Source organism: Fistularia commersonii, chromosome 13, assembly GCF_037954325.1.
Source record: "Fistularia commersonii isolate RoL2024-O1a breed Wild chromosome 13, RoL_Fcom_v1.0, whole genome shotgun sequence".
NCBI lineage: Eukaryota > Metazoa > Chordata > Actinopteri > Syngnathiformes > Fistulariidae > Fistularia > Fistularia commersonii.
This window is the reverse complement of record NC_141296.1, coordinates 9,587,800-9,876,157: the sequence shown is the minus strand read 5'-3', so window position 1 is coordinate 9,876,157 and position 288,358 is coordinate 9,587,800. Positions and strand designations below refer to the sequence as shown.

Here is a 288,358-nt window from a genome sequence, read left to right as displayed (position 1 = left end):
ATAAATATAAGAGTTGATTGTGTCATTTCTTGGAACAAAAGAGCAACTTTTGTGTGATCTCCTAGATTGGAATGTGAAAAGATAAAGCTAAACAAAGGAGTGAAACCTGTTGAATCACATGACCTGAGGCTCATGTGGAAGTTACCGTGCGCTGGTTCTGGTGGTGAATCCTTCCTGGTTGTTTGAAGGCTGCAGGTGGGCCTGGTCCATGTGTGCAAATCTTGGTATTGATCCCAGCATGGAGTTATATGTTTGTGATAGGTTGTGTCTGAGGTGCTCTCCTCTGTTCAGAAATGTTCTTTCTGTTTTGACAGAGAAGGGTTTTGGGGAGCACCCTTAGGAGTTTCTCTGATGTCTTCTTCCTGTTCTATGATCCTGCGTCCGGTGGTTTCTGATTTGGCGAAGGCCCAAATAGGGTAGCCGCAGGATCTCAGGTCTTCCCCTAATGTGTTTTACTTCGGTCTTGCTGGCTTAGGCGGTCGATGGGATGTTCTCGGCCCGGTGGCGTACAGTTCTGATTACCCCCAGTTTGCACTCAAGGGGGTGGTGTGAGTCAAAAAGGAAATATTGGTCGGTGTGTTATGGTTTCCGGTAAATCTTGATGGCCAGGCTGCTTTCCTGTTGGATGTGGATGTGGAGTTGGTCAACCATGACGTCAATTCTTGTGAATTGGATGTGGGTGTCGATCATGTTGAGATGAGTGGTGAACGCTTCTTCCTCATTCTTCTTAATCTTGACCCACGTGTCAAGACCCACGTATCGACATGCCTGCCATCGAGACACGCCCAAAACCTTGGCAGTTATATTGGGAAACTCCCCACTGGTCACTGGAACTGAAGAACCCTTCCGGATTAGGGGTGGAACGTCTTCAAACTTAATGCAAAGGAAATACACATTCTCTCAAATGCTTTTGAGAAGAATGTGTATTTTTTATCTGAAGAAATTCAAGTTCAGTTGCTACAACAAGAAGATTTCGACAAGAATTCACCATGACCTGGATGACTGAAAACCCCCACAGAAATGAGATTCAAATGCATAAATTGAAGAAGCTGATACCAACGAGAAAATAAATTGTAGAGAAATTGGAGCTACTTGCTGTGTACTGCTCATTGGCTGTCACAAACAACTTATCAGCCAAAATTTACAACTGCTTTTCACACAAATTTTTATTGAATGTTATTGGTGTTTTTAGTTTTGCAGTCAGAAGTGACAGCCGTAGACATGGTGGCACCCAAACACCAGTGTTACTGGTGTTTCAGTTCGCTAAAGGACATGAAAGCTGACCTTCAGAATGATAACACAGTCCCAAAACACATCCATGAATAATTCAAGCAACTTGGGAAGACCCTCTGAGTTCTCTACTTGTTGCCATGGTCATATATTGCTTCTTCAAAAACCACTATGCCATATTCTTTGGACAATGCTCATCAAAACCAACACAGACTATCTAGCATGGCAGGTAAAATTATATGCTGCAAATACAGTATCCGATCATCCAGAAATTTTATATACTAATGACCTGCTGTTAAAAGGTCTAAGTTCCCATAGAAAAGATTGCGGCAATATTGCTTTTGTAATTTGATTTTCTATTTCTTTGCCTTCATGAGTGTTAGAGTGATCCTAATTCGTGCTGGTCTAAGTTGAAGCCTGTAAAGAGGAGACCGAGGTTATCACAAGAAATAACACAGACAAGTGACTATTCTTTTGAGCTCTGCAGAGGGGGAGACTCAGCGCGCTCTTTGGAGGCAAGATCCAGAGAATCCCACCGAGTTCCTCCTTGCTCAGCCTTTTATTGTGTGAATGTGTATTGGTGTTGTTAACAAGATCATATACAGGGAGGGGGTAATTCCTGTTTACAATCAGGGGGGTAAGTTCCTTATCAGGGGGTAGGTTGCCATTTGCTTTGCAGTCATTTGGCAGACGCTTTCATCCGATGCGACATACAGTGAGGTGCCGGGGATTGAACCCAGGACCTCATGCATGCGCTCTACCACTGAGCTGCAACACCTTTATGCTTACTTGAATATACAATCATGGGGGTAGGTTCCTGTTTGAGGACAAAGGCTATTTGTGCTCACACGTCTGGCTGTCTTCATGTGAGTAGTCGAAATAACATAGCTATGAATATAGAGAGAAAACTCTAACAATCAGAAAACATAATTGTGTCAAAGTGACCCTGTTATGTTATTCAACCACAATGGTGTTAAAAAAGCAAGTATATATATATATAAATAAGATAAACACAGCCATATCATGACCCCGTCAAAACCCTTTAAAGAAAATCAATCCTGCAAAGAAATTGTCTCTTTTCAGTCAAAAATGTGGGAGTAGATGAAAAATTGTCATCCGAGCTACTTTCCACATGGACTAGTTTGTTTCTGTCTTCAGTACTACCTGCTCCTCATTGCAAACACCCAGTTCTTCCCTCTAACTGAAAATCGAGGAATGCAGTTTCTGATAAGAGTAATCTCCACTGTGATTAATCTCACAGATAGAGGGGATCAGATATGTGATGCCTGAGATAAAAAGGCTGCTTATAGATGAATCCCATGTTTTTCTTCCCTGAAACACTTGCACATACACAGTCATTGGTTATCTCACTTAAAATGTAGTAGGGCATACCTGGTCAGATCGCCAACATCTGTTCTTGTTAAATTGCAAAGAAGTTTTTATTGATTTTGGGCCAAATTCTTTCACAATTTACTGCTTTGGAAAACCAGAGGGTGCGCGCTTTTAAAGAGGATGAGTTCAGGTAGTTAATGCCATGTCTCTCTCTCTCTCTTTTTTTACCCCTTGAATTTACCAGGAAGAGCATGTGAAGGGAATTCAAATGAAAATAGCCTTCTCTGCCTCTCTATAGTGCAGTCAGCAAAGTCCCCCGGCTTTGTATGATTCAGGGAGGATTGTGCGAGGACCAAAAGTGGCTGCAGATGGGTAGGGGGTCTGCAGCTTTATAACTCCAAAGCTTACATGTATGCATTGTCTGAAGAAAGAGTACCATGAATTACACTTGGGAACTTATTTCGTACTCTGACCTGGCAACCTCTCGACCCCGCTCTAATTGGATAGTTGGTCGAGCTTGTGGTTTGAGTTAAAACTGTCAGTCGGATGATTTAATTCCTGAAACAGCAGTAAAATAGAATTAGTGCTTAGTACTAGACTCGGTCTGATGTGGATCGGTTTTCTTATTGTGTATTCATGTCATCATTAATGATACAAGAGAGGAAAAATGTGCCTTGAGCATCATTTCGCCCTCTAATTCTACTTTGATGTATATATTTGCATAATTTTGAATACTTGATTTATTGTGTTCTTTCATACAGAAATTATTCAAACTGGAAAAATATAAACTACTCCATTCAAACACGGTGGGTGCAGACATTCAAGGGCTGGGGAGACAAATACAAAAAGCTTAATGGAGCCCATCCAGTGCATGCTGTTAAGATAGATGTCAAATGTTGCCCATTTTTTTCAACAGTTCATATTCAGCAAGGGGTTCTCAGCAGTTCAACCAGTAAAACCGTATCTATGGTGAGGCGGTCCATGACCATACAGATGGCACTCTGTGCTCTTTTTCAAGATTTTGTTCACCATTGTTCAAAAGGGTTTATTGCACCAGTAATGCATAATGCATTGTTTGACGAACAAATCAATTGATTACCCCATTGGAAGGGCATATGTCCTCCTCTTTAGCTTGAACCAGGATATCTTTGAAGGTTGCTTGAAACTATAATGCAATTTCACTGTGCAAAGCAGTTAGTGCATAAGTAACAATAGAACTATGACACTGAGACACAACATCAAGACGGAAAGATTTCACAGCAGCAATTCAGAGTGTCTGAATGTCTCTGAAATGGCTACATGGAGTTTGTTTTACTCGTGAAAGCCTCATGCTGATGCTCTGTCTCCTCTCAGTTTGTACCGAGATCAAACTAGCTGGTACATAAAATGTTTACTCCATGAAAAATTAAATATCAATGAAAATGTTATTAATGATTCAACCCAAGAAGAAATTAATGAACCCAGAATACGACACATCACAATGCGCAATGTACCACAAAGTCTTAATTTAATTATGCTTGCTTGTTTTTTTCATCAAAAACAATGAATTCAAGTAAACACTGTGTTGCACCACATGGGATAATTTGGGAATGCTCACATTGCGCTTTACATAAAAGTACATCTGAGGAAGGACAAATTTGTAATAGACAGTCGACAACAAATTAAAACTAAATTTAGATGCTCGTTTGTCAATTGGAAAATGGTAAGAAATGTAGATATTTTCCCCTCATGTTATCATTCTTCACACTTTCTTTTACATCATTTTTAGATCAACTTTCCATTTAAAAATGTATGTTTATCTTGTTGCTACTGATAAATATTTAATAAGAAACTTGATTTTGCAATACTTTAGCAATCAATCCTCTTGCAATTTTCAGTAGACTGTGTAGCGAGGAAACTTGAATTGTGGCGCTCACTGATACTACACTGATGTACAATGACAATGGAGAACTCCAATAGTTTGAGTATGAAAACTTGTTTTCGAGCCATCTATATGGGATTTGAAGCAAAAGGGATTGTTACTATACATATCCTAGTTAGAGTAGTATATAGTCATGATACCAGCAATACCATGAACACAACAGGCTCTTCATGTTTAGACTCTCTGATTTACAAGCCGCAATTTTATTATTTCTTTTTATTTCTTATTATTTCTTATTATTGCATTCATATTATAGTGCATTTAGTTTGACTGAGTCTGACTGCCTGTCAATCTGAGTTTACAGTCCAATGAGAGTAAAAATGCCACGAGTTTATTTTTCTTTTTGTTGAAAAATCTGGTCAGGATGGTCCAATATTTATATAGTATTGTGTAAGAGTGCTATCTAAGATGTCTCAGACACTTTTCAGTCCATTCATTTAGTTGACGCAGACTAAACTAAGATCTACAAGACCTCATATCACTTGATATAATCGTTTAATTAAAAAAATATGCCCAAGATGCAATAATAGAGCATTGGGCAAGTCAAACCAATTTGTAAATCTCTTGGTTTTAATCAGAGCCAAGATAAAGAGGAACATATGTCTTCCTGCCAAACAATAAAGGTTATCAAAATTTTTAGGCGGCAGCCAATGTTTCTCGGATGAAGTGAGAGCTGGCAAGAAATAATCTGACACTGCCACTCTGGGGTCGGCCCATTCCAGGAAACAGTTGTTTCCTTGAATTCTCTTCAATCTTTGGAGTGAAAACAAACGTCAGTCCCCTGCCAATAGCGACACTAAAAACCGCACTACAGGAATACGTTTAACTTTAAAATAATATTTGCTGTAAAGGGACGAGAACGTTTACTGTGAAGGGCTATCATGCAAATGAGAGAACAAAGCAATAAATCTGTAAGCTCAGAGAAAACTGTTCACAGGCTTTTGCAAAGGTTCATTTTTATTTTTGAAAGGTTAATTCAAACCTGTTTTCCAAGCACTTGACAATATGTGGTACCTCTGATAAAAAGCATTTACAAAAGCCATCAATAAACATGTAACATGTTCTGCAAATGTGATTGGAAGATTTAAAAAAAAGGGAGAGAATGTGGACCTTAGATACATTTGGATTAAGAGACATGTACAAAATGATCCAAAATATTGTCTTCATCACATGCTAGTTCACTGAGGACTTCTATTATTTTTTGAAATAAATTTCTATTTGTCTATTTTGTTTCATACCTATTTTGACTGCAATAAGTTGAACTGCAATAATAATAACAAAGACTATCTTTTAATCACCTTGAATCATATCACATTTTCCCCTGAAGATTCAGTGATGTGGGCTCTCAAGTATATAATTACTTCATGATGTTGGAATGAATAAACATATCCTTAACTTCTCTATTTCAACATCCAGTTAATGAAGAGAAACTAAAGCTAAGAAATTATGGCAAGATAAAGACCAGGACTTATGTTATTGTTTCACTAGTGCACATAAGCGCATTGATCAAAGTTGCCCTTTACATGTGCCTCTATAAATGGTGTTATCTACCACAAAAGGGGGACTGCTCATAAAATGTTCCAGTACAATAAAACATAAATTTATCTAAATTTTACAGCATAACCTTAAGTGAACTTGACTGTTTGATTTGAAATTTTTATGATGGGAAAATCCGCCGATTAATTGTGATCGTTGTAGCAAAAGAACAACCCACAGTGTTTGAAGTACAGGAAAACAGGTATTTTTTTTAATAGCTAATGGGAAAATTATGTTAGAAATAGGAGTTTACTGCCAATTTTTTTTGGCTGGGAATAGGTGGGCAAACTCATTGGGAGCTGTTGATGTTTGAAAGATGCACATAGAAAGGAAGAATACAATGTGCCTTACTTGAGAAGGCTTGACTGTCAGATGATTGATACACACACTGCAATGTAGTCGTGAAAAGTACGACGGAACTCTACCAATTTTTTGAAATCCCAATAACTGGAAAAATCATTTGAACACTGCTACAGTGATGACACACTTTTATGTGATCAGATAGTCACATGCACATTTAAAAAGAGAGAGAGAGAGAAATGAAGGCTGCACAGAGTGGCTGCATCTCAACACAACACACCACCCAACTAAATGACATGCTAGCAAGTTGCAATCAATGTTGAGAAAGTAATCAGTGCTTGATGAGATGTAATGCTCCTCATATTGATTTCTGTCTGCAAAGTGCTCTGAATGAGAAGTGTTCAATAACCTGGAGAGGTTAAACATAGACTGTTACCACGGAGGGAATTGCTTTGGACGGTGAAGATGACAGACAGGACTGAGATAACTGCATGTGATCTGTTGCTGAATTAACGTTTATGCGCTTTTGTTAACATGTCTCTGATTTATCAACCGCAAATACCGTTCTTTGTTATCATGTGCTTTGCAGACAACTCTGGTACTGAAATATCTATGTATGGTTATTATCTGCTAACATTTCACAAAACTGCAGAATGGATTTGGACCAAGTAAAATAATGACAAAATTTTGCTATTCTATTGTGAGGCCCCAACACACAAAGGTATATTTCTACAAACAAAAGTGTGTTCTGTGACAGTACTCTAGTCTTTGGATTTGTTGTACTGACAAGGGCTCCAAGTTGTACTGATTTCCCTGGAGCAGGTGGTATATATCAAGAAGACTAAACAGAAAATAAATAAAAATTAAGACAAAAACAAATATACACATACATGCATTGACATCTAAATACAGGTGCCCCCCTGTGAACTGTAGTCATAAAAGCAAATCAATGACAGGAAACACAATATCAAGGCACAAGAACTATTTAAAAACAATTTAAACTTTTGGCGAGACCAGATATTCTGTAGGTTCCTACAAAATAAAATTATTTTTTCAGATACTTCATGGTGCAAGTTATGTCAGAAAGAAAAGAAAGCTGTTGGGAGGGCAGTCCCTGAAACTTACCGAGATTGAAGTTTTCAAGTATTCGTGGTTATCGCATAACACAAGAAATACTGTCTTTTTTGTGGGTATTTGAGGTAAAGATGGCATAGGAACTTTATGTTCAGGATGTACAAACTGAATGTATACCTTTAGGCAGTCGCACACTTAAGTTAACAGCTCAGTCACCACAGTAAAAAAAAGGAAAAAGTTGTTGATTACAATGGTAACTGCTTAAACTGTGGCATTAGTTATTCTTAATGTCATGTATAATTTCATTAACAATCAATCTTAATAACTCCAATTAAGTCGCATTTGTGACATTCAAAGTGGATGTTTTTTTGACCGATAATCCAGACAAGTTGCAATTTCCACCTCCATTCAGTTTCTCCTTTTTCTCTCATGTCACAAGTGAGATGAGAAATGGAATTATGTTAAGAGGTCGAGCCACATCTTCTTCCGTTTCATCTGTGAGGTCAGTTCTCTGACCCTTTAACTGTCTGACAAACACAATGTTCCTTATGTGGGTCACAATTGTTGCTTTCCTATCATTGATTTCTAAAACACATTTCACATTCAACCTCATCCTCATTTAACTTGCTCTCAAAATGCTCTGCTCCTCAATTGAATGCATATCAAAGGCGTTTGAATACAAAGAATGAGAAGAGTAGAATTCACATAAACTAGTAAATACAAACCTTTTCACTGCAAATCTTTCTTTTGTAAATAAATCCAGGATTTATTCATAGTAATTGTTGAACCCAAACCTTGACCTTACGTGTGTTCGCCCTTGCTTTCTCTGAACTTAGAACAGGTGAAGAGATGCTGGAGCATACAGACCTTCTGCACATAGCCATTCTTTTAGGACACACTTGTAACACCGAAATATTTGAAGTAAGTAAGTGAGTGGATAAAGAATGATCACAAATGTTCCCTCTCACTCGGGTTTATTATGTACTTTTAAGTATAGCATGTCAGGGATAATGTTAGATATTAAATGTATCAGGTAATCCTCAATACAACTCTACTCTTATAAGCCGATTTGAGTGAAAACTCCCAGTCTTGCAATTTCAAGTCCTTATTCCAATTTCCTCATACTCACGGATCTGTCAACAAAATACCCATGTGTCCACTGTCTGTAGGAAATATATATATATATATAGGGTTTAGGATCCTGCAGTTTGTAAGAGAAAGTGATTCTTTTTCCTTTTAATAGGTGGGTCTGCCAGCAGGTCAGTGCATCCAGTAGTGTGCCATTTTGGTTTGTTTTGTGTCTTTGTCCTGCAAAGGTTTTGGTTTGTGGTTCGGATCTTTGCTTTCCCCTCTGAAGAGTCTTTTACTGGCCAGTTTTGATAAAGCAAAAACAAAACAAAGCAAAATTGTTCAATCTCAACGATTATGAAGCCATCGACGTTGCATTGAGGAATTTGGACCGAAGGTTGGATTTTCATAGGGGAGATGATTAATGTAGCATAGGATCAAAAAGGAGTATATTGGCCAAGTGGTGATTTTCACAGTCTGCGGCTGACTGGCTGAGTTTCTCAGCAGGTGTCTCCAGTCGGTGTTGATCATCTTTTTTTATCTCCTCTTCAAACTATTTCTGATCTCCACTTCAGTCCACTTTTTTCATCTCTGTTATTGTCCCTCTTTTATACCCCTGTTTTTATATTGAAACAGCAGGGTGGCATATTCAGTTTGGATCTCTTGGCTAAGGAACTGTCTACGGCTGTCAAATCAGCTTTACTCGATTTGGCAGATGACCCGCTTAACTGTCAGCAGTTGCTTTTCTTCTAAAACCAACACATCCAGAAATCACTCATCATCCTCATCACTTCCTATCATTGTCACTATTATGATGTCTCATTTTATTTGTATCCAAATGCTTACTAAGCCATAAAACAGTAATTTACTGTAAGAAGCTGAGGCTTGCTCTCTCCTTAATTGCAGAAAAATGGTAGAAATATAAGCAACTCTTCTGACAAAAATAGCAAAACAGCGGCCTATTTACATATTCTAATTTGAAAGAACAAAAGCTGCCCTATATTTACCATACAGCAAAATTGGTAGGAACTCTGCATTCTGCAAATTTAGTCATTTATGTAGCCTTGGGTTATTTCAGTACTTGAAGAAAAAGAAATTTGGAATTGGAAATAAAGTAATAGACATAAAAATAACTTTATAATAACACTTAAAAGTTTCATCTTTTAAGTGTCACTCTTGATCGTTGTTGTAGTTATGATAATCAAGATGACAGTTACGTTTATCCTCTCGGTCCATATGTCTTAGAGGTGACTAGGTGTGTGCATTTTCTAGCTGATAAACATTTGAGCTCGCCCTTCGCTAGTTTTTCCATCAGGAAATGTCCCTGATGTTGGGTGAGGGCATTAAATCATGCAGTTTATGAAGACCACGGTGCTGTGGAGAGATATGTGTTTATTGAGGGTGTTGATATAAAGCAGCTCATTTTATGTACGGGCGGGAATGCTGTGTTTTTATGAGCTATGACTCTTGTCTTTCTGATTAAAGATGTGTTAGACTATAAACTTTTACAGCCCAGGAATAATTACTTGCTGTTAAATTTAGGATTATGACTTCTCTCTCTCTTTCTCTCAGACTTGAAGACAAATCCAACTCTATCTGGAAGCATCGTGGCTAAAAGCCGTGATTAACAGTACAATGTAGGCATGAATCAAACAGGACGTCTATATACAGTAAAGTCTAGATTTTTATGGTATAGGACTAGGCTAATTTGCTCTGCTAACTTTGTATGTTACATGAAGGAGATTTTTATTGAAGTTTGATGAAAGTCAGCTACATCAGCAACAGATGGCAATTGCTACTGATAGAACATTCTGAAATATTTCATTATGGAAAACTATGTTTGATGATAAAATGGCTTTAGTTAACAGATTTCAGTATAATGGCCCCCCGATTAATAGAAATTGAAGCACGATATACTCAGATACTCATCTGCAGTCCACACTGTACCGTAACTGAAACTTATTGATTTCCAAAGCAAACCCTTGACATTTTTTAACCCCTCTTCTTCAATGTATTTGTTTGAATCTATATGATCATGTGATCCTTTGGGTTGACTTTTTTGTTCATCAACCTCAGATTTCTTTTCCCAGCCTCATTCTCATGTACTTTGATCCACCGGTGTGAATTCTTGAGGATCACGACACAGATGTGGGTCTAATTTATAACAAAATGAGATCAAAACTTTCCAGATATGTGTCATATTTGCATTTTTATTGGGACAGCAAACAAGTTTCTTGCCTTTTAGGTGGCCTCTAGTTTACAATTTACAACTGTACGTCAAATAACAGGACTTGGAAATAGATACGTGTCATTATTATACATCATTATAACATTACTCTTGAAAAGTATATATTTTTCTTTCTGTTAACTGTGTGTTAACAGGAAGTCACAAGATGCACAGACAACAGAAGAAAAAAGCAGAAGCATGTATTTGGAATATAATGAGCCAATGAATTTATTTAGCCTAAATGATGCAGTGTTTTGTATTTTAATGGAATCGCAAACTTACTTTACATGGTGCGTCATGAATAATGCACACATCACTTTCATATCCCCATGGACAAATATAAACAGGTTGCAGACAACCTGGGTTGCATTTGCAAGTATTCACCTGAGGTATATTTGTAAAGATCTCTGTTTGAAGATGAAATACTGCTCCAGCTATCCATAATAAAAAAATAAAAAAAAATCAACAAGTGAAAGGAGGAAAGAAACACAAAAACCCAAGAAACAGAAACTTCTTCTGTCATTGAAAGTGCATTAAATTGAACGACCGTGAGCCTCACTGGCAATACTGCAGACGTGACTCACTGGGGTGGGTTTTCTCTAAAATTACATTTTGTAACCCCGAAGCTGCTTCAAGAGTTTGGATGTTATTCTTCTTGGATGATTAAAAACCAAGTTAACGATGGAGACCCATCATAAACAAAAAATGTTAAACCATAATAACTGCCACAAATTAAGACCACAAGTAGCTGGATCGAAGTTGTGTGACTTCATCGCAGAACAAGGCAACGAATGGGTCGAGACAAAGTGAGGTAAAGTACAAAGTGAGGCAAAGTATGACCCGTGCCTCTACTTAAAACAACATTTTCTGACAAGTAAAAACTAATCTCCTCCCTTAGACATAACTCTGAGACCTTGCAAGTCCTTAACCCATAAACCAGATAGTGACTGTCTCACGGATTGGAAGCAGAATGACTTGAGAGAAATGTTATGGGACATTAGAGACAGAAATTACTGGGGAATATCTTGTGCCAGTCAGACTGATCACTTATCATTTAACGACGAATCAGATGTTAAATAAATGATGACAATATGTCGACGGAAGAGACAGAACAATATGATTAGGGTTCAAGGCTCAGTCAACTTAAAACCTCTGTATAAAGCCAGTGTATGTAAGGGCTGTATGTAATATGATTGTATTATTTTACAATTGAAAATCTTGCTAGATCATAATTTTCTATTTGCTCAATAATCACAGATTGAGATCATGTTAACATGAGCCAGATGTATAAGTGGATCTTTCTCAGTCAATGCATATGAAGCTTATATTTTGTACGTTAGCCAGAACATTAGTAAAATACTTACAATGATGCGTTAATGCTTTGCACATTTTCTTTGGACATTCTCTTAGCATAGTGAATGGAGCACTGCAATGTCCATTAATTTGCCATCCTGGAGATTGAATAAATTGTTGGTTATATGTCATTCATAGGCCCACTTGCTTCTTCATGTCAGAAAAACCTGTAGCTCTTCCCAAAATACTTGCCAGACAGTCCCCACAGAAGCAGGTTAGAACATTTGAAAATTACAAGCCCACTATTTCACTCTTGTACCGTATTTATCAGGCATTTCGGCCTCTATTGTACATATGTAATAAACAAAATATGACATCAATAACAATGATAGATAAATGGAGGAGAAAAAAGTGACACAAAATATTTGGAACCATTTTAGGTATTTACTTAAAGACAGTGTGCTAACTGACAGACATTGACCTCATCTCACTTGTGATATCAGTGCACAAAATTCTATGTGTCATTGGTATAATGACATAGACCTAAGCACCAGCTATCAATAATCCTCTATTATGTGTATGGTAATATTGATAGATCATATAATTTGCGTAAAGGGAATACCACAAGGCCAGGCTCACAGAGAATTACCTTCTATCTTGAATCTATTATAGACCTCTTTTTATCCCTTCACATCTCATCTTAGTGAGGGCTTACAACTAAAGCCTTTGCAAAAAGACCCCCCCCCCCCCAAAAAAAAAACAACACAAAAGAGAAAAAAACAAACAAGTTGATGTTTAACCTTTTGCACTTGGCTGTAGCAATTCTTAACTGGCTTAACTCACATGAATTATAAATATAACTCATGTTAGCAGCAGAAGTGATTTATAGATGATCTGAATACAAATGAGTCACAGGTGTTTGCCCCCGGAAAGACAAAGAAAAACTTGTTAAAATGTATTTTATTGTTTAAAAAAAGCGTAGACTGAGAGTTTAGACCAAAAATCAAGACTGTGGCTCAGTCAACGAAACATCCAGTTCGATCAGAAAAAGAAAACATGTGATTGGAAAATCAAGAAAAACAAGCAAATGCTGAGGATCCACTCATCTCTGCACAAAATGAGACACTTCCTGTGAATATTGAACAAAAATCAAGAAGTAGGTTTTTGCCAAGAAATGTGTTGACATGCTGCCATTCCTTTTGCAATGTTCTAATTCCAATGCCCTTGTAATTAGCAAGCATAATGCTGACATTTCATTGTTGTTTTTTGCAACATTCATTGCATGATTTTTTTTTTTTTTTGTTTATTTGTTTATCCTTGAGATAGCTTGCAAATTTTCAAGAGTGCAAGAGTATAACGGAGCATTCTCCACTATAAGTCAAGAGAGGTTGTCTGTCTAAAGTTTTTACTTTTGAAACTTTGAGGAGACAGAAGTTCTGTCATTATTTCATAAGTATGGTAATTACAGTTAATGAGAATGAATACTTTATTTTATGAAAGCCTTTGCATTAATGTTTTAATGCCTTTTGCACTTAATTAGATATTTATGCTAACATTTTAAAAGGTAGCTTGATCTTAATTATTTCTGGCATGTTAGAAAGGTCCCAAGGGGCAATAGCAATAACAAAACTTATTGTTGATAGAGATCCGTTTGGTTTTAAAGCCTAGGTCCTGGTAAAATAAATAAATACTGAAATTGAAAGGAAAATATTTAAGTTAAATGGAGATAAACACATTATAATGTTAAACCACTCATTAGACAATTTTTGATCCCGGCAAGCAGGTGTTCTATTTTCAGAAAAGAGTACAACTGAGCACATACCAAGTCTGTGCAATGAAAATAGTGCTGCATTTTACTGTTTTCAGCTGGATATTTCCCTCAGGAGTCTGGGGTGAGCAAAACAAAACCACAAGAATTGATAAATATTAAGTTCCTGTTTGACAGCAGAACAGAAACACTGCTGCACATGTTGGATTTCTCAAAAGACAACAAGTTTCACATATCATGATATGGAGTTTACGATCAGTTAGAATATTCGTATTAGGAGTTCACGTTTCCACTGATTATTACTGATCTCACAATTACCTGCAAGAAGCATTTTGGATAATTCTGATTAGATTAAATAAAATTACATTTAATTTAGATAACAGTCCAACATACCTGTGACTATTTAACATAAATCCAATTACATTTCCTTAAGAGCTCAAATGTATGCAGAAACATAGAAGAAGAAGCGCTTCGAACTAAATTTACTTTTAAAGAACACGAGAATTTTTGTGGCACGATCACTGATTTGATTGTGAAAGGTTCAACCCATTAATTATAAGGCACAGTCATTTATTGAAAGCAGCAGAAGACACTGGAGATGGAAAAAAAATAAAACAAAACATTTTTACCGATACTGCTTGGTTAGAGGGACCCTTTTTTTATTTCTATTAGAAACCTGGAGTAATCCAGGGATTGCCCTTGGTTGAAGGAGGCATTTTAGGTTGGTAAATCATAATTCAAAGGTCTATAGCAGGATTTGGCAACCCACGGCTCCAGAGCCGCACGTGTCTCTTTGATCGCTCTGATGCAGCTTCCTGTGGGTTTTGAAAATAGTACTTTCAAAAGAGTATCTAATTAAAATGTATTTTATTTTAGTTTGTTCAATTTTAAAACGTAATTTCAAATTTGTTGATCTTATAACATCCTAATAAAATGTGTTAAAATATTTTTGTCGCTCTTAATAAATGACCATACGCACCAGTAAAAGGATGGCAATACACAGAGAGAGGACAGCATTTTTGGATCGCTGTCGATGGATAATTTAAGTTCGGCTTCATTTTTTTTCTTTTGTCATAAATACGAGAAGGACTCAAACAGACATTGAGTATTTTACTTAAGAGTGACCTTCAGTTCAGCGTCTTTTTTTGGAGTTCAAAAGGTTTTGTTGCATACAGATATGTATGTAATTTCACGTTTAATTTCATTTTCTCTGCTGCTGTTCATTGATTAAAAAAAAAAGACAGCACATTTTGTTTATACATACAAGAATAGGCAAAAAAAAATGCTGTGTTAATTAATTTTACATTTCAAAGGGGTTGTGTGGTTCCCAGTGTTTTCTTTACAGGGGGAAACAGGTCCAAATGTCTCTTTGAGCGGTAAAGGTTGCCGATCCCTGGTCTATGGAAATAGAGATGTCACAAAATACCTAGTTTTCGAATCAGTCAGCATTAAGTGCCCAGAATAAAACAAGATTATCAAAGTAATGCTTGATTGATTTCCCTATGCTCTATTTTTGATGATAGGGATGCAAATTTTCTTTTTAACTGTATCTCCATTAAAAGACGTTACACGTACATGACCTCTGAAGCAACTGGCTATAACTGGCTATTCATTATAATTGAATATGTTGCTATTTATTCTGATCCAGCACTTTTCCTGCTTTCTATTTGCACCATATGCAAAACAGGGTTTAACCTTAGGCCAGCTTCCCGCCTTGGATCATGTCATTTCCTTTATGTGCTTTTTGTCGATCTGATTTCTTTGGCTGAGCCTTAAGGAATATATAAAGCATTTTTCCACATTCTTAATTTTTTTTTTGCAACAACATATTTGTCATGTCTGTTGCCAGCACTTTCATTGTTTCTCAATGGAGCTCTTTTGCCCTCTGGCTGGAAGTCACCAGAGGATGTTATAAAAGTGAAGACCTATCCTGTGAATAGTTTGGCTTCCTCTCATGCTCACAGCCCATTTTCTGACACTCCTTTCCTTTTCACATTAGCCAAAAGCCAGCTACAACGTGTTAAAACGTTCAGCGTGATGGAGTATTTTTTGTGACTGCCTTTCTCACCCCTTCATTGATATAGTAATTTTATCTCAAACATAGTTGATGCCTCTCTGTTTGAAACTGTGAAGCTTCTATGAATGAAAATATTAATTACTGCACCAAGGCTGGGCTTATAATGAGTAATGGGTTTGTCATGAATTTAACATCTATTTGAAAGACTGTATGATCTCTTCCATAGTGTCCTCTTATCCAGTCAAGGTGAAGTACAGGCAAGCTTGCCTTTCCTCACAAAGTTGGTCTCAGTCTATCAGACTTTTTAACACAGTTTCATGTTGACTAATGGAAAAACCTTTGACAAATTTTTGTATCTCATATAACCATGGTGGCAGACTGTAAACAATTGAGAAATTTGGCTGGTTATTTATACTCTAAACGCTAAGAGAAAACACTGGTGGAGTGTTTTCAAGGTAACCTTAACAACATCAGTCTTATTTTGTTTTTCAGTAATTGAAAGTAAGGCTGTGTATCTGGCTTTTTGCCTGTAAATTCAACTCACTTTTCTTTAACTTGGTGCATTGGATAGACAAAAGGGAGTGAAAGTAATTCCCCATAGGAAAAGAGGAATGACCAAGCTTTCGATCGGGCACTATCGGGGTGTCAATATTTACCCTCTCTGTGTAATGGTTTCAGCGGTGCCTGTCTTGTCTTATCCACTTCATTGGCTATTGACCAGACACGAGGTCAAATAGTCGTTTTACTAATACTCACCGGTCACTTAAACATTTCTCAGTGGTCAATAATAATACAGGAATGACAGTTGGGGATATACTTGTTACATCAGAAGACCTTTCCATAATCACCTAAGAATAGCCCAAATTTTCTATACCATCAAGGGGGTGAAATTTTTTTTGTTTTTTTTTGGGATCATCAATGCATACATTCTCCACATCATCCAATAAATCAAAATGTATAAATTAACTGAGTATTAATCATAGACCAAATATAAGACTGATTGAGGAACTGGGAGGATGCTTCGTTTAACCTCTGTTTATTTTGAACAACATGTCAACATGTTTGCACACTATCTCCATCTTGTAGGAGTAACAAACAGCTATCAGATGTGTTTCCTGTCTGTGATGATGATTTATTTTGTGTGTGAAAGAAACAGAAGTACTAAGAGCTGGCATCCTGCTCTAGCACCTAATCCTTCCTGGAAGGGAAGTGAGTCATTTCAAGAAATATCAAGAGCTTCCCCAACAGAGAGGAACATTTTGATACCCTAACATTTCATTTCATAATTTAAGTTGTTCTTTTTTAACTGCCTCGGTCCTCTACTGGATTTCCAAGCTGCATGTTTTCAGCAGCGCCTTCCAGTGACGAAGCAGGGCTGGAGGACTCTGGAACGGGCTCACCTATTTCCGGGGCTGAAGCTTCTGAAGCAGCCAAAAAAAAAGTTCTTCCGTAGCGTTGCCCCAGGAATGGATGAGGTCCGGCCTGGGTTCCCCAATGCTGTAGGGCTGTCCTAGCTGACAAGCCTCTGCTACAATCCGTGGATGTTGGGGGCAGTGCCGCTGGACTGGCAGACCGAGCTGGTGATCCCGCTTTTTAAAAGGGGGATCACAGGGTGTGCTCCAACTACAGGGGGATCACACTCCTCAGCCTCCCTGGTAAGGTCTATTCAGCGGGGCTGGAGAGGATGGTTCGCCAGGTGGATGAACCTCCAATCGAGGAGGAGCAGTGTGGCTTTTGTCCTGGTTATGGAACAGTGTGCTAGCTCAGCAGGGTCCTGGAGGGGGTATGGATGTTTGCCCAACTAGTCTACATGTGTTTTGTGAATCTGGAGAAGGCATTTGACAGTGTCCCTCGGCATTCCTGCTGGGGTTGCTCCAGGAGCATGGGGTACCGAACGGGCTGTTCAGCCCCTGTATGATCGTGTCGGATCTCGGTCAGCATTGGCGGTTGTAAGTCTGACCCGTTTCGGGTGAGAATTAGACTCCCCCAGGGCTACCCTTTGTCACCAATTCTGTTCATAGCTTTCATGGATGGAATTTCGAGGTGCAGCCAGGGTGTTGAGGGGATACGGTTTGGTGTCCACAGGATCGAGTCTCAGCTTTTTGCAGATGATGTGGTTCTGTTGGCTTCATCAGGCCATGATCTCAGCTTCAGCATTGCAGCACAAATGGCCCTGGCTCGATTCCGGCACTTGGTTTCTGACCTTCCTGTGTTCTGTGTGTTCTCCCCATATCTGCGTAGATTTCTCTGGTTTCATCGGAAAAAAATAGGAAAATAGGCCAGAATGGGTGAGTGAATGGTTGTCTGTATATGTGGCCCTACAATTGACTGGCGACCAGTCCAGGGTGGACCTCGCCTCTTGCTCCAGGACAGCTGGGATAGGCTCCAGCATCCACCCGTGACCCTGAGTATAAGACAAGCGGTAGTTTTGGATAGTCAACATCATGCATTGACCCCTTCAATTAGTAATGCTATCCTTTAAATCTAGAGTAGGAGACACGATTTACTTGAAAAAAAGGTAATCTGAAACAGATGTTTCACTTGCATATGCATGGAAGTTGTACAGTGCAAATAGCAGTGTTTACAAGGGCTATTATTGACAGAAAATGCCTTATATGTCAAAAAAGGATGAAAACCCAATCTTAAATAGATGTAACCCAAGCAGAATAAAATGTAGTTGTGATGAGCTTCAAATTAATGAATGAAATGTAAATCAACATTGCCTTTCTCTTCACATGCATCGATGTTGCTTAAATCTTCTGTTTCTCCTATTTCTTTGTCCCCTGGGAGGCCGGATGTGGGACAAGATTCTTTTTTGTTGCCTGCTGTTCTCTTGAGCCAGAAATGGTCCATCTTGCGACCGTGATGACCGGTCGTAGGTGCAACATTCAAAATGCCCTTGGATTTTCCCACCTAGCTTGAAAATTTTAAGTTTTAATATCAAAAGACCAAGGACACAAAAGAGAGGATGTGCAGTCTTTTATTTTCCTGTTAACATTTCTTTGTTTTTATCTGTTCCTTTAACATTGATTACGCTTTGCAAACATTTTTTTCCAGTGTAATTCTGGGAGTTTAACAGAGGCCAGATGGATTTGTGACATGACTGTTGCCTGTTGCAGCTTTAGTTAGGAGCCATGCTTGGAGGAGCAAATTCATTTTATTTTTTTACACAGAACAATAAACAACTTTGCATTGTTTTAGGAATGCTTTCTTGAACAACAAGGAAGTTCACCTGACAAGTTTCTAAAAGATTCTTAATTCTGGTGAAATGGGCTCCCAAAGCTGGATATTGAAACTTGTAGAAACTACATTTAATGGATTTTCTGAAGATACTTAGCCATTCATCCAAGGGGCTCTTTCAGTTCTAGCTGACTCTGGAGAGTCTTTGACTATTTAACCATTAAGTGAGGCCATTGGCCCTGATTTACCTCGTGCTGACTATGAAGGGGGTTGTTTGGTTCATCAGACAACAGACTCCAAAATAAAATGTAAACAGGAAGGGTTTTTTAGTTTGTTTATGTGTTGACAAATTCATTTACATATAAGACACATAGTGATCATTTGTCTCAGTACATCAATCTCCGGTTTGTAATCCATGCGGTAATGCTGTTAATTCTTTCAGCCCTTCAAAACATGCCTGTCTGCTGATAAGCGATAGCAATACCAAATACTCAGCATGCACCATACACTGATCCCAACCTCTGACTGCTTCTCACTTGATTTCTATCTGTAAAGACTGTGATCCATGTATCCTTGGCTTATCAAATCACATGCAGACAAACTCTGAACGGGACATGCAAGGAGGATTTAAAAGCATTTTCAGTCAGATAGTTTTTGAATTTTCCCTAATCATGTAAAATGGAAAGTAATTAATTCATCAACTAAAGGGTTAACTGATAGCCAAGTGAGAGGCTTTTGTTATACAATTATGGTTTAAGATATCTGGTTCCCATAACAATAATATGCATTTCATGATGATTTTTATTACATTTTTAAATTTACTGTATTTTGCATGTCATTGAAATTGAAGATATGCTCCAGTGACTCACTTACACATATTTGCTTGTGTCTGAGACACCCGAGAGAGCATTTGGAGGAATAAAAAGGGGAAATTTCATTTTGTATTTTTCATTTTATTTGTCTTTGCACCTGAGGGGAAAGTTTACAGGAAAGAAGTTAACAGATAAAACTGCAAAAAACAAACTGTGAATTATGAGCTACCTGAAATATATAGAGGAGACAAGACATCAGAACATGCATCAAGATGACATGATAATTGCGATCCAAAACATTCTTTAATTCTAGCACACTTTGCTCCATTTCTCAAGTTATGCAAACAAGTTTTAGACAAATCCTGACAACCCCAGCTTTCTTGTATTGAGTCATTTCTGCAACTCAGTAATTTTAATCACAGTAACAAAAGTTTAGCATAAAACAAAAGTACGTCATATCGTTGATGAGATCTTTCTGAACTTTCATTTATTTTTAGGACTAGAAACGGTCTAAGGTTCATCAAAAATGAAAAATATTTCAAAGAGATAGGTGTAAATAGATTTTTGGGGCCTTTTCTACACATATACCATACCACTTATCATACTTGAGGATAAAAGAAGGAAAGACAAAAAAAAAAAAATTATTTCTACCCCAGGTACTAACACTTACTGGCATTTTAACAGTGAAAACAATATTCTTCTGGCTTGAACAGTTAATGTTTGGCCTCAGTGAATCTGAGAAGGACTCAGCTGGACTGGAACAGATGTACATATGGGATGCTGGGACTTTGGAAACGAGTGCTGTGTGTTATTTTCATCCATCCATCCATCCATCCATCCATCTATCCGTATTTCTTTTGAAAATGCTTCACTGTTGATACCTCTATGTATTCTCCCTGACCTCGGGAGAAACTCAAAAGAAAACAAAAAAGAAGACAATATCTCCATCTTGGCAATTTACCTGCGAACACAAAGCTCTAATTTCTTAAAAAAAAAAAAAAATTGTTAGGTTGGTTTGCAGGTATCTGCTGAATTCCCTTCACTGTGTGATGGCCACAACTTCATTGTTCATTTAAATTACCTTTTTTTGATCAAATGTACAACAATGTTAATGAAAAGTCACAAAACACCGGTTAATTTACTATGTCTTTTTTTTAGAACTTCTCCATTTAATGAAAATTCCATTGGTCGAATATGTTATCTGGAAATGTAAAACTTTTTTCGGAGGGATTACAGGCATGAGAAATTGTTTTCACTGGGCAGAGAATTAGTGATGACCTCAAGGTCAAACAGGGATTTAGGAGATGTAAACCGTGCCGTTAGTTTCGAATAATGTCTGAAACACACATCGGATGTTTGATAATGCCTGTTGTGCAATTGATACAATTGCAACAAATCCACTATAGGATCTATCAGCCGACGTCTTTTATAGGTTGATGGAACAAACAGGAGTAGAGAACAGGCACGGTCTAAACAGGAGAGGAATGAGTTACCAAGTGTGCCGAACGTCTAAGCAATCAAAATGACAAAGGGGTGGCAGATGAAGCAGATGAATCTAAAACATATGGAATCGGAACCAGGAGCTCAGGCAACAGAAAAGCTGGAATGTTTCATATCATAAAAAGCATGGAATTAACAGATATGCTGCTAAAAGAGATGACTGACGATCTGGCATTCATGTTTACTTAGATCAGTGTTAAAGTACGTTAAAGTATTTCTCAAGTATGTTCCCACAACATGTCACTTAATTTACAGACACCTCTGTTTGCATTTTGTCACATGAGAGAAACTAGTATGACGTCTTGACAAGCAATCAAGGACAGCATTTATGGAACAGGAAAATAATCAAATCACATTTTACAAAGATTTCACACGTTATTTGAATCTCTTTGTCGAGTGTTTAGTGGAACAGAGGTCATTTCGGTAGCACAAGAGTTCAATGAAAATAAAAGTACTTTGGAAAATGATTTATGTCTTCATCCTCTTTGGCTTCATGTGGAGAAAAAAAAGAGTAATCATACGCCTCATCAAGCAACCATTAGCAGACAGACCTTGTTTTATCTCCAAGACTGGCACCAGATTCTAAAATGTGTCTGGTTCGAAGTGCAAGTTTCACACAATCCGCCCACAAATAGTTTAGTCAATGGATCCAGAAGCAACATTGGCACAGGAAGAGAGCCTCAAAAATGCTGCCAACACACTGGAATTGTTAACAATTGATTCAGCATTCTGCTCAGCTCCGTCTGAGCAGTTTCATCACTCCAAAGGCAAGTGAATTAAATCCAGCATTTTATAAACTATTCCAATTTCTTTGCATTTGTCAGAAAAGTATTCCTTTTGCTTGCTGAAAGGCGGTATTCCTTTCAACTGTACCAGCACAACCAAAAAGAAACAATGTGATAATGAAGGATGAATGAAGATTAGATAAACAGAATTCACTCTTTTCAATACATCTCAAGATAGCATGTTTTCACTGCACCACAATCTTGTGCAGTATGTGTGAAATGTTTACAACCCGCTACAACCAAAATTGCTGGCATAACATCCTTTATTATCAAATTTCAACAAAATAGAACCTAAACCAATAGAAATTAAATTGTTTAAAGGGGGTTGAGGACATTGCATTGAGGACAAAACCTTTGGCTCAGCATCATTGATAGTGTCACAATCTGCTGATTCTGTAACAGGACTGAACTTTTCCTCCGCTCTGTCTCTGTTTTGTGTTAATGTAGGTCGGTTAATAAATAAATCTATTCATGTGAGTCTAGGGTTTACAAGGTGTGGGGTCACAAAACTCAGCAACCTAATCAAATTTTACGATCACAATTAGCCATATTTATCATTGTCTTAAACAAGTTGAAGAAATTGTTAAATTTCAATGGAAATAGATGGGGCACTGAGGAGCATTTTTATTGCACAGCATACTTCAAATTGTCCAGGCTTTACCCACCTGGGATTTATGTGTGAAAGCAAACAGAACATAAGTCATTTGGGGATTAAAGATTCTAACCAACCAGCTTTCTGGTGCAAAGTTCATGTTACAGTGGCTTGCAAAAGTATTTATACCCTTCTACATTTTGTAGCCTTACGACCACAAACATAAATATATTTTATGTGCATGATCGACACAAAGTCCTACACAATTGTGAAGTACAAAAAAAAGATACATGATTTCATTTTTGTTTGTTTTTTAAATAAAAAAACTAAAAAGTGCAGTGTCCAAAAGGAGTCACCCCCCTATTCTGTGAGTGCAACAAATTGCCATCAGAAGTTGTCTGATTGCTGAATAATCGATGATTGTGCTAATTACTTAATCAAGTCCATCTATGTGTAATGCAATCTCAGCACATATTCAGAGGTTAGTTCAGGCAATATTGGGAAGCAGACAGTATCATGAAGTTCAAGGAACATACCAGAAAAGTCATTGATAAAATTGTGGAGAAGTTAAAAGCAGGGTTAGGCTATAAAAAGATTTCCCAAGCTTTGACCATCTCACTGAGCTTTGTTCAATCCATCATCCCGAAATGGAAGGTGCATGGCACATCTGCAAACCTACCGAGACACAGCTGTCCACCTAAACTTACAGGCTGAAACAAGGACAGCACTGATCGGAGATTCAGCCAAGAGGGTCATGGTGACTCTGGACGAACTGCAGAGATCCACAGCTCAGGTGTAGGAATCTGTCCATAGGACCATTATTGGTCATGCACTACAAAAATCTGGCCTCTATGGAAGAATAACAAGAAGAAAGACATTGTTGAAAGAAAACCATTAGAAGTCCTGCTTACAATTTGCTGGAAGCCATGTGGGAGGCATAGCAAATATGTGGAAGAAGGTGTTCTGGGCAGATGAGATCAAAATTGAGCATTTTTGGCCGTAATGCAAAATGCTATGTGTGGTGGAAAACTAACAATGCACACAATGGTGAACACACCATCCCCACTGTCAAATATGGTGGTGGCAGTGTCATTCTCTGGGGGTCCTTCTCTTCAGCAGGGACAGGGGAGATGGATGGAGCTAAATACAATGCAATCTTGGACAATACCAGTAGGAGACTGCAAAAGACTGCAAAAGAGAGTCTGCAAAATACTTGAGACTGGTAGGAGTTCACCTTCCAGCTGGACAAAAACCCTTAACATAAAGCCAGGCCTACAATGAAGTGGTTTAAAACAAAACATTCCAGATCTAAATTGAATCCAAAATCTTTGACAAGGTCTGAAAACTGTCACTCACAAACACTCTAATCCACCTGAGCTTGGGCCCTTTTGCAAAGAAAATTGGGCAAAAATTTTAGTTCCTAGATGTGGAAAGCTGGCAGAGATACTGTATACCCCAAAGATTTGCAGCTCTGTATGCAGCAAAAGGAAGTTCCACAAAGTATTGACTAAGGCGGGCTGAATACTTTTGCACACCATGCTTTTCAATTCTTTATTGACAATATAATTTTTATTTTTGTACATCACAATTATGTGCCACATACAAAATGTGGAGCTACAGTAGCGCTTCACCTTGATGTGTGTTTGTTTATCAGGTGACTGGAACAAAATTAAAAAGATCTGGTGATAAATGGAAAACATCCATCAAAATGTCAAAGTGGAGGAACTGACAGTCTAGAATTTGTGGTTTGCCTGTTGTAAATAAAACTGGAATCTAACAGCATGTGTCTCACCTCCTGCCTCTTGCTATTCCACCCAGAACTCCTTGTGTGTACTAAATCTCTTGACACAGACTATATTGTGAAAGGATACCATTAGTATATTTTTGGGCTTGTCTTAAGTACCATAATTTGAAGCCTTGATTTTGTGCAGTCTCATCAAATGACTCAGTTCTGTTGTACAAAATTACATAGTGACAGTAACTTGGCAGAGTTACAATGACTGGGCCAATTATTAGGGAACTGTTTGTTGATCCGTAGTTGATTTTTGCTTAGGAGGCTCGTTTGCTTGTTTGGGAGGCAAAAATATACAAAAAAAGTTCAGCATCTGTGGTTTCCAGTGTGTTGTGAAGGACCCACAAGAGTTCACATGATCACCATTTTCCTGCTGCCAAAGCAATTAGAATTCTGAAATCAAAACTTCTCCTACGGTAATTATTATAGTCTTGCTAGTGACTGATAAGATTTCTAAAATTTTATAGAATTCAAGCATTCTCTTTTGGCAAGTCAAGCAGTTCCACCCAGTCCCTATTGACCGTCAGCACACAAAGTGCTTTTAATTATCAACGAAATATGCAGCCGTTCCATGAAAAGCATGATTCACACCCCAAGTGTGGACATGACAGATGAAAGAATACCCTACTAATGTTGCAACTTGATTATTTAAAGGCATATTTTCATTTTTATAAACACAAATTTGCTAAATTCTGTTTGTCTCGGGGGCTCTGAAGAAGAAGAGTGTGGTCCATGTGTGTCCCTGCTCTTAATCTTTCAAGAAATATTCAGCTTACTGGTGTGTTGAAAATAAAATGCTATCATTTTATGTTATTTGAGGTAAATGATTTACTACATGGTACAAATTTGAACATACATTACAAATAAGGGCCTGATTACGGAGATTGCCATACCAGAAGGACTCAGTTGACATTTATAGTTTTATAGTTAGTGAGGAGCACAAATTAATTGCTACATGAAGGCAAATACTGTTGAATGATTACTTGTTTTCTGATGGGAATATTCATGGAGATTATAGGGACATGAGCGATGCTAAAAATCACAACTAAGGTGAAAAAAGTGAACCATCCTTCTGCCAGATAACATAAGTGCGTTATGTTAGTCTGTTGTGGAGCAGAGTCTCTACTGCAGCAACTGATGCGGATGATACAGATGTGATAAAGTCACACCTGCGTTTCATGCTGTTTGGGTGCATCTGAAATTGATGGAACAGCAAAGCAGAATGTGTGAGGCATGACCTCAGCTAGTAAGACTCCAAGATAAGCGGAAAGAGGATGGATTCATCAAAAGGGAAATACATGGTCATGGTAATTTAGTGTATAATTTATCTGAGGTGTTTGCTACTTTTGAGCCCTAACACAAAAATGCTCTTTTTCTTTAATAATGTTTCTTGAACTCTAATCAATTGGCAAATTGTGCCAGAAGTGACATTTATGCAAAAATTAATTTAGTGACAGAATTAGGGGTGTTAACCAGAAGCTTTATTACATAACAATATTGAGACAATCATACCATAGAAGCCAATATCACAGGATCTGCAGATTTCTCCATCCATCCGTCCAGCCATCCATCTTCCCCTGCTTATCTGGGGTCAGGTCGCGGGGCCAGAGCCAGAGCAGTGAGGACCAGACCTCCCTCTACTCTCCCCCTGCAGCTCCTTTCGGCGGACCCCAAGGCATTCCCAGGCCAGCCTGGAGACATAGACTCTCCAGCGTGTTCTGGATTTTCCCCATGGTCCTCCCTGATGGACATGCCTGGAATATCTCCCCCCGGAGGCGTCCAAGAGGCATCCTGGCCAGATGCCTGACCGACCTCATCTGACTCCTCTCTATGCAGAAGAGCTGCAGCTCTACTCTGAGCTCCTCTTGGATTAATGAGTCCGGTGACCCTGCGGAGAAAACTCATTTCAGCCGCTTGTATCCGCAGTTTCGCTCTTTTGGTCACTACCCACAGCTCGTGACCATTGGTGAGGGTGGGAAAGTAGACTGGCTGGTAAATTGAGAGCTTCACCTTCTGGCTCAGCTCCCTCTTCACCACAACTGAGCGGGACAGAGTCTGCATCACTGTAGACGCCGCACTGATCCGCCTGTCGATCTCCTGCTACATCCTTTCTTCACTCGTGAACAAGACCCCAAGATACTTTAACTCCTCCACTGGAGGCAGGACCTATTCCCCGCATTCCACCCATCTCTGGTTGAGCACCATGGTCTCAGATTTGGAGGTGCTGATCCTCATCCTGGCTGCTTTGCACTCGGCTGCGAATAGCCCCAGTGAGAGCTGCAAATCATTGCCTGATGAAGCCAACAGAACCACATCATCTGCAGAGAGCAGAGACTCATCCTGCAGCCACCAAACCGGAACCGGATCCTTGCAATGCCCAGACTGCATCTAGAAATTCTGTCATAAAAGCTATGAACAGAATTGATGACAAAGGGCAGCCCTGGCTGAGTCCAACTTTCACCGGAAATGGGTCCAACTTACAACCGGCAATGTGGACCAAGCTCCGACATTCTGTTTGTCTGTTTGTACCATAACAATGGCTTACCATATGAAGTTAGGTATCAAATATCAGATTTTTCACATTTGCACTTGTGACACTATGTTGTTGATCATGTAAGCAGTTTATTGATTCAGACCAATGCATCATTACACCTCCTTGGAAACATTGATTTCAGTCTGAGCTGTTTCCACAGGTGATTGCAACATTTGGTGAGATATTTTATAGTACTGAAACAGTAATCTTCTGAGTTACCTAAACACTTGCAATTTGTCTTGTTCCCAGTGATTAGCAGAAACGTATTGCCTTACAAAAAGATTCTCTCTTAAATATGATGTTAAAGTGATTTTGCAAACACTTTCTTGAAACTGTCAAAGCAACAACAGTGAAGCAATGAACACAATCATTGATCATTGTTGTATAATTATCCAGAGAGAGGCATTCTTCTTAGTTTCTCAGCTCTTCCTTGAACTGTTGGCTATCCTGTCCTCGCTCTTTTTTGTGGTTCTGCACAGGTTTCACTGTATTCATCGGCTTTCAGAAAACCTTCAGTTGCACATATATATACACATATATCCATCTATGTGAGAGGCTCCTTTTATCCTGAATCCGGGCAACAGTTTTTCAAACTATCCAAATGATACACCTGTGTTTAGTTAACCATAGAGAGAGAAATGGGTTAATGAAATTCCAGGAAATGTTTAAGATTGTAGAAATGAAGTGATGTCCTTTTATCAAGTAGGGAGATGTAAGGTATGGAATACAAGGAACCTCTTGTCGCTTTTTCTCATGTCACTGCTAATTGGACGTCACATTACCTGAACTAGTATAGTTTAGTACCGAGTCCTCCTGTTCTACAACTCAACAGAACTCATGACTCTTTCTGATCTACAAATACCCTCACTCTGTTGTCCCCCCAACTCAGAGAAGAACATTAGACCTTAAAAGCTTGCAGATTACAGTACTCTCATATGTGTCTGAGCACTAAAATGTACTACTTTTGTATGATCTAATCCTGGTTAGTGAAACAAATTTCATTTCCTCATCATTTGGGTTTTCTGAGGCATTCAAGTATCTTGTGCATTCAGTCACTTTTAATGTGGATTTGACCAGCACTGCTCAAGTATCTGAAAAGATTCTCATTTATCAAAATATCAAGATATGAAATCATTTTCAGTGATAACATGTGATCCAGGAATTGCTTTTTTTCCTCGAATTAATAAAGTCGATAACAATTGTTTTTTGTGGGATTGGGACTCATGCTTCCCTCCAGGTGAGGAAATAACTTCTGTAGAGAATTTAGTCAAAGAACAGTCTTGCATTAAAGTGTTCCCTCAGTGGTATTATAATGAAATGAGTTAATAATATATGATAGAATAAAATGCTCCTAAGTAAACCAGAGACTTCAGAAGAAGCAGAAGTTAAAGGCAATGTACAGCTCTCTCAACCACAAGTAAAATCTGAGTATATGTTACAGCATCATATTACATTGGTTTTATGCACCAGTATCAAATAAAGACAAATTTTTGACGAATAAGATGGGTTGGAAATTTAGCAGATTTAAATTTCCATCTAAAAATATCAATCATTGTGCTGATGATTTAAGACCTTATATTCTGAGTATATAAAATGAGCACTCTTCATGTACTCTTCATGCTTCATGCTAATAACAAGAAATATTAGTCGAAAAATCAAAGGAAAACAACTATGATGTGACGTCCAAATTTTATGACAAAAATGTAGCCCGTGGAACTACTCAACTAAATAAACTGTATTTTTTTTGTCAGAAAAAGGTGATTCTTGCCTCAATATAAAAAGCCAATGCAAAAAGACTGCATTGAATGTGATGTTTTACATCAGTTCTGAATAAGTTGCATGACAGTGAAAAGAGCCACTGCAGACATTGTTGTGCGTATAAACATATGAAACCATTCATTCATGCCCCACCTATTATATTGACCAACATGTGAAAATGCTACTTGCAGGTTTAAATTGTCTGAAGCACTTTACATCCAGTGTAAATCCCTTATGTACACAAATGTAATGTAATTCAGAAGAGCACTCTGACTCCTGAAAGCACAGGTATTGTATTTACCCAATGTTTATGTGTTATGCTCAGAAAAGAACCAAGATGAAAAGAATGGAAGCTTAAGAGAGTTTAGCTGCAGTCTTTGCTCAAGTGAACAGAGGGTTACTGAGCAATTAAAGGTTAAATGTCAAATAAGATACCTCAGCTGAGTAAGATTTTTACATAATGCTTTAAAAGTGGGACATTTTTGCAGTTCTTTTGAATTTTACTTCATACTGTATTTCCCATAAAGAAAAGAAACACTACATGATGGCTCTATTGAAATGAAATATACTGAAATCTGAGACTTTATGTGGGGGATTAAAGATCTCCTTTAATAAAAATGTACTTAACCAGTTTTAACAATCTATAAAAAGCACAAGTGTTTGAAAACTTCAGAGGAGTCTGTGGATACAGAGTAGTATAGGTCAGTACAAAAATCACAAAAAGTTCACCAGACCCTGTACCAAGTCAAGGACACAAAGCTGCCTTTTATTTTCAAATGTTAATCAAGTGAGAAAACACATCACAACCTTTCAAAGACAATGGTATACCAAATAGATCAAAATTAGCCAACAGCATTAAAATTAGCCCCAGTTGAACATCCAATCATTTGGACTATTTCAATTTAAATTTGAGTTGAGTTCAACTCAGTGCAAGGATTCCTCTTTGTTTCCTTTCTCTTAAGTCCCATTGAGCAATAAACCTTTGGCCTGGCACAAAACACAAGTTTATCAGTTAAACTTAATTCCATTCTTTAATAGATATAACCATTTACCAAACAGACAGTTAACTGGAATACAATAACCTATTAAAAGAACCCTAACGTATCAAATGCCTTTTTAGTCACTTTCTCTAAATGCAGGCCCTGGTGTCAGGGCTCTAGTGTCTTTTACAGTGAGGCACACAACCATTATTAAGTAATTGTGATGGGCTCTGGTGATTTTTTTTTTTCTCTTTGGGCTCTGAAAACACAAGTTTGCACTCACAAGCCTACACAAATATATACAGGTAGACACTGACTTGATTCACACAAAAGGGACAATTGTCCAGTCTCCAGACTGAGGCTCACAATGCTCAGGCCAGAGACCAAGTCCTTCTGTAGATCAACACCACAGACTGCATTTGTAGCACTCGCTTATTAATAAAATGATGTCTGATTGTGCTCCGAACCCAATATTTCAAAGCATCAAACATCCATTATCAACATCCATTCTAAAATCACCACAAATGGGATGGCAAATAAATTATAGAATAGAATGAACCGAGCTGCGGTTGCCTTCCTGAAGTCGGAAGCGCTTGTCCACCAGCTGATTGCTAGCAGGGCGGTCATCTGTGATACCTCCATGGAGGCGTCCCGCCTGTCTGCACCCTCAACACCCTCAACATCTCCAGTGAGCCGCTGTTCCAGACGGTCTCTTGGACCTCCACGGGTATCTATCAGGACTGACTGCCTTTTCACTCTTTATCCTCTTTAATGCCTTCCTCACTTCACTTTTACTAATATCTGCTACTTTGTGGTCCACAAGAGTCACCTCTTCTACTCTTGCCTCTTTTTCCTATTCCTCATTCCACCACTCCTCTAGCATCTGTTAATACATTTCTTTCTCTATCCTCACCCGGACCTGCTGTACATCCTTTCCATCTCCATCTCTCTGTTTTGCCAACCTGTATAAATCATTCTCTCCCTGCTTACTGTCCAACCGATCATACAAGTCATCGTACGCCCTTTGTTTTGCCTTTGCTACCTCTATCTTTACCTTACACTGTATCTCCCGGTACTCCTGTCTGTTATCTTCAGTCCACTCAGTGTGCCAATTCTTCTTTGCTAACTGCTTTCTCTGTACTCCAGCACTTCCTCATTCCACCACCAAGTCTCCTTATCTACTTTCCCTCCAGGTGATACACCCAAGTACTCCCCTACCTGTCTCCCTGATCACATTAGTTATAGTTGTCCAGTCATCTGGAAGCTTTCCCTGACCACCCAGAGTCTTTCTCAACCCCTCCCTGAAAATCATACAACACTCCACCCTTTTCAGCTTCCACCACTTTGACCTCAGCTCTGCCTTTGTCTTCTTGATCTTCCTGGTCACCAATCATCCTTCAAACCACCATCCTATGCTGTCTGGCTTCACTCTCATCTTTTACTTTGCAGTCACTGATCTTCAGATTACCTCGTCTACAATACACAAGACAGTGTACACAAGACAATACACAAAGTTTACCTGCGTACTCCTACCTCCGCTCTAATAAGTTACCCTATGTTCCTGTCTTCTGGAAAAAAGTGTTCACTGAAGCCATTTTCATCTTTTTTGCAAATTCTGGATACCCATCCTGTATACCAAATCTGGCCATCACTCCTTTATCCCCTCCACTGCCTGCAACAACATGTCCATTGAAGTCTGTACCAATTACCATTCTCTCATCTCTGGGGATATTCTGCATCACTTCATCTAACTCATTCCAGAACTTCTCCTTCTCCTGTTACTCACATCCCACCTGTGGGGCACAGCCACTAACAACACTGAGCATTTCAATTTCCAGTTTCGGACTCATAAGTCTATCAGACAATCTTTTTACCTCCAGAACATTCCTAACAAACTCCTCCTTCAAGATGACTCCTACTCCATTTCTCTTCCTGTCAGTACCATGATAGCGCAGCTTAAAACCTGCTCCTAAGCTTCTAGCCTTACTACCTTTCCATCTGGTGTCCTGGATACATAGTAACTACCTTCCTTATATGCATCATGCCAATCAACTCTACCTTTTCCTGTCAACATCCCGATATTCAAAGTCCCTTCTGTCAATCCCAGACTCTTGCCTTTCCTCTTTTCTCTCTGCTTCCTAACATGCCTTCCTCCTCTCCTTGTTCAACCCACAGTAGCCCAATTTCCACTGGTACCCTGTAGGTCATCAGTACCAATGGCGGTCGTTGTTAACCTGAACCTCGACTGATCCAGTATGGGATTGCTAGGTTTGATTTGCATGTTTGGTTTTGGTAAAAGTTTTAAGCCGGATGCCCTTCTTGATGCCTACTGCATTTATCCGGGCTTGGGACTGGCTCAGGGAGACACTGGCCTTTGCCGCCCCAAGGCTGCATTGCTAACAAAAAGTGATCCCTTGGCCAAAATCAGAATTTGAAAAAAAAAAAAAAAACAAATACCTTATATTACAAATTGCTACAGAAAAAAGAAGTACACATGACTAAACTGCAGACCACAGATGTTTGCTTGGATTTCTGCATTCTGTATTGTAAAATCTCAAGGAATCTTCTTACTGTAGATTTGGGTCTATGACTCAGTCTTGATCATTACCTGTCAACAGCAGGGTTCCAACTAAAGGAATTTTGTGAATCAGCAGTCATGACAAATTTAATGTGTGGTAGAGCCAACTAAAATTTAATGTAAAAAAATTATATTTGAAATTGAAAAAAAAATCTAGCAACTTGGTTCCCAGTCTGATCAAACTATTTATGAGTCTAAGGAAAAGGCTGAGGGGGAAGTGGTGGTGGTTCTGGTCCGTGATGATGAACACTTGTCACGTTAATGTAGTCAGGTGGTGCTCACAGTGGGGTTTTGCTGTCTGTGCTTGCTCCAGGACTTTGCTGAATTCCCACTTTCAGGAGTAGGGGGGTTACAATTGAGGGATTACTAAACTGCATGTACAAGCAATGTGAAGACCCTCTTGGCCATATCAGCACTTATAAATGAGATGAAAAGCAAAAGGCAGATGTCTTTTTTTTTTTTTTTAAATCATTCATTCACTCTGTAAGATTTATTTGCTTATGTGTGAATGTCCTTACTGCCGCTTGGTCTTGCCGGACGCTTACGTTTCCATACTGTTCATGATGGGATCCCTTTTTAAGTACTAAGGACAGCCTTGACCTTTTATGACAGCCTTGACCCCCCATGAATGTAGAAATTTGCATGTGTATAACAGGCCTAAATTGTCATCCATGCTCCATATTCTTGCCGTGCTGCCTTCAATAACAGTTAGAACCAGGATGGGAAATCACATATTGCTTTGCTCTATTACACAATTACAGATGAATACGATTTTAACGGAAAAAGAAAACGAAGAGACCTTTTTGCATGCTGTCAAATGTGCACACGTGTGCTGTGACAAGTTTTTCATTGCCGGATGTAGGATAGCAGATTTACCTTGGTTCTCATCTGTGAGATAAAAAAGCGATGCTTATTGAACAAGGTTTTCAACATTGGATGTCTCACTTACATGGAGGGGGGGTTGAATCATATTACTGTCAGTGTGTCCTCCCTTGAGGAAAGATACAGTTTATTCAGAAAAGAATGTCAGTCACAGTCGGTGACTCAAAGTCCATAAACCCTGAATCTCTCTGTCTCTCATGTTACATAAACATGCCTTTCTACTGCACAGTGAACTTTATCTGTGCGTGTGTGGACATGATCCCCGCACACCTGGGCCGACCGCTGGAGCCTCTCTCTCTCATACCGGCAGTGTTTATCGTACCAACGTATTACATCAACGTGAGTCAGAGGGAGGGGAGGTCCCGCAGGCTTATTGCCACAACAGCTGACGGTCAAAAATCCGGAGGAGAGGAGAATCTCGAACACAAGAGAGAAAGAGGGGGCGCTCCGGTGGAGTGAACGTCCCGGGCAGAGGCGAGTTTTCGCGTCCTCGCAACGAAGCGCATGGATCGTCCGCGGTTGCGGTGTTTGGACAAATCTGCGCCGTGGAAAAACCGCCGCTGCACAAAATGAAATCTTTGTCCGGCGGGAAGCTGTAGGGTAAGACATCTGCCTTCCTTCCTTCCTTGCTCCTTCGAGTGTTTTTTTTTTTTTTTTCCCGTTTGCCTTTTAGGAAATGTGCGGGTCTCGATCCCGCGATAGAAGGCGCAGAACTCGAGTGCGTCCGTTTGTCTCCCGCCGCTTCACTTTGATCATTTTTTTTTTTTCAAATAATTAAATTATAATGTAACAGTTTTATGTCATGCATTTATTTATCAATTGTTGTTAATGTTGAAATCACATTAATCCACACCATAATTTTCCAAGTGAATAATCAAATATATTATTGATTTAGTATGTGTCATTGCAACCAATAATTTTAACTCCCTTTACTGCACATAGGCTTGCATAGAGGTGGAGTCAAACCCAGTTGATATTTCAGCTGCACATTGTTTAGGTAGAACTGTAGACTCCCCTGCACTGATAATCAATGTGATCTATTTTGGATATTAACGGGTTCTTGGAGTGCAAAGTTTATCCAGTCACATAATGTGTGACTTAAATGTCCAAATAATGATTTAGGGAAAAATAATGCAATGGTTTACTGTACTTTGACATTATGGAGCCACCATGTCATTATCAGTTTTGCCTTTGCTGGATTCTCATCTGCTCATATCCCTCTCTTTTTTTGCAGTTGCTGTTCTTGGTAAAGGAAAAGCCATTGTCTTCAAGGAGCTGCTCTTTCAATGATACAGTTTTGGTGTTTTTGCCAGGCTGAAATCATCCAAAGTCAGGACCTCCCTCATGGCAGCATTGGCTGTCGGGCTACTGCTTTTTGCGTTACAATCTACCCCCATTCCCTCCAGCCCGACAGCTGATGAGGGACCGTCTTTACCTCCCACCTTGTTATCCACCGACAACAGGACTAACGGGGATCCCAGACTCCAACGGTTTCCGCAGATTATAATTATTGGTGTAAGGAAAGGTGGGACACGGGCACTTCTGGAGATGCTCAGTCTGCACAGTGGGGTGGCGGCAGCTCAGAAAGAAGTGCACTTCTTTGATGTTGAGAGTCACTATCAAAGTGGCTTGACTTGGTATCGAAGCCAGATGCCTTACTCTCTACCTGGTCAACTGACTGTGGAGAAGACGCCGGCCTATTTTAACTCTTTAAAGGTCCCCAGACGCATCTATCACATGAACCCTGAAATCAAGCTGTTACTTATCCTCAGAGATCCCATTGAGAGGCTGCTCTCAGACTACACCCAGATTTTTTGCAACCGTCTCCAAAAGCATAAGAGCAATCCGTCAATAGAGTCACTGCTGATGAAGGATGGTGAGCTCAATCTGGAATACAAAGCTCTCAATCGCAGCCTGTATCATATACACATGCAGAACTGGCTTCACTATTTCCCTCTGGAGAGCATCCACCTTGTGGATGGGGATACTTTGATCAGGGATCCCCTTCCTGAGCTTAAAAAAGTGGAGAAATTCCTGAAGCTGAAACCTGAAATAAATGCTTCAAATTTTTATTTCAATAAAACAAAGGGATTCTACTGTTTAAGAGAAGATGGGGGAGAACGGTGCTTACACAATTCTAAAGGCAGGACTCATCCCACTGTGGCCCCTGCTGTACTGCAGAAACTCATCCGTTTCTTTCACAAACCGAACGAGAAATTCTTTGAGATGGTTGGTCAAACATTCAATTGGAGGGTTTGAGCCGGGCCAAGAGGATTTTTAAAGCATCAGCAGTGATGTTTTCTACGCTAACAAATGTAAATCCAACCTAAATCTATTTTTATACGACGACATTTATATGATTAAGCCAAATATCAGGGTAGACAGCAGATAGGGCCGTGCTCCGTTAGTGTTTGCCATTCACCTCTTTGTTTTCATCATCACACATTTGCATTTTACCGTCTCTCTGTGTGGCTGGAAACACTGCTGTTTAGCTTGTTGCCTGATCAAAGCAAAATTCTTCATTTTGACTTTGGTAAGGACATTTTTCCTGTGCCTGCTGATATGTTATGATAAGTACTAAGGACTTTAACATTGTCACGCCTCCCTGTTTGACTTGGCTAACACAACACAATAATGTTTCGTGTATATATTTGGAGCTCTGAAGAACATTTTGCTGCTGCTATGGTTTACTGTGTCACTTTCAGGCAAAAGCTCATATATATTGGAAGAATTTGTTTGTAAAATCAGACGAGCCATGGTTGAGATGCATTAACTATGAAAAATGAAATGAAGTACAATAATCTAAATCTTAATTTTACAGTCAGTATTTCTTTTTAATTAAGAAATCGTTTGATCTGTTTTTGCAAATGAACTCTTGTCTTGTCTTACAAATTATAAAAATGCTCATAGACATCTTCATTTGTTTATGATAGTGTCTTTTAAGAGAAGAATTAATACCATAATAAAGATATATTTTATTTTTAGCACGACTATTTATTCTATTCACCCATGATCCTTCTTCGATGAAGTCATAGATATTAAAGAAAAGCAAAAACAAACAAGACAGCTCTTTGAGAGTTAACTCACATGAGTACAAGCATATTTTGAACTTCCCTGTCATCCAAGTACTGCTCTCTTGAATACGTCTACATTTATGGAACCACATTCCTACCTTTTTTTTCTCTGCGGTATACTTTTAAAACAGTAGGACTGGGTTATCAATGACCTGAATCTTTTTTGTTAACAAAAGCAAGTGCATTTGATTATATAAATCTTAAATGAATGTCATTTTCTTGTACAGCAATTATTTAGATTTAAATGTGTGTGATTTGGAAATACGTTATTTGGTAGAGGGCGTTGGAGACATCCCAGCACAATTTGAACCGTCAGAAATCAAAAGAGAAGTTGTTTATGCTCAGGGTTTTTTTTTTTGTTGTTTTTGTTTTGCACAGACAAGAGATTATTCAATTGGGTCTTCGCAACTCTGAAAAATTGAGCTCAAGAAAAACCCAGTTTCTTTTTTCATATTTACTGTTGTAAATATGAATGCAGTCTGATGTAGTTTTGGGGAAGAGCTTACGAACACTTTCTAGACATGACATTACCCCTGTTTCCCCATAAAAACAGAATAATGCATCACATTATTTGCTATGTCTGGCTTGTATCCCCGGAAAGCAGGCATAGTATAATATAGTGAATCTTGTGAAGTGTTGAGAAAGATTACTATCGGCAATCGGCATAGCAGCTTTGGCTGCAGGCTTGTGGGAAAGAAGAAGACAGAGTAAACAAAGAGAACATGGTGATGCTCTGTAAGGTGCAGCCTGAACCCAGTTGTAAGATTATTAGACAGCTCCCAGCGTCATCTGGTCTGTTCTGTAATAACAGAGGCAGAACTTCCTACTTTCTGTATTGCTCTTGAGCTTCATGTCTCCAGATCGCCATAGCACATCTTGAAGACAGGACAGAAATGCATTTCTTGAAATCGGGATGAAACTGCAAAATGTCAGTCAATCTTCTCTTGGTTGAAGACCTGTTTCATTTTAAAGATAAACAGTACTGCCGTGACGCTTTAAACCGAAGAAGTTATAGAAGTTATCTGAATTGGTGAAGAGTACTTACATATTCAATGTTTCTATTATAACAATTTTTGTACCGAAAATAGAAATTAAAAGACAAACTGATAAAATATGCTTGGATTTTTGAAGAGCTGCTCAAGTTGAGCCAAATGTTTTTATTTTTTGTCCTTTGTACATGTGTTTTTTTTCCTCATTTATTATGATTGATTATGATTCAAATAGGTGATTTTATTTATATAACAATTTGAGACCAAAAGATGCAACTAATATTTCAAAAAAATTGTGGTCTTTGTCTTTCAAAGTGTCATAAGGCTGTGAATCAGCAGTCCATCAGTTTAACGTTTCTTGAGTCTCTGCCTTGTTGATAATTTTCACATTGATGATCAAATATGTCTCACACTGACTGGCTCTACTGCCAGATTATGCAATTACAATCCTCCACGCTTAGATTAAGATCAGCCATGACATTTTTTTTATCCAGTTTTGAATTCAGTGGCAACTACTTGGTCTGTCTTTTTTGTATGTCTTATTTTGTTTTGTTTTGTTTTTTTTTGTTTCACTTGAACTTAATTTTTCAGAAGAAGGTCCCTAGTTTATTTCTGACAGGGAGGTGTTCTGTGTGGAATTTGTATGTTGTCCCTGTATCTGTGTGGGTTTCCTTCCACAGCCCAAAAACATGCCGTTGGTAAATGGGAGATCCAATTTAGAAATTTCCCAGACATGTAAATGAGAGAGTGAATTGATGTTTGTCTCAATAGTGCAGGAGACGTGGAATTGATTAATGTAAACAAACTTCATACAGCTATGATGGTATTCATCATCCTGGTCCATGAGCCTATGTGTGTCTACTCAGCTCTAGGATCTGAACATACACACACATACACACACATACAAACTCCAACAGCAGTAATAAGGATTACTACGATGAGACTGGTGTGTCAATCTTGAAAATCAACTTGTAAGTGTTGCAGAGTAGTTGAGGGTTATTACACTATGAAACGAGGCATCTGTTAAGTTATTTAGACAAAATAAATCATTTTCATTCTCTCACACCAAAATTAGTAAGATCAGTTAATTGGGAATACAAGCAGTATCCAAGGCCCAGCCCCTTAACCTGGGCTCCATCCTTTTGTTTCTCCCGTGGCCAAAATTTTCAGAGAAACTTTCAAGACTTACTTGGAACGCAACCAATCAGCCAGACACCAGCTCATAGTAGTTGTTCCTGAAGGGGCCTGTTTCCGCTGCTTCACAATTACCTATTCTGGAGTTGTTCAAAGGATGATGTGATCCAATGGAGCACAGCCTCTTCTACAGTCACAAGCACAGCAGCTCGCTTTAATTGGAATAGATTGTTTGTCCACTTGGTGTGTGAACCCCTGCAGAAATAGCACAAGCATTTCTTCACTTGCTGTCACGCATTCACACAAATTGCAGGACCGCATTCACAAACTCATGCACACAAATTGTCAACTTGTTAGTCGAGGTTCCTCTCATTGCTACCATTCATCCATGTCAAAGCCAAGCATAGGGTTTTCCTTGAAACTATATACCCGGAGGTTGTTTTTTTAAGACTTGTAAACAAGATTACACTAAACCAGTCTTTTAATGGAAAGAGGCAGGCAGTTACAAGCCAGAACTGCCTCCATTCCCAGAGCACATTTTCCACTTTCATTAACATTGTTATTCATTCACTTCCCCGGATATATCACATGACTTCTCCCTTTTCCGAGTTCAAATCCTTTGAACTATTGGCCTTGGCAGGGCTCTGCACTCTTCAAGAGCACATTCTCTGTCAAGGAAAAAGCCCTTCTGAACAAAGATAAATTATTTACTGGAAAATTCAAAACTTTCCATCAAAGAAATGTATAATGGAATTCCGTTAAATCAGACAAGGCTTGGGATACACAGTGTCTCTATTTGTTTGGATGCATCCTTGTAAGTGCGTTTTCATTACAGAAAACGTGCAAAGATATTCTTAAGCTTCTATCTTTACTACCTTTCCACCTGGTGTCCTGGATACATAGTGTCTCTACCTTCCTTCTCTGCATCATATCAGCCAACTCTCTACCTTTTCCTGTCATAGTCCCGATATTCAAAGTCCTTTCAGGCAGTCCCAGATTCTTGCCTTTCCTCTTTTCTCTCTGCTTCCGAGCACACCTTCCTCCTCTCCTTCTTCGACCCACAGTAGCCTAATTTCCACTGGTACCCTGTAGGTCATCGGTACCAACGGCGGTCGTTGTTAACCCGGGCTTCGACTGATCCAGTATGAGATTATTAGGTTTGAATCCCATGTTTCCCATGCATTTATCTGGGTTTGTGACCGGCTCAGGGAGACACTGTCCAGTGCCCCCCGGAGGCTACATTGGTCTTTGCAGTATAGCAATGACCAATAAATGTAAGCTACTTGCAGAGGCTGCTTTTTGGCTGGGAAGCAAGTGTTTATTAATACAGCACATATTCAATTATTATCTCAGAAATGTGTTTTATTTCTGGCCTCTAAAATAATTTTTCTGAAGCGATTTCAGAAATATGACCAAAGTTAAGATTATGTTTCAGATTTTTGGATAAATTCTTACATTTGAGTGGATTTTGACCAAAAGCCAAATGATTGCATCCAATTTGCTGATAAGAATAGTCCTTCCCAATAACTGGTCCATGCTGCCCTGAGGCTGCCTTGCAGCCAAGTCTAGCATCATTGTAAAAATGAAAAAATTGCGCATATGGTTCTTAAGAATATGACTGGTAAATTGTTTTTAGTATATATAGTATTGCACAACATCCTTGGAACACTCTGCATGTGTGCTTTTTGTGTTTGAAAATATAATTGTGTTTGACTGAATTCATTAATTATGGGATACATTACTAATTATCAAACTGATTTTGATTAAGTTCAGATTTGATCTGCTATATTCATATTCTAATAAATGTATTAAAACTTTCCATGTTGTCTGGGGAATCATTCCATCACAGGAATGATTCCATCACTATCACTTCACCGTAGAATCCCGATATTGTGGGGATTTGTGATATTTGTGTGTCATAAATTCAAAGTAAAAGAATTAGTTTTTGTAGCTTCCGTTTCCTCTTTTCTATTTTTACATTATTCATAGTTTTTGCAGCATTGTATTGTAGATTTGTGTTACGTTCAATTGTTGTAAGATTTTAATGTAACCTGTGGCAACCTAATATGTATAAGGTTGAAATAGCATCCAGCCATTCATGATATATTCTTGTGATTCATTGTCAAATACAATATTGATAGGCTGCATAATTAAATGTTTTTTACCTGCAGTTTGACTTAATATATTTTATCTTTCTTTTACTAGTTTTGATATACGGCGTGTATATATATATATATATATATATATATAAAATATCTTTGTGTTAAAGGGCATATATTTTTGTGTTAAAGTACATATATTTTTGTTTATTTATTTTTGACAAAAAGTTGAAACAGAAAATATTGGCACACACCATTGCTCTTTCTTAAAAAGGATTTTTTTATCTATTGCTGAAATGCCAAGTCTCCTCCAGAAGTAACCTTGAAACCAGGACAGAGACTAGCATAAAAATGTATTTATACTTATAAATCTGTTGTGTTATCAGCAGCCTTGATGAGTACCTTTGATTACACAATGACAAGGGAAAACAGCAAGTCAAAGATTATATCACTGACTCAGAGTAATGGCTTGCAAGGCTTTGTCGATTTTAATCAGCGCTGAACAGCTCTTTTGAATTTAAGTGTTTGGTCTCACCGCTTTGTATTAATGGGAGCATCTACGCTGTTTTACTCTGGATTATAATCAACCGTGTTGATAAAAGGCTGTGTTTTTGTCTGTTTTTAGCAGACAAAAATTATCAGTGTTTTCATAAATATCATGTGGAATATCAAAAAGTGCTTTGTAGCAACTAGGATTTGCATGACTTAAAAAAACATAAAAGATTTGATTTTTATTGTTTTATTCCCGGCACAGTGGTTAGCACTTCGACCCTGGTTTGATTCCGACAAGCGGACCTTTCTGTGTGGAGTTTGCATATTCTCCCCCCATGTCTGCGTGGGTTTCCTCCGGGTTCTCCGGTTTCCTCCCACAGTCCAAAAACATGCGGCAGGTTAAATGGGAAGATATTGGGAAAATTGCCTTGAATGAGTGTGTGGGTGAATGGTTGTCTATATACAGTATGTTGCCCTGCGATTGACTAGCGATGATAAGCAGCAGCACATGGATGGATGAATGTTTTATTTTCCCGGTCTGCTTGCTGGGATACCCTTTTTTGAAGAAAGGTATCTATTTTAACATAATTTAAGAGTGAAAATCAGATTAACCAATGTCAATGTGACCCATCTATCTAGTGATCCTGGTAAGTGGCTGGATTTCAGCACTAAAGATCAGCTTCCTGCAATGTAACTCATTGATATTGGTATGGAGAAAAGTGTCAGGGGTATTATGTGATAAGAAACTATGAGCCAGAATGAAAGTAAAGGTGTACAAGACAGTTGCAAGACCAGAAATACTGTGTGGTTTAGAAACAGTGGCACTGATAAAATGACAGGAGGCAGAGCTCGAAGTTGCAGAGATGAAGATGTAATGGTTCTCTTTGGGAGTTACCAGGATGGATAGGATCAGGAATGACTCCATGAGAGGAACAGCACATATTCAATGTTTTGGAGAGACAGTCAGAGAAGCCAGACTGAGATGTCTCAGTCATATACAGAGGAGGGATAGTGAGTATATTGGTAGACGGATGCTGGAATTGGAGCTGCCAGACAGGAGGTCTAAAGGTAGACCAATGAGAAGATTTATGGACGTAGTGAGAGAGGATATGAAGGTAGTTGGCGTTAGAGGAAGATACAGATAATAGGGTTAGATGGAGAAGGTTGATTCTCTGTGGCGACCCCTGAAGGGAAAAGCTGAAATAAGAAGATATTTACCATGCAATTGTTGACACATGCCTAAAATTTTCTGAATTATTGGTCATTATGTACAGATTAAAGATCAAATGTGTGTTGCATTACTGCTCGGTAAAAATCTTTGTGAATTATTTGTTATTTAAGTTTTCTGGTACTCAAGACTTTCTTCCCAAACATGCCTCTATCAGTGTGTCTGGCTTTTTGCTGCTTTGAAATGTTTGCAAGATATCCCAGTAACATCCGGTTGCTCTCCAGAAATCTGGGAATTAATCCTTTTGCCGGCCTTTGAGAAATCCCTTCCTTGTCATCAATATCCTCCAGCTTTTGAGAAATGCGACGGATTTCAAGACCCTTCCCATTATTGTTTTAAAAACAGAAAGCACTTTGTGTGGTGGCTGGCGATATTGCAATGAATTGAATCCCCTCAATTAGACACCCGCTGCATAATTCCAAGTTCTAATTCCTTCTCTGGAGATAACACATATTATCACTTTTGATGAACACTGATTACATTAAGAACATGATTTGGAATCCGGATATGACCAAAAAATATCCTTGATATACATCAGAAAATTGTGGTTTCATCTTTGAGCGAATTCATTTTTAAATCTAGTTTTCAGAGCAGCACAGCTCGCCAGGTGTGGATCCACATGATTACTGACATGGAGGTGAAGCAAGACCTGCATGCTGAGCATATTCCTATCATCACAGTCAGGACCAACATGTTGGCTGCTGTCGTAAAAGCTGGTCATTGCTGTGCTTTGTTATCACTTAGTTCCTGGCATAGGCTCCCTTGGCAGAGGGATAAGTCTCCATGGCCAATGATAACTCCCACTGCTAACAAATGCCACTGCATGGGTGAAGCATGACAGGGTCTACAGATAGCTCCAAATAACTGTGTGTGTGTGTGTGTGTGTGTGTGTGTGTGTGTGTGTGTGTGTGTGTGTGTGTGTGTGTGTGTGTGTGTGTGTGCTATGTGTTGTCCCATCCTCAGGAAGCAGTAAACCATATGAGTGTCAATGCTGATTTTGTCAATGAAGAGTATGAAAACTATGGCAGTTTTTAATGAAAATAGATTTTGTGTAAGTCTAAATTTTTAATCCTACCACTGACTTTATTTGAAAAGCTTTGCTGTTGAAAACATATTCTCATGTTGTTTTCCTGGACAAAATAGTGCTTGAAGTCTTTCCCTCAAATCACATGGGTGTGTTCATAACTCATGCTGATAGAAATCCTTCCTTTTTTGCTCTTCTGTACTGTTGGGGTCCTTTCCCAGATTCAGAGCATGGGACTGAAAGTAGTAAAACAATCAATCTAAACACATTCAGGTTAGACTTAACACTACTTATCAGTGCAATCTTTGGCATATGCTGTATAGATATAAAAAAAAACTAGCATCATATCATAAAGAGAGTGCAATTTTGGACAGTCTTTGTTATATCCCTTTAATTGTGTTTGGTCAAGGTACTCCACTCTTTCATTATTTTTGTTGCTGCTCATCATGCGCTGCATGGCTTGACACTGAATAACTTTGTATCTGACATCAGTTTGAGTTGTATCTCCTTTTATTACACATGAGAATTCTACATGTAGACCCAGAATCACGAGTTAAGTAACTGTAACGCATCATCACAGATCTAACACTTTAAACTGGTTGTTTTTAGGGGGGAGAGTTGATGAAGTTAAGACTACTTAACTTACATTGACAATACGTTATGGTATTGTCAGTTGGATGGGTTGGTGACTGACTAATGCACCAATGTGTTGTACTGCACACTTTGAAGAGAATAAATAAGGGATGATGCAGATATTTTGCACCAATACAAAGCCGATGAAAGGACTAAGCAAATCCCAATGCCAGTCATTAAACTGCCATAGAAGAATACATATTCTAACTGCTGCCTTTGCTTTATGACTCTGAAGCATACAAAACATGAAGACCGAATATGTTATGACCCCTAAGATTCAACATAACATATTGTGGATGATTATCTATTATTTAATTGCTGAAAATTTTGTCATTCCAGTTATTTATAAGTTAGATGTTGATGCAAGTCGTGCTTCCACAGAAGGCCAAATCCAACACAGAGTGTATATCCTGCTACTCATCTGTATGGTGGGACCAAGATTATGTGTTTACTCGTGCACATGAATGCATATTAGTGTACATATATATAGAGTGAGACCTCCATTCTGACACATACACAAACACAGACATTTTAGATGTGTGCAGTAAATGACAGGTATAACAATGTTGTAAAATTGACAGAAGGTTAGGATGCTACATTGAGCTATCCTCCATGATAGGGCCACAAGCCTTGTGAGAAAATGATCAAATCAGCAAGATGTGCAGACCAATCACTCGCCCCCTGAATTGCTCCCGCTTAGTTTGACACCACGCTTTGGAATAAGACTGTAGCACAACTGAATGCAAAGTGAATGGATAAAGTGAAATCCAGTGCTGCATTCTAACTGCGAATCCAAGAATGGGTGTAGGCAAGCCAAAAGGGTTGTCAGTAATTCTTCCTGATATGCATACATAATGCACAAGGGATGGATGCAATGGAGACAGCTCTTTCACCAAATATTTGGGACAAGCATCATCATTTGTCTAGTCACAAAACAAATATTCTCAGTCTACATATGTTAGGTGAAAATACATTACAAGATCAATCATGCATTACCACAAACATATATATATATATATATATATATATATATATACACTATTTTCTGGAACAAAAGGCGGAGGTCTGAAAAAACAAGTTTGCTTATCTCCAGATAGTAACACACAGCTGCACACATTCCTCTTACTAAGATTACACATTAATTATCTTCAAATTTCAAGCGAGACGTTGATGGATTTTAGGTTGACACATTCACTTGAGTGCTTTGTTGAAAGGCTGCTTCACAGAGTGATAAGATTTCTTTTATAGCTATGTACTTTAGTATAATCGAAACAGTTAGAAAAATCCTAAAAAAAAACAAACTGAAAAAAAAAATCCTCAAACTGAACTTTTGCTAGTTGTTGTGTTTTCAAACCATTCAAGAAGCTCTCTTCCCCCACAGACGTCAATTCAATAGACTAGGAAACAGGTGGTAACTGTGCTTGCCGCACAAAGACAAAATAACATTCAATAAGCTTGGCCAGGGAGGGAAATGTCTTCCTAGCTTGAGCCAAGCTCCCTAAATAAACAGGAGAATCAATTGTCTGTTTCATGATTGAACAAATCCTTTTACCTGCAAGTTTAATAATCCAGTAACCTCCATGGCTGATATTTTGCTTTGAACTCAGAGAGTGGTAATGCAATCTTTTTCCTAATTAACAGGTTACAATTTAAAGTCTCCCCTCCTCCAGCACAGTATATGTGATTATTTTCATTCCTTTTTGTTTCTCATCATTGTAAAATATTTTTCATATTCATATAGCCAGTAGTTAAACATGATTTAAGGCTTAATGAGGTTTTGTTTTACTTGGCAGAGGTATTGAGTATGAGGAGCCGGGGCCAGAAAAGCTCTTCAAGTTTGTAACCAGTTCCAAATTATGGAATAAAACAGATAAACAAATGAGGTAACAATGCACAGAAGCAGGGTGATTTACTTGGTAATTTGTATATTGCTATTTATCATCACCTATACATTCTTTCTCATGAATAACAAACAGTAAATATATACAAAGTTTGGGAAAATGCCATCTTACCGCCTAACAATGATGACTCTTTCAGCTCCATAACTATCCCAGTGACAGGTGCAATGTATGCTTGGAGAAGTATTTGGATATTTGGAGAATGTATGAAATACCCTGAACCATATGGGATTAGAGAGAACATATGCATGTATGTATTTCTAAATATGCCTTATAGATGTGTTGGCTTAACTCTTCTGCCGTTCATGGCTATTATACCCTTAATCACATCCCAAAATCGCAGCGGCACCCAACCCCCAGGCAAGACCCCCACCACTCTGTGGATCATTTGTATTTTTGGTACTGGGCCGTACCGAATTCAGCAAATGAAAATGTGCCTGTGCCACACTCTGGTACCAAAAGAATAAATACCTAATTTCTTGTTCCATCTTTTGATGACTTGATGATCAAAGTGTAAAAGATGTCCCTTATTTCATTTTGTTATATCTTTCTAATTACCAGAATTTCCCCCAATAACATCCATGTGTTTATTTTGACACAGGTTAAGACATGGGTCTTGGTCAGGTGACCCAGCTCCAAACATTAAACCCACCAACTGGCTCAGATGACTTTTTAAAAAAACAGCTTTGGACAGATTCTTGGCAATGAGCACAGTAATGTGTCAGGAGAAGATTATTTGAAAGAAAGACGTTTTTAAAAAGACTGTGTCATTTAATTGCTTCAGGTGACTGCCATGCATGGTGGGTTTTATATTTAGTACTCCATAGTTGTTTTTAATGCCAGGAGTATAATTTCTCTTTTCGCAGTATATATTGCTCATGGTTTTAAGACCAATCCACAGTGGCACGTAAAAGACCGGGAACCATTGCTATACAGCATACACTTTTTCCCCCTCCAAGGAAGATTATTTATATTGATCTTTAAAGTTAATATATCATGCACGTCCTTTAGCATATTCCTATTCCATCCAACCAGTATTTGCACCGCGGCCAAGTACTTGGTTAACCAAACTAGCCCTGGATATCTGGGAGGAGAACCAAGACATTTCTGATCGGTGATCAATGAAATTGTCAAGATTCCTCTTGACATTTAAGCGTTTGCAGTCAGTAACACCTCATGTGTCTTTTATAGTTCTCAGTAAAAGTAACGATGTGGAACAGCAATCTCCCTGGTTTCTCATAGTGCTCTTTAGTAGCAAGCATACAAATTTGAACAATTCCTATAATGTTGTTTTTTTGTTTTGGTTCCATATGCCACCAGGATTTTCACTGGTGCCTTTGCGCAATTTAGAATTGCAAATCCACTTGAGGGATTTTATCAGATATTTTTGAGTTGAAACCTCTTGTCGCAGAACATATTGGAAACACATCAGCAGCATGAAAACAAAATGACTCTGAGAGAGATTGATGCAGTAAATGCAGTTTTTTTCACATCACAGAATCTCTAGATCTCACATCCCCCTATGAAGTCAGAAGATGAATGTCCAATGGCAGCTGAGGCCTGGGCTGATTGTTCCTCAGTTTTGTACATCAAATACACTAAACAATCTTGAGGAGCTGCTGAGAAGACTTTCTCACAGATCTGTCAATATTTTCAGGTGCAGCTGCCTCTTATTTGGCCAAAAAGAACAACTTTGAGTATTAAACACTCCAGAGAGGTGAAGGGAGGAGAGAGCCTCATTGATCTGGTTCTGTAGCATTGTGCAGTTTGCCAAAGGTCAATAAAATTCAATCAACTTTTCACCATTTTGGTCAATATCCATCTAAAGAGTCTACAGACAATGGCTTCCCTGATATATCAGGCACTTGATTTCATTTTCTGTTAGTTGCTCAAGGAAAAATGAGGACACAATAAGATTGCAAAGTGAAACTTTGAAAGTAAAATGGGCATTTTGAAGAATATGTATGCTTTTTAAAATTGTATAGCATTTAAAAAATGTTTTATGTGGTCTTTCCCTTTAGTTGGTCTTTTAAGTAAAAGCTGTCATAACATCACAACCAGCTTGAACGTATATCTACATTTTATCTACTGTATGTATAGACTGGAAATGGCAACAAAGAAGAATTTTGATGATGCCTCTGTGATTCTACCTTTCTACCTTTCTTTTGTTTATTCTTATTGATGCTCCCTCTTGTGGTTCAATTGGTCCTGATTTATAGTGTAAAAATCAATGACAGCATCTTTTTTTGGCCTTCATCTGTCTGTTTTTTTTCTATTCATCATAAAAAAAATATTTCACAAGGTATGTCAATCACTTGTGACTATTACTACATTCAGTCATGAGAATATAAAACAAGACTATTTATCATGACACCTATAAAGACCCAGTTTCGTTAGGTAATCCAAAAGGAGGTCAGTATAGTTGCTACGGTTACAGTCGTTTTCATATACTAATTGGTTGTAAAATAAATCCACATTGCTGTGACCAAAGGCTGTTTAAGGCTGTAGAGTACCTTTAGGTTTTTTTTGCTGGTTTTATCATTTTTTTTTATTCAAATACTTAAAAACCACAATAAAGCAGTAAATTGCTTACAATAAATTGATACATTTTCTCTACTGTGTAAACTCAGCCAAATAAGTACTTTTTTTACTACTTCTGCTTTCAAATGATACTCAAGATTGAATTATAGATAGGGATGTATGGATTACACTTCAGGGTCTTAACAGGTTCCAGAATTAATATTGTGCCGACAATTCCTATGTCAACAAGTGGCACACATGTATGCCACCTCATAGTTTCATCTTTTTGTTGTTTGTCTGTCACTTTCTTAAAGCCAAACCACATAATTACCAGATCCAAAATGAAAAGTTGAGTTCTAGAATATACTGATTTGGTGACAATAGGATAAATATGGCATTAGGGCTTGATGAAGACCAAAATGATCTCTGTTGCTTACTGCTCCACCAGTAGGTTTCACCATCTTTGTGAAATTGTGGTACTTGTATGTTAATTAGTCATTAAATAATTTGGATTTTAATTAATTTTGAAAACACGTGGTAAAATCAAGTATTTTTTAGTTGTGTTAATTTTTTCTTATATTAAGCTTGCAAGCATATTTCAATGCAAATGACAAAGTTCTCTAACTTGGAAAGTTGTATTGTAATTCTGCCATGGTGTCTGTAATGTTGCTGGAACAGGGAACACGAAAAAATGTTTTTTACTGCTCTACAGATGTTCAAGACTGCAAAAAAAATTGCTACCGGCCCAGGGACCCAGGGGCTGGGGGATAGTAACACACACAATAGTTTGTGTGCATTTCTCCTCTAGGCAGAAAAAAAAAAATCAAAATAAGACCAGAGTAGAAAAATCATTATATAACTTTACTTAAACATTTAGCTTGCCAGGTGGTAGGTTCATATTTCCTACAAAGTATCATCCTGGCAATGACAAAAAAAAGTGTCTGTGTGTGTGACACACATCCATCCATCCATCCATCCATCCATCCAATCATCCATCCATCCTCTACCACTCAGGGTCGCGGGGGTGCTGGAGCCTATCCCAGCTGTCATTGGGTGAGAGGTGGGGTGCACCCAGGGCTGGGCGCCAGTCAATCACAAGGCAAAATATACAGACAAACGATTCACGGTCCACCATTCACCTTTTCAGAGTCGTGTGACTGTTATCCAATTAAAAATACTATGCATTGATTTTATTTTTTGCCTGTGAAGAAGGGGCTCCAATGTATTTTAGTCTTCACCTTTGAAATAAATATCCCACGGATGTGTAACGTCATTTTGTTTGATTTCAGAACATTATCAACTGTAGCAAACCATCAACAAGGTTATGATGAAAAAGTGTGTGTGTGTGTGTGTGTGTGTGTGTGTGTATTTACATACAGAGCTGTCTCAGAAAATGTTAATATTGTGATAAAGTTCTTTATCTTCTGTAATGCAATTACAAGAACAAAAATATCATACATTCTGGATTCATTACAAACCAACTGAAATATTGCAAGCCTTTTATTATTTTAACATTGTTGATTATGGCTTACATCTTAAGAAAAATCAAAAATCCTATCTCAAAATATTAGAATATCATGAAAAAGTCATTTTTGTTTTTTTAATTGCATTACAGAACTTTATCACAATATTGTAATTTTCTGAGACAGTCCTGGACACACTCACACATGAAAGTGCACATAAAGGTCAGTAAAACCAGATTGCACACCCTTTCTGAACATGTTATTTTTAGTCCCGAAATGCACCTGATTTGATTTTGGTTAAGTAGCCATCTCTTTCATTTAACCCCAGTGTTTGAATTCATGCCGCTATCTTTTATTTGAAAACTTCCTATGATTATTTGCAGTCACAACTGATTTAACTCCTATTATGTTTCTATCAAGCAGATATATAACCTATAAGCTGTATCATTAATTCTGCATTGTGAGTTGATGACACTGTGATTCAGTAGCTCTCTTGTTACAAAGGTTAAGTAGAAGCTGTTATTAGTTCCAGTGGAACGCTGTGTTTCTTAATTTTTTTTCCTAATATCTCTACACATGCCATTGTAGGGTTTTCCTTTTTCTATTTTATGTAGCTTTTGCCATTTTGTGTTTCCTCTGCCATATCTGCTGATTATTTTGACTGATAGTTCTTTATTTGACTGCTAAAGGTAGAGCTGATAGAGTATCAGCTACGGTTTGTCTGATATGATGAAAAATAAGAACCATGGATACAGTTTGTGCTGTTCTTTTTCTGGGTCATGAGCCTGGGTTTGTACTCACAGTGACATAAAGAGAAATGTTACCATTCATTTTAACTCAAGAAAAGAACCAACCATGCAATAGTTGCAGTTTAGTTTATTAATTTGTAACTACAGGACAAATTTATCATGAGACAATGTGCAGCAGAACTGATTTAATTTCAAGTCAGAAACGGAGTCTGGGTAGTATAAAAAAAAAGTCCTGCTGACTGTGGTTCTCATAGTTCAACTCAGAGTCAATGAGACTATTTTGCATATTACCTTGGTAACTGCCTTTTTATCATTAGGCTGGTGTTCAGAAATTCTTTAATAGTAGTTTCATTTTAACCCAGCCATTTCGTATGGAAATTGGACTCCTCCCTGCTTTGACAAAATGAGGTTCTCAGCAGAACACATTTTGTGTCTGACTCGAAAAACAAGACCCAAATTAACATATCAAGGAGGTGGCAAAAAAGTTAGACTTATTCTAAACTTCCTCCCATGTGGCAATATGTGAAATGTTATCTCAGCCGAATTTAATTTCAATTACTATAAGTTGTATTGCTTTGCTACTTTTCTACTTTCTCTTTTCTTCTGTTTCTTTTGCTGAACTCTTTTTTTAATCTATAGAATCTTGCCTTGCAAGCTTCAACATGGCTTGTCTTGACATGCCTATTTTTAGAATTCAGATCACACCTGAGTTACATGTGCTGCATCATCATCTATCCGGTTAGACATTTTATTGCCACTTTTCCAACAGAAATGCCATCTAAAAGAACCATTGCAATTCTCACCCAAGGTCAGACAGACATTTGATTGGGAATAAGCCACAGATCTGAAGGTCATCAATTCAAATTTTGGGGGCTAAGGGGCGGTTTAAGACAAGCTAAGTGAAATTATAATGATCTACCACAGTTTTCAAGTTTTAAAATAGTTTAAAGATAATAGACATAAAAAAAGTTCTGTTTTTGTTAACAAATGTTGCTCAGCAAACATCTGAAACTGAATAATGGCAACATTTTTCAAATGGTTAAGTGGCATTGATGAAACAGTCATAATGTCTTCTTGACAAATTGCATTTCTAATTAATTCATTGTCTCTCCTCCAAGATGAGTTACCTCTTAAGTTGACCTCTGATGTTCTGCATCTGTTAGTTTGGCAGCCTTGAACACTTAATTAAAAACAAATGTTGTTTTCAAAACCATCCTTTTCTATGAAAATATAAAAATAAACATAACAACAGTTAGACTAGTCACCTGTCTGATGATTTAAGCTGCTCTTAAGTCATGGATATCATGTTAAAATCTAGATAAGTTTTTTGCCAGTTTTAGTAAAGTGTGTCTTGAGTCTGCTCCATAATAGCTGGTTGTGTCTATTTAATATGCTCTTGCTTAGACTATTGCCCTTAAGTTCATTGTTGCTATGACTACTATTGGGCTAGAATTAAGAATTTTGGACAAATCTGCTTTCTAATTTCTCAATATCCACTCTGCCAAACATGGCCACTATAGCTCCCTTTGCCTTGTAGCCTTCTTAAGGAGCAGATGACAAGAAGTAGAGCTGTAGCTCTGCTGGTGTGTGATAGTGTGTGAGGGCTCTGGGGGGAGCATTAGTCGCTGTCTGATGTCTGAAAGAGTGAGGAGAAATGAGAGAGAGGCTTAATGTCTGTCTACTTCTATTTCCCTCTTAATTTCACACACTGTTGAGTCAGCCTATTGACTGGCTGCTTATGGCAATGCTGGCAAACCACCAACAAAGCAGAGGAGGCAGTGCAAAATCACTCTCCCTCACTGCTATACTTCAATGTAGGACCCTTGCTTCTCTCGTAAGCTGATAGCCGAGTGTATTCTCATTGGTCTTTGCATATGCGTATCCCGTCTCCAATATAGAAATGTATATTTGTGTGTGTGGGCGGGTGCGGGACAGGAGGTGACAGACTACATGTCATATGGTGTGGGACAAAGTGAAAAGCAATGTAAATAAAAAAGTGATACATTTGTAATCTGAATTTTTTTTTTTTTTTCACTTATTACGAAGCTTTGTTTTTACCCCAAATTATCCAAAGAGTAATGTCAATATAGCCACTGCGCAATTGCTGATAACAAGAAAGAAATCTTTTCAGTGAGGGTTACCGATGCTCTGCTTTTTGGAAAAGACTAGTAAATGAAATAGACAGGATAAAAGACAGCTAGTTTGGGCATGAAACTCCAGAAGTTACTAATTGCTTTCAAGGTGCATTTACAGCACCACAAACGACTGGTCTTAAGAAATGTCTGGTATAACTGGTGGAGTATCAAATCATTGTGTGATTAGATAACTTTTTTACACCTCTGTTCTAATTTGTTACTTCTGTCTACAACAGGTGCATATGTTGAATCGTCAATCCATAATACATGTTTTGAACAAAGTGTTTCAAAAAAAGGTTCCTGGGAATTCCATGATTTCACAATAACCGCTGCCGCCAGTGTTAGCAGTAAAACGTGTAACACATGGATCACTGTGTAAGCTCAATTTTATGTCTACAGTTTTTTTGAATGCAATCAACCTTTACACAAACTTGATATATTATCAAGCAGTTTAATCTGCAAACGTGCATCACACTCTTGAAAATGTTAAAGTATTTGTAGCTTTTCTGATTTCAAAAAACAGCACATTTTCCTTAACTTAGACAGGAGCAATTAATTAAGATAGTAAAGAATAGAAAAATAAAGCAGTTGCCTCAGACATAATGGAAATGCAGAAAGTTACACATTTTAAATTCACACAGTATTTGAGTGAATATATTTAGTTATAAATCATTTCTGGGACTCATCCCACTCAATCTGCAAGCTAATTTTTTTTTCTCAGATCAAAGTAAAATGGTGCATAAACTTTTCCTTTCTCATTAGCAGCACGAGCAGTAAATCAGGCTGGTCTGCAGTAGAAAAGTAACATATACTGAAATTGCTCTCTCTGTTTTCTGGGTCACATGAAGGAATAGGGTAAATCACCACCTTTTAATCTGGCTGCTGTCACCTTGTCCTACACTAAAAGCCCTTATCAGCATCAATGACTCTTTGGCCATTATATTTGTAGAGTATAAATAATGGTACATTGGCCACAAAGGCAGATAAGGGTGCTGATATTCCCTAGACTTGATATGATTTTTTTCTGCCTTTTTAAGAAACTGAGATATCAGCTCAAAATGAGGCTGCACATTTTTCAGCGATAATGCTTATACACACAGCTGATGCGTTTCATGAATTGGCTAACAACAGAGTAGTGAGACATCATATTTTTTTTATCAATATGACATTGTAATGTGTAATTGACCGAGCAGAAAAGCGGGGAATGAAAGTAAAGAGAAATCGAGTCCTGACTCCATGATACACATCTAATGGCGCAGCTCCTGTGAGGGAAGCCTGCAGCAATCAGCTTCTCCAATGGGAGAGAAAGCCGCATCTGACCCTATGATTTGTTATTCAGTGAACCACATCTCCAGAGAAATGGATTTACCGGTATGACCTCTACAGAGAAATGAAGGTCCACCTTATCTTGGATACGCCATTAGCGATGCAATGCAATTGTTAATAGGCTGCTTTCAGAAAGAAAATAAATAAATAAAAAATCTATAGCCGTTTAGAATTGAAGCGATGGAGAGAGATTAAAATACAACTGAGGTTGTTTTGCATGGAACTGACACCAGACTCCACATGTGCTGCTGCAATCAATATATACAATTTACACTTTACTCTCAGGTTGCATACCATTGTTCAAAATGATGTATCTAAAATAAATTATACCCCGTGTCAAATGGTGGTAGTGGTGGTGGGGAGGGGGTGGGCAGTTGTCTACCTCTTTCTAAGAACCATTGAAGAACTTACCTTGGTCATGGCATCTCAGGTTTTCTGTAGTCCAAACAATTTTTTACTGCATGTACAGTCAGGAACAACAAACTTCATGCATGCTATTGTGGCTTTTCAAGTCAACCAAACTCTTGTATACCCAAAAGCAAAATTTATCTCCTGAAAGAATCAGATATGTTGAATTTCGTTTGAATCTTAACATTTTTGCCAGGCAATAAATCAAATCTAAAATGTATTTCCACTTAAGATCAATAAAACCCCAAAAGTTATTCAAATGTTGGTCACTGGGTGGCTCTGCTGTGTTATTTCGCCAAGTCCACCAAGGTTCTACTTCTGTTTATTTGAGGTAACATTTGGAGACTTGTGCAAAATAGTCAGTTAATACTAGTATGTCTTAGAAAACATCACTCAACAAAAATGAAAAATTACTATCTGTTGCTATTTTGAAACGGTGGGTTCGATTGAGACACAGGGTTGGTGTTCTGTGGGATATTTGGAGCAAGCCATCTTACCATTGTATCATCATCAGGGCTATGCTCTATTTGAACATTACTAACTATTGTAAGCTGTGCAAAGTCCAGGGAAATGCCATCCAGTTTTGGTGTGAATGCAAGTGCTTTAGATTGTACACAATCTTATGTATGTGTGGGTTATTGGAAATACATTTATTTGGCTTTACTTATGTGTATTCTGTAGGCCACACTTTTCCCCCATATTTTAGTACTTTTCATTATGGTGGCAGTATTTGCAAAATGTATCTAATGTTGTTGTCTGTTTTGTCTAATTTTCAATTAATTGTTTTGTTTTTTTGGTAAAAGGTATTGAACCCACAAGCATATTGCTAATCAAGTTTCAGCAATTTGTGCCAAATGAGAAACCATGGCTGTTTCTTGTATGTGGTTCAAAATACATTTGAAAAGAGACAAAAACCTTGGACGTTACTGTGCAATTTCAGTTGTCTAATTCGACAGCCCCTTTTCCAGTGAGGTGAAGATGAAGTTACAGCCAGGTGATGTTAAATTCAGTTTCAAATCACTAATGTTGAAGTCAACCTTTATTGTTGTAAAACTCTGACAAACACAAAACGGCATCAATAACTTTCAAGGAGCTATCTCCACATTTTTTTGGGATCCTCTTTCTCTTTCAGCTGCTCCTTTCATGGGTTGCCACAGTGAATCAACTTCCGCCATCCATCCTTATTATCTGTATCCCCTCACACCAACTAACAACATGTCCCCTTTACTGCATCCATAAATCTTCTCTTTTTCTCTTCTCCTTCTAACCTTAGCATTCTTCAGATACAGTTGCTAATCTTTTCAGTTTGGCTAAGATTGAGCTAAAATGGATTTGCACTGGCTGTTTGTGAATATGTAATGTTACAATGCAGTTTCATTCTTCTCATTTGCATATCTGAAATGAATTATATTTCCTAATGTCGGGAATTTTCATCACTCATACACAACTAGAATTTAAAGTGCACAGCTGACCCTGTTTGATATAATACTTTCATCCCCTCCTTCACTCAGAGTTGATTTTGAATATATAGGACAGGATTACACAGAAAAGTTTTGTGTTATCAGAAAAAAATACATCACCTTCTGCTTGTTGGCTGAAGTAAAAATTATTGTTTCACGCTCTACCTTTTTATATAACGTGGGCAGTGTTGTGTAGAATGATCGTCCTTGGAACCAAACATTTCTGGTTTGATTTCCGGCTCCTCCTACTGTGTTGAAGTGTTGTTGAGAGGACACTGAACCCTTAACTGCTCCCATGGCACCGGTAGATGACTGTCAAATGCTCATGGTTCATCCATGATGGGTTAAATGCAGAGGAATTTCCCGCAGGGGATTAATAAAGTATAAAAAAAAAAATAATAATGGTACATTGACGCTGCCTTTTCGTCAGGATCACAAGGGACACTGTTTTGGAATTTATGAAGTACTTATCCAGGAAATGTATGAGATGCAAGAGCCCACGTTTTAGCAAAATGAATGAAAACCTGCTATTATGAAAAATTTCAGTGGCAACAAGTTCAGCTAGCAGCTCAAACACAGAAATGCACAGATTAATTATTTTTGGTCTACTTGTCAGATGGGATGTCATTGAACACATCAGCTGTCTCTTAAGTGACATCCAATTTTTTCATGCTTTAGTCTGATGGGATCTATTGTACACTTGTCAAAGAGATAATCCTACTTTGCTGAGAAAAACATTCATTACAGGAATAAAATAGATTATAGAAATGTAGAACATTAAATATGCAGAGCAGTTTTTTTAACTTTGCTTTTAGCATTCACTTCTCTCCGTTATCTACATCTTGATAAAACAACATATATAAAATGAAGCTAAAGTGATGTTTATGACATCTTATGCACAATATATATATAATTTATGATATACATAATTTTTTACTTGACATTTTATTTACTATGAGTTAATTGGGCTCAAGATCAAACAAATCCAAGGCACATGTGAAAGCTGTCTATCTTATCCATCCATTTGTCTCAATTTTCTTTTGATGTTTTGTATTGTAGCGCTGAAAGAACCTACTCAAGTAAATTTTAATGGTGTGTCATCATTCTATAACAGTGTCTACACTAATTAAATAGGGTTTACTGAACAGGCTGAATCCAGTTAGACATGAAAAAATGCTTTTCACAGAGATTGTTTGAATTAAGGGCTGTAGTCAGTGACCTGATAATAAAACCTGACAGGTCAGTCCCAGGCTTTTTTGATGCAACCTTGTTTCATCAGGGGCTTTGGTGAACAAAATAACATTTTCAGCATTTTCAATTTAAAAGCAACAGACCTGAAACTGTACTATACCTGCTTCAAATTGACAAATTCAGTCTATCTTTCAACCAGGCATCTTTTTGGTCTACATGTCTGTGGTGTGTGTGTGTGTGTGTGTGTGTGTGTGTGTGTGTGTGTGTGTGTGTGTGTGTGTGTGTGTGTGTTCGCATGCATGTATGCATGCATGTGTGTTCCTCAGGGGAGAGGCAAGCCTCATCTGGACACTGCGCACTGGTTCAAAGATGGTTTCAGCCATACAGGAAGTCTTGCAGCTGCTCAGGTTCAAACACAATTTACATAGTTTGCAGGCAAAATGGCTTCAATAGAATGTTTTATTGTCAGGTACTAATTAAAGGCACCATTGCATGCTAAAAATGATTCTCTTCAAGTTGCAACTGAAATGAAAAAATATTACATATAATTACTGTTATAAATATTTTCATTTGATTTTATGACTATATATACATGATATATCACACTTGTATGATATTAGATATTATACCACTGCAAAGGTAGGCAACTCTCTCTTAGTACACAAATTCATCTTTACTGAAAAATGTTCACTCTGTTTACTGATATTACCACTTTTGCAAAACAGAGAAAAACTCATTTACCAAGAGAAGCTAAAACACCTTCTTCTTCCTTTTGAGCAGTATCACAAGATTACAAATTGTGAGGGAACTTTATTGGCCTTTAGCACCATTTGTAAATAAGTAAGGGAGCTGCTCATTAAAAATATGCAATGACTGCTACCTTGAAAAATAAAAAATAAAAATAAACTGTGAATTCATTACATGATTCCATGATATTTTACTTATTAATGATATACAACATTTTCTGTCTATCATGACCGGAAATGTAGATTGATTTTAAAGAGATCTGTATTTTTTCAAGGCCGCATACCTGTAAACATATTTCACAACAGTCAAAGCTCAGGCATGCTGCAAGTGTATATATAGCAATTGTAAAATCACACCAAAATCATAACTGCATTCACATTATCTTAGCAATAAATGTCATGGGCCAGCCAAAGCTGTGGACTTAACAACATCACTCATGAATGTTTTCACACTGGTCAGGATCAAGTCATTACACTCATTGCACAGTCTATTAATTTTCTATCTCAGGCCCCTTGTGCCCCCTCAACTACTTGAACCTCATGAGCAGGGCATGAAACATTTGAGATCCATGGATTACATGAATGGAGATCATCTGTGACTCCCACTGTAGGCGATGAGGATGAAATAGGCTCCCTGCTTGAAGTTAATGGGGATGGATTGTGTCTGAGGTGATGTAGAGGCACATTTACAGGGGGCTGGAACCAGGGCAAGGATCTGAACTGTGAGCTCACTGAACTGCAGCAGTACAGGGAGACTGATGTCTGCACTCCCAACAGGCTATTACACATGTGACCAGACTGGAGGTGGCAACGGAATTGACGACCAGTATTTGGTGGTCGAGAAGGTGCAGTAATTAGACGTGACCATGCTGCTGCTCATCCATTATTCCTGGCCTCACAGTTGCTCATTTGGTTCAATCCTTTATTGCCACTTAGCAGTCTGTGTGTTTGTGCATGTGAGTCTTTGATATTTTTTGGTTCCGAGTTTGTGATTCCTTTTCGGATCCTTCCATAATTCTGAGAAATCAAGGTGAAGATAAATTTGTTGTGTGATGAGTGTGATGATGTGATGAGTTCTTCAGTCTTCAGCTTGTTTTTAGCCCTCATACTTGGAACTATCCTAACCCATAATTCCCAGAGTCTTTGTTCAAAGAAAACAGAAAAGTACATTAAAGTTCTTATGTTGTTGAACTTTGTTTTGATATTTTTTATTTTCTCTACTACCACATATATATGTGTTTGTATATATATGGGTATATATTCATGTATGTATATGTGTATATATATATATATATATACACACACACACACACACATACATATATATATATATATATATATATATATATATACATATGTAGTAGTAAAAAAATTCAGAATTGTGTCCCTTTACTGTGAATTACACCATCTAAAATTGTTTATGGGACCAAGATAACGGAATTGCCTATGCACTACAAATGAAAACATTCAACTCGAACTCTTACTTGCATAATCAAGGTATTGATTGTTCTTTTAATTTCAGAAACAAGCAATCACCAATCTTCGGTCCAACAATTATTTGCCTGCTTTGATGTGTTGTAGACTAGCCTCAATGATTTTTGACTAAACAGAATATAAAGTGCATTGAGTACTCATTACTCAAGTCCTGAAGATGAATAAATCTGTTCTGAAGCAAAAAAATCCCCAACAGCCAATATAATCATTGCATTTAATTTGCTGTTTTTGTCTTGTTTTATTTTGGAGGGAGTCAGGGGGTTGGGGATGGAGGGATGTTGGTTTGTACTGGTGTGTGTGTGTGTGTGTGTGTGTGTGTGTGTGTGTGTGTGTGTGTGTGTGTGTGTGTGTGTGTGTGTGTGTGTGTGTGTGTGTGTGTGTTTGCTGTATGGCAGGGTTCACTGATTTTGTTTTTAAATATTATGTTCTGCTTGTGGATAATTCAACTCCGTAATTAATGGTCAAAGGCAGATGTACAGATTTAATCTTTGTACATTCAACCAAATGACGCTTTACTATTCCAAAATAAATGTCAAACAAAGATTCAATGCTTTTATTTTTAAAAGCTTTAGCTGTGTCTTTTCATCAGTTGTGTCACTTTTACCGCAACCAAAAGCAATTTTCACAATTTTTATTGACCTCCAGTTGGGAGCACTTTGCTCTGTTTCAGTAAATATGAATTTAGCTTCTCCTAGTTTGCATTAATACCCTGCTTTTCCTGAATAAGATCCTGGGCTGTTGCTATCTTGACTTTGCCTCTTGAGAAGGGTGAAGCACAGCTCCATGTCTGCTTACACTAAGCAGACCATCTCTCAGCTCATTAGCCTTGGCTCCTCTCTCTCTCAGACACACCCCTTCCAGATACTCTATTTCTCAGCAGGGGGGAATGACCAGGATCAATGAGGAATAATCATGGAATCATTCGTGGGGATTCTTGACCTGAATATGGGTGTTCTTACTGTTATGGAGGCACTGCCCATGTGCGGCTACCAATGTGAGGAGTCAAGCAATATGTGCAATATGACTGAGGGAAGGAAAGGAGGAGCACACCAATGATGGTGGGTTCATGTAGACATTTATATCAGTACAAAATGCTTAATGTGGTTTCAACACACCATTGATATTTGGATCATTTACCAGGCAAGAAACACTTGTGTGTTGATCTCTTGAAAAATATTCAGCATGCAGCGGGCTAAAAATACAGGAATACATCTGTGATTATGGCCCATGATATTGCATTTTGCTTTCCTCCAAACATTTGTCATTTTGGGAAAAATAATTTGATGTAATCCACGTACTGTGCATACAAATACGTACACAATAAATTGGAATCTGCGCTTGTGAATGTGAAAGGAGAAGCCGTGATGTGTTTGAACACTTTTCCAGAATTCCTCTTTAATAGATATAGAAAACACAGTGAGTCTGTCCTTAACAAACAGCGGGTAGATTATTTTGAGGAGGATATTTGGAACAAAAATGGCAGGAAGACCTGTCCTATTTTCAAAATAAAACACGTCATAGATTCGGCTGGGAGTTTTCTGTCTCCTTTTTCAAATCTTCCTGACCTGCAGCACAGTGCCCCAGGCTTGGAAGCCTGGGCGCCCCCAAAAAGGGTTCCCCAGAGGTCCTTAATGACCTCAGGCCTGTGGCTCTCACCTCTCTGCTGATGAAGGCCTTGGAGAGGATCATAAAAACACCCATCACCAGAGTAACTGAACCCCTGGTTGATAGTGTCTAATTTGCATACCGGGCATGCAGAGGACGTGACAGGGGATGATGCTAAAATCTTTATTACCGACTCAATCCATAGACACCTGGAAACTCCCGCAACACAGTCAGGCACTCACTGAAACACTGGTTGAGAAGCTGATCGCCCATTTTCACCCCAACCACCAACTCATCCAGCAGATCATCAGCTTCCTCCCCAACAGATCACAGAGGGTGCTGGTAAACATCTTCTCTGACACCCGCTTCACCTCCACCAGCTCACCACAAGGCTGCATCCTGTCTCCCCTGCGCTTCATTTACTACTCAAACAACTGTAGGTCCACACAACAAGGCCACCACCTGGTGAAGTTCGCCAACGACTCTGGCCCTTCTTTACTGTCTGGCCCCTCACTCCACCATGGTTCAGCTCTCCACTTTGGTGCCTCCTGCCTCAAGCTGAATGTGAGTAAGGCCAAGGACATGGTGTTGACATTCTCCAGCAGACAGAGGCAGCTGGCACAGGCAGTCGCCACTGCCATCCAGGGGGAACCGGTAGAAACAGTAAAGGAATGCAGATGCCTGGGCACAGTCTTTGATAAACTCCTGAGGTCCTCCTGGAACACTAAGGAGATCCTCAGGAAATGTCACCGGCAGTTCTGGAAGCTGAGGTCTTTTGACGTGAGCAGTATCATCTTATTACTCCTTTATTGAAAATATAATGACCTGAAAATATAACGGTCTTTCTCCCACTTCCACAACCAACAACCCTTAAGGACAGACAAAAGAATCCTCCAGGATCCATCACACACCCTGGCCTTTGTGTGGCTCCCCTCAGGTGGCAGACTCTGCTGTCCAGGCTCCAAAGCCCAGAGGAGGAGCGTAACCTTTATCCCCAAAAACTGTCCTCAACTCCCAGCAGCTTTGGCTTCCCCCTCACCACCCTTCCCTCCCTATTTTCCTCCTATTTTCACTTTATTTTTATCTTATTTTATAATTTTATTTTATATATATATATATTATGACCCTGGTCCTGACAACATGAAGCCAAAAAATTAGAGTTCAGAGGTTCACAATTGGTTATCAGACTAAAAAGAATTATGATTAGAGTCTAATTCATTTTTGGGATACAGAAAGTCAGAACTTGTTTCATTAACAATAACTTTAAACACTGTTAAAAAAAAGGAACTCTTCAAAACTTGTACTTTTGGTAATAGAAAAAAAAAGAGACTTACACTGCTTTAAATCCATTCCGTGGATTTGTCCAGGGCATAGCTAAACCTGACCAACTGTATATTCGTCCTATACTATTAAACTATACATTATTGTCATCATTGTCAAAATTTTGGTTTCAGTCTGGCATACAATAGGTCCTCAGAAAGGTAGCAAATCTAAGATAGATTGCTAGAGGCATCATATCATGTATCTTTCATCATGAATCTATTTTCTTCATGTAAGAGACATTCATAGGCATGTTCAGCTCTGAGCCTCTGCTAGTCTGTGTCCATCCATCATCTCCTGACCTTCAGCATGGTGCCCTGACGGCTGCCCGGGGCAGAGGGAGAGTGACTGATGTCGTCTCAGCCGCAACCTCCCTGCACCAAAAGCCCCAGATACCAATCCAGTATTATCCAACCCTGGCGTCTACAGATTTCTATCACTGCTCCCAGCTTTAATTATTCACACTGCTGTATCACACTCTCATCATAGATAGCCAGACTGCCTGCCCTTTCCCTCTCGCAGATCTTATCTATCTGGCTGTATGGCACTATCTCATCTGTCTATTATACACTGGATTAGAACAGACGACTTCTGAGTTTCAGCGTGGCCAAGAATGCAATGAATAAAGCACCAGGACCGTGGACTATTATTTAGCCAGTATAACTTGTCTCACCTGCTTAAATTCTCTGGATTGTGTGTCAGAATCTCTTCTTACTGTCTGTTAGGTAGAAAATTAAAAGAAAAATAATATGGGTCTGAATTTATTTTCTGCTCTGACGAAACGTACTTTACATCTATGACCGAGGACTAAAGATAAATGTAAAGCCAAGACCATTGCAGCACAGAGAATTTATCTTGAAACTTGAATGTCAGGAACTTGTTTACAAAAGCTGTAATTTGAGGATTTAAACTGTATTTCATCTCATAGAATTTTATCCAAGATATTCCATCCAGCAGGGGATGCTGGAGCCTATCTATGCTGTCATAGGGCGAGAGGCGGGTTACATCCAGGACTGGTCGTCGGTCAATCTCAGGGCCACATAGAGAGACAAACAACCACTCACGCTCTCATTCACACTCAAGGGCAATTTTTACCATTTTTTTCCACTTAACCTTCTGCATGTTATTGGATTGTGGGAGGAAACCCATGCAGTCAGAGGGAGAACATGCAAACACCTCACAGAAAGGTCCCCTGTTGGAATCAAACCAAGGTTCTTCATGCCGTGAGGCGGAAGCTCAAAGCAGTACACTGAGCAGTCATGAGTTTGAGCAGTGTTTATATGGCTGGCTCTTCTGCCTTTTTTTTGATAAAAAAATGTTTTTTAAATTTTATTAACATTTATTTGACCAGGTAAAAAAAAACATTGAGATCAAGATATGCTTCGCAATGAAAAGTCAAAGGTCTTGTAGATGCCACCAAACAGGATATGTTCCCCAAAAAATCTTCTCATCAGTGATCTGTCTAGTTTGCTTCACTAAATGAAAACGGATGAAAAGTGAATTATGTGGAGCACATTTAATTTTTAAAAGATGTCCTTGTTTAAGTGAGAGTTCTTGTTGTTGTCATTATTATGCATGTATTGTGTTAGCATTTAGGATATTTTAAGGAACACAGTAATGTCACAGTCTAGCTAAGACTCTTCAGCCATTGTAAAATGCTTCAATCAACAACATCAGCAGTAAATCATCATGTTCACAGGGACTGACAATATCGTAGTATTCATTTTGCTTTTCCATAAACCTTATTTACTATCTAAAAATAAGGTGTTTGCATGGTAATATTTCCACATATGGCCAAATTACTGCTGGTCATTAAGTTCAGATGTGCTTAAATGAAAATGTAGATACGGTAGCGTGTTTGTATGTTGTATGTATGTCAGGACAAAAACAATTCATTGTGCTTGAGGCATGAATGTTGCAATCAATTCTAGAAATTGAATTAATATTTGTTTATATACTTCAGGTAGCTGGCAATAGTGCTGGTTGTTGTGCTTCAAAAGCTCCTCCAAACGTTTTGCATATGGAAATGTCAGTTGTGGTTTTTCCTGTCATGATGTGACCTATTATTGTCTCTCTTTATATAGCTATTTCCTGTGGAGGTGAGATCTCAAAGTCGGTAAGTGTTTGACATTACATTTGATGAGACTAAAAATGCACAATGGACTGATAGGCCTTTATTGTTTTTCATCACTGATACAGGCTGTCATGCACACAGGTCACACACATTTACCCTCTCTGTACCCCACCCTCCTGTCTGGTGCAGCAGATTTTATTTCAAAGTGACAGGTTCAGGACAGAGGAGGGTAGGATAGCTTACTTTTGTTTGCAGGGTGCATAATAGGGGTTGGGGTTGGACAGGATGAGCTGCTAGATTGACAGGCTGATGGTGCTATGTCACCTGGGGAGAAAGTGTAGAGATGTTTGGACAGTTTCAGTTTGTGGCTCAGATGATAATCATCAGTGTGAATATGAGAGGCTAGATGGTTATCTGTCATAGGAAGTAAGGCTATACTGTTGCAGAAAACCCACAAGAGAGAGGCTGACCTTGTATGCCTGATTTTTGGCAGACCATCTTTTGGCCAACTGTAATGGTTTGGGAGCAGGACACAGGTTTATTCTATTCCTGAGGCTCAACTAATTATCATGTGGGGCCTTTTGTAACAGTACAGGAACAGATGTCTTTGCTATGCTGTTTATAACATTTTTGGCCCAAAGGACATTTTAAGTTAGAGAATACAAAGAAATGTTAGTAATTAACCACAAATAGAAGTTCAGACTGACAAAGTCAGACAGATTTGAGGATGAATATAAAATGGGCCAATAAAACTGAAAATATTTTCAAAACAATTTAGTTGCTTTGCCTAGATCATTGTTACTTTACAATGTGATTGCTCTTAACAGCTTTGGTTTAATGCCTTTCACTGTCTGAGTCTCAGTTTATATTTTAGTAAGATCATGGTATTTCCACAAATATGGGTTCGGGAGTTACCTGGTTATGTTTTATGGTAAAAATCATAAATGTGATAATTTGACAGAAGGAACAAAGGAGGACTTCTAAACTCAACAAATGTTTGAAATGTCTGCATTATATGCATTAGAAATTGAGAGAAATAGTGCAGATTTTGCCACAGGTTCTAGAGAAAACCTTCAAAACCTTTCATTTCCAAATTTCAACTACTTATTATGGAAGCAACATCAAGGCAAGTATTGCAATCAATTACTTTTCATGTATCATCAGATAGTAATGTAAATAATCTCAGAAAACAATTATAAATAAATACCACATTCACCAAATATTGGGTTACCAGGAATAGATTTAAAAACTGGGACATGACATCCAGAGATTTGAAACATGTTTTATTGTCCTAAAATAATAAGAGTTAGAGGTCTTTGGACCAGTTATTTACCAGACAGGAAGTCAGTAGGGGTTACAGCACATTGAGCGCTTTGCTCTGACAGTCTTAGCAGCCCAGCAGTTCATGTCAATGAAACGGAAATAATACAGCAGACTACCTCTTAGACATCAATTTAACGGAAATTGCTGGACACCCACTGACTCCAAATAGTTACACTTAGAGTATTTTCAAAAGGTATGAAATTATAAAATGTTCTGTTCAGTACATTTGGTTTTATTACTGTGATTGTGTTTAAACTGTTTATTGGAGGGGGAAAGGATTTCAAATGGAGGATGCAATATGCGGTGGGGATAATACCAGGTTTTTAAAATAATTTTTTTGAAAGTTAGATTTTCCTATTCATTTGGATCTAAGAATAAACACACTGCAAAGAGATTTTAGTTTTTTTGTTGTATCGTAAGCTCATATATTTTATATTGAAATTGTATTTGTGAGATTTTTTGGAATTTGGCTAATTGTAAATTATCATGTAAATGTTTTTCCACCAAAAAACAGCAAAATCTATGATAAAAGCAAAATGTGCTTGATATTAACATAAAGAATCACTACTGTCATACACAATGATGAGCCAAACTACACTTGAAAAAATGAAAAGGAATTGTTCTCAGGTTAATTTTTTGTACATAATTTTTCTCTGTTATTGTTTATTTTATTCGTTTTTCTTTCTTAAACTAAACAAAACCGACTTTCTCATGACTGAGCTCTCTTTCGTGCTCACCAAGGGCCATACCTCTTTGATGCTTTGAGCAAAGCTGGGTCACAAACACTTAAGCAGTCCAGTGGTTTGAGTTGCCACAAATCCTGTGCACCCAATTTCCACAGGGCAGAAGTTTCTTTTCCAGACCAACTGCTCAACCTCAGTTGAGACTTTAATTTACCTTATCTCCTCTTTCATGCGTCTCATCCAAAATCATAATCCATGCCTCAATAAGCTCTTGCAAGGTGGTCAGGCAGCTCCAGTGTGCACCACGGTGCCTTTCTGAGTTAAACTCACACTTATAGGACTTTGATTCACTTGTATTTAATGTATTTTGTGTTTTAAGTTGTAATCTTTTTCAAAATGTCCAAATTTTCCTTGAGATTTTTTATTCCTGGCTAAATATAGGATGAAAGCCTTGAATGAAAGAATGAGTGAATGTGAATTTGAGGTTAACATGACTGACACTTCTAGGGATCATATTGCACCAGCCGTAGATATTACTATATTTGAACTTGCAAATTGACAGATCTACAGTCGGATGCAAAAATTGTATCCAAATACCAGAGGCAGTTGATGAGCACAGTGAATGGTGGTGGATGAGAGACTCAATCGGGTCTTGCTGCTTTGCTTAGATCCTATGTCTTAAAGATTTGCAGGCGTCCCTCTGCACTGACAGCCCCTGTGTGCTCACAAGGACTTTTGGTGGCAAACTCAGAAACATCCCAGCCAAGTGGATTCTGAAAGAAGGGAGTAAATAATATAGGGAAGATATGTTTTTACAGTTTATGGAAAAGGACCCCATGACAGAGAACAATTCTATAGGGTCAGTCACATTGTGAAAGCAGCCATTTCTGCTACAACACCAGCCTTCACCTTTTACCCTGCCAGAAATATGTGTGCAACAATCTTCTCTGAAGAACAGAGGACAGAGTCTTCTATCAGTTCACCTCTGTGAAACACACAGACCACAAGATGAAAAACCGTCCCTGTTTATCATCACAGCTAGCTGAGGTTCATTCAGTTTGTTGCAAACTTGTAATCAAGCAAATATTTAGAATATACATGAGCCAACTTGGGCCAACTGGTGGATCTGTTTTATGTTACATATAATGTTTTTTTTTTTCATTTTATTTTTACCTCCAGTCACTGTAGACTGTTGAAATAGTCATAATTTTCAGCTGGTAAAGGTACATGTGGTGTTACCTCTCACCTGGATTCTTCTACATGTCTATTCTGAGTAAAACTCAGTTTGGATTTTGTTCACACTATTAAAGTAGCAGGGATTCTCTTTTTTTTATTCCACACCAGGTCAATCAACCATCAAACAAGTTATTTCATCCTCCATCTCTAAAATCGTCTTAAGCTGATTCAATTTTTCAAAATGTATAATTAATGCATTTTTATATCAGGAACATTATGACTCAAGTTTGAGGAAGCTCTTGCTTTCTACAGGTCTGGGGCATAATGGGCCTACTTCTACATATAACTTGTTCAGTAATACAACAGCATGCTTTCAGAATTTAGAGGCGTTAGAAATTTTAGATTTATAGCACCAAAAGCTGTAAAATCACAAAGCCACTTAATGAGATGAGACTTCATATTAAAAAAAACATCAGGTGTTAATCTGAATTTCATAATTACCATGTCTGTCTCTCTAGGGAATGTAAAATATGAGATAAACTTGGAATAGAGAAATGGCACAAACTTGCCACGACTCCAGCCAGTTTCGCACTCCGGCTGACACCAAACCAGAAAGTAATTTTTGGCTTCGCCACTCTGAAAGCTCTAATGAACATCATTAGACTGAGACCGTACAAAGTCGAGGCAGACATAACAGCTCCGCTGCAAACTCTAAGAATGAAAGCATTCTGAATGCGAGTGAAACCTCGTGCTGAGTGAGTGTGATCTTCCAGTAAGTCTCCGGAGCCATCTGTTTGCTTGGTCAGATTGCGGGACATTACAATTATACAGGAGCTGAAGGGGTAAAGAAGGGGGTGTGCAGTTTGAATTGACTCCCTTTATTTCTTTCACCCGCTTGCATGGATGTGGCTCACAGCCAGCCTCACAGCTGCATGTTGACAACTTTATTCTGAGTGTGACTTTTGAATGTTTTCACACTTGGAGTGCTCGCCCTCTGTAATCAATACAATCTGCCACCACATTGTGCTGCTGGGACCGGCAGCAACCAAGTTTCAAGACATATAACTACTCTCTGAGCTGACAACGAACTGAAACCACGAACACAACTATTGCATTACCGCCATAAAAAACTTGCTTTTAATTCAAGATGGGCCATCCAAGGTCAGGATCTGCTCCCAGCCTATCATTCATCACTACTGTAAGAACTACTATGTTGCTCTTTTAAGCTTTGTATTCTAGGTAAAGGTCTGCTTGTATCTGTGTGTCTGTTGCTGTGTCTGATCTCCTCTGTAATGTAGCTCAAAATATTACAGTTTCTTTTAAGTCCAAATCTGAAATTTTGTAATCATCGTGAAACAGGAATCAGCACTCTATTTTCAATTTCTTCACTAATTTCAAAATAGAAATGTCTTAATTTCCATGTGACTAGTTCCGTGGTGTAGCCTTTTTGACTTTAAGGGAATTATTTATATCTGCTGTTCCGCGTCATTTGGAAATCAATCATATGACATCACTCAAAAAAAAAAAGTCAAAAAATTGTCAGAAAATGCAGAATTTTTGTGAAAAAGTTAATTTTTCGGCAAAGACTGATGCAGGTTATTTTTCAATTATTTCAGTTTGAAATCCTTCACTTAGTTTTGTATTAGTTAAGTTTTCATGTTAAGCAAGTCTGTGAGTGACAATTTTCTGCTCTAATGAGTGCGTCAATCTCTTTTATCTCATTGTGTCCTTTTCATAGCTCTATAAACTTTGTGTCATTGTCGTAATCCTTCCTTGGCAGCCGTTCACAGAAAAATAGCTATTATAAATCTGTTGCCCACGGCTGCTCATTCACGAGACAGCTGGATTAGCCACTACTAGTCGATTGTACGGTGCACCATTTGTCAAGTTTTTGGAAGACTGGCTTTCCGGCTTAATAATACTCTGTGGGCTTTACAGTGGTGCCTGCCTCACCCTTTCAGACACATACACTCTCCTTCTGTTAGCGGAGGCTGTCAAGGTGTCAAACTGGTCATCATGAGAAATTATGGGTTGTCAGGCCAGGTTTTGAACCGTTAATTACTGGGCGACCCTTCTACCACCGGGGCCATTTAGCCCTGAGCAATGTATTCTTAGCTTTAAAACCGGCATATAAATGTATAAAAAGATTATAAGGAAAATAGATCACACACAAATGCCAAATTCTTTGTCTCGTAGGGAGAGCATAATGCACATTTGGTGAGCTGGTATTTACTACTATTTTTATCACAGCTTAAAGGATATAATAGTCGTGAAAATGTAAATTGAAAAAAATAATGTCAAATGATATTCGCTGGCTTTCAAAGGTTAATAATTCAGACGGAAGAGGACTGTGGAGGTATTCAGTCATCCAGGTCATGGTGAATTCTTGTAGAAATCTCTCTGTCATGGAAACTTGATTTGAATTTATTCAATTGAAGACGTTTCACCCCTCATCCGAGAGGCGTCTTCAGTTCTAATGACCCGTGGGGAGTTTCCAAATATAATTGCTAGGGTTTTGGGCATGTCTAGTTTATGGTGGCTTGTGATGTAAATTATGTTATGTAAATTCAGAAGGAAGTTATTAAAGTAAAAGAAAAAATAACTAAAAAAAAGCATTGAAACACCGGAAATTTGTTTTCCATTCTGAATTGTATATACCTTGAGTAAACTGTGACCTCACTACTTTTTTCACCTCATTTTCAGAGCATCTACCGCATGTGTAATACCATGCACTGGTTTACTGTTTCTATTATTTCTGTGCTTTTGATCTCATAAACTACCATATCATTAATTCAGTGCTAATTTTCTGTCTTCTTGTTTTTGAAAAACAGGTCCTGCTGTTAACAAGGATTTTAAGCCAGGCGGACAAAAGTCTAGAAAAAAAGGATGAACTGCAAAACATTTGCATGGGTAACAGCTGGATGCCAAATGTTAACATTCTACTGTTACAGATGAGCAGTTCCAACCTGTGTGGACAGCAGACAATGTGAGCATTGGGCCGATTCAGCAGACTGCAGTTTCCATGCCTGTAAGTTTAAGTTGGTTGATTTAAAAAAAAAAATCAATCCGTTGACTTATCAAAGAAATATTACAGGGCTCAGTAGGGGTAATTCTCGAGATTTATTCTAAAAAAATCTACATGTGGTGAAAATTGATTCAAAAGGACTTTTCTTATTTCTTAAGACATTTTACATCTAGTGTCTCTGGGCTGACCCTAAATTATATTCACAGAAGAACAAAAAACGTTTTCTTTGATATTTCTCTTCTTTTTATTTGATCGTTGTTCAGTCCTGACATGTCAGAACAATGTGGCTTTATCACCATCTGCTGGTGGGAAATATCACAAAGACTCAATATTCTGGTGAAAAGATGTGGTTGGTTATTGCTAATGAAATTGCCATAATATTTTTGCCTGAATTTATGTGAAAAAGAATGCTATGTTGAGGCCTGCAATCATGATGATGCTGAAACTGCCTTGCATCTATTATTTCACATGTGAGATTATTTGATTTCTTCAAAGTGAAAATTAGTTGAAGTCTTCATTTTCTAAATTATCCATATTACATACAATCGGACGGTGCACTTTTGGTACGCGACTGCTCCATTGACACAGTGAACCCTTGGTACAGACTGTGTGTTATTAAGGTTTACAATGTAAAATGTGGTTCATGGAGAATTTCAGTATGTGCTGTCTACCTTTAGAACAGGACAAGTCCAACAATGTGAGTGCCCATGTTTAAAAATCTGATTCTGCAATCCTTAAATCCTTCCTTTTCTTCACTGCTGTCAATTAATGTCTTCTCTCTCCTCTTATGTTTGACTTTATTGCTGACATCATTTTTTTACTCTATATACCCATTTACATCCATCAGTGGGGAAAAAAATGGCAAGCAGCAAGTACCCAGAAAACTGTGTGCTGACAAGTCCATTAATAAAAAGGGATGTAAGGCAGTTCCTGCAATAAATGACTGGCAGTATCATCAGCAAGGTAGAATCATCTGCCAAGACTGGCACATGGCCCCTTTTACCCAAAACATCAATTTTGCAGACAGGAGGTGTGTAGTCTTATCAGCCTGATTACAACCTCTAGCTTAACGAGAGAATTTAAAATCAGTCTGATGTAAAGGCATACAAGTAGGTATTGTAAAAAGACAATGTCGTAGATAATATAACAAAATCTTTGCTAGGACGCACTTTTGCTTTAGCTCCTCAATATTGCATCTGTGCTTAACAAAGCTGGTTTGGTTGTTTATGAACGCCAAAGTGTGTCAATAATACAACAGAAAATACAAAGGCAATGTTAGTTAACGCCACTGTATTAAATGTACTGACATCAAAGTAAATACAAGGCTGAGGGTGGATTAGAGCAGTATTCACCAACATTTCCCAACTTAAAATCCTCTTGCAGGCACACACTATGGCGGTTCAAGGAGGTGAGTGAACCCTCTGGTGGCTGATACTTTTTGTCAGACTTTGCTTTACAACTTGGCAATTGACCTCCTGTCAGCTGTGCCCCTTGTTAAATTAAATAACCTATTTCATAACAATTTATGACAGATTCTTTAATTAAAGCAATCTTAGTGAAAGTTGATTAAAAAAAAATGGATGCACGGCCCCAAATCAGACTGAAAGTACAGTGTGAAATAGTCTTCTTTGGGTTGGCAAGTTAGAGAGCCCTCGTTACTTTTACTCTCTAAACTGAGTTTTCAAACCCAACTTGAATATACAGGACTGTCTCAAAAATTAGAATACTGTGATAAAGTTCTTTATCTTCTTTACCTTAATTACAAAAACAAAAATGTCATACATTCTGGATTCATTACAAATCAACTGAAATATTGCAAGCCTTTTATTATTCTAATATTGCTAATTATAGTATACATCTTAAGAAAACTCAAAAATACTATTCCAAATGATTAGAGGATTTTAAATATTAAAGTAATTTTTGTTTTTTTTAATTGCATTACAGAAGATAAAGAACTTTATCACAATATTCTAATTTTCTGAAACAGTCCTGTATGCAATAAAAATATGCTGTATTTACAAGGCCTCAATGCAAAATTCTGTAAGAAAATGTTATCAGCCATGTAAAACATGTTTACCTAGCTTTAATACAAAAAGAAATGATACAGAATTGCTATAAAATAATGAAACACAACAACACTGGACACTGAGCCCATGACACTTTGAAATAGACCATGAGTAACTGTCACACAAATGAAGAGAGGATAAAGACAGACTTCTCAGGAAAGAATGTCAATGCCTTAAAAAGAATGTATACACGTCACAGCAGCTTCAAACACTGCAGTGTTTGGAAGGTTTAGGACAACTTCTTGTAAGAGTCAGCAGGATATTTGTAGTTCCCTGCTGAGTAAGAACACCAGTTATATACGTAAATGCAACTATTTACATAAAAAGATCGATGGGTGACCATAATGTATATACACAAGAAAGTGAGGCTGAAAAACTGTCACTGCATGGAAGTAGCAGTAACAACGATTTTCAATGTTTGCCTTCCCAATTTATACTGTATTTTATGGCCTATAGCCTGATTCTGGGTGATCACAAATTAGCTACTAAATATTAAAGTAACATTGTAAACATATACTTAGCAAAGTAGCAAAAATAATACGATAAAAATATGAGATTTGAAATAAAAAAAAAATGCAAAATGACAAAACTTTGTCACTCTATCCCTTCTCATCTCACGCTGTTTTTTTTCCTACCTCGTGCCTTGTGAAATGCAACACTTGAGGGGCATGCAGGTACTCCTCATCAGCTTGTGTTACAAAACTGCTGGGGTCTCCATGTCATATAAATAGCAAATTAAGGTCCTCCTTGTAAACAATGTACCAAACTTTAAGGTCATAACATTTAGAGCCACAAGCTCAAATTATTTTCACACAACAGCGGCTATAGACCTACTCATCTATTCACCAATTATCTGGAAAAAGGTGTGATTACACCGTATTTCCCAGAAAACAAGTTTTCAAGGATTGACTGAATTCCATACTGGAAAAATGACAGACACAAAATGTACTTTGAAACTGCCCAAAACAAAAATTCCAACTTAGACTAGGGACAAGACTGGGTTCCATTAAAAAACTTAATGCTTGGGGATGAGAAAAATTGTTGAAATTAGTAATGATGTACAGCCAAATTGGTTATAACATTAATGCTAGCTGAATGTGCAACAAGCAAGAAAAAGAGATTGCAGACTATGTGTATTTAGTGAATTTAAATATATGATACATTCATTATTTAATTAAGTATTCTGCGTTGCATAATCTGTGTAGTATTTACCCAGAGTTTACACGCAAAATCACAGCTGTGTACTGCACAGTAACCGTGGGATGTAGGTTTGAGGTGAACAAGCTAAATGCTCACTGAAATCTTGGATTCAATTTTTTTTTTTTTTTTTTTTTTTGGGGGGGGGGGGGTAACAAAATTAAAAATATAAAAACAAAATTAAATTAAAGCATGCAAAGAGCATGCGTTCACCTTTTCAGACCTACTGGCTGAGAACTCAAACTTTACACACATTTGTTTAAATACCGGCTGCAATCCACTAGTGTTCATTGACTGGAAGATGTTGAACAGCTTCGTATTTTAGAAATCCATATCCCATGCGGACAATTTTCAGTCTCTAAAACTGACATGGTTTTAATCCCCTTTTTCCTTAACTATTCACACAACATGTACTTTAAGTCTACATGTCTGACTGTACCACTAGGAATTCCTGACATATATACACTTGTTCCCACAATTGCCCTATGTGATTAGTTCATGGACAGACCCTAACAGTGCATCCCATCATCTCATATTTCTGCCCCATTACTTTACTAAGCCTCATTTTTATTATGTGACACTTGGGGACCATCTCAGGGGTTCCCTTAACGGCAACAGTGCCTGTAATTTTTTGCATGGAGGCCCGTGGCTTTGGATGATTGAGTACAACCACTGGCTGGTTTGGGCCAGGTTGTTTCACTAGTTGGTCCACCTTCAGGGGCATTGGATGAATAATTGCACTGTCACTTGGAGGGCCCAGAGGCGTCTCAGTCTTATATTTGGACATTTTAAGTTCCAGGCCATTTTTGTTTTTTCTCCATACACTCTCATCCACTCTTTCCAACGAGACAGTCAGGAATTTTGAGGAGAGATCAGGCTCCAGTGTTTGCTGTAGAGAAGAAAAACTCCTAGCCTTATCTGCATGGGTGTCGTCTGAAGATTTGAAGACAGAGGTGTCAGTACAATTACTCTTGTGTGTTGAGTTTGTACCCTTTTCTTCTTCTTTCACACTGATTTCATCCAGTGTCAGAGAAGGGGACTCTTGAATGCGTTTATCAATGTCTTCTGTTTTCACACACTCACTTGTCCGCTCAGTCAATAAACAAGGAGGGGCAAAAGATCCTTTGTGTGAGACCTCCTGAGTACCATGCATAGGCTTTGGCATCTCCTTTCCTTGCTCAGTGTCCTTGGTTTCCTTGACATCTTCTTGTATGAAACGTTCAGAGCTGCTGTCTTTGGGCATCACTATGCCACGCAGAGCAAGAACCAGCGGCTGAATGGAGCCTTGGGCATCCTCTGTCTGTTGACTCAATGAAAATACAGAGGAGATGACTGGAAACCCTCCAGGGTGTAGAATCTCTGCACTGGCTGCTCTTTCAGTGGCTTTACCTTCCTGATTCCAAGTTGGAATGCCTGAATTTGCACGATTGGGACAGAAATTTGTTTTGATTGATGTTACCTCAATAAGAGTCTGCTGAGAAGTGGCATTAGCCTTGAAAGCTGCAGTCAAATTAACATTCAAGGATGGAGAACATTTCAGATGTTCCTGCTTTACACTTGAGTTTGCTTTATTTATTGTAGGGGAAGTGTCTTTGAGGCGCATCTCTCCTGGTTCCATCTTAACAGGCAATGACATGTCCAAAGGAGTGCTTTTTACGTCACTTCCTGTCTTCATGGGGAGACTCTTGGGTTGCTCTAGGACAAATGTCTTCCTCTCACACAGAGGTTTCGAAGGGACATGTGCTCTGGTGTTCTCGGGTTGCTTGCTGCTTGTGAGTCTATTTGAAATCCGGGGAGAAATAACAGCTTGAGATGATGCAGTCTTGTCATTTATAGGTTCTCTCTGCGGAGCACTGATCACACAATTGTTTCCTCGTCCTGGATTTAGGATGCTTTTGAAAACTTTGCTCGGATTGCTCGTTTGACATTCCAGATTAATAACTTCTTGTGGCTTTCTTTTCAATCCACATTTTTCTTTGCTGGTTTGATTTGACTGGCTCTTTGAAAAATGGATTGCGCCACTATCAGTACATTCACCTATCACAGCCTTTGTTTCGCACTGCTTTCTGTTAATATTGCACATCCCAAAATTTGCAGATTTTACTGTATTTTGAAGATTGAATTTGGGTGATAATGTCTTTCCAAGGGCTGCATTTTGAGAGTCTGTCATCCTTGTGTCTTTTACCACAGATGCATTTTCTTGTTGTGAGACCAGCCTCAGTTTCAGCTCCTTCGTCCCATTAACAGTTTTCACCTCAACAAGTTCAACCAGGCAGCCGGCAGGGATTGTAACTTCCTCTGGAAGTGACACTGTTAAAGCCCTGTTGTGCTGAAGTCCGTTTGGAGGGGGTAAAAGTTCTCCATTATGATTTGCTACAGTTTGGAGGTTTGTTTTGAGTGTTTTACTGTTCTGATGGTCTTTACTTAGTCTGACAGCAGGTATGCTGGGTGTTGGTACGGTGACACGAACAAATGGCTGCCGTATTGATGGGCCAGAAGTGGGCACATCTTGCAAGGCACAGGAAATTGGAAGATGCTGAGATTTGGTCATTGCTGGCTTTGTGAGTCCTTGACCAATGTTTTTGCCATGCAATCGCTCAATGTGCTTCACGAGGCACAACCTTCTCATATAGCCATGCCCACAGTGAGGGCACTTGAATGGGTATTTAGTGTGTTCCTTCAGGTGAGCACATAGCTCTGCCTCACTAAACGAGACCTTGTAGCAGTAAAAGCAGTGATACCTTGTTCCCAAATGTTCAATGGTATGCTTCTTGAATTCTGCAGTATCTGTCGTAGAGAATCCACACTTGTCGCAATACATTGCATTTGAGGTGCCCAAGACGTGATCCAGGACAAAATTTGAATGTCCACCAGCCACTGAGGATGGCAAGCCTGGATAACTGATGGGCTTCATGTTGAGTGGTCATCTGGCAAGAGTTTCTTCTAATTGAGAGACTGAACATCCAGCCCGGCAGGGGTTAACCCATCGGAGGCGTCCGGGGGCTGTTACGTTAACTGCCCATCAAGATAGTATCCTCCTGTGAAAAGGAAACCAGACGCTCAAAGTGTTGTCACATATTAGACAAGGCCCGTTGAACCCCTCCCCCCTCACCTAGCTCATACAGCAAGCTTTTTTTCCCTTCAAAACAAAAGCAGTTTTCTTTACAATAAGGCTTGGAAAACACGCGCATACTGAAGTTAACTAAATATATTAAAGTAATTTCGAATGGAATAATTAAGGATTTTCGCCGCAGCAACATTCCACATGAAAACAAGGAGAAGGCCTTACAGTTACCTAGCTACAAAACGGGCTTATAAAGGTGACACCCCGCGATCGAACTGTCGATCTACGGTATTTGAAAAAAAAGATCGAAAACGCAAGCCTGAGTGGAGTGATACTAAACAGAACTTACATGAAAAGAAAATCTTTGCAGGCTTTATCCGACTGCTTCTCGACGCCGCTAACGGACAGTATAGAAGGAACTTGATGTTTGTTAGCTCTGGCTAGCTACTTCCGGAAACACTTTGCACGTGCCTTCAAAATAAGAGGCTACACGGTAAATTAAAAGGTTTGGGTTTTTTTTTTTAAATCATCCTGGTATTAAGGTATAGTATGTTACCAGGATGATTTAAAACTAAAGAGGTGGATGTAAATTTAACGCACAAGGTGAAAGGTAATGACAACGGAGTGAAGGGAATTTCCTTCGGCTGCCATGACCGGAAGTTTTTTCTTTAAAGAGCTAGACGTAGCGTGGGCGTTAGTCTTGAAAACTACGATTCCTGAATCTCCGTATGCACTCACTCATTTACGTCTCAGTCTGTATTCGTACATCGATGAGCCGATTTGATTGGTCAGTAACATTTATCCACGCCCTGGAAGATGACAACTTCCACTATCATAGTTTAGCATTAAGTCATTGTCCCGCTATCTGAAAATGGAACATCCCTAGTTGTGACATTTTTAACTGTATTTTTTTTTTCATGGAAGCAGTTTTCATGTCACCAGTTCGATAATGATAGGATTTGTGTCACTGCAGGGTTTCGCTTTGACACAGGAAGTTGTTAAAAGCTTTTGTTGTCAACCTGACAACGATATCGAAGCACAGGCCTCCGCCAGGTGAGAGGAGCCAAACGGGTGGATCAACTGCAGCGCGCCACGGACAGTTATGAATGATGCCCTAGAAATTCATAAAACATGCTGTTTGGGAAAATATGCAGATTGCTTCCAACTGTGTCAGTGTCCCTGGCATTGACGAGGTATGTAAGCGTTCAGTACAAAAAAAACGACAACTTTGCGAAATGTCATAAAGCTTGATCTGTATAACTTGGTTTGCTTTGAGTTGGATTGTTAATCTAATTCAGGATCCGCCGCGTTTTAACTAACGACTGTTTTCGTGAGCCCTGTAGCTCGTCGGGGTCATGATGAGCATTGTGAAAACGTTTTCTGGGATTTACACACTATTGTTGCAATTCATAATGACACAGCAGTGGCTTTCATTTGACCCTCCCACAGCCCATTTGTCTACACGCGCACACGCAAACACACGCGCGCGCAACGAGCTTCCTGGTTATGGCAATATTAATCCGGACGCCCACCCTCGTCCTTAGAAACCCACTCTTCTCGTCTTTTCGCAGACACGGCATTACACGTCGCAGCATGTCCGAAGCAACCCGGTTCGACTTTCTGGTAATCGGCGGCGGTTCCGGAGGGTTGGCGGGGGCCCGCAGGGCGGCGGAACTCGGAGCAGCAACCGCCGTGATCGAGAGCCACAAACTCGGAGGTACCTGCGTGAGTAAAAATAAAACTGTTTTACAATCCAGACAGCAGTCGCTTGCTCACTCGTACGCTGCTTTTGTACAAGCGCTCAGTGTCAGACCTAGTTTTGTGTGTGCTGCAGTATGTCTGTGCGTGTGCGTTCAAAAACATTGTTTGTAAAGGTTACCGCTTCCAAGCAGATAAATTTCGAAAGTCTTGACCCCTTTCAGGTGAGGATAGTAATATAGCAACTCGACCTTGGTGCATGAACACAGGTATGCAGTGCAGGAAAGACCCTTGGCATGAGCCGAAACCAACTGGTGGTTTGAAAACTTAATTTTATCCTCACCGGCACATGGCTACTGCAATGTTAGTTAGGAAGCTTTTTAGTTTCTATCCTGCTGTATGATGGATGGGCTTGTGGGTGAGAATTTTGAGGCTTGCCACAAAGTTTCATACGCCTTGAACATGGCAAATGCTTTGATCTCATTCATACTTACAAGTCTGAAGAACTCTCAAGACGAAAGCCCTTTTTTGTCAAATTCAGTCATACATACAGCAAAACATCAGTGAAATTTGACCACTGCATTTTACACATCATGGATGAACCATGATCGGCAGAAGAGAAGTTGCTCAAGAATGCTTTTGACAGGTTAGAGTGGTGCAGGAATTAAAACGGAAACGTTTGGTTCCAAAACATGTGTTTCACCACGTGAGCCACGCCACCACTTAGAGGGTAATATTTACACTCAGTCATATCTGTTGGTAATAAGTGCTGTATTCGAATATACTGCTCCTATCCATTTGGGGTGTTGCACTTAAGTTAGGTGAAAGAGTATTAGGACCTTAATTCTGGTAATTTGGCAGACATTTTAGCAGTGACTCTTCTCAAGATGAGCCCAAGATGTAAATAGTCACACCACATGGGGGGCCTGTGTCAGATTTAGATGATATTTCAAATAGGCTGTTGCTCTGAAGAAATCCACCTGTTAAATTTCAATTTGGTCATGGTGCCACTGAATGGACAAAGTAAGTGCCCAAGACCAACTTCTCTTCTGGGGAGGATGATTTGACACAGGCTTGTTCTTTGGTGAAGATAGGAGGAGGTTTGCAATCGAGATCATTCAATCCTGCTTGCAGAGCTAGTTTTAATTTTACAATGTAAATGTGTTCATGTATATTCTATTGATTATCTTCATTCCATGGTCTGAAAGTGACTATTGGTCTACAGTCTCAAGGGCTCCTTTTTTTTACCTGTAACCCAGTTGTGTCAGGCATTATGTTTTGGTTATTCGTACCAGTGTTGTTTTGTTTTGTTTTTCAAATCCTAATGCCTGAAAAAATGCAGTAAATATGATTTGATGTAAATTATAACCATTAGCTACCACCAAACTGAAGAATGTTGACATAAAGAAAAGAAAATGCAGACATTTACATAGAATACTGCATAGGTGTCTTGAATTTCTTGAATTTCTAACATATAATCATATGTTGTAATTGCACCTGTTAGAGTTTTTTTGATTTATTTTACAGGTATACACAGACTCATAAATGTATTTCTTCATTTTTTGATTTTTGAATTACTTCTTTATTTTTTTTCTTCTTAATATGGCCTTGTTGCTGTTGTTTTCAAAGCTCCTCCTGAAGTGACTGAAATACTGTGCTTGATCATTTTTCAGGTCAATGTTGGCTGTGTCCCGAAGAAGGTAGCTTTCTCTTGCACTGTTTTCTGTGTCTATATATTAACTATGAATTACACAAAAGTGTTCAGGAAATGTAAACGTTCTTCTTTCCTCATAGGTTATGTGGAATGCAGCAGTCCATGCAGAGTATCTCCATGATCACAGTGACTATGGATTTGATGTTCAAAATAGTCATTTCAGTTGGGAGTAAGCAATCTCTTGGTGTCATTTTTCACTTTGTCTTTGTGCAACCTCCATAAAGTTGTGTCAAACCAGTTACAATTGTTCCTGGAACAAAGAGTTGTCCCTTTCATGGGAAACCATTGAGTCTGTCATGATGCTTCGTTTTGCCTCACTTGTCTGTGCACAACAAAGTCAAGGTGCCTGTGAAATATAGGACTCAGCAATGGGTGACCAAGTCATATTCTTCAACATGCATATCTAGGGTTTGGAAGTCCACTAATGTTGTGCTGGTATGACTTTTTTATTGCTGTCTGTATGGATCTATAACTTTTATTTATTTCAGAACTATTAGGGTTGTTACTTAAAAAATATGAGGGACCGTTTGGAAACATCATCAATTAACAGATATAAAACCTTATTTTTTCATTTTACAATGGATGAGGCAAATATTAAGTTTCCATGCTCCAAGTTAAAAAATGTGTCTCTTTCACTCTTCAGTGATTTTTGAGGTTGCAGTTAGTGTTGATGGATTCTATACGATAAACAGGCGTTTGTGTCACATAACTGTTGTAAATTCTACATTCCTAGTATGAGATAGCATTGGTGAGATTGATATTAGAAGTATTATGGTTCGAAATTTAATGTTAATGCGGGCAACTGCATACAAGTCAAGGTAATGTTGTGGTTTCTTGGATAATCCCACAGCTCAAACTGACATGCAAGTTTAAATTCCTGGACAAAGCAGAAAATCCTGGAAATTGAAGCCCTTGAGCTGCTTGGAGACAAACAACAGAATGCTCTGGCTGTTCTGTGTGTTTGTCAGGTGTAAATGTCTCACAGTCAGCAGGATGTTGCCAAAGAGCAGTTAGGGCTGCAGTTTCCTTTTTAGACTATATTGTAGTGGTCTGTGGATAGTTGAACATTGTATCATTAACATTAGATACAAGATCAGTGACTGATTTGCATCATATTTGATGCACAGGTCTATTTTAAACACAACAAACATTGTTCTACAATTCAAGATTTAAAATCTGTGTCACACCGGTCAAAACCTAATTTTCGCAAATATCTTAAGGCAAATTTTTACAACCCAAAATAGATACCTAACAATAATGAATGTAGCAGAAAAACATTTTGCAAGATTTCCTGAAAATGAATTGTTCTCTGAAAAGACATCTTTTTACAGAATTAATGGACATTTGAGGGAACGTGAAAGGTATCATAACATTCAAATTAGTGGGATAAATGGACTGTCAGTTTTTAGTAAACATGTGTAGTTGTGTCCTGCAAATGTATGTAGAGACATAAAATGTGACAAGAATGTTCATTCATTCTTTTTGCAACGTATCATTAGTTTTAAGGATAAAATTACTGTTATACTTACTATTTCCTCACTATTAATTTTTTTCTTATCCTTATGAACCCAACTGTTATTTGAGAAAATTTTGTTTTGAGATAATGTGTGCATTCCTGTAATGAAGTTTAAAGAAGAAATACCTCCTAACAATCTGTCCTATTTTTTGTGTGTAGACTTCTCAAGTCCAAAAGGGATGCCTATGTCAGTCATTTGAATCGCATTTATCGCAACAATCTTGACAAAGTAAGTGCAATTTTATTACATATGTGCAATTTCATTAATTCCGTCTTGCCAGAAAGAAAGTGTCTTGGGGCACAATAAATTTTTAGTTTAGTAATCAGGAAGCTTTCCCATGCTACAAAATGTTCCCCCTCAGTGTTTGAATATTATTTAGGATAATCTATTAATGTTTGCCTTCAGAAAACTACTATCTTATCATCCTTGGAAGACTAATTTTCTCTGTGATGCATATAGTTTCAAATTGTTGATTTTTTATTTTTCAGGAAACAGGAGAATTTCCTCACTCAATAAAGACAGCCCCACTGATCTCAATCTTAACTCATATATTCACAATCAGTACTTTTCTAGATTTCTTGTTGTCATCAGGCAAGAGGTCTATGATCACATAGTGTCTAAACCGTAACTAGCAGCTACAGCTATCAGGGAAACTACAGTGGAGTGGAAAGTACACCTTACCCTTTTGAAATGCAGTAGGTTAAAGATATAAAAATAAGATAAAATCGAGGAAAAATATACTGAAATACACTTGTGACTGTACAACAATGCTGGTTAGATGTTTCTTACTATAACTTTTCCGTATGCAAATACCTAAATTCGAATGGCATCTGTTTGTTTTTTTTTTACAGGCTAAAATCCAAACTATCATGGGTCACGCAAGGTTCACAGTCGACCCAGAACCAACTGTGGAGGTTAACGGGAAGAAATACACTGCGCCTCACATCCTCATCGCCACTGGAGGGCAGCCTTCAGTATTGAGTGAAACTGAAGTTCCTGGTAGGAGACTTAAAGATGCTGTACTTGGAAAAGATTATCTCTCACTGCCAGTTGTGTATGAGTGGGTTTTTTTACAATGCAGACTGATGCAAAAGCAAACTATAAAAACGGCAATGTTCCTTTAAATTTCAGGGTATAATGTTAAATATCGCGTGAAATGGAAAATAGAAACTTGTTTCTTCGCTTTTTAGCATCTGTGACTTCCAGTGTTTGACAGTGCTTTAGAGACAGAGCTATTTTCTGTGAAAAGCGTTGGTCCACTACTTAAAGTCAAAGCTGCTTGGCCTTATTAAAGTTTACATAATGAGAAGAAACTAATTAAATTGAATACTGAGTTGTGAGTTACTGTTCTTTACTACTTGTGTTTAGTTTAGATTACTTCTTTTAATGAAATGGAAATGCTGTCATCACATTATAGTCTGACCATAAACTACTACTGCTGCTGTTATTTTCATTGTTGATCAATTCAGGGGCAAGTCTAGGCATCACCAGTGATGGTTTTTTTCAACTTGAAAGCCTTCCAAAGTAAGAACCCCTGATTTTGGGCTCTTGCCAGATGTCCTGGTAAATGTTATGCCTATAATCACATTTTGTTTCCCCTACAGGCACAGCGTTGTTGTGGGTGCTGGTTATATTGCAGTGGAGATGGCCGGTATCCTTTCCACCTTGGGCTCTAAAACCTCCCTCGTAATTCGACAGACAGGAGTAAGGAGAAAATATTTTAAGATAAAACACCAAGGAATTCTTTGATTTATAAAATTTTGAATTTTGACCTGAAGATTTCAGGAGCAGTATAGTCATGGAAATACTTTTTTTTTCCCCCAGGTTTTGAGGAACTTTGACAATTTTGTAAGCACAAACTGTACCAAAGAGCTTCAAAATTCTGGTATAGACTTGTGGAAAAACTCCCAGGTAAAGTCTGTGTGTAAAACAGACAAAGGTCTTGAAGTAACAGTTGTTACTAAAGACCCAGAGAAGAAAAATGATGAGGAAAAGATCAGTACGCTCAAGGAGGTGGACTGTTTGCTTTGGGCCATTGGTAGACAACCCAACACCTCTAGATTGAATATTGAGCAGGTGGTAAGTCCTCATGATGTTCTCTTTGAAGTCAGTGCTCACACATGTGATGAGACATTGACAAATAGTCAAAAACACTGAAAATTATTAATCTAGACAGACAAAGTTATTAACTCCTCCCACTGAGAAGAGTTTTTTAAGGTTGAGAAAGCACATGCAACACCCATCAATAACAGGATAAACCAGCAGCAGGTGGAAATCCTGTCTATTTTCAACAATGACTTCAGTAGTTTTGGCTTTCTTTAGGAAGGATTTGTTGCATTCTCCTCAGCTGTCCTCAAAATAGCAACTCCATAATATTGAAGAAAGATTATAAAAATGCAACATAAATATTCACATTTTTTGGTGTAGCAGATAACGGAGAGCACAATTTTTGAGGAAATAGTAATGAAATTGCTTTTCATTGAAACAGAAGATGAAATAAACTTCGCACAACATCTTAAGCCAGAAAGAAGATTATCAGCATGCCAGACAAAACAACTATCAAGTAACTATTTTTGTTACAGTCAATTGCATGTAATCAGAGGTGAGCACTGAGGTGCTTGCAAATTGGATTTGGTGGTTAGCTTAGGGTGACCAACCAAACTAGTAATGGACTGGAGGTAGTTAAGTCTTGGTTTAGTCAAGTCCTCCTTCTTCTATATAAGTTGATTAAAAGTAGTGAGCCAAAGAGATATGCAGGGTATCAGATTGCCCATTTTTAGTGAAATTTGAACTGCTTCACATGATTAGCTGGATTTGTTTAACCAAGTTTAACATAAACATATGCCACTTTATGAGGTTCATCGTCAGTTTACTTAATAGAATAGAAACAAGTTATTAACATTGACAAAGATTTATTTTCAAAATGTACTTTTTCCCTCTGCGTAATTAGTAAATGGTAAGAAAATAACATGATGAGTGATACACAGCATCAATGGAACTGCATACTTTTAATCAGATAATGCAATCCCATTTTCCCATGATTATGTGGTTCTCTGTTGTTCTTATGTAGTTAGTAATCATAGGTTACAGAATGGCACACGAAACATTTTGGTCAATTTTCTCTCTTAGACTGTTTTAGATCAGGTAATAAATGTACAAGACCATAAATTTTCTTCAGTTGCGTTTGTCCCTCAACACAAAATGAATGTTGATGTTTGTGTCAGGGTCTGGAAACGGATGAAAGAGGTCACATTGTAGTGGATGAGTTCCAAAACACCACTCGACCAGGAATCTACGCAGTTGGAGATGTTTGTGGCAAAGCCCTTCTCACACCTGGTAGGAAGTTATTTTATTCGCATTTACAGAGCTTTATGCTACAACACCTGGTTAATGTCAGTTTTTATAAGTTGTATTTATCCAAGGGACTGACATCATCACTTAAGATTGAATCAAGACACCCTATTGCGGTATATGTCTCTTCATCACTCAAATTCCTGCCCTGAGATGAGACATTGAATGGGTATTAGCAGGTAGATTTACAGGCATATCAGCTCAATGAAACATCTGTCATGCTACCCATACGTCTAAAAACGTTGAAAAGGTTTGGAAAAGACTGGTGTAAAACTCCTCTCATACCAGTTCACATGTAAAGACTAGTTTTTAGTGTTTTCCAAATACATATTTTACAAATACTGTGGATCGTACATCTAAAAACTATGAAAAGATTTTGAAAAGACTAGATTCTTTCAGCAGTTTTTTTTCCCACCAAGCAGTGTTTTCACTGGCTATTTGCAGAGCCTTTGCTATTTCAGTCCATCGCTTTTCCTTCTCTACACGATCGTGATACGCTGGAGGGTTTACATCATACAAGTTTGGATGTTCTGCCCACATCTCCACCATCCACTCCTCTTTCTAGGCGGTCCATTTTGATCTGGATGTCCTTCGCCGTTCCCGCTCAGCCATTCAGCCAACAAATACCAACGCTGCTGCCAATATTGCTCAGGCGATTGTCTACCAGCATTACTTTTTCTGGTTTTGTTGGAGCTCATCATCTTGGTTGATGATTGTGTTACGTCTCTGTAGACTGAAAGACTTGCGATAATATCAGACACATTTGATATCATTGTCAGCCCCAAGACTAGGAAAAGACTGATCTAAGATTAATACCTTACACTTTACAACTAAAATGCACGTGCTAAGACTTCAGTAAGACTTTTTTAGGATTTCCTTCCCGCTTTCAGTTTTATGTATGCGACTAAAAATCATAAAGTATTATCCCAGCATTACACTTCATCTCCAATCTCAGTCTTGAACCAGACCCCAAGACTGCAAAGCCACCATTTCTCATAAGCAAACACAGATATTTAGGTGTTAACACTCATTTTACCTCTTTCAGTTTATGTACCAACGATAATAAGACAGCCTCAAAGCCATCATGTAATCAAGCTAAAAGACCCACAATGTCTGCAAAAAGCAAAGAAATTATGCTGATATCATCAGACAGGACATATTGGTAAAAATCAAAACCATAGTGTATAATGCATTCAGACTGCCAGTAGAGTCAAAGCAAAGCACGTATTAGAGACAAAAAATTACAATCTGGCAGATAATGCGATGTAAAATGATCAACTGCTCGTAGCTGAATCCACAAACCAGTTGATCAATATTATTCCAAATCCTCCAGGTCTACATAGGCAAGTAAATCTTAACAGGAGTAAGGCATAACAAGTTTCCTGAAGGTGAACAGTAAATGTTACCAAATAATTTATGATAAATGACAACTTAACTCTCGTGATGGCCATTAGCTGGTCATTATCTCTAGAGAGAGTAAAGATATTGACTTGTAAGTGTTTTTCCATGTTTTTTAATGTGTTGCACTAAAATACTTGTATTCAGAGTTACACTGATATGTTGTTTTTGGTGCAGTTGCCATTGCTGCTGGCAGAAAGCTGGCACACAGACTGTTTGAAGGCAAGAAGGATTCCAAATTGGACTACACCAATATTCCCACTGTGGTTTTTAGCCACCCACCCATTGGTACAGTGGGCCTAACAGAAGGTATGTAAAAATGTCTATTTTACCGGAGATGTCCAACGATGAGCAATGTTCTATTTTAAGGTTTTTCTAGTCCAGCTTCCACTGCAATAACATTAACTTGGCAATTCACATTTCCTATACAGTGAATGCTGTCTGTGTATGTCTTTAACGTAATACTAAGTTAAATTGGAGGGTTTTCAAATTCTGTATTTATGTATGTTAGATTCATTACCATAACTGCTGGCTTTTATGACAGAGGAGGCCATTAAAACCAGAGGAAAGGAAAATGTGAAGATCTACAAGACTTCTTTCACGCCGATGTACCATGCGATCACAAGCAGGAAGACTCAATGCATCATGAAGCTGGTGTGTGTGGGCAAGGAGGAGAAGGTATGTGTCCTCTGTGCTCCACATTTTTGCTCCACTGCTGTCAGAGATAATTACATTTTAATGCAGTACATTATCTATTCTGGTTGGACATGTCATTTTGGAGAGATGTCTTTTTGTTGCTATTTTTTTGTTTTGTTAAGTCCAGAATATTACCTTGAAAGTTAGATTTTTTTGGAGTCAAACAGGTAATATGGTCCCATCTCTTTTTTTTCCATCTGTCATACAGTATATAAGCCATAAGCAGGAAATAATTCTGTCATGTAACCCAAATATTTTTTCAATGGAATGAAACTGCATCAAACAACAAAGTTGTCTCTCCTAATCCTTTCTGAATCAACTAGAAAATTCACAAGTGCTCATGACACTTTGACCAAATGACATACAGACTATTATGCTATTCTGCAAGGCATTCTTCTACAAACTTCCCTTCCCTAAAACTCACCAGAAGCGTTTTGAAAGCCGGCTTTCCACTTTGAAATTATGGAAAATATTTTGTTTTTGCTATATTGATTTTTAAATGCTCTCATGTAGTCCAACTAGCGAAAACAGATTTTTCCAATTAAAATATTGTGCCTGAAACAGATAACAATTATATCTTCAGGGAAAGGTTATATCATGATTGTCATTCAAATTATGAAGTTTGCGAACGAACAATAATATTTGATTAGTATTTTTTTACTCGCATAAATCCACAATCTCATCTCTGCTGGGGTTGATTACAAAAATAACTGACAGTTACAGGCCCATTAGAGACTAACCACTTTTCAGAATTTCAAACTACAAAGATGTAAGACTGCAGCTGAAAATTGTTTTGAAATGTCCTGAAAGACAATATTGAATAAAGCGCAATAACTCTTGACCGTTAAGCACTAAATTAAGTAAGAAAAAAACATTTTCTCAAGTACCCTCTCACTGTGGGTCATAAAGTTTCATTCGAATTATTTAATTGTTTATTTATTCACACATTTTGACATGGCTGTAGTAGTTTATTATTGTGTTGGTGATTGGGAAGGACTATTCTTATTTGCAAATTGGAGGCAATCATTTAGTTTTTGGTCAAAATGCACTCAAATGCAAGCATTTATCCAAAGACCTGAAACGGAATCTTAACTTTGGTCATATCTCTGAAATCTTTTCAGAAACATTTTAAAGGCCAATAATAAAATAAGTTTCTGAGATGATAATTGAATGAATAAACGTTCACTTCCCAGCTTAAAAGCAGCCCCTGCAAGTAGCTTACATTTATTGGTCATTGCTATACTGCAGCCTCAGGAGGGCACAAGCTAGTGCCTCCCTGAGCGGGTACCAAACCCAAATAAATGCAGAGGGTTGCGTCAGGAAGGGCATCCGGCATAAAACTTGTGCCCAAACCAATTATGCAAATTGAACCTAAGAATCTCATTCTGGATCTGTCAAGGCCTGGGTTAACAATGACTGCCATTGGTCCAGATAACTTACAGGGTACCAGTGGAAATTGGGCTACTGTGGATCGAAGAAAGACAGGAGGAAGGCGTGTTTGGAAACTGAGAGAGAAGAGGAAAGACAAAAGTGTGGGACTGAGAGTAGGGACTGAATATTGGGACTATGACAGGAAAAGGTAGAGAGTTGATTGACACAATGCAGAGAAGGAAGGTGGATATACTGTGTGTCCAGGGGACCAGGTAGAAAGGTAGTAAGGCTAGAAGCTTAGGAGCAGGTTTTAAGCTGTACTATCATGGTACTGGCAAGAAGAGAAATGGAGTATGAGTTACGTTGAAGGAGGAATTTGTTAGGAACGTTCTGGAGGTAAAAAGAATGTCTGATAGGAAGACCAAAAAGAAGATCTATGAACATAGTGAGAGAGGATATAAAGTTAGTTGGTATGAGAGAGGAGGATGCAGAGAATAGGGTTAGATGGATATGGTTGATTTACTGTGGCGACTCCTGAACAGAAAACCCAAAAGGAAAAGAAGAATGCTATACTGCAAAGAGTATTAAGAAATATGACAAATCTTGACTATATTGGAATAGTAATATCGTAGTAATATTGAGTAGTAATATTGAATATGCTGATTGATTTCAATGACAAATTATACCAAATTAAGTATAAGTGCAGGACTACTTTAAAAAGGTTGTTTGAATATTTATTCTTCAGACTCTATTCATCATAGTCTCCACTTTAACAACTATAAGTCGGCCTGCTTCTTCCACAGGCAGAAAGCATGATGTGCTCCTTGATTAAAAGTCGTAATAACCTGTCTACTCATCCTTTGTCACTCAACCTTAAGAAAATCTGTATGATGTTCAACATTGTCTCAGTTAGATTAATTTCAAAATGTTGAATTGTTCCTTTACCCATAGGTGGTGGGTCTGCACATGCAGGGCCTGGGCTGTGATGAGATGCTGCAAGGCTTTGCTGTAGCTATCAAGATAGGCGCTACCAAAGCAGACTTTGACAAGACTATTGCCATTCATCCCACATCATCTGAGGAGTTTGTTACCATGCGCTAATGGAAATCCAAACTGCTTTTTGGTTTCCCTGTATGACCAGCAACCCAGACATGCGTACCAGCACAAAGTCACTACTCAAGCATCAGATTTACAAAACTACCAACATGCTTCCATTTCTTCCATATCTGCACCCTTTATTGTGCTCATTGTATAATTTTTCTAATTTTTACTTAAATGTACCAAGACCAGTTTATGGCCTTCTTCAAGTGTACTGTAGGTCTTGATTTACTGAGTATTCTGGATTCCATTTTAATAATTTTGAAATGGAAGTGATGGATCTGCAGGTATTATTTTCATGTTCGGTACTGACGTGCAGGAACTTACTATGACGCAGGCAACCCCCACAATTGCTATGTCATAGACACCCTTGTTCATGTCATGACATTCACATTCCATTGCTTAAGTGCATGGAAAACTAAAAGACCTTTCTCTTGTGTGTATGTTTCATTTTTCAGTCTTTAATCGCAAGATATTACAAATACTGATGCTCCTATAAAGAGCTGTTTGTAAGGTTTTGTGACCGCCAGCAGTCAAGTCATAATTTGCAACTACTTGCAGTCTGACACAGCATCACACAATTTCTTGCACAAGCTAAAAGTTTTTAGCATGTCCATCTTCCAGTGATATCACATCATCCATGAGAATACGGAGTCAAGGTGGGGGTATAGTGTGAATCATCTCAATCAATCTCTGTTATAATCAAACTCTCTCCCCTCTTTGCTTTATTTCTTATCTACATCCTTTGTTTACAAAAACTCTCCAGATATGTATGCTCCTGTGCTTCCGGACAGCTGTCCATCTTTAGCAGTCAACTGGTACCTGGAGTAAACTTCATGACTGTGCTATTCCACAAAGTACTCCACACTCCACTTCTTTGCTTAGGAAGGGAGTAAACTTAATATACAAACAGGTAAAAATACAAAACAAGCAGAAAAAAATTTAGCACATGAAACAAAAAAATGCTGGTTTGTCTACTGTAGGCTACTGTAAAAACAACATCCCAGACCCCAAGGGAGTGGACCTACTCCATATGTAGCCTTAATTAGCCATTTCTTAGCTAATAAAAACACAATTCTTTTTTTCCACTGTTTATATATGAATTTTATCTCTGTCCCTAAATACCCCAAACTTCTCCTCAAGGATAATGATTAATTACCAATGCAAGCTCAAAACATATCTTCTGTACTGTAATCAAGAATCAATAAACCTGCAGGTTTTTTCACAAGTCTTTTTTTTTTTTTCATTTTGTGTGATATTATAAATCATCCCTTCACCCTCAACTTTACTTATGCCTGGCAACTAATTAACTTTAAATGAAGAAACAGTACAACTTGTTAGCATGTGAAAGGAGTCAAATTTAGCCAACATGTTGTAATGAAACTAAAAAGTGAGGCTCTGTCATACATCTCATAACGAAAATAATTTCAATTAACTATTTCTTGCCAATTAATGTGATTTTTACACATACAATGAATATCATATTTGTTAAATGTATAAGATATGTACTTTGTTTGAATTTACGTCATGTTCTTTTCCCAACATTAATAATGTAAGGACTCGATATCTCGCTTGAACATGCACTAAATGTAAATATCCCGATATTGTCAAGTATAAGGCGATAGAATGACGCGCAGGATGATGACCTTGGGTTGACTAATATCGCGATAGGGGGTGTCTATTAAATGAGCCTCATGCTCTCACGAGAAGAGAAACGTCACCAGGTCGTCACTGGTCACGTGTGAATGTTTGTAGCGGTAGCACCCACCGCTTTCCAATAGCGGCGTAACAACTACTTTCTTCATACATTCTCTAATATGGATAGGGATTATGCTGAAGCCACATAGAAAGGTACAACTTTCAGAATTATCCATTGTGAATGTAAGTAACGACCTACTATTTCCATCTATTAAGCTGGTTATAGTTTAAACAGAACTTGTCATTCTTTTAGCTTGTGCGGTTAGCTAAAGAGTTAGATTAGCTTGTTGCCTTCATATCGGTCTCCAGCAGGGTTAGCTGACGGTCAAGGCATTGATGGCCAGCTGCGTGATTGTCAATGATAGAGAGACCGATTTAGTGCAAATGTCAGCCATGTATCAAGGTGTTTTTTCTCCATCCTAATAGTATAGCTCTTTGTAGCTGTCAGTCGTGAGTGGAGTGTCATTGGCGTTAATCTGTCTGAATGACGTTAAGTTGACAGGCGAGCTTACGGGGGTTGTCTGTGATATCGCAAGTTTCCTCACGGCAGTACAGAGCCCTGCTCCGGTGAGGATGTTCCCCAGCCTGGCACACAGACCATGGCATGTCTTCTGCAGGGTCCCCTTGCAGCACAGAGCGTCCCTTTCGCATCGGTCTCCGCGATTTCCCCAGCCGTGCTACGGTGAGTTTATGTCGAATGGTTGCTAGACCGTCGTTAACTTCTTAAGTTCAGAGCAGCTTACTTCGATATGGCCATTGAGGTTATGTTTACCAAATCAGTATTCTCCTTTCCAGGTTGGCAAAGTGGTGGCATACATAACTTGTGGTTTAACATCCAGGATTGCCGTGTCGCTTCACTTGGACTGGGTAAGGTACAGTACTACTCTACTTCAGGAAACAATAAAGATGTTCCACCAAAGTCTACATCCGGCGATGACCTTACGGTGGAAAAGATTGCGCAGGGCGCTGCAAAAGCCACCTCAGCTTTGTCAGGTGACATGCTCCTATAGTTCCTTCAGCTACATAGAACCTTAAGATTTTTCAAATAATAAAAACGCATTCTCTTTGGGGATATTTGCCACAACCCCCTCTCAAAAATGTCAGCCTTTATTTTGTTAGATTTCAAGTTTAATTTTGGCACGTACATCTCTTACCATTAAGTAGCAATTTATTGAAGCGCTATTATCTGATATCAATTGTTTGCCTTGTAGGTTCGACTTTACAGGGGCTAACAAAAGCTGAGTCAATTCAAGTAAAAGGTAAATTGAAAGTTAAAAATGATGTAATTCTTTACAGGGTTACATCAGACTAATCTATAAAAAGAAATTCTATGTTTATGGATAGGATGCTCAAATTAACACTGTTTGTTGTCTGTTTCTTTTTGCTATATGCTCAGTCCGGGCTGTCCTGAAGAAAAGGGAATATGGGCCTAAGTACACTCAGAACAACTTCATTACTGCTGTTAGAGCTATGAATGAGTTCTGTCTTAAACCAAGGTAACTGCAGTTTCAAACTGTCTGTAGATTTAACTGATTTAATATTCACAACCACATACATTTGTGTATGTTGAGCCATTTTGATACTGGCTGAAATGCTGGCACTTAATTCCTTTTTGAGTCAATAGGTAGACATGTGGCTGTGATTAGTTAATACAAGACTGCCCATCAAAGGTTAACAAAAATTCTCGAATTTGCTTGCCTCTTTCTCCCAGTGACCTGGAACAACTTAGAAAAATCAGGAGACGTAGCCCCCATGACGACACAGAGGCTTTCACTGTGTTTTTGCGGTCAGATGTGGAAGCTAAGTTAGTATTACATCTTTTTGTATGACAACCCTGAAGATGTTTAAATTATCCTTGTACGTTTTAGCTTGAAATAGCAAAGAGTTCTTTTTTCATTTCACTCTTTAATTTTCCTCCAACTATTAGAGCATTAGATGTCTGGGGAAGCCATGAAGCTCTCGCTCGGGAGAGGAATCTCAGGAAAGAGGTGGAGAGAGAGTACCAAGAAAGTATGTTTTGTTTTGTTTTTTTTTGTTATGTATTAATAGCGCACATCCTTCAAGTATCATTCCAAATGAATGGTTTGGTTTTATGATTATATAACCCATCACAATTATCCGTGTCAGTGTCGTGCCATCTAAGTGTCCCTTAGCTCCTGTTATCTACGCTGACATATTTTATTTACACATAAATCTTGTTTTCATATTTCCAGATATTTTTCGCAATCAGCAGTTGTTGAAAGAATACAAAGACTTTTGGGGAAATACCAAGGTGAGACCCATGAAGTTATCTATTGTTTTTATGAACTGTTTTTTGAACTTTTACAAATATCCCTAAGTGATACCCTCTGGTATTTGGTCTTTTTGATCTTTGTTCCATTTCATAGGTCCCTTAGTTTATAGAACAATGTAATTGTCAAATGTCATTCATGCAGACATCCCCTTTTAACTACAGTGCTGATGTAGTTTAAATGACTATGCTATACTGTACTGCTCTGCACTTCTCTGGTATGTAATAGCATGTTCTGTACCTCGCTGGTCTGTTTGGCCAGTGTCTCCCCTGTGCATTTTATAAGGTAATTTAATCCAAGGTCCTTGATTAGAAAATGACCAAAACTCTTCTGAGTAAAACGAAGGTGAATTTCAGTAGATTTCCACATACATAGCTAATTGAGAGAAATTTTTGTCTTCTTGTTTAACTGTCGCTTATAATACTTTGCAAACATAAAATAGTCTTTCTTTGTTTCACAAAGCCTCGATCAGGCAAGAGGGCAACATTTCTGCAAGGGCCAGGAAAAGTGGTCATGGTTGCCATTTGCATGTGAGTTTTCAAGTTCTCCTCAGATTCTCTTCCAATTTTTTTGATTTTGCTATGAAATGTATATTTGTAAGCTGGTACCCCAATAGGAGGTATTGGATTAGACAAATACAGCATGTAATTTTTTCAGAATTAAATTTTTTGCTGCCTCATACATATTTTAATCTGAGCTTGTTTAGTTTGTGTGCGTCCGTGTTTGTGTACTTGAAATTTTAATACAGTGGGAAATTAGTGTCACATGAGACCCCATTGCCCATCTCATTTGAATGATTGTGTTAGTGGACATGTGCAGTCACATGAACAGCAAACGTTTCCTTCATTGCCTGAGCACAAAGACTTAGATTTAGCATGGATGGACGTTTCACTTGATCTATGCGAGACATTTTGAGCTAATTTCTACTTTTATGATGTAACCATTCAGTGTTGTATAGAAGAGAACTACAATTGTTCACTAAAAATATAGATTTTCATATCCTATAGTCCGCAATAATCTGCTGTTCTACTCACTACAGTAGCTGCAGGCATTAAGTCAAAACTCACATTTGATTATATTCCTACCCAAATTACAAAATTAAATATGTTTACCTTTCTGTATCTGTGAATGTTCCCCAGATGTACTTGTGAATTGGAGAAGCTTCTCAGATGAAGGTGAAATATGTTCAAGGACAGAAATCACATCCACGAGATTTGAAAATGAATGACCATGACATGGTTGCCACAATAAGATTTACCATTTTAAGGAGCTTTTAATTCCCTTTCCCAAAAATATGTTTCATATTCAAAACTAATAATATTTAAACACATCAGCAATATATATACTGCCAAAACATTTTTGTTTGTTTTTTTTTTGAAAATCCACACCACATCCACAGCAGGCAAAGTGATAATCTATAAAACACCAAGCAGAGAAATTTGTTGCTTTGCTTTGTTCACAGCAATGGACTGAACTTCTTTTTCAAGCTCTTGGCATGGGTCTACACTGGATCAGCTAGCATGTTCTCAGAAGCCATCCACTCTCTGGCTGATACCTGCAATCAGGCCCTGCTTGCTTTGGGAATCAGCCAATCAGTCCGCAACCCTGATGCTGTGCATCCGTAAGCACCAAAAGCTTATTTTCTTCTTGGAAAGAGATGAAGGCCTGTGCTGGCTCTCTGGGATACAGGGCCATTATACTACCTAAATGTTGAAATAAATAGAACTGAGTAAAAGTAAGAACAGGTTTCCCTGGAAATCCCATTTTCTGATTTTTATTTAACGAGAAAAAATTTAAATTGCAACAACATGCAACATATTTATCATATTTGTAATTTTATTGTTGTAACTAATTACATTAAATTAATTCCTTTGTTTGGCTTTTCCAGATATGGCTTTTCCAACATGCGTTACATCGCATCCCTCATCAGTGGAGTGGGAATTTTCATGATGGGAGCAGGCCTCTCTTGGTACCACGGCATTATGGGATTGCTGCATCCAGAGCCCATTGAATCTTTGCTGTGGGTAAGTGCCAGTCATTACTCCTTTTTTGAAAAGTGGTTCAGTATCAGTGATACAAATATCAATCCGTCCCTTTTCAGGCCTACTGTATTTTGGCAGGCTCTTTAGTATCTGAAGGAGGTAGGCTCCCAAAATGTTAAGAACATATTAAAATGTCTGCGTAAACATTTAGCTATGCTCATAATATCATATTTTCCTTTGTTAGCCACTTTACTCGTAGCCATCAATGAGATAAAGAGAAGTGCCCATCAACATGGACTATCTTTTTATGAATACGGTAAGTATAACAGAAATATTTCAATGTCAATCTAAACAAGTTTTATTTTTTTTTTCCCTGACAGTAGACTACATCTCTGATCATAAGAATATTCATACGTATTTAATATCAGCCCACAGAGGAACAGTCTTGTTTTTTTTTTCCTCCATGTTCCTTGATGAGAAATACAGTATTTATATCCTTACACTCTGTTGTAATGGGCTGAAACTCTGTTTCACATTTAGCTTAAACCGGTTGTGTTTGAAGTTAGTGTTCAATTTATAATTGATTAAGATCATTTTTGATTCTGACAAAAGGATAACCAGTAAGGTTTACTTATTGTATAAAAGACAACTGCTGAGGAGATAACTTCCCATTTGTGTTATGAATTCAGCCTGTTTGCTTTGTGTGCAGTCATGCAGAGTCGAGACCCCAGCACTAATGTAGTGCTGCTTGAGGATGCGGCTGCCGTACTTGGAGTCATTTTGGCAGCAGGCTGCATGGGACTAACTTCACTCACAGGTAAGCAGAGAGACAAAACCAAAGCTGTTTACTGCTTTAGTGCTAAATAATTGTAGTTATATGTACTGCACAAGGTTCTTTCCTAGCGGGATTGGTGTGTCAGTATTTTGTGACTGTGAGTACATCCAGGAAACATGAGGAACAGTTAGAGCTTATGGCTTGTAAAAAGGAAAGACAGTTGTGATAGAATAATGCATAGTCTCTCTTGCTCTTTATTGCACTTGGACTGATCTGAGCAATGCAAAGGGAATCAGATTGTGACTTTGAAGGGCCACCAGAAAAAAAAAAATAGAAAATAGGGAAAGAAGTTGTGTGTTATTTTTTTGAAGCTATTTTTCCCTATTTATCCCTATTTATTCAATTTTTGTTTTGTTAAATATATGGGGATTTTTCTTTTCTATCATCGACATTGTGGGTAAAATGGTTTAGCAGAAGGTTTTTTTTTTGTATTTAAAACATTTTTTTTAGATTACTATTTTGGTTTTTGTGTTCTTGTTATGTAAAGCATCAACATTATCCTTCAGGGTTAGGGTTAGGGTGCATTCCTGCTTTTTGTTGTTGCACAAACACGTGTGAACTGTGTAATTAATAACCTTACTATTTGTATTGGTTAACTTATATTTACAGCCGTGCAGCCCCACTGGCAAATGACCGTTAGACTTTCAGTTGAACGCTGGCCATGACTTAAATGTGATACAATCAATGAGATTAATTTCATAACAGTCCTGCCATGCTTTCTCTTTCTGTGACTTCCCAGGCAACCCCTTCTATGACAGTTTGGGCTCCCTGGGAGTGGGAACATTACTGGGCACTGTCTCTGCCTTCCTCATCTACACAAACACAGAAGCCCTGCTAGGACGCTCCATACAGGCTGAACGTGTGCAGAAGCTCACAGAGTTCCTTGAGAATGACCCGGCTGTAAGGTCAGCAGATTTTCAGGCACGCCTGTTAAGTAGCACACATCTCTGAGAATGTTGAGAACAACTAGGCCTAAGTCTTGATGATCAACAACAGGAGTGGAGTTAGAACATTTTTTAATCTCCTTTCCATGCATATTCAGTAGTATGCTTGAGTTATTAATCTTTTTTTTTTTTTTTTATTTCAATGAGCAGGGCCATCCATGATGTTAAGGCCACTGATATGGGGCTGAGTAAAGTGCGTTTCAAGGCTGAAGTTGACTTTGATGGCCGAGTGGTGACACGGTCTTATCTGGAAAAACAAGACATTGACCAAATCCTCAGTGTATGTGCCCTTTTTTCTATTCCTTTGGTTAAATTTGGATCAAAAAGTATCTTTTTTGTGTTCTCCTGCATTTTCACCACTCCGTTACAACATTTATGCATCCTTTATTCCCAAGTGGCAGGAAATAAATCTTACTTTTCTTCCTCTTTCTGTTCTTGATATTTTTCTGAATACTTTCAGTCCTTAAACACAGTGAGTGGCTGATTTCATGGAGAATAGATATTATTTCTCATAATGGTCTATGAAATGACAGCAGTGTAACCGACCTAACCACCCTCTGTAATTGTTTTTTTAAAGTATTACTCCAAATACATCAACATATATTGTGAAAGTTTGAATGAAACTACCTATCAACTGATTATGGCATACTGCCAAATGAATGAATCCTATATTCTCACCATGTTAAGCTGTGCACCTCCTTGTCTTTGCAGGACATTCAGCAGGTAAAAACCCCAGAGGAGCTTGAGAACTTCATGCTGAAACATGGAGAGAACATTATTGATACACTGGGGGCTGAAGTGGACCGCTTGGAGAAAGAACTTAAGGTACTAAAACAGTTTAAATATTTGTGTGCGTATGGACATGCGAGTTACCTTGAATCTTTTATTCTTTAAACTGGGGCTGCAGAAAATTTCTCTCCCCATTGTGGGACAATTCTGCCCAATTCTGTTTTATATTATTCTATCAATGTCACTTCCTATTTACTAGAATGGTATGTACAGGGTTTCTGGGGGTCATTATAAGTCATTGAATAGACTTTGCAAAAATGTATACCTAAAATAGATTTAAAAAATATTTTATTCAGTGTCTTCAGGCATTCAAAAATTAAATACACTTGATGGGAAAAAAATTGTCCTTCGTAATTTATTTTCAAAAGGTTATATAAACATTAAATTTTTTCGATCGGAACTGTGTGATGATTCACAAACGAAACTCTGTAATTGGCTATTTTTTGCAGCCACTGTTCTGACGGTGCACAAAGTTACAGCACTGGAATAGTGTTGTGTTGGGAATATGTGAAAGTGTAATTTTCCTAAAAGTGGTTGGATGAAGGACTGTTCCAAAGCTGGTTAAAGGCTGTCGGTGGAAAAAAAAAATGTCAATATGGGTGGCAAAAGGCAGGCAGCGGTTGACTTTGGTTGATTGTTTTGCTGGGATCAGCAAAGCAACTGCTCTTGTCAACAACACAAAAGCCACTGCTGCTCAACCTACACTGCCACCACAGTGACCACCTCTAGCAGTGCCAGTGGGAGGACCAGCACCTGCCGTAAGGTGCTCTGGTGTCTGAACACTGCAGTGCAGCACAACTCACACCCATCAAACCATTGTTTCTGAGCTGTTTCAGGCAATGTTTCCCAACTCTTGATATTTCTAAATCCTTTACATGTTGAAAGGACAAAACAAGCTATATTTTAAAATTTGGACTTGCCCCACACTAGAAATTTTTACAGTAGTGTTCCACATGGAATTGGAGTCCTGCAACATTAACTTAAACTATTGAGGCTCAGGCTCTACTCAGGTCAGACCTTGTGCAGGTGTTCTCAAAGTGTCCCTCGCAGAAGAACTATTAACTTCTGTAGCCTCAGCCAGGACAAAATGCAGGCTTTACCTCGATGGAGAGGAGAGAAGCGAGTGGGTGCAATGCGTGGACTTAACAGAAAAGCAGGATGCTTTCGGAGGATGAGCTGGAAGCACAGGGAAAGAAAAAGACCATGTTGACTGAGATGTGTACTAGTCTTCAGAAGGATGCTGAGGAATTGCTGAGACAGCTGAAAACAATGCAGGCAGTGCACTCATAGCTCAAATGATCAGCAAGTCAAATACTCTGAGGAGATACAAGGACTAATGCCTTGAACTGAAAAACATTGAGACTGAGTTGGAGTAAAAAGGAAACATAATAAGAAATATGCACTAATAATGATACACAAAGTTAAATCTGTGTGTGTTTTTTTTTAGTTTCACTGTCACTCAGAAGATCATACGTACATATCTCTTTCTGTGTGAAATCTATTCCAGGTGGAAATAATTGACATTATTGTAAATAAACGTATCTGCAGTTGGACATGGGCATTAAAAAGGGTATTAAACGCATTCAATTAGATTAGCTAATACCTGCAGAAACCCTGATATAAATAATTGGAAAAAATATTTTACTATATCTTTTACTGGATATTTTACCATCACCGGATAGTTAATCTATGCTGTTGTTTTTTCTATATTAGCATCATGTTTCACCTCGAAAATGTCCAAGCATGGTTATTCATTTAATGCAAAGAAATAGCATCTGACAAGTTTCACTTTTCATAACTCTTTATTTTTCTTCCACAGCAACGTAATCCAGAGGTTCGACATGTCGACTTGGAGATTCTATAATACCAAAAGCGTCAGCAGAGGGAACATCTTCCTGTAATGATGAGAAGCTATAAGTCGAGGTGAAGGGAGTGCCATGCCTGCCAGATCGACCTCCCATTCTGACTCCAAAACAAACCTCCTTCTTACAAGTCTTACTGTAGAATACACCAGAACAATATACAAAGAGAGTGCTGGGCCAGTAATCCTGCCCTTCTTGAATTGCTTGAAAATCTTCATGTCAACATTACTAGGTGTAAGACCTGTCAGAGAAGCTCATTGGTAAAAAGACTATATTTGTCATTACTCTGTTAACATTTTACTCTCTGTTGATGCTCTTACATGGGAATGATAGTGTAATATCTCGATTCTTGATTTGCATTCACAGTCACACCTAAAACTTGTCTCTGCCAGCTTGAAAACCAAGAGAATATTAAATGCAAGAACAGGACCCCCATCAGTCGGACAAACCTTTAATGTATCGCTGGAGTTTTTTTTTATTCAGTAGTACGAGTAAAAAGCAGAAAGCTACTTATTTTTCAGTTACAAAAGGGCACTTGTACTTTTTTTTTAAAGTAGAACACATTGTCTAAAAAATTGCGCGGTATTATTGCAGGTTTCCTGGTAGAGATTGGGAGTAAGTGATTTTATTTCAAGTATTGAAAATGATGCAGTCCAAAGGTTCTCTGCATATGACAGAATGAATTTATTAAATTCAGTATGAGTTCCTCAGTACCCCTTTATGGAAAAGTGTACTAGAAAAGTTTTCAGCATAGAGATATAAAATACCTTTGATGAATGTCATTTAAGAAAATATATATCAAGCCGGGAAAAAACCCTTAAAATAGATTAAATCACAAAAAGAAGCATCAGAGGCAGCGCCATCTGTTCCTTCCTCTCTTTTTCTGCCAGTTTCGAAGTTTGAGGGGCATCAAAGTTGAGAATGCGTAACTCATGCTTCAGGTCATGCTTCAATGTCCCGTCCCAAAGATCCAGTGTTAAAAAAAGATGAAAAATTTCCCGATAGCAAAACGCATCAAACAAAGCTGACGGAGCATCCCATCGTCTATGCTAGAAGGTTGAGCGGCACAAATATTTGTTTCAGTTGTTGCGCTGTACTTCACTGGGTGAGCTGCACCAAATCCTTCAAAAGATGAAACATCATTCTACTGTGTGCTTCTTTAAATTTTCTTTTAATCTTAAATTGACCACAAAAACACCGGACACACACGTCCGCTGACCTCTGATCCGCTTCAGGAGGCCCCAGTCATTTCATTAGCCTTGGGAGGGTGGATTTAAATTTTCAAGCTGTTAATAATATCATTTGTTTTGTTGTTTGGGGGACACGATGAAGGAGTTGGGTTTTAGAAATTCAGAAATAAATTATTAAATTATTCCGTTTTCCCTTTTCTGTCGCCCATTTCTTCTTGTCAAAATGTTATGCTGTTTGGGGTGGTGGAGGTCGAGGGTTGACGTCAGCACGGATCCCCACCCCCCAAGTCTCAGCATGTTGGGGTTTGTTTTGAAGGTTCTGAACTTCGTTGCTCTGCAAAGGGCAAAGCTGGTCTGGAAAACGGACATGGTTTTACGCGCATCTGGATCACCGGAGGACGTGTCCGAAGGCTGCCGATCGGAGATGGGCTTCCGTTTTTCGTTTAAATCGAAGGCGCTTGACTGGAATGTAAACTCCCAGGTCCATTAGGTGGTGTAGTTGTAGGGACGGGAGAGGGGGGGCACTAGTTTGCAAGCTGACGTCAATAAAAACAGTCCTTCCAACCAGTCTGCGCACTGACCGACCATTCAAAACATTACGCACCGTGCCGCGGCCGGACCGCACTCGGCTGCTCGACCGAAATCCCTCCTTTGAAGAGCCGGGGAAGCGAAGCAAACGCGGACAAACTCCCATCTGCAGGTTTTTGACCGCTGGATGTTGTGTTGTGTCGCGGCTGGTGTTGTGTTTGTCGTTGCCGTTTCCCGGGTCAGTTGTGCGGCAGCGGCTTCCTCCTGCATGCCTCCCCCTCCGCAGGTAAAAGGGCCGATCGTGCAATTTGATTTAAAAAAAATGATAAATGCGAATTAACCTCGTTATAACACAGAGACCGTGCGTCGGCGTGTGTGTCTGTCATATCTGGAGAATGAACCTCATTCTCCCCGCATCCATCTGCCCCCCCACCCCAACCATCACTCGCCTCTCGTTCCCGTTAGGACCTGCCTTGCGTTTAGGAGTCTATAAAAACCAAACGTTTGATTTTTGTTTTTTTCTTCGACGAATCCTTACCCCCCCTACCCCACCCCTTCTTCCAGTATTTTCATTGCTGTCAGCTCACAGAAGGGGGCGCAGTAAATCCACTTTTCCGTGCAGCCTTCCCTTCATCAACAACGGGGATCCAGCGGTTCCGCCCCCCAACCCCTTTCCAAATCCCATTACTCCTCGCTGCGCTTTAGGATGAGTTAATGGAAATAGATGTGCGTTTGTGTGCGCTGCAGTGTGCCCCTCAGTACCCCCACCCTTTGCTAACTATTTGTGCTATTTGTGTTCACCTTTTCCGTGTGTGTGTGTGTGTGTGTGTGTCAGGTGCATGGAGATCCACGGGAGCCCAGGTGGCGCGGCGATGGCGGATGGGCGTCCTCGCCTCCATGCTCTGCGCTCTTAGCCTCTTTACAGTGCTGCCTTGTGTGATCATGTTCAAGCAGCATTGTACAGGGCTATGACGGCGTAGAGCTCCTGCTTCTGTGGTGCCTACCCCCCCCCTCTCTCACACACACACTCACACACTCACACACACACACACACTCCTCCAACCCCTCCCACATCCGCCCCCAGCGATGGCCGCCAAATGACATCATCCCTCTTAAAACACCTAAAGGCGAAAATTTCAGGTGATCCTTCGAGGGCAGTTTTTGTCTCTCCAAATTTTTCACATTGCAGTTATCAAAAAAAAAAAAACCTAAACCTTCAGCTTGACTTGATTTATTCAGTTTAAATCTAATCAGTCACTGACCCTACTGATGGCAGCAAATTGTGCTGCCTAATTATGGTTTTATGTTTTGTTTTCTGTGTGCTGTAAATGTAGAAATATATCATTTTGATTTTGCGAAATCACTTCAATGTACCTCTGAGAGCGAATGTCCAGTTTTCTTGCTTTGCACTCGCAGAAAACAAACCGCTGACTCTTCCTCGCAGCCCTGTTTATCCACGGTCCTTAACTGTCTGATATGGGATTAGGAATGAAAGCCTTTAATGAAGACGCACCTTGCCGATTGAGTAACAATCCTTAGTTTAGGGATAAAACCACTTCAGGTCATCTCACCGTACAGTTTGTTCCGTGTGACATTTTGCAGTTAACGAATACGAGAAAGTCAGGTGTTGTATGATTCGTCATATATTATACCGTGTGAACAACATTTGCTCCGAAATGAATGGAATCAATGAAAGAGGGATATAATAATACCAAATCCAGTGGCTTTATTAAAAATATTTACTGATAATGGCCATGGAAGAAGAGTCTTTTTAATCCCTCCCTTGAAATCTAGTTCAGGGCCCCTGAAAGGAGGGAGGATGTTGGGTCAGGCACTTTACATCCTCACTGACTGCAGTTTGCACAAGGCTGCAGGCCATTTTCGTTGCAGGAAGTGCACTTGAGGGCTTTGAAAGAATCAGTGAAGCAGTTGCGAAACACAGACATCTTGCTGCCATGGCACGTTGGGCAAGGGATGAAGGCAAAGCCCCCACAGGTCTGGCACGTTTGTGGATGCTGAACCCTCTAGACCGGAGAATGACACACCAGGTTAGATAGCCAGCATTCAATATTTTGCATTACCTTTTGCTTTACATGTGACTAACATCAACAGCTTTTTAATCAACCCTATACTATATAAATAACTTAACCATGTGAAATTCATTCAAAGCTATATCTGATTAAATCATTTTAAAAAATGACCAGGGTTAAATCAAAGAAGACGGACAGATATACAGCCATGTACATCTGATGATTTTACTGCAGACAGAAGCAAATCAGAACAACTGATGCATATCAACTAAGCCCTTTTCTGTGGTTAAAGGTTGCCATAGCGATGCAAGTTGCTTAGTTTAATGCCATTTCCCACCGAAAACCAATTTTCATTAGGAAAAATTAGATGTTGTGGTTTGCTTTGAATGCTTAAAACAAGAGAATGTCCAGAGACCCCAATTTCTGATGATTCATGCTTGCAGAAAGATAAATGTGAACCAATTAGTTTTTGTTTACCACCAAGAACATTCCCTCAGGTCACGTTTGACATTAAGTTAACTTACTTTGCAAAATTAAGCCACCGATTGGGCAAAGTTACAGAAAAAGGCAACACATTTGTATTATGTATATATATATATATATAGTGTTATATAGTGTTTACAAAAAAATCTGTCCTTTTAATGTTGTTGTTTTGTGGAATGACACACTCTCTATACAGGGTGACGAGACTTATGACTGCAATAAAACATGCTGAGATTCACACAGGATCTTTTGTGCTCAGCTGTCATATAAGAAATTAGTTGTAATGCATTTCAACATAGCAGGGCTCATAGATGACATTTATGGTGATTCAAGCAAAGATTTAGCTCAGAGAGCCCTCAAGCTCTGTCTTACTAAAGAAAGGATGTAACTGATATCATCTAAGCGAAAATAATGTATAGAGAGAAAGAGTTAAAATTGCAGCTGTGAGGATGAAACATGTAACAGCCCTCTCCTCTGTGTGCATTCCATCAGTTCTATGACCTATTTTACAAAAAAAAAAATGAATAAGATGCTGCTCTGTGAGTTCCGACACACCCCTGTTTGAACCAAATATAATGAGATCTCCTTTGGCCCATCCTCCTTGTTAAACTAATGGTTGAAAGCTCACAGGAGCTGGTATTCAAACAAAAATGATCCACATTTTATGAAGATAAGTGAAACACAAACTGAAATTCAGAGAATCTAACCTGTCAATGATTGACCACATTTGATTACGATACTAAAATCAAAATTATGATGATGGGTCATAGTACTGAAGTGTTTGACCTCAGGTGATACTCGGGTGAACTAATGACTTCTCGGTCTGCAAAAGAAATTGTTGCAATTGGTCTCAATATATACGCGGTAATTATTGCCACGATTGTTAAGTTAGAAATTAACTCAAATCGAAATAACTGTTTTCTAACAAATTATTCATTCTCAATTGTCAAAAAAATAATTCAGGACTGAATGATGAGAGCACAACAAAACTCCAAATTAAGCAAAGATATACGTTCAGTTCCAAACTGGCTGAAAACATTCAGAATCATTTTCAGACAAGCCATGCAAAATGTTCAAGTTTTCCTCGACATAGCACGGGGAACGCATTCAAAACTTTGGAATTTCATACATTTTCTTGTCAGTTAAGGAGCATAAGATGCACTTGCAGAGTAGCCAGATGTTTAATTTCCTCTTAAAATGTTGCTAAGCTTGTTTTCAGCATCTCATTTTGTTATATTTTAGCATTCTCATTCTAATTCTTTTTCGGGGGGCGGGGGTACACTTTTCCGATGGAAACGGTCAAAACATTTCTGGAATCCTTAGTTTATAAATTAGCTTTTGAAGCTTAATTGTCTTAATAATTTTCCTTCAGAGAAAAAACAAAACGTGACTTAAATGTCGTCAAACCTCTGCACAGACAGAAAGCAGGGCTGTTGGATGTCACTGATGCTTTATGAACAATCTTAGTAGCTACTGTATACCTTGGTTGGTACCAGGGAGCAGCGTGAACATCTCGCACTGGTGTGTTTGAGCAAAAAGGCTGAAAACTGGATCAGTAACAGGCTCTCTATTATTGAACTTCACATATGTGTGCATACCTCACGTACACTGCACTTTGCTCATGTTTTATTAAAAACCGCCGAGTGACTGTTGATTTATTATGACGCAATAATCACATATTTGCTTTACCGTTACACTTGCGATTTCCACATTCAAGAAACATAACTCATTTAAAAACATTGTGTTCTTTGGATAGATTGTCTCAACAGGAAAGCATGTGTTAAACTGGAATTTGTATCAATTTCATGCTTCGAGGAAATATTTGAAAACCAACCTCAATTTTTGTCAGAAGATCTTGAAGCTCTCCTGACTCATTCATGTCCAATATTTTCTCAGCACCCTGCAAGACAATACTGCTATTCATGAGCTGTATTTCATTTCAGCAAGTTAACACATTCATGTATCACTAAATTAAGGTATATCAAGCACCCACCCCAAGATAGTGTCCATCTATGAACACCACAGGTAGTGACGGAGGTTCCCCTACACGTTTGCACCGATCTTCCAGCTCCTTTCCATATTCACTGTCCAAAGCAATGTTCTTCTCCACAAACTTCACCCTGTGGTTCTGGAAGATCTTGCGGACAAGTTCACAGCGCTCAAAGGTGTTCCTTACCACACGGAAACTTGTGGTGTAGATAACAATCCGGCCAAATTCCAGCAATAACTCCATCTGCGACAAAGTAAGAAATAAAAGAATCCTCAATACAGCTATAACATTGTTCTCGAGTGAATAGTTACATTATCACTACAACAAGTGTATAGTTGTACAAAAAAAAAAAATTAGTGGAACAGAGTTGTATCTGTTGTCTTAATTCCGTATTAGTATTTCTTTGACAACATTAAAATCTACAGATATACCCGCTTTTAGATCTCTGAGTCGGTAGAATTTTGCTATTGTTGTATTACTGTTTGTGTAGGCTTTGTCAATTAAATCGTGAACAAGAAAAATTTATTAAGACTTATTTATCCTCCATGATGTATTTTCTTTCGCGATCCTGACATAATCATATTTTTTGACCAAAAATGAACCAAATGGTATGACAACATTTATAAAGACCCCTTGTATTTATTTTCAAATATTCCCTACTAATGCTAGATTATAATAGTTATAACAGCTGTGACTCATGACTCAGATTTGCAAGAATCATACAGGATTTTCAGCTTAAAGTAGCAGTAACAATAACAATACCCCACAACTCTACTATGACTCATAATGAAGGTCTAGATATTGTACAATTATCAACTATTTTTCCAACATTTGATTTTCAAAAAAATGCCCATTGGCTTGTGTTGGACTCAATATCCAAATTACCTGACTCACTGGAGACTACCGACTTGCCATGACGTAGAACTCGAATTAAGACTTAAGTGCAAAGACAGGAGACAACATCAGGCTCCTCATCCCTGATGTGCTGAATAAGTGAAGGATAAAAATATTCTTGTGTGATATGTTTTGGCATAATCTTAGAGCAAAGTGGTAGTTGGGAAATAATTGGTCAGTAGATTATGGTCTGGAAACCCAAATGTTACCCCAAATACTAATCTTGAATTACTTTCCAACAACCAGATTTGTACTCTGATAACGATGGTTGATGAATTGAGTTGTGTTAGACTGTTTGTTTTTAAAGTGTAGAAAACCACAGTCCTACATTTTTCTTACACCTGAGGCCAGACTCCTCATCTTAGAAGTATTTAACCTTAGCGGACAGATTTAATCAAGATGAGAGCCCTATCTAGTCTACCTTGACACAGTTCACATGGCGGAGAAATGGTCTCATTGATATGTCATGTTTGCAAGAGTTACCCACAAACAACAACCAGGCCATTGTGTAGAGATACTAGAAAGTGAAGGCCTGGGAATTCATTAACCTGATTAGTTTCTCCTGAAACACTTAACTAAATGTATCATTAATCATTAATTGTGCAATGACCTTGTCCTCCATTGTCCATCTTTACACTGGCTGTTGCTTTACACCACCTATGACTAGACTGGCAGCAGGTACAATGCTACAATTCAAAGGGAATCCTGACAGATTTAATTTCTGATTATATCTCATCATCAGAATGTAAATGTACTTACACTGTTGCAATTGGGAAGATTTTCAAAGAGGGTCTGGCCTGCGCTGACTTTGTTTTTGACCCCTCTCACTGTCCCATTCTTACTGAGTATGTTGATTCTTTTGGTGGATCCCATCCAGTCCTTGGTAGCCCCCGCATAGAGGAGCAGGTCATCGGGCTCACTTTCACTGTCGTCCAGCTCAGAGCCCAGAAATCCATACTGGTGTCCCTGTGTTTCTCCAATTGTAGAGGGTGTGCTGGCCCGCTCAGCATCTGAGCTACTGGTGCAGTCCGAATCTAGGGAGTCCGAAGGGCCCTCATCTTTGAACATCTCCTTCAGTACCCGGCCGCTGTTTCCTGAGGCCACGCGGAACCTCACCCGCTTCTGTGGCTTCTCCTGCTCTGGCGTCAACATCGTCCCCTCCATTGCAAACCCTCTGCCACATTATACAGTCCACAACACAACGGTGCGGCTCCTTACTGCTCATTCGGAGATAAACACACAGCTCAGACACACTATTTTGTTTCCCATGGATTAGAACCACGTTTAATCCTCACAGTTTGAACTGATCTAAAAACGACTGAGAGCCTAAGCTGCCTCACAGTCAGACTCGCATCACCACTAAATAATACATGCATTTCTACCATGGCAACCTGGCAAGCAAAGTAAAATGATAGTTGCCCATGAATTATTCATGACATCACACAATTTTTGCCAGCGCTTTGACAGAAGACTTTTAATGGCCTGTCTCCATATGCATTAATCAAACAAGCATTTTTCCCTGCTGGATGTCAGCAAACAGTGAAGCACTGGCTTTATCAACAGCACTTCAGGTACTGTCGGTTGAATATGCATTTTTACTTTCATTTCCAAAAGAAAGTCATATTGATTAAACATAAATCTGACCACATTGCTAGTCATATTCACTTAACTAAATTCAGAATTGCAATTGAGAAACAGTCCTCTGACTTTTCATCCCCTGAGCCCCCAAATCACATAGGCCAGAGGCCCCTGTTAACCCTGAAATCATACTAATGCAATTTACCATATACACATTTTTAGTTTTTGCTTAAATACAAAGAAGACAACCATCTTGAACCGGAAACCAAAGTGATAGACCCCGCTAAATATTTGATTCTGAATCAATTATAATAATGTATTGTATTTAGAAATGAATGTTAAAGTCCTATTGTAAGTTATTCAGTAAAGCCCATTAAATTTAATTGGTCATTTTGTGGGGGTGGGGGAGGTTCCCCTTGCTTTTTTTATTTTTTTATTTTTTAGGTGTGGCGGAGGAGTTATAGCAATCGTCTTTGGAAACGAACATTCCTGGTTCGATTCCTTGCTGAATTTCCCCACAAGAGAAGAAAAAAAAAAAAAAAGGTAGATCTGATTATTTTTTTCTTTGTTTCTGGAAAATGATCATGCAAAAATACTAGCCAAACTTAATGGAAAAAATATCAATGCAAAAATTATGACCAGACCTGATTGTGTGATGTTGTTGTCTATATTATATTATATTATATTATATTATATTATATTATATTATATTGAAATTGCCACAACCATGCAAGGGGAGGCAGTAGAAATGGTGAAGGAGTACAAATACCTGGGCACTGTCTATGACATCCTCCTGAAGTTCTTCTCTAATACTGAGGAGATCATCATGAAATGTCACCAACGGCAGTACCTGCTCAGGAAGCTTAGGTCATTTGAGGTTAGCAGCTTAATCCTATCCACGTTCTATTATACCTTCATTGAGAACGTAATGACCTTCCCCTTCACCTGCTGGTTCCATTCCATCACCTAACACGACAGGAATCGCCTGGAGTGCATCACCTTGGTCTGCTCCAAAATAATTGGCCACCCCCTCAGACCTCTCTCCCGCTTCCATAACACTCAAATATTAAAAACAGCTAAAAAGATCCTTGCAGATTGGTCCCACATCTTACACCCAGCCTTTGAGTGGCTCCTCTCTGGTCGCAGACTCCTCTGCCCCGCCTGGAAAACCCAGAGGAGAAGGGCAACCTTTGTCCCCAGAGCCGTCCAACTTCTCAATTCCCAGCAACCCTGCAAACCCATCATTGCCTTACCAGACCCCCCTCTGTCAAGTGTAATGCCATTCATGATATATTTATTATGTAAATGCAGAGCGAGCTTACTTACAAATTGCACAATTATGTACAGTAATTTATATATATAGGACTGTCTAAGAAAATTAGAAAATTGTGATAAAGTTCTTTGTCTTCTGTAATGCAATTACAAACACAAAAATGTCATACATTCTGGATTCATTACAAATCAACTGAAATATTGCAAGCCTTTTATTATTTTAATATTGCTGATTATGGCTTACATCTTAATAAAACTCAAAAATCCTATCTCAAAATATTAGAATAGCATGAAAAAGTAATTTTTGTTTTTGTAATTGCATTCCAGAAGATAAAGAACTGTATCACAATGTTCTAAATTTCTGAGACAGTCCTGTATATATATATATATATATATATATATATATATATATATGTATGTATATATTCTGTTTTTTTGTTTAATTCTTTGATGTTCACAGTTTGATGCTGCTACATCATATGCCCCCAAATTGCCTCTCAGGGACAAATAATTTAATAATTTATCCATCTTTGACTACTTTTTCCTCACCTACTGATGTGTCAGTGGAACATACTGTTCATATATTCGTTATGGATCATTCATGCTCTTTGCATATCATTATCATTGTAATTTGGTAGATCCATTTCTCAAACATCCCTCGCCATACTTCAATATCTGTTTTCCATTGAAGTAGGGTTCCTCTGGCACAGCCACATTCAGATAGTGGGCTTAAATGAGAGTGAACAGGCTCACCATGTTGTTATGTGGGCATTGCTTGTCAAGGGCTTATTGATACACACCCACAACATGTTGATTGAAGTAGCTATTTAATCTCACTTTAGCATATTCAGACAAGAGTTGGTGATGGGGTATTCAATCTGAAGAGCTAATTTCCCAGCCCTGATCATCAGTTGTCCTAATTTTGCTCCACCAGCCAGCTCAACTGCTGTAAAAAGGGCAATTTGTGAAGATTGAAACTTAAACACCTTTACTCCCTCACCCTTTTTTACTGCTTCGTTTTGGCTCGGTTTAGACAGTGAAAAAACAACTAGTAGGACGTGGTGAAATTTTTTTTTTTTTTTAGTTGACCTAACATCATTGATGCTTGTAGAACTTAAACGTTTCCTTGACAAATGAGCTGCATTTCATTTTTTCCTGTAATACGAGAAAATTAAAATATATAACCACCTGAGGACAGTGTGTGTTTATATGCATGCAAGTATGCATGTTCTATATTAATCAGCTGCTAGGGCCAAGGGTTAGTAAATGATTCTGCAGTGACTTGCCATTTGCGATTAGTTGGCCATCTCTCCACCTCACAGGCCCTAATTTCAAACAAACATCCACAAGGTGGCAGAGTGCAATTCAATTAGAACTAAATGTCAGGCTGTCCAATCACTCCCCCAAGAGCTGTTGGCAATGACTGCAGAAATCAGCTGTGCAACATACTTTTTTCGCTCTTGCAGACAAAACAATGACACCATTATTATATTTTACTATATATTGTGTTATTATATATATGTAAGTAATTAGATCCTAGGTGTCCATTACCTTTAGCTTTTCTTCTTTAATTAATAAATCATGGGCTTTAGATTAATAATAAAAACAAATGGTCAGTATAAATGATGTTAGAATTAAAACGAGAATCTGTGTTGCCACTAAGTTTTCGTTATCATTATTATTTGGATTTTAGATTATTCGTCTCTATCTGTGGAAAGACAGGAAGGGAAAGCTAGTCCAACTGGAATCCAGCAAGATATCTCTAAAAAAAACTATAGTTCGTGAGTGAGATGTATTTTCATTTTTATTTTTGGAACAGTTGCATACTGATAAAGGATGTATATTCCCACCACGATAGTAGATGATAACATGATAACGACAAAACTAACTGTTAATAAAATCATGTATCCTACTAACAGATTTGACCAAATGAAATTAAGATGGCCTATTAAACTAGTCATTGTAAGACTAATGCGCTATGAAACATAAAAGCCATTTCACTCAGTCACACACACATACATTCATGCACACGGTTGAGGAGGCAGACTTCTTTTCTCTGTTGCTTAGCAACTGTGGGAGTTACAGAGTCAAATCCTTATGCTGGTGAGCTGATGTTGAATTAGGTGGAGTAGGGTAAGGAGAAGGAATCTTGCGAGAAGATGTAACAGACACGGGAGGAGGCGTACTGTAGCTGTTTAGGAATGATTTTTATTTTTATTTTTGGAAGTGGAGAATCTTGCGCCACGATTTCAGTTTTATGGTTGTTTCTCTGCTCTTCTTGTATTTTTCTTTTCTTCTGCTTATTCAAAAATCTGTTTAAGTATTTTAATTACAAATAAACTATCAAAATTAAGAGAGGTTCAGGGAAACATCAATAGCTATTTTCCTTTTGCTAATATGTTTGCTGGCATAATGTGAACTGATGATGTAGATTTTACTCATGAAAGGTATAATTTATACTCAAACTGGTAATTATCTATTTATAGTCAAAGGAATTATCATCAATATTTTCTTAGCAGTTTTCCTGGGTGGCTGAAGGGTCTTTCTTTTTCTATATATATTCAAAGGAATACAGGCCATAGAGTTGCTTTCTTTCAAATTCCTCCTGATGTGGTAGAACATGAAATTAGAAAAGAATTTGATGGAATCCCAATTTTCTCTAATACATGTCTTCAATAGCAGTAAATGTACTGTAAAAATTCCTGCCATTGTAATATATAGTTGCAAGCTGCCTCGAGCACTGCAGTTCACTCAGGCAACGACAGTGGTGCTGGTACTGCATTTATACCATCCTCTGTGTAATTTGTATTAACTGCAGACAGTCCACACTTTCATTCATCTGAGTGTACAACAACAAGATCTTGCTGCTTTTTAGTTTGTGTCGAATGCTTTTCACGTGTCCTCTTCTAGGCACCCAAGTCAAAGGCACCCTGTGAGACTGGAGACATGACAGAAGAATGACACACTTAGAAGGGATACACAGGAAACTGGAAGCTAAAGTAAGTCTTAAGTCCAACTGGATAAGATGCTTTGACAATAATCACATAATAACACAGTGACTGATACTATGGTGTACACACAATAGCTTGGTTCTTATGACTACATTAGGCAATTACTTTCTTTCCTGTTTGCACAGAATACTATTCTATAGCAATCAATATGAACATGAGGTATATATAGTTGATCAATACATATATTTTTTTACACTTGTGAATATATATCTAACAGGGGTGGGGTGCGGAATCTAGGCCTAATCATAAGATAAAATAATTTGACTACAAAGTTGTTGTCAAATGTTTGTTTTTATGTGGGTGTTTACAGGAGAGTATTTGTGGTGAACAGCAAAGATTGATGGAGGACTGCAATGTTTAATTCGGTATTTTGTTATTCCTTTGCAATATTATACTTGTGTATAGAATGTGGAAAATGTTCCATTACATATGAAAAAGTTGTAAGAGACTAAGAATGAATCAACAGTGTTTGTGTTTTACATGGCGGTACATATAGTGTTCCACCGAAGGAGCATCTCATTGTCCTGGATTATTTGCAAAGAAAAAATGTCAGCATAACAACAACAGAGACGATATGTGATCTAAAAATCAGATCATACTTACATACGTCTATGTACATAATGCAGCCTCCTATGTATGTGTGATATACATGCATTCAACTACGTTCTAATCTACGCCCAAGCCGTATATTTGAAGGAGCATCATTTGTATCTGTGGCAAAATTGATATATTTGGAGGATAGAAGGCGCTTCTTTTCATATTGCGTGACTATGTTGGGATGTGGTGTTACTGCAATAACTATAATTATATATTCGTTTCTTTAATTTATGAAAAACAAAGCTCAGTTCCGCCAAGCCGACTCCCACCCACCCAACTATTGTTTTTTTCTTCAATCCATGCACAGCAGGGGTAGATACTCCCCGAACGACTAAGTGAACTATTTTATTTCCAAGCTTGTCTACATCCCGGAGAATATTTAGCGTTTAATTGAAAATCCACTCGGAAGTACGACGTGCAGATGATAAAAATAACTGCGCGTAACTTGTTGTGGTTTTCCCCCAAACTACTGCGCTACAGTAACAATCACAATAACCCCCCCCCTCTTCCCGCTGCGGTTGCAAATGGTACAGTCCATAACGTGACGCGCCGCCGTCCCCCTCACTTCAGTTTACGGCAAGTCTACGTCCACTTCCACCGCTTAGGAAGCGTCGGTTGTCCAGTCCTGCTATTTAAACCAGGATGCCGGGTTATCTGTGAACTCGCGGATATGTTTTTTTAATTGAAACCAGGAGCGTAAATCTGTTTGTATCCTGGAAAGACAGCTCATTTGCAGTCAACACGAAGCGTGCATGAGAGAGATTGCTTTGCGAAATTTTGACGGCTTTTATTGTTTTCAAATGCACTGACGTTTGAGAAGAAGTAGCCACGGGCAGCGAACTAACCGACGGCCGTTTGACAGGTGCCGCTGTCCGGCTTGACGGGGAGAGATGCCGCCTGTTCAGAGGACGATGTCGGATCTTCGCACCAGGGCGGACGGTATGTGGATAAAATCTTTTCAAATGTGGGTTAGGTTGTTTGCAAAGCTTACCCGACTATCCCTTGACTATTTTCTTGTAGCTGGAGGGAGGCCGGTCGGTAGTTTCTTGGAAGTAACTTGCTAGCAAATCTGCAACTAAACGCTTCCAAAACAGTGGGGCGTGAAATTACCCCTCTAAAGTAAACATATTAGTGAAAATGTTTTTTGAAAATTTTCAAAAGCTGGCAGATAAAACGTATATTTCTGTCAAACCAAGGCTTTTGACGAGTATCTCCCTTATCTCTGAAAGTGATGAAACTGGCATGCACCGATATGGTTATTCCTCATTCAGAGTGGGACGCACAAACACCCGTTGTCCTGCAAAGGTATTTAAAAATCGCATAATCTCACTGTTCACTGTTAAAAGCTTTACCAGTGATCAGAAACAATGAAGTGACAGGAGCCACAAGTCTCTCCGACACTAACAAGTGTCTGCCACTGTATTCCGAGTGCAACAATACAGCGATTGTACTTCGTCCAGCGCTCTGTCTCCTTCTTTGCACCAGTATCATTCCATAGCTTCCCTGTCGCGTTTGCCCTGGAAAGAGGATACGGGTTGCTAAAATGGTTCAAAATGTCACAAGGGGATTTGTTTCCGTTAGTGGTTTCTTAGAAGCTACTTAGTTGTGCCTGTTGATATGGTGAGTGTCAAGGAGACTCAAATAGATAGGCATATTGCCATTACTAGCTGACTTTGGCACAACCGGTTGTATTTTTGGCTTACCCTGACCTCTGAACCTTTGTGAATCAGAGCAATTTCCTAATCTGTATCTTTAAATGTTTTTGATTGGCAGACATGAAGCACTTTGATAAGATATTAAGGAATATACTGAGTCATAATGTCTGTGATGCTCTTATGTTTTGTTGGCAAAAGTCAGCATTGGTTGAGATTAGCTGCAAAATATAATCATGGGATTATTTCCGTCTAATGGCAATCTTTGTTACAAAGTATAATGTAATGTTTTATGCCCTGCCTTAAAACCATTGGAGTTTTGACCGCAATATAATGTTTTATCTCATGTTTGGTACATCGGGAACATGCTTGGGCTAAAAGTTGACCATTGTTTTATTCACCAACAAGCATTTTAACCAGTGTTATTTTTTGTGAAATAGGATTTTGTTGAGCGCTTTACTGTACCTCAGCACACAAATTTCACTCTTTGGTAGTTGGACTGCAGTTTATTTAATGGTGTTTCGTTCGTGTGTGTGAAAAGTTTTGCAACAATGATAATTTTCAATCATTTTCATCCTGCAGCTGCATAGATATTTTGGTTAATGGTCAATCACTCTGACTTAGGATTTGTTTGATAAATTTGGAATCATTTAAAAATAATTAGGCATTTTGTCATTATAGTGAAATAACATGAATTATTTTGTGAGTATTAAATTTACATTTTCATTAGACATTGGGCTAAGACTTCAAGAATCTGTAAAAGTAGCCATACCTATGAGAAGCTTGAAGCATGTAATGCAGTCAACCATAGTCACTGAAAGCGCTTCATGTAAAGACTAATTGACGTTATGACAAAAATCTAATAACAACATAAAGCTATGTAAACACATTTAGAATTATTTGTACAATAGATCAATATTATTTCATTGTTTAACTATTGTTTGCCAGAATTGACAGTGCAGTGTACAATACATACATATTATTCCAAACCATTTCTATACATTTAAAAACAGTAATTTGTTACCTATCTAGTTAAGATGACTTCTTTTGTGAGTTTTCATCTGGATCTCATCCTGTTCTCCTTGTGTTTTTAAAGGCAGGAGTTTCAGGTAGATGTCATTCAGTCTTGCTCTCAGAGGTTGTGTTGGGTGAAAGTATTACTGTATTTTAAGAACGCCCTAGAGTTTATTTTCATCATCCTCTGGACCACCTTAGAAATCATACCGTAAGGCTGTTGATGAACAATGCTTTCTTCTGGTAAAACAATAAATAATTTAACTCCAATATAGATTCCATAGAAAACTGTTGAGGGATGTCACTGATGCAGCCACAAGAGTGAAACTGCATGAATAATGCAGCAGCAATGGTGGTGCCCCCCAACTCCCAACCCCCAGCCACCACACACTTGTGGGTTTCAAAGAGCAAATGATTTTGCAGTTTTTACAGAGTCTAATAACATTAAGAGAACATTCTCATTTTTCTGCTTAAGACAAAACAGTATTGTACATATTTTCACAAATGTTTGTTCCTGTTTTATTTGACCATGTCCCAGGCCTTGACAGGTTGATACTGCTGACCCTGCATAAAGCACTCTGACCCTCATGACTCGATATTACCATTTTCTTCAGTCATGACTTTTCCTCTGCACTTCTTATGGCTAGTTTTATTGGAGCCAATAAGCACGCTCATGACGCTTCAGTTTTATTTTTTAATCACCGCAGTGCATCAGGCAGGCTTCCATCTAGAAAGGGCAGCCCTTTGCCAGGCTTACCACCTAATCCATCAGTGTCCTGCCAGTCAGTCCTGCATGCTGCACTCTCCCATACCCTGCCTACCACATACTGCTTCACTCCTTGTCAGTCCCTGTCTGCTGGGCCATGCAAACATCAATCATGGACAACCTGTGTTTGCATTTAATGCCAATATATTCTCATCTAGGCCACGTAGGTTACAAGGTGCAGCAGTTTATGTGCCATCCTCTGGTGACTTCGACTGGTGCAAATTCCCATGAAAGATTGTAAGGGGCTTAATAGCTGCCTCCACCACCTAACTGGGAAAGCTGATTGAGATCCCCACTCGAGACAGATGGCAACACGCATCCTGTTTACCGTCTTAGCTTGCATGCTTATGTGCAGTCAGACTAAATCCCCTCTCACCATTGACTCTAAATGTTGAGATGGGCAGGTAAGCCTGTCCTGTAAGGAAGAATTTCTCAGAGGTACAAAGTCTCATCTTTTTGTGTGTCATGTGATTCAGATTAAGGACTGTTCCTTTCACTCTAGAACTCTGGAGTCACCCCCGTTTTCTTGAACCTTTATATATAAATATTTATTTTAACCTTAATGTCAACCTAATTTTTTTCATGTGTAAGTGAAGCAAGATGTTGCCCCATGTCGCATATCAATATCACCGGTTTAATCCCCAGTCTTTCTGAATTAAGGCAGCAGCATTGGGTCAGAGACTCGAGGAGAATAGACTGCTTACTTCTGAAGGGATTGGAAGCTGCACATGTGCCTAGCGGATCACTGGCTGATAATAATGTGGCACAAAAGCCCATCACACCACTAAATCCCCTGTCTGGGGCTGCTGGTGTGTCACATCAAGTCCCTCAGGCCTCTCTACACTGTTTATGTGCAGGCATTGAATTTTTCCTCCTTTTTACGTCATGTCCTACCTCTGACACTTATATGGATGAGATCGCAAGTCATCTGTTTACATAGACTCTTGGATTGTATTTGCAAAGACCACTTTGTTTTTGGTAATAATTGGATGGATAAGTCAAGAATGTCTATATCTGAAAGTATCTGTGGTATGGCTGAGCATCTCAGCTCTTAACTTTCGGTCATTTTTGTTTCAATTTGAAGTGATTGTTTTTCATGGATGTAATTTTTTTGTTTGTTTTTGAGTTTTGAAAGCCAAGAACCATTTTAAGCCTTTTGTTTGTCCTTCTGTGGTTGTTTTGCAATCACACAATTATCACTATGACTCTTCATCATGATAAAATACATGCATTTTATCCTTCTGACAAGTAGACTGTGATTTTCCCCTTGTACTAATTTTCAAGTCGCTCCAGCAATTATTCTCTTACTAGTCATTTTCCCCAGTTGGGCGATGCTCGTTATTGTGAGAGAATTATTTTCAGGAAGTTTGTATAAAAATGATAGAAGGATAAATGTAGTGCAACGAGTTTGAGAGATACTGTAACAATACATATTTTTGACTTTCTAAACCAGTCAGGGTACTTCCTATATAGCTGAGGCAAATAATCAGGCTCATACCCAAAAAAGGACTACTTCTTTCAAATTGATGCTTATAAATAGTATTGCAGTGACGAGTATTGAAATCTGATTTTTTTATGATCTCCATTGGAGGGTGACCGTTCTTCTGTTGGTAAACTCAAGTTTTGCTCGTTGCCTGGTTCTTTTGGATAGGGTGCGACGCTCATGCATGGACAGTAGAGAAATGAAGAAATGGGTCTGCACATGCAAGCGCATTATCAATGTGGTCATGTCACAGCACGATGATAAGGTTGAATGGAGAGTTGTAAGCAGGCTCTCAAAAGGAAAGCAATACCGTCAGTGTTTGGAAAGATGAAACATTTCTTGTCCTTTTGCTAGAGAACTGTTTTAAGCATTTTAGGACCCCTTGTTTGTCTTCACTTTCTGTCCAATTAGCTACTGTGCTACTTCCATAGTCAGATACAGTGACAAAAACAATCAAAACAAATTTAGGACTTCCTGTCCTGTGAACTTAGATTTGTGGAGCAGTCATAGTGTTTCTGTTCCAGACTGTGTTATGAGGTCTTTATGCATTCATCGGATGATTTAGTCCTTGTTTGCCTTTAATTTATTTTTTTATTTTTTTTCATTTTCAATTTTCTATTTTGCAAGTACAGCTGGACAACTCTTCTCTATATTTTGACTTAGTAGTTCATATTGTAAATTGTTTGGCTGACAAGACAATAATGACTTCATCACTCTTGTCAATGCAGAAGATCCTGTGATAGCATAAATATAATTAACATTGCTATTAATATAAGATCTGAACCTATTACTGACACAGTAGTGTAAGGCCTGGATCAATAATAGACTAATTGGATAGCCTTTTGTGTGCTTCAATAAAGGAAAACCAATGTTTTGGAGAATGGTACTCAAACCCTGGTATCCTCAGACCCAGATCCACATCCTCCTGACCATGTAATCCACTGTAAAATGCGTTCATATTTCTGGTCTTACAGTTTATTTTAAGTAAATGATTGTAAAGAAAAGTTTTAAATATAGAGACAACATATTATAATAATAGTTAAAATTGCATCTTAGATAGGCTTCTGAACACAACACCTAGTCACTATCAAGGAAAGAAGGCCAGGCTACTATGTCTATGAATAGGGAATGAGCTGCCTCTACACTCTATGCAAAAGGCACCATGAAGAGAAACTATTCTCAGTTAATATCAAGGTGTGAGCTCAGAAAGCCAAAAATGTAATGAGCTGATTTGATCTGTCTCTATTCCTCCTCATACCCAAAGACTTGAAACTCCAGTTCTTTGACAACATTCAGGTTTATCCTTTTTTACTTTCATTTTTAATATATCATGCATCTCTCTTTTACCATGAGTGTGAAACAATAATTACCCATTGAGCAGATATAACATTTAGTAGATTTTATGATGGTTAAAATAGTTGCTGGTAGAAAAAGGAAAAAGGACGCATATCCGCTCCCTAGCAAGGGATGGGTGCTGGATGAAAAGAGTCACCTGAATACAAATTTGAAAAAAAATCTGCACATCAAGGGAGATAATTTATTTTATATATAGTACAGAAAACATATTCTGGCATGACGTTTCGAGCAAACATAGGCTCTTCCTCATATGCTCACCATCAGATTTTTAATTCCGATCAAAATAGTTGCACAAGAGCTTTGTCTGAATGAATGGAAATCAAAATTCCTTGTTTCTGACTTTTCCTATTCATAATGTTGTGTGGAACCGTCTGTGTCTGCCCATATCTTGCTCAGCTTAGCTAGGCCAGTCTCCTGATGTGACAGATAGCCTATTCTGTGTGTTGTTGTTGATTGCCCAAGTGTGGCATTTCTGAGTTTATAGAGAACCAGGGAGAGCAAAATGGGGAGGGGGATTATTTTGGTAGCTGCCCTATTGTTGCTATGAGTGATGGTTACAGCATGGTAATCTGATAAGGGACTTGTAGTTGTTGCTTTTCTTTAAACAGGGGCCAGTATTAATATCCCCATCCAGCCTTACCGCTCATTCACAGAGAGGAGAGGACTCCTATGAATAGAATTTGGCTGCTCTGTCTATTCAAATATTTATATGGCATAAATTAATCATATTCTGATCTTTTTTCCTATGACGATGAGTGAATATAAATGACACACAAGACTCAGATGGATATGGAGATTTAGAAATCCTAGATGTAGGACTATTTTTATCTTAGTGATCATGAATTAAGACGGGGCGTGCGATGCAGACCTAGAATGCTGAACTGCTTTTTGGATCTCGCCCTCCAGTGTTACTGCACCTGGATGCCTCGTTGAGATATAATTTGGGTCACTCTTAGTTCCATTCAATATATTCTGTGGGAGCCCATAGTTTCAGGCAAATACACGATACACAATACAAATACACAATACTGACCAGCCTACAACACTCTTCACCTCTATAGGGCTTGTCACTGTTATATGAGATATATTTAACTTATTTGCGGATGTACAAAACATCACAAGTTGGCCTATTAAGTGATGTTTTAAATCCTGGTATAGATGTAAATGTCCTACTCAAAGGAGCTATGATGTGCAATAGACAGACAGCTGTGTCGCCCACAATGAAAGTCATGAATTATGTGATGTGATTTATGAAAAATGTTTTGATTAAGTCTGCAAAGGAGATTATGCAATTTATTCGCTGTTTCTTATCTGATTGTTTGCAGACTCCCTTAAAATCATACAATTCAATTTTCATGATTATTTTACCATTTGTCACTCATGGCAGAAACCTTTACATCTCATTTCAAGCCTGGATTAAAAAAAAAGTTGATTCATTATTTATTTTACTCTGAAGTCAAGCACTTTTTGATATCTTCCTCAATGTATCTGGGAGTGTTAAAAGACTGGATTTAGTTCCAAACATTGGTTGAAGGATGATGTCAGTAGCAGATCCTCTGACAGAATTGTCTATTAGCATTAACGGAGTTGTGTACTGTCAGAATGCTTTGTTTGAGATCAACCATGAAAAGCCTAAAGATAAGTTACTAACTGATGTATTTTTTTCATTCTTCTTGGCATCTTTAAAAGGTTGCCTAGTGTAATGAACTATTCTGTCCACTAGTTCTGTCCACTAGGGAAAAAAAAGAACTTTCTCAGCCATCTCTCCCTTATGGAGTCAATTTTATTGCTGCACTTTAGGATGGGGTGATTGTAAAACTCTCCGAATGACTCATACTGCATTTTCGCATCCTATTTTGATGACCTCCTTGTTAACACCTGCTGTGAATGACTGTTCCTCAAAAAATTTGATTTGGTCACTACAATTTAGGAGTAGCACTGCTCTGTGAGCATCATCAAGCCCAGCTGTGATTGTAGTTAATGGTTTTCAGATTTAAAAAAAAGTTGATTTCCTCAGCATCTTGACTGGCCTTGCAGTGGCAGTGCAGATGTATTTGGTATTACTTCTCTGATTGCTAGCCCCTGTAGATGAGTGTTTACTACGAAGCTTTGCAGGATTTCGCCACACGCCTACTGAAAGTTAACCCTCTTCTCATTCTCTCTGATACATAAACCATCAGTTATACCAGCACTGTAATTTATTAAAATAAACTACAATTCATTTTTTTTTAAAACTTGTGTCCTTTGGACATAATCCCTTGTATTGTATGTTACCAGAGGGCTGAGGCTCTAAGCCCTTCACATACTCTCGTGTTCTCTACTTTTGGACTGAACGATAAGAAACATACCCTTCTTAGAGGCAAAATTTCTTTAGCTTAATTTGTCAAATACTGTAGAATCAAAATGTTTCAGATGAGGCCTAAATTATTTCCCAGAATAACTGAATCAACAGAGAAAATTTGTCATGGCTGACTGAAAATCTTGTTGATGGCGAATGAGGTAAAAATTTGGAATAGTGCTGTTACTACAAAAATGAAGGGACACTAGCCAGTATATACTTTGAATGATCTTTAAACAGTTCATTCTGTGCATTTTTGAAAGTTCAACCCTAAGTGTCATTCGATAAACCAGGTCATATGGTTGAATATCAGGCCATTATGGTTCCTGTCATTACTGCCATTAGACACATTTAGCCACATTTTGTTGATAGTCATGGCTGCAATAATTCTCCACCCTGCTTTAGCATGACCCTAGCTCATAAAACCCAAGAACCCATACATTTGTTAATGTTAAGCATGTCTGAATTAATTCATTTCCAAACCAATTTCCCTCCATCTTTGGTGTGAAAAAACAGACATGGTTGAATACAAACCTAAAGATCCTTGTCCCACACCATTTGAAGTTGGAATTTTCCCAATGATTAAGAGTCTTTACATTCTTAAGAAATGAAAAGACAGACTAGGGAAGACCAGCGTCCCAAGCTGGGCTCTGTTTTTTCCCATAGGGCACTTTCTCCAAAGTACATGCCCGCTTGCGACTATTATTCCACCAGTCTGTCTGTTGGCTGACACAAGCAATAATCCTGACATCTGGCCTGAATCCAAAGTCATTACGACACTTGGTGGCATTGATCCTTCCTCTAGAGGCTTCCCCTCCAGAGCTGTGTCCTCTTGCTCTCTACTCCCACTGAGCTTTATTTGGAACCTTAGTACTTTTCTCTTTCTTCTTTTACTTGGCATCTTTCATTATTTTATGTTGCCGTCTACTATAAGTGATTTAGTGGCTGCATTCTAAGTATGAAAGATGTTGTTATGAAACCAAAAATAATACAGAGTAAGAAATGAGGGTGCCCGTTTTTTTTTTTTTTTTTTGTTCTTGTTGTTTTTATTGATGTCTGAGCAATTGGGCTGTGCTGCTACAACTTCATTTAATTAAATTTGTGCAATGGGCAAAAAAGCCCACTATCCACAAGGGAATAGTAAGAGATCCCACTGAGACTTCTGTGCCTTAGTTCATTATCCTTACAGCATGTTAGGAGCAAGGAAACAAGGTTGTTATTTGAGGAGGGAGATTTTTTACTGTTAATGCCTTTGCAAGGTAGCTGCTGAGTTGTGGCTACTTTGATGACGGGATGCTTTCCATGTGTCAACTCCATTTCAAGACCTGCATTGTCGCGGCCATGTGTTTGAAATGGTGTCTAAATGCTCATCAATTAATTATATCTTTTTGCTAAACCATTTGTCAATTAATTAAACTATGCTGAAAGGAAATCGTAGAGTCTAAAATGATGCATTGTTTGAATACAGGAGCCAGCTGATCCTATTTTGGTTGTAGCTTTACTCACGTAATCCAATTAAGGAGTTAAATAAGCAGCCTTTAATTGGTTCAGCTGTGTTTGAATAGTAGCCATAGAAAAACAGCCCCATGAGATCCAAAAGGTCGTAAAGACTGGAGGATCACAGCTCTAATTTGGCTATAAAAGTCTAGTCTCACGGACGAGCAGTGGACAGCCTTGCTCAGCGGTAAATAAACGTGTATGGAGGTTGACAACTGTCACTTACCTCTAATGTATCGGTATACAAACCTGTGGTGGTGGTACATTTCACTTTATTTTGGGTGAAACAATGTATTAGCTTTTGAACAAAGTAACCTTGAACAAAAATGTTATTCTTGAGAGGTTTCCTACTTGATACGCAGTGACAAACTTAGCTTTCCAGTGTGGAAATTTATAGCACAATTATGAACACTCTGCATTCTGCATCTTCATTGTCAGCTGTAGGCATATTATACAGCTGAGTGAAAGAAAAACGGCATAACTTGTAACCTTATTTTGCAAGCTCAAAATGTAGACTTCCAGACTCACAACACTGCAAAAGGCACACAGGTTGGATGTCCTTTCACTGTGATACCCTGTAAATGTGTGTATGCCATCATATTAAATATACAACACGTTCACATTTTACAGGACCAAAATAATAACACAAAATCTCTCTATATCTGGCCTCGATTGGCGACTGCTCCATGGGGGAATCCCACCTTTCACCCAATGACAGCTGGGATAGGCTCCAGCTTCCCTGTAACCTTAAGTGCAGGATAAGCAGTAGATAATGAATGAATGAATTTCATATAGCTTTAAAATGGACTGTCCCTGCACTGAGATTAATAAATTACTATATATTTTGTTAAGGGCCTGTATTAATGCAGCAAAAATGTTGGTGACCTTTCTGATAATTGACAACATCCCAGACCTCATTATTCATAAAACAAAGTTTTCCCTCGAACAAAGATCTTTTGTTGTGATATTATAGTTGTTAAACAGGTTTAAGGTTTGTTTCGCCACACTGCGGTAACTATAAGATGCTGGTAAAATGAGGGGGAAATATTCAAACATCAGAGAATGGTTACATGATATTATTGTCTGTTTCGTATTTTACTTACCAACGCAGGATAGAAATTATAAAATAATAAAAACTGAAAAACCAGGTAATTTATTACTCGCTGCTACTGGTGCATTGCAGCATCTGGCAAGACACCATAGTGGTCCATGCTCTGATGGCTCATTTAGAACACTGACATACCATTAATCAGACTTGTATACTGTAGTGTTTTTCTCTGACAGGGGTTTCAAACAGGTTAAATCTTGCTGTGTTGGCTCTTTTGACATAAAAAAAAGAGTGCAGAATTTTAATCGAATAATCCTAAAATTGTAGTGTCATCACTTCTATAAATTAGATTTAATTTGTAATATTCTTTTGAACCAACTAATGCTTGAGTAATGAGAATAATCTCAAAATCTTCCAGGTACTTTAATATTAACATTCTTAGAATAAACTATGGAAGCTTGGCAGGAATTAAGTTGTGAAATGGGCTTGTTCAGGTTAACAGAATTCTACCTGCCCTATAAATGCATTTTAAGTTTGGGTGGTCGACTTATAAAAGCATGTTATAATTTGCTAACTTCAAATTTGGAGAGGTTAGTGCATTACTCACCATAATTCATTTCTTGTTTTTGTTTTGTGTGTGACAGTTCTGTTCATGTCACAGATAATTTCAATGGCATTTTCAATCCCACAAGTCAAATTATAAAAGGATAAAAACAAAAAAAAGCTGTATAAATGAAACCAGAGCCCAACTGATCTATCTTGATCTTTAGTTAATCATATTGCACAAGTTGACATATTGCAATCTGCGTACATGTTTGTAGATACATTTTTTTCTTGTGAAAATTGCTAATTACTGGTAATTTGTTGTATTTGTGCCTGTTGTATGTTCCCTCTAGAGCATTCTGAATGAATCGAGGTCAGTATTGAGAAACAACGCAAACCATTTTAGAATAAGGATATAGACAGCTTCTGATTTTGAAATGTTGCTGTTGTTAAGTTCTGGTTTTTCCAAACCAGTGTTTGAACTTCCATATCTCAGTATCCACACAATACGATATTTTAATGATCCTTTGATATTTTGTCAGATGCACCCTGTTTTTAGAATTCAACCTTTTTCTGTTGATGGTAGTACAGCTGTGCGGCACGTTGGCGCAGTGGTTAGCGCTTTGGCCTCACGGCACTGAGGACTCAGGTTTGATTCTGGCAAGGGGATCTTTCTGTGTGGAGTCTGCATGTTGTCCCTGTGTCTGCATAGGTTCCCTCCAGTTTCCTCCCACAGTCCAGAAACATTCAGCAGGTTAATTGGGAAATACTGGGAACCTTGATTGAATGAGTGAGTGGGTGAATGTCTTTGTATGTGGCCCTGCGATTGACTGGCGACCAGTCCAGTGTGTACCCTGCCTCTCACCCAATGACAGCTGGGATAGGCTTCAGCATCCCCCGTGACCCTGAGTGCAGGATAAGCAGCAGAAGATGTATTCCTTCTAAAGCAGAGTGTACATTTTGTTAAAGTGACACTGCAGTGATCCATGCACATCTACCCCAATGTACCACCTACACTGACGTCTGGGTTGGCTATTGCATAACAGTAGTGGGATATCCTGCCCATGTTTTCCCCGCTGACCAAATGACTTAAGGCTGCAAGTTATTTTTAGCCCTAGAGATTTGGGGTTGAGGGTAGGTTGGGGTGGCTAAAGACTATGATGGTTGGTGAAAGGAATGTCCAGCTGTCCGTCTTCAGTTGTGGTTCATTAGAAGCCAAGTCAATCGTTGGAACAGCAAAAGCTTCAAAATATGTGTCGGAGGTGTGAAAGTTTAGTCAGTAAGTGGACAAATGAGGTGACCGATGCTGGGGGTGGAATAGGAAAATGGAAAATTTCACTTTGAAGAGTGTATGTATTATGCTTTGTTTTCTCTGTTGTTTTTATAGCTCTGAAAGTACCAGTCCAGTATTCAAGTTGTGGAGGATATGAAAAGCTTGCCCTTTCCTTAGAACTTACAACATCTCTTTTAATACATGCAGGGGGAATCCTTCCAGTAACACTAGAAAACATTCATGTGGAGAGTCTTTGAGTACTGTTAACATAAGACTTAACAGTTGCGGAACTGCTGAGTTCACTAATATCATCATAAATATTAAAGCAAAAGGACAGGGAAATATGAACCTCATGCTTTTTTTGTCTGAACCCTTGAATTATGGAAAGACTTGCACATTGAGATTTGATATGTCTATACCACCATTGTTATTACATCTTTTTTTGAATCCTTTTCTCTTTTTTAATGCGAGCCAGAATATTATCTTTATTTTTCCATCTTCATTTTGTCATATTTCTTTGTACTGTATTCTTGTCTCTTGAAACCCTGAACTCCCAGTTTCTTACCTTTTGTAAACACATTTTATCTGCTCTGTTCATTTGTTTTGATATTTATTTCAGATTTAAGTTGAAGAAAAATGCATGCACATAATAGCTGATTAAGGTGCTGGTCTATGATGTGGTAGTTCTTTCCCGAAAAGGCTTCTTTCCCAAAGTGGGCAGTAACAATTCTTGCCAAAAAGTAAAAAAAAAAAACACTTTAGTGCTACATGCGTAAAGCAATGTATCTCTGTGACCTACATGTACCCATTATTTGATGCCAACCCAGTTACATCTCACTTTTTTGAACCTAGTGGGAGCAGAGCAGTGCCCTGCTCCCCCACAGGTTGATAAAACAGGAGCCTTCTCAGTCAAGAGCAAGACAGTTTTCCCAGCATGGGGGGTGGGGGCTAAATTTAAATGTTTTAACATTGAGGTATGATGTACACGATACTTGATTAAAGGTGTTGCAGAACCTATTATCATTGTAGTAATTTTACACTAAAATTGCTGCTGGTCCACAAAGACGGATTTATATGCTGTATTTTCCAGACTATAAAGCACACCGGAATATAAGCCACACACACTTAATAAAAAAAAAAAATTTTTTTTTTTTACATATATTAGCTGCAGCGGATTATAAGCCACAGATATCCATGTTGTGAAATGAGATATTTACTCAGAAACATTTTCTATGTTAATTTACATACCTTAATTGATTGATTGTTTCCAAATGGTGCCTGTACACAGCAGTAAAATAGCTGATCAAACAAAACAGAGAAGTCATTGATAGCTTTATTCATCTGCCTCCTGCGCAATGAAACCACTGAAGTCTTCTCCTTTAGAGTTGAAGTGCCTCAGAAAATGTCCGTCACACACCTTTTCAATCTCTCTGTCAGTTTCGCTCGCAATGTCACTTTTATCTTGAGGCAAAGTTGTCTCTGAAGTTGTGCTGTTCTCTTCATGCAGCAGTCCAGCCTTTTGAAACCTGTTGGTGTTCGTGGATTCTTGCACACTGCTCCATGCTGTTCGGACCCACTGGCAGAGAAAAGGATGCTCTTCGCATGTGGCCAGTTTTTGTGAATGATTTTTCGCCGCTGGTCATCCAAGCCTCCCACTCACCTCTGAGTGCTGCTTTAAATGCCCGATTCACACTGATGTTGAGTGGCTGCAGAAATTTCTATCCGACACGCAAAGTACTTTTGCTTGTCGCGCTGCATTTTGTGTTGAGAGCGCGCATCTTCTTCTTTGCATTGAGCTTTTGCGTCTGTCTCGTTTTTGCACTCTCGTTAGCCATCAAAACTCCATAGATTAGCCGCATGGTTATAGAAAACTGCAGGGTTCAAAGCGTGGGGGAAAAAGTAGCGGCTTATAGTCAGGAAAATACTTAATCCTTCTTGCCTTAAATGTGAAAATAAAACATTTTCCAGCAGCAAATGAGGCTTCTGTTTGTCTTGTCTAATATTTGTTGCAACCAACTGATTACAAATGTATTACTATGAGCTTTGCAATAAGCAAGTAGTGAGTGCTTGGGAGCGACCGATACCTCCATTGGCCTGTGGGGCAATTACATAAGAAGACACTAAAATCCATCTTTTGTGGAACAACATGTCTGTGGAGGTTCTCAGTCATCCAGGTTATGGTGAATTCTTGTCGCAATCTTCTTGTCGCGGCAACTGGACTTGAAGTTCTTCATTTGAAGACGTTTCAGCCTTCATGTGAGAGGCTTCCTCAGTTCTGAACCGAAGAAGCCTTTCGGTTCTGAACCGAAGTGAAGAAATTCAAGTCCGGTTGCCACAACGAGAAGATTGCAGCAAGAATTATTGTTGGAAATTAACATTTGATGAGTGACAACTTACTTTGAAACAGAGGGAAATTGTCTGTGACTGTCTTTTATCAAACAAACTGTCATAAGCACCGTTCATGGTATTAAAGATAATGGTTTAAAAATTAGACCGCCCCCTAACCTTACTAAATTCCCCGTTTTAATGAGAACTTAAAATGGCCCTTAAAAATAATGTGCTGAATATTAGGATTGTAACCATCTTCTCATGGACTATTACATTGCAGTAGTAATCATAATACAAGTAATATGCAAGTTAAACACTCTTGGACTAAAATGCAAAGAGACACTCAACATTTAGTGTTCTTTAACCTCAACTGTCCTACTTGAAGGCAACACTTGTGATAGTTGAAAGACAATCCTATACCTCGACTAATCTAATTTTTCTCTTCTTCAGGATATGAAAAGACTGAGGACACGTCAGAAAAGACATCCTTAGCTGACCAAGAAGATGCCCGACTGATATACCTCAACCAACCACAGTTCACTAAGTTTTGCAGCAACCGGGTTAGGTAAGGAGATGTTTCTATCATTGCTCTTTAAATTAAATGATAATTATTATTTAAATGTAAACATGTTATGTAGGGTTTTTTTTTTCTATGATGTGCAACCAACTAGAGGCGTATATCAGTCAAGTTCTGTGAAGTTTCTATCATTGAACTTATACTGTATGATAATCAAAGGACAAAGGCAAATGACAGGTAAATGACATAAAATTACATTTGTAATTATTTACATACACAAAGTACATTTTATGTTTTTAGGATTTATTTATTTCATTTATGTTGGTTGTTGCTATTTTTGACCTGGTAATGGCAGCCCAGAGGCCATTGCTGTGGTTCACAGTTCACTGTAGCCCCACATTAACCTTCAGAGACGCAAGCAACACAGTTGATTTTAAGCCTGCTTGGGCTATGTAGCTCCTATTTAAATAATATCCTGAGGCAAATCTCGAATAGAACACAATCATTACAGTTCAAATTAAACATTAAGACCCCACTGACAATATTTATTTTTAAAACATTATGTGATGAGGAAAAAAAGTCAGAATATTTTGTCATAATGTAGTGGACAGTTTGTGTTGCACATATTTGTTCTAACGTTTTTTGTTGATAATTGAATCATAATATGTTAGATTAAATAAGAACATTAAATGATTTATTGATCCTGGAGGAAATTTGGTGTTTGACAGATGCTACATACAGAAAGAAATACAAATACCGGTTAATAGAATACAATGACATGAACAGAAATAAATAAAGACAATAAAATATTATAATACACTGCTATGCAGCTGAAAGGGTTGTTGTTAAGGTGGCCCTGCCGTTGCAGTGACCACATTTATGCCATATATTTTTTAAGTACCGGCAAGATTTCTGCTCTGCTTTAGTCCTGGATTTCAGACCGACTGTTTTTATCCCGCACTTCATCTTGGAGGATTGCACTGCTTCTAGCATTAAAGGTCAGGATTGTTGGGTCAAGCAGTCCTGTCAAGGAATGTTACTGTTAGCATTTCTGCTGCATGAGCAGTTTTTGCGCTCACAAAGACAGTCAGCTTCAAACTGAACATCAGTGTGAAATGATAAATACAAAGTACAGTATTTTCTTTACGTTCAACACATCTGCAGTATTTGTATTACAAATGAAAAAGCAAATTGGAAATTAAAATTCACAAAAGATTGTGGTCAATCAGAATTTTCCATCTCATCATACAGCTTTTAAATAATTCCCTGTGTAGACTGAAGATTCTTACTAATGCCACTACTGTTACTGGCAAAACACCTGAGCAGTGGGAGACTAGAAGACTTGGAATGCTTTCAGTCATGGTCCAACTGACCAGTTTTTCCACTGCTCTTGAGCAGTCCTGCTAGAAGACCAACATTTCATGTTGAATTGACTATTACTTTTACTACTTCTGAGGAAAAGTGACACCGGTGCGGTAATGCCTGCATTCTTGCTATTGATTAACAGACGAGTCTCAGTATATAGAAGCGTTGGAAAAAAATACAACTTGTGCCACTTGGTTTGTTTTCTTTTCAAAACATTTTTTCCAGAAAGGTTATGGTCTTTAGACGGATGGATAGATGGATGGATAGATTGATAGATTGACTGATGACTGGTCCCCAGGGGGAAATTCAATTGTCATAGTAACCAGGTATGTCAAAATTCAATAAAATATGAAACATTTAAATACAAAAAATACAATAACAAAAATTAGTGTAGAAGCACTCAGAAAGTGCAGTGGACCAGATTTATCAGTTTGCAGGATGTGTGCAATTAATAACTAAGGTGCAACAATGTTATCTGGAAAAAGTAAATATTCAAATATTCAGTAGTATTGTGAAGTGCAACAGATAAATTCTATCAGCTTTTTAGTCCAGTTCAGTGACCACAGACCTGGCAGAGGCAGATGTATTGAAGAGTCTGAAGGCACCAGACAAGAATGATGTCCTGTACTGTTCCTTTAGGCAGCGTGGCTTTATGAGTCTGTTGCTGAAGCTGCTCTAGTTTAGTTGCTATGCTTTTTCCCATTACAACAAAATGTTTGGCCCAGTTACCTCCTAAATTAGTAAGAGTTATAGAAGAGGCTGGTTGTGAAGTGTAGGTCTTGAACAAATCATTACTGCTTGGCTCAACCTTTGCACAGATATACTGCAGGTAGACGACAGGTGGTTGTTGAGTTGACAGTGAACAATGCATTTCCATAGTATGCCCAACCCTCGTCCCTTCTAGAATAAAAAGAAAATGTATCAAGATGTCCTCTAGGGCAGATTTATTTTTACTCTTCCCCTGTGTCAGTATGGGATGTTGGTGTACTGACCTCAAATCAATTTATGGTCTATTGTCTGATTTAATAGTAATGGTGTCTATTCTCCATATAGCTTGTCATATTTGAATTTGTGTATTACATTGCTTTTGGGAGAACATTTGCCTTACACTTTCAGGATCATGCTTCGGTCCTTAATAAGTTGTTCAATGCAGTTGGTTGTTGTTTTAAGGTTCGTGAAGAAAGACTAAAAGCAAAAGGGTTATGGATAATTCAGCTCTTGCTTGTTCACGAAAAGTCATCACAAGTTCCCACATTTGTGTGGTCTCATAATAAGTCACTTATTACACCTGAGCTTATCTGTGTCTGATACATGCCTCCAGTTAGATGAGATAGAAACCCTTGACTTGTTTAACATATGAGTTTATTAGCTGTGGTTGACAAACCCAGCAGCAAAAAGGATCCATCCCTGAGATGATGCCAGGCATGTGGCTCTCTAAAAAAAACATAACACCCCAGATAAACAAACATAGAAGATATATTAAACTGTAAAAAGTGCTATAAAATGATATTATACATTAACGTCATAATGGCATTTAATAAATACCAAGCTAGACATACAACACTATGTATTATGTATTATATATCAAAATATAGTTAACACTGTTACTTGTTTACAATGTTACAAGTAAAGATATAGTTTGATCTGAAGTGGATTTTGTACAGGATGTTTTCTCAGGTACAAAGCTTTCCAGCTTATCCTGTTCAGCGTTGCGTTTATGACTGTATTTATATTGAATTATTTGGACAAGAAGCTCTACTGTACTTCAGTGACAATATCTAAGGGCTTTGGTTGTCGCATCCAGCCTAAAACTAAACATGATTATGAGCAACTCTTTCTACCCTTTTTTTTTTTAGAATTGTGCTTCTGCACAAGTGTTCCCAAGAGGATTTTTTTAATGGAATTTCCTGTGTACGGTTGGAGGGTGGAGGCATTAGTAATGTCCTCTAAATGTGAACGATGATCAATATCTAATTCCCAGAAAGGGTAGAAACATCAGAAATATCTTGGAAAAAGCACTGAACACTGGATAAATTATAATAATGTCACGTATTTGACTGTGTGCACAAAATTGCCATTGTTTCCCAAACTTTGACGTACTTTACCAATGTTTTTAGTAAAAAACAAACACTTTATGACAAAACAAACAAACGGTATGATCGATATCTAATACCCTGAAAGGGTAGAAACATCATCGATATCTTGGAAAAGGCGAAGAACACTGGATAAAATATAATAATGTCATGTATTTGACTGTATTTGAGTTGACTTTACAAATGTATATATTTTTTTGAATTAATAAACCAGGAAAAAATATTAGCACCTTGATGACATGTTTTTTTTTTTTTTTTCTAAAAACACTTTTCTTTTAAATTGAACAACTGAAACTTTAAGGAATAATCATAACAAGAACATTTATAAGGTGCTTTAAATGAAAGTGCTGCACAAACAAAAAGATTTGAGTTGGACACAATGAAATAAAACATTCTTCATTCATTCAATTATTGTCGTTTTCAATTTACTTACTTCATGTTTTTGACTAAGTCTGCCAAACAACATTAATAACAGTAATGGAATCAATAAAATCTTGTCAAGCACCACCCTTGCTTCTGGATCATAAACCACGCCAACTGTAGACAGAAAAAAATTTTGAGAATATGTATGGAAACCAGGCAATCTGTCAGTCTTAAAAAGTGTCAAGGGCCTGATTTGGACAGCGATAGATAAAACCACTTGAGTGGTTGCTACAATCCCCCATCTATGACGGCTGTTGTGGGTTTGTTCCTCAATAAAATTTTTAATTTATTTTCTTCATTAATTTTCTCCATAAGCTAACTGTCTTGATCATTGATTTATTGGACAATTGCAACAGATTCTCTGTAAATTTTCTGTATCCTGTAAATGGGATAGGACAGAACTTTGGACTGCAAAAGACTTGAATTAAACGTTTCTCCAGAATAATCAGCAAATGGCCAGTGTAAAAACTCTGTTTTTGTGACTTATCCTGACATTGTGAATGATCTGCAAGGATTTGAGAATCACCACATCTGGTTCTGGGTTATTGGTCGTGTGCCTTCATTAACTAACATTGTTTTTCTATGCATTATAATTAATTTGAGAGCAACTTTGGTATCCTCATAATACTGAAAAGACAGGTCATTTTTTAATGACAACTTCATTAGTGGGCCTTTACATTTGTGAAAAATGAGCTGAGCTCAGGGTACGTTTACGTTCAGAGATTTTTTTTTTCTGTGGAGTGGTGGCCCCATGACTACTTTTAGTTACTATAAGGGAAGTCATTTCATAGGAATTTCATTTATTGTTGGCTCAGGTTTGGCTATGTTGCAAGAGGCTTAGGTTTCCCTGGCCAACTATAGATACATCTGTTTCAAGTGTGCACTGGATCTTAGACTCCAAACACACTCCACAAGTGTGGAGTGTATTAAATCAAACATGTTTGAACAGAAGCTACATCTGGTAACCCCCCCTTCCCCCATGAATATCCACAGTCTCACCCTGGCCCTTTCTGATTACTTTTCATTTGGGGTAGACTTGCATTTACATTTTAGTCAACACCTCCCATTAATTTATCATAGAAAAGATAGTGACAATTTACAAAATTGGACTCATTCAAATTGGACACATTCAAAACAAGTTCTAACCTTTATGCCATGCTACACCATTTCTTTATCGTATTGTGTATGTATTCATTTAGAAAACCAACTATTGGTAGTTTTTGTGAAGAATGTGCATAATAAGCTCTCTGTAAACCTTTTTTTTTAAGTATATTTTATGTAATACAGTAGTATCTAGAGTACACTACTTGACAGTTCTTCATACCAGGCTTTTGTGAATGAAAATAGTTCCTGTGCCCCCTTTGCATTTTTCTAAAGAGGCTGTGGAACAGCCTCCACTGAGGTGCTGGCACCAGTCTATCAGATGGCCGTAATGACAGTGAACTGAAAACTGTCTCACTGAATGAACTTAAGCCTAATCTTATATATTTCCTAATTTTATATTGTGCTTACAGATGTGCCAGTGAAAATACTAAAAAGTTGCCGGTCAGATATTATTCAATCCCAAAGGAAAGAACTGCATAATCACTGACATTAAACTTCCTATGATTATCTCATTCAGATGAGTTTGAGGCTACATGCTGATATTCTCCTTGGTCACCGTGATTGTGTGTGTGTGTGAGTAAGCAAAGCATTGCCGGTGGCTTGGCATACGTCATGGCATATATCTTCTTTCATCTGGCTGTTCTGACTGGCCTTTTAACAGAGTTATAAATCAGATTGCTTGAGATTTGACTGTGGGGCTGTTGAGTGTTTGACCACCATCGATACCACTGTCCCTCCTTCCTTTCAGTCCCCAAATCCCAATGCTGCACAGTAGCATCAGTCATGTTTGCTAGAAGCTTTTTACACCTCCACTGCAATCTTCCTCCTTCCTCATAATTATTCTTTATGATTATGTAGTGCCATCGTAGCTGCTATTTATCAGTCACACCGAGAAATGGACAAATGTTTTAGCACCACAGTGGCTTTGCTACTTTAGAGTTGCAGAGAGATGGCTGTCATTTTTGACTGTTATTTGTTTTCATTTATTTAATTTTCAATATTGTAGGAATGATTGTGGTCAGGGATGAGAAGTTGAGAGATGAAAAGGATGCCGACGTTCTCCTTGGGAATGACGAAGATGTATAGGATCAGGAATGAGTCTCTCAGAGGGACAGCTCATGTGAGATGTTTGGAGAGAAAGTCAGAGAAGCCAGACTGAGATGGTTCAGTCATGTACAGAGGAGGGATGGTGAATTTACTGGCAGGTGGATTCTGGAAATGGAGCTGCCAGGCAGGAGGTCTATAGGAAGACCAATGAGAAGATTTAAGAATATCGTGAGAAAGGATATGAAGTTAGTTGGTGTGAGAGTGGAGGATATAGAGAATAGGGTTAGATGGAGAAGGTTGATTTGCTGTGGTGAGCCCTGAAGGGAAAAGCCGAAAGGAAAAGAAAGAATGATTGTGTTGCCAAATATGTTGTCCAGGGCTAAAGGTAATTTAAATTACTTTTCTGCTCTGTTCTGTTGCTGAAGGATATCATTTTTAAGGACAAAATGTATAGATTTGACAAGACAATTAAATTAAACAATAAATGATATAATGCATACTTGGCATTTGGGTCGGACTGTCTCTGGCAGACAGTAAAATAACAGCATTTGGTGCCCAAAGTCCTGCTGTCAAATGAGCTTAGAAAAAAACCTCAACAGTCAATGAAATACATATGAAAACTTACTGAATTTTTAGTTGGTTTTTTTTGTGATACTTAAGTCTTTTGGGATACTTCATAACAGATATTTTAAGCTTACGAGAAATGTCATTTTTGTCAATTTAAATCTATAGTACTGTATTTAAAATTAACAAACACTTTAAATGTCTGATCTGGAGTTTTGAGGGTTAACTATGCTGTATTTCTTTCTTTGTCTCTTCTCTTTCTCTCTTGTGTTTGTCCACACCCATCATTTTATTTGTTGCTTGATCCCTTGATCTGGTCTGCAGCACTGCCAAATACAACGTACTCACTTTCCTTCCACGGTTCCTCTACTCCCAGTTCAGGAGGGCAGCAAATGCCTTTTTTCTCTTCATTGCACTCTTGCAGGTAAGATATAGTGTTTTGTCAGCTTCAAATGGATGTCTTCGTTTGAAGTATGATGTAGAAATCAAAACCCAAAGTATACATTTAACTGCAAATATAGCATGTTAACCTTTCAAAGTTAATCTTCCCTTTTTTCCATTGTTAATACTGTATACTGTAACCATTACCCAATGTTCATGTCTGTAATTTTATCACTAACACATTTGGAGAAGACATGTCAATATGTCCATGAATGCATACAGTACTTTATGTAACCTTGTAATGAATAATACATGTATTACCATTGTGCTCTTGGCCGCCCCTTGAAAATATATATGATGTAGTGGACAGTTCTTCACAAACTTATGCCACCATACAGCAGAACAGTCAGCAAATGGTATTTTACTCTGTGTTATTGGGAGATCTGGAGTCAGAAGAATGAGCTTTGCGAAATAGGAAACCTCTGTGCCATAGAGGTTATTTATTTCCATAGAGTCCATGGCATCAACATGAATAATAACTCATCACAATGTCAAATCTGTACCTTTAGACTCTTGTGTCGTCTTTATTTTATTTTATGTTATTTAGTTTTATTTTATTTTATTTCATTTTATTTATTTATTCTCTTTTTCAGCTATAAACATTTTTGGAATGAAATATCAGCAGATCATAAACAAAGACTTAAGAGTTTGCTAGGAGTTTGCAGCTGTTTGGCTGCTATTTGAACATTAATGTCTGTGAGAACATTCACAGCCACTAACCAATCATTACAAAGTTCAAAGCATCACAAATCCATAGCTTCTGTTAAAAGATGAAAGAAAATGCCAAGGAAGTTTCATAGGATTCAAGTCTTCACCTATATTTCGACCGACAGAAAAGCATCGGTTAATAAGAACTCGGAGGAGGTAACAGCTCTGTCCAGTGACCTTCAAGTTTCTCCTTTGAAAAGCAGCCAGTGAATCTTCATTACCTGACCTGTCAATGTTGCGAACTTGAATAAAACATCTATGCGGATGAGGAAGAGATCCATGTGGGTTAGTTCCCTCATAGCAATGGCAGCCTCCTGTGGCCCTACTTTTTGAAGATTTTATTATCAGTTTTTTAAATTGCCAGACAGTTCAGTCAATGAAAGCTTTATAATAGCATGAAAAAAAAGCTTTAGCTTTGAGATGACATGTTATATACAACCTTGTATTTTAAATAATGTCGCACAATGTAATCTTTTTACTTTAAATTTATCATTTAGTGATGGATAAATGACTTTTGAAAGGGTCATTGAAAGTCAGAGAATTTGTCCATCTTCTGAAATCTTTCTGATCATGTATTGCAAATTGTCCTATTGATACAGTGAAACAAGAGCAAACTGGGGAAACCATGTTTAACTCTCAAGTTCATGTATAGCAGTGTGACTTCCTAAGTATAATTGCTTCCTCTTCTTTTCACTGTCCGATTTCACTCAATTTATCACTGTAATTAACTTACCAGAATAGCAGATAATGCCTTAAAATTCCCATCACCAATCAATTATTTATTAGGACCCCTGATATCATGCAGGATAATGGAGGTCTGTAAGGACATGAGGTCTGTAAAAAGGCCACTATATCTAAGCCTTTCAACAACACCCCACCCTCAAATTATTGTATATTTCCACATTGTTAGAAGAAAATTTGTCAAATATAGACACTTTAATCAGGGACCACAGGGACCATCATGTGATTGTTGTAATATAAAAATAAAAGAATAATTGTGTTTTTTTTGGGGGGGGAAAGACAAAAGCCTACTTAGCTTTAAGGACAATTGGCCTAAAAGGGCGTGAAAGGGAGGTTAAAAAAAGTCCGTATAGTATTAAAACCCTAACCGTAACATTTGTTTATGTGTTTATTCATGGTAAAATAAGCCCACTTGTAGTGCCAGGGCAAATGGCTGCATTCAAAATAAAATGGACGGATAGATACATTTTTTGGTAAATATGCTTTTTATCCTCCCCCACACGGTCTAATATATACTAATTCTAATGTCTTCAACTGTAACAGATTGCATAGTTTTGCCAGAAAAGCACAGAGATCCATAATGATTTTTCAGCAATAACGCTTAGCCTTAGCCTACACAGGATTATTTTATGTTATTTCTAGTAAAACGCAATTTTCTTATTTATTGGTTGACTGTCTTTCTCTGATATCAGCAAATCCCAGATGTGTCTCCCACTGGTCGCTGGACAACTCTTGTACCACTACTCTTCATCCTGGTTGTGGCAGCTGTCAAGGAGGTCATTGAGGACCTGGTAAGCCAAAACTTAAAAATGTTGATACTAGTGGGAATTTAGGCAAAAGTATAAAAAAAACATGAAGACAAGTAGCTTACAATTACTGAACATTTCAGGCTATGGGGTTAAGAAACTTTTATATTCACTGTACTTTTATGATCCTTTGTGTGCTTTATTAGAATGTACATTTTATATTTTTTCTGAGTCAGTGTTTTTTTTTTTAATTTTATTTTTGCTTTCCTTCCATTCAACTACTGCTATGCAAAAATAAAAATAACCTAGTATATTGTCAAGACTGACCTGCACATGAGTAGGTCAGTAGCTCTCTGTTTTTTAAACTGACTTACTCCCTGGGGAGCGCAGAAGGGAAGGAGGCACTGATGGCCGCAGCAGGACATTTTCCAACATGTGCACATTAAAGCAATGCATATAAAAACTAACAAACACACACACACACACATACACACACACACACACACACACACACACAAACACACACACAAACCAACACACGCTCACCCTTAGTCACTTCAGGTCACAGCTGTGCATACTGCATGAAGAGCTCTCATACAGGCAATTAACCTAAATACACCAAATGCTCATGTTATTACAAAAAAGCTACCGTTTGTCTTTTGACATGGTTTGGTAGTTGATTTATTTAAGGCAATCCATGAAATGATTTATCACAAAAAAATCAATAGTTGGTTAAAAAGCTCTCTTTTCTAAATCTCTGCGAAGTGATTTCTTCAACATAATCTCAGGATCCAAAATATGTGTGGTCTCTGTTCACATATTGTTGGTGAGAGGGTGCTGTATTTGACTGTATTGCAGTATGACCCTGCAATGCGATCCTCTTTGCAGGTCTCAGTGGACAGTTATGCTATACCAGCCTCTCTCTCGCTCGAGAGACCAGCACAGCAGTTTTTCTTGTGGCTTGTTTTGAAAAACATTTTAACGGAGTGGCGATGACTCTGTCTTCAGTGCTGAAGGTCACCTGTGCAGCCATTTGTTCACTGACAACTTGACCCGAAATCAAATGTTGATCCCTAACTTCATGAATCATGCACTGGACTCACAGTCTGTGCAGCAAGAAGCTTACTTTGTCAGCTTCCTACTGTAGCAGAAGTTGACAATTACATATGGTGAATTAGCTTTCTTTTGTGTGTGTACACAAATGCGTCAAAGAATATAAAGCCCAAAGCAGGGCAATGTTGCAGTTCTGCCAATCGCAAAGGTTTGAAACATGTCTTTGCTCTTTTTCTCAATAAAGTAATTATTCAGTTTCTGTTTCATTATCCAGGAAACTGCAATGACAGCAAAACTGAGTGAGAGACATACTGCCTTTAAATAGTTTTCACCACCATTTCTTCATTTTTTTCCCTTCAAGCCACATTAGCAGGTTAATCAAAGTAGCAATGCAGATGAACAGTTTTATCTTTGGCTGATACTGCAGTACACATAACCTCTGTGTGCCATGTACCCTCCACTGCACAGTGATTACACATATCATATAAATACATTTCAATGTATCCTTCATATCCAGTGGTAAAGTGAGCAAGACTGATGTATATTGAGATAACAACCAAATGAAAGGTAGGAAAAGTTGTGGAATACCTGGAATACCCGACTGTTAAAAAAGACTGTTAAAGGGTTTGTTTCTAGAACAGATACCATGGACGAATGAAATTGGATGACGGCTCTTACACAGAGGATGATGAATGAGCTTTGTGAAAGTGTGTACCAGTAAACTTTTTTTCTGGCTTTACTGCAGCTCGTGAAAAGCTAAAGACACATGACACTGCCTGCCTATTCATTAGACACCACAGCATCCTGTCGGGATATAAAATTTCATTTGATTAAACTAGAGCCTGAAAATGGAGGGAACTTCAGACAAGATGTGTAAGAAACAGACATATGAAAACTAAACTGGAGACCACAGTCTTCTTGAAGGTCCAAATAATATACTTTGAGAGATTAGTGCCAAAACTCCCCAGCCAAGCTTCACTAAATGTTATATCTTTAGTTATAATAGCACAATAAGCTGATATGCTTATAATAGCCGATTTGCTTTTTTAATTCACGGTTTTATTGTGTGTGTGGGGGGGTAAATACCAAAGTTAATTTGGCAGCAAACTTTAAAAGCAAACAAGAAAGTACCGAGCTATTTCAAAAACTGGATGAGACAACAAATCCAAACTGTTCTGGACTTAAAGGACAATTTTTTGAATTGGCTCAAGTCTACCTTTTTTCTGAGCTGTCTCTCACATTTTAAGGTAGAATCTACAGGTATAGCTTGTTTGGCAGTACAAAAAAGTCTCGCTTTAAAATGGCAGCACATCAACAACCATTGGATTACAAAATAAGAGAAAATGTGTCAATTTTGCAATTTCTTTTTCTTCAATCTTGGGATCATCTGACCTGAAAGACTGGACAATAGGAGAGAAAAGTAACTGAATTTCCTAATGATTTTAATAACAGAAAGTGGGAGGGATACAAAATAGAGAAGGAATGCAAGGAAAAATAGGTTATAGGTGATAGATGTTATATCCCGTTTTTTAATGTTTCGCAGAGAATCTCATGTTTCACGATTCGAATAATTAAAAAAGAAGTCTCCCTGCTTGACTGAACCTTCAAGTACTTTTAAATGCAGTGTAGTTTTGACACTGGAGTTTTCACATGGAATCTTATTCCCCTTCTTTTAATTCTGTAGTGAAAATAACTGCAAATATTGTGGCGTATCAACAAGAGCAAAAGTAATGGGGTACAAGACGATGACAAGACCAGTGATGTATTGTTTAGGAAAAGTGGCACGGAGGAAAAGACAGGAGGCAGAGCTGGAGGCAGCAGTGATAAAAATGTTAAGGTTCTCTTTGGAACGAAATGAGTACTTTAGATAGAGAGCACATGTTTGTTGTTTTGGAGATCGGGGGACTCAGATGGTTTGGAATTTTACAGAGGAGGGATATTGAATATATGGAGAGAAGGATGCTGAGGTTAAACTGCTGAGCAAGAGGCCCAGAGGAACATGAAACAGGAAATGTATGGATGTAGTGAAAGAGGTCTTGAAGTTAGTTGTTGTGAGAGAAGAGGACGCAGAGGATAGAAGGAGGTAAGTGACTTGCCATGGCGTCCCGTGAAGGCAACGGCTGAAGGGAGAAAAAAAACAGATGTAAAACAAGAAACATTTTTGGGGTTGTTAGTTATCTAATAAGCATTCCCATGGCAAAGGATAGATAATATGACTTCATTACTTCATCCTGAAGTAGCAAAAGTTATTAGTAGGACTTGGATTAAGAAATAGTACTAATATTTAAAGATATGTTATTAGCAAGAGAAGTGATATGATCTAATTTCATAGTGTGATATAAATGTGACAGACTCAGCAACTTGTTACTGCTCGACATGATGCCAGTTGACAACCTGTCACTTGGAATCAGCTGCTGAAGCTACAGCTGATTGCATCGCTGTTCATCAGACTAGTCGAATATGAGGGAGAAACAGTACTGCTGACTGGTATTTTGATGTGGCTTATATAATATTAGGAATCATCGGTAAGATATGGAAGGGGGCAAAAAGACCAAGTAGACAAAAATCAACTCACAGGTTGCTGTCTACAAACCTATCCATCCCCAAATTACAAACAGCTTGGTTGAATGTGAGGTTCCTTTTTAGAGAATGCCCTTCTACTGATAGTTTCATCTTAGGGCCCGATCTATTTGCTTATAACTGAACATAGTTAAGATAGATATAACACACCAAAAGCCTTTTTTCATTCCTTAATTTCAACTTTTGCAGTGAGGGGAGGGAAAATAGGAAATGGAATAGCCTAAATAATTTGTTTAATTCCTAAACTGTAACTTGAACCAGAAACCAGTTTGAACCTTGTAGATCACTCATTTTGGCGTGTGAAGTATTGATGGGTCTAAGGGAAAAAATCGGACAATGGGCCTTCAACTATTATACTGGCTATTTCCAGAACAAACTGCTTGAAGACCTGAGTTTAAAAATAGGCTTTTCATTCTACTCTTAAAACTTATGTTTAACAATAAAAATAATAATAATGATAATATTTATTATTATTGTTATGCATTATATTTGAAGGCGCCTTTCTTGACACTCGTGGAACATTTTATCTAATTCATTTTTCTACATATTCATTTTTTTGCCTATAATTTAATGCTCTCTGATCATTTTTTGTGTCCGTCTTGTCTATTAGCTGGGTTCCAGATAAATGGCAGACTTTCAGGGAACTTAACAGATGGGCTGATGGGCGGAGTATTGCCCAGGGAAATACCTTTTCCTTTTTCGGGCAGGTCTGTGACTTGGAAAAAGGCCAACATTTTTTAGATGTCCTTCGTAGAGGTCTGTGTTCCGATACAGAACCTTTTCTGAACACCATAATTAGACAGTCTGATTTCAAATTGGACATCAATTCACAGGATTTACATCCAGGACTCAATCTTATCTTATCATTATCTCAATAAAAAATGGGTCAAGAAATGTTATTGACCATAGAGTCCTTAGGCCTGGAGCATATCTCAGCTGTTATTTGGCGAGAGGTGGGGAACACCCTGCACCGGTCCCAAAATTATCACAGGGCCTCATTGAGTGACATATAACCATTCACATAGGTGCAGTTTAGAGTCTAAGCCTGTGAATTGTTTTGGATAACAAGCCTTTCTGAGAAGAGATGGTTTTTTTTCTGTTTTGAGTTTGAACTCAATAACACCCAATAACACGATTTTAACACTGATGTAATTAAAATTAAAGGGAAGAGTTACTATGACTCTCCCATGAGTAGCACTATACAGTGACTGTTTTTCTCCACTTCTCCGAGATTATGATGGCTTGTGAAATCTTTTTTTTTTTTGTCATCAAAATGTTTTCATGAAAACGGCTGTATGTTTCTTTCTAGAAACGTCACAATGCAGACAGTGTTGTCAACAAAAAAGAATGTCAAGGTAAATGCAATTTATTTCAATTGAAGGAAACGTCTTGGATGTAATATCATTATGAACATTAATCTTCATTTTCCTTTTGTCTGGCTAACCAAAGTTCTGAGAAATGGTGCCTGGGAGATTGTTCACTGGGAGAAGGTATGTACTGCGTGATGTTTTTTTCAAGAGCAGACATTCATCGTCACCATCCATTTTGGCTATCAGTCAGACCAAGTGTCATGGGCACACAAAAATATACTCAGATACACACTGGGGACACTTCACTAATCAGTGCAGCATTTCCATTAAGAAAAGCGATGCTGCAGTGCAAAATGTTAATACATCTCTACCTTCATTAAAATAACATTTCCTTTTGTCTTTTTTACATAACCTAAATGGCAAGAAATTGACCAAAAGTTGAGGGTGTGGTTAGATGACACCAGCATTCCTGATTTGGGCTGGTATTATTCCCTCCATCATGCTACAAGATCACATTCAGCATACAGAAGAGCATTGTAATTTTATTCCTCTTCCTTGCTCTCAGGGATAACGAACAAACAAGAAAAAACTTATATTTATCATATTTTGTTCTTGAGAATCAAATGCAGAATTTGCAATTCCTGTTAAAACATGTTTCTGTCTTCATTCCAATGTTGATAATGGCAGATCAAAAGCCTGAGTTTTGAGCCAACATTATTTGTATTTACAAAAATTGTAAACCATGAAAAAGGGAAAAAACATTTGAACTGTTATCATGATTATTTCATTCTAACATCAGTTCTGAAGTGTGGTGTCCTCCAAGACTGCCTTAACTGGAACTACATTGTGAGCAATAATACATACAAATATTGTAATACAATGATAAGTGAATAGTAAAATCAGTGTTGCTGATATGAATGTTGAACTTCTTACTGAAAGGGCTCAATTTATATTCTGTTTTCACTTTCTATTTCATGTTTTTAAAATACTTCCCTCTGAATTGCAGAGCTGTCCTCTCGATGTGCCTGGTTTTCAAACAAGTTAAAAACGTCTACATAATATTCATCATTACCTCGATTCAAAGTTTTTTTATGTCCATGTTTTTCTATTTAAGAGCTTTGGTTGTTTTAGCTGCTTGTGTTATAGTTGCCACGTGCAGGAATGTACTGTATTTGAAATTCCCAAAGCATTATTTTGTGTCTATAACTAACTTGCTATAAACTGTGCTCTTACACAAGCATAAGGTAGCACAGTTTCTCACACATGGTTTCACAATATAGACATAATAAATACAATGCTACGTGGACTGTTCTTGATAAACTACATGCTGATTTATAGGCTATTTTTCTAAGATGACTACCTGTCACTTTCTTCAATGCATTTCCCTCACAAAAATCTATGCAACATCACACTTGGATAATTTTTGATTATAAAAATATTGCTCAGTGCTAGTGTCCCAGTGAAATTGTTTAATGAATATCCTGAATGTTACTTTCCTATACTATTCTGTACCTATCTGAAGTTCACCAACAGTTGAAACAATGATTGTTTCCTCACAATTTCTTGACAGCAGATTCATACAACATTTACATCTATGATAAACATGCCTTTTTATCATTTCAGCTGTACTTAATTTGGGACTCCCATTTCCTTGCTGTGTCATTAAGTTTTACACAGCCCAATAACCAGTTTATTTTCACAGGTTGAGGTGGGCGATATTATTAGAGTAAATGGCAGTGATTTTGTTCCGGCGGATGCTGTCATTTTATCATCCAGGTATCAAAGTCCACCCTGCTGCTAGACTGTGGGGATCCTCCTCCTCCTTTCTCCATATCTGTTAAGACTTTCTCAACCTTCCCTAAAGAAATGATGGTGGAAAAAGCACATAAGGAATGACATAATGTCAACAATGGGATACATGAAAGTCTCATTTTCATTTTTTTATGAATGACAAAATAAAGCACAGAATAAGGATAGTGGATTTAATGTAGCAACCATCATTTCTATAGGTGGGACGGTGAAAATGTGATGTTATATTTTAATAAGACCAGTCATGTTAACATAAAGCTACTGACCTCCTTCACTTTTTCAAAAACCACCGTAAACCAAACGTAAAAAATTGAATCGAGTAATTTGGAAGAGCAATACTATGCACTTTTGTTTCTCTCATGAAGCTCCCCTTGAAAAGCAGTTTATCTCAGATTTCTGATTCAAGGTCACACATTTAATGTTGATTGTAGCTCATTACTTTAAAAAGGCCTTTATTGGCAATGCTGCATTTCCGAATGGTTTCATGAAAAGGTGAACTGATGACCAACCATACCCCTTGATCATACAGGTCTGATCATCCTCCCATTTCCTTAGATCTGAATCAGTTTCTCCCCTTTTTTTTGTTTGCTGTTTGTCTGTCTGCCCTCTCCATCCCTCCCTTTTTTCTCATCCTATCCCAACTGCCAAACAACTGCCGCACTCTCTTCCTCTGGCCTGCTGCTGGCGTGTGGTTGGTAAATATCAGGTGGCTGTTGGGGAAGTAGTCAGAGCTGCAAATGGGGATCACCTTCCGGCTGACCTCGTCATACTGTCGTCCAGGTCAGGAAACCAGCTACAATACCAGCAAAACAGCCATGGGAGTGAGTGAGGAGCAGGGTTAATAAGGTCATCAAAAAGCTGGAATGGTTTTGGATTTTAAATATGGCAGCTGGAGATGTTTTGGCAAAATAAATGTTGCCTACTTTATGTGCAATAACTGCTTTGTACTAAACCCCATGGGTTGACACTGATTTCTTTTTTCAAGCCTTAATGCCAATAGCATTTCGCTTCAGCAGCCATAAGATTAGGTGCATACATATTCATTCATTATGTATTTTGGTTCAATGTGCGGCTATAACGTTGACCCTTGAGAATGTTTTCTGGATGATTTCAACTCTACTTTTACATTACATTAAAATAAAGCCTGTTTGACTCACTTTTCGGGCGTGAATACATTTTACATATTACTTCCCTTGCATGGCTTTAATTGCAACATTTTTCTATTGATGTGACACTTTGCATGCAATGAATCAATTATTTATCAAATTTCTAATGAAAAAGTCAGCACACTATAAAGAACTCCAGGTCCTCTGAAGGTCATTTTCTTGGTCTTATTTCTTTTGTACTGTACTGTTTATGTAATTTTTAATCAATTATAATGTAATTAATTTCGACTTTTGCTGGAAATTCAAGTCTATCATTGAGATAAAATTCCAAGCTTTCTCTTTGTGAACACAAATGATAGGATTCAATATTGTTATATTATTTCAGCTTGATAGTACATTGTTTGCAGTGCATTGCAATACTCCCATTAAATATAATGTTATCTTTTGTATACTTTTGAAAAGCTCAAGTTTATTTGTTTTCGTTTAAGAATTCAGTTCTGGGCCGTCAGAGCTTATGTCCACTCATTTCCATTTACAGTTTCTATTTGATTATTGAAAACAAGGAAAATCTACACATTATTGACTGTGTTTGGTTTAATTGTCCAGATCCCTTTCCCATGTGTTTGAATACAACATTGTGAATGATTTAATTCAAAGAAGAGCTGGCCTGCAACCAAGCTCACCTTTAACACTGGCCATCTAAGTCTCATTCCCTGTGCCAGGAGTCTGTCAGAGGCCCATTTGTCTGCTGTGTTTGTTGTGCTCGGCATGCCCGCTCACTCATATCACCATACTTTGGTGTTTCCACTTTCCTCAAGTCTGTTCCTTTGTCCAGTATATTAGATAATATTCTTAAACTCAAACAAAAATACTGCATCAGTCCAAAGGATATTTTGGTAAAATGTGCTACTTATTCCTCTATGCAGCATCTTTGTTTGCTGGTAGTTTTTTATGACTGTTTATTTAACATTTAGAATAATTAGTCGTTAGAAGGGATATACATGCATGGGTTCGATATACTTAGATCATGTATTTGCTCCATTAAAAAAAGAAAAGGAAAGAAAAGTTTGTCATTTCAATATCTGAGATTAAAATTCTGCAAGCATTTAACTGTTTATCCTACACAACAGTGAACCGCAGGGTATGTGCTACATTGAAACTTCTAACTTGGATGGGGAAACAAACCTAAAGATCCGGCAGGTGAATATTTATACTGCAGTTCGTTTCAGGTCAAAATATTTTTTTCACGCAGTACTTAATTACTTACTGAAACTGAATCAACAGGGTCTTCAAGTGACTACAGAAATAAAAGACACTGACAGCTTGATGCGTCTGTCTGGGTGGATGGAGTGCGAGTGCCCTAATCGCCATCTGTATGAGTTTGTGGGAAACATCCGGCTAGATGGACACAGGTGGGCTCATCAAAGAAAAAAATTTATCGTGAAGTTTTTATTCGACTTTCTTGATGCACTTGATGTGTTAGTGCATATTGGTAGTTGTAGAAAAAAAATGCTGCCCTACTAAAAATAAACATTGTACTGTACTCGGTCCTTGAAATAAAAGGAATGCCATTCTTACATTTGTATACTGGAATAAAATGTTATTGTACGCTATGATGGAAGACAACTGAGGAGATTCGTTTTAATGCCAGATCACTGCAGGGTATGTGAGTTAAGTGAGTTTGTGGGGGCGGTGTGGCACAGGAGGATGAACAATTGTCTTTGGAACTAAGCATTCCTGGTTCTTTTCCTGTCTCCTTTTAGTGTGTTGAAGTGTTATTGAGCAAGACACTGAACCCCTGGTGCTGATAGATGGCAGCCAACTGCTCATGGTTCATCTATGATAGATTAATTGCAGAGAATGCATTTCCCCACGATGGATTGATTATTATTTTTAAACAAATGAATATAATATCTATCTGAATCATGATGTCCACAGTGAAATTTTTTTAAGCAAACAATTTTTATCCTCTTGTGCCGTACATTGTTACTGGCTCTCTGGACTGACATTGTACCCATGGCAGTGTAACTTCTCACTCCAGCACAGTGCCACTGGGGCCAGACCAGATCTTACTGCGGGGAGCTCAGCTGAGGAACACCCAGTGGGTCCATGGTGTGGTGGTCTACACCGGGCATGATACAAAACTTATGCAGGTAAAAGACTTAGTGTGTGCATTGCTTTTGAATAATAGAAAATTGCAATTGCAATAATAACTTCTGTTATAAGTGTATTAGTCTAGTGAAGTATTGATGTTTTGAAATAATTCTGAAGTTCCATCATCTGTAGGTCATTCATTTTCACAATTGTTCGCTATTGTGGTAAACTTTACAAGCAAGCCCTTTTTCTTTTTTTTTTTCTCCCATTTGTTGCCATGTGGGTTTGTCGGAATGTCGGAACATCTAATGCTGAGCATTTTGATTATTGAGAGCTTACATTTTTGCATTATGTTGTCTTTAAAACACCAAAATGTTACAATTTTAATGTCTTTTGATGCTGAAATTTTGGACACATTTAAAGTTCAATGTTTAATTTCAACATCAACCTGAATTTTTTATTTAATGAACATGAAACATCTGTCCTGAGTCTTTCCAATATAAAAGTCATCTTTTTTTTAAATTGAATAATTCAGCGCTCAATCCTACTTACATATACAATATACAGTAAAATGACATATTGCATACTGGATACTTGTACATTTATATTTAATTCATTTTGCAATGATACCGGAGTACCGGATATATAAACATACCAGCTGATTGTGGAAAATCCATTCTCCCAAATGTATGTGTATAGGCTTTAAAAATCCCCTTTCAGTTAGGCTCTTATCCTGTGCTTGTAGCTTGTTAAAAGACAATAAACACATTTTACAGTTAGCCTTCAAAAATGAATATTGATGTTTCAACAATACAGAAAGTGAAATTCCCTGCTGATGGTGGGGGGAAAAAAAATGCATTATGACTTTACTGTCATGTGTTACCCAGAATTCCACTCGACCTCCCTTGAAGTTGTCCAATGTGGAGCGGATCACTAATTTCCAGATTCTCGTTCTGTTTGGATGCCTGCTGGCCATTTCACTGGTCTGCTCTATTGGCCAAACCATCTGGAAGTATCAGTACGGCAATGATGCCTGGTACATGGATCTTAACTGTAAGAGACCCAACATTCCACACTGCACCTCTTATTCCACATTTGTGTCACTTGTCCATACCAGCTTAATTTTTTGTCTTTTTTACTTTATTTATCAATTGCTGATATTTATTGTGCTTTTTGTTGCCTCGGTTAATCAATGTTTTGCATTATAAGTGAAATATGTGGAAATTAGGGAATAACACGATTCCCTTTTAACTGAGAAAAGACAACTAAGACGTGAATAGAAATGTCGTGAATGAGAGAAAAGAAATGGTTGAATATCACTGCGCTGCTGTACTTTTTGGTTCCTTTCTAATTCTTCTGTTTGATTTTGTTGTTTTCTTTGTTGTCGTTTTCTTTAACAGCTCCAGGTAACAACCATTTAAAAGCCTTGGCCATCCGTGAATGACCCTCCCTTACTAACCCTTTACTGAAGCTCTGCCCTTGCTAAGCAAATGAGGCCCCCCACCCTTCGCCCCTATATGGTTGCCCTACTTTGTATGGGCCCATGCCATGGACAAGCACATACCAGGGATCCAACAATAGGTTTTCCCCTCCAGCTTACTTATACCTTCTTCCAGTTATTTTCAGTGCCTGATGCAAACGATGTCTCACATTTCCTCCATTTTTTTGTGCCACGTTAAACACTTTGCTGGTCCCAAGATTCAGACCTTCAATTTTTTATTTCCGTTATACATTGGCAGGAAATCGATTTATATTTTCTTTTTTTACTTTACAATGATTGGAGGTTTTACTTTTCATAGCAGGGGGTTAGGCATTTTTGTTGCTTGAAGACAAGACATGGTACAGCCTAAGAGTTAAGAGCTGACATTTTCTGAATGCCTCTGCTGCTTTATTTTCTTGTTTTCTTGTAAACATCAATTTACAAAGAAATAAGGGAAGGGGTTAGGAACAAACATTGTTTTTTACTTTTGTTCTCTAGCTTTTTTATTTGCTATTTTTATCACACAGTGATACAAGTTTGGGCTCCTCAGTTTAGGCGTAAAACGAAAGCAGTGTTTACATTGCAGTCGGACTGCGGTGATGAAGCTCTGAACCTGGTATGCAAAGTGATTTTCGTGGCATTCTGGCCATGATTCTGTGCCCTGATAGGCCTGTAGGAAAGGTTGTGCCCTAGTCAGTTTAAGCCTGTATTATGACTTACATTTCCCTGTTTTTTATAATGCTGTTTTGGCTACTACTGGAGATGTTGAGGGTTGAATATTGTCTTCTTTAGCAATAAAACCGACATCCGAAAGAAACTTTATCAAACAGACCGGGGTAGTGTAAGTCATAGAGCAGGCATCCATTTTCAATTTTATTTACATCAGGAGTTGTTGAGACTCTGTCCAGTGCATATTATTGCTCCGATGACGAAAGAGAGAGTTGGGAAAGATCTTCAAAATGTAGCTGCACGATGATAGTTCCTAAATTAATGTAATTTTAACAACATTGGAAAGATAAATGCAGACATTGCAGCGTTAGGCCAAACCACACATCATCACACAGGCTCATAAGGCACAGAGGCTTGTGATTATGCTTCCCTGCTGAATAATTCATTTGACTTTGACCAGAGTGCTTACACTAGTGATTGCCAGCGTTCATGCAATACAAACTGACAACTAAACACAGTGCAGTTCAGCTACCACTTTACATTTTAGTTTTGGTTGGTAACCGTTAATGCAGTAGGATGAATGTTTTGACAATTGACTTAGTCCTTCACTGCTTGTTTGTTTATTTGTTTACCTTTTTTTTTGGTATTTCCTTTTGCTCATTTCATTGTCTACTGCCCAGAAGTATTAACTCATTAAATACTTAATCTTCCAGCAATTCAGTTTGTGATGTGTAATCCAGTTCACTCAACCAGTCACACCTGATAAAAATAAAAAAACATTTTTTATAAATACATGTGGATACATGAGAACCCTATCCCAGTTAGAAGTTTTTAAAACATTAGCCAGCTGTGGTATCAAAAATTAAAATTTAAGTTGTTTGTTAGTTGCTAACCCTGTAACGAATAGGAAAGAAACTTTCCAATACAATGTTGTCTAGTTCCAGCAAATGCTCCCAGGTCCATTTTCTGTAAATAACCAGTTTTGTAGAAACCTAAACAAATAATATATAGCACAGTTCTTGCAACAACCTACTGTGAATGATTTATATTGATGACAACATTCTAAATTTGCATGAGTAATTATGGCTTGAAAGTTTGAGTGGTGTTTGAATACAGAGCCATACATTTAGAAAATAGGAAGCTTTTGCACTTGTGTGACTTTGGCATGTTTTGATATAGTGGGAATTTCTTTCTACTGATCCAATGTTGTAATCCTCTCGGTAATTTGATAGTTGATTTCTCATTGAATAGCACATAACAAGCTGGTTGCTGGAAATAAGCCAAATTTGGGGATGTAGATATCATCATTAACACTCAGATATAATCAATCCACTCTTTTCCACTCCTTTTTTGGTCAAGAATGTGCTATGGACTGACTCTCCCTCCCTTGTCTTGAGAGCATCCAATATGTTTGTTTTCCTCCCCACTTCTGACAAACTATTCCCCTCTGTATATGTTGTATTAGTAGCAGTAGCTTCCATTCTTCCACATTCTTTGTGTCGTCCAGTTTTTTGTTTTGCAAAAGTTCTGTTTTGGGGGAAAGGGCTCTCCCTCTCAACCGCAATGCTAAGTGCAGGGCTTGGGTTGAGGAAGGTAACTCTTGCACCTCCTGCAAGCTGAGGAAAGGTAAATCATATCCCTCATGTTTTCATGCTTGGTGTCAGTGGGGTTACATGTTATTCATCACCACTTCTTTGGAGCTTTTGGGGGTTAGGCATCATTTTGCATAGTGCTTTGTGAATTTCATTGCCTGGATCATGCTGGATGCCAAGGCTGCTGCTGTGAAACTAATGACAGTTGAGATTCCTAAATCCCTTTTGCGATACTTTGAATGTTTGGGACATTAAATTTAACCAATAATGAGCTGAGATGCAAGAAGAAGAGGTTATGTTGATAAATTGGTTAATTCCAGCTATTGCACAATGTTAGCCCAAGACTTTTTCTTGCATTGGGATAATATTGATCATTGGCTGGAAGGTGCTTTGCGCATTTACATTTAACTATGTGATGTTCATGAATGAGTACTGATGAATCTCTTGTGGATCACCTCTTTGTCCAAAATTCATCTCTTACTAGATGGCGGGGCAGCCAACTTTGGCCTCAACTTCCTCACATTCATAATTTTATTCAACAACCTGATCCCCATCAGTCTCTTGGTTACACTGGAAGTCATCAAGTTCATTCAAGCCTTTTTCATTAACTGGGTGAGTTGGAGAAAAATATATTATTGTACAATTGTTCGGCATTAATTACATAGCAACAGGATACAATTTAAGGATATAGGTTGGTGATTTGGGAAATAGGCTGACATCACAGATTGTCTGTCTTTTATTTCCCCTGATAACTATATCTGGTATTATATCTGATAAGGTTTGGAAAATCCTATGACGGGCACTCAGGGGTTGCTAAAATTCTGGATATTAAGATACATTTCACATCAATTGTCAGGGAAATCTTGTTTGCAAGCCATTGGTCTCTGATATTTTTCTATTGCCCTCCCATATTAATGTTTTTTTTGTTTAGTTTTATCACTTAACCAATTGCTGGTTTATAAGTTACGATTATTTTTAGATAGCATGAAAGTTATTGGATGCCTAATTTTAGGCCATTTACCTGCTGGTTTTGGTTATTTCTGGCTAATTCTTTTGCCTCTTTGGATTTGTTGCCAATTGCTTAATGCAGTTTAAATGTGTCTGAAAAGTAAATTTAGGTTCACAATTTTTGTGTTTTCGAAAATGGTATCATATATCTTCATGCATGTTCAAGTGATTTTCAACCACCATGACTTGAGAAGTCATTAGGTGTGTTCGTAGGAAATTGTCCACTTTCACTCACTTGATCAGAAAAATTATTGTTCAGCAAATGCAGTAATTTGTTATTGTTTGTATCTGCCTGCAATATGGTAACAGGCAGAGCAATTAATCACATTTCCTCTTCATTAAACGTCAGCTGTATTAAGCTACAGAGTGTAAATTTGTCGTATTTTTGTGTACTGGTGTACCATGGGATTTTTTTCATCTAAAAATGTACCATGCTTCAAAATAGGTTGAAAAACTACTGTTCTAAGACTACAATTACGTCAACATCACGAACTGTCGAACTGCTCAAAATGTATCTGCTGTTGCCTGCAGTTATTCTGAGCATTTCTTTGCATTAAATTTTAAATAAAATTTCTCTGGTGGAATTTTTAGCAACATGTACTGGCATTCTCAGTTAATCTATTTTGCAGCAGCGTGTGGTTCAATGTTTTCCTGAGGGGAAGCAGTGGAATGACTGAAGTGAAGCATCAAATGCCTTTCCATTTCACAACTTTTCTTTTAATGGTGATGTAGAGTGTATTTGGCAGTATTGTGTATTAAGCAAAAATTGGTTACGTTAACGTGCAGTCTTTGGGATTATTTCAGGACACGGATATGCTTTATGAGCCGACAAACACACCTGCCATGGCCCGCACATCCAACCTGAATGAAGAATTAGGCCAGGTAATGAAATATTTAGCATTAGATTTGTTAGTACAAAGAATTTTCGTGTACGTCTTTGTAATTAGCATGGTTGACAATTCTTTTTGCACAGGTGAAATACATTTTCTCGGACAAGACAGGGACCCTGACCTGTAATGTTATGCAGTTCAAGAAGTGCACCATTGCTGGTGTGGCTTACGGGTATGTGTCAACCCCCTCTCATTCATTCATTCATTCATTCTTTCATTTATTTATTTACTTACCTCAACTCATTAAAGGCAGAGTGTGCATCACAGTACATCTGGTGTTTCCCTCTCTTCACCTTCTCATTAGCAGCTGAATCAGTGCTCCTTTCCATATTAACTATAAATAAAAAGGTGAACAGACATTTGCTAATCCCTTGAGACGAGACAGGAAGTCAGACATGTTGTATTGCCTCTCAGACCCAATTATATAAAAGCACATTATGTGATTTAACATTTAATTATATCAGCCCTTCATTAATTATTCCCCACAAAAAAAGCATTTTATTTCATAGACTGTTCGTCTCAGTAGACACAAAACAAGTGGGAGAGCAGCATGTCTTTAAAGAACCAAAGCAAGTGTTGGCGTGACAGAACATGATTAATCCCATTAGGACGCAGTTAAAAGCATGATTGATGATGTGTAGGCTGAAGGACAAAAGACAGTATTTTATCTAGAGTCTCTATACCAAAGCTTCATTACGCAAAACTGTTAACCCACTGAATATACACGGTCACTATATATGCTTTCCTGTTCGGGTAACTTCTGTGATTGAATTAAAACTGCTAGTCAACGGGACGTACGGTACTCTTTCTAGACTTAATTTATGAAACAGACCATCCTTCATCAAGTGCAAAATGTTTTCTATTATTTGATTAAAAGTTGGACTATACTATTTACCAATGAATATGGATGGGTGTCTCATGGCAAGAAAAAAAAAAGACTAATCCTGATGAGATAGGGTTATCTTGATGATGTCTGATTGGCATACTCATCTTCTTTTGTGTCCTCTGTGTATGCATAGTACTTGCTTTCTACCATTTTAATTTCTTGATATATTGATGGTTGTCAAAACTACTTTTTGTTGGGGCTAATTCTCTTTGATATTGAGAAAAAAAGACTGACAACCTCTCAGACATTATTCAAACATGAACCCTGAAAATGACAAATGCAGAACAAAAAGCTGACACAATATAGACAAGATAATTATTCTACATTTTTAATGGTTGTGCACACATGATTTTTTTGCTGGAACACATACATAAACTTCCCTAATGACAAAACTTCCCTCATGCCTCAGCCTATCTTTGTCCCTTTCTGCAAATTAAGTGTTGGTGTAATTAATAAAGTCATCCTCAAGGGTGAAGACATTAATTAATTCCACTGGAATGGAGACCAAACCACAGTGAGAAACACTAGATATCTGAGGTTAGAAAGGTTTCACAAATCTTACTGGGTATAATTAATTTATGCTTCCTTAATTGCATTTGTACAGATGCTCTCAAAAGTTTATGATCTTATTTTAGTAAACCTAATTGCATTGCAATGAGCATTAGGGTTATGCGATTGTTTCATAAAACCTTGTCTTGTTTGATTTTGTTTATCATGCAAACAATTTCACAGTCTGCTTATGTTACAGTCTGAATCAAAAGTTCAGTGGAACACATTTCCTGAGATTCACTCCTCACTGTAAACAAAACCTATAGTGCTGTTAGTTTTTAAAGAAGAAATGGGGAAGTAGGTTGGTGACTCATTGTGGAATACCTCTCTGACTACAATTGCTCTCTGGTGCGATTTGTTTTACTGGCATTAATGGCCACTGAACATTCAAATACTCTTATAATAGCATACAATCACAGTGCAGCTGTAAACTGATAATCTTGCCTCAGCAGTAATATGATTGTTGATGTACATAGTATTACATTCTCCCTTCCCTATATGCCGGCCTTAATTGTGTTTGCTTTTATCTTATGTCTGTGCAAGAAACATTAAATGTATCATCTTTAATGTTGTCAGCAATTAGCATTAGCGACATTTGGGTACCTTTTTTCAAACATTTTGCATAGGCAATATAGTTTCAATATTTTATGTGGGTGAGGTTCTCTTTCTAGCGTTCCTATCCCTTTGATCATTACTCATTAAGAACATTAAGTCATACCCAATTCCAAGTTTAAAACAGCAAAGCTACACATTTCAATTACACTTATGGTTGTATTTCTTTTGCTCTAATTAAATTTGTTGCTCTGACTTTATCCGTCGTGCCAGTAAACGGCAGCTCATCTGATTCACAGTCACTTACAGGAACTTTGTCTGCCTATGACTTAATTACATTTCACAAATGGAAATATCCAAATCACAAAGACAGTTTTGATGCGTCTTTTTACAATATTAAAAAAATAAATAAACCCTTTTCTGTTTTCTGAATTAAGTTGATAAGTTTTATTCAAATTTCTCATCCATCGTGAATGGATGTCTTTCTCCATTTTAAAAATTAATGTCCTTGTTAATCCATAATTTTAATCATAGGCTATGATTTATTTATAAACAAGTTCAATATTACAGATAATTAATGATCGAAAGGGACCACCACCCTCTGGCTACATTCCAACCCAATCCCCGTCATACTCTTATCCCTGGTCAACTCATAACCATTCCCATCATAATAACTCCATAAAACTCCATATTATACACCAGCTCTGGTGCCTGAAACTTCAGTCCGAAGAATATGTTAACCATGGACTTTGTCAAGATGATTTTTTCCACCTTCACTCCCAACAGTCACGTCCCTGATGCTGAGGAGAGTAGTATTGCAGAGGATGACTGGTAAGATGTCTGGGTGTGAAATGGCCATTTATAGTTCTCTCTCTGCTTCTGTGATGTAATTCTGCTGCCTTGCCGTGTAGGAATCGATTGTTGTCGTTTTTTTGCTTTTTATTCTTTATGCACTCCATAATATTGGGACGTGTTGTATGTAACTGTGACTGATATACTGTAAAAGAGGCATTATTATTAATTTTTGCACAATGTATTGTTAAAGGGTCATGCCATATTGAACTTGGTGTGGTTAAAAAATATCACTTTTTGTAAAGGGACACTTTTCCAGGTTTCATCTGCACATTATGGTGAGGTTGAAGCCTTGCCAGGATTTCCCTGGTAGTATCAAAATAACTTTGATGGTTGAAACTACTGGTCACACAAAGACACTCACACACCTACGATCCATCTGCCATGGTGGTAATATCTACAGTCAAACAGGAATGCCTCGCGCTCATTTTGCATGTAGGAATGAGGCCAATTGTTAAAGCCTTTATGTCGAATTACAGTATTTTTCTGCTTCAGAGGAAGTTGTCTGGTTGTTGTGGGCATTTTCCTGCTTGCTGCTTTTTTGTTACCCCATAGTCAAAAGCTGTATCCATCCCACTTAAAGGTGCTATTAGCTGAAATTGCTGATTAAAAAATCCGTAAGGACCTTCAGTTTCATTTTAACCCTCTCCAGGCAGATGTTGCAGATTTGCGACAGCTAAATGCTACTTAGCTAATTACGCCACAACTTAATTTGAGCCTGAGAGGGTTAAGAATAAAATATATAACCACTTTCTTTGATTCAGATATTGTTGCTTAAAAATACAAGCTCATCTAAATCAAAGCTCAGGGTAAAACACTGCAGAAGCCTCCTTCTATCACCACAACGGTCAGCTATATTGCTATCATTGCCCCCCCCGTTAGGCACGGTGAAACATGGCGTGTCATGGGTTTAATCTGGAAACACTCCCAGGGTATTGACTGTGAACTGCCAGCACCACTGTTCCCATAGTGACCTCTGTGTGCTGGCAGATCAGATCAATAATTCACCATCCTCCACACTGTGCTTTGTGTCTCAGAAAATTCATCGACACAAAAGTGTGGCTAGTGATGTAACTGCATCTTCACTGGACAAGTACAAACATTTCTATTACAGGAATTTTGTGTACCTAAGATACAAATGTATAAATAGTTCATGATTAGGCGCATGTCACATGAGTGTAAGCTAGTACGTGATGCAGAGCCTTAAGATATAAATTCTGTGATACGTTATTAAACAAAATTAATGGAGAGATTTTCAAAATATAGACTTAATTTTCTGATTGACCTTAACATATTTTAATTGAGCCCAATATTGTAGTAGACAGACCTTAATGCCAGAGAATCAACAAAGGTGTAAAACAACCCTTGCCATGCCGTTTCATTTAATATTTGTCTTCTCCCACCTTTTCTATTTGCTTCTATTTGTTGTTATGGTTCCCTCTTAAGTATGTGAAAAGTGTTACCTGTGGAATTGAAACTAATGGTTACTAATGGCAGCCTCGGAAACATTTTTATCAAGCTCCAGTGCCCCGGACAATGCTGCCTTCCCCCTGATCTATAGGATGCTATTTATACAGTAATCATGTATTGATCTCATCTGTCCAACTAGAGAGCTGCTGGAAGCCACATACAAAGTCACAACTCAAAGCAAATGTTATTCTTACAACATTAAACCGTATGTGTTCATTCAATAATGAAATTGGTGCCCATTACAGGGCTTCTTTATCAAGTTTATTATAAACTTCTATTTATAATGAAGACTGCTCTCTTATATTTGGAATAGAATAGTTTATTGTTATCGTGCATCTCCTATGTTAAAAAAGGACATTTCTCATATAGGCATCTTGAACTAATTGTATGTCCAGTAATTTATTCTGGTTTCGCTTGAAGTAGTGCATGAGTAATATGGACTGTTATGCTGCCAGAAATCCAGCCTGCCTGCTGTGTCCCTATAAGCACTTCTTCTTCTTCGTCTTCTTCTTCTTCTTTTTACATTGTTTAATTTCTAAGGCGAGAGGAGAACTATTTATTATTTATGGAAATGACTGGCGTGAAAACGATATATGAAGGGTAAAGGAACAAATGAATGCGTTGGAATTCTTGATACAGTGTGAAACAATGAAGCCCCATTTCAGGGTATTGCTTTCTGAAATAATGATCTGGTACTGCTAGCATGGATTATTTCCAAAAACATTCAGACTGTTTATCTTGATAGACTGCTAATGATCAGGAAAACAAGTTGTGTTTCTCCTGACTGTTTGTGTTAAACCAAACTTACATCCTACCAAAAACCAACGGCTGAAAAACATTTGTCAGAACATGGTGCTGCTTGGAATCAATGTTCAATTAACTAATCACATATTTTGTATATAAGATAAAGATATTTTGATTGTCGTTTATCTGTGAAAGGGCACTATTGGCCAGTAAAATTGTTTGAGGTGACCAATATAATCAAATTTGCTTACTTCAGAAATTGCACTATTTGGATCTGTGAGGTACAAGATTTCTGCCCAAAAGTGCTTTTCATGATTGTAGAGCCCACTTTTTGGCCATCATATGGATCATGTTAGTTTTCACAAGTTTTTCTGTCTCTCTCAGCATGTGCAGCTTATTGTAATCGCTGCCATTCTCCGAGAATATCAAGAAGAGTTAATTTGCTTCTAAATTACGCTTTCACAAATTTCAAATCCCATTAAGCCCAACAGCCTGCCAACTAGCAGGGAGCTCATTAGAGGGCATTTCTTGAAAAGTGTAGTCAAACAGCATGCAGTCCCAGCATATTCTTTGAAGGCACAGTTGTTTAAGCGAACACTTCCAAAATACATAATACTATATCTGGAGAACTTTCAAGTGTAGCTTGAGAGGTCACTTTTGGTGTTTGTGTCTTTCTCTCTCTTTTTTTTTTTTTTTTTGGTCTACAAAATTCTGAAGTCACAAAAATGAAAACATTGACATTGTCTTTTTATGGGTCACCATGGTTATGCTGGTATTTTAATGTGTTCAGATATTGACTTCTTTCTCTAACTTATTTCTAGGCACAGCACAAACTCATCAGAAGAGGCTGGATTTACTGATCCAAGCTTGCTGGAAAACCTCCAGTGTAATCATGTAAGTAATGTCGGAGTTCCTTACCATCTGTCTGCAGTGACTGCCTGCTGTTTAGTGCAAAATTAAGTAGTATTTTGGATCTAATTTTGTGTGTTTGTTGATGCCGTAATATTTTTTACCATTTCTAATTTGAAAGACATGTAAGTGATAAAATAGTGAACTTGTGTTGACTGTTTTGTCTTAGATTAGCACAGAGGGCATGCCTTGCTAGATATCAAGTTCTTAATGGTTTTGCTATTCAGCTTTTATCATCTCAATTCAATAATGACATTGTTAAATGTACAAGTTAGAAATGTTTAAAATTAAAATTTTCTGTCCACGTATGTACTGTGATAGGTTCTTACAGGGTCTGTAAGGGACATCTAATAACAAATACCACAATTCTTTGTGTTTTTAACCAAGTGTCGACATGGACTTTATTGTTAATTGATTTAAGCTTTATAAAGTGTTGGTATACCTGCTACTAATGATGCTACATGCTATTTAGAGAACGCTTTCTGTATTTAATGTGTACTAGTTTTGTTGATGATGATGGTCAAATTTGTTATTTCAATACGAGTCAATTAGTATGTGCCTATCATGCTTACAGCTGAGCAAGCAACTGGAATGATAATGTCTGTAAGCAATTTGGTCCAGTCTGAAAAATTCAATTAAATTCAAATGAGGTACAGCCGGACATCCATTGTACAGAGATCTTATCTTAATGAGTGCAGCACTTATTCTAGCTTCCAGATCACGTCAAAATACTTACTCATCCTGGGAAATATCTCCTAAGGGCGCATCAATACAGTGGTTTGAATGCACGCCACTCATGATTAGTAATCAACTGTAATTGATGTAAATTGGAAATACTGATGTATATCAACTTGCTAATTTTATTATGAAATCCGTATTTCAGATCCATGTCTTCATTTGGAATGAACAAACTATTTTCGATTGACTTGTGTCCGGTCCAGTTTGTATCTAGCCTACCACCCAATAACAACTGGTATTGGCTAGTCTGACTCGTCATGCAGGTTAAGCGATATCGACGATGAATTAATGATTTTTATTATTTTATTGTTTTTTTCATCATTAACTTATTAATGAAGTCAGAAAACACTATTGTCAAGAAGCCAACCTAACATCATTTTTTGTTGGATTTCATTTTTTTTTCATTTTATTTTACACCAGAGGCTAGAATTTAAATGTGATAATTATGTCCTTTCATATTCTTATCATAACATTGCAGATATTTGACTGTCTTCCCCACTTTTTTTATTTAGGGACCCTCTCTGAAAGTTGTGGGAAATTTTTCTTAAGCGTTCTGTGGTCATGGTGAATTCTTGTCGAAATCTTTTTTGCGGCGATTGGGCTTGAATTTCTTCACTTGAAGACATTTCACCCCTCATCTGAGGCTTCTTCAGTTCTAATGACCTGTGGGGAGTTTCCCAATATAACTGTCAGGGTTTTGGGCGGGTTTAGGTTATGGTGGCTTGTAATGTAAATGGGAGAGTTGATCAGCAGAAATTGGGTCTAAGGGGGTTGTTATGTTAATATGGGTGTCGTTCATTTGGGACAAAGGAGCTACTTTTGGGGGATTACCTGGATGGAATATCAAAAGTTAAAGCTAGACAAAGAAGTGAAACCTGTTGGATCACATGAACTAAGGCTCATGTGGAAGTTACCGGGGGCTGGTTCTGGTGTTGATTCTTTCCTGGTTGTTTGGAGGGTGCAGATTTGCCTGGTCTGTGTGTGCAAATCCATCTTGGAATTGATCCCAGTACGCATTATTTTTTGTGAAAGGGTGAGTCTGAGGCACCTTTCTCTGTTCAAAGATGGTTTTTATGTTTTGACAAAGATGGGCTCTTTGACTCCCCTCTAGAACCATCTGTCTACTCTGGCCAGAGTACGTACATTGATGTCTTCAGTAAATAACCCTTGTCCTTCAGGTGTAGGTGGACCGTGGAGTCCTGTCCTGAAGTGGTGGCTCTCCTGTGTTGGGCCATCCGTTTATGCTGAGGTTGTTTGGTCTCTCCAATGTAGACGTCACTACAATCCTCTGTCCGAGTGACATGAGGCACCTCATTCTCCGTCTTGTGCCTGGGTGTCATTGTCCTTGGGGTGCAACAGGTTTTGTCTCAGTGTGTTGTGCGGTCTGAGATGTACCAGTATATTGTGTATGTTGAACACCCTTTGAATATTCTCCGAAACATCAGCAACATACGGTATGACGATGTTCTTTCGTTTGTTGTTGTCTTCTCCTGTTCTAAAAACATAGAACCTCCTGTTTCTTCTCCTGTTCTATATATATTGTATGGCCATCAGTTTTTTAAATGTTACAAATCTTTGTGAAAGACCTTTTTGTGTAAATGTTGGCTTTTTCATGAATGGCAGGCTAGCTGGCTTAATTAAAGAATTAACAAAGCTGCCAAAAATATCCCCCTCCCCCAGTGCATTTTAGGTTAGCTCTTGCTGATTTTAAGATTATTTTTTCGACATTTCTATGTAATTACTCAGAAATGTTCAGCACTACTTTCTTGCTGCAATTTAAAGTTTTAGCTAATTTAAATTTCCTCTAAATTCCAGTAATGTCTTCCAGATTGTTGAGTGGTTTCTTGCAAATTATGTAATTGTTTCCTATTATCAACAATTTCTTGCTGATGTTTTGGCATATTTCTGACAGATCTAGATTTTTATGCTGGTTTTCTTAAACCATAAATTTGAAAAGTATAAATATAAATTTAACGAAATAAAGAGATCTAAAGAGCTAATTTAAATTGTTTTTTCATTTCTATGGACCGGTGATTTTTGTTCATGAAAATTGTCTTGCTATAGCTAGGTTACTCTCTCTTTGTTTTGGCATCATTATCTCTCTATTTCTAAGCCAATTGTAATTTAAATCTTAACCCCCAAATTAAATTTTAACCTTCAGTGAGGTCTTTAAGTAGTCTTGCTTCCCAAAAATCCCTTCATTCTCAGGATCTAAACCTCAAAAGGCTACAGGAAAACAAAGCCCACAAACTCTTTCATGTGAATGTCCTTAAGAGGATACCTGTCAACCTACATCAGATTGAAATGCTGCAAGGTGACAAAGGGTCCTCTCATGGCCACCTGGCCTGTTATAGTCATTGTATCCTTTCATTTACAACAGGCCCTCTGATTTGCCTTACCTCCTACCTCATTTTCTCCTTTGTTCCCTGTTTGAAAGCTCTTAGCAGAGTTGCCATGGCCAACAGTCCAGGCAAATTTAATAATGCTGTCCATGTGTGCACAGCCTTTTGTTAGAGAGGACAAACACACTTGCTTTGTAAAATGTGTCAACAATTCATTGGATGGCTTTCACCATTGTGAGATCATTCACAGGTGTCTCTTAATCAGCTGTATTATCTATATAATGATAAAGGGCATTGCTTTTGAAAGTTGTTTTTAGAGTTTTTAAGAGGACATATAATGTACGTTGTGTTGACCTAATTGTTAGCGAGAGGTAAATTAGAGCAGCAGTGTGATTCAGGCTTGGTGGAGGCCTGCAGGCAGCTGATATTTTTCTTCAGCTGTGGTCACTGACCAGAAACCAGTGGTCCTCCAGAATCCACAAGAGCCTCAGCTGATGCCTGTCTAACACCATCCTATGGGTGGGTTTCCATTTTTCCATCAGCAGTGGGAAAAGGCTGTTCATATTAAGGTTATGCATTTATATTTTTGATTACTTGAATCAGGTGTAAATTGCTTGGACATGTATGAATATCTATGGGATCCCGTAAGTTTCACTCTTGAAGTAATTTCTTTCATGATGTTTGTTTTTTATTGAGTATTTTGGGACAAAAAAGAAATGATCTCACTTTTTAATGAACCCCTTCACAAGTAAAAGCTTCTATTCAGTGATATTTCTTTCTCGCTTATATCATATTAGAATTTGTTTCAGAGCTCCCTAATGCTCATCAGTGTGAAGTGTATATGTGTGATCAGACATAAGTAACAGTTGGTCTGGGGATCTTTTTAGTTTGCTTTTACCTCTCTTTGGACATTTATTCTTCAAAGATGTCATATATATATATATATATATATATATATATATATATATATATATATATATATATAAAATACATATACAATATATGTATAGGAATGGAAACATACACCCTTTTAGTTTTGGATCCACATGTTGTTGGACAAAAGTTGTGAAGGCTAGACATATAAACTGCAATGTTTAGAGTAAACTCGTCAATGCGTTTTGCAAATTTAAATGGGACATATCTGTCCAACGGCTAATTCATTCCTATTATCCCTCCGTCATTTGCCTCATGTGCATCAGTTGTTGTCTTCTCAAAATAAAACCACTATTGCCCATTTGTCAAATGAAGGCTTCTCTGAACTTTTTTGTGGTTGTAGGTTTTCTTAATTATCATTATATGTCAAAGTGACCTTTCCAATTCCTGAAGCCTACAGCTCCTGTCATCCTGGAGTTCATGACCATGATGGCCATCTGTCACACTGCTGTTCCTGAACGTACTGATGACAGAATCACCTACCAGGCAGCCTCTCCAGGTACATTACACTTTTATCAACACAGCTACTTTGGAATTACTTTTATTTTGACGTTTGCTTCACTGTCATTATTTTAGAGTACACTAGTGGTCATGAGAAAAAAATCTTTGTAATGCTTCCTTTTGAAAGCACAGTTTTTGATCCTAGTCTCAATTTAATTATTTTCAAAAACTATTCTGTGTATGCTTCAATATTTTGTAGCTAATCACTCCTTACTACAAAATTACATTACGATAATATTTGTAAACAATAGGTGGCAAGATAAACACAGAGATGTTGCCTCGAGGGACATAAGCTACAGGGAAGGCAGAATCCAAGATTGTTCATGAGTGAAATCATTTACATTGACCATAGTGGATAGACCATTCATTCATAGAAGAATTGTCAGTTTACCTTCAGATATCTCAGTATATGAAAAGAGAAGCCTGTTTGACCATAGCCTGTATGACGAAAGCACGTATGTGTAAGTCTGAGCAAGTTAGGTAACGATGAAAGCCATATATGCAAGCCGTCCCAGTTCTGATAGGGAATGCGCTGAAGTGCCTGTTTTTGGGGAAAAATAAGATTACACTTAAGAGTTTATAAGAAAACTCAATTTCAACCTGACTGCCCAGAAAGGGGCAGTAGTTCCCCATGGAGTGACACTGCACGCTGATTGGACATTAACATTCAGAGGCAGCTACAGTGGTCAGAACTGCACGGTAACAGTGGTAGAATGTGGTTTTAAAAGTTCCTTCCTTTTCCGCACTTTGGCAGTGAATCACCCAGATCACCCTTATGAACAACTCGCCCCTGGTATAACTTCATTGAACCTTTTTTGCAGAACTAACACTGAAATGTTCCTTTTTATTAACTGGACCAGAATGACCAATGTACCGGCAGATAAAACATGCATGTGGTTCAAGATACAATGCATAATTTATTTTGTGTGTCCTTGATCATTCTATTTATACGGATATTTAATTCCCCATCTGTGACCTCTAAATAGTAAATGGAACATTTTTTTTCTGCCTTCAGGTATCAGTATTTAAATAAACAACTCGGGATAAAAAAATATCTCTGGGAGGGTCAGAAAATCAAAATATTCATCGGAAGAAATAACTTGTCCTCCAAATGGAAATTCACCTATTAGTTTTTGTTTATATCGAATAGTGAGGCTTTAAAAAAAATCACAAAGATGCATCTCCTATATGTAATAGTTATATATGTTGCAAAATGCCATGGTCCTATGAAGCTTTGAGATTTGAAGTCAAGACGGGAAGTGCTGTAAAGAGAAAGCTGGATAACTGAAGTGTAAAAAACAAGCAGAGAGCTTTTTCTTGCCTGGAAGCATCCTCATGCAAGCCCCAAGCATTTAAGCTGCCTGCTTTCCAGCCTCCTGTTATTGACGTGTCCATAGACGTGTATCAACATGAATTGGTTTGATATATCAAATATAAATATATTTCTCAGGGCTCTGTCCTAGTAGACGTTTCACTTATGTCTCCTCTCTCTTTTATTTGCTTCCAAGATGAAGGTGCACTTGTGAGAGCTGCACGAAACTTGGGTTTTGTGTTTTCTGGCAGAACTCCTAACAGCGTCATTGTGGAAATAGTAAGTGTAACGTTGATTAATAACTAATTTCATGCGTACAAAGAGAAAAAGAAAGAATATCACTATCAATTATTGTTTATCATTTAAACATGAAATATGGATTAAAACACACATTTCAACCAAAAAAGTTGTATAAGTCATTTTATAATGGACTATTATTTTATTATTGGCATTTGTTTATTACAAAAAATAACATTTAACAAAAGATGTTTATTATAATTTTCTACTGTGTAGTTACAGATGGTTGCCTAGTATATGACCATTTACCAAAAAGCAACAATTTCTTCCCTTAAATCACAGTTGAAAAAGCTCCCACATATTTCTTGTTTTCATCAGGCCTTACTGTATGGATTACATCTTGGCTGAGAATGTAATATTGAAAATGTATTGTTCCAAAGTGAGCTGTACCTTCTGTTAACACACCATTCCAACAAAATCACACTGACTATGAGTAAAGTTCGTAAAAGGCTGACTGTTTGCTCTCCAATGCACTGTAATTGGTTTATCAGAGGATTGCACCCATTGGCAAAAAAGGCTGTATTTATCTTTTATTTGGTCTCGAGTTTTTTGCCTCTAAGGTATTTTTTTTCAAATTCCATAAGCTCACCACAGCTCTCAATAGCAATGTCATCATTCTGTCTTGTCATTTCTTGTTCCTGCAATTTACCACGTTTATGCTCTTTTTTTTGTTTGTTTTTGGTCTGATTCCTCTCAAGATATATTGTCTTTGACAAATGAGGTTTAGGTCTTCCTTCTTATTGATGTGGATAATATCTTGTTTGATCGAAACCAATGCTTTGAAATGTTAAACAACCATAAATTCCATGTTTGACTTGTGATTTCATTTGAATCTTAGCTCACAGCAGAGGAGAAGTATGAACTTCTTCATGTGCTGGAATTTACAAGGTACAGCTGTGGTAACCTTTTTAAATTTTATATTTATATTGTCATGCTTTTTTTCTCGTTATTGATCTTAGATTAATGTAAATGGTGTTACCTGATTCCACATAGGATACACGTTCATCACTGTCTATAGCTTTTGTAATTGGCACTAATTAATTGTGTGACCGCTGTGAGATGTTGTGACTTGAATTCCATTTTCGTCAGCCATATGCTGAAGCTGTGCTATAATTTGCTGTTGTGGCTATAAGACCTTGTAATGCGTTTTCTCTACTTTTCCCACCTTGTCTGTCCCTACTAAACCCCTGCTGCTTGTTTTTATTGCAGTGCGAGGAAGAGGATGTCAGTCATCATGCGCACCCCATCTGGGAAGATCCGCCTCTACTGCAAAGGAGCTGTGAGTGTCTGTCTCTCTCCATGGCAACACATGACAACCCATCACCATCATTGCCGCATACACTAGTGTTGAAGGCTTTTTGCCTCATTCTCCTATCAAGAAATCTTTTCATTGTGCGTCACAGTGTAATGAAGCATGATTATGGTATTTTGCAGACATGTCAGAAATACATAATACAGGAGTCAAAACAATGGTATATTATCAGGGGACAATTAGCAATTTACTTTATAAATGATCAATATCATTGAAATATTTTAGTGCTTGTTTGTGGTGTTCAAGGTCATGGTTTTACCACATATTTCAACATTTCACCTATCCTAATTGTTCAATTATGTGATGTGAAGTGTTTGTAATTTTTCCCATGCTGACCTCTGAATAGATGGTTTGGTTTAATGTTATTAATGACAACATATCAAAATACAAATTTCTCAAACTTTATGTAACGTATCTTATGCTAGATGTATATGCATTTGTTTACTCACCTGTAGCCATCTTTACAATGTTGGCTCCTTTTCATACAAATATCAGTTGCCTGTGCACAAATCGGAGGGGAAAGCAGTTCCATAAGGCTAGGTTGTGGTACATATTCCAAACCCAGGGTGTCTGCTTTGGTCTCAGCCTAGATGTTAATAGTCATGGTGTGTTTGTTTTTCTTCAGGACACAGTGATCTACGACCGTCTGGCAGACAGCTCACGGTACAAGGAGATCACGTTGAAACACCTAGAACAGTTTGCCACAGAGGGTGAGTGGAGAAACATCACCCCCTGTCTGCTAAATGTTAAATGAGGTTTTTACATTGCCGCTGTCTCTTTTTAATCAGTCAGTGATCTTTGATCAATGTTTGTCAGTGGTGTATTTCCTGATTTGAACATATATTCTGATGATCCTTCAACAGTGTGAAATCGAGTTTGGTATTGTAATCTGGAAGCAGATTAGCAGCAAGATACATGATTTGGCTGCGCTTTCCTTCGTGTCCATACTGCCCCCCTGTGGTACACAAGAAAAAATTATGTCATTGGTAATATTTGATGTAGGATAAATAATTCAGGACAGATATCCGAGATCCTCAATCACAGTTATTTACACCTACCTATATAAAAACATGTTTATATCTCATCTTAACAAGCAGATTACCAGTAATATTGAAATGTATTCAAGTTACCTTGAAAAATAATCCATCAGTCTCTATTATGTTGAAATTTATCCGAAACACAATTAAAGTGAACATCATTAAAAGCCTGAAAATTCTCTAAAACAGAGATAATCATGTATTTTTTGTGGATTGCACATTGATAATTGAAAAATTAAAGTCACCAATCAATCGAGTGTTTTTTGTGGAAAATATTGACATTTCTCTTCGATTTGTTTAATATATGTTTCGAGGACAAAAGGTGTGACAGTAAGACTGTCTTTTTTATGTTTTTATTTAAGGATATGACAATTAACATTATAAGAAAAATCTGATGTAATGTAATGAACGACTTGTACATCCTTATCTTTGTCATTTCCAGAAACATCATAAGAATACAGAAAAATACAACAACTCTGAAAATATGAAAAGTGATATATCAAAACAAATCATCAAATCATAATCATGAAATTAATGAGAACATTTATTTTTAAACTTAAGTGCGTAGTAGAATGCAAGAAAAATCTCAAATCTGATATATTGCGGGCAAGTATCTGTAGAAAAAAGGGAGAACCTTGACAAATTATAGTACATGTTTTTGACATTGTATTCATGTCGAATATATATACCTACATATATTATCTTCAATTTTAAACACCTAGGCATTATTAGGTAAATCCTTTTCAATATTTGCTCATTATTTTTCTTTTAGGAGAAATGCATGGCCTTTCACCTTTTATATCTTAGAGTGTGTTACAAAGCATAGTATTATATATTATAAAGGAACATGGGCCAGGAATGTAAAGGTTTCACTGTTCATGTAGTGTTTGGATAACTAGGTCATGCTGCACAACCTCCATTAGAGTGTAAAATGCTTCACATAAATTGGAGTCATATCCAGTCAGCCTAAAGTGGAAATAGAAATTGGTTCGAAATCATGTCATGACCCAGGTGTTTCTGTACCTCTTGTCTAGGACTGCGCACACTTTGCTTTGCAGTAGCAGACATCAGTGAATCATCCTATCAGCAATGGCTGGAGGTTCACCACAGAGCCTGCACCTCCCTGCAGAACAGGGCCCTTAAACTGGAGGAGAGCTATGAACTCATTGAAAAGGTTTGCCAGATAAATTCAAGATCTCTCATATACTTTTTATTCAGTGACATTTCATTGTGAAACTCTGCACTTTTTATGAACCTGCCCTAATCCTGTCATCACCAACAGTTGTGCTAAGCATGTAATCAACATTGTAAGGCTCAGTGTCTGCAATAGGCTGGGCTGTGAAGGGCAATTAGTCATCAGTGCTCAACTTTTACAAAATAGCAAAGACCGTCCTGAGATTCTATTGCTGATAATATTTACAGTTGATGTCAAATTACTTTATTCATGTAATAATAATTAAACTTAGTGTCTTAGTGAACTTAGTGTTTAGAATCACACTGAAGTCAAATATTAGTGCTGTAATCATAGTGAAAATGTGGAATCGTTCCAAATGTTTTTTGCATATTATGTTTGTTGGTGACTGGGAGATTTTCCAGTAGACAGAAAGGTTTTCTTTGAGGTAGGTTTACATTATGTGGAAGCATCAGTCCAACAGAGGAAGCCAGAGTCATAAATCACGCACTTGGCATGTTCTTCATAGCACCTCTTGGCTGCTCAAAGTAAATGGAAGGAATCAATCAAGAAATAAGCACAAAGGTTTTTAGAGAGGAAAATGTAATGTGCATTACTTAACATGGCAGTGATGTTGCCAAGTGTTAATGTTCCCTTGCTCCTTGAGCCATTCACGTTTAAAAATGCGAACAGAAACACCACATGGTGGTGCACTGTAGCCATCGTTAAACAGAGACTACTTTATGTTTGTAACTAATTTCTATGGCAATTAGTCTTTCAATTTATCATTTAACCCCAAAAATCACATTAATCAAATTACTTATTTTACTCTATTGTCACCTAATACCATATCTGAGCATCTTAAATTCACTATTTAATTTCCGTTCTTTTGAAACTTTTGTCAGCTTTTTATTGTGAATCTTACTGTGAATCTTACTTTCGACATTCGTAAGGAGTGTTGCCATTTGGCCGGTGTAACATTCAACTAATAGAAACTCTAATAATCATGACCATCTCTCCTAATTGGCTTGTGAGTGCTGTGCGATGAGAGTTTCAAATGAATTCAATAATGTTGGCTGAAATCCTCATCTGAGGATTTTTCTTCTTCCGTGATCCCATTATCAACAAATAATACATCCAAGCGGCACCACAGGAACACCTAAGCAAAACAAAAACAAAATGAACGCTCATTAGATTCATTCATGACAGCTTTGCTTGTTCTGTTATGCCAAATAATGAGAGAAGACGGTGTGACATAGTCTGCAGTTTTCTCTGCTCTTTCTCTGTTGCTGGCTCTCACCTACCCACTTTCCCTGGGTCCTGTCAAATCTTTGGCACTGCCATAGGCCCATATGAGCCCACAAGAACCACCAAGTTTGCTGAGTAAAACACCCACAGTATTTTGCTAGTGTGCTTGTGTGGGCCAGACTATGCCCACAGTTGAACACACACAGTCACAGTAAGTGGTCCAAAGCCCCTTGAACCTGCACTGTTTTTTCCGACTGATAAACAACAGTGGTTGACGAGAGAATAAGCATGACAAAGTGACTGACACAATACTGGGTTACATTTGTCATTGACAAATTACATGTTAAAGGCCTTGTCTTCTACCGTTGCCACTTTCTGACTTTTTGCTGATTGTTTTTGTCCCATCTTTCTTATATGAATACTTATCGTGGCAACTGGACTTGAATTTCTTCATGTCCAGTTGCCACGACGAGAAGAAATTACCATGACCTGGATGACTGAGAACCTCCACAGATGTCTTTCTTATATGCTCTGATGTAGAACCTGCAGCTTCTGGGGGCCACAGCGATTGAGGATAAACTTCAGGATAAGGTGCCTGAGACCATTGAGACGCTGATGAAGGCTGACATTAAGATTTGGATCCTGACTGGAGACAAACAGGAAACAGCCATCAATATTGGTAAACCGTAATGACACTGTGATGACGTACAGTAACCATGATAATAATGCTGCACTTCACAAGTCTCTCCAGGGAAATCTAATTTTAGTAGACAAGGATGTTACTATGCCCTAGAGTTTGTTTACATGCTACTATAACAAAGTAAACGAAAACCCTATACGCGCATCTAAAAACATGCAGAAAATCACTTGGAATAATTAGTCTTCTTGTGGCGTATTAGCCAAATATTGACTGACTTGTTCTGGGAGGTCTGTTTACACCACCATCTTACAGGTACTCCAGTCAGACCTAAGCTTAGTCTTCATTTAAAACAAGCTACAGACAAGCAGAATATTTCCCTGTAACTTGCATTTTGCTCAGACTAATGTCACTAGACACAAGGTGATGTACAGACAATCGTCACTCACTTGAAATAAGTAACATTGATACATACGGAACTAGAAACTTCTCATTTATCTACCTTCCCCCAGGGGTTTTACCCCTGTGGATTTTTTCACAAGTGTGAATGACTAACTTCAGTGGATCACTTCAGGTCACATTTTGTTTCCTATAAGGCCCTGGAGTTATAGCTTTTCGATAGAGTTTGAATGCAGCCTGATGTTAACAATGAGGTCAGAAAAATTGATATCAAAAAAGCTCCTCCATTTGTGGTTACCTACCACTGTGGACTGACTGAATCAGCTCTTTGTGCCCACTGTGCCCAGATGTGAGTGGGCTCTGCAGAAGCACATGTTCCCTGGAAGTATTTTTACAGGTCTGCCTTTGGACTGAGTTACTCTGTGTAATCTCCTGTATAATCTCCTCTAAATATTGACTTTATTTTTACAATTTTCCTTATTGAAAAATGATCACCATTGCACCTTTTACCACAGCAGACTGGACTTTACACATCACATTCTGTTCTCTTCTTCATTTTTAGGTGGCCCGAGCCACCCAAATGCCGTATTTGGCACAACATAACATGAATCAACAAGAATCCAGCTGGGTTTACTTAATTTTGCAAATTGATGACATTGAACCATGTTTACTTTTTTCAAGCAAAAAAAAACATAGGTCACTCCAAACGTTGTAAATACCAGCATTGTTTCAGTTTGTCCTCAATCCAGAAGTATCATGACATAATGTACAGTGCTTACTCTGACACCAGAGTTTGGCTGGTACAGGGGGGAGCAATGTTTGCTCTGGGACATGCTGCCAGCCAGCACTGTGAGCTGTTGGTCAAGGGGAGCTACATGTAATGCTCTGGACAGGTCAGAGCCAGAACCCAATGAAAGGAAAGTGCCTCCAGCTCAGCTTGTAGGGAAATTTTACGAACTCAGCTGAAAGTATCACTGGAGAAGACACAGAAAAACAGCACTATGTTAATCATGGCCCAAAGGTGCATCTTTCCCCGGAGCAGTGAAAAGCATCCATTATCCGCCTGCACAAGCTTCCCCCCCTCCCTTCATCATGTCCAATAATTCATCCTACATTACCGGTTTCTAATTTCCTAAATCCAGTTTGTTGTGGCCGTTTTAGTGCTGTTTATGGCTAAAATATTTACCCAAATTACTTGGTGTCACTACATCTGTAACTTGTGTGATATGAATGTCAGTGCACATTCCTCAATTCTTTTGGGAGTGATGTTTAGTTGCTTGAAATGGTTAAAGGCAAGGAATGTAACTTTTTTTTCATGAAATATAATGGTTGTTTGGCTGCAGTCAAATGAGCTCAAGGTAAACAAATTAAACGGAAGGGCCGTGACAGGAATTGAAGTGGGAGAAGGGGAGTAAAGACGGCTTTGAAATGGAAAAACATTTTCCACGCATTGGCAAATTTTGGACATTTGCACCTTTATACTCAAGCAAACAATCTGCCAGACCCAGACCCCAACTCTGTTTGGTTTTGACTCTGTTGGGGAAACCTACTAATTTCCTCATCTAGGCTCCCTCTGTGTGTGCTCGGTTGTGTTGTACTGTGACTGTGTGTTTTGTGCATGCCCTTATCTTAGTTTCACTGAAAAAGTACCACCCATGCATTAACAAAACAGAGGCTTTGTGGTAACCCCTGTTACCCTCTGAAATCTCATTTCAGAAAGAAGCAAAGTGTTGAAGCCCACAAACATTCATGTGGTTAGGCCACAGATGGTAGCCTTTTAACCGCTATGATACTAAACTGCATGCTGCAGTCTTGGTTCATGAAAAATTTCTTGTTTTCTCAAAAGAGAGGCTCTTTCTACCACCTTGCTGGCGACCCAGAGCATCTGTCCTAGCCAAGATCTGAGAACGCTCCCCAGAGAGCAGTGTTGAGTAACTCAGAGTTGTAACTGCCTATTTAAACAGGAAACTGACAAGCCTATGTAAACCAATCTTACTAGTCATTGTCCAGGACACTGGCTATGAGGTGTAACATTTTAATTGGTATCCTTAAAAAAATATTATGCTGACCTTTCTAGGATCCCGTGTTTGATTCACATTTCCAGAGATGAGTTTTGTTTTTTTGAAACATTAAATGGATATATCTTTAAACCTCAACAAGTTTAGTGTTAAATGCTAAGTAGACGATGGAGCACAGTCCATTCATCACTGAAGAATGACGATAATAGTTTCTTATAGCTGAAGTTAATGCCCATCATCGTCCGCTGTCCAAGGGGTTACATGATTTGTAATATATATTTATATTACATTTCTGCAACTGGAATTACAGCCTCAACACGCCTCTTATAAATGAATGTTTTCATATAAATCAAAAATTTGCTCTAGCACATGTTAAATGTACATTTAGCTGATCTTGTTTCCTTATATTTTACACCACAGGACATTCATGCAAACTATTGACCAAGAACATGGGCATGCTTGTGATCAATGAAGACACGCTTGATGTAAGTATTGAACATTTTCATCCCTTTTTATGTATTTTCTCCTGGCCAATTTTCTACATGATTCCGTCATATGTGGTGCAGTAACCCATTTAATTTGTATTTGAATTAGTTCAATGCCTTTGATTTGTTCTCTTAATATTTCATAACAAGCTCTTTCATTCAATGTTTTGACTTCCATTTTATATTCTACTGTAGATTAAACCGCTGGTTATATGATTATGATTGTCTGCCACCTTGTTTCCAGCATTCCCCTTATTTTCCACTCACATTCACATTAATTTACAAGCCGTCTATTATTTATGATTTCCTTTTCAGCTGTGTAAGAAAAGTCTGTTACATGATGTCCTCTAGAGACCAGTTAAAATGATAACAATAAAACTTAAACACACACACACATACACACACTGACACAGCTACTCCACATTTCAAATCTGCCTTTAACATCTTAAAGACACCCAACAGAGAAGTCTGTTAACCCCCGGCTGGAAGGCCTTGTCTGTTGTTCCTTAAATTTAAAAGGGCAGGTCGTAGTGCTTCCAAAAGCCGAAAGCTGAGACGACCAGCGACGGTATGAGTAGAAACTTGGCTGAGCTTTGTTTGTTAAAATAGAGGGGCAAAATAGCAAGAAAGAAATTTTTAAAAGGTGGGTGGAAGCAGCAGGAGGGGGCATGTGGGGGATGATGACGGACGGCCTTCATTCTGTCATCCAGTCGTTACAGTGTGATAAATTGAGTAAAAGTAAAAATGTCAGGTCCGTGCGTTCATAAAGCACACGGACTGGCGCTTTGAAATGTCAGCTCCCATTCTCTTGTGGTTGAGCAGATGCTTACATAAGGCAGTTTGTTATAGCGCAAAGGGAGAAACCTCTCCAACAGGACTGAGGAGCCACACTGAGCAGAGGGCCAGGCAGGAGAATGCCTGTAAGCTGCAGATGAGAGTAATTGGACCATGTCTTCTCTCGACTGTGTTTAGACATGGATATCAAAGGAAGGATAAAGTTTTAAATATCCCCTGTACAAAATCTTACTCAACCTGAAATTCCCTCATTGAGTCCAGTCTCCATGGTTGGATTGTGTCATTTTCAAAGGTTTGGTCCTCTAGCGCATTCAGTCATTAATTCTGAGAACAAACAGTAGTTATTGAGCAGTAATGTAATTATATTCATAATTTAATATTTACATTTATAAAAAGTCACAAATGAATGATGCAAACAATTTCAAGCTGTTCCTAGTTTTATAGAACAATGTATGTGTTCATCCGTTATGCATTCCTGGGAAACCCCCACCAATTTTCCTGTCAAGAAAATGAAACAAGAACAAATTAAATTTTTTCTGAAATCTTATATTGTCATGCAAAATGACTGAAATATCCTATCCTGGTAATGAACAAATTTAGCAGTCCAAAAATTATTTTAAGACACTGTTACATTTCAAATAGCAAATATTAGTCTCTAGATGATAATATGAATTTGAAAACAGTTTTTTTTCTGCATATATTCTGCACATTTTCCTTAATGGCATCTGTTAAGTGAGCCATCACAAAAAAACTGAATCTTAAAGAATGACCTTTTTCGACTTCCACAGAAAATAATATCCCTGTCCGTAATGCCACATAAATAAACTGTTTCCTTTTTTTTTCTTTAATGGTTTAGTCAACTATATTTTCAAGCGCTGTAGTTTTCAAACTACCGGCGATTTTTTGTCAGTCACATACCTGTATATAACACCTCATTGCCAAGGTGGAATATCTCCTTATAGGGCACTTCCAAGTCAACAATAGATGATAGCATTACGTCCATACAAATGTCTAGATTCCACATCATGAGTGTCATGTCCTGTTCGCTATATCACTCAAGGGCTATATATACAATGGAGCTCTGTCTTCATTGGATGCTCTCGCTATTGGATTTCTGAATGGATGCCACATACCCATTCCAAAACCAAACACTAGCTATTCACATAGGCTAAACTGCTCATTATAGCCATAACAAAAAGCCTTTAGGAGGAGACATGTAGCATTAGTGCTAAAACTTTTCCGTGGAAATTAAGTAGGGGGTGGGAGTGTAGGGTGGCCACTCTATTTGAGGAAATGGCAAACTTTGCTTATCATAGTCAGTGATGAATGGACTGTGCTCCAAACAAAGTGAATTATTACCAGATAAAGCATGCGCATATCCACTTTGTTGCTTTGTTGATGGAGATGGAGAGGCTCACCATTGCTATATGTAGGTATCTGCAGCCACTCTTTCACAGACATATACATACTTGCAAGTCTCCCTGTTGCACACAATCTGGTCCTATTTTATGGACCCCATCAAAGATGCTTAAGTCCTTACAGCTGCTTTCTGCTTGTGTCCTATAGCTCAGTTTCTCTCCTCTGTTAATCCATCATCTCTTTTCTCGTGTATCTCTTGGTTTTCTTCTCTCACTATGTAAAATGTAAAGCCCCTTCTCCCAAATATTTTCTTTGAGTTGAGGTTTCCGAGTTTTGTTATGCCAAATGAAAGTTGCGCAGTCCTTGTGGTACAACCTGGCTGCTGAGATATATTGGATCTCATCACCAGGCTGGATGTGTCCCTCAGTTCTGTTTATATCTGTCTGCCATGTTTTAATAATCACAGGGTCAGATCATGGCTTAGCAATGTATTGTTGTACATCTGCTGGATAGTTACTTCACCTCAACAGTGTGTAATGTCAACAGCAGCAATATATATGTGTGTGTGTGTGTGTGTTTTTCATTGAATAGGTTCATACTTTAAACATTTACTCGTAACTCAAAATGTTACATATATAAACAAACTTTATGTCCTAATTGTTTTACCGTGTGGTTGATGAAATGATGACCTTACCACTCCATCACTGCGGTCCATATACACCCGCACAGGACAGTTCATTTTATTGGCGGTGACATATCCATGGCTTTTAATACTCACTCATCATCACAGATGTATCAGCAACCATAAAACATTCTCAAATCTCTTATGTGTTACCACTTCAAGCAGAAGTAATATACATGGGAGATATGGCTGTGACCCAAGGAGCAGCAGTTTGAGATGAGAATCGAGGCCTCTCTTCAATTCACCGTAACCTGAACGAAGGGTTTCATTAACATTTAAATCTTCAAATTGAGATTAATAAGCTTTAGTAAGGACATTGTCCAAAAAAATGTATACTGCTCATGAAAATATTTCTAGAAGTCTTGCTTCCAGCAATATAGATTTCATCAACTCCAGCCCTTTTCAAGCATTAATCATCTAACATTAGCATAAGTTTTAAATATCTTTGATCGTAATTTGAAATAAATGTCATGTAGAAAGAAAAAAATCTAGGAAAATGTATTTGTGTCAAGGCACTGGCAGAAAAAAAACTCCTAAGCAGCTTCTTTAATGAGTTGCTGAATTGTTATTGACAAAGCACAAAAAAACAGTTTATAGCGGTCCATTATTGCAAAAGCTCGGTACCTTTGTGTAGTTTTAGTAATAATTAAAAGCTGATATAAATTGTGCATTTATTGTAACTTTTCACTTTTTTAACTTCTGCATCCTTCTTTAATTTCCGGACTATAAGTTGCTCTGGAGTATAAGTCACGCCAGCCAAAAAATGCATAATGAAGAAGACAAACACATACACATAATTCGCACTGGACTATAGGTCGCATTTTTTGGGGGGAAATTTATTTGATAAAATCAGAGACCAAGAACAGACATTGCACCTTGAAAGGCAAGTTAAAGTGTAATATCCGAGCGGACGTGCCCAAGGATGACGATTTGCTGGTTAAACCTGATCCTTATTAGAACAATTCTAGCAGTTAAGCAACTACGGCTCCACTTAAACTTCTCTGTCTCAGCGCTCTCTCTCCTCCCATCCTGCCCCCTTGCTCTTTCTCATCCCAAACACATTCACAGCCAGTGGGAAATCACAGAACTCTGAATATTCCTCTTCAGTACCACAAGGTCATTACAATAGTAATAATAAAATAGAGAACAACAGGTTGAACAGGTGCCTGGTAACATATTAACAGCTATTCAGAGAACTATAGCATAAACAACATAGCATAACAAGTTTACCAAATTCTTGATCTCACTCCAAATCACTAAATCCATTGAATTTTTCATCCTCGGTGTCACTCCTGAGCAACTCTGGAGGTAGACGACGTGCCGCTTCCTCTTCTATGCAGCTGTTTTTGGGACATCGTGTGGTCTGATAGAGGCGGTTGCGTTGCATGAAGCAGTAACACGAAGGAGGTCCTCCAGTAAAGTCATTTATATTCATCGCCTTGGCAACTACCTGGGCGTGGCGACATAACTGCATCATTGACAAGCCTCTCCTGGCAGCATGTTGTTCAAGCACCTATTTGTGAACTTGTTCCTCGAGCTGTGGCCATCTAGCTTTTAACCAGCAATTAGCCTGCAGCTTTTTTTTTTTGTTTTCTTCATTGCAATCAGAGTACCTACCACTTCTTGCCAGTCCTTCACTAGTTTCTCGCTCACTCCAAACTTTCTTTCTGCGGCACAATTACTGTTTTTAGCTGCATATTTCACTACTTGCAGCTTGTAATTTGCAGAATATGATTTTCCTTTTGGGGGCATTTGTGTTCAGTCTGAACACAAAAATAATTTGAAAATAATGAACATGTAAAATGACCTCATATATTTTAATATATGTCACACCTGAGTCACAGTACCAGCCAAACCATGAAAAAACATATAGTCCGAAAAATAAGGTAATATAGTCAAATACCTTGAAAACAAATGACAAACAGCTGAATCACTGTAAACTCACAAGGCAGTCACAGTAATGCATACTTCTCTATTTCATCTTGTTGATATTCTCAAACTGCTCTAAAACAATTGTATTTTTTCCAATTTATCAAATGTATGATACAAATGATCACTCCTAACATCTTTTTCATCATACAGAGAACAAGAGAATCCCTCAGCCACCACTGTGGAATGCTTGGAGATGCCCTCTACAAGGAAAATGACTTTGCTCTCATTATTGATGGAAAGACTCTCAAATACGCCCTCACGTTTGGTGTGCGACAGTATTTCCTGGACCTTGCCCTGTCCTGCAAAGCTGTCATTTGTTGCAGGTATGATTTGATTTATCAGCATTTTTTTCCGTGAATGGTATGTTTGAAAAATATCAATACAAGTGATGATTTGAAAAGAGTTGTGTTGTGGGTTATCCAGTTTTACCAAGCTCATCATTTTCTTCAGGAGTGTTCCCAACTTGTTTTATGATTTAAATCCTTGCCCTCAAAGGATCATGGCATGCTTGCTGACTTGATGACAAACTACATACTTGTCTCAAACTTGCCCTTTTGGCAAACGTTATTATCTATCAACAAATAACCTCTTTAATTCATTTCAGTCAACCTTTAGAGCAAATTACTCTATTGAAACAACAATAACAAAAATGGGTGAATGATTTGTTATTCGTAGTAGGCTTGATGTGATCATCTGTCTTATTATAGTTAAACCTGAATGCTGCTTTTGATACTAGATTAATCAGTATATATAGTTGGATAGACTGCAGAACTGTTTTTGGCATCTCCGGACAGGTCATCCAGTGGTTGAATTCATCCCTGTCTTAGAGCTCTCACAGTGCTCTGCTTACGGGGGTAGCATGGCAGCGGGAGTTAGAGCAGTCTTCCTTGGAACCGAACATTCCTGATTTGATTGCCGCACTCCTGGTCTGTCAAAGTGTTGTTTAGCAAGACACAGAACCCTTAACTGCTCCTTAAGGGTTGCTTAAGGGTGGCTCCCTTATGCTCATGGTTCATCCATGACGGGTTCAATTCAGTGGTCACATTTCACTGATGCTATATGCTATATGTTGTGCTATATGCATGGAAAAGGGATTTCTATTCAACTCCTATTTCTATTCACAGCTCCTCTCTGAGCCGTGCTGTGAGGCATAGAGTTCCTCAGGCTTCTGTTCAAGGTCCACCGCTCTTGTCACTGAATATGGCACCACAGATTCTAAGTTAATTGGAATTTCACTGTGGTGCATGTGATGTGCTGCTGTACATGCCATTTGAACATCAATAAGCTCATGGTCATTTCTCTAGTGTTTGTTTCACATGGCTGTAGAGTCCATTTTCAGAATAGATGGACTTCATACACTTGAACTTGCTACCTCTCTGACTGCTTTTAACATCTGGTTGTCAGCTAGTTATATTTCCCTTATGGGCTCCATGGCGGTGTGGTCGGGACCTTCTTGCTCTGAGGCAGAAGAATTCACCACTGCGCCACCATGCTGGTTTACTCTATGAATATATTTATTATTATTATTATGAGTGCTGCTCAGTTTTGTAAGACTGAGTTCCTCTGGTGCTCTTCAGTTTGAGCTCACACTCATGTTATAACTTTTGAAAAAGGCTGAGGTACTCAAGAGGGTAGGACATTAAAAATCATTTTATAGCTGTTGGCAACTAAAGCTCAATAACAGTAAAAAAATGATCCTACATGTTTCTACTTTTCTGACCTTCAATGTGACAAAAACGTTTGCAGGTTCCTACTGTAGTGGTCCAGTAGCCACAAAGGCTTACTAAACATTACCGTGCTTTGGGTTTCATGAAAGAGCCTCTGTTGGTGTGATATCCTAAAATTGTCAAGGCAATTTTCATTGTTTAGAAGTTGAATGGTTGACCTGACCAGGTGACATAAATCAATCAAACCGCTTAAGTGGCTAAGCAAGCCACTGGCATACCTCTAGATTTTCAGCACAATATCATCTTTACTTTTAACACTGGAGTATAAGTGTCCATTTATACTTCTTCTGGGCTCCAAAAGATACCGGGAGAGGAATGACAGTGATACAACACTTGGAAACTTCAACAAATGCAATTTTAAACAGTAAGACAGACAGACATTTACCACAGTATTTCTATTTCTAACTCTGCACTGAACATTACCAATGGCCAAATAAAAGTTGTTTTGTGGCCTGGCGGTCAAAAAGGGCATGAAGTGAAGTAGAAGGCTTGTTAAAAAAGATTGTAATGAACTGACTGCACTTGATGCACACAATGAAAAAGGGCCAATTGGGTCTTCCAGGATATGAGCTGGGAGACGCATTTGCATTATCTTTCAGAATATGGCAGGTAGTATCGAAACCACACGGCCTGGATCACTCCTTGTTCTATTAAGGATACATCGCACAATTAATATATTGATGTCCCTGTCCTTGCCATTTGTCTTCATTTATAGTGTTCAAACAAGTAAAGCATTTATTGAATTGGATCCCTGTTGTGTTATAGGTTTAGGTTTTTGTTTGCTTCCTTTTATCAGTTTTGGAGTAATTCACAAATCTGTTTATTAATTTTATTTTCTTTAGATTATTTTAATCCACAGTGATTAGCGTTCATATTTTTCGAATCATCAGAATTTCTTGAAATGAAATATTCAATGCTGTTATATCTGTTATCTTTTTTGAAAAACTTAAAAAATTAGCACAATTTTGCTCAAAGACATTAACAAAAAATTTATTCAAGGAAATACATAAATATTACCAAGAATCATCCTCAGAATTAGCAAAAATAAAAAAATAACTCCCTCACAAGATTATGACCAAACAAACTATTGGAGAAGGAACAAAACCTTGTATTTTAAGAATTTGCTCAGTTATGTTGTATTTTATCTCCCCTATTACATTGCTGCTGAAAGGCCTTGCATACAGCAATAATTATCCAAACTCAAGCAGATATACGGATTTTAGCTATAAATCTAAATAACGTTAGCTGTCATGTTTTAGGGAGACTAGTGAGAGGCTTCTGAGACCCCTATTTTAAATGCTTGGCTCATCGGTTGCATCCCATGAGGTTTCTGCTGTTGGCCATTGTAATTTGACCTTGTCATCATGATCAGCGTTGATGAGTATGCATTGACTGATCTTGTGAGAAAGCAAAATAGAGCAAAATAAAAAACCTTTTTATTGGGAATGGATCAATGCTACAGTAACAAACATACATTCTCTAAATGGGCTTGATGCAATCAAGTATATTCAATCATAAGAGGTGAATACGGAGAGAACTTTTGATGGACATTGATAGCAGTTTCTGCAAGGGATCTTACAAAATGCACAGCGGTTTACTTTTTCAAGAAAATGACTCAGTGGTGCACCTGTCGGCAAGCCCATTTGACCTACCTTTCTGAAGCTGATGGAGCGTTTACTTTTTTGCTAAATGCTGATGTCAAGCATGTGAATACGTGCTATTTTTTGCTCCAATGAATCATTAAAAGAAAGAAAGTTTTAAAAAGGTTATCCAAGGCAAACCGTTTGTGATTACATTTTCATTACTGTATGACTCACTGCTGCAGTGACTTTACTATGAATAAAACCTAATTTCTTCACATATATGTACCAAGTTCTGATTCCAAACCTAAGGTGGAACTTGACCTGCAATTGTTGTCTCTCAGAGTTTCTCCTCTCCAGAAGTCCGAGGTGGTGGAAATGGTGAAAAAACAAGTGAAGGTGATCACGCTGGCTATTGGTGATGGTGCAAATGATGTCGGTATGATCCAAACAGCCCATGTTGGTGTGGGAATCTCCGGCAATGAGGGCCTGCAGGCAGCAAACTCTTCAGATTACTCAATTGCCCAGGTGGGTCTGATGACAGGATATAACATCTGAAGGAAATGAATAGCAAAGTGTATTGTCTTTGTAATTTATGCTGATATGCTTATTTATGCAGTTTGAAGTTTAATTTTCAGATACCAAAGATTCTAACTGCATTGCTCTGATCCATGACTCAAAGTTGTGTTAAAATTTTCATGCTATGCAAAATTTAAAGTAATGTACATAGCATATGTGCACTCATTGTGTTCTACATGTCAATTCGGCGCATAAGAAGATTCTACTGTTAAGAAATAAAATTGAAAAAAATTGAAATTGGCCTCATTAAAGCAAAGGTATTTTATAAGTCACATGTTGAAAAAGTTTGTCCTCTTATTTTTTTCAACTGAAATATGTGTCAGTAAAAGCTTGGCACATTGTTGTGAGTTATAATAGATTAAATGTATGCCAGGGCATTAGCTTATAAAATGAATTTATCCTCAACAGATGTACTGTGTTACTCAACTCCCAGCATTATACCGCAGATGCATATTCAAGCTAAATGCCCTTCATACAAACACTCAAAACTAGGTAATGTTTAAAACTCTAGGAGACTATTTGATACTTGAAAGTAACAAAAGCCACCGAGTCCCTATATCATGGATTTTCTACTTTGTACACCACTTAGTAGCATATTTTTCTGTTCCTGCCAAGGGGCTGTGTGGGAAACCAATAGTTGACTAAAACACAGTATGCTCTCTGTCCTCCTATGCAATTACTGTTCAAGAGACCCAGGTTAGTTTTTCGTTCCCACTTCAGTTCAAATTACATGCAGAAGGTATATGTCTTTTAAAGACAGGTGGCCTCTTATAAGCCATGTAGGTTGTGTACCAGCTTCAAATTAAATTACATGTCCCTAGTGCCGCTGGTGTTTTCAGTATATTGGCTTAACGGTATGTTAACTGTAATTTGCTTACTGGAAGCTGAAATCCATCCCTGGAAAGTTACATCAATTTTTTGTAAGAAAAAGTTTTTTTAGGTTTTCTTTTGGTATAATGATTACATAACTTATTGCAATGTTCTTAAGACTCAGTTGGTCTAGCAGTCATACGTCATTGGGCAGCAAGTTTCTCAGATGCTTTTGGATGTATTTTTTGAAGGCAGTGAGGAGTGAAGAGACTTTGGGTTGAGGCACCTCTGCTGTCTGTCTGTCATCAGCTCAGGTTTTTTCAACTGCCATTTGATCTGACCACTCGAAGACTCTGGACAGCCATGCTGTCATTTCACCTAGCACTATTGTAAAATTGTAATGCAGTTGTGTTTGCTTTTCAGTTTGCACTCTCTTTTCAAAAAGACTTAAGTAAAACTTAGTTTGATAGCAGAAATATTTAGTTTGAATAGTGAATAGAAATTACTTTACTTTATGCAAAAAGACCTGCCATTTTTTTTTTCTTTGAATGGTATAGTAAGTAATTTCATTTCAGCGCTCCATTAATCCTTCATCACTCTGCAGGGAAATGCTAAAGTCTACGGACTTCTAAAAATCCAAAATTTTTATGGCCAATTAGGGTGTTCCTGCTTTGCACTTCAAAAACTATCATTGTGAAATTGTTAATTTATCTTGATGTTTCTCACAATTTTCAGTTCAAATACTTGAAGAATCTACTGCTAGTCCATGGAGCTTGGAATTACAACCGCGTGGCCAAATGTATACTCTACTGCTTCTACAAGAATATTGTCCTCTACATCATCGAGGTATGTCACACACAGTAGCTCCAAAGACCAAGATTTAAAAGTTATTTTCCACTTCCACATGATGAGATGAGGTAAAGGCCAACATTCCCTGCTTAATTTTTCCATATTTGTATTTCTGTTTATTGGCTCAGGGCATAGCAAGCCAAACTATGTGAAAGTTTTGACTTCAATGGATAGAAGCAGAGTCACACACGCACTCACAGAACAAGAGAAAAAGATTGATCTACATGTCATCACATGAATAATTGTTACTTAGTGTTGCCTAAAGCGAATTCTTAATAGTACTCACATAGTTTAATAGAGAAATGGTCCTGAATGTTTTACATCTCAACATATATCTTTCTCCATATCATTCTCTCAAGTTTGAAGGATAGGAGCTATCTAATAGAAGTAATTGTTTCTATGTTGAATACATCAACATTATAAAAAAAAATCTTGATTATTATTATTATTTTTTTTTTTAATCATATATGATCTTCTGAATTATCTGAGGTGCTTTTCTCAATTACAAAAATAATTAAATGGAATGTTGCTCTAAACATAAGCCTGACACTTGTGCGGTGGGTTTGATGGCAAATGAAAGATACCAGACCCACCCCTGAGTGTAAGTTCAAAGCTACAACCAAGATTGACCAGACAGTTTAAGTGCTTCCTATCAGCACCAGCGTTATCGATGGTGGTGCTCCAATGTTTTGATCTACAGCCACTTTTCAAGTGTCAACTTTAGGTTCTACTGAAATGAATCCAAAGCAGCATTGTGGGTTTGATTGCACTTTGGCTCGAAACTACATGAAGATACTATGCTGTAATGTACGCGTCCATAATGACCTATCCGAAAAATCATGTCTTTGGGTCAATCTAAGCCCTTATATTCTATTGATTAAAGAATATGCTACATGCAGTATAAATGAAAATCAAAAATATATAAAAGAAAAGAATAGAAAATTGGACTGCAATTAAGAAATGATTACATTTATGTTGTTTTTTATTTTTGTTTTTCTCATTTCTTTATTTTCATTTGTTTATTTTTTAATTTGCTCCACAGACAGGCAAAGGGGTCCAATATTGCACTGAATTATTCTCTTTACCTCTTTTGAGAAATGAACACAACATGGGAAATACACCGTGCAGTGTAGTTGCAGGAAAGGATTAGCTGCTTGTTTTCATAGTATCGCCAGCATATAACTTTTCATGAAAACATGAACACTTGAAATTTCTTTTTTGTTCATCTTCTTTCTGTGGCACTTGACCTATGATCCCATATTTGATCCTCATTCCAGTGTATGTGCCATGGAAAATCAGTAGACTACCTCTTTACATTCCAGCATGTCTGCTTCTGTCTTACTTTTAAACTACAGGCAGGTAGCCAGGTTTTTCCAGACTTTAACTGCATGTGAAGGCCCTGTGACTGTTTGATCATGTTTTTACACCAAGTTAGAAAAATGCCCTGCAATTTCAGATTAAAAAAATATGTTTTCAGATATGTTTCAAACATGTATTGAAGATTATACACTATAGAAACCTTTTCAGTCCTTTGGAGTTTACAGTACTCTGCAGAATGTTCCATCATGGAACGCTACACTGCGAGATCAAAATGGTGAAACTTAGTCAAAAATGTTTTCTACTCTTTTTCAGTGGCTCTACATGGTTGATAGATGACACTTTCCCTGTCTAAGCATTGCATCTTTTCTGCAACAGGAACATTATATTTGTAGTTCTGTTTGCAGGCTGAGTGTCTTTTGAGTACATCTTTTGTTGTTCTTTGAAAACATAAATCCCTTCCACCCCTAGCTAAGTTCCTTCAGGACATTCAAGACGATAATGGGCGCTTTCTTCCGTGTTTGGTTGCATCCTTATTTCAAAATGTCCCAGTTTTGTGAGACTGACATCAAAACCAAATGCAGCCCTTGGGGTATTGGTAATAGCTGTGCTGTAGCACTAATAGGTCTACTCTTGTATTTGTACTGTTTTCCCTGTCACTCTTAGGTTTCCTCACAGTGACTAAAAGATAAGATAAACTTTATTGATCCCATAGGGGTAATTCTTGTGTCACAGCAGCACAACCGTTATAAGTGTCAATAATTATGAATATAAATATAATTTGAGAGACAATTAGGAGACAATTATAAAAACTAAAAGATATCCACAATTAAATAGACAGCAGCGAGAACAGTAAGGGTGAAAATAGACAACCAAAACTAATCAAAAGCAGTTTGAGTGACAATAGCAATGACAAGAATGAAATAAATAAACAAAAATAGGCAGGATGCAAGAGGGCAGAGGCCATAAAAAAAGACAACGGAGTAAGGGCATGACACATGAATGAACGGGTGAGGCAGTGAATGGGGTGAGGTAGTGAGGTTGGTGTAGCGCGGATGCACCTCCGGGCAGTCAGAGTTGTGTGCCGTACAGACTGCTGTTATACATTCTGATGGTTGTGGGCACAAAGGAGCGTCTAAAGCGTTCAGTTCTGCACTGGGGTAGGAAGAACCCGTGGCTGAAAGAGCTGCCCATCGGCCACAGCTTGTCATGCAGGGGGTGGGAAGGATTGTCCAGGATAGCTCTCAGTTTGTCCGTCACCATCCCCACTGCCACCGATCGGAGATGGTCCAGGTTCAGTCCCAGTGAGGGCTTTCCTCACCAGCTTGTTGAGTCTGTTGACCTCACCAGTCCAGTCACGGCCCCACCAGCACACTTTAGCAAAGAAGAGTGCACTGACTACCATCGACTGGTAGAAGGTCTGCCTAAATCCAGGGATGTCTAAATTTTGTATTTGCAGGAACATTGAAACCTTGGATGTTACATTTTGAATATCAGTATACCAGGACCAGTTATGTGTGATTTGTCTGGAGACTGTGGTAGTAGCAGAAGGATGTAATGTGAGGCTCTTAACATAGGTGTGTAATTATTGAGCATATATTAAAAGTCTGAAAGTAAATATGTGATGATCCTGGATAATTACCCGGTTTTTAAGATGTGAAAATTTCGATGATTCAAAAAAAGTTATTTTTGTCAAAACACTTTGAAATAATACAACTCAGCTCAAGCAAAATAACATGTTGAGTAATTTCCTCTTAGAAATTACACCATTTAACAAAAAAGGAGGAATAGCAGGGAACAAATTAAGACACAAAAAATTAGCTGTTTTTTTCTGAAGGAAGTCATAGTAACTTAATTGAAATGGCTAATCCAGATGGCCACTCATGTTTGATTGACAGATGGCCACAGTTCTACCGAGAGGCCTGATGGACAAGTGGCATTTATGAGGCAATTACATGAAAGCTTATTCAGTGAGGCGCAGTGCATTTAGAGAGTTCTCACAGTCACAGAGCAATGCCTGCTGACTAGTAGCACATTGAATGCAAGTAAAACAGCCCTGCCTGGCATTGTGAGACAGCTTGTGTCCGTGTCGCCTCATATTTTCAGCATATTTAGAGTCTTTTTCTATAAGTCCCTCTTTAATCCCCAGTTGCTTCTTTAGATTGTTTTCATTTGCAATTCGGCAATACTAAGCTTAAAAGTAGCAGGACATTGTTGGGCGCTAATGTCATGCTCCTTCTACCCTGTAGTCCCACCTCTTCCAGGCCCCAGGCATTTTCAGACAAGGCCTGCAGCACTGTGGAATCAATGATTTTTGATTTGCTGATGAATATGCAAGGAGACTTCTTATCGTATAGCCCCTGCCAGTCTCCCTTTTCTCCTGTGCTGCCACCCTCTATTACTGTTTTTCACAATGTGCAGTGGGGGAGAGAGGCCAGCCACACCCCTCCGTTGAGTGGCACTCAATGAGGAGAAGAAAAGGGGTAGAAAAATCCTGCCTGGTACTTCCCCTAATGAGCAAATCAATGCATCTGTCCCTCATGAGATGGGAGTGAGAGAAAGAGAGAGACGCTATTGGGATCCCAAGCCCAGGCCAAAACACTCACAGAGAACCAGTTACCACATGCTATGAATAGGAGCCTTTTTTTAACTTAGCACAACAATATATCAGCCCAGAGGCTCTCATTGAGCAGAGCTGTAATTAATTCAGCAGTTTGACCTACCCGCTAGCCTCTCGTTACCATGTCTTGAGCTTGCCATGAAGCAGGTTCATCCCATAACCCATAGCAACAGCATCTGAATGTATTGCACATCAAGCCAAAACTCAGACTTATTCTCACCTTGCCAGTGGACGTACTGTACATCGTGTGATTCTCATGCTCCCAGATGTGATTGAATGACCCATCTGAGTTTGAAAACATGCCCCCCCCCCCCCCCATACATAAAAGAAACTGTCATGGTAGACTGCCCTTGTTGGTGAGAAGGATAGGGTCTTTGATGGGTCAATATGGTGTTGAGGGACAGGGTTTTGGGGGCACAATTACAAGGTCTTCAACTTTTTGTTCTCTTGCTTTACCTCTGGACCAGAACACTTTGCATGTGTTTCATGTACACTCTTTCACAATTAAATGAGAAAAGCAACTGACATTCTCATTTTAGTTGTGTGGCTGTAGCTGGTGAGGTCTTCATATAGGCTTTTCCTAATCAGAGACATTGTAGCAGCTCATGCCTTCATAATGATGTTAAATGAAGTGAAGAAATGCTTAGCTGGCAATGGCTAAAACTGCGCACCTCTAATGTTTCACTCTAAATGTTTCACATGAGGAACGAGGGCCTGTATTGGAATAGGAATTGTCCAACACTTACACAGTTACATTGTGAGGATACATTTTTAATCCATTGCAGAACTCAGTATACTTTTGTCCTTCCACAGAGAAATACTGTACTTTTTAACATGATTAGTTTTATAACAGTTCAGTAACTAGTTACTTATTGCAATTCATGAAGCTCTATTTTTTACATATAGTCAAACTTTGTAACTGTCTGATAAGTATAGTAAATAGCGAAAACCAAGACATCTCTTTATTTGTGCCACAATGGAGAAATGTCATCATCACAGCAGCAAGTTAAATAGCACGTACCAGAGAAATGATAACAAATGGTATTTGTTGTTTTTCTATTTAATCAAGGTAAGTTGAGAAAATAATTGAGAATTATTTCTCATTTTATTTCATGACCTGCCAATACCAAGCATAGTTAACATTTGAACTTGGCACATGTGTTTAAAAAAGAATTTCTATAAAAAAAAAGGGTACTCGGTATCTTGATTAATAGCAACAATATTGTCTTGTATTGTATTATACTAAGGGGAGAATAAAGTGTGTTGGACAGGTGTAATACAACAGTCATAATACCGATTGGATATTGTCCGCTAATATCTGCTGCCCAAATGTTCTGCTGGTCTTTGAAGAATCATATAGTTCAAATAAGTATGAGTAAATAGGAAACTGTGATAAGTCTCATCTCCACCCAGCATATGGTTTACATTATCTCTGTCTACCTCTCCTGACACAATATATCAGAGTTTCCATCATTCACAGGCCCCCAGTCTGTCTCTGGCCTTATAACCACCCTCATGTGTCACCCACATGTCTTCAGCTACATCAAGTAGTTAAATAGTGGGAGTGATGTATGTTGGCATGAAATCCCATGATAAATTCAGGGAACATTTTGCATCATGGAGTCAGCACATGGAAGTCTTGGCTTCTCTGCTGTCACTATTAATTTCTGATTTGACCTCTGCCTTTTTTTAAATTTACAGCATGATTACTGTAGCTTGATTTGATTACAAGTCAGAACAAAGTCAACCAAAAAACAATGGGTACATTGTTTGTATTTTGCTGTTTGTATTTGAATAATGACACAAAAAATTATTTTGCTGTTTGAGATGAGAGATGAGAACGACTTTATTAATCCCGAAGGAAATTGTTGTGCCAGAGTTTCAAGCAAAAAACACAACAGCAACAGATAACAGTAGAAAGGAGGAAGAACAAGAAATACATGAAATTTGTTTTACCCAACAAAATGTAAAAATACGTATCTTTTGAGATGTATTTGCTGGAAACTTCAGTTTGTCATATCATCAGACACCTTAAGTCTGAGTTTTTATTCCATAGAACAATGAAGTGTTAGGTGAAAAACTGTTTTACACTTCTATAAACTGAGTCCTTCTTGATTTAATTATGTAGATGAATTTGTAACATGACAGCATTTTGCTGTTTCACAAGCACATATGTTGCCTGCTTTAGTTATATTTTTTTTCTCTTTTACTCCTTAGATCTGGTTCGCATTTGTGAATGGCTTCTCTGGTCAGATTCTGTTTGAACGCTGGTGCATCGGCCTATATAATGTGGTGAGTGATATGATGATTTACTCCATAAAAATGACCACTACTTTTTTACCCATGCCAATGAAGTAGTTTCTGCAAATCTGCCTACAACAATGTCTCTTAGAATAATGCCTTCTTTTCAAGCCCACATTTTCTCTGTATGAGAAAATATACAGAATGTGAAAGAACAAATATTTTGCTTGCTCTAAAGAGTGTTGTTAGCAAGAGCAGCTTAGGGAACCATGGAACAGAAGTGAGCATCTACCGACACGTTATGAGCCCGCCTGGGCTCTATAATAGGACCACACCTAATGAACTCATATGTTTCCATATGAACTCACTATTTTGCATAACTCTAAAAGGAGTTGATTATACCTTAAAATTGTCCATTAAATAACTTAAATAACTTGTCCATTAAATTGTCATTAAAATGAACAATATAGTGTAAAGAGTTCTTTACTTTTGATTGGCCACAAAAATTGATTATGGGGTAAATGAACTTCCTCATGAAATACATTTTTTCTGCCTCTTGCATTAATTTAATAATAAATCACAACCTGAGAACCATAGCTGTCTTTGATGCCATCCAAATTCCTTTGCTCAGTGGGAGTCTGTCAGAGGCAGTGGTCTGAATCCACCCCTCTGTAGAGATCATCCCATGGCCCGTCTCTGAATAAGAAAGGAGCCCAATGGAGCATGTCCTGTGGCCCAGTGGTCTTGCAGACTGAGGCCTGCAGACTCCCACTCCAGATGGGCCCATTGGGAACCTTCACCACCTGACCTGCTGAAACACACCCCTCCCAACCCAACCACACCTTATAGGAGAAGATGGCTTTTGCATATGAACAGAACTGAGGCGTAACAAATCAAAATAGGGCTCCATAAAGGGGTTTAATGTCAATTCAGGGTTCATTTGGTCATGAAAAACTTGGACAAGCCATGGAAAACTCATTTAGGGAAAGCTGCTTCAGAAACACCATTGTTTAGTATATTGGTAGAACAGGTATGACAACCTGCAGAAAATCTTGATATACATCTGTCACTGATTACATCTAATGAAACCACATTGATGGCCAATAATTTTAGTTATAAATGCTGTCATACACTTTTAGCTCGATATCTTTTCTTACTCCTGTTTTGTGCAGGGACAAAAAGAATGGTTTTAAGCAAAACCTTCCCAATAACCATGGAAAAATTATGAAATTTGATTCTGAAACTACATTTCAACATTTAATGGCTTCAATCATGTAAAATGACAAATTTGAGGAGAAGAGAAAAAAAACACATTCCACAACAGATGTAAAACAGAGATGAGATCAATGCCGAAGATGTTCTCATTCCTTATCTGACAAATCACTCACATATTATTTTTGATAATTTGCTTAAATGTATGTAAATTTGTCTCTGAAATTCAGGTTACAAGTACAATTTCGCCTTGGTGTTAATCCCAGTATGACTTTAGTCCAGGGTATGCTTTGCATTTTCTGTACTTCATGTGATTCTTTCTATTCATTGTGACATTTATTTTTGCTTCAGATCTTCACTGCTCTTCCTCCTCTCACTCTGGGAATCTTTGAGCGGTCCTGTCGAAAAGAGAACATGCTGAAGTATCCAGAGCTCTACAAAACCTCCCAGAATGCCATGGGTTTTAACACTAAGGTAAAGTAGCCTTTGTGAAATTTTCTTTATGGATGTGTGTATGTGCACTTTCATTTGCTATGGACCAGTCAGCACTATAAGAGAATTTAGCATCCAGTGCTTGTTCCCATGTTTCCCAAAGCTTCCAAATTGACCTAATTATCTTAATAGAAATTGGTAAATAAATCAATTTAAAATAATATTTTACACAATGTTTTAGGGTCAGAAACATACTTTTTGTGAGTTTTGTCCTACAAAATTAATACAATTATCGGTTTTATCATTATGGTAACTTTCCTTCAAATAAAAGGAAACCCAGTGTCTGTCAAAAGCAACGCTTTTAGCTAACGTCCCCTTGGAAACCCACGTTTTAATATCCTATGAGGTTATTTTAATCAGCATCTAAGTCAGTGGATCAGTTTTATCTGTTAAATATCTGAGCTTGTAGGAGAAAGATGACATTTTTCCTGACAGCCAATATCAAACCCTTTTTAATGAGAATTAAAATAAATGACACAATGATTTGAAGAAGGTCAACTGATCCAGTCATCCAACCAGTTACCATCACATTAATGTCAGAGAGCTGCTGCATTGCTGCACAGGACTAATGCTGATCTCCCTTGACAATGGCCTCCCGTATGGTCATGGCTTGTTCTGCTCTTGCTGTGTGGGCTCTCAGTTAGTTGCTCCCCAGTGGTAATGAAGACATCTCCCCCTTTCTCCACACTACACAGAGACTCCTGTACCCTCATCCACAGGCGTGGTGACCTGGTTTGTGCTCTGTGGAGGTGGATTATTGATTGGTTATGGGGGTCAGGAAAAGGGATGGTCTAATGCATGTGAGGATGTAGCCGAAGGAATCCGGAAAAGAGGGGAACAGAAGGGTTGTGCTGTCATTGTGCAATGCCGTTGGTTGTGGAGAATAATGCAATTTGTTAAAGTGAGTCGCTGTTTGTTACCAGAGCATGGCTGTCAGATTGAATTTAACCCACTCAGTACTAGACTAAATGTACCAATTAAAAATGTAGTAAGCAGTATTCTGTTGTGGACCAATAGAATCTCCAAATTGTACTGTAGATTGAGTTGAAAAAGTAGAGGTAAGATAAGCTATTAACACAGCTTTCACATTGACACTGGTCTAAGAAAATAAAATATATTCAGATTTCCTTAAAAACTACAGATTTAAGACAAATTGACCGTAATTTTTATAACAACTGTTGAGCATTAAATGAGGTCCCAGTGTGGGGTAGTAGAAGTCTGTTACTTGTTACAACTTGCCCAGCATGAAATAAACTGAAGGGGCTCCTGTGCTGCTTTGAGAAAATTCCATGCAAAATGTGGAAAAATTTGGTATTCGCCTATCATGAGAGTGACCTTTTAAACATTGGAATATATAGTGGAGTGCTCAACCTAAGATCCTACTCTTGTATTTAAAAAAAAAAAAAAAAATCAGCTGTGTGATTATTTAATTCCTAACTTGAAAACTAGAGATCTGCTACCATTTTTGGAGCAACCTCAGATTTTGTTTGGGCCACATTTTCCAAGACCTGTAATTGATGACTCGGCCAGGTCAGCAGGTTGTTTTTTCTGGCTTGTCCACTCATTTTCAGCGATATTTTCCTTGCAGTCGGCCCGAGGCGAGACGAGAAAATCCAGCAGGAATTTGGCCCCTTGAAGCCTTTCTTTCTGCACGCCTGGCTCTTTTGTACACAACAGATAGTGTCTTTGCGAATTAAAGCTGTTTGTGATGAGAAGAAAAAGGGAGTGTAAAAACTCAAGGCACTGCACTAACTTTATAGCTTTACATTGCTTATGCCTTAGACCTAAGTCCCCCACAAATACCACACTACATGATTTCAAAGTGAGAATAGCTGTTTAATTGCACCCTTACCCCACTATGTCCCCCCCCCCCTTTCCTTCTTACCTTGTCAACTCAAAAAGGAAAGGAATGATAACCGTCTTGAAATATTTGGTTTAATATAAACTCCTGGTTTCCTTTTTTTGAGGAGCACAATTAGGATTTCCATAATGGACCAAATCCTTGCAAGATAGACAGACAGACATGGAATTCATGGAGAGATCACCTTGCTTGGGTACAAGGGACAGAAAGAAAGCAGGGTGGCAAAAGAGATAAAGGGGAGGATCCCACAGGGACAAATGATTATGAACATTTATTGATTCCATTAGCATTCATTATTGCTAAAGGGAAACTTGTTTTTTTTGCACCCCTGCAGCATCAGAATTAGGATAAGACAGAGGAGGTAGAGCTGAGTCTGTCAGCAGGGAGCTAATTGGCATAAATCAGTATACAACATTCGTTTTAATTTAGGAGGCACTTCACTTCTGAGACGGAGATTGATTCTCGCCGCTCTGGCTTTGTGTATTGGCCTTCGTGTAGACAGTGGCAGGCTTTGGTAATCCTGAGTTTGGGAGGCTACAATGACACTTTGTTTAGTTGATAGGAAGTGCAGAGCTCATGCCACAAAGCCTGAGGTATAATAGAATGCGTCACAGACATCAACAAGACTTTTCCATTTTCTGCAAAGCAGTTTGTAGTACGTTTTCACGTTTCTTCCTGGCTCAAATTTTGAAATAAACCCCTAATGCAAAGCAGTGGTCATAAACATCATTCAGACTTATTAAAAACCCAAGAAATGCTCAGTTTTACATTTAGTGACACATTTGCTGATTCAGTTAAAAGGGGTGTTAAGAATGTCAATGAAAGAGGCTCTTAAATAGAGGCCAGATTTTGGAAAGAGAACTTCTGTTTTATTTACCTTCTGTCAGTTGTTGACTTTGAATTTTTAGCTCTCCGAATTAACACCAACGTCTAGGTCAGGACTTGAGAGGAAAAGGGGGCACAAATGATCGGCATTTTTTGGCAGAAAAGATTTCACGGCTGTTTCATGCTACATTGCCTATTAATGTTTTGTTTGGCTCTACTGTGGCATACCCTCAGTTTGAAACTTGACACTTTCGATGTTGAATATTGATTTAAAAGACACTTCCAGAGTTTGCATACTCACATAAATGCATATACACTGAAAAACGCACATTGTATGATTTTCCACTATTTTCCAGGCCCCTAAATAATTACCATGAAAACAGTTTAATCTCTGTCAGCCCTGTCTGTCTGTGTGCGCGCTTCTAGACAGATTTTTGCTTGGTTGAACTCTCAAGTCATTTATTTTTGTACCCATTAAAATTCTCACATGAAAGGGCTGGGGCCTAATGAAATGCAATGAGAGGAAACCCTCGTACTAGCTGCACGCAAAATGATCTTCCAAGAAGCTCTTACAGGATTGCAGACACGGACCTTGTTTTTATTTTTTTTTTGTTTGTTTTTTGGACTGCTTCTTTTGCTTGAATGTTTTAAATAGGTTGAAAGTTTTTCAAAATGCAAGTTGAAGTCTGACACCATGCAAATGCCCTTCCCTACTTGTACAACCACTCAGCAGCCTGTCTCTCTTCCTTGACACACACAGAGGATATACAACATGTCTGTCAGCGGGGTGGCCATTGAGCGAGGAGGCCCCGACAAAACCGCCACTTAGCCTAGTGCTGGGCTGGCACAAAGGGCCCAGGTCAGGGGTCACTTGGGAGGCTGGAGCTCCCCACACCCTTTTCTCATGCTTTTTTTTTTCTTGGTGTCCCCCTCTCTCTCGTCTTGGAATCTCCTGTTGCCTTCAACCCCCATTCCTCTTCTCCTCCCCCAATCGCCCCCCCTCCCTTTTTTTTTTTGCAGGTCTTCTGGGCCCATTGTCTGAACGGCCTCTTCCACTCCGTCATCCTCTTCTGGTTCCCCCTCAAAGCCTTCCAGCATGGTAAGCAGCTCCCAGAGACTCCTCCATGGCTCTCAATGGACATTGGTAAAAGTGGGATGACAGTCAGACCTGCATACTTTGTCTTACTTACTTCTCTCTTCAACTGTTCAGTCATCAATTGCAAACATGTGTTTTCCTTAGCCAGAGCTGCACACAGTAACACTTCATGCATTCACCCACCCATCGCTGTTGTTCATGAAGCCACAACCCAAAAACACACATTCCATTTCACAGCTGAGCTGAGACAATGGTGCCTTTAATCCCAATAGACTTTTCCCGGTCTTAGATTTTTATTCATTACAAATCACTTTATCCACTTATGTGTTTTTGCATGAAAGTGCTGTACAGATTGAAAAAATAAGATGGTTCTGGTGGTGGTAACGGCGTTGATGATGATGATGATTTGTGTGTGCGTGTGCTGTGTGTGTGCACGTGCATGCGCATTCATGTGCGTGTCTGCGTTTGTGTGGATCAAGTGAGAATAGGGATCTTTGAGTTAGTAAGTCTTGGCTATCCAGTACTGAGGACCACACAAGCATGGGCTTGCTCTCTGAACAAAGCTGCAAAACCCCTTCAATCTGATTGACAGTTTGTCAGCAAAGCTTCAGCGCACACAAGACATGTGACCAGACGGAAGTGAAGGGAAAGGGAGCGCCTGTTTTATTCTTTACTGGCAGTCAAACACTGCCAATATTTCTGTGTCAGTCTATAGGAGCTGTTTGTTTTTGTGATTTACAGTTAATTTCCATGTATTACTTTTGGAAAGTGTTCTAACCACTATCTTAGAAACGTGTTCTCAAGATTTTGGAATGCTCTCAAATGCTGAATAAATAATCATTTTGTCAGAAGAAAAATCAATTTTGTTCTATTTTGGCAGTGAATCATCCAGAACATTACATTTCTGACAATGATTAATGGACATCATTTCTATGTCTCTGTCTTACTGATCAAACTATTCTTTTATAGTAGTTGCAAATGACAGAGTTAAAATTCTAGCCTCTCAAAGAATAATAATGGAAGCAACAATTGACTCTGCTTTCATCCCCATCTTGTCATATCCGAGGGTTTGTCCAAGTCTCATTTGCACAAAAGTTCACACTGAAATGACCTTTGCCATATCATATGCACCATCTGGTTGTTTACTTTTTCAAATTACCAAATGAAACTCTATAAGAAATTCAAAAACCTGAAAGAGACAGGTTTTGCATAAAATGTTCTGTGTTTGATTTGCTTCACAGATACAGTTTTTGGCAATGGAAGAACACCAGACTATCTCCTCCTAGGCAATATGGTTTACACAGTAAGTGTATCCTTCCCCCAGCTCCGTTAAAAGCTGGACAAAGCCTTCATGTTACACTATATAGCGGTTATAGCTAATTTTCTTTTTCATTTATGTGGTTTATGTACTGTTTTTATGTCTTAATATTACAGTGTTGGTACTGGAGGGTGCAGTCTTTAACTTTCTTTTTCTTTTTACTTGGTTTGTGTCTGCAGTTTGTTGTCATAACAGTTTGCCTTAAAGCAGGCCTGGAGACTTCATCCTGGACCATGGTAGGCTGATTGTTCTTTTCACTCTTGCTAATACTAATCTGAGCCCAAATTACTTAATCTACCCTCTTTCCATGCGCACACAAGGTGCGGTCAATCTTTACATGGTTCAAGCTATTCAAAATAATTAAGTAAACAGAGAACATGTATCAATATTTTATAGGCCTTTGTATTAATTGATCAATGGGTTTCATTGTTATATATCAAACATCTTAATTTTTTAAGTCCATGATATTATCTTGTGATATTTTATCAAATGTAAGTGCAGTTTTGGTTCAGCTGGTTGTTTGAGACTCTTGAATTGTTCAGGTTTAGAAATTACCTCAGGTAAGAAAATATTTGTCAGAAACTGAAATATCACCCGAGATTATAGAGGAGTTTTTTTGAACTTTCAAATATTGGTATTGGTATGTGGTCCAAGACTCTGGTATTGGCAGGGGGTTCTATAATTGCTAGAGCCATGACAAAACAATGTAATCTTTAAGAAATGTTTGCAGCACTATATTAGTACAGTTCATACTCGTGCTGAACAAAAATGCTGAATAAAAATGCTGAACACACTGTGTACTGTACTTTTCTATTTACAGTTCAGTCACATCGCCATCTGGGGAAGCATTGGCCTATGGGTGGTTTTTTTCATTATCTACTCCTCCCTGTGGCCTCTTATCCCTCTGGCTCCCGACATGTCAGGAGAGGTAATCTCAGGCATTGTTAGCACATGCTTGCACACATCTACACTCTCTTTCTCATTCACAGCTTCTTGGATCCTAAAAGAATCATCATCTGTCACTGACAGCCCTGAACTTTCTCATAAATCATTCTCCACCATAGTCACCCTGCTGGTGAGAAATCAGTGAACAAGTTGACACGGGGGTTTCTAAGAAGAACCAGAGGAGTGTAAACTGTCAGGCCTCTGGCTTGTGTTGCATAATGACTTAATTATGCCAATTAGCCGAGTGTTTGTGTTACATTGAGCTCCCTCAGTTCTGAGTATCCACAGGTGACACTGAAAGAGTAAAGCAGTCAGGAAGCAAAACAAAGAGAGTTGTGGCAAAGCTGGGTTTACACACCGATATCCTGAAAAGCAAGTGACTCTGGAACTTTTTTGTATTTTGCAAATGACAAGGAATAAATAACCTCCGTAAATAAATATTCCACAAGGCTGATTTAATGCAGACTAAAAAAACAGTGCCCCTCCTCCAGAAAAAAATAGCATCTTTTTATCAGTGGTGATAAGAACAGCAGGGAGCCATTAAAAAAGGCTGGCAGCCAGCAGTCAGAGAGCACACATCATTTACAGTTAATTTTGCATGCAAGCTCAGTTCTCAAGCATGACACTTTCTATTTGAATGGAGAGGAAAGACTCTTTCCATTCAGATCTATGTTCCCAAAACTCCCTGTTGTGAGTAGTTCTTATCTTACCTGTCACACATTACATGCTGCCTTGTCTGCTCAACCGTACAGTTTTGTGTGCGTCCTGGGTTGGATTATGTTCCTGGCATTTGGGAATTTGGTGGATGTGGAAATTGGAACAGTCATTACAAAACCATTGAGTCATTCTTGGGGGTTCATATTCTAACAGCAGGTTTGATCATTAGTGGTGAAGCCTGCAAATGTCTAAAACCAATGTGGGTTCAAGTTATAATTGAAACAACCGGAAGCTGGTCTCTTGATCCTTGGTGCTTGATTTGCCAAAATTGTCCCATCAAATATAAATATAGTGTGAAGCCTTGAGCATAATATAACCTCTAGTTAAAATTCCCTGTCTCTTACGTCTTGGTACATTACCAAAAGAAACTGATTTCAGTTCACAAAAAATATTCACTTTCACCTGAAATATATTATTCAACAGTGGCAGGCTTAAGTTAAAGGCAAAAGTCATTGCTTATTGATGAGCTCTGATGAAATTACTCCCATTAATTGTTTTTGGGGAAGGTACCTCTTAATATTTGATTTTTGCCTCATTTGATTGTGACTCCCAAAGGCAAAAATCATATAAGATCCCACATCAAACTTGGCATTCGAAGGTGTGGTCTCTTATTCCCCGGTTGATCATCTGACCAAATCTCAATATGACTGTCCACTTTTGAATGTGAAATGTATATCTGTGGTGGTTTTCAATCATCCAGGTCATAGTGAATTTTTGTTGAAATCTTCTTGTCGCGGCAACTGGACTCGAATTCCTTCACTTGAAGATATTTTACTCCTCATCTGGGAGGCTTCTTCAGTTCTAATGACCTGTGGGGAGTCTCTGTATTATATTATATTTGACAACTCCCCCACAGGCAATTATTTTTAGATATTCAATTTCAAACAATTTCAGGAGATTTTTTTCCCAACTTGGTTGGAAACCAAATAACTGTTGGTGATCAGATATTGTAATCAGTTAAAACCTTGTTCATGCTTTTATCAGCTTAGAGGATCAGATTTACTTAATAATTACTTGCCACAGTCCAAGTAGACAACAGACAGCAATACAAGTCGCAAGAATTTTCACCAAAAAATTTATCTTACTAGCTGTCATTCTCAGGCATCCAAAATGTATTTTAATAAGACAGATTAAGAGGAATTAGTATACATTTTATAGTTTATCGTGTCAACTTTCATCTAGTTTTTCGACTTCTGTATACCCAATTTTGACCAACAATGAACACAAAAGTAATTAACATACTAACAGAAGACCCAGCTCTTTTTTAATATACTTTAAAGTCATGTTTTAAGTCAGGATTTTTTTTTTTTTCATCTGACAAATTTCACCACAAAAAACAAAATTATGCATCTTACAAGTCTGTGTGGTCTTAGTTGTAGTCTGTGCGTGCACAAAAAAATAAACAAACCACTTACATTCTCAGTGGCATACACACACATTCACAGGTGGTATCTGCATTACCTTCACTCCCTCTCTGTGCAGCCTGATTCTTTCAACCGTGCCCTGTAGCAGTTGAATGAAGACAGTAACGGTGTCCTGTGGGTAGCTAGTAACCCAATGCCCCGCCTTACTAAGGGATGCTAGTACATCATCAAACAAGGACACATCACTCCCTGAAACTTGATACTGCTTCTGAGACTATCTCTACTTCCAAGACCTTGTAGCAAGATTATGCTCAAACCTGATGCAGCCTGGCCTCTCAAAGGCCTCCTTGGTGTCAGCTTCAATCTTCAAATCATTTGGTACTCTTCTGTCCTATGTTTTTTTTCTAACTCCCTTTCTCCTACATGTTGCATCAGCGTTTTCCACTTTGTTCTCTTTTTGTTCACCCCTTCAAGACCCCTGTCCGTTCATAGAAAAAAACGCTAGAGGCAGAAAGCATAACAGCCATTAGTACAACCCTCTCCTCATCTTTCTGCTCTCACTCACAGCCGAGCTCGCTGCCTTTAACAGGAGATGTAAAGCAGGGCTCGATTCCAGAAGAGCACATTTATCACTGTCAGACAACATATCCTCGGATCATTTGACAAGGCAGGTGCAGCATCCATCCAGTACAGTTGGGCATTTTCACACGTAATTATCAATTTGGCTCCATCCCCAATACTCATATATCACCTCACAAAGGTCTGACATCAACATGAAAAGAAAATGTCAAATTATTGTGTTTGTTGAATGTAATCTGCCACACTCAAGCGCCTTAGCAGCACCTCAACGCCTGTTCTCAACACAGCGGTTTCTTTCCTTGGTTTTCTTGAAACCGTAGTGGCACACCTTTGGTCTCACTAAGTCTCATTGTTATTAATATTAAAAGTCAATAATCATGAATATCCAGTAGTATTATACCTACCAGCAATATTGTGGCAAAGTTTTTTTTTTTTACATTTGAAAATGGATATGCATTTTTTTCTGTTTACATTCAGACATCAAATTCATTTTTAGTGGTGGCTTGGAAATCTACTCCCTCTGAATTAGCAAGTAAATGATTTTAAGATTAGCAAACATTGCCTCAAAATGAATCAAGAATGTGTTTAATTATCCATAACAAATTGTCATACAGCCAAGAAAATACTAAAAGTCTGCATGTAATTTCAATAAACATTACCAAGAAATTTCCTAGAAATCAGACAGAGACTGCACTGATTTGCTTAAAGATAATAACAGAAAAACTATTTTGAACCCCTCCACCCCCTCAGATTAGTTCTCAGGTTCAAACTAAAAACTTTTAGTAAACACAGCATGACAGAGCTAAGACATGTTTTGTCATGTATTTTTTTCATGTAAGTTATGGTCTTGACTCTGGTTAACTGCCAATGCTGATTTTTTTTTTCTCTATTATTTTCATGTTCCTGATTTCTATATGAGAATATTTATTGAACTATTGTTACTGGATAGAATTTCACTCCCTTAGCAAATTAGTCACCATGACATGTTCATTGCAGTGCCTGTGATGAATGGTCAGCAAAAATGTTTTAATCCACTCAAACACCCTAAATCTCAAGGCCACAGGCAGGGCTGTAAGACCACTGTTTATACAAAGGTTTTGTTACTTTTGTTGTTTTTTCCCCTTCCAATATTTTCCTTTTGTACGTCTTTCTGTTCATGTTGACATACAGAGAAGAACAGGAACAGCCAAGTATGTCTTTTTTATGTTGCTGAATCTTAAACGTCTTTTCTGTGATCTAATTATTAGTTGTTTCATTGTATAAACTTCAATGTTAAATATCATTTCATCTTCACAAATGTTGAATTAAACATGAATTTTAGGTCATTCAGATGCCAATATCCCACCTCATCCTGGAAGTTAGCAGGCAGTTGTTACTGCTGTCTGATGGTGTGGAAGATAATTAGACAAAAAGTTGGCCATTGTAAGGAACTTGGACATTATTTCATAGTGTTTGAGTAATTGTTGGTAGAAGTCTTTATTAAAAAGTTAATGTTATGTAACTTTTTTATTCAAATCTAGAAAATTGTAAAAAAAAATTAAACAGTAATGATGATGATGATGATTAAGACATCGCAATACAGTGTTAACATATTAAGTATTTTTTTATTTTTAAACTTGTAACAGAATCGTCCGCTTGTTTTTAATGGAGTTCAATCAAAATTAACAAAATAACAGGGATACAAATGAAAATAATGGCTGCTATATTATGTATATTCCCTGGGGAAAATGTGACAATCACATGATGCTGAAACGGGCCTGGATAAAATTCGACTTTAAGAATAATGTTCTGCTTTGTGGATCAGCTTATTTTCAAATTACCACTTGGCACAAATGTTATGAAATTAAGTCAATTAGGTATTTGAAATGTGAACTGCAAATAGAATAATAATAATTTTTGAAGTATTTGCTGTTAAAAGCTGTTTTTATGAAAATGTTACCTCCACTGTTTTATTCTGTATTCTCTATTACATACGTACTAATTGACCTGTTGCAATCTCCAATGTGGACATATTATTTGTTATATTTCCATTTGAAAATCTTCACTCTTTCTGCTCTTGTGAAAGAGGACATAGTTTTATCCCCTTGCATTGTGTAAAGGCATTAAGCATAGTGTGCAATAACGTGCAGATTTCTAGCTTGTTCCAGTCCATCTGTGTGTGTGTGTGTGTGTGTGTGTGTGTGTTTGTGTGTGTGTTGTGTGTGTGTGTGTGTGTGTGTGTGTGTGTGTGTGTGTGTGTGCGCGTGCGTGCCTGCGTGCGTGCCTGCGTGCCTGCGTGCGTGCGTGCGTGCGTGCGTGTGGCAGTGAGGGGGTCCATGACTTGTCAAAACACACCCCTCCATGCCAGCATGCACTACTGTCTGTCCCGCAAGACAAGTTTATTAGTTTATCCCGAAAATGCAGCCCTTCTCCCTCGGCCTCTCACCCCATTGAGCTCCCAACGGCCCCCTGGTATGAGACATCGCAAGCGTCTACTATATACTGAAGCCCCACCTACAACTCCCTTACCCCCACCCTCATACCTACTGAGTCTTTTAACAATTGTTGATTGCCTTGTTTGCATTTCCAAAGATTTACCTCATAAAGGACAACTTTGCATGGTAATAAGGGGATTCATTTAAGTTGAGCTATATTTAGTTTTCACCGTCGTCATGTTACTCCAAGCATTTTTTTTAAATATCATCATTCATTTTTGATTTCCAAACCCTTTTGCACATATGTCGATTTTGACTCAGGCTTATGTTGTGAGAACTATTATATAAATATTGCTCAAATGAAAGAGAAAAATTGTTTATTTTTCAACTTCTTTTGACTTTGATTTAATATGCTCAGTGTATATGTCTTGTTTATTTTCTCTAGACTCTCAAGACAGCCTAAATGCCCCCATTAAAATGCATGATACACTTGATGAAAAAGAAAATAATTAAACTGACTTATGAAAGTTATACAAAAAAACAGTAAACGTTTCCAGCAGGGCTGCATAATTTTAAAATTGACATAAATATATCCCGTGCTGCCATCTAATTTTCCCTCGTCTTGTACGCTTTCAGCCCCTGAGCAACACAGAAAAGCCCCATTCACTCGCTGCCCGTCTCAAACTGTAGGAAAAAGATATTTTGATTTTCTGTCATTTGGGATTTCCTCTTCTTGTGTTTTGTCAGACTTCAAAGTCAATTTGCTGGTAATTGTGAACAGATTAGCAGATTCAAGCAAACCTGTGTGCTTTGATTGTTTTAACACTGGGTCGTGTGTGTATGTGTGCGTGCATGCATATGCATGTGTGTTTCTTTCTGTCTGTCTGTGTATTTGTGTGAGCATTCTCAAGTCAAGGATTTGTCTATCCCACATTACCGGAAAGATGGGGTCTTGAGGAACAGGGAAAGAAAATGGACACAACAATGTGAGGAACATGAGTTTTGCACTTTGACATGTCATGACAGATCATTTCAGTGCATCAGGCCAAAGCAAACATGGTCCTCACACAGAGCTTAAAGGTTTGGCCCCCACCACGAAGATCCGTCTTTTCTGCGCCACTCTGAACCTAAAACAATCTCTTAGCCTGACAGTTGCCTTTGGGTTTTATATGAACACATCACAGAGAACTGCCTGGTAATAATGCATCATGTGTTCCCAAGAGAAGTAGCTGTTTCTAGAGCTGCTTCGTGTGATTTAGATCTGAATTGGATTGTTCTCCCAGCGTGATAAATTAATCTTAGTGAGGATCCAAAATGTCGCTTTCGAAGATTTATGTCACTCATGTACTCTGTGTGAACATTTTTCACATACTGTCTTAAAAGTAAAACTTTAGCTCAGAGTTTATAATTTAGGGGAATTATGTGGCAACAAAGAAAATCATCTCCATCTGTTAACTTCACATCACCTTTATACACGGTTGATATATTACAGACCAAAAAAGGTTCTCTTTAATACTTTGCTTGAGACCATAAATATTTTCAAATTTTACTCTGAAGCTCTCTCTTGACTGCCTGACTTGAAAAATAGATCTGTTCAACAAAATTTGTTCCATCTCTTTAAATTTGTTTTAATAAGTGAAAAGATGGTTTACAACTGCTATATATATTCATTAGTCATTCATTTAATAGTTTGGGCCATAAAATGTCGATTATATTTCTGTGCAATATCATGAAATGTAATAAAACAATTTAATAGGTAAGGAAGACTAAATAATTGACATCCAATTAATAATGGAGGAATGTTGTAAAAAAAAAAAAAATTAATCTGTCATTAATGGTGTTAATCTAATTGCATCTGTCACAAGCTGGAATTTTCATCTTCATGAACAGGGTCATGTTTTTAATCTTGAGAGTATTTGAGGGCTTTTAATAACAACTCGAAAACTACCTTGCATGACAGAGAAGTGAAACATAGGCAACGTGTCATTGTTTCATTCTTTGTTTTTTTATTTTTTTATTTTTTTTTATTTTCTTTTTGTTGATTATAGTTGTTTTCTTTTTTAATTAAATGTTTCATGATGGAAATTGATGTGATACCCTGTTTGTTTTTTTTTTTTTGACAAATGTCAAAACCAATAATAATTAGTTATAAATCTCTTGTGGGGAAATTTGTTCTTTACAATTAACCCATCATGGCCCATGAGCAGTTAGTCGGCTACCGCCCTACAGTTAAGGGTTCAGTGTCTTACTCAACAACACTTTGACACACTCGGAGAAGCCGGAAATTGAACCAAGAATTTTTGGTTCCAAAGGCTAGTGCTCTCTCTCCTGCCCCTTGCCACCCCCAAATTTTGGATTCATTTGAATTCTGGATTTAAGGATTTCAGAAAGTCTCCAGTTTATTTATGACTTTCATGTTAAGTGACTAAGAGGCAGCGATCTCTGTGCAACAGATTCAGTAATACGACATGAGCTTTGTCTAAGTTACATGGCCTGGACATATTCCAATTCGGACCATGGCAGACCTAATAATCTTCTGTAGCCTGTCATTTTTTTAATTTAGAATGAATTTTTTTTTTTTTTGTTTGTTTTTAACGCAAAATGCCGAATTATATGTCGGAGCTTCAGCAGTGGTTTGCAGTTTAGACATCTGACTTTTTTTTAAGATTACCCTTGGTATTGGTGATTTGCAGTTCATCTATTTGGAATTTTCCTAAACCAAGGTGGGCTTTGCCTGGTATTGTTGTTGTGCTCCCTCAACATCCACTTAAACTATGTGCACTTCACAGACCCTAATGAATTGCATATAGCATTAAAAGCACCCCTGATAGCCGCCCACGGTCTGCTGTGACGTATTGACAGAAGTTGTCAACACAACTCACAGTAGAGCTGCTCAAGTGAGAAGATATTGCTGTCTAAATACTTCACAGGTATTTCCTCCACCCTGAAGGGCAAAGGGGAGGAAGGTTCTTAACAAAAAGCATGGTATCATTTAGTCATGGTGGATTACCCCACATTGAGTTGGTTATTTTGATCCATTTCCTCTATTTTCAAAATATGCCTGTTTGTTTTGGGCTGCTTTTCTTCTCAAGGTTTCTTATTAAACACTTCTAAAGAAGATGATATGATTGTTCTTTATCAGATGTCTCATTGTTTTTAAGTGCTCTTCTGTTTATCTTTTTAGCTGTCGACCTCTACATTGTCTCGAGTGACATTAAAGTGTGTGTGTGTGTGTGTGTGTGTGTGTGTGTGTGTGTGTGTTTGTGTGTTTGTGTGTGTGTGTGCGTGTGTGCGTGCGCATATGTTTCAGGCTGATATGATGTTCAGTTCGGGGGTCTTCTGGATGGGTCTGGTCTTCATCCCGATCACGTCATTGGTATTTGACGTTGCCTACAAAGTGTAAGTCTCCTCTATGTTGTGTTTGCTCATCATCACCCCAATACACAACCTGTGGAAGAAATTCCACCAGAATCTATCTCCTTAAAAAAATCCCTTCAGTGCTCTTTTGTAAAGACTTCTGAGGTAGGAAGTAGGGGTTTCATGCTGTGTATTGTCAGTAGGAAATGATTGTTTCTACCTCTGGTTAACGTCAAGTCATAGCTGATCCTCTGTTTTAGAAGCAAACCTGTAAATGTAATCTACCTATTTTCTTTTGCATGACATATTGTATTTTGCTTTAAATTGCACATATTTGCCACAGGAAATTGATGAATTGAATGTGATTTATTGTATAGTGTGAAGAAAGTGTGTTTCAAGACCCTGGTGGATGAGGTACAAGAGCTTGAGGCTTTATCCAAAGATCCAGGAGCTGTGGTGCACGGGAAGAGGTGAAAAAACACACAAATTCACTGCAGTTTTTTTCACAAGTACTATGCACAAACATTTAAAGATCCAACACAATTGGATTAAATATAGTTCAACAACATAGAGAGCGGATACTACCATATTTAGCATTTAAGCGTTGCATCATCATGCTCATAATACAAACCACAAAAAAGACAATCTGCTCATCTGACATAAATCTGGGCAATGTAACAACATGAATTTTAATCTTAAGTACGCCTGCTAATGAAAGGAAAAAAATTATGTATAAGGATTCTAATGAACTTTGAATTTCGAAAACATTTGCCGTAATGTTGCTTAATGTGCAGCTTAAGCCACTGTTGCTATGCAAGTGCAAAGCTGTTAACCGAGCCAAGTACAGGAGTTCCATCTCCTCAGTTGAGCCTGACATGCCTTATTTTTCCACATTCATTCACATCCTATATGTAGTAAAACTGATGCTTGCCTATTTGCTGTTTATTACTGGCAAAACTGAATTTTTAAAGACTCAAAACATCCAAATGTTGCACAGCTGACCTCAAACCCAAATTACTTTTCCATTCCATTTTTTCACAAACTGCTTTATTTTCAAACTGTGTGCTAGTCTCTTCCAAAGAACCTGATGTTCCACAGACAATAGAAATCCTACTGATGAAATGTCATAGCTTGTACTGCTTCAAAGATAACAATTTCGACCTAAATTTTTTTATTTTTTAACCTGTTTCTGACAACGTGGCACATTAAATGATTCCATTTTGTGAATGGATTCACTTGTTGGTAATACTCTGTGCTTGTGTAAAATTTGGACTTCTGTATTTTTACATAAGCAAGAGGAGTCTTGGTAATAGTTGCCAAATCTTTTCCAGTTAGCTGGATATAGTTTCTCCTTGAAGACATTTCACCTCTCGTCCGAGGGGCTTCTTCAGTTTTGAAACTTAACTGAAGAATGACGATTGACCATGACTTGGATGACTGAATATCTTCTAAGATATAGCTCTGGGTAATCTTGGTATAACTGGCAAATCATGGCAAATTCATCAGTACACTATGCTGGTTTACAGCATTGTCAACAATGACCCAATGCAACACAATGTATTAAAGATATTAACTATTTAGTAAAACTTTTATCGCCAACTCTGTCATGGTTGATAGTTAATTTATATCTATCTCTATCAGGGCAACATGCCCATGTACAATCTAAAGTATAAGACATTTTCCCCCAAAATCCCCAAAGTTTCACGTCTCTGCTGCCAGAAGTATTACTGTGCGGAAGGGAGATATTTTTAAAATTGCTCCTCAAATTGCTGGAGTTGAGCTTAATATCAGTAATCATATACACTTTTAGCCAAAATGCCGAACTGTTCATTTTAAAGCAGCCGTCCCCCAATGTTAAAGCCACATATTAAAAAGCGTATGAGCCACTGCAGGTCTCCAAGCTCTCTGGGCTCTGAGGCCTGCAGTGGGGTATTAACGTGGAGCAGATCAGTGTGAGATCCCCTGTGGGCTGAAAGTGATCTCTCCTCCTGGCCAATGTCCCAGACTCAGCAGGCTTCTGGCACACACACACACCTACATAAATATGTGTTAAGACACACACATATACCCAAATACAAGGTTGATTTTGAATATTCGATTTGTAGACACATAGTCATGTAGCTATGAGCATCTCAACATTTGTTAACACGTTATTAATTCCTTACCACCGATGTGCCGGTCCAAAATCTCCCGATCTCCCCAAAGAGTATTTTAAAAAGGCAGGTAGATCTGCTGAAGGTGTTTTGACACAAGGTTGATGTATGGGTCGTTAACGCTTCCTGTGGTGCCCAGCGTGCTGCTAACACACTGACTGACTGCGCGCACGTGTGTGTGTGTGTGTGTGTGTGTGTGTGTGTGTGTCTCTGTAGTTTGACGGAGAGGGCCCAGCTTTTGAAGAACGTTTTCAAGAAGAGCACTGTCAGCGTGTACCGGTCTGAATCCATGCAACAGAACTTGCTCCGTAAGTCATACGGCCTATTTTTTTTTCTGCCTGTCTCTCTTCAATTTAAATTCCTGTCTATCTGAAGGAACCTCAAGGCGGAGCCATCAGGGCTGCTCAAAGCCAGAAAGGACTTGAGATTAATCTTCCTCCAAAACTTCAGCTTATCTTGGGAAATACATCCTTTTTCAAGCCAAGTTCACATTACAGTGCACAACTTACTGTCATTCGCCCGAAACCATGAGTTGCTGTGGTTAACACACTACATCATTTAGTGGCAACAGGGCGCCCAAGTTTTTAAGATCATTCACCAGGGTCTTTATGGTCTACAGACTTTGTTTGTCATTAAAACACATGTGAACTGACAAAGGAATGTGACCAGTCCCATGGAAAAAAATGAAGGCATGAGTAGAGGTTGTAAATGCTCCAAAACGAATTAATCCATAATAAATACAAAGTGAAGTGAAACTGTTTTCAGAGAATGGGTTAAAAATTCACAAACGATATCATTATTTCAACAGATAACTGCTGAGGCTTATACCTCATGCCATGTCTTTCTGTCAGTGGATGTCATAGCTGAGGTTGACAGGTGGCTTAATTCAGATAATTTACTGCACTGGTTATCTGGGACGTCTCACTGACTCGGCTCTTGCCTTCGAACTTTTTCACATTGCGCTGATAAACGAGTGCCGATCTGGGGCTTCTGCTGGCAAACTGTGCAAACCCACAAACCCATAGGAAGCACAATATTTCTGTACAGTTCCTTGTTACACACTAGGATGCCTAAAAAACAAACAAAAAAACACAGCAACAGATGTTGAGTATAATTGTCATTATGTGGAATATTCCTGAAATTTGGCACTAGACTGTTTCACGAGCTTTCCTTTTTTTTAACAGTTCTTTGCTTTATTGAAACTTTTTTCCATCTGCTTTTGCTTTTTCCATTATTATCCTTATTTATTCACCCATTTCTTAAGAATAATTAGGCAATGTCCTTACCATTCTAGATCTTGTTCTTGAGAGATAAAAAAACTCAGAATGTAGCATTTCTAATTTATTTATGACATCTCTACCAGGGGGTAAAAGTATTATTGGATGCATATGGTATGCTTTTGAATTACAAAATACATTTTCAATTAAAAATCAGTGCATTGTCAGCCAATGGCATGATAAATGGCCCGGCCGTGTCTACATGTCACTTTAGTTGTTATGGCGTCTCGCCTTCCTACTCTTTATGGAAATAAATGTGTATTCCAATTCCGTATCTTTTATCCAGGAAGATGCAGCAATGAACTTTTCAGTTCTACCGGGACAAAAGCTAAAAGTAGAGACAAACAAAACAGTACACATTAAATATATCTCAAAAGGCCATGAGTTACCCTGTTTGCTTTGTTTACTGGCTTTTTAATAAAACATGTTGGATTCATAATCCTTGCCAACAGATGGCATGCCATTATCCTCCACTCTTTCCAGAAAGCTCCCCCTGCTTTTGTTTACAAGAAACCTCCTCACTCAAGGGAAAACAAAATGATGTAAATAAATAATCATTGAGCAGCTCCTCAGACAGTCTAGCCCTAATTATAAAACATTGGGCATGAAGTGCTGGACTTAAAGCACAGATCCTAGAGTGCTTTATGCAAAATATATTGAGAGATTTGAAAATGCTATGCAATAATTGCATATTGCTATGCAATAATCACTTGCCACAGTGGGTGTGCAAATCATTACTTAATTCAGTGGCTACATCCGTTTCTCAATGTGGTCCAAATGTTGTTAATGTTCACACTGCTTAAAGAATCTCACGCCGTGTGGTTTGACTGATTGGATTGTGTCAATCGCCACAGAAATCACACGAAAAAAATGTTTATCTTTGAAGTTTTACAATCCGTACACTCCACATGTGCATTCACATGTGGAGTCAGGATTGTCCATTTGTGATCTCATTTCTAAATCCAGTCTGAGCCAGCGGCGTCCCAATGGAAGGAGTCTTTCCTCTGTCAGCTTTTAAGACGTACTAAAACTTCACATCTAGAATCAGAACGCATGCAATGGGCTTGTAACTATTGCCTTCAAAATGTTTTCACTCTTTTTACTTGTGAGTAAGCATTGAGGGTGACTAAACATTTTTGCTGCTTTCTCATTTGTGTGGAACTGAGTACAGTAACTGACCAATAGTCCTCATAAAACAAAATAGCAGATAGCCCTTGGATAGTTATAACGCATCAAATTAAAAATCAGACATGTATTTCTTTTGTTATACTTAAAAAATGGCCAAAACTCAGATGCAGCATAATTCCATGCATGAATATGGTCTTCTTTTCTTTTTTGTTTTGCAGTTTTCTGTCCTTTTCACTTTGTCCTGATCAGTTTGCTTTTTTTGTCTCATAGGTGGGGATGAGACCATTGTTGTGTGACACCTTTTTGATTGCATTATTCAAACCTCACCCATAAAGTTTCCTCCCTCCATTACTCCCTTTTAGAGACCTATTTTTATGTTGTGTTTTTTTTTTCTTTTGTTCTGCATTTTTTTTTCTGCTGTTGATTTACCCGTCCTTCCCTGTGTGCCTGGTGTGTCCTGAGTTAAGCTCAGCAGAGCAAGATAACGATGAAATGATGAAATATTGCGCTGTTATTCCCCCACAATGCACTCACCTCAGCGGGGTCCTTTGAACTCGCTCGCTGGCCTCCAGGTACACATCAAGTCATTTAACACCTGAAGGTGAGTCAGGTATAAAAGGTCAAGGAAAAAACCCTTTAGGACCATTTAGATTAGCTTTAATGGTGATGTATTTTTAGATGGGTTGTCTTAACCTAATTGAGTTTCTCATTATGAGTTTTAAAGAATAGTTCACTGAAAATTGAAAATTGAGATATTACATTACATTACATTGCATTTGGCAGACGCTTTTATCCAAAGCGACTTACAATAGATATCATTTCATCATCGTGCTTAGAGATTGGGCTGGATTAAGTTGTGGGGCTTTTTTTCTTCCCAAAAACACAACACGAGCGAAGTGAGCAGAGAACCTTTTCTTTAAACTTATTAACTACTGGATTATAATTTAAAATGGCTCTTATGTAATTCAAGAACCTGAAAGCTCTGGCATGTGAAGCTGGCCCAATTAAGGCATAGAATTTAGTAGACATAGTACCCATATTTTTGGGTGGCTAGTGAGCTAGAGTGGGCACGGTATGATAATCGTCCTTTTACGTCAACTTCACATGAGGAGGATTTCGAGAGGCGGCCAAGCAGTTTGAATGCATTTTATATTTGCATTCAGATTCTGAATTTATGAAATGTATAGGCCATACAACATCAACTTTTCAATTAATGGTGAACTACTCTTTAGTTTTGTTGATTCACCTACAGTACAACTATCACTCTTAACTCCTTTAATTCAACTTCACAGATGGTTATGCCTTTTCTCAAGATGAGAACGGAGTGGTGTCACAGTCTGAGGTCATCAGGGCGTATGACACCACCAAACAGAGGACCAACGAGTGGTGAGCACTGGCCCTCTCGTTCAAAGTCAACCAATCGGGAGCCAGAACTGCCATTTCTAATGGCGATGTTCAGGGAGAAGGCCTAATGTGAGCATTTGCCTCCAGCACTGAGGGGATTATTGGACATGGATGTGAAACAGACAGAGGAGAATGACGGTATGAAGAGAAAAAAAATTGTGTGCTCTGACAGCTGTAGTTGTGTGTCGGACAGACACGACGAGCACTGTGCTTTCTTAGTCTGATGTTCTTCACTGTTCTTGCTCTGCGTGTCAAAGTGGAATGTCTTTCTGTGGATTTAAGAGCCAAAATAATATGCTAATTACCGTAAATTCGTATGAGAACTTCTAAACTATGTAATTCTGAAAGTAAAACTCTGAACTTATTTGGAGATAAGTTTTTTTGAAGTTTTATACTTGTGACAGATTGCCAAAGAGCAGTCGTATATACAATCTTCCAAGTACTTGTGAATTCGGAAACACCTTAAACCAAATGTAATCACTCTCTTGAGAGGTTTCCAGCTCTAAACGCACCACTAAAGAGCAGACATTTGGTAACATTTAATTTCTTTTTTGCACTAAAGGAAGCATTACTTATGTAAAGCCTTACATTTGCTTATGCCTTCATCAATGTTTCTTCAAAAATGTTCCATTTTAGTTTAATTTCTAAAGTATGTAGCTATTGTGCCTGGCTTTAATATGATTTTGTTGTAATTGTCGCTTCTTGAAACCTACCGTAGTCCAGGATCAACCATGTCTCCAACAGAAGTATCGCTCTTGACAATAACAGCATTCCACAAGTCACTCCTGTCTCAATGATCACAAAGGTGCCTACGTACAACTTTTCCATCATCGAAAAGAAATATGGCCAGGGATGGTTCGCCGGATAGCTTAGAGCCGTGCTCCACACACAAAATAACTGTCTCTCCTGCCACAACATTGCACTTGCAGGGTGTGGGGAAAAAAAAGAAAACTGTGGCACAACTAAATCCCAAGATTTTTTCCTGCAGATTTGCATGGAGGCTCTCTGATGCTCCTGCTGTTGAGCAGGAGGTAATAGTGTTCCCTTAAAATGGAGATTTTATCCTTCTAACATAAGTGCCATTAGTCGAGAGGGAAAAGAGAAATATTAGCCAGGAAACTCCATGCCAGTATCGAAACCACTTTGTCTCTATAGTTATTTTGTGGATTTGTATTTTTATATTGGAGATGTATGAACTTTGCATTGACTGGCTTTGTAATGACTCATCTGTAACTTTTAGTCTCTCTTCCTGTGATGAACTGGCAGGATAATATAGGTAAAATTGGGAAACTTAGCTTTCTTAAATGTCTTGTTATTATTATTGATATTGTTACCAGCTTGATTTATAATTGACTACTAAATGTTTGTGTGATTGTCATTCTCCCTATGGGAGATAAGATTTCTGATTGTGTACGATTGTCTGTTTATCGCTGCATGTGCATGTACTGGGTGTGTACTTGTAAGAATGAGGTTGTTTATGAGCGCATGGGTACATGTGTGTCTTCTGCTGTCGCAACTTATGAATGCTTTGCATGTCTGTGTCCTCTGTGAGCCCTGGACACCATGGAGTTTTTTTTCTACCCTGTATGTATGTGTGTGTGTGTGTGTGTGTGTGTGTGTGTGTGTGTGTGTGTGTGTGTGTGTGTGAGTGTGAGTGTGAGTGTGTGTGTGTGTGCCCACGCTTGTGTGCACGCCCATGCAGTCATGCTTGCTCCTGTTGAGTTCAGGTAAAGCTATGGTGTGCTACTGTGTGCTGATGCATGGCCTGTATGGGAATTTTTGTGTTAGTGTGTGTGCGTGTGCGCGTTAAAAATCAACCTCGGTGTGATGAGAGGTTGTGATGCTCAGTTTGCTGCAGGAGATGTTGCACAAAGCACTCAGAGTACCTTTTCAGTGGACATGTGGTCTGATCTGGTTTATTAATTTCTTTCTGATTGTATATCATTGTGACTTGTCATCTTCACACAGTCTAATCTCTGGCTGACCGAAAGCTCAGTCTCATGAGGCTTCAATTTTATTATTTTTTTAAATTGCTCGTAACAACATAATAGGTTGTCATTTAATCAAATTCCAAACTGCTGAATGTGGATGTCATCAATGTCATCGTAGTGAAAGGCTTGGAATGTCGCTTTCTTTTCTTTTTACTCTGAACACATTGTTTGTAAACGTTGTGGGATGCATGAATGGATATCAAATTGTTCTCTGAAGCGTTAACTGTACTACTTTTATGACCCCTTCCGTGTTGATCACTTACACAAATGGAAATAATGCACCTTTAACTTTGATTTTAAATGTGTGTTTCTTTTTACGTAAATTTGTTCATTGCTAATACTGCATGTTGGGCCTGCAACCTTAAGTGTTGTCTTTTACTGCCATGATGGGTTACTGAAATAAAATTTGCATTCATGGAAGAACAATGTCAACATCTCTTCAAATTACTCTGGAAGTTCATAATAATAATTGTAATTATTATTATAATTATATTGTTATGATAATAATTTAGCCTGTTTGTGGTGACAAACAGGATATTCAGTGCAAAATGCAAGGATGTCAGTTTATACAATGGTAAAATGTCAATTTTTTGACGTTAGAATCACCTCAAGTTTAGAAAGTGTCTCGGACAAGAAAATTGAGATAAAGGCGACCGTCATCTATAAATATTTATATATCGGCGTCAAAAGGTGTCAACATGTCACGTTATTTGGACATTAACATTTGAATGTTTTGAACATGTTGGGTTTTAATTACGGTAGTATACAACACAGTTTAAAAACAACATAATAGCACTGTCAGCTGCTGGCATTAGATGTCGTAACACTAACATTTCAACCTACATTCAACTAAATATCAACCGCCAATTGGGGAGAAATATAAAAGAAATTGATCACATATTTTCCTGATTAAAACTTGAACCTACTAAATTCCCGGTTTGTATGTAGGATACATAAAATCTGCACACTCCCAAGTCTTAAACTAGAGAGGGTTTTAAATCACAATTAAATGAATGTTAATGGCAAATGGTGAAAAATGACAAAGAAAAATCTGAGAAGTTATTTAATTAAAATAGCTTTCGTTACACTTGTTCTCATTACCACGGTAACTTTCATATAACATTTGAAAAAAAGTTAAATGACCAAGAAGGAAGGAGGCTATTGATACAGGTGGCAGGACTGAAGGAAAAAAAACACCTTCAGTTTAAAGAGACGATAACATTTCTTCCTTCCCTGACAATTTTTTTTTCAAGGTCTGTCGAAGATAAACCACTCTAAATAAATATTTCTTCTTATAAACAGAGGGTTGAACAGGATACAGGAGTCCAAAACAACAGACCAGCGTATAAACAGGACACTACGACTTTCGGAGAAGCTGCATGTCCCGGCAAACATCTTAAGACCGAGAAGTTTGCAAGTTTCCGGAGACACTAATTGGCAGGTCTGTTTCATCGTCAGATAGGACAAACAGAACAGTCTTTGTTACTATCTTGCCATACCTGGTGGTGCAACCTAAACCTCTGCTTCTGGGGCGAGTTGTTTTTAACACTGCGACCATGACATGCTCATTGAACACTGACAATGACTCATCTCAGTGCTACATTCCTGCTGTGAAGTCTGGCGCAAGAATGGCCAACAGGTAGAAAGGCTCGACCGCTCTGGTTTCCTCTTTTTTTTTTTCCCAAGTGATGATGAGGTTAATGTTAGGGCAGATGGTTTGGATTCAAAAGACAAAGTGTTAACGCATACACACTGTACCTTCTTTGGGTAAAATGCCTGTTAAGCCAACAGACCTCTGTGATAAAATGTCTTGTCTGTTCCAGGTCCTCCCTTTTTTTTTTTTTTTTTTTTCAAAATGTCATCACGATTGTCAAAAAAACTCCCACCTTGGTTCAAACATCTATTTTTAATAATATGTCTGATAATGTTTCGACGGTCCCGTTTGCCCAAATTCCTGTGATAAAAGTAAATAGTGTTTTACATGAGGAAGACTTTACTCTCGGGTAAATTGCGACCATTAAAATAGAGCACATATAAAAATAGTCCACAATAATTTTAAAATTTGATAAAAAGTGCACTAGATTCAAATCTGCTTCTTCCTGTGACTAGTGGCTGCTGAACACGATCCTCCCGTGTACGCATCGAGGAAAATGCCACACGGTGCACTACTCTGTGTTTTTGTGGTGATTCATCCTACACATCCTGTCGCTTTGCCTCCAAACTGAAGCTGCATATTTGACACTTTGTCTGCTGCCTCACAACCCATCTTGGGATCTTGTAGTCCCTCTGTTCCTCCTCTGGGATCCTTGTCAGCTCTGCCCAAAGTCAGCAAAGCCCTTGGTTGCTGTGAAGGCGTCCGACTGCAAAGGGAAGAAGTACTGCTGGGGCAGGAGGAAGCTGGCGCCCTGCGGGGGGTGGGAGGACATCGAGGGCTGGTGGAGCTGAAGCTGGGTGTGACCGGAGGGCATTTGGTGCTGAAGGCCGCTTGACATGGGCGCCGGAGGGGATGTGTAAGGGGGCGGCGGAGGTGGAGGAAGAGTCTGGGGTGTCTGGGTGGGATTGCAAGCCGGTGAAGAGACAGTCGCTGAAACAAGACAACCGTGCTGCTGTCCTTGGCCTCCAAGAGAAAACCTCCGAATGGAGCTGCTCCCTCCAGCAGAGCTCGAGCTGGTGGTGGCCGTGCTGGACTGCCGCGACGGGGCGCGGAGGCTCGGCGGCGCTGTGGTTAGTATCATGGGAATGGTTTCTCCCTGGCAGCTGCGCAAGGAGAAGCGGATAGGCTGCTGAGTCGGCTGCTTGGGCCGCAGGCAGGTGCAGCAGTAGACGGCCACCAGCGAGCCGACCACAACGAAGGCAATGAAGATGCTGCCCACCATCAGGAAGGGCATGTAAACAGGCTCTGTGGGGAGAGGACACACAAGAGTCAGGGACATTTTTCGAACCCTGCATTTGATGAAAATCGCCCTTTACGGCAAGCTTGATGTGCTTTGTGTTTTACTGCATGTTTAGTTCTATTTCAAGCAACAAATACAAAACTCAGCAACAACTACTTGACTTGCAAAACCTTTAAATGACAGACTTCAGGTTATTGTAGTTACAACACATCTTTCTTTTTAAACCTCTAAGCTCTAAACACTTGACAAGCACACATTCCTGGTCCAAAACACAAACATCTCATATTACACATGGTGAAGTGTTTGCCACGGAGACGGAAATCAGCCAATGTTTATTTATTTTGACAAGAAATAAAATGGGAAATTGAACCTCACGGTCTATTCAGAAAAAAAGGACGAAGCTGATCCATTACGGAAATTTAAAAGAAAACGATAATCCTCTTGGGTAAAGTAGACGGTTGTTTCAATTAATCAACCGACAGTGGGTTCATGTCTGTAGACCGATTTTGAATATCAAGCCATTAAAAAGACTTGCTCTTGTGATTATTACAGCTTAGAATTCTGAGAGCTGTCAGTGGATGTTCTTTGTGTTCAGAGGCATAAAAAGGCCGTTTGTATGTGGAAAGAAGGATGGAAAAGGTGGTCCATGTCATCTTTCGAAGGTGTGCTGAGATGATTTCGCTCAACACTCGAATCCTGCATTGTAAAAAAAGGGGGGAACCCTTTTTTACGGGCTGATAATCTGAAGTGAACTCCATTTAAGGAACATAAGCCGAAATTTTAGGCGGTTTGTGAAATCACGCAATTAATTTAGTATGGGAAAGAAATAGAAATGTCACATACGGGTGCCTTTTTCAATTTATTTTAACTGACAAAGACGAAATTGTGTTTTTTTTAATTCTACAATTTTTAAGATGTTCCTCTATTTACATCCACTTTAAACATTGTAATTAATCCGTTCAGTGCGTGTATTAATCTCACTCATTCAATAACAGTTTATTTGACGCTTAATCGCTTAAAGCTCCAACTCGTCAAGAATCACTTTTTGTGACTTTTTTTTGTTTGTTTAGTTTGTTTTTTGTAATGGAAAGTAAAGTCGACTTCACGTAATTCCTTTTTTTTTTTTCAACGTACGCGCTGCAAACTCCGTGTTATCCACTTCCCGGTCGTTGGTGCAGCCGCCCTGGTCCAGACGCGCGTCCGTGGCGGCGCAGCAGTAACGCAGCGAGCACGACCCGCAGCACACCGTGGCGTCCGCGGTATCGAAATCCTCCGGACACTGGAAACCATCGTGATAATTCCCATTGGAGTCCAGCCAGCCGTGGCAGTATTCCCCCTGCGCGTCCGATATCCGTAGATTCCAGGTCAGATATCCGAGCAGGAGGCAGTTCATCAGGCGCATCATCCCGGCGACCCGCAGGGGTTCGCGGCTCCTTTCGTCCAGTGCGCGGCAGCTCCGGGCCACCGAGGGTCGGTCCGAGTTAGAAACTCTTCATCGGGAAGGAATCACGAGAGACAAACGCCGAAAAGCCCACGGCCGCGAGTGAGCTTACTGTATGTCACCGTCATCCTTACCACCCGAACGCGTTTGGCACGGGAGCCGCTAAACTCGGTGGGGAGGAGATCACGAGTGGAACCTTCGACTCGCGTAACTTCTAAATTCTCGCATTTCCCTGTGATCCGAGCAAGAGGAGGCGTCCGCTCCGAGCGTCTCCCTTTTGTCCCGCTGAATGGAGCTGCTCCCGCCGCGGTTTGTTGATGTCTGTGCGGCTTGCGAGGCTGTGCGTCTGTGCGTCCTCCCCGCCCGCCGGAGATTTGTTGCTTTTGTGCGCGGGCGGTTTTGTAGGCGCGCACGTAACTCGCGTCTATCAGGCGTGCGCGGTCACGTCGGTCGCGGCGAAGCGGGTGTGAGACGATTCAATAGCGCACCGTTGCCTGCTCCCGGTTTAGTGCGGGTGTGAGCTAAGATTAGCAGCGCCGGCTAAACATTACGCTTTACTGCTGCTGGGAAACTTTCTTATGTAGCTCGATGCTAATCGCGTCCTGCTGTGCGCGGAGCTGCGCTGTCTTGCAAATGGGAATCAGCTGCTGCTGTTGTGGTTGTTCTTCTGTCAACCAGCCAGCGGAATAGCAAGTTTAGTTCATAAAATCGCCTTCACATTGTCCCAAGTCGTCGTCGCTCTTTGGTTAAATGTAAACACTGAAAGGCTTTCACGACTTGAGGGACATCAAGGATGATGAGGACCTTCAAAATAAAAAAAAATGTCGGAAGTTTTTCAAGATGACAACATGCTCCTCTTGAAAAAGTTGGGTCATATTTTAAGATTTTTACATCTCATTTTTAGATTTTTTTTTTTCACCTTATCACGACATTTCATCGTTCAAGTCACAGCAGAACGTCCAGACGTGCGTGGCGGGAGGAGAGACGCTTCTCCGGATCATTGATTGTGGGAATTGTGCGCCTCCCTGTGGCGATGCGAACACTTACCGCCGCTCAATCGAAAAACCACTCGTCTGACGATAAAGTCTTTACCCCGTATTCCCAATATGCGATGCCGAGCGCTCTACAAACTCATGAGGCTCATCTTTTATTTTAATTCGATGATCAATCCCAATATGAAAAGCAATGGTATCCGTTTCCAGAGATATTGTCCAATATATAGATATTGTCGTGAATTTCCATCCATTTGAGGCCATGGATATGGAGTCAGCACTTCTTCTCTTTGCATTTTTTCCCCTACAATATAATAACTTTTAATGTCGTCCGGATATACCCGACCTTACTGCCGACTCAAGCGCCTTTTATTTTATTGGTGTCACACATCTTTGGGTTAAAGGCACTTTTGTTGATTCTATGATGCCCGGAGGAGCTCTTTTGCAAAATTCAAATAAAAATTTAAAAAAACGTAGTTTACGGTGGTTAAATCTTTACGTGATGCAAGGTCTGCGATGCGTGCATTCCTTGATCTAGTGTGCCCCACCATGCATTAAGTGTGTATTTCAAGTCGCATATAGTTTGAAATGTAGTTCTATGCAACTACATGTCCCCTTGCGGTCTGACTGATATTCTGCTACAAGTGCTTCTCGATCCACATAAATCAGTAACAGAGTATTAAACAGAGCGACTACTTGCAAATAACTTGGTGCATCATAAAACCAGCGTCATCTGCAGCAGCTCTAGTTTCCCTCGAAAGATGCCCGGAGCGCCTCGCCAAAATGGCCTCTATCGTTCTGCTAGCCGTTTATTTATTTCATTATTCCTTTATTTCATTATTTATTCTCAAATCATATCGGAAACCCGCGTTAGCGCCCCGTTGTTCTCTTTTCAGATACAAAGAAGGCAGGCGGCGGCGAACAAGTCCCGCCTGTATTTCCCTCAGGAGGGTTTCGCTGTCAGCGCATCCGACTGGGGATTGGAGCGGCTGCTTGTCAGTAAATAATAGCCCACCCTCCCACCGTGCGTTTGAGGAAAACCGTGCCCGGCGGTGACGGCTCGGATCTCCCTCACATCCGCTCCTTGTCACGCCAGGACGCCACGGTCACGCCGACCTGGCTCCGTCCGACTAGGGGTGAACCTCGGCCGGGATGGAGGGAGAGATGCTGCCCGCCGACGAGGGGCCCTGCGCCCCGAAGATGTGCCGACCGCAGCGCGGCGCGCACGGCAGCGCCAAGGGCTTCCAGAGCAGGCGCTCGGCGGACAAGTCGCGCATCGACAGGTCCGCCGTGATCGACGTGCCTCTGTTCGGCGACCAGTTCACTTTTCACCCCGGGCAGTCTCACCCTTTCCAGGCGCACCATCGGCACCAGCGCCTGCAGCTCCATCCGACCATCAGCAGCAGCAGCAGCAACGGCAACATCCAGCAGCAGCAGCAGCAGCAGCATCAGTATCGCTTCCCATGTGAGAGCAGGCCCAGCAGCAGGATCCCGACGTCCACCTCGGTGGCGGCGGCGGCGGCGGCGGCGACGGCGGCTCCAGGCAGCCAGCAGCGGCGCGCCGGCGGCGGCTTCGCGGCGGAGCACAGGATCTCCCCCGGAAGGACGGGTGTGAGTCAAGAATCTCCGGACTGCAACCACGGTATCAGCTCAGGTGCGTGTGAAAGTTGCTCAGCGGATCGGATGTCAGCTTTAGAGGTGGGATATTCTCTATCCAAGGATAAGAACACCCCCCCCCCCAAGTCTGCTTGCTTGTATTGTAGATTTGGAGTAGTGAGGCTCAGTTCACTTCAAAAGAAGGAAAACATCCAGCATCTCTTTTGTTTGCGCCACCTAATCCTGATGTTTTGTTCTCATTTCTTCATGTTTTCTTTTCCTCATCCTTTACGTCAGCTGTGATTGATTTGCCGCTGTAATGAGAACAGACATGATTGAATCCCGTGTGCATGTGTTATTACACTCGGGAATATTGTGCCTCTGCGTGTGCATTTGTGCGCGCCCACAAGCCTTCCAATTTCCAGTTGAGAGACATTGTTCCTGCTCATTTTTACTTCAGCTGTGCTCAGAAGGAACTGCGTGTGGAGGGCGGGTCCGTGGGAAGAGCATTTAGATGTGGGGCGATGAACCTAATCCATGCAGTTCCTAAATTAAACACTAAACATCTCATCTTCTGATCACACAGGGATCTCTCTTTCCAAGGGCCGCAGACTTGGCTCACTGATAGTTAATCTTGCTTGACAGATAGTCAAGAGTTAATTTGCTTTTGGTTTGCACTCTATATCCCAGACATTTCATCTTCATCAATTGGTAAATTTATGCTTGCACGTTTTACTCAAACCTTAAACATGTATTAAATACCGTCCTTCATTTACATGTCTGTTGATGTGCACACAGACCTGCATAATAATGGAAAATCATATTTTCTGTCCAATGACTCTTTTAAACAAAATGCACCGAACCTATCAAAGTTAAGTGTGCCATTCTACCTCGTATTTACACATCCGTTTTCATGACCGGGTCAACAATGAAAAAAGAAGCACGATTCCTTCTCTTAAAGAGAAGCTCCCCTTAACTCAGCAATCACTTCAGCATACAATAATAGAAATTGCATTAAAAAGCCTTCCCAAAGAGTTGTGATTAAAACAAATGGTGCTCATAAATTTTCCCCTGCCAAGCGTGTTGTTTTTATGACATTTTACGAGGCCCTTGGCACACAGAATGGGAAGGGGGGGGCTGGATGAGGGTGAATGATATCAGATACATCTCGACGGGTAAACAGAGACAGCACGCATATTAATAAATGCGACACATCTGCGCCAGGCTGATAGACACGTCTGAACGAGTGGCAAGGCAGCAGTAGCCCCCCTCGTTATTTATGTGTATGTGTGTGTATCAATATATACTGTGTGTGTGATGCTGGCGAACACATAATCATTACATTGTGGTATGTGCAAGATCATCTCATTGAGACGTGCCTCGACTACAGGGGGGGGGGGGATACACACACGGAGCCTTGTTCTGGACGATACATCAATGCTCATTTTCTTTGCTCGGATGGCTCCGGTCATTTCAGCTACTGCAACTTAAAAGTTTATTGACATTTAAATGCATCACCATGATCAAGATGGCATTTCGATGAATAATAAAGCCCCCCTGTCGCAGTTGTGGAGATATGGAAACAAGTGTCATTAACACACACACACCCCCAAAAAATAAATAAATAAATAAATAAAATTAAATAAAAAACAGTGTTGGTCAAAATGTACATCATTTACGATGTTTTCCTGGTTGTGAATCTGAATTCCTCTCTTCCAAGTTCAGTTTTTAGGTATTTTCCACTTCACTGCCTTGTCTGCTAATGAGCTGCCTTGTCAGCTCATTAGTAGTTGAATATCCTCTGGTCTCTGGTTACCTTTCCATCATACTTCAATGTTTTTGGGCTATAGACTTTTAAGGAGGTTATATTCTTCTTTGGGAAACACTGATTTAAGTTCCTGTTGTCTGACGTTTTTAGATGAATGAATTTTCACAATATGTGACCGATTATTTGGTCGCACGTAGCGGCTGGGTTTGTTTTGGCCTCGTGACGTTGTTGGTCTTAAACTTTCAATGACCTTCCAAGCTGATTCCTGTTAAACATCTGCACAAAAGCAAACCCAATCTTTGTGTTTTAGTCTGAGCAACTGCCAGCTGGACCTTGGGATGAAAATGTTTTGTCAGCTGCCGTTCTCATAATCGAGACCGACCTTTGACTTCTTTTACCGCCACAGAGAACCGTCTCATCTTGGATGCCTTCGCCCAGCAGTGCAGCCGAGTTCTCAGCCTTCTCAATAACGGCCGGTTGTTGGAGCCCTCGTCAAACCTCTCCTCAAACATCAAGGTGGAAGACGTACCCGGTCCGGGGCTTCATTGCTCCACATTGAAGAAGCCTAAACCCGAAGAGAACTCTACCGTAGAATCGGAGGAGATGGTCCAGCAAAGCCATTTGAATCAACAACAGACCTCTGCCGTTCTCCGCATCTTCACAGACTCGCTGCAGAGTTACCTGCTCCCAGGGCAGCAGCAGCCTCACCTGGCTCCCGGCCCAGACGATGAGCAGTGTCAGTCGGCGGATCCCGGATCAGGAGTGTCTCCTCCGAGACACTCGGTGGGAGGCTGGGGCTCCCCAACTCCCTCGGAGTCATACGGTCATCCGTCATCCACTCTACCTGAGGAGGAAGAGGAGGAGGAAAGCTGCTGTCCACGCTGCTTGGAATTGGAGCAAGAGGTCCTGTCTTTACAGCAGGAGAATGAGGAGCTCCGCAACAAGCTGGAGAATATCCCAGGTGCATTTAGGAAACCAGGATTTAGAGGCTTTGGGCAAGTTATGCTGGTGTTATAGTTTCAAAAATATTGATATGTGACAGATTTTGATTTTGATAAGTCGCTTATGTGTTTTTACACAAAAATGTTATACTTACATGAATACAGCAGTAATTGTATTGCTGCGTATTGACATAACTTGCCATAATAGCCGTCAACGTTTAGCTTAGAACAAATCCACTTTTTTATACAAAGTGGTTCGATGATTTAATAAAGCGTGTCACAATTACATTTTAGCAGACATTACTGAATCATGAGAAAAATTTTATGGGGAGTACTTTCAGTCACTCATTTGGTAATGTTGTATTTTCTGTGCCATGATCTGAAAATAAAAATGATTAAATAAGATTAGAATCTCCACATTATAGGACTTCACCCTGCTTTCACTGCAGTTAATTATGGCACAGACGGATACATTTGTAATAGTCTTTTTGGCAGTAACGGGATGTAGGGAAGGACTAATATGCTGCATCCAGATTTATCTCTACCACAAGTATTCTTCCAAATGAATATGTGTAATATTTTTAGTCCACATGTAATATCCAGTGTTTAATGTTGGGTCTCTAGATTCAAACTGCTATTTTGAAGAGGAAAGAAAATTGGGGGCCAATACAAATCTTTAAAAGAAATACTAGATAGTATTTCTTTTTCTATGCTCAAGTTTGTTTAAGTTTCTGTTTCTGCTCAGTTCCTTGTCAGAATGTTCTCGACTACTTCAAGACCGTTCTTGAGTTTCACAACCAGTTGGTGATGCCGATACCAGAGGAGCAGTTGACAGAGGTGCGAAACAGACACTCACAGAGTCCTCCGCATTATTCACATTTATTTAAAAAAAGATGAAAGTAATGTATTGTAAACTACACTTCTACACTTATGTTTTTATTCCAAAACATAAAATTAATTGAGTTGTTTTTGCAGGAAGAAGAACGGCAAACACTCTTTGAGGTTGGTGACGTACATGATTGTTTACTCATCATGAAAATACAACTTACCGCATATTTTATCGCTTATGTCGGTAATTTAACAATCATCCTCAGCTTGATTCTGTCAATGTGAACTTAAGGCTTGCATAATGTTCCTGCATGAAGGACAAAACAGCTACCTGGAAAAGGGCACTGGAAGCAAAGTGTCCTCGGCTGAAGTGTTTACTGAGTATTTGACACAACATACTAGGCTGTGGTTCATAGTGGCATTAGAAACAAAAATTGGCAGATGACGAATCATAGAAAACGTAAATAACTCTGATGCTGCCTTATCTGTCCAGTAATTTGTGTCTGTAAACAGACCTTGAGTCCGACTGAGTGGCGCTGGATGTGTTTTTTTTTTAATTTTTTTTTATCCCCTGCAGGGAAGCAAACAGCTCCTGGAGAACTATCCTCTCTTCATTACTAATAAGCAGTGGGACGAGGCCGTCAACTCCTCAAAGAAAGATGGCAGACGATTGCTTCGCTACCTGATTCGTTACGTCTTTACCACAGATGAGCTGAAGTTCTCTTGTGGTTTGGGCAAAAGGAAGCGTTCGGTGCACTTAAGAGAGCCGGGCCTAGAGAGGCGACCACTCAACCCCATCAAAGTCAGCTGTCTCAGAGGTGTGTTTAACCTTCCACATTGTTTGCCTTCAACTGAATCCCCTTTCTTTGTATTATGTAAAGAGATGATTATCTCTCTGTCAGTTCGTGGTACCATTTGCGTGTGAACTGGATGCGAGTCTGACAATCCTTGATCGGCAGCAGATGACCATTCCACAAGTATAATTGGTTTGTTTTGCTTTTGCTGCGCCCCAAATGCTAGCATGAGAAAACATAATCCGTCTGTAAAAGCAGATGGCTTCAATTTTGTTGATTAATCACTGACAAATTTGTGGCCACCATTTCCCTAATTGTTCGACATTTCATCGTGACTTATATGCCTAAAATAATACGTATGTCATTATATTTATAATTGTCGATTTGAGTAAATACTCGAAATAAATGCTGCAATTAGTCAAATAAAACCTTGGCTTTGTGAGTAAGCGATATTAAAAACATCAGCTGTAATATCCAGTCCATATTTCACTGTAATTCTACTGATGATAATTAACAAGTATTGTGTGACGGGTTTTCCACAGCTGTATGTGTGATACATTGTTTTAAAGTATAAAATAATGATGCCTAATGACAAAATGATAGTTTATGACAATTGGTGAGGATGATGTGATAACAGTTTTGCACCTCAGGGGTCAAACTACCGCTTGAAAACTAAAAGTCCCTCCAGATAGAGTTTAAAAATACACGCACAAAGGCTCCCTCTTGTCACCATCCAACCAAAGCAGTGTTTTTATAAATTCAATACTACATTATTTATACCTGACCTCAGTCAAGAAGAAGAGGGTCGGAGGAAGTGTTTTACTGCTTTTTGAATTATCAGTCTAGATGCGCCACAGTCAGTGCGAAACTCACTTGACCAGCCGTCGCAGACTCGGGTTATGGATGGCCAGACGTCTCACTTTGCAATGCTTAATCTTTAGGGAGCGACGTATGGTCATAACCTTGTTGTATTCATCCCTTGTAGGAATAAAGGCTTCAGTGCAAAGTCCCTTTACTAGTTAGATTAACTATGTGTGGTGGTAAGCTTGATGAGCTAGTTAGAAAGAAACTGACCGAAGGAACATTTATTCCTAACATAAATATTAGGGATAGAACAAATGATCATTAATAACTAACATTTTAGTTAATGTTCTCAACTTCTGTCAAATTATCATATTTTCTTTTAGATTTTTCGGAGTCGTGTTTGTAATCTCAGCTTTTGACTTGTTTTACATTGAAATGTTATTTTTAAAGGACATAACTCATGACAACGACAAATGATGCCGCAGCAGCGGTGTGTTCGACTAATAGATGGTTTCACTCAAATCAGCTGTGACAAATTCAAGGGACATCTGAAAAAAAAAAAACTCAGCCAGCATCTCTTTCTGAGTATGCAAACAGCTGCTTCCTGAAAAGCAAAAGTTAACTGTAGGTGTGGAGTTTACATACCATGGATTTCTTCTGTCATGAACAACCCAGAGTGACTCTAAAAGCCAAACCTCCCTGTGGGTTACACTGCTATTTAAATGTCCATATTAAAAGCCCTCATAAACATTTACCCACAAATAAACACTGCAGCACATGAACCCGTCCTTAATTTAATACGGAGTGACAAAAAGCAAGACGGATTATCTTTTCTACTCAGTTGACTATGTTGACTATATCCTACCCATTTATTCATTTATTTTCAGAATTATCAGGTCTGCTTGTCGGTGGCCTATACAAACACACTTTTCTGGTTTCTAGTGCTTAAGACGGTGGCCATAAGCCACGCACACACACATACACACACCGATATTTTCAACATGCCTATAGTCATATATTTTTAGCATTGACAAGGAGAAAGAAAATCATGATTCGTCTGGCCCCAAACTGGGGGAGCTGTGGCTCCTTCGCACTCCAGGGGACTCGCTGTCATGTTTTGAGGTTACATGAAGTATTATGAGACAAGATTGAAGGTCTCAGCTTTTTCACACCAGGATTATTCCCTAAAGTGCAGCACGTTGTAGACTTATGGGGTTAATAATAAAATTGGCTGGTGGAATTTGAAACACATTACATAGTAATATCACTGGCAACAGAACAGAATGAAGAATGTCTCCCTGAACGATTCTTTTTATTAGTTGTGACATTTTTTTGAACCTTTTTCAGTCTGTAGGTGTTGGTGAGTTTCAGTCCTTTTCCCGGCCTCTCTGATTTAAGATTAGTCTCGCTGATCCAAATCGGAGTCTGTCGTCCTTAAGAAAAAAAACAAGGCTGGCCCGATGTTATCACTATTCAAATACAGGAAATAGATTCAAGCTCTGATTAATAGTAAAAAAAAAAGTACACATACAAGGTGAATGTATGACAGTGACATAGTAGTCCAAAGCTTTTATTATAACACAGCATTTAAGACAGATGTGTTCATACATCAGAAATGTAGCCAGTACTTGACATGTGGTCCATTTAAAACCATTTAAAACCCATTTAATTCAGTGACAAAAATCATACATTTTCAGCCCCAGTAGCAAGCAGGGATCAAAATAAACTGGTGAAAAACCTTGTAGGTGGATGATAGCTTTTCAGTTATGAAAAGGTAGTTCGCATGAACAATATTGAGGTTTGAAAGATGAATGAAAAACAGCTGTTAGTTCACAACACGGTGAGAGTAGTTTTAATTTCCCCCCTTGTGTGTTTACCTTTTGTTTCTCTGCACAAATCTCCAAGGTCAAAAACAGTCCCTTTCCTTCTTACTCATAATACTGTTCTATGCCAACTCGCAAATTGATAAATTACAACCCATCAGTCTCATGTGTTTGACCATGTGGTATCAGGATCCACGCTTCCACCCAACAAAAGTAGACAGTGTCCTGTTACCTCTTCAAATTTGGACCAGAGTCACAAGATTTCTATGACGTTTTGTTTGGAACATTCTTTACTATTTAATTTATAATGTAGATATTTTGTTAGTTCTCTTAGTTAATATAATAAAAAAGGACTCTTTTGATCATCTGACCAGATCAATATCAAGGACTTTTAAGTTTTGTATGGCATACACATGCATTCAAACGTTTTGTCACTTGAAAGTACGATAATATAATTTCCGCATGTTGTATTTATTGGAAAACTACAATTTCAAAGGATACCAATTTTATGTATTTAATGACATCTGTTGACCCCAACTGCTCTACAAATTCACTTTGAAAAGCAGTTGCTATTGCGCTCTGTCTTAGCCCTTATAACTACCAATGTATTATTGTTTCCGTGAAAATCTTTTCATCAGAATTCATCCGAATGCACTGTGCCTCAAACCCAGACTGGTGGATGCCGTCAGAAGAGCAGATCAATAAGGTTTTCAGCGATGCTGTCGGCCACGCTCGCCAAGGCCGGGCGGTGGGCACGTTCCTGGGCAGCAGTGGCAGCGGCAGCAGCTCCAGCAGCCTCTACATGGACGGTTTCGATGGGCATCTGTCACAGGATGAACTGTATTTAAAAGGCTGCCAGAACGGCCAATCAGATTGAAGATAAGGGAGAGACTGATTTACACGCCGGAAATGTAGCTGTAAAACAACATATCCTTGAGACACTGACTTTAACCTGTCACTTTACACAATGGAGAAAAAATGTTCCACAGGAGTGTTATCACAAGAATATATATACAAACCTCTTTCCAGTAGTTTTATAGCCTTTTACCATTTTTATATTTAAAATTTTTATTTAATCCAAATTAGGATCTTAACAGATGTTTGGAATTTTACAAACAATTTGAGTCTTCCATTTTCTGATTTTCATTTTTTTTCATGGTTTTCTTCATTTTAGCTTTTTTTTCATGCTAAATGTCATCTGTGGTTTATCAGGAAGCTATCAATGATGATGTAGCGCAACTTTAAAAAAAAAAGGAAGCAAATTGCCGTTAATTCATTTCCTACTGCAATCCACATCTCCATAACTGAAAACCGCATTAAATTTTAGTATTACATTCCACAGAGCATCTTATTATAGCCCTCTCAAGGATTCCCTGACACAAACGCTCCACAAATATGCCGTGTTCTGTTTTCCAGTTTTTTTGGTCTTAATTTACAATTTTTTATATAGTGAAGTCATTCTATGTTATGTGGGACATCTTCTGTGAAAGATTCATAGTTTGAATGTTTTGCTCACAACTCATCTTGTCTTATACCTTGTTCTTGAATTTGCCACAGCAGACTTTAGGATATGCTATATAAAAAACCCTTATGAATATTGTTTTTTAGAAGTTCTTATGCCAAATTCTTTATTTTGATTCTGCTATTTCAACTGCAGTTTTTTTAGTTTGATAAATCATGCACAAAAAGCCAAATGTGGATATCTAAACTGGTTTCAAGTATTACTCTGGATATGTGATAAAGCGACCAAATTAATCATGCAGAGATTGGAAAAGGGAATGAGGACGTGTCAGGAAGAAATATGCCATTTCATTGGCCATCCTTAAATTGTGCAATTTATCTTTAACAATCTCATTGTTCCCTTGTCATTGAATTTATTCATTACCAGTAAAAAAAAAAAACCAAGTGAGTGAGAATACATTTGCAAGTTATTCATCGACTTAAAAGAACTGTGTGTTACACGCCCAATGTGAGGAGAGTTTTGGGACTCGACTTGGATTTGGTATCATGTCTTTCTACTGAGGGCCGCTGCCATTCAGTAATGCCTTAAAACTGACAGCCTCGGCAGTGTAAGTGTTTTAGCTTTCGTGACAGATGTCATGTGGGTCTTTTGTGTCTAAATATGAACTGACGAAGCTGATTTTTCTGTCATACGCATAGAAAAGAAACAGACCCACAAGGAAATAATGAAGCACCTCTTTGTCTCTTAAATGCACTTTCTAAGTGTCTCCGTGGCCAAAGCACTGAGGACAGCATCCCTCTTTTTATGTTATTTGGTACTGAATTTTATGACGTCACTTTTTTTGTTGTTCTTGGTTTGAATGTACCGGAATTATTTGGCCCATTGCCATGTTGACAGTGCTGTGTAAATGTGTAATATAAAGTACAGTATTGTGTGGGGTGTCACTTAAAAAGCCAAGTAGAAAAGTGCCACAAAAACCTTAATCACTTGGATTCTGTCGTCGTGTACTGTTCTGAATGTGACCATCTATTTGTATTTACTTATTTACCCTCAAAGTGGCTGTTATCAACACTGTGAAAGACCAGTCTGGTTTTTACAAATCAAATAGTTTCTGTTGATTTGTTTATTTATAATAAAGTAAGTAAGCACCCATTTTTTTTAAACTGGCATTAATGTCAAAGTATTAATTTGATGTTAAATTGCCCTTCTGTCTTAACATTACCAATATTTTCTGATTCTGAAGAGCTGATGCCAAGTTGTATAAAGGAAAGAAGCTCCGGATATCGGCACCTTTAAAAATCTAAGGTTCAAGTTTTACTCGTGTCTAATTCTCAAACCATTTTTGATCATGTCACAGAGTTTTACTTTTTCCCGAAATCATATTTGTTAGAAGAAATAGTTCTTTCTCTGTTGTTCTGTCCAGCATTCAAACTTTTGTTGTAACACAGAGATTATTTAAAAACCAAGCAACTGTGCCACTTGCAAGATTTCTCATGGAGGCAAACCAAAAATATCCCAGGCTTCCAGACTTCCCATAATAGCACTTAGTCATTTTATTTGTTGTTGTTATTGTTGTTGTTGTTGTTGTTGTTGTTGTTGTTGTTGTTGTTGGACAGTCTGATATCTTTTCCTGGCTTTAAATCTCCATTACATTAGTTTATAACACTGGCTCTCTGTTAAAAAAAGAACTTCCAGGCAGTGAAACCCGGAGAGCAGCCAGATTTCGAGATGTCTGCTTAATTGTTTTGTTGGGAGGAATGGATTCAGATGATGGAGGAACAAACCAACATTCATGTGCTACTAGGATTTAAATCATATAATGAGTCTATATTTGATGAATTAGGGTGACCACATTTGGAATATAAAATATATAAAAACCAGGCACCGAGCCCCACCTTAAAATACAGCATTTAATGATACTTGAAGTATACTTAAAAAAGCCTTATGACTTTAATACATTTAAAATATGCCTCCTTTGTAATGATAGCAAATACAGTTATACAACAAAATATCTTTTTCTAACCTAAGACACAAAGTAAGATTCTATGTGTCTCCATGGAGCAGCAGAACAGGGGGCACAGATGTGCTTTACGCAGACCGGACTCATTTTATGTGGGAACTGGAGACTTTTTACACCAGTTGGTTGACTGACTTGCATCACTGCTGATCTGAGGTGCCTGAAGACAGACATCAGGGCTGCTGCTGCGTTAAGCAACATAAACCAACGTTGTTTTTTTTTCTCTCGTTGCCTTTTCATTCCGCTAGATGGCATTCCAGTTGCATGCGGGGCCGTAACGTGCATCAAGGTGCCACATCCATACAGGACGAGACAGTATATTTGATGATGAAGATAACGTGCCAGCTTTTGAAATTAAACAAAAAAACAAACACTTAGTTAATCTCTTGCGGGGAAATTATTATCCGCATTTGACAAACCATGGATGAACACAGAGCAGCCCCTTAGCAGAACCGGAAAGAGAAACATCAAACATTCCGTAGATAGGGAGATGAAGGGAAAAGAAAGAAAACAAAGAAATGGTTCACGCTTCGGTCTGCAGCAGTTGTGTCTGATCTGGGGAAGCATTTGGGTGTTTCTCTTTAACTCTGCGGCATCTCTCTCTCTCTCTCTCTCCCTCTTCCCGCATGCAGGCCTGCTTTTTTTTCCTAGAAGAGGGCGGACCCGCCAGTACAATGGGCAGATTTTGGACAGTGAACTCCTGACACATGCGGGGAGTGCTGTGGATCTGTAACGCGGGTTTGCGTGGATTCAGCTCGGGGTGGGTTTGGGTGAAGAAGGTGCGGTGAGGGAGAGGACGCAGACAGCGCGTCAAGGTTTGGAAAGTGACCTCAGATCGGCCCCCGGAGTGCGCGCAAGAGGTTGTGCGCGGTTGTTTTCTTTTTTTGCGCAGCACGTGAATGGTGGCGCAGCTGCGCGAGTGTGTGTGCGGGAGGGGGTGGCGGGGGAGGCGTGATCCACCGGACAGCTGATCGCAGACACTACTAAAAAAAAAAAAAAACAAACAGACGAGGAACCAGGAGTGTTTCCAAAAGCGGCCTCCTTCCCGGTGCAAAGATGATGTCACTGATAGACCTGGACGACGAGCAGCGGTGGGTACCCACGCATGTCAATGTCACGGTGCTCCGCGCTCGAAGGCTGCGCACCAAGGGCAAGCACGGCAGCCGGTACCTCTATACCGTCATCCAGCTGGGGAAGGAGAAGTTCACCACGGGGCTGGTGGAGAAGGCGGAGGTGCCGGAGTGGAACGAGGAGTGCTGCTTCGAGCTGCTCCCCGGCATCCTGGAGGAGGGCGGCCGGAGCGCCTACCCGCCCGGCAGCGGGGACCTGGTGCTCACCGTGATGCATCGGGTGCTGATCGGACTGGACGTTTTCCTGGGCCAAACCGTCATCCCTCTCGATCAAATATTCCAGGAGGGCCTGTGTCCGAGAGACGAGTAAGTTGTGTTTTTGTATTTTCCGAGAAAAACACGTTGTTGTTTTTTTTTTTTTTTTTTTTTGGCTGGTCAGCACACTAACTTTATATTTATTCCGTACTTGAGATACCGTTTCAAAATGCAGATGTGTCCCTATGACATGTAAGACTGATTTCCACAACAGAACCGCAGCAATTCATTTTATAGTTACTAAACTGTTCTGACCAATCTGTAAAATCAAATGCCATCTCCCATATTTATGCACACAACTTCAACTATTTTAAAATGTCCATACATAAAATGTATAGATAGATAGATAGATAGATGAAAAAAAATGCTCATTTTATAAATAGGCTCAATGTAACACATTGAGCCCTCTAACTTATAGGACATTGTGTCCTCCATATTGGAGCGCATCTGCAGCATCTACTGGGAAGTGTGTAGACTTTCCCAAAGAGAGACACACACATGCCCATTCTTTTTATTTTCAGATGGGCCTCATGTTTCATGAGCATGAATGGGATAGTTTTAGTTTTGAACATATTTGTGATTCCATAGCAATAAATTCAATATTATTTAGACAGTAGCCACATGGGTACACATGGTACACATGCATCATCTAATGTGATCCAGGACAGTAATCCTGCCATTAATTCTTTTAATTATATTACTGCCTAATATTGTTTGGCAGTGCCAGAAATTGGCCATTTTACTTTGTCCGATTATTCGTTGTCAAACTCGGTGTTGTTGTTTGTGAGAGAGCTACTGTGCATGATTTCATGGTGATGTAACAGAGTCCATCAACCATATGTGAAACGTGTCCAGCATCAACGATGAGTAGCAGAGAAGAGTCAAGTATTTTAACACATCTGGCTTCAATCGCGTGTCCTCCGCCCTCTCTTTTCTCTCTACGCTCGGTGAAACTCGCTAAATTCCTGCAGTCGGCTTTGGCCAAATATAATTTTCTCCTTTGTTTCTGAAGGCCCTTCAGGGGCAGGAAAAGAAGGAGGAATTCATTGGTTCACGCTTCATATTGCCCTGGTTTTATATTGCAGGTTCCTGCCATACAGTGGCGGGATGGTGGGCGGGGTGGAATGCAAGTTACGATTTTGCTTCTCGAGTTTGTTGTCTAAGACAGGGGTCAGATTTGGAACACAATTCAAAATTTAAGAGAGCATTACCTCAGTGTCTATTTTTCTCCCAGACAACAAATCTTTTATTGCTTACGTAATTTAATAATCTGGTAAACTAGACTGGATTTACTGTCACTGCATGGATTATAAATGACTCCTTTTACTTATGATTTCAGGTGGTTTAAGCTCAATTCGAAGGCTGGACGGAAGGAGAAAGAACGAGGCGAGTTGCAAGTGACGGTCCAGTTTACGCGCAACAACATGACAGCCAGCATGTTTGACCTTACGGTTAAGGACAAACCGCGCTCTGCTTTCGGAAAGCTCAAGGATCGCGTAACAGGAAGGAAAAGGGGTGACATGGAGTCATCGTCGGCCATTGTACCGGGCCGATACGCTGCCCTGTCGGGATCCTCGGGGCAGCCATTCGGAGAGGAGGGTGGAGGGACAGTGGAGTCGCAGGATATGGAGATTGCAGAGGAGAAGAGGAGTAAGATGAAATCTTTCTTCAAGGGAAAATTAAGAAAGTCGTCTGACACCAGGTCATGCTCCTCCCTGGCTTCGGAGCTTAGTGTATCCTCCACAGGAAGCGATAATCCCGGACCCCCACCCAGCCTGAGTCTCCTATCTGATCTTCCCAGCTCTCCCATCTACACTAGCAAAGTGAGAGTGGACACCCACTATGGAGAAACTGATCTAGCTAAAAAAGGTATGTTTTGTAAGTGTTACACAGCACTGATGCTATTCATAAATAGGGATTGAACTTGGTCTTTAGGCGGCGGTGGGTTTCCACCAATCAGAATAGAAACAAACTCTTCTGGGGAAAAAGGCAACGTGATTCCATGAATTAAATCCATGATTTAAAGGAGAAAATGACAAATGGATTTTTGGGATTCATAAGCACTATCACTGAGATTAGATCCACTTAATCGAGTTAGAAAGTCCCTCAAATAACATTTAACCACCCAGACATTCCTAAACAAAGCAAAAAGTTGTACAATGGTTTCTTTATGAAATACTTCCATTCATTTAAAATGACATAAACTCATAAATACTTAACCTTTATTGTAGTTATTTATGTTTTTTCTTGCAAAGTCATCCGTATTTGTGGTGTGTTTAGATTCAAATCCAGACGAAGCGCGTCGCACGGCGTGTTTTTTTTTTTTTTTTTTTTTCTCTAATGGCATTCTTTCTTCCAACAGTTCTCACCAGCCAACACTCCACGAAAATTCTGACACACAAGCGAGCCTTCAGCGATGAAGCCAGTAAGATCACAACAGCCAACCCGCGATCAAATGTTGCAGTGGAATCTCTCAAGGGTCAGACCATGACTCAGTCCAAGTCCTCCTTATGTATAAATGGAAGTCACGTGTATGACTCTGAGCCGTCGACTCCCAAGAGCTCGGGTGCGCTCCCGTCCAAGCTGGTCTTGTTGGAGAAATGTTCCCCACTTTCTCGTTCCCTACAGAATCTCACCAAGCGGAGTGAGGACAGAAGTTCATTTGCAGAGGGCCGACGTTGGTCCTTTGACAAGCCGAAGAGGGACGAAAAGGAGGAAGAAAAGAAAGCTCAGTCAACGTCCCCTCCGGTTCACCAAGCTGAGACACAGGTTGGTCCTGTGCAAACAGAGCCGCCAATTCTCTCCGCCACCGCGGATTCATCTGACAAAGGGAAGAAGCCGAGAAAGATGTTATTCTCTGGAGGTAGGAGTGAATCTCTACCGAGCAAGTCCGACCTGAACCAGTCTTCTTCATCTTCTGAAGGGAGGCTCAGAGGCTGGTTTGGCTCTGCTGAGTCCCAGAACAAACCAAGGTGAGTCAGGGTCTTGTTCGGGTTTTCACCATGTCGGATGGATGTCGTTCCTATCCAGGCTCAACAGCAGCCACATTGGAGGGCTGTATTCAGTTGGGTGATCTGAGTTAAACATTTGCTCAGCTCCCTGCTCATTTCAAAATGGAAGTGATATAAGCCCTCGATGTTCTCCATCTTAAAATCATCCTGTACTGACGACTCATTCCATATTTTCCTCAGATAGAGCATCAGCATTTAAGTTTCTTTTTCCAGAGTAGGCCTTTTTATTATGGCATAGAATTCAACAATGTGATAAAAATCCTTCCATGCTGACATGAGATCACCAGACAAAATAGCTGCCATTGCGGATGGTCCTGAATGGCTCAATGCATTTTTTTTACTTTCAGCTTGATTATTTTGGCCAAAGTTGCTTTGCTTTTTTTTTTTTTAAATTTTTTTAAATTTAATTTGTGTTATTGTTTCCATTTTTTTTGTCATCTGGCTAGTTTTATTGATATTAAAGCATGAAGGTAGGCCAGCAGAAATGTCCCACTTTGGTTGTGGAAATTAAGATAATACTTTGGTTGTCTTTTGTTTTTGGTAGCCTGGCACATCATTAACTGCGAGGACCATTGTGCCCTACTTTCCTCCACAGGCTGGAAGTTTCTCCTAAGGTAGAAAGCAGCACAGCTGTACCCCCTCCTCCTTTACCCCCTGCCTCCCTCAGTATCCAGAATAACACTAAACCCATCACACCGTCTTCCACTCCCCCCTCGACACCCATCTCTCCCTCCAACCCTTTCCTTCCGCATATGCAACGCAATCCCTTTTTTGAGGAGCTCATTGCGGAAGAGATGCAGCGGTCCCCTCCTTTCGTGCCGTGTTCCTCTTCAGGCTCTTCCCCCTCACATTACACTGCGATGTGCCGCAAGCCATGCACTTTCAGCCCGGCTCATTTTGTCAACGCTGCAACTGTAGCTTCCATAAAGCGTGAGCGCCCAAGACCAGTCGCTAGGCAAGTGTCTCTGCCTGAATTTTTACCCAGAACAGCACCAGGCGATTCTTCCGACAAACCCACCCCTCCTTTCATATCGGACTCTGCGGGGGAATGGGAGGACTCATTTGACGCCTTTGCCTCGAGCAGACTCAACTCACCTAAAGGAGATCACAATCAAGTACAACTTCGAACCGTATTGCAACATCGTAGCCCCACTCATAGTCCAGATAATAACGACACCGTTAGTCATACAAGAGAGCGGCAAACATGTGAAGAGGAGCCTCCCCCTTTACCTCCGAGGAAACCCGTGAGAAGCTCAGTGACTGAGATATTCTCGGACGGTTGGCTTCACAGAGGCCAAGAGCTAGCTGTCCATAAAGAGGCTTACCTTCTCTCACAGACCGGCGTGGCCTCATTGCAACGCAGTAAAGAGGGTGAAGGCAAAAGCTCCCACACGCCGAGCGTGTCACCTGACCTTCCTCCCGTTTCCAGTAGCACCTCAGATACTCTCAGTATTCTCTCCCAGACGTGTTCAACTATAACTTCACCAGGATTCACCGCCGAAGAGAAGCTCACAAAGTTCAAATACGAACCTTTGGAAGATGACAGTGACTGTTGGGGCGGGATGCTGTTCGAGCAGGACTTGTATGGAAGGGTTTCTGGGGGGAATTTTGGACAGGCCAGAGTAAACAACAATAGTTTATTTATGAACACTGAAAATATCACAGACGGTAAAAAGAACAATGGACTTAAAATGCTTCTTGATAGTGACACATCTGTTACGGATCTTCTGAAGATGTCATCTACTGTACCCCCGTCCGAGTTAAAGTCACTCCATTCAAGTCCATTTCCAGTAGATCAGATGGAGTCCTCCATCATTCATTCAGCTCAAACCACTGGTATGAACAATAATGTGTCTTTCTCGCTGACGTTGGATGATTTGAACATGAATGTGAATAATTCCGATTTTGGTTTTATCGATTCTGATGGATCCCCTCTGTCAGAGATTGTTGATACTGTCAAAGGAATCAACAATTTAGATGGGGCCTTTCCACAAGTGGCAAAAGATTCAACAGAAGCCGTCGATCACACGGAAACAACACCTGAGGACATTTTGACTTTAAAAGACACTTATATACCCACATTAAACTCTTCCTTTGAGGTCACATCATCTTCTAATAAAGTATGTTCAGCATCTCAAGGTGGCCAAGAATTCTACCAGGATTGTCAATCTGAGGTAAATAATGTAGCACCACATGATAACTCCAGCAAAAACAGCAGCGACGTTTCCACCGTGCCAGTATGGACACCTAATCAGCCTGATCTTGAAAATGAATCAAGTAAGGCTGAAACCGGAGACCCAGATTTTGCGAGGACAAAAAGTGACTGTGATTATAATGGAAACCCTCAAGCAAAGCTCCCCTCACTTAACCAGACAGAATCTTTCTCAAGGGTGCTCAGTGCACGTGTCAGACCTAAAAGAATGTCCAGAGTGAACAGCGTCGATAGTCCAAACAGTCAGAGCCTAAACGGAGACAGAGAGTTTGAACAGTTCTTGTCCCTTGTTCAAAACATTTCAGAGGTCAGCGAAGGACCCTTTTCATATCAACCCGCAAAATCGGCTCTTTCCTCCATTCTTGCACTAGACAGCAATGTGGACCACAAAGGTCATGGCCTAAAAACAAAATTGCAGATATCTCTCAAAGATGACTCATCACTTGTTACAGAATGCGGTCAAACGGAAAAAGCCCTTGAGATCAGTTTTGAAGATCTTCATGCCAAGGTCGCGCCAAATTTGAGAACTCCTTCAAAGACAAAGGTTGCACCGTGTTTGCAGGAGCCTGACCCTTTTTCGCCCACTCCTTCTGCACAAACTATGCTTCACCCTCCCCGTGTCTCTTGCCCCTCCCGCCATCCATCAAGCGAGGGGCCACCCGGTCCCGGAGCCAGTAGCTCTTTGTTTATGCCCCCCTCCACCACCACCACCACCTCCTCCTCCTCTACCACCTTCACAACTGACCGGCCTCTGGTCGATGCACAGCACTCACTTTTGCCTGAGGAGACACAGCCAGCTAGCAACCTGCCCCATCAGGAGAGCAGGTGAGAGTCGTCCCACCAAGAATTGTACTAAACACATCTAATCTGGGTACTTACAACTTGCCATAAACTAGATAAAACATATCAACAGATTTGTTTTGCCTTGCTTTTGTTGCTCATTTGTTATTGCTGTATGTTGGGATTCATGTTGGCCTGGCTTAATCAATATTATGCTGATTTAAGTTCTGCCTTCACATCCAAAGCAGTTGGATGACATTTGTGTGCATCCTGCTCGGCTTTACTATGTATTCATTTGATTCATTTCATGTTTCAGTTCTATGTTGATTTTTTTTTTTTACTCTCCTTTTTTACACCAAAACACTAATGCTCTTGCTGATCGTTTGGCCTCCCGCTGCACTCTGCTGTCATGCTTACAATAGAAGTGGATGATACTCCCAGATGATGTTGATTTTTTTTCAGCTCATAAGACAGTTATTTTGGTTCAAGGATGTCTAAATCACTGTATAATTGTGATTTTACAACATATTTTTTCAAGAAAGGAGGATAATAAAGGGCAATATACAGAGATGATCTTTAAATAGCAAAGGATGGTCATGGATATCATTGGGGATGGAAATGTTTCAGAAAAGTTTCAGGTGACACTCAAGGCCCTCACCACCATACTGGGTCAAGAGGAAAGAATAAGCTGTATGGTGGTTTCTGTTACTGGTGGTGATCTGTTGTGTCCGTCTTTTTATGGTAACAACTTTAGAGTAGTCGATCTGACATAAAATCCCATAAATAATGTACATTTCTAGATATGCATCAACTATGAATAACCATGATAGTTAGATGACACATGAAGGTCGATCCTCACAAATCTGCGTTTGGTAAAAGACCAAAACAAGTACAAGGTGATCGCTTTTGTAGGTTTAAGTTGACTTTAGTTTCATTGCCTCTCCTGAAGCTTTCCATCTATGTTTGCTGGTAGACTTCCATGTGCGTTCTCTCTCAACTCATCCTCCAGAGAGTAGCAGTAATAGCAGAACTAGTGCCTGCATATAGAGCACCCTATATTTTAATGACTCATGTGGTTTTCATAAACCTCACCGATGAGTTTAGCTGCATCGAGCACACAATGATATAAGTAGCACCGCAGTCCTGAAACCTACCTTCTCTCGTTCCGGAGGTGCCTAAAATAGCCTCCGAAAGCAAGGTGATGAATTTCAGCAACACTTCTGTATGACAATTACTCAATTAAAAATTTCTTTCAACTGCCTAGGGGGCAGTCCAAAGCACTAATAGACCGTACATCTTTAATTTCACTATACAGAAGGTGTGTTACTGATTAGTAAACAGCAGTGTATTTTTAGTAATGTCAAGATGATAGTGCTGACCTCTTTACTTTGCAGACCCCATCCAGTGAAGCCATTAACCTCTAGTCACTTGGAGAAGAAGGACAGTCGTTCAGTTCTGGAGAAACTCAAATCTACCATTCACCCTGGACGCGCTGCTCACCAGGTGGCGGCTGAACAAGAGAGAACTCAGGTGTTGTGCAAAAAGAACAAAACTTCATTTAAAAAAGACTATAAATAACCTTTTGAGTTAACCAGGGCATGACAGTGTGTCTTTTCTCAACAGAGCTTCTGGAAGTAAATTTATAATTTATAGTGCACCTAAATGGCTCTTACAACTGTAATTGGGAGATATTTGCACCAACTATGAGTAACCATATGCTGCTCATTAATTCCCCCCGATAAAAAAAAAAAAAAAGCATTGTTAAAAAATAAAAATAGTAATGAGCTAGCTCTTTGTTAGGCAGAGGTTACATGCAACACTGGAGTGAGAAATCCTTGTCCTATGACTGCTCTCCTTACCAGCATGATTCTTTTCAAGCTGCGCCACCCTCAGTCCAACCCGCAAATGAAGTTTATTTTCATGTACAACGAGGCATTTTCTTTAAAGGTTTTTTTCTGTTACCTGACCAGACATCAGTTTTTTTTTCTGGGAAAGAATATAAAGAAAACATAGCACTATAATTGTATGAATCAAGACACATCTGGGCCTTGTGACACGCAGGTAGGTTGAAAAATAGTCTTTTTGCCCTTATTTTGGGAATACGCACACATATGGGTATTAAAAGCTATGGATAAAGAATACATTTGGTAAAGATGACATAATTACACATCAAAACATATAATTGTCCCCCGGTGTTGATGTGACAGGATTTCTTTCAGTGTTTGCTGTCATATGTTAGCAGAATCACACCACAGCTATTAATGTAAAAAAACACAACAGCTATGGCATCTACTAAATCCTTTCTATATTCTATAATGTTCCAAAGAAGACAAAATGTGACAGCTTTTGCAGCTTTTTTGATTCAATATTTAAACCAGAAAACCACTGCAAGTGATAAAAATCTTCACATTATATAAATTGAGATCAGCGACACATATCTGTGATTGATATTTCCAAAATGTGAAATCTCATTAAATATTTGGTTGTTGTTTGTTATGTCATTTTCTTTAACTTCCTGTGGAGGTTTACAATTATTTCAAGCGGTATGCCCAGCTAGACTCAGTTGAGACAGTATTGTTGAACTCCAATGATCTGTTGCAATTACAGATTTTAGCGCAAAGGTGAAAAAAATGTCTAAACATCTATCCAAACATTTCTGGATTGTGACACTGTGTCTCTCCTTTCCACAGGAGATTATCGTGGACAATTCTGCACAGTACCAGCACCTGACCAACATGGAGCTGATCTCCCTTCTGCTTCAGCAGGACATGGACATGCAGAAGCAGCAGGCTGCCTCTGAGCGCCAGGGGGCCCAGCTGGAGAAATGTGAGGCTGAGCTCAAAAAGGTCAAGTCACAAGTCCGAGACTTGGAGGACTACATTGATAATCTTTTGTTGCGTATCATGGAGCAGACACCCACACTGCTACAGGTTCGCACTAGACACAAGTGACCACAGGGCTCAAAGTGTGTATGTTGTACTGCACTTAATATACAGTCAGCCCCCTCTCGAACCCAATGATTTGTTTTAAATGAAAGAAGGGATCATGGTACATGAATGGACATGTTCCAGAGGTAGCTAAAGTCAAAGAAGTGCACCACAAAACTATCTTACTGTCAGGTCTTCTTACTGCTAATACTGCCCTGTTAATATAAACACAGTATTACCCAACATGCATGATGGTTACTATTGCTGTTCGGCATGCAAACAACCAACACAGTAAATGCAAGTAGGGAATGAGTACCATATTCATACTTACTGAAGAACTACTATAGTCAGCTGTTGTAGATTTTAATTTACACCCGTTGCTTCCAAATACTGTAAAGTGGCAGAATAAAATGCGGACACATACGTGCTCCCACTTTTCATTAATTGTGATGTACAAAAACATCAGCTTAATATTTTGGAAGTGAAATGCTAAATTAGCAGCACTGCAATGTGAATAATATAAAAAATGATAATGTTTCTGCCAGAACAGAAGAAGAAAAGGTTTTGCTTAATGCTTGTCTGTTCTTTTTTTTTTGTTCTTTATAACCACATTATGTGTTCATTAAAAGGCTTTTTAAATAGTTGAAATGGAATCAAGCTACTGCAGAAATAAGCAACGGCACAATCAATAACAGTATAAGTTATTTGTATAAAATACTTTTGTTAAGATAATATATCCAAATCCACTGTAGCACCAATGTAGCTTCTTGCAAAGCTTTACATGACCGCAGTACTGTACTGTTATAAAATAAAGTGCAAACAAATTGAATAAACTGTCTGATTGTCATTGGACAGGCCTCAATCGTTGCACAAAGAGTTGCAATGCTTCCGTCACACCACTGGAAGGCTCTCTTCACTACAGTTTGTGTATGATTTTCCATGAGGTGCCTCAAACCTCCGAGCACAGAAACCTCTGAGACAACAAACCTTTTTAACCTCATCTATTGGAGACACTGAACCGCCATCGCCGAAAGTTTGGCGAAGTAAGGAGTAACAATCTAATTTCATTCAAATTCCTGTTTCGGATTATTTTCTGTGTTCTTAGCAAGTCCAAAAAGTTGGATGTACAGTAAGTTACAATGTGTTTTTTCTGCTCTTAATTGAAAATGGAACAATCTTAGCTTTGGAGATTTAGGCCTGGAGTGCAGTTTTTGTATTTCTTTGTGATCCCACCTTTTAAAATACTATTTTTAATAAGCTAAGACTAAATGAAATGCATTTTAATTAATGAATATGAAACTTGCCCTGTAATGATAAACCCCGTACCAGAATCATTCTGACGATTGATTCTCTTGCATATATGAACAGTAAGAAAAACATAGTTTTGACGGGGGGGGGGCGAAAAGGGTGTGATATGATAATTTGGAGTGCATGTGCTCAATAAGACTGGAAAATAACAAAGCTGTCAAAAAGGAAACAGCAAGCTTTCTATTTTTAGATTAATAAAATGAGTAATGAAATTAATCCAGGTTAAGCACATTGTGTACATATCCAGTGACATTGCTACATCTTTCATTTAACCTGGATTCAAATCAATGCAGTTTTGTCCTATTCTGTATAAGTAGGCAATAAAACACAGACAGAAATTACTAAATTATCATCATCATCATTGCAGCAAAGTTAAATAGCTTGACCCTTTGATATTTCAAAGTTACATGTATGTAATCATCCAATGCAGCCTCAGGGCGGCACTGGCCCGTGCCTCTCCAAGCCTGCCTTGGGGGGGCACGGAGCAGTGTCTCCCTGTGCCGGTCCCAAGCCCGGATAAATGCAGAGGGTTGCGTCAGGAAGGGCATCCGGCGTAAAACTTTTGCCAAAACCAAATATGCGAGACAACCAAAACTATACCATACCGGATCGGTCGCGGACCGGGTTAACAACGACCGCCATTGGTACTGATGACCTACAGGGTACTAATGGAAATTGGGCTACTGTGGGTCGAAGAACAAGAGCTGGTGTGAGAGAGGAAGATACAGAGAATAGGGTTAGATGGAGAAAGTTGACTCGCTGTGGCGACCCCTAACGGGAAAAGCCGAAAGAAGAAGAAGAAGAAGAAGACATGTATGTAATCATCCCTGCTTCATATTTCATGTTTCACTTCATATTTAGCACTCATTTTACCTAGATCTATATCTAGATCTACAGATTCCTCCAGATGGGACTGTCATCCTAACTTTCAATTCACAAGTGTCTCACTAAATAGCAAGTGGAATTCTTTACTACTGAGAACTGATATAAAAGAGGACAGTATTTCACAATAATTCATTTAGTTGATGAATTTCTTTTATTTAAAAATTCTGATGCACAATTTAGCAAAACCAAAAACAAAAAAATGCACATAAAAAAACTACATGTATTGACCCAGAAATATGCAGGAAATTACCCAAAAAGGTGCCAGAAACAGAAATATATGGTTGCAAAGCAATTTTAATTAAGTTGGACAGTTGCTTCTGAAGGTGACATATATGGGAAGTCTTTCACATAATCTTTCACGAAGGGTTATTCACCAATCATTTGTGAAGAAAATCAGTTTCCCGCTGATCGTCTTCAAAATGGTTAATTTCACTGAGCACAGGTACAATTGTATTTTTTGACCATTTTCATTTTAAGGCCGGCTTCATTGCCAGAAGCTGCGTGAGGTTCTGTTAAGAATAAGAATAATAAGAATAAAGAACGACTTTATTTATTCCGAAGGAAATTGTTGTGCCAGAGTTTCAGGTAAAACATAACAATAATAAATAATAGTAGGAAATTGTAAAAAAAACAGTAAAAAAAAAGGGGGGGGGGGAGAATAAGAAATAAAAATAAAACTATAAAGTGTCAAAGTCAAGGCTGTAAAGTGTTTTAAGGTCTTATGTACAAAGATTTGAAGATTCCCTGCGGCTGAAGGAAGAGGAATTAAAAAGTCTGATAGCCTCAGGTAGGAAAGACCTCCTGTGGCGTTCAGTTATAGACTTGCTTCTTGACCCCTGAGAGGAAGATGACCGATGTGTAAAAGATAAATAGTTGTTCTGTTAACTCTTTCCATCATGTGCATTCTGTTTATGGATTTCAATCTGGCTGCTCACCTGCAGCTCGTTAAAGATCGTTCACCCCGCGGATCTTTATCGATCTGAGGTCGTCACACGTCGATCAACAGCTATCGCGCCAAGATCAACTCGGAACAGTTATGCAATAGCTTTCACTCCTATCGATTATTTGGGATGTGTAGTCACACGCTTTAACTTTGCCAGCGGGATCGGAAAGAAGAAGACTACACATCCCGGCAGACGTTGCGGCCCGTCGAATCAGTAGTTTTTTTCTGTGTGTAGTTCGCTGTACTTGAGAACGCGTTCATGATTCACTTCATTAATGATAAATAGTTGGGTGTCATGGCGGAACCAGCATCGTGTCCCGCTTTCCGTCTCGGACGGTCTCGATACGACCAGGTAGGATTCGGTTATTCCTCGCTGGCGGTGAGTTTCATCACATTTTTTGTTTTGAAAGCGTCTCTGCCGGTGGGGGAGAAAAAAAAAAAAAAAAAAAAAAAAAAAAACAGGTTCACCATCCGCTCCCGGATGCTGCCGCTCTCCGGACCAAAGTTGTATTCGAGCCACCACTTGGACGGATTTCTGGAAAACTGCTGCAACTTTCTGCTGATAATCCACTTGTGATGTTTGTTTATTATTTCGGATGATCATCTCCAGCCAAATATTACACTCTTCCCTTGGTGCAACATCCTCTCTGCTCAAGCCTGCAGCCCCATGTCGCTCGCTTTCCTTTGTTTTTCTTTCATCTTTGCTGTTTTATTTACAGTCTATCAGATTATGTTGATCATGCACGTATTTATTATAGTTTTTTTTTAATTATTGTTTTTCTTATTTGGCTAAATCCAGAGCACATCTCGCCGTGAACGTGTTGTCGCCCTCCGGGTTGTGATCGAGATTATCGGGCTGTCTGTTCATATATGAAACCCATTTATCAATTTTCAACTCTCCCTAGGCTGTGTTACATCGATCAGCCCTGAAAAATCACCTTCACGACATCCCAGGTTGCACATAAAGTCAAACACAGCAGCAGTTGCAGTTCACAGGATGCGCTTTTGGGAGATCACCCATCTCATGTTGTTTAAGTCTATATGGTGACTGAGGTCACATCACTTTTACATTGTTATGTCGTTTTAACCCAAATGCTGAAATGTCTTTGCACAGAGCCTTGGGGAAAGCGACTCATCTCAAGTTTAATCTGACACCGCGATAGCGACGTATAAGTGATTCACATACTTCATTTCCAAGACCATTATTTTATTATTATTCGAAAAAGAGAGAGCATTATCAGGCTGCATGTTGCCGTGAATTCAAAGTGTCTCCACACGGTGTCAAATCTTTTCAGTTTGAACTCTAAACCTCCCTTGTTTGTCTCCACTCTCAAACTGCAGTGCACACCAGGTTGATAAATGTGCTGTAATGATTTCAATACCTTGCATCAATGTAGTTAAAATTAGGCCAGTCCTTGAATCAGCATAAATTTTGTGTGGTTTGTCTGCTAGGCTGCGTCTCCTCTCTCTCTCCTTGTTGTGTACTCTCCGGGGAGCTGAAGCTCATGCATAATTAAAGCGAGCTCCTCACATGGATCCTCTCTCTCCTGCCCTCTCTAAAACAGCAACACAGCACATATGGTGTGTTAGAGGAGCAGGCATGTGAAGGCAACTTGGCAGGAAAAAGTCGAGATTCTCTTGATTGTAACCCTTGAGGAGGAATGATGCGTGTTTCCGCCATCGCAACCGGTAACCACGTTCGAACGGTGATTAAGATACTGTAAAATAGGGTTTGTTCCGCTGTCTTTCCACCATGGTGTCCGCCCCTCAGAAATCATAAACGTCTCGCGGGGAAATCTGATCGAAACTGGCTTGTTTTGGTTTTCCAAAGAAAGTCCTGGCATTACTGGGCCTATTCAGACTGTTGGCACACTCACAGAGGTTGGCAAGAGCTGATTTAGACATTGAAGGGAACAGAAAACAGAATGCTTGACCAGCAGCTCTGAGCCCCAGGCGAATCTCAAAGCGAGTGCATGTGCAACTCTGATACGAATGTGGAAACTTAATCTGAAATTCAAATCATCTTAATGTCTTTTAATCGGTTAGTAAAACCTGGATGTTTACATCCCTCTCAGTAATTGTTAAAAAAACAGTCTTAAGCTTTTTTAAAATGTACAAACTAATATTAAACATCTTCTAACTGTGACACAACCATGAATTATTTCTTTCAAAATGGTGGTAATTGTATTTTCTAGATCCTGATTTTGATGTTTGTCTCTTTGTGTTTTTTAACAGTGACAAGTCTGTGCTCACCTGAAAATGTGAGCGAAAATGCCTTTCAGTGATTTAAAATTAAAAAAAAAATCAGGAAAAAAAAGGAAAACAAAAATCTTCAACCTGAATATCAAAATTTTGCCAGTTAAAATTAGAATTAGAAAATTAGTTCTATGGAGCACCCAACCTCCTGCTCCCAAACACTGTCAATGACAGGGCATTATGACGCAGTTTGTGTCCTGCAAGTGAAATGAAAATTTTAAAAGGCACAGTTACATATGTATTTGTAGCATAAAAACAGAATTAGGAGGTGGCATTTTTAATATGTATTTCCCTTTGCAGAAACCATTTAGCAATTTGCTTTTATGGAGCCGAGTGTGCCTGAAAGGATTCTCATTAGTAGTGAAACTGCTGAAGATATACTTTCAGAGTACTCAGAGTTGAGTTTGGCAAGAGCACTGCTTCTGTATCATTGGTACCTGGGACCGATTCAATTTGGAGCATCGGGTAGAAAAACGTTTTTTGGAGCTTCAGAGAAAAGCCTCCTGATGAGTCAGCTGGGTGACTCGAAATTATTGTATCAATTTCTTTTTTTAGGGATCCTTTTTTGGTCGTCTCAGACACTTTGTTGACGTCATCGACCCGAGCACCCTGTTTGTGACCGAGGTAATGTTTATGCACATTCCTCAGCGATAAATTGCACAGTTTGGTTTTCAGCAAAGGATCAACGATAAATCAGTTTGATCTTGATAAAATTGATAGATAGGAAATCATTTCTATCTTGACTGATGAATGATTTAGTATGTATTTAAGGATTCTCTGTTAATCAATTAATTTGCTTTTTATTGCATGATATAAGTATTTGACACATCAGAAAAACAGAACTTAATATTTGGTAAATAAGTATTTGATCACCTACCAACCCGTAAGAATTGCAGCTCTCACGGACCTATTAGTTCTTCTTTAAGAAGCCCTCCTGTTCTCCACTCATTTCCTGCTTTAACTGCACCAGTTTGAACTCGGTACCTGTATAAATACACCTGTCCACACACTCAATCAACCAAATTCCAACCTCTCCACAATGGCCAAGATCAGAGAGCTGTGTAAGGACATCGGGGATAAAATTGCAGACCTGCACGAGGCTGGGATGGGTTACAGGACAATAGGCAAGCAGCTTGGTGAGAAGGCAACAACTGTTGGCACAATTATTAGAAAATGGAAGAATTCAAGATGACGGTCCATCCGCCTTAGTCTGGGGCTTCATGCAAGATCTCATGTCTCGGGGCATCAGCGATCATGAGGAAGGTGAAGAATCAGAACAACACGCCTTGACCTGGTCAATGGCCTGAAGAGAGCTGGGACCACAGTCTCAATGAAATCCTACAGCGCACACAAGGTCCTCCCTGCTCAATCCAGCACATGTCCAGGCCTGTCTGAAGTTTGCCAATGACCATCTGGATGATCCAGAGGAGGAATGGAAGAAGGGCATGGGGTCTGATGTGACAAAAATAGAGCTTTTTGGTCTAAACTCCACTCGCTGTGTTTGGAGGAGGAAGAAGTATGAGTATAACTCCAAGAACACCATCCCAACTGTGAAGGATGGAGATGGAAATATTCTTTGTGGATGCTTTTCTGTAAAGGGGACAGGACGACCGCACCGTATTGAGGGGAGGATAGATGGGACCATGCATCGGAAGATCTTGGCCGACAACCTCCTTCCCTCAGTCAGAGCCTGAGGATTGGTTGTGGCTTGATCTTCCAGCATGACAACATTCCGTAACACACAGCCAGGGCAACTAAGGAGTGGCTCTGTAAGAAGCATGTCAAGGTCCTGGAGCGGCCTATTTAGTCTCCAGGCCTGAACCCAATAGAAAATCTTTGGTGGTAGCTTAAAGTCCATTCGGCCCAGCGACTGCCCCGAAACCTGAAGGATCTGGAGAAGAGCTGTATGGAGGAGTGGGCCAATATCCCTGTTGCAATGTGTGCAAACCTGCTTGAGAACTGCAGGAAACATCTGATCTCTGTAATTGCCAACAAAGGTTTCTGTACCAAATATTAACATCTGTTTTTCTGATGTATCACTTATGTCATGCAATATAAAACAAATTAATTATTCAAAATCATACAATGTGTTTTTTTCTGGTTTTCTGGCTCTACAGTTGAAGAGTACCTATGATAAAAATTACAGACCTCTACATGCTTTGAAAGTGGTAAAAGCTGAAAAATCAGCAGTGCACCAAAGACTTGTTCTCCCCACTGTATTTATTTGTATAAATTAAATGTCTGCCCATTCCAACACATAAGATAGTCATTTCAATACCAGACCATTATACGCCACACTTATTTTTGAACTGTCTTGAAAATATTGTGGCACCCCTCTGTTTATACGTAGAAACGATTGACAGAGTGTGTTAAACTCCTGGATGATTATAAACATGGCACACTTCCACCTGGGGTCTCCGATCTTCAGGTGAGTCCTTTCTCATGCCAACATGATTTATAACCGACCAATTTACATGTCAAATAAAAGAACAATAACCTTTTTACTTAATGTGGGAAGCTACATAATGTTAGTCATGCAGCTTAGAAATGCTTTTTGATAAATGTCAAGTTTGGTAATTGACTGTTCTGTTTTTTTCTTATTTTAACCCGCAGCTGTGGGAAGCCCAAAAGGTCAAGCAGGTTAGTGACCCAGCACTTGTAATTTTCCTGCACGTCACACATTCAAGTCTCAGACCTCCTGATGGCATGAATTTGATGCCATGATCTGTGCACGCAGGCCATCATTCATCCAGACACAGGCGATAAGATCTTCATGCCATTCCGAATGTCAGGTACGACCCCAGATGAAGATCTGAAGTGCTTAAAGTCAGTCCATTCTGTGGTTGTTCTTTCACTGAAAATCATTTTCTTGGTGTGCAGGTTATGTACCATTCGGAACGCCGATTGTAAGTTCCATTTGAGAATCATTCATTTTCGATGCATCATGAAGCTTTTGCCCAGTGTTTCATGACAACGCCAAACAGTTATCCATTTACATGGTCACTTTTGGAGACAGATAAAATACAATTCTGACTCAATTTTCAGCAAAAAATAAGCTTTCGTTCCCTGGTTTCATCTAGGTCATTGGCCTTCTTCTCCCTAATCAGACCATGGTGTCGACCATTATATGGCAGGTAATGTAAAGTAAAAGGCAGTTGGCGAACTTTTGCATTTTTGTAGTCATTATGTTACTATATGTGTGTTAATAATAATGTTAAGAAGTTTGCTTTTATGTTAAGTCCTTTCCATTCTTACACTATAAACAAATAAGAATAAGTATATGATCCGAATCATGAAAATCTTTCTTTTACCGTTTCTCTCTTAAATGTTTTTTCTTATACTGCTTTCCTCCTCTCTCCTCCTGTACAACATGAATTTATTCTTTGAAATCTCCCTAATTTCCATGCCACTGACCTGAAGTGGCTGAATCAGAGCCACAATGCCTGTGTGAACTATGCCAATCGCAACGCTACCAAGGTGGGACGGACATCCAAGTTTTTTTTTTTCTGCTTTGCCTAAATTTGTCATTTTTCTGCTTATCATTTTTGATATCGAAATCGTCTTTAGAATACCCAGTTGAGAAGTATCAATATGAATTCCTGTATAAAGCCATTGAGTTAAAATGCTTTATCCCACTTTAGCCGACACCAACATCCAAGTTTCTTCAAGGCTACATGGGAGCTGTAACAAGTGCTGTATCTATTGCAGTGAGTGTTTCTTTCCAGAAACACAAATCTGCATCATAATTGATTGTATAAAATGTTATAGAGTATCTTTTATTCCTTTTTTTATTTATTTATTTTTCTTCGAGGTCGGACTGAATGTTCTGATTCAAAAGGCAAACAAGCTGAGTCCTGCCACCAGAATGATAATACAGAGATTCGTCCCCTTTCCGGCTGTAGGTGGGTTTTCAAAGGACCCTGTGTAATTACCATCAAGGGGGGTAATTATGTGGCCCTCTTGTGGTTGGAGGTACAACAATGTCATTAGTTTCACATAAACTTGCCCAGGAAAGACTATTTACTCTATTTGGAATTACCAAAGCAGTTGATTTTTATTAAGTTACATATTGGCCAAGTTATCGTCTGATTTTTTTTTTTTTTTTTTTTTTCTGATATTTTTTTCTTTCTAATTGTCTCAAAATTTCCTCCCACTGCTCTGTCTGATCTCAGTGAAATGTGTCTCTCCTTAGCTAGTGCAAATATTTGCAACGTGGGCCTGATGAGGCATAATGAGTTGTCGGAAGGTATTGATGTGCTGGACAGCGCAGGGAATGTGGTTGGGTCCTCCAAAATTGCAGCAAGACATGTAAGTTTCATCAGGTACTCTTATGATGGTTAATATATTGTAATTGTGTTATTTTTGAGGAACTGATTTGTGAATTGGCTAGAAATGCATTATTTCTTGAGCTCTTGTCAGTCAGTGCCATCTGATATTGTAAAAGGGAAAATTAAATCCAACTCAGTGCAGTGTTTGAAATGAGGCGTGTGCACAATGTTCTTGTCTTTATCCCCAGGCAATTACAGAGACTGCTTTCACACGTGTGGTCCTGCCCATGCCAATCTTTGTGCTGCCCCCCATCATCATGTCCTATCTTGAGAGGTCTGTTGACTTTTTTTCTGATGCTGAAACTGCATCAGTTTTATACATTTGCAAATAACAGTTTTCAGAGTATTACTCACTTGACCATTGCTGCTTTAGAATATGATAATCATGGAAAATGACAGAAGTTTACAGGGCCCATATGTATGTATGTGTGTGTGTGTGTGTGTGTGTGTGTGTGTGTGTGTGTGTGTGTGTGTGTGTGTGTGTGTGTGTGTGTGTGTGTGTAAATGTATATATGTTTTTTTGTATGTATGTATGCATATATGTATGAAATGAAGGGCTCTATTTTGGGTACCACAAGGTCAGTGTCCAAAGAACAGGCAGCAGTGGATTTTTAGTAAGGCATGGCACTTTTTTTCAGGAGACAATCCAAGGGTTGGGTTTAAAGTACTTTGGGAGACAAATGTGACTGAGACACAGGTGTCTCTCTGTCTCAGTATTTGTGTTAGTGGACTCACCAGGAGGAAGATATGAGCTACAGTACACTCGAGTCATCCTGACAAAGCTCACCATTGTTTCTTTTACAACACAAAGAATATACAGTATATCATTCACAAAGCCTTCAGCTTCCTGCAGCAACATAAAAAAACATACCTTTTTCCACACATTTCATTTTCTTTTCTTTATTTGTCACATATTGTAATTGATGTAACAGTTTTGATGGAAAATCAGGTGTGATTCTGTCTGGGATCTCTTGTAGATGCACATATTTTCTTCAGTATAGATTTTTCCTTAATAGTTGTAATGCAGGGATGTAATGCAGATCCATAGTAAATTAATAAAATATATTGCTGAGTTAGAGGGGAAAAATACTACAAAAAAACATCCACCATAACTATGGTGTGTGTGTATCTGTCCTTGCTGCAGGACATTTATATATCATATATGCATGTCAAACATTGTATTCTTGATTAGATCAAAAGTTTTGGCTATGGTATTGATGCTCCAAGATGGCTAACACTCTTTATCCAAAAGTTAACACTAATATGTCATTATGGCTAATCTGTGCACATAATACTCAGTCAGGTATTGATCTGGATTAAGACTTAACGCTACATGCCTTGACTGATATTTATTGAAAACAAGGCCGAGAGTCGCAGGCCAGTGTTGTGCCTGTGGGAGAACCTTCTTGCTAAATATCCGAATGCTGATGTTTGTCAGATTTGTCTTTGTCATGTCTATTATATTAGACCTTAAATTATAAGAACTCTGAAAGATATCTGCTAAATTGTGTTTTCAGTCTTAAGGATTGGGTATTTGGTTTAATTCAACAAATTTTAACAGATGCACAACAAGCTAGGACAGCAGTATTTGCAAGTTTTAATGACATGAGCCATGGCATGTTGTCTCTAGACAGAAAAAATGAATGGGCAGAGATCTAAAGATAAGGATAAGGCTTGACTTTATTGGTTCCACAACAGTAAAATTCAATTGTCACCGCAGATTGGAAGAATGTGTCGGAATACATAATAAACAACATTTCAAAGTGTGAGTAAAGTAAAACCCCAGTCACCAAATCAATGTAGCGCTGAGGAAGACATCATAATTTCAAGTGATGGCAGCAGCCATCTTTAGGCATATCAGATGTTTCACTTGCAATTTGCTCTGGCACTATTTAATTATCATATAAATGCACAGTACAGCTAATGGGGATCTGATTAGGCTTGTCATTTTAATTCTCACATTTTGAATTATTCTTTCTGAAGTCCTTCAGTGTGACCAAAAAGTGCTCTGTATGTTTATGGAGGACAGACATGTTGTGCCTCACTGCTTTTCATGTATTACCTCTATATAAAGGGTTGCTGCAGTATGAAAGGAAAGATTCACCTTTTTCTAACAGCACTAGAAGTTTGTGTTTGCATGCATGTGTTGGTTTTTTGTTTTTATTTTTGCTTTTTTCTAGTTAAATTGTGTATTGCACATTTTTCCCGGTACTAGAAGTTTCACCATGGGCAATCTTGCACCCATTAATTGTGGGAACTTGCTTCCCTTTAAGATTTGTAAAAAATATTTTTCTCTGTGCTTCTGCATTCATGTGGGATTGTTCTACAGAGCAGGCTAATGTTTCCTTTTATCACACTTTTGTGTAGACTGAGATTCCTGCAGAGCAACCGGAGATTGTTGTTACCTATCCACAGCCTCACGTGCCTGGTTACCTTTGGTCTCTCCCTGCCTGTGGCCATCAGCCTGTTCCCACAGATGTCTCAGGTACAGTGTGCTGTATACTCTCACAGACTGCTACCACTGCTGTTTCAAGACCAGATGGCACAGGGAGCAGCTGGGAAGAAATTCAGATTACACATACACCACTTGACATGCATGGCCCCTTGTGTGTGTGTGTGCGCGTGCGTGTGCGTGCCCCCAGTTATTCCAGATGTCAATTTGCCCATCTAATTAAATGTCAAAATAATTTTCAAGCTTATAGCTAAAATTTGACCTATCTTTGTCTCTTTGTCCTTGCTTTTTTTCTTTTTCTTTTTCGCAGATTGAGGTGTCTCGCCTCGAGCCAGAGATTGCCATGGCAACACATTGCAAGGTTGTGACCTACAACAAGGGTTTATGATAGATGGCATTGTGTTGAAGAGGATGGGTCTGCATTGTGAGTGCACTATGAGGAGCATCTTTGGCCTCCTCTTATCAAGAAGTTTTAAAATTTCAGCTGCAATGTCAAAACCTATAGTTTATCAAATGCTGTTAACACTAAAAAAAACTGTATAATCCCTAAATGCTGTCCTGTTCCTTTTGAAATGACAATAGCTGTATTTTCCCCTTTTATCTTCCCTTTATTGCTAATTTGATTTTACACAAAGAGCCCCACATATGAGAAATAGAAATAGTTTAATTGTATTAACAATACATAAACAAGTCAGTGTTTCTCAAACACAGGCATTATGGATATCTAAGTATATTGGCAAAAGTTCAGTAATGCAGTTTTAGCCTTTAGTAATGGTGCTTTGCTACTTAGGGGGAAACACAAGCCATAAATACAAATCAATCAAATCATCACAGTCCTGGTACAAAAGCCAAGCAAACAGATACCTTCAGTTTTTTTCAGTATTTTTAGGTAAATGTAATACCAATATGACTGGTGTTCCGTTTCTTAAAAACTCCGCACAGTTAACAGCAGGGTGGTAATGCACTGAATATTGTTGACAAATTCAAAATTACAATAAAGTGCCACAGTATGTAAGCCTGCTGGTGAGTATTGCAAGAGCCCTCCACAAAGCAATGCCTTTTGGACAGAAGCTGTTCTGTGATTCACTGTTAATTTGAAAATATTGTTTATAGATGCTTTGTCCTGTGTGGCATTTCATTATCAGACCTGTCACATCGAGCAGCGCATGTAAAAAAATATGTTTCTGCGCTCCATAAAATCCGGTGCTGATACGTCAGCAGTAAGCTAATATTGGCCTACATATTGTGGTTGATTTATAGTTCAATTTGTAGGCAGTTTTACATTTGTGATGGAAATGTTTTGTCTGAAGCAGCTTTGGAAAGAAGAGTTCCCTATCATCATATTTATGACTTCAAACTAGGGGAATCTATCGTTGATATTAGAATGATCAGATTTGACGTTTCATGGCTGATACCACTGCATTGTGTGGAACCAGAAAACCTTGTTTTACATCAAATTAATATTTGAAAAATCAATTGACTAAGTGCAATTTGTTTAAACCATGGAGACGGGCAATAAAAATATCTGGTGGTGAAGTCCATGAAGGACATGGATCTTTTCAATTAAAGAACGTATTTCTGTGAAAACATCTTGAGGTTCCTTGAGTTGATTGTATTGGTTTCCAGTGCATAACAATATGTGACTTTTATATATACAGCATACCTAAAATTACATCCTTTAAATACGTGTTGTCAGATTCATGTCAATACTGTATTTGAAAATACAGGAATGTTTCCAGATTTTTCTTGATATTGTATAACAACTGTGCTGGTGAGGAGAAGTCTTGTTTCCTCTTCTGACTATCACAGTCCATACTTAGTGTCTTGGACTTTTCCCTCATTTACAATAATTAGTTATTTAGTTTTTCTCAAGAAACATCGGGAGGATAGTTTTAGATGAAACCTTTTTTTTTCACACTCAGTTCTATATTTTTGGCTCTAATACCTTGTGTTTTAACAGAGAAAATTGAACTCCTGAGACAGAACGAAATGACAGGTACAGCACTTGTGAAAAAGAAAGTAAGAGGCACATTTTGTGATGGTCACTTTTAAAAAGGCCAATCTTGGGATCGTTCAGTTTTCTATATACATGTTAGAAACATAAAATGAATTAATTAATCATCTTGAGAAACTCCTGTGAGCTCATTTACTTTTCACTTGATGTACGATTTATGTTTATGAAGATTTATGTTCCATTAAATGAGGAAATGACAGTTGATACAGAGTATTTTAATCCTGTTAATGTGACACAACATACTGAACTCCTGTCTTTGTATTTTTTTCTACTGTAGCCAAATACATTTCCTTTGAGGCAAACAGAGGGATGTTTTATCCTACTTCTGATTTTTCAAACCACTGTATTCCTTATGTGTTATTTTTTGAACAATATTTTGGACAGACAAATTTGTATATTACTCTCCTAATTATAAAAGCATTTTTAATTCTTTATATTCTTGTGTAATAATTTGATTGCTACTTATTGTGTATTAAATGTGTGCCAATAAATATTATAACACAGTGATGTGTATTATATAAAAGCATAATAAAACACCTCATCCTCTCCCTTATATGTCCTACGGAAACTTTAATTCCACATATTTTCATTCTATAGGAACTTAGTAAATTAATATAATTCATTCTTATTCTCCTTTCGGCTTTTCCCTTAAGGGGTCAACCAGGGAATCCGCCTTCTCCATCCCCTATTTTTTGTAGCCTCTCTCACACCAACTACCTACATATCCTCTCTCACTATGTCCATTAATCTTCTCTTTGGTCTTCCTCTAGACCGCCTGCCTGGGAGCTCCAATTCCAGCATCCGTTTACCAATATATTCACTAGCCCTCCTCTGTACATGACCGAGACCGTCTTAGTCTGGCTTATTTGACCTTTCCCCAAAACATCTAATGTGCTGTCCCTCTGATAGACTCATTCCTGATCCTATCTATCCTGGTCACTCCCAAAGAAAACCTTAGCATCTTCATCTCTGCAACCTCTAGCTCTGCCTCCTGTCTTTTCATCATTGTCACAATTTCCAGGCCATACAGCATCGCTGGTCTCACCACTGTCTTGTACACATTTCCTTTCATTCTGCCCTCTATGCTGTCTCCATAGTACCCCTGACACTTTTCTCCACCCATTCCAACCTGCTTGAACCTGTCTCTTTACCTCTTTTCCACAATCTCTGTTGCCCTGGACTGCTGACCCGAAGTACTTGATATCCTCCAGCTTCGTGATCTCCACTCCCTGTAGCCTCATTGTTTCACCAGGGTTTCTCTCATTTACAGACGTATATTCTGTCTTCCCGCGACCAACCTTCATTCCTCGACTTTCCAGAGCATACCTCTCTATATTTTCCTCAACCTATTCTCTGTTCTCACCACAGATCACATCATCTGCAAACATCATGATCCATGGAGATTCCTGTCTAACCTCATCTGTCATTCCATCAACACTTCAAACAGGAAGGGGCTCAAAGCCGATCCCTGATGAAGTCCCACCTCCACCTTGAACTACTCTGTTACACCTACAGCACACTGCACCACTGTCTCACAGTGAGGATATATGTGCTGCACCAGTCTAACATACTTCTCTGCTATTCCAGACTTCCTCATACAATACCAGAGTTCCTCTCTTGGCATCCTGTCATGTGTTTTTCTAGGTCTACAAAAACGCAATGAAGCTCCCTCAGGCCTTCTCTGTACTTCTCTATTAGCATTCTCAAAGCAAATACTGCATCTGTAGTACTCTTTCTAGGCATGAAGCCATACTTCTGTTCACAAGTGCTGACTTATATATTATATTACATTATATTGCAGTCATTTTGCAGACGCTTTTATCCAAAGCGACTTACAAGAAGTGTAATTCAGTCACCAAAGATTTGAAGTACTAGTGGTCGGAAGTAAGAAGTGACCACTCAACCAAATAGCCATCTCAGAACCATATACATACATACATTCATTTCATCGTTAATTTTTTTTTTCCCCGGGGGAGTTGAAGGCTAAGTGCGATGTTCTCTTCAGCCCACTCACTATCCAACTTTTTATTTGCTAACCGCTTTCTCTGTATATACTCCTGCACTTCCTCATTCCACCACCAAGTCTACTTTTCTACCTGTCTCCCTGATAACATTAGCTGTAGTTGTCCAGTCATCTGGAAGCTCTCCCTGACCACCCATAGCCTTTCTCAACTCCTCCAGCAGGTCTTTTGGACACACAATATATCCACGTTGCTTCTCTGCATCATGTCAACCCACTATTTAGCTTTCCTGTTATTGTTCAAACTATTCAAACTCCCTACTCAGTCCTCTCCTCTATGCCAATGGAGATATAGACATGCCCTCCTCCTCTCTGCCTTCGACGAAAAGTAGCCCAGAACTTATATTGGCTCGGCTTCACTTATCAGTAAATAAAGAACTAAAACAATATTACTTAACTTTATGGAGCTTTTTAGCCGACTGAAAGCCTGACGGCTGTCATTTAACTGCAGAGTTGTGGTAAAAGCCACAGTCGCATTAATACTAGCCGCTAGATGTCGCCAGCGTCATTTTTTGAAGCTCTGACGTCAAGGTCACAGTTGAAAGGGTAAAGGTTATTTTCAAGATGGCTACTCCCGTAGATGACATGTTTTCCTTCTGTAGGAGCCCCGGTAAAGTTGCCAGCAATGTAGAAATCCGATTTATAGACAATAGCAAGGTAAATATAATGAAACTTGGGTTTCTATGAAAATATGTGTCTCAGCATCGCCCTCAGCCAAATTTGTGCCCGAGACAGCGGAAACCGTGCTGCTGCCACTGGAAACCGATGGAAGCAGCAAGAAAAAAAATGCCAAAAATGTGAAATAACCGAATCGTATTGTTCGAAAGTCTAACAAGAAGACTATGATATTTTGTGACAAGGTTCAGTGGTTTTATTAATCAATGCATAGCTAAAATCGACGGCACAGATTCGGATGTTTAGCGTTAGCAGGATCTGTTCCTTCAGTAGCTTTAAACTTAGAGGTTTTAAATGGAGGATCTGGCCAATGAAAAAACGATATTTTAAAATGCAAACAATGGACACCAAGTCGCAATCGAATACATGTCAATGTTCAATTTGTTTTAAAAGAGGCGTTAATTTAATGTAAGGCTAATTCGGCTAAATTGCTGAGTCAAATTATAAAGTCGTGGTCCCATTGGGGGAAAAAAAACAAAACAAGAAAAACAATTTTGTCACAACCATATTTATTTAGATTACTGTCAAGTCAAAAAAACTCATTTGAGTGTCTTTTATCTGAGATTGTATTCTCGATCTTATCTATTTACCACTGAATGAGACTAATAGTCGTGATACATTTATTAGTCAATGAGATATCTTCAAGACCCACAGTGCCTTGTCTCCAGTGTTGTATAAACCACTGTTGAGGGACATGGAGATTTACAAATTTAAAGCAAAAAAAAAAAGAAATAGAAGACACATTGGTGGTAGGATGATTAAAAGCTGTGGTTTTTCATTCATGTTTAAGGGAAAAGGTCTTTTTGCTAAAAGAAGCATTAAGAAAGGAGACACCATTTTCATTGAACGGCCAATTGTCTCAGCCCAGTTCTTGTGGAATTCCTTATACAAATATAAAGGTGAGATATTGTTGAACATATGCCTTTTATAGTACTGTATAAGGATACCTTGAAAGAAGTGATGATTTGTTAATGGATTTTGTCTTGAAGTGATTGAAGTGCTAGAACTTTTATTCAGTTTCAAGCATTACCTGTAACTTCAAGTGAGAATTTTGAAAAAGCCAGTTTTATGTACTCAGCTGCAAAGACTATGAACATACAATTTTTAATCAGACTCAATGATCTTTAATCAAAATGTGTTTTTCATGTTCTTCAGCATGTGATTACTGCTTACGTTCGTTGGAGACAGCAGAGGAAAATGCGAGGAGGCTTAGTGGCATCCCTGGTCTTATTCTCCCGCATCCTGAGCTCTGCCCTGTCCGGCCAGAGTTACACCAAGCCTGCCCCCAGTGCCAGGTCGGTGACACCCCTGAAAATAGTTTTTTGTGATCTTTTTCCTATACTACCACCTACTCTTGAAGTTAAATTTATATGTGGTGAGATATAAAAAATTACTGATTTTAAACCAATTCTGGATGCAGAGAGTCTATCCTGGATAATGTGACGGAGCGATATGTGGAGACTAGTAGTAATATATTATTTATACATACAAGTAAAAGTATGACTCAATAAAACAAATAGTAAGGTTTTTTTTCAATTACCAAAAGAAAAAGGAGATATCAGTTTTACATACACCATTTTGTTTATTTATGTTGCATCATTCAAATTGCATTAAATCAAATCACAAATGAAATGGCATGTCTGTAGTGTATCCTCAAGTTTATGCTACGAGTTTTGCAGCATTATTCATTGCACATGATGATAGATAAATAATACTTCTGATCAAATTCAACCTGCATTCTGTGAAGCTCTTGTCATTTTCTGGATTTTGTTCTGTGTATTATATATATAATATATATAATATATTTATATGATATTAGGTGACTTTTTGAGAGTTCAAAATTTGTTTCATTTTTTTCTTTGTAAAGATAATATTTTTAATTCTTTTTTTTGGTGTAGTTTGTCTAATGGGATTTATTCTTTACTGATTTTGTCATTGTTTTGATGACTCGAGGTCTACTGTTTGAAAAATGTGAATTTCGAAACCTGCAGTCGTGATCTCCAGGGCTGCAGCCTGGAATATGTAAATGAATAATAACGATACTCATTTTTGTAAGCATTATGCAGGTTTTCCAGATATCATAGGTGGAACATTATCAAAGACAGAAGGCTGTGTGTGATGACTGAAATGGGCAGTGATGATACAAGTGGCTTCCCCTGGCAGGTGATGTACTGCAGCAGTGAGTGCCAACAATCTGCAGCAGATCAATACCATCGGTCTTTATGTCTTGGTTCATCACAAGAAGATCCAGACCATCCTATCAATAAGCTTAAAGATGCATGGAGGTGGGGCTCATGTATATGCATGGCTGTATTGTATGTACTTTGTAAATCCAATTCAAGTTAGACATTTTTCCAACCCCTTTCCTTCTTTTCAGGACTATGCATTACCCTCCTGAGACCTCCAGCATTATGCTTATGGCTCGAATGGTAGCTGTGGTGAAGCAGGTGAACAGCATTACTTTTGAGATCCAAATTATCTAAGTCCTAACAGCAGGGAAGCCCTGTAGATGAGTGCAATTTTATCATTTTTTAGTAATAAGGCTTTAGGCTAATAATTTGGTATGTTAGCTCAGCCAGGTAACAAAGTTTCTACAGATCACAAAAAAGGAAGATAATTCAACAATTATTTTTATCACTGTGATTAGTGTACTGTTGCTTGTTTTATCTATAAATTTTACACATTTTGAAAGTTTAATTGTTTATAATGTGACAGAAAAATGTTACATCTGATGAAATCACCATAAAGCAAGCTGTTAAACTACTTGATTGCAAACTGATTCTCCTAAATCTTTCTATAAAAATGAATGGTTGAAAGTTTCACATCAACTCATGTTTTCAGGTGAAAGTCTTTAGTATGGAGACTTTAATTATTGTCAATGAATAGCAAATTAATTTCAATTTGGGATACTTTTGAAAGGACATTTAATCACCCACTGGCTCAATATTTGTTTTCCAGGCAAAAGATAAAGCACAATGGCAGAAACTATTTTCACAGTTCTGCAGTCGGACAGCTAATGAGGAAGAGGAAATTGCCCATAAGCTTCTTGGGGAGAAGTTCAGAGTAAGTAACTATCTTGTTACTTTGCTGGGGGAAAGAAAAAGTGCAAAATATTTCATTTAATCCAGCGGGTCTACGATGGAGTCTCTCAATAATCAACACGCTTTATAGGTCAGAGAAGAAGGAATTCAACTGCTAATGACCACCTGTGCTTATCATGCATTTATTGCTTTTGTGTAATCAATTTTTATGAAACAATTTCTCCAGGGGCAGTTGGCCTTGCTTCAGAGCATCTTTAGAGAAGCACTTTATGATGATCGTCTTAGTCGGGTAAGTGTGGCTCTTAAATGAGCAGTGACGTTTCTATGTGTTTTCAACTTAAAGCGACTTAAAAATACTAGAAAATAATTTCCTATTTTGATGCTTTGTCTTTTGATTTTTGAAATCATGCAGTGTAAAAAAATGCTTCACCCTGGCGGTGTTTCATCAGGAATGCGTGGAAAACTTGTTTGGTTGATGATCATAAAAATAATTGACTCATAACAATAAAATAATTATCAATCTCCAATCAAAATTTTGATTTTAAAAATACTTTCAGAGGGAAAATCTTTTGGTCTTGGACAGCTGGTCATAAGCAGCGTCACCTTTTTTTTAATTTTTTCACTTTTAGTTTCAATACCCTCTCATAAAATGAACAAATAAATCACAAAATAATTAGGAGAGAATTGTAAAAACAGCAAATTATTGATGGGGGCTCATGAGAGACTCCTTAAGAGATTTTTTTTTTGTTGTCCTTGACCTTACATTTTATCTTGAATATCTCTACGTCCTTCATCTTGGTCATTTTAAACTTGGTCAATGCATGATCTTTAATGCATGCACGTCTAAATCGTCCTCAGAGATTTCTAAAAAGTGAGTTAATATGATAAAAAAGATATAAGGATTGGAGGGAAAATTCTCCAAAATTTGATAGGTTCTGAAAGTAGTGTCCATTTTGATTGATTTAGGTTAAATTTCGCAAGTTTTGATTGTATTGCAGTGGTTTGTTCCAGAGGGTTTTCGCTCTCTGTTCGCTCTTGTGGGGACCAACGGACAAGGCATCGGCACCAGGTTTCCTTCACATCAGATGACAGACAATAGATCTCGGCTTTCATCTCCATCTGGGTCACCGTGTACTTTCTCTTTCTTGTGCTTTTTATCCTGTTCGATGTTAGTTCTCTTAGTCAGTGGGTTCATGCGTGTGATGCACTTGAGCTTCCTGCCCAGCAGAGAGAGCAGTTGGACTCCTTCATTGACCAGCTGTACAAAGACATTGAAAAAGGTCCCTTTAATCTCATCCTTGCATAATTTGGAGGGACTTATTTTCTCAACTGAGCCCATTTATAGGGGTTTTATTTTTTATTTTTCGATTGTTTCCCAATGAATCTTGCTGTAACCTGTGTGGTTTCATAAATTTGCATTTCTCTGTTCTTGCTGTAGAAACAGGAGAGTTTCTGAACTGTGAGGGTTCCGGACTGTTTCTGCTTCAAAGCTCCTGTGAGTGCAGAGGCTGTTCATGGTGTCATTGAAGTCACTTTGTTTCACAAATCCAACAACCTGTTTGATGGTCCTTGTTTTCTTTTAATTTCTCCTTTGACCGCCTTTAGGTAACCACAGCTGCATACCTAATGCTGAGGCGTCCTTCCCCGACAACAACTTCCTGCTTCACCTCAGTGCCCTCAGTGACATCAGGGCTGGGGAGGTGAGCTGACCATTTGGGATTGCAGTGATAAATGTTGGCCTGGGATAGATGGGGCAGAACATCCCTCAGTGGCTTTTTGTGCTCCCTTGTCAGATAGTATTACAAGGCTGAGACTTTGAGGATTGGAGTGGGTTTGTCAAGCTGTCAGAAAGATTGAGAAGCCTTGCGTCTGTGCAGCACAGTAACGTCAAACCATGCTGCTTTCCTTGCAAAGCTGCCCTTTGAAGGACCCAAATACAGATCAACATCTCACTGATTGAGAGATGGTAGGAAAAGGTTGCTTAATTCTGCAGGAAATAAGAAATAAAGAAAAAAATGAGTTAATGCCAAGTTAATGTACTGTGATACACTGTTTCCTAACATAATTAATAGCTCAATTATGTAGCTTAATTCATTGTAAAAAGAAAAATGCTTCACAGCCATTTGAATAATTGTTATCGAACAGTATTATCAAATTGACCCGTAATAATAAATATTATATTTTGGTCCAATAAAATTTGGTTCAAATTTTGTTATATACAGTACTACATCAGAGTTTTACAATATTCGATACGTATATGGCATAAACTACTTGTTCAACAAATACTAGGTTGGGGGATGTCTTGTTAGGTACCAAGGTCTGTTTTTAGAGTAGGTGTTTTTTCATCTGAGATTTTTCATTGGCGTCTTCTCCCAGATGAAGTAGAAGCAGCTGAGGAAAAGGCAATCCAAACATACAGGAAGTCATGCTCAGGGGATATGTCATGAAGGATTATAACTGTAGAAAAATCCTGAATGTTTATCCAACTATCAGGCTCATATTGTCCCTTTTAGATATCAACTGATCTCATACATGTCCTCTCTGGAATGCAAACTATTATCCCTGCTTTTGCACCTGCGGCATGTTGAATGGACTGGTGTATCATTTCGACCTCTTGGCATGTGAAGTTCTTGTCACTGAGCCAGTTCAACTGTTTGTTTTCCTCGATTCTCAGGAGATCTGCATCAGTTATTTGGACTGTTGTCAGCGGGACAGAAGCCGTCATAGCAGACATAAAATTCTGAGGTAAGCAGCTATAATCTTTGGGGAATGGCCTGAGCAGGTCACACTGCTAGGAATATACTTGAATCAATAAAAAGGCTTTCAGGCAATAATGGGCAGTCTTGTGGCAAAGAGGTCAGTGCCTGCTTGATACTCTTGTGCTACAACTCCTCAGTGATCTGCATCAGTTCTATCCAGCGTTGAATTTCAATGCTGGTAAAAAGCATTTTCTTTTTTCGCACATCCTGTGTCCATCCTGAGCTTAAGAAGGAGTAGCTGCACTTCAGACGGGTTATATTAACATTCAAATGCCCCCACATCAAACTCGCTGGCTTAGTACGGTATTAGAAATACAACATTTTTTTTCCCTGAAAATGACTTGGCTCTTGTTCATAGTGCAAATATACAATTTAACGTTTTTTTGTTTATTTTTTCCCACAGGGAGAATTACCTGTTTGTTTGCTCCTGTCCTAAGTGTGTCTCCCAGATTGATGAGCTAGATGTAACATCAGAGGAGGAAGAGGAAGAAGAGGGGGAGGCAGAGGGTGAAACAGAGGGAGATGAGATGGAAGATGAGATGACAGATGTCTGATGAAAGGCTTCATTGTTCCCTGCAGTTCCCATTTCTGCCACCCTGCAAAGCAACCGTGAAACTCGGCTGAATAAAGTCCAGTGATAATCATTACCTGCAGATTACCAGGATGCAAATCCTGTGAACTGTGTTTCTGGGTGGGGGAGCATCGCATCAAATAGTTTACTTTATTTAAAGATATTTTTCCTCATATTTGAGGTCTGGCTTAAGTTACACTTAGTAGCACAGTCAGCTTCTGAGCAAATGAACTGGGGCATTGACAGGTCAAAACTCCATTCACAATGTACAGTCATGGCCAAACGTTTTGAGAATGACACAACTATAGAAACATCTGGCAAACACCTAAAAACCCAGAAGGAACACACTTTGGGAAAGTGTCATTCTCAAAACTTTTGGCCATGACTGTACATGTGTGATGAGTCTTCCTTCCTCACAAACTGCACCTATATTTGCACAAAATACAGCAGATGAGTGACCCAAATTGTTCCCTGTAGTCCTCTATTGTTTACCCCCAGATATTGTGCAAACTTATAATGTAGTTTTTCAGAAAATCTGAAAAAAAGAATCTGTGTTTCCATATACTACCATGATGCAAAGTTAGCTGATCCTGATAAGCAGCGGGTGGTCTTGAGTTGACCTACATTACACCTGCAGGATAAAGGGAAATATGACAGTTCAAATATTTTGCAGCATTTTGCTGCTATTTCTCAGTCATCATAGTTTTGTCAATTATTAGGTAGCTCAACGTATCGTTTCATGATCCCAGTGGAAGCATAGAAACGGCACAATTCCTTTAAATCACCAGTTGGTTGATAAAACCAGTGACATAAGAATCCACTCCGAATTAGTTTATTCAAAAATCTGAAAATCATTGAACATGTGTCGGCATTACGCAACCGTCATACACCTCATTAAATGCTTGGTCTTGAGCAACTTTTGAAGGATTCCTGGTGATGAGTGGCTCGGAACTCGATCTGGCACCAGCTGAAGCAGCTGGAGTTTTCTTTCATGTTGGATTGTGTTTCTGTGAAAATGTGTATCCCAAAGTGGAAAAGGATTGTCTACAACTTGATGTATGGTTCCTATCCCTTCTTTCTGAAACCTATCTTGCCAGTGCTGTGTAGACAGGGGAGCACGAGGTTGTTCTGCAACAAATTATTCATCAGCGGCTTTCCTACCGCCATAGCAACCATCAAAACATCAAACCCGACTGCTAAGGGTACTCCCAATACTTGCCTTTCGCTTAGCTCTCAACAGCAGGCAAGAACAGCCTCCCTGTTTTGTGACCAAAAATAGCATTTTGTCATTCCCAAGTTCTGGCAAGAGGCCTCAACTGGAAGTTAAACAACGACAGGTGATCAAAGTTTTGTCAATTTTACAGTTGGCTGGACTCAATAAATGACTTTAAAATGATGGCCTTTGTTTATTTATTTAGTATTGACAAAAATGTTAATTCTTGTGAAGATATCCCATTACTTAATTTCTAAAAAGCAAAGATCAGTGCCAAAATCTGGTTGGTTGTTTTTTTCATCTTTGGAGGCATCCTCTCGTGGGAAAAAATTGAAAGCCTTTTTTGTTCAGAAATTACTACCCAGAGCTTGCAAGTATTAAATTATGACCTCATATTACAGTGTATGCAATGACTTGAGCCAAGGTCATCGGACTCTGCCACTTCACATTGTTTGCATTGTTACTTTGGAGAAAAAAAATTGATATGAAAAATATTCAATCATTGAGCTGATGAAAAACATTGTCTATTGCAGCAAAAGTTGGCTTCCTCAATTTCTAGAGATGTCTTGACTCGTTGGTTTGCTTCCTTTTTACATAACTTGTCAAGGCCTTTTAAAATCACAAATTAATTTTTAAAGTCTATCTGTGATCACAGGTTGTAAATTACGAGCTCATATATTCGAAGAAATTGTAAAATTTCTTCCTTTTTTAATTCATTTGTAATTTCTCTGGGGTTTTGTTGATCTTTGTGCTTTCCACAACAATATAGTGCGCCTAATTGATTTATCAAGAAATTTGTGTCGACAGCTTACATAGTTTTTCTGATAAGCGTAAAGCAGCAATTTATTTATTTGTTTTTCAGTTGTTTTGATTTACCAACAGTGCTCAGGTTTTTACATTTAAGAAAAGGGTTAAGCTCTCTGGATTATAGAGACCCGCACCTGTATTTTTCTTAAGGTCTAAGCAAAAGTGATATGCAACTATTTTAACTGAAATTGTAAACTAAATGATTTTAGGGTCCTGTGTAACATCAAATTAATATACCTCCATTTTTGAAAAATGCTTTTTAATCAGGAGGAATTCAGTTGCAGGCTTGCTCTATAAAAGGATTAGATGTTGATGTAAACCTCCCCCTGCCCCTCTCTCTCTCTCTCACACACACACACACAAACATTCAGAAAGAATACCATCAGAGGTTCTCAAAAGTGGGTCAAAAATGAACTGCTGGGATCTTGCATGTGAATAGAATTATCATGTGACCCCTGTGTTTGGTAGAGTGCAGTAGATGATTTGGAGCAGATTTTTAAAATAAGTAATGGCTAAATAATAGATATGTCATTTTTGTATGGGTCAACCGAATAGCTGTAATTAACAAATTAGAGGTCCCACGTCAAGCATACGAATGGGGCCAGAGTGAGAACAGCTGAAATTTGAGTTTGGCAGATATTGTAAATGCATTTGTTATTTACATTTAATTTAGTGCCTGGCTGCATGTGAAGGAATTTGAATCTATAGAAAATGATTCATTGATACTACAGTTTCCTTCAGGTGAAAAAGTATAATTCAAATTGGTGGCCTATCTATGAGTAGAAATGTATACTTACCTGAGCTGCTACTGTATGTGAATGCATCAAGCAGCAAAATACAAAAGGTTTCATATTTAATGGCCACTCAGACAAGAATACCAAACTGATTTTATAAAAATTAGAGGCCACAATTTTGACACTGCTCATTATTTGTGAATAAAAAACACACTGCAAAAGGTCAGTACCTCCATGGTTACCATGCTTTTCAAATTCAATATGCAAGGGACATTGAAATAAAAAGAGTATTTATAAATAGAAATGCATTATGCATACATTACTGAAGGTTCTCCTCATTTTACTCATATATGATTAATGTCACTAAGCAATAGATACTTTGTTTTGCATTCCTTTATCTCTTGGACTAAGTTAAACCTCTGTTAATAGTACGGAATACATTGCTTTGTGAGCAACTGTTTTCCCTCTGATGAGAGCTGAATGTAAATTTGCTGCTTAATTGTGTTTTTTTTTTCTTTTTACAAAAATTGAAAGTATTGGATCCCATTTTTTTTACTTGACACTCAGCAAAAAAAGAACATTGCATAAGTCACACAAGTCACACAAGTGCAATTTAAATAATAACAGCAACTAACGGGATCAGAGCAGTTGGCATTTTTTACTACTCTGGCATAAAGCACTGGAATGAGATGTCTGTTGGGTCATTTATCTGGTTTACACACATCCAGACTTTTGCTGGGGGCAAATGTATTGTTAAAATATTGGTTATTCCATATTAACAGGAAATTTTCCAATGCTTTAACTCAAGAGAGGCAAAGTACCTAATCATTGCTTTTATCTTATATGGCTCCTATGCCTTAGATGGTCTTTGGCTTAGACTGTAAATTGTCACATAACACGATCATATCTAATTTTACACAGTAAATGAGTGAATTGATCACTTCCAACACCTGCCACCAAATTTCAGTTCACATTCTGAGTTACTGCTGTCCCTTTAGATGCAACAGATACTGAAAAGGAAGAAAGTGATTCCAGCCCGGCAAGTCTCGTACGGTTCTATATGTTTCCCAGGGCTTTTTGTTATCAACAGTTGACATTTCTCTGTTAACCTTCTCGCTTCACTTCTGCCATTGCTATATATGCATCAAATGCTAATTCACACAGGATGCATAAAAGTAGGTGAAAAAGAACACATTATGTCCGCAGAATGATGCACACCTGGGACCCAGCATAGCAGGAGGCTGGACCTCTGGGAACATCCGCCAGTTGAAGCGCTCCTGTGGATGACTGTCATCCTCTGATACCTTGCCAGATTAGCTGTAGGAGTTCTTCAACTTTTGAGTGCTGGCTTTGGTTTGCAAGCTCGCTGCAGGGGTCAAACTCAAGCAGGCCTGTTGTTCGCGCAGCACAACCGCTTTGACGAGAAGGTGAAAGAGTCGACCCTGGGAGGAAAAGAACAGACAGAGGCTCATTTTGAATGTGAGGGGGCAGGAAATGAGGCAAATGTTTGAAGACAAGGGGGGTTGTCTGTCAGAATTGGAGAAAGGGTTCTTTTATTCTCACAAGCCATGAATGAATGTATCAAACACTCATTTCAAAGAGTACATGTTACTGTCGATTCCAAATGTAGAGGAAAGATATAGACTATTGCATTGGTTTCTACTACACTGATTTTTCAGTGGGAGCAAAAAAAATGACTATTGTGTCAATCATCTGTTGAAAAGCGTCCACTTGAATGTCACATTTCCTCAACCGTTCCAGGCTAATGCCATGTCTTGTGGTCCACAAAAACACAAATTCAGAGTAACTACATGTAGCAGCTTTTATTATACAAGCCAAGTCAATGGTGACCTAAATTCAACAGCAATTAAAACAGCTAAAGAGAAATACACACACACAGTATGCCAAATATTTTTATAGATAGATAGATAGATAGATAGATAGATAGATAGATAGATAGATAGATAGATAGATGGAAGATAATGACTGTTTACATTTGGGTTTGTGGCTTTTTTTAGGGATCACACAATGCAATATCAATCCTTTTGAATCTCTCAACCAAAAAGATTGTTCCTCTTCCAAATGTTAATTAGAACACATAAAATGTGGTTGTAAAAGCAAAACCATACAGAATTATTCATATTATTGAGGCTGCACTTAACCATTTAAACAGTATTTTTCCAGAAACCAATTTAATTTAGAGTTTGTTTAAAAAGTCATGAGCTGTCAAACACAGATGTTTTCTTATTTGCAATGCCAACCCAATAACATGTTATAAGGACCTAATAATATGAAGAGTAAAAGAGAAAGTAGGGAAAACAGCCATCCATCTTCAGCCAGTTATCCCGCACTCAGGGTCTCAGCTGTCTTCGCCAGAGGCGGGGTGCACCCTGGACTGGTTGCCCGTTAATCGCAGGGCTACATGCAAAGACAGACAACAATTACTCATTTGGGGCAATTTTCCCAATTTTGTTCCCATCAACCTGCTGCATGTTTTTTGGAATGTGGAAGGAAACTGAAGGAGACCCAGGCAGACACGGGTAGAACATGCAAACTCCAAAACAGAAAGGTCCCCTCGTCGGAATCAACCAGGGTCCTTCGTGCCGTGAGGCTGAAGCCAGGGAAAAACATTCAAACATAAAAAAAAACAACATTATAGACAAGTGTGTATTGCAGTTAGAGAGCTGGGTGTCATCTATAGACAACGATTTCACATGAATAAATGTGTACAGTTTTAATGTATTGTGCAGACCTTTACTCCTGCTGGAAGCAAGAAATGAAAAGGTAGACTGAATGTGGTCCAGACCACAAGGGTGATGAGACGACTGTTTTGGTGCTTCATAAATGAAATCAGACTTGACTTGACTACAAAGGAATTTAATGTTACTTAAATGAAGCATTCTTCGAAATCTTATTTTGCTGAGAGTGTGAAACCCTAATCATTGTGGAAAGGCTGAAAACAAACTAAAGTAAATAAACTATTTTCTTTTCGAATGATCATTGCAGCGTTACAATTTTATGGTATCAGTTGTGAAATATATAATTGCACTTTTGCATGACCCGAAAAATGGCTGATTAATGTAATATTAGCAGTTATCAAAAAAACACACTGTCATAAAACTGGAGAGGAATATATTTGTAATTCATTTGTGGCCATATAATAACATTGGCAAGTTAATGTTTTTTCAATCTCTTCAATCAAGTGTAATGTAAAAGTCTTACACTTTCCGTTGGTTTAAAAAACAGTTTTCATTGACTTAATCTAAAACCAGAATACAATATTACACTCTCTATTTGTTTCATGGAAATATTTTTTACTTTGGTTAAAAATATGATCCGAGAAGTGATCAGCCATTTTTATCCGGACATACAGTTTTGCGTCTGCTGGTAATATTGAGTCTGTTTTTGACAGATTCACCAAGGTCAAAGGTGGAGTATGCTGTTTATGACTGAAAGTGCTAAAGTTGTCTAACTATTTAACTTTTTAATGCTTGAAGAGGGAAAACCATGGAAGGTGGTTTTATGGAAGCTGGCAAACTAGAAATGGGCCACATATGGAAGCAACCTCAAGCCTACATTAGCTCTGTCCAGATTGGTTACTACAACAGATACCATTGCTGCCTTGGAGGGCTGCGCTACAATCTGAGTGATGAATGACTACCTCATGTGAAATCAGCCAACTTGAAGCAAGGTTACTGCACTTTAGCTCACCCTGCTTTAAAATAAACAGAGAAAAGTACAGTTTAACAACATAAACATGACCGCTGAGTGAATTGATGATTTTGCTAAATGTAATTTAGGGGCTGTTATTCTTTTGGTTAGTTTTGTTGGAAACAAAACTAAAAATTTCCCTTTTAAACCAAAAATGAACTGTCGTGCCATATGGTCAGTAGGGATACCTCTTAAAACTGTGTGGGTCACATAATGACCTCTTTCATTTTAAGTAAATGGGGTTAAAGGACTCAAGGGAGTCATATACATCGTGGTGTATGACCTGAACATGTGGAATGGAACATGTATTACTAAAATGTCAGTCATCTGATGGTGAACTTATGGTACTGGATGTTTCTAATTGGTCAAAACCATAACATTTTTTTGTATGGCTAAAGGCTTTTACAACACAAACAGAACAAAAAAAGGATTGAACCATGTTTTTATTTCAATTGGCTTGACATGAAATGAGCAGAAGATGTTTTTACATTAGTAGATGAGCTCATAGTATTTCATATTTTGTAAAACATAGGTCAATGGTGCAGTGCCTCAATAAGATGAAATCTTTTACAGGGTAAAATTTCCCAACAGACATTTTACTTAACTTCATTGATTATAAACATTATCTATTTATTTTCCTGAACAAAGACTTATATATATATATATATCCACACACACACACACACACTTGCAGTCATATATATGTGTGTGTGCGTGTGTGTGTGTGTATATATATATATATTATCATATCATTATTATCATATTATTATATTATTATTATTATATTATCATATTATTATGTCCATCTCAAAATGCAGAAACTGGTCTTTGAACTGGCTCCAATCAATGTGACCATAGGACTCGGTTCACGTGACAGAGTGATGGCAGTTGCTGGTTGTATATCATGTAGAACGTAATTCACACGCATCCAGAGACAGAAGGCAATTTGTGGAATTGTATTTGCCTCGCCTTCTATCCAATCAGGTTGCTTCTGTAACCAGTGACAGACAATATCACTCGCACAGAGACAGTTGAAGACCAAGAGATGAGTATGCCGTTTTTCTAGATAAATTATTCATTACTCTTATAATTGCGTCTCACATACAATGCTATTAAAACAATACAACTCCACGCAACTCAGATACTTTAATTCAACCAATATTAGTTCACTAGATGGGTATTTTGCAGAGTGTGACATAGTTTAATCATTGTATTATACTAATGGGTACCTTGTACCGTAACTGCACACGTGTGACATTGTTTTCTTGTTGGATAATATCAATTTGTTGTCATAATGCAATGAGGGGAATGCCAGTCAAATGGGAGCGAACTACATTTGATATATCAAGGCCATGAAAGTGCAGTATTATTTAACCTGGCCTTGCTAGCATTAGTTTGACAACACGGTTAATAAAAACAATAGTCTGCCAGTCTTACCTGGAGATGTAATCTATTTTTGGAATCTTCCAAGACACCATTTTCTCCACTCTCGGCTTGTCAGTATTTTTGACAAGAGTTACTAATGTATTGATCCTTTGTTCTTGAGTTGTTGATCCCTCACAGATTGTTGCATGAAACTTGTTTGCAATGTTGAGATGTTACAAACCTCAGCAATTTAATTTCCAATCTACTCTAAAAAGCATTGCTTCCTGACTCTGTTAAATGCAAAACATGACATGTTCCCATGACCCTGAAACTTTCTCTGGGTATGTCTTTTGGAATTATCCTCACAAATAATCTTTCAGATTTTTGTTTGGTACCACCTCAAAGCTCTAAATCACTGTCCCCTTCTACACATGTACATTTGGAGATGCTCAATGGTGACAGAAATCAACAATGACTGGTGACTGTGACTTGTCTTGTGAAATTAAAGGTCATCGTAATTCTGTAAAAATGTGTCCACTTTGAATCATTTTGGTATCTTCTTTTGGTATCATCTCTTAAACCGGTGGTTGGTATGTCATCAATCCTATTTACCTGTAAAAATACTTGTTCCTAACTAGAAGACACTGTTTTACTGTCAAAGCATCTTTAAAGAGACTCAAGGAAGTCAAATATATCAAGGCCATGAAATTGCAATATGCTCTACAGTGATACATTATAAAAGTAAATGCCTTTGCCTTTCTGTCAGCCTTTGCACATTTTGCTCTCTATAATTTTTATTTCTGAAATTTTGCTTCTCTGATGACCAGGAACAAGAACTTTTATTTGCAAAATCAAATCACACTCATCAGCCTGGCCAAATCCGCTATACTGTACTCAGTGAGCTTTTTGAATTTAATATCTGTCTGATGAACCAATGGCAGGCCAGTAAGTCAGCTTGACAAATAGGATGAAAATGTGATTCTGAAAGCGTGAAAGTGTTTACTTCTGATTATGATTCTTGGTTTGAAATTATAATTTTGAAGGAAATCACATAACTGCATACTCAACAGGCATTTTATTGGAACAAATGACAAAGTTTGAGGTCCACCAACTTGTATAAGTCCATTGAGCTGTACATGAAATACTTCAACTGTGAATGACCCGATGATTTCTCTCAAGGTCAATAATACATTCCAGCAGAAACAAAACATGGTCTGATTCATGTAGTGCAAAAGGGGCATTTGAAACACTTTGGTTATTGAACTCACTCTACTTATCTTTTTCTCACATCTCCTTTAGAGAACAGAACACATGCTTGCAGGACGGGGCTCAGGCTTTCTTCTGCTTGTGCCATATCAAAGTGTGGGACATGAGTAACATCATTTAATTATGTGAAGCTAGTTCCCGCCAGATAGATCCACAAGCATATTAGCCAGATAGTTCAGCTAGATTAGAACCTTCTTAATATCAAGTGGTTCTGTAAAAAACCATGGCAGCTGGATTATTGACTGTTCAAAAGGTGACAATCACAAACAAACTAAATACATTTCTTCATTTAAAATAGATGAAGAGATGAAACAACCAGTCAGCCAGCTTGAGGTCTATTGTGTCCTGAACACAAATGAAAATGAACAGAAAGGATCAAAAAGAGATGGGAATTAAGCATGAAATCCTGACACAAAGGCGATCTGCTCAACAATTTCTCTATTCTATCAGTGACCAACCCATTTTGAATTCAAATGTGTACAGATTGATCATTAAATGATACTTTAAACTGTAAATATGCCAATGTGTGCCACTCAAAATCTTTGCCACATAGTGCTTTAAGAGGGACTATGTTGGTTCAATATATAATCCGTGCATCAATCCTATCAATGACGCAAGGAAACAAACTGAACTGAAAAGGATACAAATCATCCCACACAGATGAACAAACTTAACCACTCTCCTGTTATTGTATCGCGGTGGATGAGCAAATAGATTAAAGAATGATCATGTAAAATAAATGTGCTGCAACCATATGAATCATTTTGAACTAAAAGTTGGTGATGGTAATTGCAAATTCAGGTTCGACCACATTTTTTAAAATGGATGCTCTAAAGTGCACTTTCAGCATCTAATTCTAGAATGAGGTACAATCACTCATGTAGGCGACATCCTGGTGGATACAGACATAACTGGCTTTGTTTGAAAGGGGATCTGAGTATAAATCCAAATGACTCTTGTTTAAAACATTTTTCTGTGTGCTGGCATGCAATTCTGACACATTGTTTGCCACAGATATGTAAGGTGGTTTTCAGGGGCGATAGAACCTATAATTTGGATTTTCACCATACTCAGATGGAAATGTCCATAAATTACCATTTCAGGATGTCTGCGCTCCCATTTTGAACTGAAAAAGTGAAAAGTGATCCCGCATCCATACATTTAGGTACCAGGTCTCAAGTGAAAAGGCCTTTATGTCAAAACGAGCCTCTCCCGTCTTCATCACCTCATACCTGCAGGACACACATTGGCCAGCATGAAAACAGAGAAAGCCCATGTGCAATACTTATTTGAGGTTCTGACTATTTGAACTGATTATGCATAGAAAGACAACATCAGAGACCATGTTTCACAAGGTCCCTTCGGCTTTATGGATGAAAAGGCTGACGAACTCGATCGTTGTTTATGTCCAGAGGCCTGTTAGACTGAAGCAAATCGTTGGCCAACATCTTGAACCATACACAACAGTGTTTGGTATTCAAAGAGTGGACCTTCACCTAGCAATTTATTGAGGTCTGTATCACTCACATAGTACGGAAAAAGATAGAATATACATTAATCATCAGAGCATTTTAAACTTTGTGCTACAGGTAAAGTTTTCTATCATAGAAAATACTGTTATCATATCAAGTCAGGATATTACTAAAAAACAAACACAATAAAACAATAATCACGTATTTGGCATATATTTCCTCCTAAACAGAATCAAAAAAGAGGATCATAATTGCAGCAAACAGCAAAAATATGTGTGCCAAAAGCAATTCAAATTTCCCAGGTGACTCAGTATGTTATGTTCAGCTGCACACAAAATTCTCCACAGACCATTCTTGCTCAGGTGAATCACTGAATGATGAGTCTACTACAGTGAACATTCTCAAGGTAGCAATGCCCCTGTTGTATAAAACTGCACCATCTCAAAAAGTTTTTTGATTGAGCTTTTTGAGATGCAAAATCTACCAGGGCAGAAAGTTAGACTGAAGAAAAAGCTGGAAATGTGATTAAGGCCTGAACCACTATGGCAACAGATCCACCAAATAAATCCCTAAGCACACACTGTAATTCTGACACGGTTGCTCAGGAGACATTTAGCATTTTGCGAACATAAACCTGTTTAGTGTGACATGAGATGAGGGTCCCAAAAGTGACAGATGTTTCTCTTTAATGTGATGGAAGACTTTTCTTTAAAAGAGAGAGATTTTGGTAGGTTGAGGTGGAGATGCTCAGGTTTCTCCAAGCTGTTTGAAATCCGAAGATAACCCTCCATTATTACAATTTCTCTTAATGAAAGGCTCACATTATGCTATTGAACATGTCCTCTATTTTGGAGTGCCAAGGACCTGCTTTTGTGCCTTTATAAGGTTTCACAGAGAAACTGGAATAACCGGCACTGTTATTCTCAAATGGTTCTATTCTTGTTTATCGACATGTTATTAATTCACTTAATTTCAGCATTTTGTATTGCACATTTTCAGTATTAAATTATAATGCTGATCTTATTGATTGTACTTTTATTTCTGTCGACCTTTCATCATTTATCCACTCATCTTTCTTAGCTGCTCCTTTGTCCTATTTGTCCCATGTAACATATAAAATGTTACATTTTAACATTTTAGGCATAAGTCTTTAGAATCCATTTGCAGAAATCTGTTGTTTTTTTTTCCACTGTTAGCGTGAAGATTAGTTAACAGCCCAGTCATCTTCTTCATCACATTAAATTAGATTCCCTATCTACATACATCTGGCAACGGCAGGTTGCTACCTCGCCATCTCTCTCCCCCTGAATGGTTTCTTCACTTACTGTGAACTCACATACTGACTTAATCAATGTCACTTCTATTGTTGCTAAGGCACTGCTTTGAATGATTCTCTATGGGAGGTCTTTGCCAATTGTCTTCAGCCATAGCCTATCATACCGCTGGTCCCCATTGAACAGCAAGCATCCCACCCCAACCAAACAAATTCCCTGTTTTAAACAAATATGAATCCATATTTTTGTGTTTTGCATAAAAAGGCGACCGGAGATATTAGAGTAGCACTTACTTATTTTACTGAAGAGCAGAGCACAGGTGATGATAGCAATTCGTACCAACAGACATGAGCCCGCCTACAGAGAGTCTGCGCATGTGCAGATTGCAAGTAAACATATATGGTTAATTGTTCAATATTACTGTGTCCACAGTCAATATTCTACACATATCAAGTGTCAATCTTGGCTTTATTATTATTTTCATTGCTATACATAAGTAGCCACTGCTGAAATAAGATTCAGGCTTATGTACTTTCTGTTGATATTTGCTGGACAAAAATGTAAAAAACAAATTGTTTACCGCTGAATGAATGGATGATAATTATATTTCATTTGATAGCATTTTGTAACACTTCAGTCATGTTATTGGTGAATTCACTGTACAATTAAGAGGATGTAAACACAACAAAAAGCACAACACATGAAGCTGACAGTTTGTTTGTGTTACTGATTGAGGGTCTGGAGGGTCTTCCCGGGGTCTCTCAACCCCTCAGTGCAGCGAGGGGTGTTGGTACACAGCTGGTTTGGACAGCTTGCATGGCACACCCCAGTTTCAGAGGAGTGCACATCTTCAGCCTCTAAAAGGACCAGACAGTTACATCATTATCATTGCTGAACATTGAATTTTTTTTAATAACAATATTTAGCAGGAATCTAGTCATAGTGCTTCTGAATTAGTTAGAATGTGGAACCTAATCTCACTACCCGATGTTGGCATTAACGCACAGGAAGCCACTGAATTATACATGCAGAAACAGGAAATTCCTCCCTTAACCCTCTGTCACTCAGGGTGACCTTGCACTAAATCAATTAGCAGTGCTGCAGGCAATCAGCGGACCTCCCTGGAGACTTGATGAATGTACCCCTACTTCATAAAGACCCTACCTGTTGTGTGGCCACTGCTCCTTAATACGAACAGAAAAATCATTTCATGCAGTGCAAATCAAAGAGCAGCAGGGGTGAGATCTTTTGGTTCGAAGAGTGCAGAATTCTTTTTTATCCATAAAGGGTTCACTGCTGTGTGGTCAGCAGTCTTGTTCCATTGGGTGACCACTGTGACTGTCCCTCACTGTTCTTTGTAGCTTTTGCACTCATGAAGAGCATTTTCGTTTAGTTGAGCATGCATGTGCTGTTGCATTGCTATTTTACCCTTAACATATAATTTGGACAATTATTAGCGCAAACAATCTAATTGATGATGAAACTGTCATCAACATAGCAAAGATGCAGATCTATATAGTGCCCATCACATAATGCTGCAGAAGTCTGCACAGCACCAAACATACTATTTGACAATAGAAAATGTCACAATCAGTTTTCTTCATTTGCTATGATAGGAGACAATGCAGTTCCCTGTTCTTCCTCATCAAAACCTGATATACTGATACAAATTTTCTGTTAGTTAAATTATAGCAATTCATACATATGCAGTGTGGTGTTTATCTTAGTAGTGTTTGATAAAGGAATTGGCTAATAGCTAACAAGGGATGGTAATGGCTACATGCATTCAAAAAGAGAGTACTTCAGCTCTCATTGAGTTTTGGGAAGCACTCTGTGTATGTCTGATGGAATTTGGTAAGCTGCATGTAATTTGTCAAATGGATCCAACTCCACTCAGCACTGCATCATGCTGTAAAAAGCCAAGAGCTGTAAGAGAGCGACAAAAGATTAGTCCAATCCAATTACCTTCCCAAGGTAGTGGTAAATATTTTCAGGGACATAACCAAATATGTAGTTTACTTAGTTTCTCAAGAAGTATTGAATTATCTAAACATCTAAACTTTGTGATGATTTTATCTTTAATCTTGTCAGATCCCTCTACCGTAATAGTAGCAGTACTGTTACTTTTAATTGTTTAACACATTCAAGCATTCATTGCGACTCCATGCAGTGCATTCATTCAGTTCCATTGACAACCCTCAACCATGTTTTAGAGATGCTTTGAATTCTATATATTCTACCAGATGTGTTCATTTACTTCCTTTTAACTTGCAATGTCTCTACCACTTTAAATGAATTAGATATCAGTCTCAGCAGTCCAAACATGGAAGGAAAATGAAAGGCATTTATGATACCTTGTATTTACGTTTCCTTTTTATAACTTTATAATGGGGGATCTTCTACACGGATAGCATGGCTTGGGTATTTATTCTCTGCTCACCAAATATTGTGTTGAAGTTCATTGAACGAAAGTGATCTACTTGTGACCTTGCATAGCATATTCATTGATATATGAATGGGTAATAATGATCCAAAATGCTCTAGATTTTTTAAGTGAACGTCCTATACTTACAGCTGTGTTCTAAATAATAGCAGTCCGACATGACTAACTAGATCAATCACTGATTTATACCAATTTAAATCATATTATTACATGGCAAATAATTTACCAGTGAGTGTAGTAGAGTCAGAGAAACCAACAGACCCAACATTGATGATATGAAAGCTCCTGAGTCTGTGGAATTGAATAATAAAGTGCAAGGGTTGTGTTCAAAATTATAGCAGTGTTAAGTTCAATAAGTGAGGTCATTCATTATGTGAAGATACAGGCGTCGTTCAGGTGGCCCTTCTTTAAGGACAAAGCCAGCACTTGTTGTGCATGCAATTCTCTTTGAAAACCTGAGAAAGATGGGTTGTGCCAGACATTGTTCAGAAAAACAGCGTGCTTTAATTAAAATGTTGTTTGGAGAGGGAAAACGTACAAATAAGTGCAGAAAATGATAGGTTGCTCAGCTAAAATGATCTCTAATGCTTCAAAATGGAAAGCCAAACCAGAGAGACATGGAATAAAACGGAAGACTACCATTCGAATGGATCGAACAATAGCCAGAATGGCAAAGACTCAGCCACTGATCAGCTCCAAGGAGATCAGAGATGGTCTGAAGTTACCTGTTAGTACTGTGACAATTTGAAGACGCTTTTGTGAGGCTGACCTATCGGCAAGAATCCCCGCAAAGTCCCTCTGTTAATAAAAAGAGGTGCTGAAGAGGATACAATTTGCCAAAGAACATATGGACTGGCCCAAAGAGAAATGGAGAGACGTTTTGCGGACTGATGAAAGTAAGATTGTTCTTTTTGGGTCCAGGGCTGCAGACAATTTGTCAGATGACCCCCAAACACTGAATTCAAGCCACAGTACTCTCTGAAGACCGTAAAGCATGGTGATGCAAGCATCATAACATGGGGGTTTCTCTTACTATGGCGTCGGACCTATTTATCGTATACCAGGGATCATTGATCAATTTGCTAATGTCAAAATACTTGAAGAGGTCATGCTGCCTTATGCTGAAGAGGAAATACCCTTGAATTGGGTGTTTCAACAAGACAACGATCGAAAACACACATCTAAGCGAGCAGCATCTTGGTTCCAGACCAACAAAATTAAGGTTAGGGAGTGGGCAGCCCAATTCCCAGACCTTAATCCAATAGAAAACTTGTGGGGTGACATCAAAAATGTTGTTTCTGAGACAAAACCAAGAAATGCAGGGGGATTGTAGAAGGTTGTCAAATCATCCTGTTTACAGGTACCAGAAGTTGCCATGCAGCACAGATGTGAAGCAGTTCTCAAAAACAGTGGTTTTACAACTAAATATTAGTTCAGTGGTTCACAAGAATGCTAAGTCTTATAGTTTTTTTCAGTTTATTGAGTAAATATTTGAGTTTGGATGAAAAATGGAGACACTGCTATTTTTAAAATGCCAATTATAATCTTTTCCTTCATTTTTAATTGATACTTTTTTTCTTCATGTTTTGATGTCAAATATAATGTGCAGTGGTCCCAACGAATGGAAATAAAAATATATAAATATTATGTAAAAGCTTTACACACATTTAAAAAAAAAACACTGCTATTATTTTGAACACAACTAATGGGCTGCAACATTCATAAGTCATTGGTATCTCTTTGTAAAATTGTTTTCCAAACACAAAATGATATGTAAATGTCAAAAAATTGTCTCATGCAGGAGTAAAGAAAACCTTGATATTGTAGACAACAAACTGGACAGAAAATTATAAATATTCCAAGTCGGTTTTCCATTAAGTTCATATTTTGAAAAGGCATCATGTATGAGAAATTGCATAGAGGGTTTTAGCAAATGCTCACATTCTTTCTGCTCATTCATCAGCAGTTCTTTCAAGAACTGCCCTCAATGTCATTTCAGACAGTCCTTTCACTCTCTTGTTTGGGACACGACACTTAAAAGGGTTTCAAACCATTCAGTGTTTATCTGCAAGATCAATGCAGCATCTGTGTCACTTTCGCTCTGTGGGATGCAATCCCTCTCCAGTCGGGTGATTCCTAAATCTCCCCCATTTGCTCTAACTCCCATGAGGACAGTGGGGCATATTTCCCATGGACATGAATATTTCTGCATGCTATTTGCACAGCATATCCCTGGATGGTTGGACCCTTCTATACCGTAATGCATTGCATTCAGACTACCTTGTTTTATAATGCATAGTGGAGTCATATATTAGAGAAAAAAAGCCCGAAACAAACAGAACTAGTCAAGGTTTTCACATTAAATATAAAAAACAACCCGTCATGAGCAGGAAAGCTTTCTGCCAGATCTCTTTTAAATCAGACAAAAAAAATCAGTGATTTTCACACTTATGTATAAGTTTCCCTTGAGCATAATTTCCAGGCAGAAGGGGTAATTTTGTTGACAAAATTCAATGCCGATTTGGGGAGCATGAACTCCAGTTTACTTTTTAGCTTACATTCTTTATATGAATGTACAATAATCTCTAGCGTTAAGGTTTTGCATCCTCCATTCTATGTGATGGATTTAAGAAAGTCAGGAGTAAAGCATGATTGATATTTACAATCTAGATGTGTGGGTGAAGCAATCTTATCGATGCATCCTTGTAAATACAATAGCAGGGTCCTGTCCCTGTAGGGTTGTCTGTGCTGTCTATTTAGTCTATTATCTAAATGGAAGATAAATCATTACATTGTTACTTTAGACTTCATATATTATACTTATACACATTATAGACACAGGCAAACTGCTGAGATCAACAAACAGCATCGCTAGTGGAATCAAGTAAAGCAATGCCAAGACCAAACATGCCAAATACATTCAGAGAATGTCAAAAATAATTTCCAGCTGTGTAATATCTTGAGGTAAAGTAAGTGCTGCAATTAGTCTGGCAAAAATCGCCATATAAATGAGGTGAGAAATCCTCATTCCAATAATCTGTTCAAATAGGTTTCTTTACTGTCAAGACAAAGGGCTCCTTCTCGATAGTTACACCTTTTTAAGCAAATGTATAGTACAGTTTTCAGCTTAACTATGAAACATGAACACAAACAGATCTGGGGTGTGGTAGTTGGAGTAGTTATTTATTAAAGTTGAAAGGGATGACATCTACAGCAGATTGCCTTATTATTTATTATCTTCACTGAATATGAGAGATGTGACAATAACATCCTATGAGAGCAGCACTATGAGGAGGTTAAAGTTATAATTACGCCATCACTTTTCTTGTGGCATTCATTGACAGGTAATTTATGGAAAACCTTTATTAGTTTACACTTTTAAGGTGGTGTGTAGTAAATGTTGTTCTGCTGGAAATATTTATTTCCTAAATGTCGCCGGAGCATACAAATAAAAGACATTCTAAATAAGAAGCAACATCATGGACATAAAACAATACATTTATTCTGGATAAATGCCCTTTTAGTCCTTAAAAATCAAGCAAACTGTCAGTATTTAAATACAGTGACTTGAATGTGATGCTTAAATAGCTGATTAAATCAATAGTGTATCACCTTATATTTCATAAGAAGTATCTTTCAACATCCAATAACAACTGTCCCTGTACATTGCCTATATTTAATAAACTGCCATGTTATGTACCATTGTTTCCCACATAGGACTGAGCAAACTGTAAATCAGACCGATAATGTTTGAAGGAGCAAAGTAAACAGGTCTCATAAATAACATGAGTATGAGAGAAAGGGCATTCCAACTGCATTAAAAAAATCCTATCATATGCATGGTTCATAATATATAGCACACAGTAGAAGCAGTTGAGTCACCTTAACTATAGGAATTGTGATTTCACCTGTACTTTTTTTCATATGAGTGAGACAAAGATTTAGTCTTGACATTTCAACCTCCATCTATCTATCTATCTATCTATCTATCTATCTATCTATCTATCTATCTATCTATCTATCTATCTATCTATCTATCTATCTATCTATCTATCTATCTATCTATCTATCTATCTATCTATCTATCTATCTCTCTCTCTCTCTAGGCTGAAATATATGTATATATATATGTATATGTATGTATTTACACACACACACAACCACACACACACACACACACACACACACACACACATATATATATATGTACATATATATGTACCCCTCCGTGAGCTGCCACCTTATCCACCTTATAGGAGGGGTTTGCACATCCCAGTGATCCTGGGAGTTCTGTTGTTGGGGGCTTTGGACAAAGTGTGACTCAGAAGACCAGAAATGGGTGGAATGCCCACTCTGGGTCAGGGAAGAGGTCTTGCCCCAAGTGGAGGAGTTCAAGTATCTCGAGGACTTGTTCAGGAGTGAGGGAAAAAAGGAGCGGGAGATCGACAGGTGGATCGGTGCGGCGTCTGCAGCGATGCGGACTCTGTAGCGGTCTGTCATGGTGGAGAAGGAGCTGAACCAAAAGACGAAGCTCTCAGTTTACTGGTTGATCTACGTTCCCAACCTCGCCTATGGTTACAGGCTGTGGATAGTGACTGAAAGAACGAGATCGCAGATACAAGCATATGAAATGTGTTTCCTCTGCAGGGTGGCCGGACTCTCCTTTAGAGATAGGGCGAGAAGTTTGGTCATCCGGGAGGAGCTCAGAGAAGAGCCGCTGCTCCTCCGCATAGAGGAGTCAGATGATATGGCTCAGGCATCTGGTCAGGAAGCCTCCTGGACGCCTCCTGGGGGAGGTGTTCAGGGCATGTCCATCTGGGAGGAGACCAAGGGGAAGACCCAGAACATGCTGGAGAGACCATGTCTCCAGGCTGGCCTCGGAACGCCTTGGGGTCCCCCCAGAGGGGCTGCACCATGTGGCGCAGGAGAGGGAAGTCTGGGCCTCTCAGCTCCGGTTGCTACCCCACGTGACCCGACACCGGACAACCGGGGGAGGATGGATGGATGGACGGATGGATATGTATGAAACATCTACCTTTGTATATATTGTGAAAAGATTTTTTGGCAGAGGGATGCAGGCGTATTGCTTAGCTATTCAGCTAAAAACAATCAAAAAAAATCTATGGGGTCCATTTATAGGTGTTTGATTCATCAAATGACAAGTGACAACTTTGGGAATTTCATTAATTTCCAGATGAAAAACAGCACTACATGTGGTAGTTGTAACACAACTTTATGTTTTCTGTTTTCACCTATTGCCCTATTTGAACAATATCATTGAAATAATCATATGAAAGTGAAAAGAAAACAGCCTCTGCCACCTGATACTTTCTTGCTCTCAACTCATAGTCTGACTTTACCCACAAAGCTGAAAAAGTTGGTGATCCATGAATGAAATTCATTAAATATGAGGTAGCACTCATCTATAATACAATTCAAACTCAAGATGGCGGGGCGGTAGCACACAGTGGCTCAAGGCTCCTGGCTTTCTATGTTTATTTCTCTGTTTTTTTGCATTTTTAATCCTGTACATACTCTGAGCTGGGAGCTTTTATTGCAAAATTTTATTTTGCCTGCATGATGATAATTAAAAAAAAAAAAAAATTAATACAGCAATGGGATACACTGTGCATTACATGGTATTTACCACAGAGTATAGGACAGTACTCACTTAAACTGGCACAAGCAATGTAAGTTGCAATGAAAACTATAAAACTATAAAACTGAATAAAACAATGAGTTGAGTGACATCTTTTCCGCAGGGGGCATGCCAATGTCAGAAATGAACCATGAAACAACTCTCCCATTACTTTGATATACAAGCATGGTTTCATATGTCTTTGACAAATATTTGCAAAACTGAGCAAAAAAGCATATGGTGGGAATTTCAGCAGTCATATCCCCTATTCACTGCAAAGCTGCTAATTGAACAAATAAAAGTTTGACAAAAGCAGGTTCAGAATGCATTGCAAAGTCATTTTCCTGTTGAAGAGAGGTATACCCGCTTCAACCATCTCTCCAGCATATTAAGTAAACATATAGTAAATTGCTACGCCTTTGTGTTTGAAAGTGAAATTGGAGACAACTTCAAAGTATTTGAGATAGAATACATTATGAAAGTAGCTAAAATTCCTTTTGAAAAGGCATCCCTATAAAAGAACACATTGAGAAAAAGTATACATAACAATCAAAGCGAGGAATTCAGTTTCACACCCTCATAAAAACACTGCTGCCAAACTGTTTATTTTATAAACTGAAAGAAAAACAGCAGAAGGTCCCCCTTTGACCTTTGCCCTCACAGGATCGTGCCCTCTAATCCGCCTAATTGTTTTTATTCCTACGAGACTAAGAAATACAACCTGCATGTGTCCAGGTCAGGTCAGTGAGAAAGAATGAATGATAAAGAGGTGTGTGCCTCAAATGAGCCTTGTCTATTTTTTTCACACTCAAACATAATTCAGGTACATGCTCATGGTTTGGATGAAGAACAGTTTCATGCTCATAGTCAGAAGTGCCTTAATGCCCAAACCATTGTTTTGGACTAGTTTTCAGTTTAGTTTTGTAAACTACAGTGATTTTACCCCTCAGAGAACAGAAGGCCTCTGAATTGTGTACCTGCTTCAAGATCGGGTGTTGTCTTTTAATGAAAAACAACATCTCTTGGGAATTGCTACGTTCTTATTCATTGGACAAAATCCCCCAAATGTTCTTTAAAGCCTTAATAATAGGTGTGTAAACAAGCTATTTCACTCCTCACAGGGCATGTAAACTCTTTAATGCAAAGGTGAATAGAGAGTTCTCATCTACATAAAAATAGGCTAGATACATATGAATCACGTGTATCTGGATCTGGGTGCTTTTGTAGTTAAACCTATCAATGCATTTGAGTTGCAGGTGGTTCAAATAATTATGCCACAACCTTCAGTCAGTCATGGCTCATTACATTTGGGCTACTTGGTATTTGCCAAAACCAAGATATACCTGGATCATTACATCTGGGTATAATGGGGTCATGCATGAACAAGGTTGGGATTGAGCTTTGGGAGCTAAAGAAAACAGACAAAGCGACCTAAAAATTGGACCACATATAAGAACCGAAGCAAAAAACATTTTCTGACACTCATCAGAGTGATTTCAAATCAGTAACTGGTCAATAAGTGCACAAATACAGAATTGTGTTGGTATAGAAACAGATAAGAAACACATTCAAATCACATCTTTCTTTACCTCTACAACTAGTTACAAGAAATAAAGATAAATATACATATGAATTACAAATACTGAGAGAGACCAATTATATGGTTTAAGATCTTATTAGGAATGTCATAGTTAATCTTGTGTTTGCAAGTGCATTATTTCACAGATTACATAGCTCAAACTAATTTCATACAAAACATGAGTTTCAATGTCATGCAGCTTTTGATTAAGTCAGGAGAACAGGGACTTTTTTTACAGGTTTGAAAAGGCGTTATGCAATTAACAGAACAAGCACTGATCGAGAGAATGTGGAAGATCACTATTGTGATGAAAAGAGAGATTGAAGTCATCTAATAACTTTTTAATAAGCCATATCATTTTTTTCTGACTTTCACCAATAGCAATGTAATGATAGGGTATGAACGAATAGCAATGTGTCTTGGTACATGCGCCTTGTCTTTATCCACAATGAAATCTGCATATCGTAGTTGAGATGACAGATGTTTTTTTCATATTTAATTTCCACTTAAGATCTTGTTCCAATAATCCTTGCAGTTTGGGTGTAGGACTCATTGTTACTCACTGACTGTGTGATTACCCTGGAAATTGTTCACACTTAAAATCAAACTCCTGTCAAAAATTGCTTCTTGGTTTACATTTGGTCTGGTCAGAGATTTAGATTTTTCCAATGTAACCTTGTTCAGCATTCCAAAGCCAAGCTTCA

The 288,358-nt window shown here is 38.5% G+C and overlaps 11 protein-coding genes across 28 annotated transcripts; 8 read left to right on the top strand and 3 right to left on the bottom strand.

Annotated features, from left to right (window-relative positions):
• Window positions 1-33,350: 33,350 nt before the first annotated feature.
• Window positions 33,351-37,344, top strand: hs3st1 (heparan sulfate (glucosamine) 3-O-sulfotransferase 1). Its single transcript, XM_086158205.1, has 2 exons — window positions 33,351-33,758; window positions 34,393-37,344. Exon 2 carries the CDS (start codon window positions 34,503-34,505, stop codon window positions 35,415-35,417), a length of 915 nt encoding a protein of 304 aa, XP_086014331.1. The 5' UTR covers window positions 33,351-33,758; window positions 34,393-34,502; the 3' UTR covers window positions 35,418-37,344.
• A 34,605-nt stretch (window positions 37,345-71,949) lies between these two features.
• znf518b (zinc finger protein 518B) lies at window positions 71,950-77,184 on the bottom strand. The gene is made up of 2 exons (XM_086157962.1): window positions 77,104-77,184; window positions 71,950-76,728 (listed from the first exon to the last, which is right to left on the bottom strand). The coding sequence occupies exon 2, from the start codon at window positions 76,602-76,604 to the stop codon at window positions 74,187-74,189; it is 2,418 nt and encodes an 805-aa protein (XP_086014088.1). The 5' UTR covers window positions 76,605-76,728; window positions 77,104-77,184; the 3' UTR covers window positions 71,950-74,186.
• Window positions 77,185-77,432: 248 nt separating this feature from the next.
• On the top strand, window positions 77,433-90,825 carry gsr (glutathione reductase). Of its 4 annotated transcripts, none has more exons than XM_086157959.1 (13): window positions 77,433-77,947; window positions 78,326-78,479; window positions 80,126-80,152; window positions 80,247-80,335; window positions 81,842-81,911; window positions 82,535-82,682; window positions 83,153-83,207; window positions 83,288-83,387; window positions 83,508-83,762; window positions 84,908-85,019; window positions 86,610-86,741; window positions 86,977-87,110; window positions 89,451-90,825. In XM_086157959.1, exons 1-13 carry the CDS (start codon window positions 77,886-77,888, stop codon window positions 89,598-89,600), a joined length of 1,488 nt encoding a protein of 495 aa, XP_086014085.1. In that variant the 5' UTR covers window positions 77,433-77,885; the 3' UTR covers window positions 89,601-90,825. The 4 variants fall into 4 exon arrangements, with proteins under 4 accessions (XP_086014085.1, XP_086014087.1, XP_086014084.1 ...); XM_086157961.1 differs by having other exon boundaries at window positions 77,752-77,947; window positions 78,299-78,479; window positions 89,451-90,820; XM_086157958.1 differs by lacking the exon at window positions 77,433-77,947 and having other exon boundaries at window positions 78,216-78,479.
• A 498-nt stretch (window positions 90,826-91,323) lies between these two features.
• slc30a9 (solute carrier family 30 member 9) lies at window positions 91,324-101,384 on the top strand. 8 transcript variants are annotated; one of them, XM_086158463.1, is made up of 18 exons: window positions 91,324-91,478; window positions 91,851-91,977; window positions 92,091-92,288; window positions 92,507-92,554; window positions 92,692-92,791; window positions 93,007-93,099; window positions 93,223-93,305; window positions 93,509-93,567; window positions 94,049-94,116; window positions 95,049-95,207; window positions 95,475-95,610; window positions 95,688-95,727; window positions 95,813-95,884; window positions 96,278-96,385; window positions 97,143-97,308; window positions 97,498-97,627; window positions 98,059-98,172; window positions 99,956-101,384. In XM_086158463.1, exons 1-18 carry the CDS (start codon window positions 91,428-91,430, stop codon window positions 99,998-100,000), a joined length of 1,797 nt encoding a protein of 598 aa, XP_086014589.1. In that variant the 5' UTR covers window positions 91,324-91,427; the 3' UTR covers window positions 100,001-101,384. The 8 variants fall into 8 exon arrangements, with proteins under 8 accessions (XP_086014589.1, XP_086014588.1, XP_086014595.1 ...); XM_086158462.1 differs by having other exon boundaries at window positions 91,791-91,977; XM_086158469.1 differs by having other exon boundaries at window positions 91,331-91,448; window positions 91,846-91,977.
• Window positions 101,385-103,560: 2,176 nt separating this feature from the next.
• Window positions 103,561-108,419, bottom strand: grxcr1a (glutaredoxin and cysteine rich domain containing 1 a). Its single transcript, XM_086158649.1, has 4 exons — window positions 107,873-108,419; window positions 106,223-106,462; window positions 106,064-106,129; window positions 103,561-103,740 (listed from the first exon to the last, which is right to left on the bottom strand). The coding sequence occupies exons 1-4, from the start codon at window positions 108,275-108,277 to the stop codon at window positions 103,561-103,563; spliced, it is 891 nt and encodes a 296-aa protein (XP_086014775.1). The 5' UTR covers window positions 108,278-108,419.
• Window positions 108,420-114,160: 5,741 nt separating this feature from the next.
• atp8a1 (ATPase phospholipid transporting 8A1) lies at window positions 114,161-215,645 on the top strand. Of its 5 annotated transcripts, XR_015107005.1 has the most exons (38): window positions 114,161-114,510; window positions 129,320-129,434; window positions 136,307-136,406; window positions 138,565-138,663; window positions 143,561-143,606; window positions 143,701-143,741; window positions 146,077-146,150; window positions 147,607-147,676; window positions 147,761-147,888; window positions 148,518-148,629; window positions 149,458-149,623; window positions 152,796-152,923; window positions 154,124-154,201; window positions 154,293-154,381; window positions 156,983-157,027; window positions 160,084-160,156; window positions 164,578-164,683; window positions 166,194-166,276; window positions 167,133-167,182; window positions 167,504-167,573; window positions 168,232-168,316; window positions 169,678-169,817; window positions 171,603-171,741; window positions 174,537-174,601; window positions 179,520-179,692; window positions 183,021-183,204; window positions 184,801-184,911; window positions 191,069-191,143; window positions 192,656-192,778; window positions 196,503-196,581; window positions 197,820-197,881; window positions 198,076-198,132; window positions 198,717-198,824; window positions 207,226-207,314; window positions 207,650-207,742; window positions 209,642-209,733; window positions 212,101-212,431; window positions 213,123-215,645. XR_015107005.1 is itself a non-coding variant. In XM_086157932.1 (37 exons), exons 1-37 carry the CDS (start codon window positions 114,462-114,464, stop codon window positions 213,218-213,220), a joined length of 3,495 nt encoding a protein of 1,164 aa, XP_086014058.1. In that variant the 5' UTR covers window positions 114,161-114,461; the 3' UTR covers window positions 213,221-215,645. The 5 variants fall into 5 exon arrangements, 4 of the variants coding, with proteins under 4 accessions (XP_086014058.1, XP_086014059.1, XP_086014062.1 ...); XM_086157932.1 differs by lacking the exon at window positions 212,101-212,431; XM_086157933.1 differs by lacking the exons at window positions 156,983-157,027; window positions 212,101-212,431.
• Window positions 215,646-217,527: 1,882 nt separating this feature from the next.
• On the bottom strand, window positions 217,528-220,300 carry shisa3 (shisa family member 3). Its single transcript, XM_086157937.1, has 2 exons — window positions 219,254-220,300; window positions 217,528-218,124 (listed from the first exon to the last, which is right to left on the bottom strand). The coding sequence occupies exons 1-2, from the start codon at window positions 219,522-219,524 to the stop codon at window positions 217,535-217,537; spliced, it is 861 nt and encodes a 286-aa protein (XP_086014063.1). The 5' UTR covers window positions 219,525-220,300; the 3' UTR covers window positions 217,528-217,534.
• A 1,188-nt stretch (window positions 220,301-221,488) lies between these two features.
• On the top strand, window positions 221,489-231,784 carry bend4 (BEN domain containing 4). The gene is made up of 6 exons (XM_086158231.1): window positions 221,489-222,206; window positions 224,323-224,877; window positions 225,603-225,694; window positions 225,833-225,859; window positions 226,263-226,503; window positions 229,745-231,784. Exons 1-6 carry the CDS (start codon window positions 221,705-221,707, stop codon window positions 229,981-229,983), a joined length of 1,656 nt encoding a protein of 551 aa, XP_086014357.1. The 5' UTR covers window positions 221,489-221,704; the 3' UTR covers window positions 229,984-231,784.
• Window positions 231,785-233,520: 1,736 nt separating this feature from the next.
• On the top strand, window positions 233,521-243,733 carry rab11fip5b (RAB11 family interacting protein 5b (class I)). Its single transcript, XM_086158314.1, has 6 exons — window positions 233,521-234,021; window positions 235,310-235,839; window positions 236,333-236,942; window positions 237,577-240,018; window positions 241,368-241,503; window positions 242,664-243,733. The coding sequence occupies exons 1-6, from the start codon at window positions 233,642-233,644 to the stop codon at window positions 242,922-242,924; spliced, it is 4,359 nt and encodes a 1,452-aa protein (XP_086014440.1). The 5' UTR covers window positions 233,521-233,641; the 3' UTR covers window positions 242,925-243,733.
• Window positions 243,734-245,794: 2,061 nt separating this feature from the next.
• sfxn5b (sideroflexin 5b) lies at window positions 245,795-257,635 on the top strand. Of its 4 annotated transcripts, none has more exons than XM_086157929.1 (14): window positions 245,795-246,388; window positions 248,848-248,916; window positions 250,643-250,720; window positions 250,906-250,932; window positions 251,030-251,084; window positions 251,173-251,198; window positions 251,373-251,426; window positions 251,713-251,769; window positions 251,934-251,999; window positions 252,104-252,194; window positions 252,485-252,600; window positions 252,809-252,894; window positions 254,988-255,105; window positions 255,383-257,635. In XM_086157929.1, the coding sequence occupies exons 1-14, from the start codon at window positions 246,332-246,334 to the stop codon at window positions 255,458-255,460; spliced, it is 978 nt and encodes a 325-aa protein (XP_086014055.1). In that variant the 5' UTR covers window positions 245,795-246,331; the 3' UTR covers window positions 255,461-257,635. The 4 variants fall into 4 exon arrangements, with proteins under 4 accessions (XP_086014055.1, XP_086014054.1, XP_086014057.1 ...); XM_086157928.1 differs by having other exon boundaries at window positions 245,795-246,415; XM_086157931.1 differs by lacking the exon at window positions 248,848-248,916.
• A 2,023-nt stretch (window positions 257,636-259,658) lies between these two features.
• smyd5 (SMYD family member 5) lies at window positions 259,659-267,548 on the top strand. The gene is made up of 13 exons (XM_086158633.1): window positions 259,659-259,763; window positions 260,572-260,680; window positions 260,937-261,076; window positions 261,945-262,066; window positions 262,159-262,228; window positions 262,740-262,844; window positions 263,049-263,111; window positions 263,821-263,891; window positions 263,996-264,102; window positions 264,261-264,317; window positions 264,428-264,522; window positions 265,497-265,567; window positions 265,985-267,548. The coding sequence occupies exons 1-13, from the start codon at window positions 259,671-259,673 to the stop codon at window positions 266,133-266,135; spliced, it is 1,254 nt and encodes a 417-aa protein (XP_086014759.1). The 5' UTR covers window positions 259,659-259,670; the 3' UTR covers window positions 266,136-267,548.
• The last annotated feature ends 20,810 nt before the right edge of the window (window positions 267,549-288,358 follow it).

Bases quoted from the DNA above. Each gene is read 5' to 3' on its own strand.
- hs3st1 (XM_086158205.1), top strand. From the start codon at position 34,503: ATGGCAGCATTGGCTGTCGGGCTACTGCTTTTTGCGTTACAATCTACC.
- znf518b (XM_086157962.1), bottom strand. From the start codon at position 76,604: ATGAAGCCCATCAGTTATCCAGGCTTGCCATCCTCAGTGGCTGGTGGA.
- gsr (XM_086157961.1), top strand. From the start codon at position 77,886: ATGCTGTTTGGGAAAATATGCAGATTGCTTCCAACTGTGTCAGTGTCC. The intron at 78,480-80,125 runs GTGAGTAAAAAT...ATCATTTTTCAG, and splicing joins ACAAACTCGGAGGTACCTGC to GTCAATGTTGGCTGTGTCCC. The intron at 83,763-84,907 runs GTAAGTCCTCAT...TGTTTGTGTCAG, and splicing joins GATTGAATATTGAGCAGGTG to GGTCTGGAAACGGATGAAAG.
- slc30a9 (XM_086158462.1), top strand. From the start codon at position 91,428: ATGCTGAAGCCACATAGAAAGGTACAACTTTCAGAATTATCCATTGTG. The intron at 92,555-92,691 runs GTAAATTGAAAG...CTATATGCTCAG, and splicing joins TGAGTCAATTCAAGTAAAAG to TCCGGGCTGTCCTGAAGAAA. The intron at 95,885-96,277 runs GTAAGTATAACA...CTTTGTGTGCAG, and splicing joins ACTATCTTTTTATGAATACG to TCATGCAGAGTCGAGACCCC.
- grxcr1a (XM_086158649.1), bottom strand. From the start codon at position 108,277: ATGGAGGGGACGATGTTGACGCCAGAGCAGGAGAAGCCACAGAAGCGG. The intron at 106,463-107,872 runs GTAAGTACATTT...ACTTTGTCGCAG, and splicing joins ATCTTCCCAATTGCAACAGT to ATGGAGTTATTGCTGGAATT. The intron at 103,741-106,063 runs GTTGGTTTTCAA...TCTCCGGTCTAG, and splicing joins ATCTTCTGACAAAAATTGAG to AGGGTTCAGCATCCACAAAC.
- atp8a1 (XM_086157932.1), top strand. From the start codon at position 114,462: ATGCCGCCTGTTCAGAGGACGATGTCGGATCTTCGCACCAGGGCGGAC. The intron at 171,742-174,536 runs GTAAACCGTAAT...TTTACACCACAG, and splicing joins GGAAACAGCCATCAATATTG to GACATTCATGCAAACTATTG. The intron at 207,315-207,649 runs GTAAGTCTCCTC...TTTATTGTATAG, and splicing joins TTTGACGTTGCCTACAAAGT to TGTGAAGAAAGTGTGTTTCA.
- shisa3 (XM_086157937.1), bottom strand. From the start codon at position 219,524: ATGATGCGCCTGATGAACTGCCTCCTGCTCGGATATCTGACCTGGAAT. The intron at 218,125-219,253 runs GTACGTTGAAAA...CTCTCCCCACAG, and splicing joins TAACACGGAGTTTGCAGCGC to AGCCTGTTTACATGCCCTTC.
- bend4 (XM_086158231.1), top strand. From the start codon at position 221,705: ATGGAGGGAGAGATGCTGCCCGCCGACGAGGGGCCCTGCGCCCCGAAG. The intron at 222,207-224,322 runs GTGCGTGTGAAA...TTACCGCCACAG, and splicing joins CAACCACGGTATCAGCTCAG to AGAACCGTCTCATCTTGGAT. The intron at 225,695-225,832 runs GTGCGAAACAGA...TTGTTTTTGCAG, and splicing joins CAGAGGAGCAGTTGACAGAG to GAAGAAGAACGGCAAACACT.
- rab11fip5b (XM_086158314.1), top strand. From the start codon at position 233,642: ATGATGTCACTGATAGACCTGGACGACGAGCAGCGGTGGGTACCCACG. The intron at 234,022-235,309 runs GTAAGTTGTGTT...TTATGATTTCAG, and splicing joins GGCCTGTGTCCGAGAGACGA to GTGGTTTAAGCTCAATTCGA. The intron at 241,504-242,663 runs GTGTTGTGCAAA...TCCTTTCCACAG, and splicing joins CTGAACAAGAGAGAACTCAG to GAGATTATCGTGGACAATTC.
- sfxn5b (XM_086157928.1), top strand. From the start codon at position 246,332: ATGGCGGAACCAGCATCGTGTCCCGCTTTCCGTCTCGGACGGTCTCGA. The intron at 251,427-251,712 runs GTAATGTAAAGT...ACTGACCTGAAG, and splicing joins TGTCGACCATTATATGGCAG to TGGCTGAATCAGAGCCACAA. The intron at 252,000-252,103 runs GTGAGTGTTTCT...TTTTTCTTCGAG, and splicing joins CAAGTGCTGTATCTATTGCA to GTCGGACTGAATGTTCTGAT.
- smyd5 (XM_086158633.1), top strand. From the start codon at position 259,671: ATGGCTACTCCCGTAGATGACATGTTTTCCTTCTGTAGGAGCCCCGGT. The intron at 262,067-262,158 runs GTGGGGCTCATG...CCTTCTTTTCAG, and splicing joins AAGCTTAAAGATGCATGGAG to GACTATGCATTACCCTCCTG. The intron at 264,318-264,427 runs GTGAGTGCAGAG...GACCGCCTTTAG, and splicing joins GTTTCTGCTTCAAAGCTCCT to GTAACCACAGCTGCATACCT.